Source organism: Argopecten irradians, chromosome 8 (assembly GCF_041381155.1).
Source record: "Argopecten irradians isolate NY chromosome 8, Ai_NY, whole genome shotgun sequence".
Lineage (NCBI taxonomy): Eukaryota > Metazoa > Mollusca > Bivalvia > Pectinida > Pectinidae > Argopecten > Argopecten irradians.
In genome coordinates this window covers 13,644,737-13,933,094 of record NC_091141.1, presented here as the reverse complement: position 1 = coordinate 13,933,094, position 288,358 = coordinate 13,644,737, and the positions used below count along the sequence as shown (strand labels likewise).

General features: G+C 36.6%; 8 protein-coding genes, 2 long non-coding RNA genes and 2 pseudogenes across 26 annotated transcripts; 4 read left to right on the top strand and 8 right to left on the bottom strand.

The window, feature by feature from the left end:
• The first annotated feature begins 69,270 nt into the window (after positions 1-69,270).
• LOC138329438 (caspase-2-like) lies at positions 69,271-87,933 on the top strand. Its single transcript, XM_069276449.1, has 9 exons — positions 69,271-69,405; positions 69,950-70,115; positions 70,531-70,822; positions 72,658-72,749; positions 73,133-73,336; positions 78,014-78,257; positions 78,497-78,586; positions 81,022-81,134; positions 85,391-87,933. Exons 2-9 carry the CDS (start codon positions 69,981-69,983, stop codon positions 85,541-85,543), a joined length of 1,323 nt encoding a protein of 440 aa, XP_069132550.1. The 5' UTR covers positions 69,271-69,405; positions 69,950-69,980; the 3' UTR covers positions 85,544-87,933.
• Positions 87,934-88,071: 138 nt separating this feature from the next.
• LOC138329439 (acetylcholine receptor subunit alpha-like) lies at positions 88,072-91,187 on the bottom strand (annotated as a pseudogene).
• A 131-nt stretch (positions 91,188-91,318) lies between these two features.
• On the bottom strand, positions 91,319-94,094 carry LOC138328790 (neuronal acetylcholine receptor subunit alpha-6-like; annotated as a pseudogene).
• Positions 94,095-95,895: 1,801 nt separating this feature from the next.
• Positions 95,896-97,764, bottom strand: LOC138328788 (5-hydroxytryptamine receptor 3A-like). Its single transcript, XM_069275528.1, has one exon. It carries the CDS (start codon positions 97,629-97,631, stop codon positions 96,369-96,371), a length of 1,263 nt encoding a protein of 420 aa, XP_069131629.1. The 5' UTR covers positions 97,632-97,764; the 3' UTR covers positions 95,896-96,368.
• A 1,373-nt stretch (positions 97,765-99,137) lies between these two features.
• On the bottom strand, positions 99,138-101,046 carry LOC138328787 (neuronal acetylcholine receptor subunit alpha-6-like). Its single transcript, XM_069275527.1, has one exon. It carries the CDS (start codon positions 100,688-100,690, stop codon positions 99,434-99,436), a length of 1,257 nt encoding a protein of 418 aa, XP_069131628.1. The 5' UTR covers positions 100,691-101,046; the 3' UTR covers positions 99,138-99,433.
• Positions 101,047-103,025: 1,979 nt separating this feature from the next.
• LOC138328786 (5-hydroxytryptamine receptor 3A-like) lies at positions 103,026-104,518 on the bottom strand. Its single transcript, XM_069275526.1, has one exon. The coding sequence runs from the start codon at positions 104,394-104,396 to the stop codon at positions 103,134-103,136; it is 1,263 nt and encodes a 420-aa protein (XP_069131627.1). The 5' UTR covers positions 104,397-104,518; the 3' UTR covers positions 103,026-103,133.
• Positions 104,519-105,901: 1,383 nt separating this feature from the next.
• Positions 105,902-107,527, bottom strand: LOC138328785 (neuronal acetylcholine receptor subunit alpha-3-like). Its single transcript, XM_069275525.1, has one exon. The coding sequence runs from the start codon at positions 107,449-107,451 to the stop codon at positions 106,198-106,200; it is 1,254 nt and encodes a 417-aa protein (XP_069131626.1). The 5' UTR covers positions 107,452-107,527; the 3' UTR covers positions 105,902-106,197.
• Positions 107,528-108,781: 1,254 nt separating this feature from the next.
• On the bottom strand, positions 108,782-111,064 carry LOC138329435 (acetylcholine receptor subunit beta-like). Its single transcript, XM_069276448.1, has one exon. The coding sequence runs from the start codon at positions 110,151-110,153 to the stop codon at positions 108,891-108,893; it is 1,263 nt and encodes a 420-aa protein (XP_069132549.1). The 5' UTR covers positions 110,154-111,064; the 3' UTR covers positions 108,782-108,890.
• A 125-nt stretch (positions 111,065-111,189) lies between these two features.
• On the bottom strand, positions 111,190-256,483 carry LOC138329432 (twitchin-like). Of its 17 annotated transcripts, XM_069276440.1 has the most exons (100): positions 256,334-256,482; positions 236,376-236,701; positions 233,355-233,373; positions 225,065-225,213; positions 224,289-224,444; positions 221,183-221,491; positions 220,607-220,642; positions 219,510-219,522; positions 219,072-219,288; positions 210,052-210,142; positions 209,276-209,496; positions 207,418-207,509; positions 200,212-200,425; positions 199,867-199,954; positions 195,878-195,936; positions 195,324-195,567; positions 194,728-194,759; positions 193,533-193,563; positions 190,316-190,420; positions 188,040-188,129; positions 184,748-184,770; positions 184,303-184,411; positions 183,646-183,888; positions 182,227-182,272; positions 181,930-181,988; positions 179,649-179,740; positions 176,470-176,655; positions 174,244-174,315; positions 169,818-170,085; positions 169,254-169,393; positions 160,403-160,541; positions 159,140-159,267; positions 158,749-158,893; positions 158,374-158,515; positions 157,957-158,087; positions 157,621-157,713; positions 157,134-157,328; positions 156,540-156,839; positions 155,978-156,129; positions 155,652-155,802; positions 155,290-155,417; positions 153,856-153,873; positions 151,622-151,796; positions 151,095-151,200; positions 150,749-150,945; positions 150,400-150,572; positions 150,030-150,159; positions 149,416-149,564; positions 148,827-149,070; positions 148,246-148,440; positions 147,804-147,908; positions 146,979-147,173; positions 146,097-146,390; positions 145,578-145,735; positions 145,131-145,254; positions 144,460-144,762; positions 144,001-144,151; positions 143,660-143,811; positions 143,244-143,362; positions 142,684-142,849; positions 142,251-142,333; positions 141,615-141,834; positions 141,144-141,332; positions 140,788-140,901; positions 138,980-139,084; positions 138,445-138,642; positions 137,831-137,942; positions 137,227-137,399; positions 136,819-137,007; positions 136,461-136,550; positions 136,034-136,206; positions 135,329-135,458; positions 134,639-134,941; positions 134,222-134,333; positions 133,644-133,816; positions 133,044-133,328; positions 132,653-132,818; positions 132,126-132,280; positions 131,702-131,761; positions 131,207-131,300; positions 130,695-130,898; positions 130,133-130,274; positions 129,679-129,878; positions 128,040-128,192; positions 127,704-127,749; positions 126,880-126,957; positions 125,755-125,857; positions 125,447-125,564; positions 124,201-124,373; positions 123,900-123,954; positions 122,477-122,618; positions 122,128-122,308; positions 121,695-121,919; positions 118,169-118,302; positions 117,751-117,907; positions 117,310-117,417; positions 116,608-116,799; positions 115,822-115,932; positions 115,081-115,319; positions 111,190-112,890 (listed from the first exon to the last, which is right to left on the bottom strand). In XM_069276440.1, exons 2-100 carry the CDS (start codon positions 236,686-236,688, stop codon positions 112,888-112,890), a joined length of 14,463 nt encoding a protein of 4,820 aa, XP_069132541.1. In that variant the 5' UTR covers positions 236,689-236,701; positions 256,334-256,482; the 3' UTR covers positions 111,190-112,887. The 17 variants fall into 17 exon arrangements, with proteins under 17 accessions (XP_069132541.1, XP_069132533.1, XP_069132529.1 ...); XM_069276432.1 differs by lacking the exons at positions 153,856-153,873; positions 174,244-174,315; positions 176,470-176,655 and adding exons at positions 154,465-154,476; positions 178,094-178,663; XM_069276428.1 differs by lacking the exons at positions 174,244-174,315; positions 176,470-176,655 and adding an exon at positions 178,094-178,663.
• On the top strand, positions 128,374-129,389 carry LOC138329436 (uncharacterized). Its single transcript, XR_011209454.1, has 2 exons — positions 128,374-128,816; positions 129,291-129,389. It is a non-coding gene; the product is annotated as an uncharacterized lncRNA (long non-coding RNA).
• LOC138329434 (polyubiquitin-C-like) lies at positions 162,991-169,252 on the top strand. The gene is made up of 2 exons (XM_069276447.1): positions 162,991-163,587; positions 164,951-169,252. The coding sequence occupies exons 1-2, from the start codon at positions 163,522-163,524 to the stop codon at positions 167,420-167,422; spliced, it is 2,538 nt and encodes an 845-aa protein (XP_069132548.1). The 5' UTR covers positions 162,991-163,521; the 3' UTR covers positions 167,423-169,252.
• On the top strand, positions 238,991-250,753 carry LOC138329437 (uncharacterized). The gene is made up of 2 exons (XR_011209455.1): positions 238,991-239,310; positions 250,401-250,753. It is a non-coding gene; the product is annotated as an uncharacterized lncRNA (long non-coding RNA).
• Positions 256,484-288,358: the final 31,875 nt, after the last annotated feature.

Sequence of the window (288,358 nt, the reverse complement as noted above, 5' to 3'; positions counted from 1 at the left end):
GGGAGGCCGTCGTTAACATACAAGGGAGGCCGTCGTTAACATACAAGGGAGGCCGTCGTTAACATACAAGGGAGGCCGTCGTTAACATACAAGGGAGACCGTCGTTAACATACAAGGGAGGCCGTCGTTAACATACAAGGGAGGCCGTCGTTAACATATACAAGGGAGACCGTCGTTAACATACAAGGGAGGCCGTCGTTAACATACAAGGGAGGCCGTCGTTAACATACAAGGGAGGCCGTCGTTAACATACAAGGGAGGCCGTCGTTAACATACAAGGGAGGCCGTCGTTAACATACAAGGGAGGCGTCGTTATCATAGAAGGGAGGCCGTCGTTAACATACAAGGGAGACCGTCGTTAACATACAAGGGAGGCCGTCGTTAACATACAAGGGAGGCCGTCGTTAACATACAAGGGAGGCCGTCGTTAACATACAAGGGAGGCCGTCGTTAACATACAAGGGAGGCCGTCGTTAACATACAAGGGAGACCGTCGTTAACATACAAGGGAGGCCGTCGTTAACATACAAGGGAGGCCGTCGTTAACATACAAGGGAGGCCGTCGTTAACATACAAGGGAGGCCGTCGTTAACATACAAGGGAGGCCGTCGTTAACATACAAGGGAGGCCGTCGTTAACATACAAGGGAGGCCGTCGTTAACATACAAGGGAGGGGCCGTCGTTAACATACAAGGGAGGCCGTCGTTAACATACAAGGGAGGCCGTCGTTAACATACAAGGGAGACCGTCGTTAACATACAAGGGAGGCCGTCGTTAACATACAAGGGAGGCCGTCGTTAACATACAAGGGAGGCCGTCGTTATCATACAAGGGAGGCCGTCGTTATCATACAAGGGAGGCCGTCGTTAACATACAAGGGAGGCCGTCGTTATCATACAAGGGAGGCCGTCGTTAACATACAAGGGAGACCGTCGTTAACATACAAGGGAGGCCGTCGTTAACATACAAGGGAGGCCGTCGTTAACATACAAGGGAGGCCGTCGTTAACATACAAGGGAGGCCGTCGTTAACATACAAGGGAGACCGTCGTTAACATACAAGGGAGGCCGTCGTTAACATACAAGGGAGGCCGTCGTTAACATAAGGAGACCGTCGTTAACATACAAGGGAGGCCGTCGTTAACATAAAGGGAGGCCGTCGTTAACATACAAGGGAGGCCGTCGTTAACATACAAGGGAGACCGTCGTTAACATACAAGGGAGGCCGTCGTTAACATACAAGGGAGACCGTCGTTAACATACAAGGGAGGCCGTCGTTATCATACAAGGGAGGCCGTCGTTATCATACAAGGGAGGCCGTCGTTAACATACAAGGGAGACCGTCGTTAACATACAAGGGAGGCCGTCGTTAACATACAAGGGAGGCCGTCGTTAACATACAAGGGAGGCCGTCGTTAACATACAAGGGAGGCCGTCGTTAACATACAAGGGAGGCCGTCGTTAACATACAAGGGAGGCCGTCGTTAACATACAAGGGAGGCCGTCGTTAACATACAAGGGAGACCGTCGTTAACATACAAGGGAGGCCGTCGTTAACATACAAGGGAGGCCGTCGTTAACATACAAGGGAGGCCGTCGTTAACATAAAGCCGTCGTTAACATACAAGGGAGGTCCGTCGTTAACATACAAGGGAGGCCGTCGTTAACATACAAGGGAGGCCGTCGTTATCATACAAGGGAGACCGTCGTTAACATACAAGGGAGACCGTCGTTAACATACAAGGGAGGCCGTCGTTAACATACAAGGGAGGCCGTCGTTAACATACAAGGGAGGCCGTCGTTAACATACAAGGGAGGCCGTCGTTATCATACAAGGGAGGCCGTCGTTAACATACAAGGGAGACTGTCGTTATCATACAAATGAGGCCGTCGTTAACATACAAGAGAGGGCGTCGTTAACAAACAAGGGAGACCGTCGTTATCATACAAAGGAGGCCGTCGTTAACATACAAGGGAGACCGTCGTTAACATACAAGTGAGGCCGTCGTTATCATACAAGGGAGGCCGTCGTTAACATAGAAGGGAGACCGTCGTTATCATACAAGGGAGGCCGTCGTTAACATACAAGGGAGGCCGTCGTTAACATACAAGGGAGGCCGTCGTTAACATAGAAGGGAGGCCGTCGTTAACATACAAGGGAGGCCGTCGTTAACATACAAGGGAGGCCGTCGTTAACATACAAGGGAGGCCGTCGTTAACATACAAGGGAGGCTCGTACATAAGGCCGTCGTTAACATACAAGGGAGGTCGTCGTTAACATACAAGGGAGGCCGTCGTTAACATACAAGGGAGGCCGTCGTTATCATACAAGGGAGGCCGTCGTTAACATATAAGGGAGGCCGTCGTTAACATACAAGGGAGGCCGTCGTTAACATACAAGGGAGGCCGTCGTTAACATAGAAGGGAGACCGTCGTTAACATACAAGGAGCCGTCGTTATCATACAAGGGAGGCCGTCGTCAACATACAAGGGAGGCCGTCGTTATCATACAAGTGAGGCCGTCGTTAACATAGAAAGGAGGCCGTCGTTATTATACAAGGGAGGCCGTCGTTAACATAGAAGGGAGACCGTCGTTATCATACAAGTGGGCCGTCGTTAACATACAAGGGAGGCCGTCGTTATCATACAAGGGAGGCCGTCGTTAACATACAAGGGAGGCCGTCGTTACATACAAGGAGGCCGTCGTTATCATACAAAAGGCCGTCGTTAACATAGAAGGGAGACGTCGTTATCATACAAGGGAGGCCGTCGTTATCATACAAGGGAGACCGTCGTTAACATACAAGGGAGACTGTCGTTATCATACAAATGAGGCCGTCGTTAACATACAAGAGAGGGCGTCGTTAACAAACAAGGCAGACCGTCGTTATCATACAAAGGAGGCCGTCGTTAACATACAAGGGAGACCGTCGTCAACATACAAGTGAGGCCGTCGTTATCATACAATGGAGGGCGTCATAAACATAGAAGGTAGACCGTCGTCAACATACAAAGGAGGCCTTCGTTAACATAAAAGGGAGGCCGTCGTTAACATAGAAGGGAGGCCGTCGTTAACATACAAGGGAGGTCGTCGTTAACATACAAAGGAGGCCGTCGTCAACATACAAGGGAGGCCGTCGTTATCATACAAGTGAGGCCGTCGTTAACATAGAAAGGAGGCCGTCGTTATCATACAAGGGAGACCGTCGTTATCATACAAGTGAGGCCGTCGTTATCAAACAATGTAGACCGTCGTTAACTTAAAGGGAGACGGCCGTTAACATACAATGTAGACCGTCGTTAACTTACAAGGGTGTCCGTCATTAACATACAAGGGAGGTCGTCGTTAACATAGAAGGGAGGCCGTCGTTATCATACAAGGGAGGCCACCGGTATCATACAAGGGAGACCGTCGTTAACACACAAGGGAGGCCGTCGTTATCATACAAGGGAGGCCGTCGTCAACATACAAGGGAGGCCGTCGTTAACATACAAGGAAGTTGTCGTTAACATACAAGGGAGACCGTCGTTAACATAGAAGAGAGACCGTCGTTAACATAGAAGGGAGGCCGTCGTTAACATACAAGGGAGGCCGTCGTCAACATAGAAGGGAGACCGTCGTTAACATACAAGGGAGGCCGTCGTTATCATACAAGGGAGGCCGTCGTTAACATAGAAGGGAGACCGTCGTTATCATACAAGGGAGGCCGTCGTTAACATACAAGGGAGGCCGTCGTCAACATACAAGGGAGGCCGTCGTTAACATAGAAGGGAGACCGTCGTTATCATACAAGGGAGGCCGTCGTTAACATACATGGGAGGGCGTTGTTAACATGAAGGGAGGCCGTCATTAACATACAAGGCAGACCGTCGTCAACATACATGGGAGGCCGTCGTTAACATACAAGGGAGGCCGTCGTTAACATAATAGGGAGGTCGTCGTTAACATACAAGGGAGGGCGTTGTTAACATAAAGGGAGGCCGTCGTTAACATACAAGGGAGGCCATCGTCAACATACATGGGAGGCCGTCGTTAACATACAAGGGAGGTCGTTGTTAACATACAAGGGAGACCGTCGTTAACATAGAAGGGAGGCCGTCGTTAACATACAAGGGAGTCCGTCGTCAACATGCAAGTGAGGCCGTCGTTAACATACAATGGAGGGCGTCATTAACATAGAAGAGAGACCGTCGTAAACATACACGGGAGACCGTCGTCAACATACAAGTGAGGCCGTCGTTAACATACAATGGAGGGCGTCATTAACATAGAAGAAAGACCGTCGTCAACATACAACGGAAGCCGTCGTTAACATCAAAGGGAGACTGTCGTTAACATAAAAGGGAGGCCGTCGTTATCATACAAGGGAGGCCGTCGTTAACATACAAGGGAGGCCGCCGTTAACATAGAAGGGGGGGGGGGGCTTTGTTATCATAGAAGGGATTCCGTCGTTAACATACAAGGGAGACCGTCGTAAACATACAAGGGAGGTCGTCGTTAACATACAAGGGAGGCCGTCGTTAACATAAAGGGAGGCCGTCGTTAACATACAAGGGAGGCCCTCGTTAACATACATGGGAGGCCGTCGTTAACATACAAGGGAGGTCGTTGTTAACAAGGGAGGGTTAACAAGGGATGCCGTCGTTAACATACAAGGGAGGCCGTCGTTAACATACAAGGGAGGCCGTCGTTAACATACAAGGGAGTCGCCGTTAACATTAAGGGAGCCATCGTTAACATAAGGGAGTCCGTCGTTAACATTACAAGGGAGGCCGTCGTTAACATAAAAGGGAGGCCGTCGTTAACATAGAAGGGAGGCCGTCGTTAACATACAAGGGAGGTCGTCGTTAACATACAAGGGAGGCCGTCGTCAACATACAAGGGAGGCCGTCGTTATCATACAAGTGAGGCCGTCGTTAACATAGAAAGGAGGCCGTCGTTATCATACAAGGGAGGCCGTCGTTAACATACAAGGGAGGCCGTCGTTAACATACAAGGAAGTCGTCGTTAACATACAAGGGAGACCGTCGTTAACATAAAAGGGAGACCGTCGTTAACATACAAGGGAGACCGTCGTTAACATACAAGGGAGGCCGTCGTTAACATCAAGGGAGGCCGTCGTTAACATACAAGGGAGGCCGTCGTTAACATACAAGGGAGGTCGTCGTCAACATACAAGGGAGGCCGTCGTTAACATACAAGGGAGGGCGTTGTTAACATAAAGGGAGGCCGTCGTTAACATACAAGGGAGGCCCTCGTCAACATACATGGGAGGCCGTCGTTAACATACAAGGGAGGTCGTTGTTAACAGACAAGGGAGGCCGTCGTTAACATACAAGGGAAACCGTCGTTAACATAGAAGGGAGGCCGTCTTTAACATACAAGGAAGTCGCCGTTAACATACAAGGGAGACCATCGTTAACATTCAAGGAAGTCGTCGTTAACATTAAAGGGAGGCCGTCGTTATCATACAAGGGAGGCCGTCGTTATCATACAAGGGAGGCCGTCGTTAACATAGAAGGGAGACCGTCGTTAACATACAAGGGAGACCGTCGTTATCATACAAGGGAGGCCGTCGTTAACATAGAAGGGAGACCGTCGTCAACATACAAGGAAGTCGTCGTTAACATTAAAGGGAGGCCGTCGTTATCATACAAGGGAAGCCGTCGTTAACATCGAAGGGAGACCGTCGTTAACATCGAAGGGAGACCGTCGTTAACATAAAAGCGAGGCCGTCGTTATCATACAAGGGAGGCCATCGTTAACAAACAAGGGAGACCGTCGTCAACATACAAGGGAGATCGTCGTTAACATACAAGGGAGGCCATCGTTAACATTCAAGGAATTCGTCGTTAACATAGAAGGGAGACCGTCGTTAACATAAAAGGGAGACTGTCGTCAACATAAATGGGAGGCCATCGTTATCATACAAGGGAGACCGTCGTCAACATACAAGGGAGGCCGCCGTTAACATAGAAGGGGGGGGGGGCTTTGTTAACATACAAAGGAGGCCGTCGTTAACATACAAGGGAGGCTCTCGTCAACATACATGGGAGGCCGTCGTTAACATACAAGGGAGGTCGTTGTTAACATACAAGGGAGGCCATCGTTAACATACAAGGGAACCCATCGTTGATAAAACAAGGGAGGGGCCGTCGTTAACATACATTTGAGGGCGTCGTTAACATACAAGGGAGGCAGTCGTTAACAAACATATGAGGGCGTTGTTGACATACAAGGGAGGCAGTCGTTAACATACATGTGAGGCCGTCGTTATCACACAAGTGAGGCCGTCGTTAACATAGAACGGAGACCGTCGTTAACATACAAGTGAGACCGTCGTTAACATAGAAGGGAGGCTGTCATTATCATACAAGGGAGGCCGTCGTTATCATACAAAGGAGGCCGTCGTGAACATAAAAGGGAGGCCGTCGTTAACATAGAAGGGAGGTCGTCGTTATCATACAAGGGAGGCCGTCGTTATCATACAAGGAAGGCCGTCGTTAACATAAAAGGGAGGCCGTCGTTATCATAAAAGGGAGGCCGTCGTTAACATAGAAGGGAGACAGTCGTTAACATACAAGTGAGACCGTCATTAACATAAAAGGGAGGCCGTCGTTATCATACAAGGGAGGCCGTCGTTATCATTCAAGGAAGACCGTTGTTAACATACAAGGGAGGTCCTCGTTAACATACAAGGGAGACCGTCGTTAACATACAAGGTAGGCCGTCGTTAACATACAAGGTAGGCCGTCGTTATCATACAAGGGAGGCCGTCGTTATCATACATGGGAGGTCGTCGTTAACATAGAAGGGAGACCGTCGTTAACATAGAAGGGAGGCCGTCGTTATCAAACAAGGGTGGCCGTCGTTATCATACAAGGGAGACCGTCGTTAACATACAAGGGAGACCGTCGTTAACATACAAGGGAGGCCGTCGTTAACATACAAGGGAGACCGTCGTTAACATACAAGGGAGACCGTCGTTAACATACAAGGAAGGCCGTCGTTAACATACAAGGGTGGCCGTCGTTAACATACAAGGGAGGCCGTCGTTATCATACAAGGGAGGCCGTCGTTAACATTCAAGGGAGACCGTCGTTATCATACAAGGGGGCCGTCGTTAATATTCAAGGGAGACCGTCGTTAACATACATGTGAGGCCGTCGTTATCATACAAGGGAGACCGTCGTTATCATACAAGGGAACCCGTCGTTAATAAAACAAGGGGTCCGTCGTTAACATACAAGTAGACAGGGGCATGCACATAATATGGTAATCACACTACTGTAAAAGCGATTTGAGTAGTTCTAGACACAAAAATTCTGTACTCGACTAGCAAGAGTCAGAGTTCTGGCATACAAGACGTCCGACCACAGTGTCTAATGGCGGACAACAAGCGAAATTAAACAATTCACACACATTTTACCACAGTGGGTTTTACTTGCATATTACACTAAAACCAGGTAATCTCACTTTCATTAGAACAATTCCAATGTACTCTTAGACTGAAATGTCCCTTTAATTTGTCAATACATGTAAAATTACAAGTACATGTAACTTAAAGTGAACAGTCGGGCAAGGATGGCTAAAGTCGGTAAAAATGGTGTGAATGTATCCAGAATAATTTCTTATGGAATAGAAAAATAAACTTTCTCGTCAAAATCTGTCTGCGCACGTAGAAATTAATTTAAAGTATAGGAATCCTAAGACGTCCTCCCGGCTGACTATGCCCGTGGTTACATTTCCACGCAGCCTCGCTTTCAATGTTTTCACCTTTTCTTTCTTTTAATGGTCAGAACTGGGAAACGTAAGCAGACCTTGACCGTCGCATTAATATGTGAGAACTTTTGGAAGGCCAATGAACGCATTTAGACTGGTTTTCTTTGCCCGACTATTCACTTTAATATATATTATAGTATCAAGGGTATGAACTCAGCGGTCGAGAAAAACGGACTTATATTTTTAAAACCGTCATTTTTTTTTAAATAAACGGGCTCCAAACTCCATTGACGCATATCTTACATTACAGAGAAATACTTTATCTTTCCAATGAGTGCTTGATGAATAAAATTGGCCAAGTATTGACAAAGTTATGGCCTGATGAATTGGGAAGTACATATATATATATGTATACTTTTGGTTAAAAATTTCGTGCTAGGTCCCTGTGGTTCCACAGCAACTTAAACTCTTAAGTCAAAGCCGCGAAATATGTAAACAGGATGAACTCAATATTTCTTTTTTACATAAGTATGACGTACAAGCGTTGATGTACAGTATGTTTAGCGCGTGGTAATTGGCTGCAATACACGATATAATTTGGCCGAGTGTTCATCTTATCGTAACATTATTCTAGCTATGGTGAAACGTTTCTTGTTCGGCTCCTTATTGGATGAAAGCTGATGATACAAGTATGTAATTTTTGAAAAGTGAATTGATCTTTGTGCCAACTGAGGCTAGACCATCGTGTGTATAATGATACACATTTGTACATATTTAATAGCATTCATTTTCAACGTAATGCATAAAGTTTTTGTCGCAATAATAGCTCTACAAAGCTAATGCTTTGCTACTCAATATGCGACGTGAAATAAAAATTCTTGTATCTTGTTAAGTTAATTCTGAATTCATGTTGATTGTAATGTTCAAATCCGATATTGCGTCTCACCCGATCTTGATTTATATTGAACATCATTAACTCGCCATTATCATTCAAAAGTCTATATGTCTTACCATTGCCTATTTTTCATTCATTTCTTTATTCCTCCAAATTGAATAGTTATGTAAATAATAATGAACAAGATAAAGAAGAACAAAACAAAAGTAAATGCGAAAGGTAAATATGCAAGGAAAACAAAAAAGAAAAAAAGATGTACATGTATAAGCATTAGTTCACATTCAGAAAAAGTGGAATGCATATAACCCTGTAACGTAACAATAGGTTGAATTAACTATGAACAAAAACTCAAGGCTACATATTGAAAACAAAAAAAAATATTATCGAAATGTTAAAGCTGAGGCCTTGTCAGCAAAAAAAACAGACGGTCACGTATGAAAGACCGAATTTTCTCTCATACCTTCATGTGTAATACTGCCTGGTCCAGGGCAATACACCCATGTCGCCTGAAGCTGTATTGCATGGCTACCCATCAATAAAGCCTCGTGACGTCACAGCGTAACAAAATTACTATTTTCTAGGCACAATCATAAAATTTCTTTTTTGAAATTAAGCTTAATTTACTTGAAAAGATACAAACAACGGGATCTGCGTCACGCAATTTTCTATGTATGGAGATTTGACTTGCAGTCGCGTTTTTTCGAATTTATTTATAGCGGAAATTATTAGAAATAAAATTGGAAGAAAACGTCGAGGTATGAGAGAAAATACTCTTTCATACGTGGATATGAAGGATAGGGTTATTCTACCCGCGGGATCACAAAATGTTGTAAAACCCTCGGAAAGTCTCGGGTTTTACAACATTTTGTGACCCTCAGGTAGAATATCCCTATCCTTCATTTCCACGTATGAAAGAGTCTTATAATATTGCCATCACCATGAGCGAGAGCAATGTCGTCTGAAGGACGACCTAGTATGGTATTAATTTGATCTTCTCTTTCTGCTTGGTCTAAAGTTACATATACATGAACTGGGTAAGCATTTACTATATTTGTATAGAAACTATCTCTAGATGAGGTTACTTCAGGACTGTTGCAGTCTAAAAGACAGTGGGCGACAGCATCTGAGGCAAATATGAATTAACTTAAATCTGTACATGTCACTATATAGACTCAGACGCTGTTCCCATTGTCCGCTTTCTTTTGCAAACAGAACATGTTTTACGATATGCTTCCACATTAATTTACTTGGGATACAGATAGATTGTAAGTTACCATAAAAGTATGACTATATCGTATTTATGGAATAAATACCATATATCGGGTATATACCCTCTTTTGGACTTGTAAATACTGAAATACATATGAAATAAACGTATTAAAACAACTGCTTTACAGTACATTGAGACTTTACGTTACATAAGGCAGCAAAAAAGCGTAATTTGCATTGTTCAATATATAATATGAAATCGAAGTCAGACCTAACATACCCAAAACGATATCAGATCTAGTACGAATAGGGAAGTTTTGCATTAGTTTAGCGCAAAGATGGCGGGTAGTCTCTAAACGAAGTGAATCGTTAGAGGACAACGAGAACCAGAGCTCACAGCCAACTAAAGCTACCAGGTGGTACATGTATATGTATAAGCCACTGGTGTACGTAGGGCTGGTTATTAAAATGCATGTTACTATTGTTGTGACCTCAATACATGCAAGTAAACATCTCGAACATGCTATTTGTCGATGCGTTATCTGCTGCTCTTGTAACCCCTGTTTTTCCTCACGTACTTACAGGACGAATATACGGTAAAGTTCTATCATCTGAAACCTAGAATATACGGTTAGAATTAAAATGAAAGTTCTATCATCTGAAACCTAGAATATACTGTTAGAATTAACATCAAACTTCTATCATCTGAAACCTAGAATTTATACGTTTAGAATTAAAATGAAGGTTCTATCATCTGAAACCTAGAATATACGGTTAGAATTAACATCAAACTTCTATCATACTAACATGATAAATAAAATTATCTATTGGTCCAAATCTTATGTGCTTTTATATTAGTGTATATTGCGTTAATACATCGGGTTATTATATTTCAATATTTCCATTTGAATGTATGCAATTGTGTTATAACGAACGTTATTTTGCATCATTACTTAGTCAACTAATTTTAAAAAGTATAAACAATGAATTTACATGACTTTTTCTGCAATTTTAATGCAAATCAGTAACGGCAAATACTGAAATAGAATGCAAATTCAAATAATATATGCAATAAACTTTAAATTAATGGTTTCAAAGCAAAATATACTGTTGTATATCAAATATATTCTAGATCAAGAAGGTTAACAGAAGCCACTTTAAATGACCAATTACAAAGAATATGAAATTGCAGACTGCGACATTTGAAATAGCCAATGGTGAACCGTTGATAATTCGTTCGAACGCAATAATATTTCCTTCCCACGCAATATTTCGTTCGAATGCAATAATATTTCCTTCCCACGAAATAATATTTCGTTCGAACGCAATAATATTTCCTTCCCACACAATAATATTTCCTTCCCACGCAATAATATTACGTTCGAACGCAATAATATTTCGTTCGAACACAAAAATATTTCGTTCCCATGCAATAATATTTCGTTCGAACACAAAAATATTTCGTTCCCATGCAATAATATGTCGTTAGAACGCAATGGTTTTGTTTATTTCATGTCATAATTATCATTATGTCCCAATCATTCTGAAGCGTGGACAGGTGAAGTGGAGTCTTTCGGGTCTGTTGATGTTTTGACCAGCTGTGAAGAGCATCTCACCTACAAAGGTCTTTTAAAGATGCTTCAACGCTGACAAATGGATTTTTTCTCTATCAAAAATAGGAGCAGACGATTTAGTATATTTCTTCAGTTACAAAAGTTTCTTACTTTACATCATTACAACCGTTGAAAAGTTTGAGATTCTAATTTTTCTTTATGTTACAAATATTAAAAAAAAATAATTAATTGCACCCCGAAAAAATTCCGTGTCACTATATCCTATATGGAATAAAGTACTGATTGCGCATCCACCAAAGGCAAAATAAATTGTTTTATATTATTGTTTGTCTTATTTAGACATAACATGCATGATTAAACACCAATGATTGTTCAAATGATGAATATTATTTATGCTCTGTAGGCGTTGGAGCATCTTTAAATAAAATGGGATATCTCAACTCCAGTAAGAGAATAGTTTGCTAGCTAGTTAGCACAAGGTTTACTAAGTGTTACCCTTTAGGTGAGATTCCTACATGTACATGTAACATATCAAACAATCGGAAACTCTTGTTATCGACTGCTTAAAATCATATTCCTCGAATTATTCTGTGTCATTCTCAATAGTGTGAATGGTTCGTAAAACCTTTTCGCTCACTGATGTGTTTACTGACATTGAAAAAATACAACGGAGACTTCATTATTGAAATTATTTTGGCTTGGCGATAACACAGTATTGCCATAACGTCATGCTATTATTGTCATACAATTGTTTTTCGGGGGCCACGGTGGCCGAGTGGTTAAGATGTCTCGACATATTACCAAAGTCCCTCCACCTCTAGGTTGCGAGTTCGAATCCCATGTGGGGCAGTTGCCAGGTACTGACGAGTGGTCGGTGGGTTTTTCCGGATACTCCCGCTTTCCTCCACAACTGTTGGGTAAGATATTTGTGCTAACTTTACTCTCACTGGAAGTCTCTCACTGGAAGTGTGGAGTCGTTCATCCTTGTTGAGGTTGGACATAGGTAACCTGTGTGATAAGATTCTTAAATTATAAGTTGTTGAACACGTGGCTTGCCAATCAGTACGTTGGTGAGTACCAATACCGAAGGAAACTGTTAAAGATGACTATAACTATTTTGATGTGCAACTTGTGCCAGGAAAGTATAATAACAACAAACTTAACATCTTTATAATCAAAGATCAATACATTTAACAACAAGAAGCGATAAGACATCATACAGCCACTTAAGATTTCAAACAAACAACAGGACAACATTCATTCTGCAACATTCGCAGTTCATCATATGCCATGTCAACAGCTCTACAAAAAACCTTTTTTATATAACTAGAGGAAACAGTAATACAGTATTCAGTCAACATTGGTTATAATCAAATAACGAAGAATAAGTACATTGGGGTCAGCAAAATAGTACATACTGATTATATTTCTGGGGTCAAAAGGTAAGAAACTACCTTTTCTTTTGTTTAGAATTGCACAAGTTCAATGTTAATATAAACATAATAGCTTTGCAGACTCTTCCAAGATGTATGCCTTCTGTATTTCAGTAACGAAACAGGTACATTGTATAAGAGGACAATGTAGGCTACAGTGACTTAGTTGAGCCAATATAAGATATTTCTCTGCTTATGTATAATACTAGCTCCTTCAGTAAATCAAATAATATATCAATTGAACCAAGGATATCAAGAATTAGATATGTATACCCGCACAGTGATTTGACACATAATCTTGATAAGATATTGAATCCCTTCTTCAGGCTTGTACAGATTAATAGAAAAACACATGGGTCTGTCAAGAGGACAGGACATCTTAACCCGAGTGAAAGATTTTGGCTTGTCAACCCGAGGCTTGCCGACGGTTGACCGCCAAAATCTTTCTCGAGGGTTGAGATATCCCTGTCCACTTGACAGACCCATGTTTGATTCTTTTTCTCCCATACTAAGTAGAAAAAAATGATGAAATTCCAGGTGGTTTGCAGCTTTTTCATCGCGCCATTATCACAGGAGCGTCGTTATGCGTCAATATTGATGACGCCATCTACAATGCACGCCGTAGTTACGCCGCATAAATTGATGACGTCACGTTATTGTCTAGCGCGTGTGAGCTGTCTTACACCCCCTGTGTAAGATAGAGTTATCTTTTCCCCAGCAACCGCGGGATATCCCTGTAAAGTATGGGAGAAAAGTATCTTCCACTATCATATATTGCATAACTGCTGCTAACAAAATAATGATTTATTACAGACACACATAACAATTAGTACTGACCGCTGATCGGTGGTTTTTCTCCGGATACTCCGACTTTCCTTCACCAACAAACCTGGCACGTCCTTTCATGACCCTGACTATTAATAAGACATTAACTCAAGCCCTTCTTCCATTAAAAGCTATTGTAATCAGATTCTTTATCATACACGGACAATTCATGTAAAATGTCGGTCAGATGTACTTAAAAGTTGTCAATTAAGATACTTGTATTTTTTTCCAGGTCATTTTGATGAAAATTATTTAAGGAATAGATGTTTATTTTGTTGAGGTTATGAGGAAGACCATATAACGATGTCTAAGTGAGACTATATAACTGTATCTAAGTGAGATCATATAAGTATATCTAAGTGAGACCATATAACTATTATAAGTGATACTATATAACTGTAAGTGAGACTATATAAGTATATCTAAGTGAGACCATATAACTATATCTAAGTGAGACCATATAACTAAATCTAAGTGAGACCATATAACTATATCTAAGTGAGACTATATAACTATATCTAAGTGATACCATATAACTATATCTAAGTGAGACTATATAACTGTATCTAAGTGAGACCATATGACTATATCTAAGTGATACCATATAACTATATCTAAGTGAGACCATATAACTATATCTAAGTGAGACCATATAACTATATCTAAGTGAGACCATATAACTATATCTAAGTGAGACTATATAACTGTATCTAAGTGAGACCATATGACTATATCTAAGTGATACTATATAACTATATCTAAGTGAGACCATATAACTATATCTAAGTGAGACCATATAACTATATCTAAGTGATACTTTATAACTATATCTAAGTGAGACTATATAACTATATCTAAGTGAGACCATATAACTATATCTACGTGATACTTTATAACTATAACTAAGTGAGACCATATAACTATGTCTAAGTGAGACCATATAACTATATCTAAGTGAGACCATATAACTATATCTAAGTGAGACCATATAACTATAACTAAGTGAGACCATATAACTATATCTAAGTGAGACCATATAACTATATCTAAGTGAGACCATATAACTATATCTAAGTGAGACCATATAAGTATATCTAAGTGAGACTATATAACTATATATAAGTGAGACCATATAACTATATCTAAGTGAGACCATATAAGTATATCTAAGTGAGACTATATAACTGTATCTAAGTGAGACCATATAAGTATATCTAAGTGAGACCTTATAACTATAACTAAGTGAGACCATATAGCTATATCTAAGTGAGACCATATAATTATATCTAATTGAGACCATATAAGTATATCTAAGTGAGACCATATAACTATATCTAAGTGAGACAATATAACTATATCTAAGTGAGACCATATAACTATGCCTAAATGGAACCATATAAGTATATCTAAATGAGACCATATAACTATATCTAAGTGAGACCATATAACTATGTCTAAGTGATACCATATAAGTATATCTAAGTGAGACCATATAAGTATATCTAAGTGATACTTTATAACTATAACTAAGTGATACTTTATAACTATAACTAAGTGCGACCATATAACTGTATCTAAGTGAGACCATATAACTATATCTAAGTGATACTTTATAACTATATCTAAGTGAGACCATATAACTATATCTAAGTGAGACCATATAACTATATCTACGTGATACTTTATAACTATATCTAAGTGAGACTATATAACTATATCTAAGTGAGACCATATAACTATGTCTAAGTGAGACCATATAAGTGTATCTAAGTGAGACCATATAAGTATATCTAAGTGAGACCTTATAAGTATATCTAAGTGAGACTATATTAGTATATATTAGTGAGACTAAATAACTGTATCTAAGTGATACCATATAAGTATATCTAAGTGAGACTATATTAGTATATATTAGTGAGACTAAATAACTGTATCTAAGTGATACCGTATAAGTATATCTAAGTGAGACCATATAACTTTATATAAGTGAGACTATATAAGTATATCTAAGTGAGACTATATAACTATATCTAAGTGAGACCATATAAGTATATCTAAGTGAGACTATATAACTATATCTAAGTGAGACCATATAGCTGTCAATGTTAGACCTTATAACTATTATGTCGTAGTGAAGTAATGTCAGTGAGGCCGCCTGAGTTTGCCCAAAAGAAATCCCATTGTTATAATGAGTTGAGACCACTTAAATCTACCCACATTATACCACTTCTCTATGTCAAAGGGAGACAAGCTGTGTCCATGTGAGAACAATCTGATACTTTTTTCAGCAAACATTTTCATCGGAATCCAATATTTCTGAAAACTTACTCTACAGAAAGTTAAGAAACATTATTTACAAAGTAGTATACCATAAAAACTTATTGAAAACATAACAAAACAATCTTGACATCTTAGTATGACCTCCATGAAACCAAAGCTTTAAGAAGTTGTGTACTAGTATACATTCAAGTATATACATAATTCACATTTTTCTAATAATCGCGTGAATACATAGACGTTGTGGTTAACGTATGTTAATGGTGGCTAATGGCAATTTTGATGTCATATTATTGGCAATGAAGTGACAGCAGAAATTGAAAACACTGGAGTATAGTAACTGGATTTAATGATCTAGACATTTTCCAGTGTAGTCTTTATTGTAATGAAATGTATGTTAAGATCATATGAAATGATATGAAACCTGTTATGAGGTTTTCGATTTTCTAAAACAATGAAAATAAAAAAATATCATTCTTGTCATAGTATTCTGTGAAAGCATCACAAAAACATGTGGAACTGTGAATTACCGAAGTCTACTTAGAATGACTAAGTTAAAGTAAATGATTATGGTAAGTCAAAATACTTTTCCTACGAAAACACAACAGTGCTCTATATATTGGCTACTTGGGCTAGTTGGTTGTGACATGGGCTGGGTGATAAATCTAATATGCAAATGGGGTCGAAGTGTCACCCGCGGGGCAGCGTGTGTCTCCTTGTCGCTGGGGTCGCTAATTGACCTTCTCGCCCCGACCACGCCCCCTTTAGAGGTACGGCCGTAACTCGGAGGACAATGAAATCGTCCATTGATGATGATGTTGTATTTTGTATTAAAGACCAATCCACGATTTAATAGTGTTGATTTCCGCTGTTTATGACTACATTTGGACGTTGGCTGAAAGGTGTGATACTTTGTTTTGTTGTTTTATGTATAAAATTCGTGTAAAACACTAGCCAACGTTTAATACTAGGTCATGACAGTTGTGACCAAACAATACGTAGTGAAACTACACAGAGGCACCAAGACCAATGTCAGTCTTCATCCATTCCACAAACACCTGCAACTTGACTCGTCCTAACTGTGTCAGGATAGCCCTATACTTTTTATGTTTAATGGGACTGTTGTTTCGGTGTTAGTAGTTAGTGCCTGATGACAGACACAGGTCACGTGCGCTGAAGGTGCTGTACAAATTAAGCTATGCCCAATCTACCAAGTGTTATGTAAAACACTACTTTCATGTCGCCTCTCGATATGAGATAGGGACAGAAGAAGCGTTGGTGCGCTCCTTAAATGATTTTATATTGACTAATGAATCATATTAAGTCCATTTGCAAGGTCTGATTGAATCAGTTCCTTTTTGTTTTCATTTTAGTGACTTTCTAGTGCATTATCAGTTATGCTTGGCTGTGCCATTACATGACGCCATTAGCTATGTCGCATGTTATCTAGAAATGTCCGTGTTAATTATATTAAGTTTATCACATGTTAATGAATTAAGCTTTTTACAGCAATATATAGTCATAATTCATATCACTGTAAGATGATACAACTCAAACATAAACATTGTGAATAAATGATATTTGCAAAATGTTTTGCAAAACCTAGCTTTATATAACCAGATAACAAATACTTTAAACGTTGTTTTGTAAAGTTTCAGACAAGTTCTGACGAATTTGAAAAATAATTTTTCAGTTTTAATAAAGTTTTAAACAAAATTTTAAAAGTTTTTGAAAGTTTACGTTGGTAAGTTTAAGTTTAAAACTTCTAAACATGAGATACGCTCTCTGAAAGGAAAAAGCAAACATGAATCCTATACAAATGTATTCATCTTTTCGATTTGTGATAAAGAAAACTTCTGCCAAAATGTTCTGGTAAACGCTCATCGCAAAAAGTTCGGACAAAGTTTGCAGATGTCGAATTTGGACGTCAGTATTGTACCGTGGAGCATGTTCCTGAAGAAAGGATAACTACCGTTAATCAGAAGCATTGCTGCTGTTACTCTTTATTGGAATAATAATGAAATTTTATCATCGCCTTCTAAAACTTTCATATGTAAATTGAAACCAAACTTCTTGTCAAAATATGCAATCTTGTGCAAAGGTTTGGTTGCCAAAAAGCAATCCCGCACTTTTCATGGAATTAAAGTACGGGTTGCGTTGCGTTTTTATGAACATTTACTCATTTTGATTAGCAGTATTGGTGCTGAACATTTGTCAGACTTTGATAGATGAATGCGTTTCTTAGTAATGCATTCAAATTTGCTATTTCAAAAGTTCTGTGTCTTCAATTCATGGAGAAATTGTTCTGGCAAACCAACACTGTATAAGGGCTTTCAGCACCTGCCTAAAACATAAATATGGACCCTGCTCAACACTTTAAATTAGGCAGATCTTTTCCTGGAAAGATTTGTGACAAAAGCCTACTTATTTTGCATTTCAATTTCTTAACCACTCGTAATTAAGGTCTTTTAATGCGGTACTTCTCTGATAAAATCGGCGGAACTTAGAGTTACGAAACACGCGCTAAGAGAGTGTGCAGCTAGTGCCGGTCGCCTCTCGGAGACGTGGTGGGAGCCCTTCTGCCAGATAGGCACAATAACGTTTCATAAGGGGTTATTTATCTATTTTAAACGCTTTTTCCTTTATGGCCGACAGCTGTGATTGGCCTATAGACGAAAACAGAAGTCTCTAAATTTAAAGATTTACCATGCACATGGGGAAACGAATTGAGTAACGGGACAAGCAGACAGCTGCAGAAACTACTACATAAAAGAAATGACATGAAGAAAACTCCATCCTGCCTAACGCTATAAAGCATCGATAGAGATTTTGAAGAGATAATACGCTTACATCATAGCCGTTCAAACAAATCTGCAAAAAATATAACTGCGCGCACTTGCAATCGCCTCTTATGGCAGCTGGAAGCAAATGACATAGGTTGCCAAATTTCATAAAGAATGAAAATTTAATTTCGATTTCTCTTTGTGCAGAACAAGGCAATCTATAATCATTTAAAATTTTATTTGAGTTAACTGCCTTTATCATTGATGTCAGGCCATACGCGATCAACAACAAACCGCGCGGAAAGTTTTTCCGCAACAGGCAAGTTTGTAAGCGTGGTTACAGGAGCTGTAAGGCCGGGACTAGCTTCTCTGCACTTACAAACACTTCTTAATGGATCTTTTATATACGATTCATTGCATTTAAAACGATTGCATAAGCGCGACTTAACTTTTAAAACTTTTAGAAAGTTAAAATCCGCGCTCTTTCTCTGAGTAAACTTTCGTTTTTAGCGCCACATGCTTTGCGCAGACTCACTGTGTCACGTCACTACAGTGGTACAATGAGTAGAAGGGCTGCTATTGTTACGGGCCGCCTAGCCGTTCCTGTAGCGTTGGTATTGTGTGTTAATAGGGAGAAGGGTACGTCAAGTGAAGGGTATTTCTTAATCAAAATACATCCAAAATACTAATTTTAACACCAGTAACACCTTATAAGTCGATATTTAACAGGGTAATGTATTATTTACAATGTAGTAAAGAGCTTTTTATACATAAGATTGACGGCAATATTTCAACAGAGCAATCAGATAACGGAGCGGCACATCTTTTTTCTTAACCCTCTTTTTTCTTATCAGGTCAATCTTGTGATCGTTTTAAAGACATTTTCTCGCTTATAATCAACATATGTCTTCTATGCATGTGTAAACTGAACGAAATGAAGCTAGGATTGTGACTTTGTATGGCCGAGTTTATATACACTGGATAGGAAAAAAAATTCTGATGTAACGCTAATCGTAAAAGATTAATGTCCGCTTCCTATTGGTGAATGTCGCCACCTGTTACTGTGTGTGGTCTCTCCTCAATTGATCTTCATTTCACTCATTTTATGAAAATAACAAATTTATTTATCGAATATAATTTCGTAAAGAGAAAACAGCGGGGATACATTTACATTATAAATCTAATTGATCCCGCATTTAAAAAAAAGAAAGAGAACACGCGAAAACTTTATTCCGGTTTTCATATAAAAACAAATAGTGAATCAAATCATAAAGATATTTCGTCCATGAAATAAAATTAAGAAAGCACACAAGTTAAAATATCGCAACAAGTCATAAAGTACGGCCCCGTGCATAGTCTTTGGATGATATCTGGATTAAGTATGGTGGCTATGAATATGAGGGTAATAAGTCGAGGTTGTCTGTCCGCTCGGTGGGAGGGACCCTATTACTGTATACAGGGCTTCATAACGGTAACCACGCATGGATTTTAGGGGGCTATAAGCAGATGAGTTGAAAAATGCTAATTTTGTTCACTCAGACAGGCGTCTGGTGTTCATAGTTAATGAATTAAGCTGTCATTTTAGCAGATAATATATGATTCATTTTCCCGACTCTATTGATTTATGATTATTGCATTTTTAAAGCATAATGCATAATTCATACCACAAAAATGTATTAAATGCGTGTAGTATTGAATATTTAAAAAATGCTGCAAATTTAATTTGTAAGTTGAAAAATAATAACCAAGAAAAAATATAAATGGACATTCGATATAAACAAACGTTTAACAAAGAATAACAAATATTAATACTAAAACAATACTAAAATAGAAAACGCTTAATCTATAGTTTGGTCATTGCATGATTGTGAAATTAAGAATTAGACTCGTCGGTGATACTAGTTGTGACTTGTAAGCTATAGTTTATTGATAATCGTCGCAAGCCATGATTCCATCATTAGATTTGGTCGGTCGCGTGTCCAAAACAATGGCGGGCGACTCCGAGCGTTTGTCATGTTGAACCAGAGGCGGAGGGAGCATAGGACCCTGGGGGCTGGTGATTGGGTAATGTTACCTCACAGCCAGGCGACACTACACCGGTCCTCAGTACTATACCTGCCTATTCAACTTAATTCACACAAAAATGCATTATATCCCCATATTTTTTTAATTTACGTGCGGAAAAGTAAAATAACCTCTCCGACCCAGACATGTCTGGGCCTTAAAACCAAGTGATGGTGTAATCTTATTAAATTTTACAAAATGGATGTCAAAATTATTCACGACAGTTAAAGGTGTTATCGTTCTACTAGAGACTCCACTCCCGTACTAACCCGGTAGCGGTGTACCGGGGACAACATTACAAGGATCCTACCCTTGCTTGTCATCGTAGCGACTTATTTGTCAATATTCATTGTCGTACAAAATGACGTACAATTGGCCTGTAATGGTAGGCTACTATATAGTGTTGACACTGTTACAAATCACTTGTGTTGTAATGCATGGTATGGGCCCCGATAATACCTACATTGTCGACTGACTTCCCGCTGGTTCTGAATTACACCGCACACAAGAACGGTAGAGCAATCCTTCTCACCAAAAAATTCATGTAATACGAGGGTTAAACGCCATCCAACTAAATTACTCTGTCGCTTAGAAAAACATAAAATAACAATATGGACGTGCATTAAGATTACACAACAGCTGAAAACTACTGAAAGTAATAGTCTTTTGATTGAATCCAATAATAGATATATTTTGGAAAAATATTAAATGCAAGCCAAAAACCCAGATAGTTCATAAATCCCCAAAATGTTAAGGTATGATATTCATACACAAATGATACCAAAAGACATAATAACACTAATTATAAGTGTAACTGTTATTTAAAACATTCAATGACAATAGAGTATGATGATCATTTTCTTAAACAAAATTAAACAAAAATGATAATAAAATCACACGTTTGAGTTTAAATGTTGGAGATTTAGGGCCCACAAATAACGTTATAGAGAAAAATTACAAAGACAGCGTCTGAATAAAAATTAAAACAATTAGTAAAATCAGTTACGGTTAATATCATACATGTAACCTATGATGTCCAGGTGTTTTATACAAATATTAGCTAACACCTGTACCGTTACACACCGGCTCTTGATTTAAACCGATGACTTGCCACATCCCAAAGAAACCAAATAGGGGATACATTTAACTACTTCTTTACGGCTATACTAGACGTCATCCAAACTGTAATAAAAGACTTTCCAGGTGTATTAGTATTTACCTGTGTCGGCGTGAGAGGCTATTCTAGCTGTACTGTTGGACATCATGACAGCTACACACTAGGTTTGGGCCTATGCTATAAGAGGTGGGTAAGATCTTTCCCTCAACTTCTCCTCGCCTGTTTAATAGGAAAAGATAACTTTATAGTATCAACTATGATAACGTAATAACCCGCATGCCGATCTAATAGTTCTAGGTTCGTGCTTGTCGGCTTATTATTTTAGTCATTTAGCATTTAACTCGGGACGATAAGGAACAATATAGGGAAATTTATTGCTGTCTTCGAAAGAAAAAAACTTGGTTCACGGACCGGCCTAATTTTGGCTATTTTCAGAAGTGTAAAGATGAGGTAATTGAATGAATTCTGAATCCAACACAGTCCTGTGTAACGGTCTGCGGCTACAAAATACCGTACAAGGCAAGAGCGCTTTGTAAAATTTCCTTTTGTAAAGCAGATGGCAATCGTGATGAAAAGCCTCTGTTTAGCTTATAAATACAAAAATCTGAACAGTTATTATCAATATGGTTTCATGGCCTGAATACTTCCCCTGTATTGGCCATTATAGTGCATGTTACCGGCAAAAGCACCTTGAGTAAAAGGGGCGAATTGTGTTGCTGATGCATGTAGCAGCGCTGGACTAACACCAACATATACCATAGCCTGTCAAACATTCGCTTTAATAGCCTCTTCTGGTCTTTTTCTTCGCTAAAATTACAAACAAAAAAATAACGATAACGATTAATTAAATTGATAACGATAATAATTTTACAAAGAGGTTAAACATTTGACTATTTATATGTGTTTTGAGTCATGTTACGTGAAGGAGAAAACATGCATGTAAATGAATTTATAAGATAACGATTGACTGACAGACTAACTGAGTTGGTAAATGAATGAAAGTACGAAATAACGAACGAACAAATGAATGAATGATCTTACGATTACGTTTTACGACTTCATTTCACATTCCATGTATTAAAGTATTCAATGTTTTGTCTAGTTCATGTCATCAACAACGACAGGTTGAAACATTATCCAAGATATGTCAAGTACCTAATGGTGTTGATTCGCTCTGTAAATATGTCTTTGTTGGGCCCATACAGCTTCGGCGGTATCCGCTGTGAATCCATTAAAATCAGTTGAACCCAAGGTAATGAATGACGATGAGCTAATATACTATTGAAATACATACGATCTCCCCAGTGTATAGGGCCATATCTATAAGCCGGGCGAGCGAAATTTCAGGGATAAATTTAAGGTTCACTGCATCTAATTACTTGTAAAAAATATGATATAGAATATCGGTTTTTAACAATTGTGCGTTGTGGTGTTAGGGATTTGCTTCACGAGATGTAAATTACGTGAGGTTGTTTGCTTGATGCCTACTTTCACAACTTGTCACGTCCCCCACCGCACACAAAGAGCATGTGTATATGCATCATGTAGGAGCGCTAGTGTAGCGCTGGTACACTGACTCGACACCTCAACCATGACAAATTTCTCGAGACCGGCACGTGTCCGGGGAAGGTACAACACCTCGTAAGGCTGGTGACGCGAGCTGATCATATTTGATTTACAACCATATCCGAAATTCCCTACGTCAAGTGGTCGGATGGGTACATTTAACACTTTAGATAGCGATTTTGGGGCTAATATGGATTTTACAGAGGGAGAACGATTTATAACTAATAAATGTTAAATTATCACATTGTAAAGGGAAACATGTATTTACATCTACACATAATATTAGAAGAATCGTGTGAGTAATAAAATAATAAGAATTAAAAAAAAATTCGCTCAACCATAATGTACATTACAAAAATGACACATAAGATAAAACTTGTATTAGCTCATCACTTATTGAACAAAGAAAAAAATCAACTTTAAATTTGAAAATACGAAAACAAATTCTGCACAAAGTAGTGTTTATAATAATACCTTTAAATGTTACCCACTTATTCCAATTAATAAAATGTCCTTGATCGAAGTTAAATTTGCCTCAAAAATATAAATTAATTAATAAATATTTAAAAACAAAATCAGGATATTGTAAGAGGAGTTTATCATCCAACTATGGATATTTTTAATGTATGATCTTTGATTATTTCTACCACATTAAATATTATGAACCTGTTTGCTCCTGAACATTTTCCAACATTCAATTGACTTTTTTTTTAAGTTTAATTAATCGTTCTATCGTAAAACAAATATTACTTTGCCATACTGAGATTTAGTTGTATTCCTCCAGTACTTTCTCAATATTTCACATTATTGCTTATTCTTTTGGAAAACGTTTGAATTCCCGTTCCGCTGTCACGAATCAATGAATCTTTTTCTTGATCTTTCTTAAAAAGATAATGCATTAGGAAAAAAACAAAGTTGTCATATGAAAACAGTTTCAGTGAAGAAAAAAACAACCTAATTAACAAACTTAATGACTTTATGTTTAGCGGTCCAAACATATCTGAAAACGATAATGCTGTTATTTAATTATACATGTACTCAAAAATGTATCCTTGATATAAAAGTATTCTCCCCCTTTCGTCACCCCGCCCCCTCTCTATATATCTCTGTAACCTCTTCCTTCTCTCTTACAATGCCTTACTCTATTAAACCATAAAAATAAACATGTTCTAATAGTATTTTTGTGTTTTGTCATCTTAATGTTGGTGATAAATGGTGACTGCAATGTGTAGTTGAAGAGGGCTTCACATAAGTTGAATAATTTGTGCCAATTTTATGGCATTATTTAAGGTCCACTACCTTTCCGAACCGGCTTTTAATTATGAAACGAAATTGATAATTTTGAGCCACAAAAGTTATTAACTTACCGTTAATGCTACACGTATCATCAACTTCGGAACAATTTGATTACAATAAATAAAATCATAGTATTCATAACGTTAGTCGTCTTATGTTTCCCGCCATCGTCATAAGTACCGCGCGGTAGTATCACTGCGCCAGACGGCAAAACCACGAAATTTTTCTCCACTGTTATCATTTGTTACACAGAAAATTATTACACAGAAAATCTGTTTTTGTTTGGTGTTGTAACCTCATCTTAGGCCATCGGTATATATTTTCTGATGTTATTAATGATTTTTTCAGAAACTTCTATGCTTTGCTCCGGAAAGGTAGTGGGCCTTTAACAAAATATGTGAACTAATTGTGTAAGTTAAAATACTCATATAAAGAATACAAAATACCACAATAATGGTTCACTTATTTAGCATACAGTAAGCCTTAGCCTGTATATTTAAATAACTATTCCTGGTTTATGTATTTTCTCAACTGCGCTTTGATGGCATATACATGTGTATTGCCAAAACATCGATTAAGCTTTATATCACCAAGTATATCGATACTGAGTAACCTTTATATGAACTACAATGTATATGCCTTCTGAGATAGCAGTAGGTCTTCCCGTCAGTCGAAATACAAAATAAAAACAATAAGGAGATGCACGGTACACACCTGTGATAGTTTCTACACTAATTAGACTGATTACTGGTGCTACTAAACGATTAACATGATAAAAACGAAACCATGTTTAACCTCAGACAAAACATGTAAAACTATTCACTTTGAGGTGTTAGTTTTATCGTTATTTTACTTAAAGGGACGAAACACTAAAAATGTCAATAAAATAATGTTTTTTTACCTTTTATTGATAACTCCCTTGTAACGATAACATTCATCTCACGGTTAAGGTGCCATAACCTGAGAGTACGAGTTTTATGTAAGGTAGCATCACATTGTGGATTAATACATCACCGATTAAAATACGCTGCCAATAGAACGCATCATATCCGAGTATTTTTTCAAAGCACTTCCGGAATAAAAAAAAATCTTGTTTTTGATCCTTGTTCATTCACTATATCGTCACGCCTCATTTGGCAGGCTTTATACGTATTCATCACAGTCATGAGTGAATGGATAATTAGATAATTAGGATAAAAATAAGGAAATAATTAATAACATCAACATGTAGTATTAGCCACGCTTATCTTGGATAATTACCCCATTATATTACTAATCGTTTCGTAAATAAAACAGTTATAACAGTCGGCTAACGCTGTCATAGAAATATGCAATTTCCTTATGCAATTTTTTTAAACTTTTTATTGGTAGTTGATCATAAAAAGATGAGTTGTGATGAATTTGAAAGTAGGTGAAATTTACTAGGTGTATATTTACCGCGCTAATTCCGGGAGATTACTACGTCCTTTAATGGCCCTTGCTGTTGAACTGTGAAACAAAACAAATAAAACATTAAATATATAGATATATAAGTGAGATTTCATTATGGCCCCTTCCCCACCTTAGATGCATTGTCATCGCTTGTGGGATTCGGGAGGTACCGAGACCTGACAAAGGTACTTGGACCCGTCATATTTTATTATATATGATGTATTTTGATCAATTATCACGACTTCATTTTCATCAAATTTTACTTAAACGTGGGAACGTTAAAACCAATGTCCAAATTCCGAAATCCGTAGGAAAAAAATGAAGTTACAAAGAACAAATTGACGATTAAGTTTTCTTACACTTCATGTTATCGTCTATTTTACAAAACAAAATATTTCAAACACATCTGAAGGTAGAGCAAGTCGGTTTTTACAAACTTTTGAGATTTTAAGAAATCTTTTTAAAAACAAAATCATGATAGTGAATTAAAAATTTGTCAAAATGCTTAAAATATATGGTAAACATATGACATGTCAAAGCACTTTTGTGTTCCAGTACAAAAAATGTGTTATCTGCGAATGGTACAGCATCATCGCATTCACTATCTTTTATTAACATAAAACGGAAATAATTCGCTAACATGGTATGCTATTCATGTAATGTCTTTATTATCATAATAATTTTCCCAAAATGGATAGTAATATACCTGCAACCTGTGGTGATTTGATAGCACTATTCTTATTATTTTGTGGCACATATAATGTAATGACTGGTAAGTGGGGAATCGCACAAGATTAAAACTTAACAAGCTGAGGATTATTGCATGAAATGTAAATTTACAAATGCATATTTTGTATTTATTGGTCTTTGTTATGTTCTTTTCTGTCATTTTTTTCTTTGTTTTAATTTAATCGTCACAAAAAGGCTTATACTTCGGTCCAATGAGACGGTAAGATATGTTACAAATAGCGCAAACGCTCAATATCAATACTGTGTTTAGTTTTGAAATATTTGCTGAAAACCACGAATTTAACAGCTATTCAACTAAATGACGACTGCTATACGATATTATGTAATCTACTGGAAGATATCGTTGGTACATGTAGGTTACGAAGATCAAATTTAAAGTTGCATTCTAAAATCGATATTCAAGCACCTAACAGCGGCACTTTGTTAACATTTGCATCTGTTCGATAATTGCAATGCGCATAAAATGATATCAAATTATCACCTTTACCAGGTGTGGAAATCTCCCTACATCTCACCTGAGTTGTTTGTCTCTCTTCGGGCTGAAATTACTTTTACAACAAATGCTAAATATATTTCTCCGCATTGTGTTTTAATAGTACAGTAATGTGAGTGTTGATATTTTTTTAAACGAAATTTAAAGGAAACCCATTCTGTTCCGTGATAATGGAGATGTCATTATATTAATGTACTTTGTGTCGATCCAATATATACGTAGCTGAAAATAATTAACGCTGACATAAACAGATATTTTATCGAAGAATTGAAATGTCATTTTTAATCATTTTAGAACAATTAAGAATACTGATTCTCAGAAAACAAAACGTAAATAATATAGATACACACTTAAAAACAAACATAACTGAAGTCTTTAAACGTTAACTAAAGATAAACGATTTTATTAAACGCAAAAATCGTTGTAATATTGTTAATTTTAGATGTTTTTTTCCCCAATTGTGTTTGGGTTTTTTCCCTTCCTTACTTGTTTTATTCTTCCTAAGGTCTCCCTTGACATCGCCTTACTTTTGACATTAGTTCAACGCTCAGTAAACAAGGAATGGGGCGACTGGTTAGGCCCTTGTCAGTGTGGTATGACCGGGTGGGGTGTGCTGTTTGGTGTCACGATTATATCACAGCTTCCGATACACAGAGGAGGTCGTTCTTGAATGACATGAGCTGTTAATGTGATATCAAACCCAACCAATCACCCAGCATTATCGGTTTATATCAAATTATTTCATTTGCTACATTATGAGCCTCTCCGCATATCTGTGAAGGTATTTTATAAATTTCTGTTTCTCATGTAACGCACATTATTGTTTGATAAAAGTACATAGCATGCGTAAAACGTATTTAAGTAATAATGAATAAAAGTCGATTTTATATTATGATAGGTCAACTTATTATGTTATTTTAGTGTGATAGATAGTACAATAGTGGCAGTAATATACATCCATAGTATCAATAATTATAATAAAAACCAATTACATGTATAATCATACATACGATACGGTCAAAGAATACTAACGTTCGAATTAAAACAAAATCTACATGAGTTTTTTCTTCAAATAAGTCTGCCATGTCTGTCAAAATACATCTAATTTAACATGTATGCCCATAATAAACGTTCAATTTAAGACAGATAAGCGCATAGAGAGGTCACCAGGCTCGTTTGACCCCTGTCACCTTAGGGATAATCCATATCAACTGCATGTTTCATTGTTGTTTACTTGTAATTTATGCAACATCTGGACCATTGTAGGATAGAATACAAGTTCATAGAATTATGAATATTTGTTGTGACGAATTAGCGAATAATGTCACTTAAAACCTAGTTGACCGAGCAAACACATGGATTTTCTTTTGACATGTTATGCAAATATAAACGATGTGACAGATATGGCCAGCGACATCTTAACATACAGCTACTTTTTTCCATATAATGTCGCTGGTAATATGTCCACTTCCTAAAGGCATAAATGCCCTAATGGCTCAAACAGCCCTCATAGAGAACAATGGCAGTGAGATAAACCGCCTATAAAATCTCTTCATTTAGCCATAAGTTTAACAAAGTAAAATCAGAATCTCGTAAGGCTTGATTTTACCGGCATGTCTATTCAAGGCGTGTAAAAAATGTTGACCTGGCCATTATTTGCTACGAGAGGCTAACTGATAGCTTTACTCCCCTTTACACATTAGACCATAATAGGTCAGGACTCTCGAGTTAGACCTCTTAACGCATCGGGTATCATCTAACAAAACATATCATTGACGAACTGTCCATTTCTTTATCCATCCCCCGCTTACTTCCCAAATAGATCTGGCTACTTCTATGGAGAAGCGTTTGCCGCGCTGTCAGTCGCGTGCTGGGTGACCATTATATATTATACAATACCGGACACCTGTCGTCAACGAAACCGGAATCAGAAATGAAAATGAAAAAACAAAAGGAAACATACATTAATTTGATGTTGTTCTCATTAATTTATGGAGTGTAAGGTACCTTTGAAAAGTTAAACATATGTCTTAATTATTGTGATGATGTTACACGTTTTGTATATGTTTACTTACTTATTTGATTAAATTGTTAATACAAGTAGAGACAGTGGTAAGACAGCTCGGGCAGTGTTGATGTGTAGTATCTCCATCCTGTGATGGCCAGACAATACAGAAATCTCACTGTTGTTAACACACCCTTCAACTTGTGGAATCAATAACTAAGACGAGATTATTATAATTAACTCTCTCACATTAACTTCTCCTTCATCTTATCTTTGTCCCCCCGTGTCATCCCCACTTTCTCCCATCGCCCCCGTTTTTCTTTCTTCTAATGCATATTTATGAATCTGAATACGGCGATAATTCAGTGCAATTGTAGAATTACACAAATATTTCATTTCCGACAGGGGATGTGGAGTAGGATGATGTTTGGATAATGCCATTGTGACCATATTAGTCACACTCGAACAATAGGTCAACTGTTACCAAACATTGTAGCAACAATTCCTGGTTTTTGTTGATAGAGTAACAATATGTTTACTGTACCCTGTTAACAGGGTTGTACAGTCACATGCATCAAATCCATAAATAATGGAACTTTAAACATAGTTTTATTGCAACATGAATGGTTGGTTTTATTTTGTGTTTTAATTTGACTCGGATATCACATTGGGTCATTTATTTAAGTGTTTCAAAATAAATAAACTCCAGTTCTTAAACGCCAAAATGTAATTTAGAAAAAAATTATGATTGGATGTCAAATTTAAGTGTATGAAAGGTTACTTCAATACTTAACTAGGTTAAAGTGATTATACAGGAAGGTAGCATTTAAAAACTTCTATTTAAAATACTTTGTTTTGCCTTTTATGTCTGGAGGTAAAATGTTTGGCTAATATCTCAAACCCTGCTGTATTAAGGCCTTTCCTATTTTATCCTATAATACATCAAGACAAATTAATAATGTAGATAACATTTCACAAAATATAATCTGCAAAAGTCGCGCAACCGTATTGCATCCCCAAAAAATTATTATCATCCATGTTATTTTTTTTCTCTTTTTTTTTCTTTTTTTTTTTTACTTTTTTCGTCTAAAATTAACTATAATCATCACAAGTTCAGAGACAAATATTTTCGAAAACAAGAAAAAAAACAATTAAATGAAATACGGTACACATTTCTCTTTAACACCATTATCGCACAAGATATTTTGAAGTTTGTTAAGGGCAGAATTAATTACTTAATTGTAAAACAAAAAATAAAAGATGAAATAAAGACGATATGCTAGAGAGCCAATGTTTCCGCTACAACAGCTTAACGATATTAATAGACGTTTCCGGGGACATTTCCTTGATAGCCTTATAATAAGCACACAATTTGTAGACACAGTATTCAATTAGATAAATCGAATACGGATGAAAAGTCATAGCAAGTCATTTTGTCAGCAACCGTCAGCGCGGAGTCGTCAGAATGTATTACCAATCTTATTTATTTGCGCAATATGAGAAAACCGGCAGAAGCCCCCATCTTAGATTGGACCCGAACTGCTTTAATAACTCCCGATTTACATATTTAGTTGTTAATTTTATCCTGGGCTGTCAAATGATGCTGTATTGATACAATATTGTCCGCAGAAAAATTTCATTATAAACAAATGACATTTCATTTTTATAGTAAAGCGGCGGGAACCATCACCTCGTGGGCATGTGCTATCGGACACGGTATTAGTTTTTGATATAATCGAGCGATCGATTCGATAATGGCGGTCTTACAAATGTCAAGTACCCGTCGCATCTCCAGCCAATAACTCTTAAATAATGACCACAACACGTGCACCGTTTTACACACAGCTTAGACGATTTCCAAAGCAATTACGCCTAAAAATGAAATATTATCTGTGTTACAAAATAGCATTCGGTATCTTAGGGAGTACCTTCACCCAGAACATAACGCATGCGTGGCGGCCGTTCCGCTTGTCCTGTCAACCATTAAATGGCGGCCATGTGGTGGATAGGAACAGGTGATTGGCCAGGTAAAGCCATAAAGGCCCCTCCCTGTGGTTTCTGTAACTGACAACTCTGTTAATCAATTATGTTGTAGAGTGTGGATACCAATAAAATCGACAATTCCCCAGTTATGGCATTTATGTGTTTAAGTTGTATGGCACAGTCAAACAGTTTGATTCCAGCGGATTGAATCGACACAATAAATATCATTTTAGGGAATATGATAATAATATAATCTTTATAACATTGTAATATCATGTAGTTTAACGGATGAGTTCGTAAACATGAGGTGTTTAATAAGTTCTGTCATAGTCTAGTAAATAACTTCCAAGTGTGAAAACTGTAACGCATTAGTGTTTCATACAATGTAAACGCATTTCGGATTATAATGTTATTACGACAACCAATTAAGTAATATTATAATTAGTCAAACTTATTTGATATACCAGTATAAGATGTTTTGTTAGAAGAGTAACATAAATAATATAATACAGCACATATTGATTTCTTTATAGACTAATGAATAATTTTGACATAAGATATGATTGACTTGTTCCTATTACATACTGAAAGCCACTTCTTTTCGCGAGATACAACTTTTCAATTTTTTAATTTAGCGAGAGAGATCGAACACGAATACAAATTTTCGCAAATATTGTAAAAAACGTATATATGAATATCCGATTATAATAAAAGCAATTTATTGCGAATTCATATATTCGCGAATATGTTGAATTTAACGAAGATGCAAAATATTGTATACATGAAAAACAAGTAATGTGGTTTACAGTGGTATTGAATCGACACAATTGACATGTTTATGTTATTGGATTTATATTTTGTATTGAAAACGATCATAATTAATTTAGGTTATCAACTTAAGGCTTTGTTTTATTAAATTAAAGTGCTTTTACTGTGAGAGATATACAAAAAGGAAGAAAAAATATTTTAACCTATGTGTTTACTGTTTAGCAATCATATGAAAATAGGGCACATCATCGAACCTGCCTAAAAGAAACGTTTGAACATTAAAAGCAAAATAATAAAACAATTCTATTTTGACCTGTGACTACGTGGAATTATTAGTCAGGGCCGACTCATGTGTAAGAAATTTGAACTGACGGTCAATAAAATAAAACCTCAATATAAATAGGAGCTGTAGTCAGTTTTCCGATAATAGGAAATACAACACGCACATTAAATTTAGGAAAATCTTTAATAATCAATCATTGAAGAATCACCATAAATTATCATGTTAATCTTTTGTATCTGTTTATATTATCATTGAAGTGCTAGACGACAATTGTTTAGTTATTACGAATGATCAGATAAATCTACATTAAGACTCGTACTTCAAAACTGCTAGAGGATCTTTTTATTCTTTTCTTTCAGAATTTACCAAACAACATATAAAACAAGTCATTTTGATATTGATAGAAGAGACCAAGGATAACCCATTTTGATAGTCATATTTATTCAGGTCACATGGTGATATGCAATCTGACTTAAGTAAATTATTTCCACCGCCAACAGTTCTACATGCACAATAATAAGTAAAACTTGCAGTGATTTTTACTTTGGTCTAAACTTCACTTCATCTTTTATCAGCCCACAGAGGAAAAACTATTGTTGCCGTTTTAACAAAGCTTCTGATTGTCTTAATCAACGACGTATATATTTCATAGAAAAAGAGTCCCTCAATAAATTTGAAAAGATGCATTTAAAGTATATTGAGTTATATAAAGACTAATTCTAATATTTTTCAATGTTATGGAGATATAACACAAAACTCTTACTCTAAATGAAATGCTTAGATTTTCAGATTTTGATGTTATATCTTCGTCACAAAATTATGTCACATGTATTCAAGTTAATCGTTGAATAGCTTGGTTTATTTTGGTTTTATGATTAACGTCATATTAGAACAGCCACCTTCATTTGAGGACAGCCTCCCTTGTGTGTAATGTGTTGCGGTGTGTGGATGTCTGTATGTTTTGGGAGGCTGCGGTATTATAATAGTATATTAATTACTATATTTGAGTTTTTCTTTGTAACAATAAAACTCTTTTTTGTAGTGCTTTATTACTGAAGCATGCCACTGGAGACACCAAATAACACACCCACCCAGTCACACTATAATGATTTAGTATAATGACAACGGGTAAAATATTGAAACAGTAGATCGAAGAAGACCCTTGCATGCACCTTTCTCAATTAAAGTTTTGATAGTGTTGGTGAAACACACTTTGTAATAATTGCCGGAAATAATATACATATATAAGTATACAATATCTGACAAGACTTTATAAACTTAACATCAATACATTTGCACTTTCTATTTTTTCACTAGGTGTCTCTCCTTTCAGTACATGTAAATGTATTAAGCATAGTCTTCAGATTTTTATAATTTATGACAAAATTCTTCTACATCAACAACTACTGGAATATTTCTCCTTTGTTTTCAATAAAAATATTAAGTACTTGTACTCTAAAGCGCTTTGAATTTCGCAGTTTCCTATTCGGGACATAGTCACGGAGGTTGGATTTATGGTTCATCTATTTCTACAAATCTTGAACAAACATCGAATGCTGGTGTCGGGAATTCGCGGATTACAATGTAAACGCGATATAAGAGAAAACAAACTAAAAACAATCCACCAGGTTTAACACCTACACAGTGTATCGGTACAATAATTTTACATTGTTTCTTAACTTACTCTTGAAGCCAATAATAAAGGATACTGGGTGTGGATGTAATGCTCTATAATAACTATCTTAGTATTACTTTTACATCATCTAATTTCTAATGACATACAGAACAGCCAACTTGACATTATTCCTAAAATTATGTTAACTTATTCCTTTGTCATCAATGTATCCCGAATCTACCACAGTACATTTCATATTTTTTCGAAACATTTTATTTAAATCTTAATATGCCACATTAACACTTTTTTAAATGGACAAAGATTGACTTGGGTAGTAGTGATTATATATGAAAATAATCCAGGGACTCCTTTGTTACAAAAGATGGAGCGATAGAGTAAAATAAATGTGTAAAAATAAAATAAAAACAATTTCTACAAAGTAAACAGTGTTTTGTGAAGACATGTTAGTAACATTCCAAAATTCGTATTTTACATTGTTTACTTTATGGATTCTATAATATAATGTATGCCGTTCAAATGCTCAGTAGTCACAGACAACATTGAAAAGGTAGCTTATTTTATTGACTTGAAATATTTCCGAATATTGTGACAAATATGTCTTTTAAAACGATTTGTCCTCAGTGACAAGTTTATGTACGAGGATATCAATACGAATCCCTCTCCCCAGGGGACCACTGTAAGTGACTATTTAGAGCGGAAAAGGCAGTTCTGTTTTGTCGATACATCATCCTTCCCCTTGACGTACGCTTTCGTTCCTTCCAGTCCCTGACAAGCATTGTGACCTCTGTTGACACCCATGATCTAATGGCCGGACTTAGGCTGACAAATCTATCGCCGACATTCATAATAAACACCTTTGGATCCGCCTTGTGGCGAGCATACATCTTCGATATTACCTTTATTCTTCACGAGTGCTCTTTCCTTTCTCTCCCCACTATAGCCTACAATTATAATGATAAAACGAGTGGGGTCATCCTGCCAAGAGGTATAGCTCTCACATCCTTGTCCATCATACTGACCATGTCCGTGCATCCCTATAAAGCCGTACTTCACGCGCTCTATGCAAACCCTTGAACCTGATAGGTTAATTCTATGCTAGCAACACCTTTACCTAAAGATGTTTTTAATGTATCTAAGTCCAGTCATTTTCAAGGCATGTAATTTCCCCTTAGAAAAAAGTAAATTGCTCGGATTAAGTTTCGTATGGCCGAAGTGATTAGTGTCCAGTCAGATCCTATGGACACCCACTGACCAGGTCATGAATGATTAAAACATAATGTGGACATGTTTTTCATCCGACTCCTAAACTGCACTTTTAACACTTTTTAATAAATAGACACGTGTATAGAATGAGATATTAAGACATCCTATCTGCACGTCCTCGGGTTTACACGTGCATTTCCTATGGACAAGCTGCCTGGAGTAGAGTGTCGATTTTAATGGTCTGTCACTATTGTTTTCTACCCTGGACATCGACGTCTGCATTACACGATGACCATAAGGGCTACATAATGCGGTGTCCAGTTTGCCATAGTGAAGCCTCTTACGATGATACAACTTAGGCTTCAAACATATTTGTCCTTGCAAATCCCAACAAAAGTCACAGTTTGTCTGTCCGGCAAAATGTCACTCGATTTACCGTTGACATTAAACCTTAGATAGAGTAAGACATCTCAGTACACTTAAGATAAAGTAAGACACCTCAGTTAACCTAAGATAAAGTAAGACACTTCAATCAACCTAAGACAAAGTAAGACACTTCAGTAAACCTTAGATAAAGTAAGACACCTCAGTAAACCTAAGATAAAGTAAGACACCTCAGTAAACCTAAGATAAAGTAAGACACCTCAGTAAACCTAAGATAAAGTAGGACACCTCAGTAAACCTAAAATAAAGTAAGACACCTCAGTAAACCTAAGATAAAGTAAGACACCTCAGTAAACTTAAGATAAAGTAAGACACCTCAGTAAACCTAAGATAAAGTAAGACACTTCAGTAAACCTTAGATAAAGTAAGAGACCTCAGTAAACCAAAGATAAAGTACGACACCTCAGTAAACCTCTGATAAAGTAAGACACCTCACTAAACCAAAGATAAAGTACGACACCTCAGTAAACCTAAGAAAAGTAAGACACCCAGTAAACCTAAGATAAAGTAAGACACCTCAGTAAACCTAAGATAAAGTAAGACACCTCAGTAAACAAGATAAAGACACCTCAGTAAACCTAAGATAAAGTAAGACACCTCAGTAAACCTAAGATAAAGTAAGACACCTCAGTAAACCTAAGATAAAGTAAGACGCCTCAGTAAACCTAAGATAAAGTAAGACACCTCAGTAAACCTAAGAAAAGTAAGACACCTCAGTAAACCTAAGATAAAGTAAGACACCTCAGTAAACCTAAGATAAAGTAAGACACCTCAGTAAACCTAAGATAAAGTAAAAGAAAAGTAAGACGCCTCAGTAAACCTAAGATAAAGTACGACACCTCAGTAAACCTAAGAAAAGTAAGACACTTCAGTAAACCTAAGATAAAGTAAGACACCTCAGTAAACCTAAGATAAAGTAAGACACTTCAGTAAACCTAAGATAAAGTAAGACACCTCAGTAAACCTAAGATAAAGTAAGACACCTCAGTAAACCTAAGATAAAGTAAGACACCTCAGTAAACCTAAGATAAAGTAAGACACCTCAGTAAACCTAAGATAAAGTAAGACACCTCAGTAAACCTAAGATAAAGTAAGACACCTCAGTAAACCTAAGATAAAGTAAGACACCTCAGTAAACCTAAAATAAAGTAAGACACCTCAGTAAACCTAAGATAAAGTAAGACACCTCAGTAAACCTAAGAAAAGTAAGACACCTCAGTAAACCTAAGATAAAGTAAGACACCTCAGTAAACCTAAGAAAAGTAAGACGCCTCAGTAAACCTAAGATAAAGTACGACACCTCAGTAAACCTAAGAAAAGTAAGACACCTCACTAAACCTAAGATAAAGTAAGACACCTCAGTAAACCTAAGATAAAGTACGACACCTCAGTAAACCTAAGATAAAGTAAGACACCTCACTAAACCTAAGAAAAGTAAGACACCTCAGTAAACTTAAGATAAAGTACGACACCTCAGTAGACCTGAGAAAAGTAAGACGCCTCAGTAAACCTAATATAAAGTACGACACCTCAGTAAACATAAGAAAAGTAGGACACCTCAGTAAACCTAAGATAAAGTACGACACCTCAGTAAACCTAAGAAAAGTAGGACACTTCAGTAAACCTTAAAGTAAACCTAAGAAAAGTAGGACACCTCAGTAAACCTAAGATAAAGTAAGACACCTCAGTAAACCTAAGATAAAGTAAGACACCTCAGTAAACCTAAGATAAAGTAAGACACCTCAGTAAACCTAAGATAAAGTAAGACACCTCAGTAAACCTAAGATAAAGTACGACACTTCAGTAAACCAAAGATAAAGTACGACACCTCAGTAAACCTAAGAAAAGTAAGACACCTCAGTAAATCAAAGATAAAGTAAGACACCTCAATAAACCTAAGATAAAGTACGACACTTCAGTAAACCAAAGATAAAGTACGACACCTCAGTAAACCGAAGATAAAGTAAGACACCTCAGTAAACCAAAGATAAAGTACGAAACCTCAGTAAACCTAAGAAAAAAGTAAGACGCCTCAGTAAAGCTAAGAAAAGTAAGACACCTCAGTAAACCTAAGATAAAGTAAGACACCTCACTAAACCTAAGAAAAGTAAGACGCCTCAGTAAACCTAAGATAAAGTAAGACACCTCAGTAAACCTAAGATAAAGTAAGACACCTCAGTAAAGCTAAGAAAAGTAAGACACCTCAGTAAACCTAAGATAAAGTAAGACACCTCAGTAAACCTAAGAAAAGTAAGACGCCTCAGTAAACCTAAGATAAAGTAAGACACCTCAGTAAACCTAAGATAAAGTAAGACACCTCAGTAAACCTAAGAAAAGTAAGACACCTCAGTAAACCTAAGATAAAGTAAGACACCTCAGTAAACCTAAGATAAAGTAAGACACCTCAGTAAACCTAAGATAAAGTAAGACACCTCAGTAAACCTAAGATAAAGTAAGACACCTCAGTAAACCTAAGATAAAGTAAGACACCTCAGTAAACCTAAGATAAAGTAAGACACCTCAGTAAACCTAAGATAAAGTAAGACACCTCAGTAAACCTAAGATAAAGTAAGACACCTCAGTAAAACAAAGATAAAAAACGACACCTCAGTAAACCTAAGATAAAGTAAGACACCTCAGTAAACCTAAGATAAAGTACGACACCTCAGTAAACCTAAGAATAGTAAGACACCTCACTAAACCTAAGAAAAGTAAGACACCTCAGTAAACCTAAGATAAAGTACGACACCTCAGTAAACCTAAGAAAAGTAAGACACCTCAGTAAACCTAAGATAAAGTAAGATACCTCAGTAAACCTAAGATAAAAGTAAGACGCCTCAGTAAACCTAAGATAAAGTAAGACACCTCAGTAAACCTAAGATAAAGTAAGACACCTCACTAAACCTAAGAAAAGTAAGACACCTCAGTAAACCTAAGATAAAGTACGACACCTCAGTAAACCTAAGAAAAGTAAGACACCTCAGTAAACCTAAGATAAAGTACGACACCTCAGTAAACCTAAGAAAAGTAAGACACCTCAGTAAACCTAAGATAAAGTAAGACACCTCAGTAAACCTAAGATAAAGTAAGACACTTCAGTAAACCTAAGATAAAGTAAGACACCTCAGTAAACCTAAGATAAAGTAAGACACCTCAGTAAACCTAAGATAAAGTAAGACACCTCAGTAAACCTAAGATAAAGTAAGACACCTCAGTAAACCTAAGATAAAGTAAGACACCTCAGTAAACCTAAGATAAAGTACGACACCTCAGTAAACCTAAGAAAAGTAAGACGCCTCAGTAAACCTAAGATAAAGTACGACACCTCAGTAAACCTAAGATAAAGTAACACACTCATAAACCTAAGATAAAGTAAGACACCTCAGTAAACCTAAGATAAAGTAAGACACCTCAGTAAACCTAAGATAAAGTAAGACACCTCAGTAAACCTAAGATAAAGTAAGACACCTCAGTAAACCTAAGATAAAGTAAGACACCTCAGTAAACCTAAGATAAAGTAAGACACCTCAGTAAACCTAAGATAAAGTAAGACACCTCATAAACCTAAGATAAAGTAAGACACCTCAGTAAACCTAAGATAAAGTAAGACACTTCAGTAAACCTTAGATAAAGTAAGACACCTCAGTAAACCTAAGATAAAAAACGACACCTCAGTAAACCTAAGATAAAGTACGACACCTCAGTAAACCAAAGATAAAGTACGACACCTCAGTAAACCTAAGATAAAGTAAGACACCTCAGTAAACCTAAGATAAAGTAAGACACCTCAGTAAACCTAAGATAAAGTAAGACACCTCAGTAAACCTAAGATAAAGTAAGACACCTCAGTAAACCTAAGATAAAAGTAAGACACCTCAGTAAACCTAAGATAAAGTAAGACACCTCAGTAAACTAAGATAAAGTAGACACTAAACCTAAGAAAAGTACAGACACCTCAGTAAACCTAAGATAAAGTACGACACCTCAGTAAACCTAAGATAAAGTAAGACACCTCAGTAAACCTAAGATAAAGTAAGACACCTCAGTAAACCTAAGATAAAGTAAGACACCTCAGTAAACCTAAGATAAAGTACGACACCTCAGTAAACCTAAGATAAAGTAAGACACCTCAGTAAACCTAAGAAAAGTAAGACACCTCAGTAAACCAAAGATAAAGTAAGACACCTCATAACCTAAGATAAATAAGACACCTCAGTAAACCAAAGATAAAGTACGACACCTCATAAACCAAGATAAAGTAAACCAGAAACCAAAGAAGGACACCTCATAAACCAAGATAAAGTACAGACACCTCAGTAAACCAAAGATAAAGTACGACCTCAGTAAACCTAAGAAAAGTAAGACACCTCAGTAACCAAGAAAAGTAAGACACCTCAGTAAACCTAAGAAAAGTAAGACACCTCAGTAAACCTAAGATAAAGTAAGACACCTCATTACATCTGTATACCACATCTCTACTCCAGAAATCTATATACACATCCTCTACTCTGACATCTATATACCACATCCTCTGCTCCCGACATCTATATACCACATCCTATCCCGAAATCTATATACCAATCCTTCGTTAACATCTATATACCACACCTCTCCGAATCTATATACCACATCAACATTAATACTCCCACACATCTATATACCACATCCTCTACTCCCGACATCTATATACCACATCCTCTACTCCCGACATCTATATACCACATCCTCTACTCCCGACATCTATATACCACATCCTCTACTCCCGACATCTATATACCACATCCTCTACTCCCGACATCTATATACCACATCCTCTACTCCCGACATCTATATACCACATCCTCTACTCCCGACATCTATATACCACATCCTCTACTCCCGACATCTATATACCACATCCTCTACTCCGACATCTATATACCACATCCTCTACTCCCGACATCTATATACCACATCCTCTACTCCCGACATCTATATACCACATCCTCTACTCCCGACATCTATATACCACATCCTCTACTCCCGACATCTATATACCACATCCTCTACTCCCGACATCTATATACCACATCCTCTACTCCCGACATCTATATACCACATCCTCTCACTCCCGACATCTATAATACCACATCCTCTACTCCCGACATCTATATACCACATCCTCTACTCCCGACATCTATATACCACATCCTCTACTCCCGACATCTATATACCACATCCTCTACTCCCGACATCTATATACCACATCCTCTACTCCCGACATCTATATACCACATCCTCTACTCCCGACATCTATATACCACATCCTCTACTCCCGACATCTATATACCACATCCTCTACTCCCGACATCTATATACCACACATCCATCTTACTCCCCGACATCTATATACCACATCCTCTACTCCCATCATCTATATACCACATCCTCTACTCCCGACATCTATATACCACATCCTCTACTCCCGACATCTATATACCACATCCTCTACTCCCGACATCTATATACCACATCCTCTACTCCCGACATCTATATACCACATCCTCTACTCCCGACATCTATATACCACATCCTCTACTCCCGACATCTATATACCACATCCTCTACTCCCGACATCTATATACCACATCCTCTACTCCCGACATCTATATACCACATCCTCTACTCCCGACATCTATATACCATATCCTCTACTCCCGACATCTATATACCACATCCTCTACTCCCGACATCTATATACCACATCCTCTACTCCCGACATCTATATACCACATCCTCTACTCCCGACATCTATATACCACATCCTCTACTCCCGACATCTATATACCACATCCTCTACTCCCGACATCTATATATACCACATCCTCTACTCCCGACATCTATATACCACATCCTCTACTCCCGACATCTATATACCACATCCTCTACTCCGACAACTATCTATATACCACATCCTCTACTCCCGACATCTATATACCACATCCTCTACTCCCGACATCTATATACCACATCCTCTACTCCCGACATCTATATACCACATCCTCTACTCCCGACATCTATATACCACATCCTCTACTCCCGACATCTATATACCACATCCTCTACTCCCGACATCTATATACCACATCCTCTACTCCCGACATCTATATATACCACATCCTCTACTCCCGACATCTATATACCACATCCTCTACTCCAGACATCTATATACCACATCCTCTACTCCCGACATCTATATACCACATCCTCTACTCCCGACATCTATATACCACATCCTCTACTCCCGACATCTATATACCACATCCTCTACTCCCGACATCTATATACCACATCCTCTACTCCCGACATCTATATACCACATCCTCTACTCCTGACATCTATATACCACATCCTCTACTCCCGACATCTATATACCACATCCTCTACTCACGACATCTATATACCATATCCTCTACTCCCGACATCTATATACCACATCCTCTACTCCCGACATCTATATACCACATCCTCTACTCCCGACATATATATACCACATCCTCTACTCCCGACATCTATATACCACATCCTCTACTCCCGACATCTATATACCACATCCTCTACTCCCGACATCTATATACCACATCCTCTACTCCCGACATCTATATACCACATCCTCTACTCCCGACATCTATATACCACATCCTCTACTCCCGACATCTATATACCACATCCTCTACTCCCGACATCTATATACCACATCCTCTACTCCCGACATCTATATACCACATCCTCTACTCCTGACATCTATATACCACATCCTCTACTCCCGACATCTATATACCACATCCTCTACTCCCGACATCTATATACCACATCCTCTACTCCCGACATCTATATACCACATCCTCTACTCCCGACATCTATATACCACATCCTCTACTCCCGACATCTATATACCACATCCTCTACTCCCGACATCTATATACCACATCCTCTACTCCCGACATCTATATACCACATCCTCTACTCCCGACATCTATATACCACATCCTCTACTCCCGACATCTATATACCACATCCTCTACTCCCGACATCTATATACCACATCCTCTACTCCCGACATCTATATACCACATCCTCTACTCCTGACATCTATATACCACATCCTCTACTCCTGACATCTATATACCACATCCTCTACTCCCGACATCTATATACCACATCCTCTACTCCCGACATCTATATACCACATCCTCTACTCCCGACATCTATATACCACATCCTCTACTCCCGACATCTATATACCACATCCTCTACTCCCGACATCTATATACCACATCCTCTACTCCCGACATCTATATACCACATCCTCTACTCCCGACATCTATATACCACATCTTCTAGATCTACTCTCAACATCTATATACCACATCCTCTACTCCCGACATCTATATACCACATCCTCTACTCCCGACATCTATATACCACATCCTCTACTCCCGACATCTATATACCACATCCTCTACTCACGACATCTATGCTATGTACCACATCCTCTACTCCCGACATCTATATACCACATCCTCTACTCCCGACATCTATATACCACATCCTCTACTCCCGACATCTATATACCACATCTTCTACTCCCGACATCTATATACACATCCTCTACTCCCGACATCTATATACCACATCCTCTACTCCCGACATCTATATACCACATCCTCTACTCCCGACATCTATATACCATATCCTCTACTCCCGACATCTATATACCACATCCTCTACTCCCGACATCTATATACCACATCCTCTACTCCCGACATCTATATACCACATCCTCTACTCCCGACATCTATATACCACATCCTCTACTCCCGACATCTATATACCACATCCTCTACTCCCGACATCTATATACCACATCCTCTACTCCCGACATCTATATACCACATCCTCTACTCCCGACATCTATATACCACATCCTCTACTCCCGACATCTATATACCACATCCTCTACTCCCGACATCTATATACCACATCCTCTACTCCCGACATCTATATACCACATCCTCTACTCCCGACATCTATATACCACATCCTCTACTCCCGACATCTATATACCACATCCTCTACTCCCGACATCTATATACCACATCCTCTACTCCTGACATCTATATACCACATCCTCTACTCCCGACATCTATATACCACATCCTCTACTCCCGACATCTATACCACATCCTCATACCCCCGACATCTATATACCACACATCCTCTACTCCCGACATCTATATACCACATCCTCTACTCCGACATCTATATACCACATCCTCTACTCCCGACATCTATATACCACATCTTCTACTCTACGACCTCTCTATATACCACATCCTCTACTCCCGACATCTATATACCACATCCTCTACTCCCGACATCTATATACCACATCCTCTACTCCCGACATCTATATACCACATCCTCTACTCCCGACATCTATATACCACATCCTCTACTCCCGACATCTATATACCACATCCTCTACTCCCAACATCTATATACCACATCCTCTACTCCTGACATCTATATACCACATCCTCTACTCCCGACATCTATATACCACATCCTCTACTCCCGACATCTATATACCACATCCTCTACTCCCGACATCTATATACCACATCCTCTACTCCCGACATCTATATACCACATCCTCTACTCCCGACATCTATATACCACATCCTCTACTCCCGACATCTATATACCACATCCTCTACTCTCCCGACATCTATATACCACATCCTCTACTCCCGACATCTATATACCACATCCTCTACTCCGACATCTATTACCACATCCTCACCCGACATCTATATACCACATCCTCTACTCCCGACATCTATATACCACATCCTCTACTCCCGACATCTATATACCACATCCTCTACTCCCGACATCTATATACCACATCCTCTACTCCCGACATCTATATACCACATCCTCTACTACCGACATCTATACCACATCCTCTACTCCCGACATCTATATACCACATCCTCTACTCCTGACATCTATATACCACATCCTCTACTCCCGACATCTATATACCACATCCTCTACTCCCGACATCTATATACCACATCCTCTACTCCCGACATCTATATACCACATCCTCTACTCCCGACATCTATATACCACATCCTCTACTCCCGACATCTATATACCACATCCTCTACTCCCGACATCTATATACCACATCTCTACTCCCGACATCTATATACCACATCCTTTACTCCCGACATCTATATACCACATCCTCTACTCCCGACATCTATATACCACATCCTCTACTCCCGACATCTATATACCACATCTCTACTCCCGACATCTCTACTCCCTCTCTCCGACATCTATATACCACATCCTCTACTCCCGACATCTATATACCACATCCTCTACTCCCGACATCTATATACCACATCCTCTACTCCCGACATCTATATACCACATCCTCTACTCCCGACATCTATATACCACATCCTCTACTCCCGACATCTATATACCACATTCTCTACTCCCGACATCTATATACCACATCCTCTACTCCCGACATCTATATACCACATCCTCTACTCCCGACATCTATATACCACATCCTCTACTCCCGACATCTATATATACCACATCCTCTACTCCCGACATCTATATACCACATCCTCTACTCCCGACATCTATATACCACATCCTCTACTCCCGACATCTATATACCACATCCTCTACTCCCGACATCTATACCACATCCTCTACTCCCGACATCTATATACCACATCCTCTACTCCCGACATCTATATACCACATCCTCTACTCACGACATCTGTGTACCACATCCTCTACTCCCGACATCTATATACCACATCCTCTACTCCCGACATCTATATACCACATCCTCTACTCCCGACATCTATATATACCACATCCTCTACTCCCGACATCTCTCTATACCACATCCTCTACTCCCGACATCTATATACCACATCCTCTACTCCCGACATCTATATACCACATCCTCTACTCCCGACATCTATATACCACATCCTCTACTCCCGACATCTATATACCACATCCTCTACTCCCGACATCTATATACCACATCCTCTACTCCCGACATCTATATACCACATCCTCTACTCCCGACATCTATATACCACATCCTCTACTCCCGACATCTATATACCACATCCTCTACTCCCGACATCTATATATACCACATCCTCTACTCCCGACATCTATATACCACATCCTCTACTCCTGACATCTATATACCACATCCTCTACTCCCGACATCTATATACCACATCCTCTACTCCCGGACATCTATATACCACATCCTCTACTCCCGACATCTATATACCACATCCTCTACTCCCGACATCTATATACCACATCCTCTACTCCCGACATCTATATACCACATCCTCTACTCCCGACATCTATATACCACATCCTCTACTCCCGACATCTATATACCACATCCTCTTACTCCCGACATCTATATACCACATCCTCTACTCCGACATCTATATACCACATCCTCTACTCCCGACATCTATATACCACATCCTCTACTCCCGAAATCTATATACCACATCCTCTACTTCCGACACCTATATACCACATCTTCTACTCCCGACACCTATATATCACATCCTCTACTCCGACATCTATATACCACATCCTCTACTCCCACATCCTATACACATCCTCTACTCGACATCTATATACCACATCCTCTACTCCCGACATCTATATACCACATCCTCTACTCTCGACATCTATATACCACATCCTCTACTCCCGACATCTATATACCACATCCTCTACTCCCGACATCTATATACCACATCCTCTACTCCCGACATCTATGTACCACATCCTCTACTCCCGACATCTATATACCACATCCTCTACTCCCGACATCTATATATACACATCCTCTACTCCCGACATCTATATACCCATCCTCTACTCTCCCGACATCTATATACCACATCCTCATCCGACATCTATATACACATCTCTACTCCGACATCTATATACCACATCCTCTACTCCCGACATCTATATACCACATCCTCTACTCCCGACATCTATATACCATCATCCTCTACTCACGACATCTATATACCACATCCTCTACTCCCGACATCTATATACCACATCCTCTACTCCCGACATCTATATACCACATCCTCTACTCCCGACATCTATATACCACATACTCTACTCCCGACATCTATATACCACATCCTCTACTCCCGACATCTATATACCACATCCTCTACTCCCGACATCTATATACCACATCCTCTTACTCCCGACATCTATATACCACATCCTCTACTCCCGACATCTATATACCCACATCCTCTACTCCCGACATCTATATACCACATCCTCTACTCCCGACATCTATATACCACATCCTCTACTCCCGACATCTATATACCACATCCTCTACTCCCGACATCTATATACCACATCCTCTACTCCCGACATCTATATACCACATCCTCTACTCCCGACATCTATATACCACATCCTCTACTCCCGACATCTATATACCACATCCTCTACTCCCGACATCTATATACCACATCCTCTACTCCCGACATCTATATACCACATCCTCTACTCCCGACATCTATATACCACATCCTCTACTCCCGACATCTATATACCACATCCTCTACTCCCGACATCTATATACCACATCCTCTACTCCCGACATCTATATACCACATCCTCTACTCCCGACATCTATATACCACATCTTCTACTCTACTCTCAACATCTATATACCACATCCTCTACTCCCGACATCTATATACCACATCCTCTACTCCCGACATCTATATACCACATCCTCTACTCCCGACATCTATATACCACATCCTCTACTCCCGACCTCTCTCTATACCACATCCTCTACTCACGACATCTATATACCACATCCTCTACTCCTGACATCTATATACCACATCCTCTACTCCCGACATCTATATACCACATCCTCTACTCCCGACATCTATATACCACATCCTCTACTCCCGACATCTATATACCACATCCTCTACTCCCGACATCTATATACCACATCCTCTACTCCCGACATCTATATACCACATCCTCTACTCCCGACATCTATATACCACATCCTCTACTCCCGACATCTATATACCACATCCTTCTACTCCCGACATCTATATACCACATCCTCTACTCCCGACATCTATATACCACATCCTCTACTCCCGACATCTATATACCACATCCTCTACTCCTGACAATCTATATACCAACATCCTCTACTCCCCGACATCTATATACCACATCCTCTACTCCTGACATCTAAATTACCACATCCTCTACTCCCGACATCTATATACCACATCCTCTACTCCCGACATCTATATACCACATCCTCTACTCCCGACATCTATATACCACATCCTCTACTCCTGACATCTATATACCACATCCTCTACTCCCGACATCTATATACCACATCCTCTACTCCCGACATCTATATACCACATCCTCTACTCCCGACATCTATATACCACATCCTCTACTCCCGACATCTATATACCACATCCTCTACTCCCGAACATCTATATACCACATCCTCTACTCCCGACATCTATATACCACATCCTCTACTCCCGACATCTATATACCACATCCTCTACTCCCGACATCTATATACCACATCCTCTACTCCCGACATCTATATACCACATCCTCTACTCCCGACATCTATATACCACATCCTCTACTCCCGACATCTATATACCACATCCTCTACTCCCGACATCTATATACCACATCCTCTACTCCTGACATCTATATACCACATCCTCTACTCCTACATCTATATACCACATACTCTACTCCCGACATCTATATACCACTCCTCTACTCCCGACATCTATATACCACATCCTCTACTCCCGACATCTATACATCCTCTACTCCCGACATCTATATACCACATCCTCTACTCCCGACATCTATATACCACATCCTCTACTCCCGACATCTATATACCACATCCTCTACTCCCGACATCTATATACCACATCCTCTACTCCCGACATCTATATACCACATCCTCTACTCCTGCCATCTATATACCACATCCTCTACTCCAGACATCTATATACCACATCCTCTACTCCCGACATCTATATACCACATCCTTTACTCCCGACATCTATATACCACATCCTCTACTCCCGACATCTATATACCACATCCTCTACTCCCGACATCATCTATATACCACATCCTCTACTCCCGACATCTATATACCACATCTCTACTCCTGACATCTATATACCACATCCTCTACTCCCGACATCTATATACCACATCCTCTACTCCCGACATATATATACCACTGAAAGTCATCCTCTACTCCTCTTATCTATAATATACCCACATCCTCTACTCCCGACATCTATATACCACATCCTCTACTCCCGACACATCTATATACCACATCTCTACTCCCGACATCTATATACCACATTCCTCTACTCCCGACATCTATATACCACATCCTCTACTCCCGACATCTATATACCACATCCTCTACTCACGACATCTATGCTATGTACCTCATCCCCTCCTCCTGACATCTAAATACCACATCCTCTACTCCCGACATCTATATACCACATCCTCTACTCCCGACATCTATATACCACATCCTCTACTCCCGACATCTATATACCACATCCTCTACTCCCGACATCTATATACCACATCCTCTACTCCCGACATCTATATACCACATCCTCTACTCCCGACATCTATATACCACATCCTCTACTCCCGACATCTATATACCACATCCTCTACTCCCGACATCTATATACCACATCCTCTACTCCCGACATCTATATACCACATCTTCTAGATCTACTCTCAACATCTATATACTACATCTTCTACTCCTGACATCTATATACCACATCCTCTACTCCCGACATCTATATACCACATCCTCTACTCCCGACATCTATATACCACACATCTCTACTCCCGACATCTATATACCACATCCTCTACTCCCGAACATCTATATACCACATCCTCTACTCCCGACATCTATATACCACATCCTCTACTCCCGACATCTATATACGACATCCTCTACTCCCGACATCTATATACCACATCCTCTACTCCCGACATCTATATACCACATCCTCTACTCCTGACATCTATATACCACATCCTCTACTCCCGACATCTATATACCACATCCTCTACTCCCGACATCTATATACCACATCTTCTACTCCCGACATCTATATACCACATCCTCTACTCCCGACCTCTCTCTATACCACATCCTCTACTCACGACATCTATGTACCTCATCCCCTCCTCCTGACATCTATATACCACATCCTCTACTCCCAACATCTATATACCACATCCTCTACTCCCGACATTTATATACCACATCCTCTACTCCCGACATCTATATACCACATCCTCTACTCCCGACATCTATATACCACATCCTCTACTCCCGACATCTATATACCACATCCTCTACTCCCGACATCTATATACCACATCCTCTACTCCCGACATCTATATACCACATCCTCTACTCCCGACATCTATATACCACATCCTCTACTCTCGACATCTATATACCACATCCTCTACTCCCGACATCTATATACCACATCCTCTACTCCTGACACCTATATACCACATCCTCTACTCCACATCTATATACCACATCCTCTACTCCCGACATCTATATACCACATCCTCTACTACTCCAGACATCTATATACCACATCCTCTACTCCCGACATCTATATACCACATCCTCTACTCCCGACATCTATATACCACATCCTCTACTCCCGACATCTATATACCACATCCTCTACTCCCGACATCTATATATCCACATCCTCTACTCCCCGACATCTATATACCACATCCTCTACTCCCGACATCTATATACCACATCCTCTACTCCCGACATCTATATACCACATCCTCTACTTCCCGACATCTATATACCACATCCTCTACTCCCGACATCTATATACCACATCCTCTACTCCCGACATCTATATACCACATCCTCTACTCCCGACATCTATATACCACATCCTCTACTCCCGACATCTATATACCACATCCTCTACTCCCGACATCTATATACCACATCCTCTACTCCCGACATCTATATACCACATCCTCTACTCCCGACATCTATATACCACATCCTCTACTCACGACATCTATGCTATGTACCACATCCTCTAATCCCGACATCTATATACCACATCCTCTACTCCCGACATCTATATATACCACATCCTCTACTACTCCCGACATCTATATACGACATCCTCTACTCCCGACATCTATATACCACATCCTCTACTCCCGACATCTATATACCACATCCTCTACTCCCGACATCTATATACCACATCCTCTACTCCCGACATCTATATACCACATCCTCTACTCCCGACATCTATATACCACATCCTCTACTCCCGACATCTATATACCACATCCTCTACTCCCGACATCTATATACCACATCCTCTACTCCCGACATCTATATACCACATCCTCTACTCCCGACATCTATATACCACATCCTCTACTCCCGACATCTATATACCACATCCTCTACTCCCGACATCTATATACCACATCCTCTACTCCCGACATCTATATACCACATCCTCTACTCCCGACATCTATATACCACACCTCTACTCCCGACATCTATATACCACATCCTCTACTCCCGACATCTATATACCACATCCTCTACTCCTGACATCTATATACCACATCCTCTACTCCCGACATCTATATACCACATCCTCTACTACTCCCGACATCTATATTACCACATCCTCTACTCTCCCGACATCTATATACCCACATCCTCTACTCCCGACATCTATATACCACATCCTCTACTCCCGACATCTATATACCACCACATCCTCTACTCCCGACATCTATATACCACATCCTCTACTCCCGACATCTATATACCACACACTCTACTCCACATCCTCTACTCCCGACATCTATATACCACATCCTCTACTCCCGACATCTATATACCACATCCTCTACTCCCGACATCTATATACCACATCCTCTACTCCCGACATCTATATACCACATCCTCTACTCCCGACATCTATATACCACATCCTCTACTCCCGACATCTATATACCACATCCTCTACTCCAGACATCTATATACCACATCCTCTACTCCCGACATCTGTGAACAACATTCTCTACTCCCGACATCTATATACCACATCCTCTACTCCCGACATCTATATACCACATCCTCTACTCCCGACATCTATATACCACATCCTCTACTCCCGACATCTATATACCACATCCTCTACTCCCGACATCTATATACCACATCCTCTACTCCCGACATCTATATACCACATCCTCTTACTCCCGACATCTATATACCACATCCTCTACTCCCGACATCTATATACCACATCCTCTACTCCCGACATCTATATACCACATCCTCTACTCCCGACATCTATATACCACATCCTCTACTCCCGACATCTATATACCACATCCTCTACTCCCGACATCTATATACCACATCCTCTACTCCCGACATCTATATACCACATCCTCTACTCCCGACATCTATATACCACATCCTCTACTCCCGACATCTATATACCACATCCTCTACTCCCGACATCTATATACCACATCCTCTACTCCCGACATCTATATACCACATCCTCTACTCCCGACATCTATATACCACATCCTCTACTCCCGACATCTATATACCACATCCTCTACTCCCGACATCTATATACCACATCCTCTACTCCCGACATCTATATACCACATCCTCTACTCCCGACATCTATATACCACATCCTCTACTCCCGACATCTATATACCACATCCTCTACTCCCGACATCTATATACCACATCCTCTACTCCCGACATCTATATACCACATCCTCTACTCCCGACATCTATATACCACATCCTCTACTCCCGACATCTATATACCACATCCTCTACTCCCGACATCTATATACCACATCCTCTACTCCCGACATCTATATACCACATCCTCTACTCCCGACATCTATATACCACATCCTTTACTCCCGACATCTATATACCATATCCTCTACTCCCGACATCTATATACCACATCCTCTACTCCCGACATCTATATACCACATCCTCTACTCCCGACATCTATATACCACATCCTCTACTCCCGACATCTATATACCACATCCCTTACTCCCGACATCTATATACCACATCCTCTACTCCCGACATCTATATACCACATCCTCTACTCCCGACATCTATATACAACATCCTCTACTCCCGACATCTATATACCACATCCTCTACTCACGACATCTATATACCACATCCTCTACTCCCGACATCTATATACCACATCCTCTACTCCCGACATCTATATACCACATCCTCTACTCCCGACATCTATATACCACATCCTCTACTCCCGACATCTATATACCACATCCTCTACTCCCGACATCTATATACCACATCCTCTACTCACGACATCTATGCTATGTACCTCATCCCCTCCTCCTGACATCTATATACCACATCCTCTACTCCCGACATCATCTATATACCACATCCTCTACTCCTGACAACATCTATATACCACATCCTCTACTCCCGACATCTATATACCACATCCTCTACTCCCGACATCTATATACCAGATCCTCTACTCCCGACATCTATATACCACATCCTCTACTCCCGACATCTATATACCACATCCTCTACTCCTATGTACTCATCTATATACCACATCCTCTACTCCCGACATCTATATATACCACATCCTCTACTACTCCACGACATCTATATACCACATCCTCTACTCCCGACATCTATATACCACATCCCACTTACTCCCGACATCTATATACCACATCCTCTACTCTCCGACATCTATATACCACATCCTCTACTCCTGACATCTATATACCACATCCTCTACTCCTGACATCTATATACCACATCCTCTACTCCCGACATCTATATACCACATCCTCTACTCCCGACATCTATATACCACATCCTCTACTCCCGACATCTATATACCACATCCTCTACTCCCGACATCTATATACCACATCCTCTACTCCCGACATCTATATACCACATCCTCTACTCCCGACATCTATATACCACATCCTCTATGATCTACTCTCAACATCTATATACCACATCCTCTACTCCCGACATCTATATACCACATCCTCTACTCCCGACATCTATATACCACATCCTCTACTCCCGACATCTATATACCACATCCTCTACTCCCGACATCTATATACCACATCCTCTACTCCCGACATCTATATACCACATCCTCTACTCCCGACATCTATATACCACATCCTCTACTCTCCGACATCTATATACCCCATCCTCTACTCCCGACATCTATATACCCACATCCTCTACTCCCGACATCTATATACCACATCCTCTACTCCCGACATCTATATACCACATCCTCTACTCCCGACATCTATATACCACATCTTCTACTCCCGACATCTATATATACCACATCCTCTACTCCCGACATCTATATACCACATCCTCTACTCCTAACATCTATATACCACATCCTCTACTCCCGGACATCTATATATACCACATCCTCTACTCCCGACATCTATATACCACATCCTCTACTCCCTTCATCTATATACCACATCCTCTACTCCCGACATCTATATACCACATCCTCTACTCCCGACATTTATATGAACCACATCCTACTACTCCTACACATCTATATACCACATCCTCTACTCCCGACATCTATATACCACATCCTCTACTCCCGACATCTATATACCACATCCTCTACTCCCGACATCTATATACCACATCCTCTACTCCCGACATCTATATACCACATCTTCTACTCCTGACATCTATATATACCACATCCTCTACTCCGACATCTATATACCACATCCTCTACTCCTGAACATCTATATACCACATCCTCTACTCCCGACATCTATATACCAGATCCGCTACTCCTGACATCAATATACCACACCCTCTACTCCCGACATATATATACCACATCCTCTACTCCCGACATCTATATACCACATCCTCTACTCCTGACATCTATATACCACATCCTCTACTCCCGACATCTATATACCACATCCTCTACTCCCGACATCTATATACCACATCCTCTACTCCCGACATCTATATACCACATCCTCTACTCCTGACATCTATATACCACATCCTCTACTCCCAGACATCTATATACCACATCCTCTACTCCCCAGACATCTATATACCACATCCTCTACTCCCGACATCTATATACCACATCCTCTACTCCCGACATCTATATACCACATCCTCTACTCCGACATCTATATACCACATCCTCTACTCCCGACATCTATATACCACATCCTCTACTCCCGACATCTCTATGTACCACATCCTCTACTCCTGACATCTATATACCACATCCTCTACTCCCGACATCTATATACCACATCCTCTACTCCCGACATCTATATACCACATCCTCTACTCCCGACATCTATATACCACATCTTCTACTACTCTCAACATCTATATACTACATCTCTACTCCTGACATCTATATACGACATCCTCTACTCCTTCCTCCCGACATCTATATACCACATCTCATCTACTCCCGACATCTATATACCACATCCTCTACTCCCGACATCTATATACCACACTCTTCTACTCTCGACATCTATATACCACATCCTCTACTCCTGACATCTATATACCACATCCTCTACTCCTGACATTATATATACCACATCCTCTACTCCCGACATCTATATACCACATCCCCCTCTACTCCCGACATCTATATACCACATCCTCTACTCCCGACATCTATATACCACATCCTCTACTCCCGACATCTATATACCACATCCTCTACTCCCGACATCTATGTACCACATCCTCTACTCCCGACATCTATATACCACATCCTCTACCCCCGACATCTATGTACCACATCCTCTACTCCCGACATCTATATACCACATCCTCTACTCCCGACATCTATATACCACATCCTCTACTCCCGACATCTATATACCACATCCTCTACTCCCGACATCTATATACCACATCCTCTACTCCCGACATCTATATACCACATCCTCTACTCCAGACATCTATATACCACATCCTCTACTCCCGACATCTATATACCACATCCTCTACTCCCGACATCTATATACCACATCCTCTACTCCCGACATCTATATACCACATCCTCTACTCCAGACATCTATATACCACATCCTCTACTCCCGACATCCTCTACTCCCGACATCTATATACCACATCCTCTACTCCCGACATCTATATACCACATCCTCTACTCCCGACATCTATATACCATATCCTCTACTCCCGACATCTATATACCACATCCTCTACTCCCGACATCTATATACCACATCCTCTACTCCCGACATCTATATACCACATCCTCTACTCCCGACATCTATATACCACATCCTCTACTCCCGACATCTATATACCACATCCTCTACTCCCGACATCTATATACCACATCCTCTACTCTCCTGACATCTATATACCACATCCTCTACTCCCGACATCTATATACCACATCCTCTACTCCCGACATCTATATACCACATCCTCTACTCTCGACATCTATATACCACATCCTCTACTCCGACATCTATATACCACATCCTCTACTCCTCGACATCTATATACCACATCCTCTACTCCCGACATCTATATACCACATCCTCTACTCCCGACATCTATATACCACATCCTCTACTCCAGACATCTATATACCACATCCTCTAATCCCGACATCTATATTCCTCATCCTTTTCTCCCGACATCTATATACCACATCCTCTACTCCCGACATCTATATACCACATCCTCTACTCCCGACATCTATATACCACATATTCTACTCCCGACATCTATATACCACATCCTCCTCTACTCCAGATCATATATATACCACATCCTCTATACCACTATATACCACATCTCTACTCCCGACATCTATATACCCACATCCTCTACTCCGACATCTATATACCACATCCTCTACTCCCCGACATCTATATACCACATCCTCTACTCCCGACATCTATATACAACATCCTCTACTCCCGACATCTATATACCACATCCTCTACTCCCGACATCTATATACCACATCCTCTACTCCCGACATCTATATACCACATCCTCTACTCCCGACATCTATATACCACATCCTCTACTCCCGACATCTATATACCACATCCTCTACTCCCGACATCTATATACCACATCCTCTACTCCCGACATCTATATACCATACCACATCCTCTACTCCCGACATCTATATACCACATCCTCTACTCCCGACATCTATATACCACATCCTCTACTCCCGACATCTATATACCACATCCTCTACTCCCGATATCTATGTACCACATACTCTACTCCCGACATCTATACCACATCCTCTACCCCCGACATCTATATACCACATCCTCTACTCCCGACATCTATATACCACATCCTCTACTCCCGACATCTATATACCACATCCTCTACTCCCGACATCTATATACCACATCCTCTACTCCCGACATCTATATACCACATCCTCTACTCCCGACATCTATATACCACATCCTCTACTCCCGACATCTATATACCACACACTCTACTCCACATCCTCTACTCCCGACATCTATATACCACATCCTCTACTCCCGACATCTATATACCACATCCTCTACTCCCGACATCTATATACCACATCCTCTACTCCCGACATCTATATACCACATCCTCTACTCCCGACATCTATATACCACATCCTCTACTCCCGACATCTATATACCACATCCTCTACTCCCGACATCTATATACCACATCCTCTACTCCCAGACATCTATATACCACATCCTCTACTCCCGACATCTATATACCACATCCTCTACTCCCGACATCTATATACCACATCCTCTACTCCCGACATCTATATACCACATCCTCTACTCCCGACATCTATATACCACATCCTCTACTCCTGACATCTATATACCACATCCTCTACTCACGACATCTGGTATACCACATCCTCTACTCCCGACATCTATATACCACATCCTCTACTCCACATCCTCTACTCCCGACATCTATATACCACAACATCCTCTACTCCCGACATCTATATACCACATCCTCTACTCCCGACATCTATATACCACATCCTCTACTCCCGACATCTATATACCACATCCTCTACTCCCGACATACTCTATATATACCACATCCTCTACTCCCGACATCTATATACCACATCCTCTACTCCCGACATCTATATACCACATCCTCTACTCCGACATTCTATATACCACATCCTCTACTCCCGACATCTATATACCACATCCTCTACTCCAACATCTATATACCACATCCTCTACTCCCGACATATATATACCACATCCTCTACTCCCGACATCTATATACCACATCCTCTACTCCTGACATCTATATACCACATCCTCTACTCTCGACATCTATATACCACATCCTCTACTCCCGACATCTATATACCACATCCTCTACTCCTGACATCTATATACCACATCCTCTACTCCTACGACATATATACCACATATATCCTCTACTCCCGACATCTATATACCACATCCTCTACTCACGACATCTATGCTATGTACCTCTTCTCTACTCCCGACATCTATATACCACATCCTCTACTCCCGACATCTATATACCACATCCTCTACTCCCGACATCTATATACCACATCCTCTACTCCCGACATCTATATACCACATCCTCTACTCCCGACATCTATATACCACATCCTCTACTCCCGACATCTATATACCACATCCTCTACTCCCGACATCTATATACCACATCCTCTACTCCCGACATCTATATACCACATCCTCTACTCACGACATCTATATACCACATCATCCTCTCCTACTCCCGACATCTATATACCACATCCTCTACTCCTGACATCTATATACCACATCCTCTACTCCCGACATTTATATACCACATCCTCTACTCCCGACATCTATATACCACATCCTCTACTCCCGACATCTATATACCACATCCTCTACTCCCGACATCTATATACCACATCCTCTACTCCCGAACATCTATATACCACATCCTTCTACTCCCGACATCTATATACCACATCCTCTACTCCCGACATCTATATACCACATCCTCTACTCCCGACATCTATATACCACATCCTCTACTCCCGACATCTATATACCACACATCCTCTACTCCCGACATCTATATACCACATCCTCTACTCCCGACATCTATATACCACATCCTCTACTCCCGACATCTATATACCACATCCTCTACTCCCGACATCTATATACCTCATCCCCTCCTCCTGACATCTATATACCACATCATCTACTCCCGACATCTATATACCACATCCTCTACTCCCGACATCTATGCTATGTACCACATCCTCTACTCCCGACATCTATATACCACATCCTCTACTCCCGACATCTATATACCACATCCTCTACTCCCGACATCTATATACCACATCCTCTACTCCCGACATCTATATACCACATCCTCTACTCCCGACATCTATATACCACATCCTCTACTCCCGACATCTATATACCACATACTCTACTCCCGACATCTATATACCACATCCTCTACTCCCGACATCTATATACCACATCCTCTACTCCCGACATCTATATACCACATCCTCTACTCCCGACATCTATATACCACATCCTCTAGATCTTCCGACATCTATATACCACATCCTCTACTCCCGACATCTATATACCACATCCTCTACTCCCGACATCTATATACCACATCTTCTACTCCCGACATCTATATACCACATCCTCTACTCACGACATCTATATACCACATCCTCTACTCCCGACATCTATATACCACATCCTCTACTCCCGACATCTATATACCACATCCTCTACTCCCGACATCTATATACCACATCCTCTACTCCCGACATCTATATACCACATCCTCTACTCCCGACATCTATATACCACATCCTCTACTCCCGACATCTATATACCACATCCTCTACTCCCGACATCTATATACCACATCCTCTACTCCCGACATCTATATACCACATCCTCTACTCCCGACATCTATATACCACATCCTCTACTCCCGACATCTATATACCACATCCTCTACTCCCGACATCTATATACCACATCCTCTACTCCCGACATCTATATACCACATCCTCTACTCCTGACATCTATATACCACATCCTCTACTCCCGACATCTATATACCACATCCTCTACTCCGACATCTATATACCACATCTCTACTCCCGACATCTATATACCACATCCTCTACTCCGACATCTATATACCACATCCTCTACTCCCGACATCTATATACCACATCCTCTACTCCCGACATCTATATACCACATCCTCTACTCCCGACATCTATATACCACATCCTCTACTCCCGACATCTATATATACCACATCCTCTACTCCCGACATCTATATACCACATCCTCTACTCCCGACATCTATATACCACATCCTCTACTCCGACATCTATATACCACATCCTCTACTCCCGACATCTATATACACATCCTCTACTCCGACATCTATATACCACATCCTCTACTCCCGACATCTATATACCACATCCTCTACTCCCAACATCTATATACCACATCCTCTACTCCCGACATCTATATACCACATCCTCTACTCCCGACATCTATATACCACATCCTCTACTCCCGACATCTATATACCACATCCTCTACTCCTGACATCTATATACCACATCCTCTACTCCCGACATCTATATACCACATCCTCTACTCCCGACATCTATATACCACATCCTCTACACTCCCGACATCTATATACCACATCCTCTACTCCCGACATCTATATACCACATCCTCTACTCCCGACATCTATATACCACATCCTCTACTCCTGACATCTATATACCACATCCTCTACTCCCGACATCTATATACCACATCCTCTACTCCCGACATCTATATACCACATCCTCTACTCCTGACATCTATATACCACATCCTCTACTCCCGACATCTATATACCACATCCTCTACTCCGACATCTATATACCACATCCTCTACTCCCGACATCTATATACCACATCCTACTCATCCTCGACATCTATATACATTTTACCACATCCTCTACTCCCGACATCTATATACCACATCCTCTACTCCCGACATCTATATACCACATCCTCTACTCCAGACATCTATATACCACATCCTCTACTCCCGACATCTATATACCACATCCTCTACTCCCGACATCTATATACCACATCCTCTACTCCCGACATCTATATACCACATCCTCTACTCACGACATCTATGCTATGTACCTCATCCTCTACTCCCGACATCTATATACCACATCCTCTACTCCCGACATCTATATACCACATCCTCTACTCCCGACATCTATATACCACATCCTCTACTCCCGACATCTATATACCACATCCTCTACTCCAGACATCTATATACCACATCCTCTACTCCCGACATCTATATACCACATCCTCTACTCCAGACATCTATATACCACATCTTCTTGATCTACTCTCAACATCTATATACCACATCCTCTACTCCCGACATCTATATACCACATCCTCTACTCCCGACATCTATATACCACATCCTCTACTCCCGACATCTATATACCACATCCTCTACTCCCGACATCTATATACCACATCCTCTACTCCCGACATCTATATACCACATCCTCTACTCCCGACATCTATATACCACATCCTCTACTCCCGACATCTATATACCACATCCTCTACTTCCGACACCTATATACCACATCCTCTACTCCCGACATCTATATACCACATCCTCTACTCCCGACATCTATATACCACATCCTCTACTCCCGACATCTATATACAACATTCTCTACTCCAGACATCTATATACCATCTCCTCTACTCCCGACATCTATATACCACATCCTCTACTCCCGACATCTATATACCACATCCTCTACTCCCGACATCTATATACCACATCCTCTACTCCCGACATCTATATACCACATCCTCTATTCCCGACATCTATATACCACATCCTCTACTCCCGACATCTATATATACCACATCCTCTACTCCCGACATCTATATACCACATCCTCTACTCCCGACATCTATATACCACATCCTCTACTCCCGACATCTATATACCACATCCTCTACTCCCGACATCTATATACCACATCTTCTAGATCTACTCCAACATCTATATACCACATCCTCTACTCCCGACATCTATATACCACATCCTCTACTCCCGACATCTATATACCACATCCTCTACTCCCGACATCTATATACCACATCCTCTACTCCCGACATCTATATACCACATCCTCTACTCCCGACATCTATATATACCACATCCTCTACTCCCGACATCTATATACCACATCCTCTACTCCCGACATCTATATACCACATCCTCTACTCCGACATCTATATACCACATCCTCTACTCCGACATCTATATACCACATCCTCTACTCCGACATCTATATACCATCCTCTACTACCACCACACTCTACTCCCGACATCTATATACCACATCCTCTACCCCGACATTTGTGTACCACATCCTCTACTCCCGACATCTATATACCACATCCTCTACCCCCGACATCTGTGTACCACATCCTCTACTCCCGACATCTATATACCACATCCTCTACCCCCGACATCTATGTACCACATCCTCTACTCCCGACATCTATATACCACATCCTCTACTCCTGACATCTATATACCACATCCTCTACTACCGACATCTATATACCACATCCTCACCCCTGACATTATATACCACATCCTCTACTCCCGACATCTATATACCACATCCTCTACTCCGACATCTATATACCACATCCTTACTACCCGACATCTATATACCACATCCTCTACTCCCGACATCTATATACCACATCTCTTACTCCCGACATCTATATACCACATCCTCTACTCCTGACATCTATATACCACATCCTCTACTCCCGACATCTATATACCACATCATCTTCTCCCGCCATCTATATACCACTTCACTACTCCCGACATCTATATACGACATCCTCTACTCCCGACATCTATACCACATCCTCTACTCCCGACATCTATATACCACATCCTCTACTCCCGACATCTATATACCACATCCTCTACTCCCGACATCTATATACCACATCCTCTACTCCTGACATCTATATACCACATCCTCTACTCCCGACATCTATATACCACATCCTCTACTCCCGACATCTATATACCACATCCTCTACTCCCGACATCTATATACCACATCTTCTAGATCTACTCTCAACATCTATATACTACATCTTCTACTCCTGACATCTATATACCACATCCTCTACTCCCGACATCTGTATACCACATCCTCTACTCCCGACATCTATATACCACATCCTCTACTCCTGACATCTATATACCACATCCTCTACTCCCGACATCTATATACCACATCCTCTACTCCCGACATCTATATACCACATCCTCTACTCCCGACATCTATATACCACATCCTCTACTCCCGACATCTATATACCACATCCTCTACTCCCGACATCTATATACCACATCCTCTACTCCCGACATCTATATACCACATCCTCTACTCCCGACATCTATATACCACATCCTCTACTCCCGACATCTATATACCACATCCTCTACTCCCGACATCTATATACCACATCCTCTACTCCCGACATCTATATACCACATCACTACTCCCGACATCTATATACCACATCCTCTACTCCCGACATCTATATACCACATCACTACTCCCGACATCTATATACCACATCCTCTACTCCTGACATCTATATACCACATCACTACTCCCGACATCTATATACCACATCCTCTACTCCTGACATCTATATACCACATCACTACTCCCGACATCTATATACCACATCCTCTACTCCCGACATGTATATACCACATCCTACTCCCGACATCTATATACCACATCCTTACTCGACATCTATATACCACATCCTCTACTCGCGACATCTATATACCACATCACTACTCCCGACATCTATATACCACATCCTCTACTCCTGACATCTATATACCACATCCTCTACTCCAGACATCTGTGAACCACATCCTCTTCATCTTATATATATAAAACATGTAGTAATGTACAGTATTACATTTCATGCTTCGACATCTATAATAATGACACTTCATTGATTGTTTTTGATACCACTCTCTGCAAAATGCATATTAAAAGACCGCTTTTATCAAAAAGTTTAGAGGTTAAAAGAGGATATTATGCTTAAAGCATATCTTTGAAGCCCAAATTACAATTTTATCTGTAGTTCCAAATTATTCGTATGCGATTTGATATTTGTTGTAATTGAAGGGAGGTAATTCAATTTACTTTCGATACTTCATTGTATAATTAGATCGCCTCTGGAAGAGATGCCAGAATACCCACTTATATAGTGTGTGTATTGAAACAAAGTTGTTGCTTGAGGTTGGAAATTTAAAAAAAAAATATCAAATACAGTAGAAAATATATAAGATTATACTAAATTGTAAATACCTACACATCAAAAGTAATCAATATGCAAAAGCTTCTATTGTAAAAATTTAAAAATATCAGGGTTTTTTAAGCAGAAAATTTAATGTAAGCCTTAATGCGCCACATGACAGCAAAATTAAGTTAATCAAAAGAACAAACATTACAATTACTGTTCGTGCCATCCCACTTACGAAGCAGCCACTTGCGCAAGTTATTTGGGAGGCTGTTCCATGTGCGGGATGCCTCGTACCTGAAGGAGATTTTCCCATATCTGGTGGTGTTTACCCTTGGTACATGAGCCGTATTTCCTGACCTGAAATTACACTTTATTTATTATTTCATTTGTATTGATAATATCACAAATATAAATCGGAGCAGCATTGTTTAAAAAATCTTTAAAGCTTCATAAGTCATGAGTTCATCCTGTAACATGGAGAAATTTCATCATCATCATCATCATCATCAACAACAGCACTGAAGGAAAATTTAAAAGATGGACCAATAAGATTGTTTTAAAACAACAATTACATATGGACTAGTTATTACAGTTAGTCAAACCAAATGATGTCTGTGACATCTTTATCTTCTGTCTGAAGCTGCTGCATGAAATCAACTCCCACAAGCTTAAGTGACATACAATTCACTGCATCAGTAAACTGCTTCCAGTTTAGAAGATGGAGAACCATGGTCGTAGCAGGGACTTACAAACCTATCTAATTCAGAAGTTCACGGGTACTGCAGTCAAAGCCTTGAGGAAAGATGCACGTCAAACATCCACAAACATGCTATCCCGTGTCATACACCGATATCTTTACAGTATCGTTACAAAGACTGGATGACTGGCATCCTTTACATATTATGCATTTATGTCCCTGGTGGCTGTGTGATATTGAGGTTTATTTACTCAAAGGTGTAATACAGCTGTATTTCCCGAGGGCTTGCCCTTAGTGGTAGTGTGATATTGAGGTTTATTTACTCAAAGGTGTAATACAGCTGTATTTCCCGAGGGCTTGCCCTTGGTGGTAGTGTGATATTGAGGTTTATTTACTCAAAGGTGTAATACAGCTGTATTTCCCGAGGGCTTGCCCTTGGTGGTAGTGTGATATTGAGGTTTATTTACCCAAAGGTGTAATACAGCTGTATTTCCCGAGGGCTTGCCTTTGGTGGTAGTGTGATATTGAGGTTTATTTACCCAAAGGTGTAATACAGCTGTATTTCCCGAGGGCTTGCCCTTGGTGGTAGTGTGATATGGAGGTCTATTTACCCAAAGGTGTAATACAGCTGTATTTCCCGAGGGCTTGCCCCTGGTGGCTATGTGATATGGAGGTCTATTTACCCAAAGGTGAAATACAGCTGAATTTCCCGAGGGCTTGCCCCTAGTGGCTATGTGATATGGAGGTCTATTTACTCAAAGGTGTAATACAGCTGTATTTCCCGAGGGCTTGCCTTTGGTGGTAGTGTGATATTGAGGTTTATTTACCCAAAGGTGTAATACAGCTGTATTTCCCGAGGGCATGCCTTTGGTGGTAGTGTGATATTGAGGTTTATTTACCCAAAGGTGTAATACAGCTGTATTTCCCGAGGGCTTGCCCCTGGTGGCTATGTGATATTGAGGTTTATTTACTCAAAGGTGTAATACAGCTGTATTTCCCGAGGGCTTGCCTTTGGTGGTAGTGTGATATTGAGGTTTATTCACCCAAAGGTGTAATACAGCTGTATTTCCCGAGGGCTTGCCCTTGGTGGTAGTGTGATATGGAGGTCTATTTACCCAAAGGTGTAATACAGCTGTATTTCCCGAGGGCTTGCCCCTGGTGGCTATGTGATATGGAGGTCTATTTACCCAAAGGTGAAATACAGCTGAATTTCCCGAGGGCTTGCCCCTGGTGGCTATGTGATATGGAGGTCTATTTACCCAAAGGTGTAATACAGCTGTATTTCCCGAGGGCTTGCCTTTGGTGACTGTGTGATATTGAGGTTTATTTACCCAAAGGTGTAATACAGCTGTATTTCCCGAGGGCTTGCCTTTGGTGGTAGTGTGATATTGAGGTTTATTTGCCCAAAGGTGTAATACAGCTGCATTTCCCGAGGGCTTGCCTTTGGTGGTAGTGTGATATTGAGGTTTATTTACCCAAAGGTGTAATACAGCTGCATTTCCCGAGGGCTTGCCCCTGGTGGCTGTGTGATATGGAGGTTTATTTACTCAAAGGTGTAATACAGCTGTATTTCCCGAGGGCTTGCCCTTGGTGGTAGTGTGATATTGAGGTTTATTTACCCAAAGGTGTAATACAGCTGTATTTCCCGAGGGCTTGCCTTTGGTGGTAGTGTGATATTGAGGTTTATTTACCCAAAGGTGTAATACAGCTGCATTTCCCGAGGGCTTGCCCTCGGTGGTAGTGTGATATTGAGGTTTCTTTCATACCTACACGTGTAATACTGACTGGTCTAGGGCAATACACTCATGTCGCCTGAGGCTGTATTGCATGGCTACCCATGCAATAAAGCCTCGTGACGTCACGGCGTCAACAAAATCTCTATTTCCTCGGTAAAATTTTAACATTTTTTTCACAGAATTGACTGGTTTTACTATAAAAGATGCAAGCAACGGAATTTGTGTTGAAAATATCACGTAATTTTTCATGTATGGAAATTGACTTCAAGCCGTGGATTTCTTCGAATTTATTTCAAAATGGCGGCATATTATAGTTGTAAAATTGCAATAAAACGTCGTGGTATGAAAGAAAAATACTCTTTCATAAGTGGATATGAAGGATAGGGATATCCTACCCTCGGGATCACAAAATGTTGCAAAACCCTCGGCAAGCCTCGGGTTTTACTACATTTTGTGACCCTCGGGTAGAATATCCCTATCCTTCATATCCACATATGAAAGAGTCTTATATTATTTACCCAAAGGTGTAATACAGCTGCATTTCCCGAGGGCTTGCCCTTGGTGGTAGTGTGATATCGAGGTTCATTTACCCAAAGGAGTAATACAGCTGTATTTCCCGAGGGCTTGCCCTTGGTGGTAGTGTGATATCGAGGTTTATTTACCCAAAGGTGTAATACAGCTGTATTTCCCGAGGGTTTGCCCTTGGTGGTAGTGTGATATGAAGGTTTATTCACCCTAATGCATACTTATTCTAATACCTATATGTACACGTGTAATACTGGCTGGTCTAGGGCAATACACTCATATGTCACCTGAGGCTGGATTGCATGGCTACTCGTGCAATAAAGCACCGTGACGTCACAGCATCAACAAAATTACTACTTTCTCGGCACAATTTTAACATTTTTTTCAGAAACTAGGCTGGATTTACTTATACCCATTTTGAGAAAGTATTATATTATAACGCAACAGTTGATAATATACTTGTATAACTCATTTGCTCTTCAGGGTGGCGTCCTATGGCCATCGGGTTTTTTTTTTATTTTTTTATTTTTAATTGAAAACACATCAGATACACAGGCTCTTGCAGATCATATATATAAAGTTGCTGTAAAAAGTATAACGGTATGGGACTACTGATTAACTGTTTGTAGCCCTATACCGTTATACTTTTTACAACAACTTTACATATATGATCTGCAAGCGCCTGTGATCAGATAGTCCTTTGACATTCGATTATATGTTTGTTTATAACCTTATATATCTAATATAAAAATAGGACTTTTCACTCGGATATGGTATAACGTCACCTTAGCAGAATTTAAAATAATGACCTCGATTATTATTTTTTTATTTTTTTTTTTATTTATTATTTATCTCAATAAATGAAACATATTAGATAAACATGTTTATTGAAATGTACATGTCTTTGTTATAAATAATGGTTATAATGTACACCAATCTGAATCTCTGATATACATCTAGATAAATGTACGTGTTGGTTAAGAAGAGGTCGCGTGCAGGCTGGTGATTTTAAAATCATTAAAAAGACATGAAAATATATGAATTCTTATTTTATATACTATGACATTGATTTCCTACTTTTTATCATTGTATAGTATAATTATCAAGTAGTATGAAAAAGTTCATAATGACCACTTCTTCATGCTTAATGGTGCATTTCTAGATATGCCGGAATAACAAATAACTCGAAGAATAGGTTATTTAGAAGTATATATGTACATGTACATAGTATATCTCCGGCTTTACAATTTAAACCACTGATTACTACAAAACTAAATAATAAATGGTTGATTACTTATACTGAAACTCAATTAGAAATACAGAAGATGAAATTGAGAATAAAATGTATATTGGAGTAAAATACGAAAATGGTGAAAACATATTGGGGGAACCCATATTTCGTATGTATATTACATGTATGTTATGCAAATACAAGAGTGTCTCAGAAATATATATAAAAAAAGTTAGGAGATTATATAATTAATTACTTTTTTATTTTATTTTCATAACATAACATTTCAATGATGCCAATCCATGTCTGAGATTATTATAAGAACATCAAATTTACCAACGTTATGAAATATAGGAGATTTATAGCTATATAAATTACATGCATGGTGGATGTGTATATGGTATAGGGGAGGTAACTCCTACAACACCTTCCTAAAGTGACGGAAAGACCCGAAGATTATCGAGATCTATTTATAACTTACGGGAAAAATGATAAATTCCCCCTTTTTTACTTTCACTTTGGAAAAGATGGATTGTAAAGCCAAGATCAAAGCGAAATATGACTGACTAAGTATACAGGTATATGCATTTGGTAATTTTAAAGTAACGAATACACACAGATGGATTTAGAGAGTCATTTTAAGATCAAACTTAGCTAATTATAATGCAGTCGTCAGTTTTGTTGTCTACAACAAAATACACAAACCACGATCATGTACAGTACACAGCTGGTAATGCGTATATTGTAGTGTATTACCAGTTTTAGTGTAGTGCACTCCTGGGTTACCTCACACTCAAAAACTTTATCATGTTAGTTACATGTACTTTTGTTCAATTTTAACAGATCTACAGTAGAAAGTGATTTATACATCTGTGTAGGCATTAAAATATTTCTAGATTTCAACTGATAATACATGTACAGTACATGTACATCGAACCTTAAATAATTCTGTAGCATGTATTATCCATGCAATAAGTTTGCATGTAAGCAATGATATTGATTGTAATCCATTATCTCAGACCAGCTCTGTGAAATAAATGCATGCAGTACAAGTACATGTACATATATCTTTCAGATGATATTTCACAATAAGTACCATGCATTGATGTTGTATGCATTTAGTTGCAGTCGAATGCAGAGCTAATACCTTAGCATGGAAGCCAAACATATAGAGGAGTTGCGACGAAAGTTTCGGTTCATTGTAAACAACATTGGGGATACTGAAGAGCTATGTGATCAACTGTTATCCCTCGGAGTGTTCGATGAAAACTATGTGGAGAAAATATTGGTACTACATAGTCTTATAATCATTGGTTATTTTTTCAGCTGTTTTCTGGATATGGTGTACATTCCAAAATGTATAGACGGAAGTTAAAATGTTCATGGTTGTCTCAATATATTATACATTCTGGTGATATATGCTTGAAAATGAAGCACAAAAAACCTATAGCCAAAGCAGTGAAGACAAAATATTTGTATTGTCTTTATACACTTGTATTTTTTTACATTCATAAAGGTTTTGGCTGAAAACTGTTATTTTTAGAACTTATTCTCAAAAAATTCAGTAAACATACCAGATTATTACGAAATATTACGCAACATACAAACAAATGTATGATGTTCAAATTTTACAACATACCAATGTTCATTATTTATGGAAAATGTTATGTATTATAGTATATAAGATTTTTGTTATGTTCTAGTTGAAAAAGCCAGCACCTAAAGAGCAGACAAAGGAGCTCCTTTACCTGTTAAAATTTAGAGGCCCACTGGCTTACAGCAGATTTATATCTGCTCTGCAGAATAGTGGTAACAAACATGTGGCTGATGAGCTGATGGAACCGGACAAAAGACCCAAGATGGCAAGTCCAACCCAAGTCCAACCAACGCAGGTCCAACCAACCAAAGTCCAACCATCTCAAGCCCAACCATCTCAAGTCCAACCATCTGATCAAACACCATCAGTAGCTCAACCATCAGATAATGAGGATACTTGTAAGCACATTATATATTCTCGAAGAGTCAGGATGACCTATAATCACTGTGTTTCATCTCTGTCACATTCAAATATTAAAGTCATGTGCATTGTAAAAGCTTGCAGGATTTGGCAGGGGACATATATTGATTCAGCAATAATACTCAGATTGTTTATTCAAACATTGTTTATGCAATATGGTGCGCGTCTGACATCTGCTAGCAAAAATAACTGTATTTACCAGTGATAATCCGGTTAAATCCTAGTTAAAATAAACTTTTCATTCATTTACCATTCATTTCAAGGTTTTCTCTCTTCAAATTTATTCACACCAGTCTTATGTGTACAGTTGTTTTTACTGCTGAAAATTTCCATTCAAAATGCAGTTTTTAGATAACTGATTTCACTGTATCAAAATACCAGTTATTTCAGTTTTATTCTGAAGCAGGTCTTGTAAATAACCTTTCTGATATCTGCTCTAGCTGTTACCAATTAGGCCAAAAAATATATATGTCTGTTTAGGGTTACCCCCAACTGCAGGTTTTTTTTTCTCACTTTTCTACGAAAAAAAAAAATAAAATAAAAGTAACCCCGGTAGGGATTTCAATCTCAAACTCCGGTTCCAGCCATTATGTTAGAGTGAAAGACACTTAAAATAAAAAATCCTGACCTAATTATAACGACCCTATTTTTTTTTTTGCCAATGTAACCCTAAACAGACATTTTTTTTTTTGGCCTTATCAAATGGTAGCATCAACAGTACTATTGTACATAACCATAGGACAGATCAAGATATTTGGTACTAGCTTTCACTTTGGGATTTACTTTTCAATTGATGCTGTTGTTTATTTGTTTGTACAATATGATATATCATGGTTGATTATGAGGCCCTAACATATCTTATATTAAAGTAGTATATAACCTGTGAAACAGTTATGATATAGGCTATAAATATCCCATCATAATATAAAAAGGAATCATATGAAATTTGAATTTTTAGATATAATGATGTTTGGTATCTCTTTAGTTCACATGACCTCTAGATATTGTACTTAATTCTTGGACCTCAAAGTTGACATGATTGTAACCAAATTTGGCCAGGAAAATCCTCAGGGGAAAGGGGAATAGACTTTTTTCTGATCCCTCTAGGACAGCAAAGACATTGAATTACATTATATAGAAGAAGTGAAGTATACAATAAGTCTTAAAGAGATTGTACATGTAGCCTATCCAACCCCTGCAACATTAAATGAAAGTCAAGGTCATTCTTGTCCTAGCTTGAATGAAAGTCATTAATGCATTCTTTTGCATGATTACACTTGGTATCATTGCATGCTACATGCCCAATATCGGGTCTCTAGAGCTCTTTGTTATTGACGAGAAGTTGTTTAATGATTTTAGCCTTTTTGACCCCTGTGACCTTGAATGAAAGTCAAGGTTATTTATTTGAAAAACAAAATGGTAGTCCTTCATCTAAGCATACTACACCTTAGGCCTTTCAGTTATTGAGAAGAAGTAATTTGAATGAAAAGTTTATACACATGGCACGCCGACGGATGAAGCATGATGACTATTTAGGTCTTTCTAACTCATTTGGTCAGATTTAACTCACAACTCATACACAGATTATCTTCAAAAACCCTCTGGACATACTTTTCTGGATTTACATATATTCTAACTAACTGGCACTAAATTCATAAGGTAGCCAGAAGTGGCCATGCTCATGCTGAATCTTTGATTTCCTCCTATGAAACATAATTAATTTTGAATGACTAATTTAAAAATTGATTTCATTAAAATATTATCCAGGGATTAAGTCTTTGTTGTAAGATAATGGCAAATACTCTATTTGTAGTTAAAAGCTGGCCGTATCAAGGAAAGGAATCTGTAAAGAAAAGAAAATGTACAGAGGAAGACCAAAGGATCATCTTATCATCCAGTGGAATGGTAGACATGTTTGTTTTGTTATTTTTGTCATAATTTTAAATTAAAATGTAAATTATATGGATTTATAGATTTATATGTGGTTTATATGTACTGTATGTTAAATAATGCTATAGATTAAGTAGTAATGTGGTCATGCAAACATATCAAAGTCTTTAAGGAAACATTTTCAAAAACAGTATTTCATGATCTATATACTTAAAGTTCAAATTAAGTACATGTATGCATACAAGAAATGAATAACTAATTAATATTTGTATTAAAGTTAGTTTTCAGTATAATTTTTATGCTGCTATTTTTTGTTATATTGAGACTATGAAAGGGGATATTAATGTTATGATATTCATTCCATTTAGTTATTAGGTATACAATATTTATTTTTGTAGATTTACAATATTACACCATTTACACAAAAAGGCTTTGTTCTTCGCTCAAAATGCCAGCAAGCTACAAAAAATAGAAATGCAAACGACGTGAGCATTGGCCATTATATGGATGTGTGCAACACAGACCTAGATACAATGATGAAATTTTTGGATTCACGGATTCATCCTAAATGTTCTTCAAAGCTTGTGAACAATACTGCTGAGGTTAGTAATAGGACAGTGCTGCTCTGTAGTTTTGATGTATGCTCAAAAATATATATACTTATATTATAAATATATTAGCAAAAATTCTACCATTTTTATGTTAGATAAATTTACTCCTGAATGTTCCTAGAGAATTTTGGTCATCTGACCCATAGGATCACCATGACTTAAAGCCATCACGCTTCATCTGTCATCTACTGTGTGTAAACTTTTGCCAACCATTCTCAGATGGTGGGCTATTCAAATCGCCTTTGTAGGTTCCCCTAACTTGGGCCCAAGTAGTGTCATCTTAATTTTTGGATTGATCGGAAAAACAATATGGCCGCCAGTCAGCCATCTTGGATTTTGGCAGTTGATGTTAGTTACAGCTATTTCTCAAAAAGTACTGAATGGATCCGTCTCAAATTTCATTTGTAAGTTCCCCTAGGGATATCAGAGATCATGGTGATTTTCAGACTGATTGGAAAAATAATATGGCCACCAGGCAACCATCTTGGATTTTGGAAGGAAATGTTTGTTACTCCTATTTCTCAGAAAGTACTGAAGGGATCTATTTTTTTCATATATATAAGTTTCCAAAGGGCCTTAGGTGTGTCATGCTGATTTTTACAGTGATCGAAAAAACAACATGTCCATGACAGCCATCTAGAATTTTGGTATTTGATGTTTGTTACCGCTAAAGTACTGAAGGGATCTGTCTCAAAATTCATATGTAGGTATCCCTTAGGCCATAGTTGTGCATATGCAGTTTGGGACTGATCAATTAACAATATATTCTTTAGAATGGCTGAGATGAGTTTTATCAATATATTTTGATGATTTTGCGAGCGCCCGAATGCGCGAGATTTTTTGTGTTTGAGGGGTTCATGGGTCTTCCCCGGGAAAAAATATTACGATTTAGAATGGCTAAGATGAGTTTTACGATGCATTTTGATGAATTTGCGAGCGACTGAAGGCTCAAGATTCTTGTGTTTGGGGGGTCCGGGGGACTCCCCCGGTAAAAAAATACGATTTAGAATGGCTAAGATGAGTTTTACGATGTATTTTTGATGCTGTGAAACAGCATTCTTAGGTACGCTCGGAGAGCCTGTGCACAACTAAGTAATAAAACCACTCCACGATGAAAATTTAATGTTGTTTTGTTCATTTTATATATTACTTGATAGTATGAATAAATCGAACCTCAGTATTCAAAAACACAAACATTGAATTTGTACATACATATGCTCCATAGACGGTATGTTTTAGAGCCTGTGCACAACTAAGTAATAAAACCACTCCACGATGAAAATTTAATGTTGTTTTGTTCATTTTACATATTACTTGATAGTATGAATAAATCGAACCTCAGTATTCAAAAACACAAACATTGAATTTGTACATACATATGCTCCATAGACGGTATGTTTTAAGTGTTTCAGTAGGACTCATATGATTTATGATATACCTCCACGCGTCCATGTATCGGTCCCAATATTCACGAACAACGCCTTTCTCGATGTCTTCCTACGCGGCAGACTTTCGGTGGATTTTGGATTGTGTATGTTTTTTTTCAATTTTACGTAATTCATGCTACTGATCGATTAATGTAATGAAATGTTAGGAAGATAATTGCAAAAGAAAGTTCTTATAACGGTTATAGAGGTTTTTGTTTCGGTTACATTGACGAACTATATCTCATGGTATTATTGCGCAGTAAAAGTTGATAGTTATGTGGCTCCTCCCATATTCTGTCACTGGGAGCTAGTTATGCCTTTTGTTTATTGACAACTGCGTTATTTTGAAAGAGAAAAAGGTACAAAATTTATCAACATAAACTTACAAAATATAATGATAATATATATATATATATATATATACGAGCTTATACGAGCTACTACGTAAGAGTGACAAATGCATTTATATTGGCGTGTAATGTACGGTAGCCTTACGAAGACTTGCTAAAGTCCGATGCTCTTGACGTTATCGTTCTTATTAATTCAAAAGAAATTTGAGTGTTATAAGTAACCAAATAATGTACCTTTAATTGGGCAAAAATATCTGGCCATGATTTATTATTATTCAAAAAGTCGGCAAAGCAAAAATCACGACAATATGTTCTTCACGATAATATGTCGCCAACCAGTACAGTAACTATATTTATACTGAGAGTCTTACGAAGACATTACATGAAGTTTTTTGATGTTACCGACTAGCGTTCATGTGAATTTAAAATAAATCTGAGTTTTGTACGTAACGAAAGCTCTGGCCTTGATTTAGAAGTCAAGTCGTCAAAGCAACCCATGTTAGTTTGTTAGTTTTCTAAAAAGGAAACCAAAACCAGAGATTTAAATATAATTTAAATCTCTGCCAAAACATATGCGGAAATCGTAATATTTCTAACGTTATATTTTTCCGAAAATATTCTTAAATGTTAAGTGGATATGAAGATACGGCTATGTGAACTTATGATTTTTTGTCTTTGAAGAGAAATTGATGAAATTGATAATTTTAGTAATTAATAAAGAATTATAAAAAATGAAACTCGGATTCTGACCAGTTTTATTGGTGTTGAAATCGTTATTTCAGAAATAATTTAAATATAAAATTTATTTCAAAGGAAAATGCATTATTCAACTTTTTGTTCTTGAAAAAACTTTAAAATATCACAAAAACAAATACGTATACTGTTACTATATTTTGTTAAACTCCAAATTCTTTATTCCTTTGTTTGAGTCCTTCATTCACAGCATCAATGAGTGGCCTTGGCACTTTGATAAGGATTTTAGAGCGTTCTTACCGTGATAATTTTTTTCGATTTAAAGTAACCTGCATTTATGAATGATAATTGTGATAATTGTACATGTGTCGTCATATCCTTGTGCAACCCTGCTCGATCTGAACAAACCGGCTTCACATCATCAGCACATTGTTTTGTAAATCAAAATAATAATGAATTAAATTGTCTTGCTAAGACATATAAACAAACTAATCTTTTAAGAGACATTTTTTGAAATACAAATGTAGTACGTAGAATCCCTTAATTGACAATTTAGTGTAGATCATGTGTATTGAATTTCTACTATTAAAGTATGGTATAATTAGTATTATATAGGAATCTTTAATTATTATTTATTAAAATCTTCAAAACTTAATGTACGGTATTTGAGACATACTCGTGTTGTGTCTCCAGGGCAAATATCTACTTGTCAGCGACGTAACAATCTGGTGTATAGAAAAGTTCCTTGTTGTTATATAATTTTATGTTGTACTAACATGAGTAACTTGTCATTTGTACACGTATGCGATATCTGATCAGTATATAATGGTGCTGGCCAGTGATACATACAGATATATATATATATACAGAGTAGAGGGACGTATAGCGGACACAGCCCGTGTCTGATCCCATTTTGGGGGCCAACCACAGCATTACTCTGTAACCATGCTTACACGTATATTGTAAGTTAAAATGTACCACACGAAATAAAACGTCCACACAACATTGCAGTCCTTCTTCAATTACAACACAAAATCGACATGAACCTCACGAGCCATGGAACCAACAAAAGCTACATCCCACTTCTGACACAAACGAGAAAATAATCATTTTATTATAAAAGGTTTGAACATTATGTGCTTGAACGTTTTAGGAAATGCGCTGCGCAGCGGAAATTTTTTAGAATGAAGTACAAAAAATATGCAGGAGGACCCTTTTTTCTTTAAAATATGCATTTTTAGAACATTTCAGTCGGCGAAAATGGGGGGGGGGGGGCAAAAAGACATGTTTGCCCCTCACCCCGTCCTGGGGAACGGGGGGGGGGGGGGATGAGTGGCCCCCCGCTTCCTACGCCCCTGAATCTTCAATATGGCTGACTGGCCAACATCTTGCTTTTAATTGGATTTTGAAAGTAAAGTTTGAAAAGCAGAGAAATGATCCCTCTATCAATTGTTAGACATAGATCATTCTTTGGTGGTCGCCAATATCCCTCTGGGATGTCTTGTAACGTTTTAGAGTTCTTCGCAAATTCCAACACTTGAATTTAGCTAAAACTTGCCTTTAATGATCCTGACATAGTCCCGACCAAGTGTTGTTCATCTCTGGGTCAATCCGAAATCCATGATGGCTGCAATGGCAACCATCTTCAAAACACATTTTGAACAGTTCAACAAGTGCAACTTGCCCGGAATGATCCAAACAGGGTCCTGGAAAAAGGCTGTTATTTGTCTGGTTGATTCAAAATCCCATTTAAAAATTCTTCAACAGTTACTGATGCTCAAACATTTGTATTCATTGAAAGGAAAGACAGTCCAAATTATTTTTAGACCACATGCCTTAGCATTTTCCTGTTGGAAAAAGTCATTGTATTGAATTCAAATAAATTCAGGAAAATGTACAGCAATTCTACAGATTGTGGAATTGATGTCCTGTAAGATAGATATAATTAATGATTGTTATATTTGTTTGTTTTGACTGGTAAGCTTACATGTATATTGATAAAAGAATATGCACTTTGATTGTATGATTAAAAAAAACAGGTAAAATTTTATTTTTGAAACATCTACATAGAATACACAAACGGATATCGTATATTGTGATGTTTGAACTATATTCCGTCTTTGCATATTACTGTTATTTGCCATTTTCACTTTTAATGTTCCAGAAAATAATGTTATCTTTTTTATTTTCTTCAAAAGGAGTATCAAAAGAAATTTGAGGAAATAATCCGAACGAATGATGATGATCTTCGTAATGCTGGCTATTTTATGATGTTTTGTCTCTCCTGTGGAATCCCAGGATCGGGATATGGCCGGATGCTTGACACAAACCAGCAGTGTGTAGATGTAGACAATATAATAAAGCCTTTAATGGTTTGTGAAGCATTAAAGGGCAAACCCAAGGTCATTGTGGTCATCACCATTCCAGATGAAAACTTGAAAGGTAAAGACCATTTTCATGTTTTAGCTCACTGTCGTCAGATGAGGAATATCTAAAGTATTTTTAGATTGTGAAACAAATATCGACAACTGAAATCATATTTTGTATCTGCATTTTCTATGAATCATTTTCACAATTCTGTAAAAAGTCTTATACTGAAAAAATTGTAAAGCTAAACTTAAATTGTAAATATAGAATCTTAAAATTGGTAGCATTTTACTTGACAATCCCAATATTTCCAGAACCAGAAGCAGACAGAACAGAGACAGATGCTGGGGTAGACCATTCCTCAATTAACGAGGATGATTTGTTTGTGTTTCACGTACATCATGGTGAGTAGGGTTTATAAAACAATTTGTCATTTATTCCCAGAGCAAAGTTGATGTAAATATCATGGATTGATATTTAAATATATGGGTTTTGTATTAATTATTGTTAAGGTTATCTGACTCGACACTGAGTACTTCAGGGCATTGTCATTTGGTCATGCCTCTTGATATTAGTGTACTTATAATTATTACACTGCAATGACATATGGGGGTAAGGACGACTCCATCAGCAATTATACTTCTTTCATGCTGAAATCAGAAAAAAAGTTTTTTAGCTCACCTGGCCCGCGGGCCGTGAGCTTATGTCATGGCGCGGCGTCCGTCGTCGTCGTCCGTCCGTCCGTCAACATTTCCTTTAAATCGCTACTAGTCATAGAGTTCTGCATGAATTGTAACCAAATTTGACCACAAACATCCTTGGGGGAGGGGGAACAGAACTTGTATAAATTTTGGCTCTGGTCCCCCAGGGGCAGGAGGGGCGGGGCCCAATAGGGGTAGTAGAGGTAAATCCTTTAAATCGCTACTAGTCATAGAGTTCTGAATGGAATGTAACCAAATTTGGCCACAGACATCCTTGGGGGAAGGGGAACAGAACCTGTATAAATTTTGGCTCTGACCCCCCGGGGGCAGGAGGGGCGGGGCCCAATAGGGGAAATAGAGGTAAATCGTTTAAATCGCTACTAGTCATAGAGTTCTGCATGGTTTGTAACCAAATTTGACCACAAACATCCTTGGGGGAGGGGGAACAGAACTTGTATAAATTTTGGCTCTGGTCCCCCTGGGGCAGGAGGGGCGGGGCCCAATAGGGGTAATAGAGGTAAATCCTTTAAATCGCTACTTGTCCTAGAGTTCTGCATGGATTGTAACCAAAATTAGCCACAAACATCCTTGGGGGAAGGGGAACAGAACTTGTATAAATTTTGGCTCTGATCCCCCCGGGGGCAGGAGGGGCGGAGCCTAATAGGGGAAATAGAGGTAAATCCTTTAAATCGCTAAAGTCATAGAGTTCTGAATGGAATGTAACCAAATTTGGCCACAAACATCCTTGGGGGAAGTGGAACAGAACTAGTATAAATTTTGGCTCTGACCCCCCCGGGGGCAGGAGGGGCGGGGCCCAATAGGGGTTATAGAGGTAAATCCTTTAAATCTCTACTTGTCCTAGAGCTCTACATGAATTGTAACCAAATTTGGCCACAAATATCCTTGGGGGAAGGGGAACAGAATTTGTATAAATTTTGGCTCTGATCCCCCAGGGGCAGGAGGGGCGGGGCCCAATAGGGAAAATAGAGATAAATCCTTTAAATCACTACTTGTCAAAGAGTTCTGAATGGAATGTAACCAAATTTGGCCACAAACATCCTTTGGGAAGGGGAACAGAACTTGTATAAATTTTGGCTCTGGTCCCCGGGGGCAGGAGGGGCGGGGCCCAATTAGGGGTAGTAGAGGTAAATCCTTTAAATCGCTACTAGTCATAGAGTTCTGAATGGAATGTAAACCAAAGTTGGCCACAGACATCCTTGGGGGAAGGGGAACAGAACCTGTATAAATTTTGGCTCTGGTCCCCGGGGGCAGGAGGGGCGGGGCCCAATAGGGGAAATAGAGGTAAATCCTTTAAATCGTTACTAGTCATAGAGTTCTGCATGGTTTGTAACCAAAATTTGGCAGCAAACATCCTTGGGGGAAGGGGAACAGAACTCGTATAAATTTTGACTCTGGCCCCCCCGAGGGCAGGACGGGTGGGGCCCAATAGGGGAAATAGAGGTAAATCCTATAAATCACTTCTTGTCCTAGAGTTTTGTTTGGATTGTGACCAAATTTGGCCATAAACATCCTTGGAAGAAGGGGAACAGAACTTGTATGAATTTTGGCTCTGACCCCCTGGGGGCGGGAGGGGTGGGGCCCAATAGGGGATTTAGAGGTTAATATTAAAATTCCTTCAGAAAAGAAACAATGAACCTGTATTCAGAACATTGCTTGGCATTACAAACCAGGTGAGCGATACAGGCCCTCTGGGCCTCTTGTTTAATTAGCTGTTATAAGTATATATCTACATTTACTTGTCACTTCTACTATATAAATTAACCAAGGCAAAGTGAAGTATATGAGCGTATAACTGATACCCAAAAAGTGTGACCATTATGACGTTTAATCTCGTGGATTAAATCGTTGTTGATAAAGGGTTTTCGTGGTCTACCTTAAACAATTTGTTAATGCAGAGACCAAAAAAATGAGTTGATAATGTAAATATACGTATTAAACTATCTACCTATGGTATCTATTGTCTATATAAATGTCAGAGCTTTGCAGACAATCATCTCATAATGCGCTAGCACGCATTATGAAGATTGTCTGCAAAGCTCTGGCATCCATATAGACCATAGATGCCATAGGAAGACAGTTTAATGCTTCGATTTCGATATATTTTATCCCATTTTCAGGTGAAAGAGGTCCTTGGATACCTGGAACAGATCAGATGTGGTTCATGCAGGCCTTTCGCTATATTATTTATACACGAAGCTACAATCAGCACCTTTTGGACCTTATTGATGAGGTAGGTATTGGACGGAATGTGTGGTACAATGCCATTATCACAATCGTATACATGTTAAAGTATTGTTATTTGTATGTGCATGTAATGGAATAATTTTGTCGGTAAATGGATGGATCACCAGCTGTCATTTAAATCGCTTATTGTATTTGCATTTTTTATATTGTATGCTATGACGTTTATTCAAGCCTTGAGGGACCGGTTCCACTGGCGTTTAGGGACGATTTGCAAACGGATTGCTAACGATAATTTGCTCATATTCGCTGAACATCCGCAATATTCGTAAATCGTACTTGTGTCGTTCGCCAAACATGTCCGCAGTTGTCCGCAAAGGCATGTTTTTCCTTTTCCAAGGATTTTTGAACTGCAAAAAAAATTTGATTGCGGAAATCATTCGCATTAGATACTCAACACATGCTTATTATATCCGCTGTTACTAGTTGATGTTCGTAATTTGTAGTGAATGCATATTGAGTTAGGCGTTTCTATTATGTCTGTTTTGCAATTTTTTAGAGCAATTTGCGAATGCATAACAATCGTGTTACGTATACCAAAATTACTGTATAAAATATGGCAGAAATCGACATATCTGTCTATTATTTCCAGTCCGTCGAGAAGTACAGATGAGTAGTGGGTCCTCGGCAACATACCAATGTAGCATAACAATGACAACAAAGCCATGCAATTGTTTCAACGACAGAGATGAAAACGTTGTCTGCTTTGATTTGAGTTTTAAAATAGACTGGACCGTATTTGTATCTGGAGGAGGCAGAATGGGCATGCAGCCTGCTCATCTTTGTTGTAGTCGTGATGTTGTGTAAAGCGATACCGAAAGACTCGAGCGCGCTTGTTGTACCACTGCAATTCAGGAGCCCAACATGCGCAACACAAATGTTCTTCCGCTACACTTGTGCCTTGCATTATCAATAGATCCGTAATGTTGCCGTAACCCTCGTAATGCTTCCAATCTGTTTCCTCAATATACGCATTATATATTCATAATTGTTTGTTACATATCCGCTTTAGCGAACGATTTTACCGATTGGACCCCTCACGGGAGAAAACCTGTTATCGTATTCGCTTTTATTCGTGAAATATCCGCACTTTGTTTATCATAAATGTTGCATTACGTTATAATGCGTTTATTAATTACTAGAATATCCTGTAATTATTACTTGGAAAGTTATTTTTATTCAGCTTTGTTGCGGATGACAACGAACGGCTGAAATTTGTAAACTAAAATCCATCCGTATTAATAGCTAATTAATAGGACCGGGCCTTCATGGCTTAAGACCCTGTTTAAACTAGTGAATTTTCGAATGACTATATATCACTTCGTAGGTGTACTTAAACATAACGTAGTTGATACAAAGTGTCTAAGTATATGTCCTAACCTTAGATATTACTGTTGACTCGTAGATTGCAGTGATGTTTGTAAATTTTGGCAAAATATGCGAAAGAATTGTACGCTTTTTTGCTGCAAGTCCACAGAGTTCACCATGACATTATATTTACACTTGCTAGACTTGGTCACTATACGCTAATACTAGCCGATTTTGTTTACCATAACTGCATGGTAACATTGAACTTTGAACTTGCCTAAGGAAATGTTCTGTGCAACGTAAAAGGACTACTTTTTTTTTAAAAGAAACACATGGCTTTGTTTACATTTTGACGCAACATTACGTGTATATTGTTGTTTTTCATAGAATTTTGGAAAAATGTAAACAATATATACATGTTTTATATTTATATATGATTTAAACAATTTTTAAATCAACAATTGTATAAAGAAACGGAAAAATATCCCGACCGGGGCGACGTGCTTTCATTTTTGTTAAAAATGATGGGTGTCAAATGTAAACATTACCTCTGTGCCTATGTTCGTCCTACGATCGAGCCTTTGGGGTGGACGGGTGTGAGACCCTCTGATAGAGGTCAGTTATAAACATATCCTCTTGTCTTTGTTCTTTGAGTATTTAATCATGTGTATTATAAAACATGCACCGCTAATAATCCACGTGTTGACAGTTCCGCGTCACCACAAATACATTGTATCCATCGAACACAAGTGAATTTGTTTCATCTATCGATGGCGATATGGATCTAAGCGTAGATTATATAATCACATGGCTCCCAAGGATGTAATATCCGTCAAGTCAGACGACATCTCAAACACATTGAGCTACTTGAAAATCGGTGTTTTGCCAACTTCGGCAAACTAAAGTGTGTAAGCGTGCGTCAGCTTCGCCTCGCTGCACAATAACGGTCACCGAGTTCACACATGTGGCCGTGTACAAATTCTTTATGTTATTACGCTATATATTAACTTTTAGCAAAATTGAATATATATTTAAAGTTCTGATCTGATTAAATAAAATTATCTCTGAAATTTACTTTGTTTGTCATGTTTATTTTACACTAAAATATTGAACTTTTTTGTCGTCGCGGATGAATAATTCTACCTTACGTGAAGCGTCACCATTCGCTGTTCAAATGAGTAAGCTCCTCCCACTTTTGACCGACTTTTATTGAATAATTACGTCACTTTCAAATGACGATTTTATTGCATAAAATATAAATAAAAAGTCGTGTGAGTGTAAATATAGGGATTGGATTTTGTTTTTATGTTAACCATGCTTGTATGGAGCAATTCCTCTAAGAATATATTCAATATGGCTAACGCGCCCCATAGAATATATTCTTAGAGGAATTGCTCCATACAAGCATGGTTAACATAAAAACGAAATCCAATCCCTATATGTTTACTATTGTTTATAGTATCTGTACGGCTGTAGATTATATAATGGACAATACTATTTCTATATAGTAAAGGGCATTTTCATTCATCTCATATAACGTCTATTGTATACGTATTTGTTATTTTCTCCAAATAACAATGTCATTATATTTTACTGATGATTTTTCGTCATGTGGTAGGAGCGATGATTTGACCGGATACGAGACTCATTACACACGAGTCCTTTTTGACCTTGTCAGGAAAATGGAAGAAGTGATATCTAAGCATACAAAAAATCCTTATATAGATACACCTGCGTTTGCGTTTTATGACAAGAACAGGATATTACGTTTACTTCAGTTATTTACTGTATATGATAATTATCTGTATAAGGTTATGGTCTAATGGTCACAAAAAGTCGTATTTCACACAGTAATGGTGATTTTACAATACTCAGTCATCAGAAGCTACAAGATTGCAAACAATAGATACTAATACAGCGAGATAAGCCTGTGTGCTAATGGAGCTGTTTTGATTGTAGGCTTATTTTTCTGTTGTATCTTTTCTGGTGCACAACTCCATAAGAACGGTCTTGAAAGGACTGACGATGACATGTAAAGCGGAAATGAAGAACTGCTTACTACATGTACCTTTCTGTCAACTGTTTAACTCTTTAAGCGTTGGCTTTGTTATGATCTGTTGTTGCATGCTATGCATGTACGACTGGATATTATAAGAATTTAAAGCGATAACAAGACTAAAACCTAATGTTGAACAGAGCAGTAGTAATTCATCAAGTATAGTCTCGTTCCAAATTCATAAACAAGAATGGTAGGACCCATCACTTACATGACTGACTTTCTCTTTTACAAAGATATTGCCAATCTTCATTGAGTCCCAAAGTTTTGATACATATTATATAAAGTGCATTTATGGGAGCATCGCTGACGCTAATAATTTGAGCCATCCGAGATTCCAAGTGCAAAGTCTTCGTAGTTAAAAAATGGTACTTACTCTACGAAAACTGGCAGATAATCCAGATGTTACGGACATGTCGACAGGGGTTACAACATGTATTGACGAACATGATGCTTCCATCCAACGTCACGAATTGTGTTTTCCAGCTGAATGTGGCAACAACCGTATATTGCTACACCTTTTGTTTTCTTACTCAAAATTAAAATTATCTATGCTCAGCTTAATAAAGGATGAATAATTGATTCATCTTTGGTCGATGCAGCGTACCTTTTGGGGTCCAGATATATTGGTAGATTGTTAAAAACATTAAACGTTGGGAGGTAGTTTTGGGAACGGACATGAAAAATATTGCGTGGCTACGATACAGTTTTAACGCAATAATAATTCGTTCAAACGCAATGATTTTATTTCTTTCATGTCCGTTCGCAGCCTCTGTAGGCAAACATGAGAGGGTTTTTTTCAGATATATAATGAGTGATAACAAAAATGTTTATTGCAAGCTAATGACCTTGTGAGATATTCTTTTTTGCATTCATTTCAGGTGAATGAACTGATGAGAAATGCTCTAATAAGCAAAGAAAATAAAACCCGAGGACATGTTGGAGAGGTCAAAGTTATACAAAAGGACACCCGGAAAAAACTCTACTTCTTTCCCGGTCTAATCAGTACTGTACCTAGTCAAGCATCGAACTGAAAAAAGTGGTATAGACATTTACACACACGCTCTGCTTTATAGTAAAGATGGAGATTCTCTCTCGGAGATCCGAATATCAAACGAAATACTCTCATCTGCATTCCTTGGAGATGTAAGGCTCATGTATACAGTAAATCTGGTGGTATTGTATAACGTGATCAATCCAATATCATTGTACAAGTATGTTCTATGGGTAACTGTGTGTCTTGTTGTCAGCATGCGTATTTTACAGATCAGTGTAGATGTTTTGTACTAAATACAGAAGTTGAATATGTATTTTGACAATAACTCATATAATGACTAAAGTTCCTATAGTCTCTATTAAGAGAATATTGTAAACGCTTCATTGTATAAACCAATAGATTTACAGCCCAAATTTTCATTTCAAACGTTGAATAAATTAATTAACATTTGTGTTTATACAATGTACCATCTAGAGAAACAAATGGTAGGATGTTACAGTTTATAGTGTCAATGATGTTTTGTCTGTTTGATGCAATATATATAATTTACATTGACCTTGAAACTTACACATTTTCGCACTTTACAAAAATCGAAAGAAATCTTTCTTTCAACTGCAGTTTGCTATGATGAACTGATAAGGTAATTAATTCATTTCACTTATAGTAATTCATAGACATCTGGATTTGCTAATCATTCTTAGGCCTAACATGAATATACCGCATTTATGTACAAATTTCGACTTTTTGCAAGTTTTCAAACAATCATATTGTTTTTTACTGAAATACAGAAAACCAAACACCAAAAACACAATGATTTATTGACTAGCACATACTACAATGTAAAAATCAAACATACAACAAATAAAAATATATTAAATGATAACCTTATGAACATATTACTTGATCAGAACAAAGACAACTGTATTGACTAAGCCTGTTGTTTAATCATTTTTAATATTTTTATGAAGTCAAATTTGTTGAAATTTAATTATAACAGCCATGTATTATTGGAAGAATTAGCAATGAACTATTTCTCAATTTTAGCAACTGAATTATTGGAAATCTCAAAGTCATGATAGATGTTAACACGACTACTTAATTTTATGCCAAACACGTTATATTATAAGACTGAAAAGAAAAAAGATACAACTAAATGGTGTACATCTAAAATGTTTCATAAACAAAATGGATCTTGTTAACAGTCATGCATATTCAGATTAAAACATGCAAAACCATGAATGTGGAAACTAAATTATTCTTCAAAAGAATTGAAAATACAAGGATGGACAAAGTATCAATCAGATCATCAACAAGTTGGATGGTATTTACTACAGACTAGAAGTCTCCTGAATTAAACCCAAGTCTTACACATGTAGATAAAGTTCCTCCATTGTTATCATTTCACCTACTTATTGACATCATAATAAACAGCAAATGGTGTAATCACTATGGTTATTTTCAAGTTTCCTCAAATCACCAAGTTTATTGGAAAATATGTTTTTGTGTTAAATTGCTAACCATGGAAAGACAATGTAGCAGTTAAAAAAGAATTTTATGTCTTTTGTTTATTGTTATTTGAAATGACAGGTGGCGACAAATGTTTAAATCACTGAAGTATGCAGATTTGTTGGATTTATATTTACTTCTAATATGACATTCTTAAATATGTCCTTAATTATCTTCCTCGATACTATTAATTATGGTGGGTGTTATTTTTTTTTGTGTTACAGTGAAAAACTACTAGTTGTTATTTTTTGCGCGTTAAGGCGTCAATGGTTCTTAATATACTAAGAGTGGTTTTGAGTCAATTATATTATATTCGATATTTGAATGAACGTCATTAATGTTTCATAATTGGTTATCGAATAACGGCTTATTTCCGCGAAGGCGCGAGAATAGCAAAAAATAGTCGCCGATAATGAATTTTGTGTAAGACATTTTCCCCCATCTAAATCATTGATTAAATGCTAAAACTACGCACAAGCCTACAATTGTATAAAAATGATGGTTTTTATATGAAACTGCTTATGAAACATCATATTTGTATAAGGAAATTGTAAATAAAAAATAATGAAATATAAAAATGCATGGCATTGCATTGGTGTTGTTTCGAAATGAGGCTATACAAACTACATGTATATTATAACGATAATTTATTCAACAAACTGTTATTGATTGAAATGTTTGGTATACCTATAGCTATGCAAGAGAAATAAACTTACGGACGAAGCACAAATACTAAAAATATGATGAACGCTGGAATTCGCTCTCACACAAACTAATTAGTTCAATGTCGTGATACAAAGGTCATAAAACATGTTGAACAACAACAGTGGCAGTAAAAATCCGTAAAAGATAGAATTATCTCTGTCAGTTTTATACATAATGTAACATTCGCTACAATGTTAAATAAAGTGAAACATTGGATACATTTCGTCGCGTTAAATATTCATCTGTTTCCTGGAAGATGTGGCCATGTTCGCCGACAGAACACTGACTTTAGTGGGCCATACAAATCCTAGTAATAGACAGAGTCGTGTAGGCGTTAAGCCAGTAACTAACTAAACAAATGTTCTGTTTCACGTTTAATGTTACATTCATCTTTTTTAGTTTCTGGTTCTTGCAACCTTGACATCTAAACATATTACCCATAATTCATGAACACAGTTTTAGATGGGCAGATACATAAGTATTGCAGCGTTGCCCAAGTTATTGGTAGTCCATCTAGCAGACCTTTGTAAAATCGGGTATTTGCAGATAAATTCTTGGAATAATGAATGTTTTTGATTCAATGGAGACTACACAGACAGGTGAATGGAAATCCATGATTAGTCGATGAAAGTTTGCTGCTTTTATCTGTAAGATGAGTATTATTTTGGGCCGATTTAAGACCACCCAGGAATTAACAAAATGTGTTGCATAAAAGTACCTCGGGGTCAGCTACATATTGTATATGCTATTAAGAACAACCTACTTTTCTGGGCTCTTGGTAATTTCAAAGGTCAAAATTACCATAATTATTGTTATATGTGAAGCATGAAACTTTCACTTAGATAATATTAGCAGCTCAATTATGACCAAAACAATAAGTATTTTTAACGTAAACAATGACAATCACAGTCCATTAAGGACTTGTTCATCCTTCTGAATTCTGCTTTAGTACTTTACCCTTATATATATATTATTACCAGACTTTTATGTTTAATGTCCGAAATTGACCCCCTTACAACGATATATTTTGTATCATTTAATTTTGGTATAGGTGAAATATTTCGCTGTACAGAATTATCAGTTAAAAGTTTTAAAAGAATGAACGCACTGACCGTTAACGTCCGTAAAGGAAAGATAACTGATTCATTCTTCTGGATTCTCGTTCAGTTTTGCGCAGAACACAGCATTCGTTATGACGATCAATAAAGTGAAAAATAAGATACAGAAATTATCGAAATCATTTGCTTCCTTTTTTCACGTTAAGATATCCTCTGCTTCCTGGTGAATTTGATCATGTTCTGGGACATTTCTGTTATCACATTCATCCTTGCCAGATTTCGGTTCAACAACAAAAATTTACTTTCTTCTCTTACAACATTGACATTCATAAATATTCCCCATGGTTCGTGAAAACAGTTTTAGATAAACAGGTATTGTCCTTTGCGGGTTTGTCCAATAGATTCGTAGTCCTACTATATTGAATACCATCATGAAGATAATCAACAACAGCTGTGGAAACATGGAGTAGCAGAGAACAGCGATCTGGGGTCGGGAATTGTCATGAACACAGCAACAGATAACAGCAAAGTTATGGAAAATCCGATTCTCTCTCCTGACTCGACCGGAAGGAAGAACACAAAGATGTTGATAACGCAGAGGAAACAGACCGGGAGTATCATATTAATGACTACATACTCTGGAAATGAGTCCCAGGTAATCATCTGCATGTCACAGGTTTGTTTATCTAGAGGGTAATAAAAGGTACGTGACCTCTGTATTTAAATACAGGTCGTTTCTGTCTCAAGTAAACATCACCATCGCGCCATTGTGAAACACACGGATACTGAACTCATTCCTGTTTAGAAACTGGATGCCACCGTAGGAATAAGTTATGGCTATGTCTGGTTTCCACAGAAGGTCCGCAGGGATGAGTGTATTTGTAGTTCCGCCATATTCATTTGGGTTCCATATCAGACGATCATCGTGCCAAAAGATCGCAAAAGTAGCAGTGTATGATACATTACTGTCGATTACCTTGAATCCATTGAAAGTCGCGTGTGTGAACCGGCATTGATCGGAAGTCGGAATGCTAAAGTTTTTCCCGGGCCGAACGTTCTTTTCGTAGTTTGAGAGCAGATTTGTGTGAAGTTTGGTGCTCATAGTTGAATTATTGGCTGAGACAAGTCTTAGTATGACAATGGCGATCAGACCAGGTACGTAAACATACATAATTGAGTGATGAGATAAGTTACTCTTCCTTACTGCAGGTTTGCTACTCTTCTCTAAAGATGTCAAATCGGTCACTAAATTCATATGTTTAGCGTAACGTGAAGAAAGTACTAGTTCTGTCTTCCACCAAGAGAAGTTTTCAGCAAAACTGATCGAAATATCAATGACTGGTTTACTTAGGAACGTTAGTTGTTGCTATTTTTTTACTATTAGTTTAGACCAGGTTTTAATGTATGTAAAGTATTGATCATGTGATTGCATATTTTATAGCTACACTTAACGATCCGATTGATTTTTAAACAGAAAATACCATTTAACAATTACTTGATGATTTCCAATGAAATTGCATTACAGTGATATGTATATCAACTTTCCTTCTGATATCGTCGACAAACATTGACGTTATTGATTGGTTTAATAACTAATTCCAACAATGTCAAATTCGTTGTATACTGGACACAGTCTGTGACAAACCTTGCATGTCAATAACGTTTTAAGTATTGTTTTCCAGCATTTAAAAAATATATAAGGGTGATTTTCAATCGTAATGTTTATAAAATATGTATTGTATTAAAATGCACGTTGTGAAATGCTGAAAATTGCTAGAGTCTGTTACAACCTTGCATGTCAATAACGTGTTGAGTATTGTTTTCCAGCATTTAAAATATATATAAGAGTGATTTTCAATCGTAATGTTTATGAAATATGTATTTTATTAAAATGTACGTTGTGAAATGCTGAAAATTGCCACAGTCTGTGAATATTTTGCATGTCAATAACATTTTGAGTATTGTTTCCTAGCATTTTAAATATTTATAATGGCGATTTTCGATCCTAATGTTAATAAACGTGTTTTTTTTTCTAAAATGCACGTTTTGAAATGCTAATGAGAATTCGAAGTATAAATGCGGCATATCGAATGTCTAGTTAGCGATCTACGTGATAAGGTACAGTGCAGCATATTGATTAAAATTCGCCAATTCGCTGATGATTAAATAATTCAAAAATAATGCATAAGCACTGTAAAAATTGCTAATCAAAATATCATTTGAAAGGCACTAATGTAAGAGAAAACGATGCTTACAGAAACCTTGAAAGTTAAATGACCCAATTCGTTAAAAAAACAAATATACGTAACGCATTAATTGAAAATAACATTGATTTGTTTCATATGGATGAGCTTTGTCCTTTCAACCTTAACGTAAACTAAAACATTAAATAGGCTAGCATGCGTAGGATTGAAACTCAGAACCGATAACATACCGAAAAACGTAACTGAATAACATCTAGCTACCGATGTCCGATATAAACAGATGTCCGATATAAACAGATGTCCGATATAAATATCCAATGAATTGAGGCGTCCTTAGTTTTTATCACCGGCATTTCACCACTCAAACATTGTCGAGATGGTGGTGCTAATATTTGACTTCGCATTTTGACCGCTTTAGGCAAGCTTTTATACCATAATTAATTTTATATGTGAAGCATGCAAATTTCACTTAGATAATATTAGCAGCTCACATTATGACCAAAACAACAAGAAAATGTGGTTAACGTAAACGGTGACAATAGGACAGTCCACTAAGGACTAATTCTTCCTTCTGAATTCCCCTAAGTAATTTACCAGTAAATATATAATTACCAAGCTTTTATGTTTAATGTCCGAAATTGACCCCCTTACAGCGATATGTTTTGTATCATTTATTGTTCGTATAGGTGAAATATTTCACTGAACAGAATTATCAGTTAAAAGTTTTGAAAGAATGAACACACTCTGACCGTTAAAGGAAGGTTTCGCCCAACCAAATAAATATTTTTTTGTAAAATCCAATAAACGGAAGAAAAGATGAAAAAACATTTTAAAAATACCTCAATTTAATTTCTTTATACGTTTGTTTTTGAACAAATGTGTCTTGAATACAAAATTGAAGGAAATCCTTGATTTATTACGGTGTCCTTCAGACAAAATAGTATGCAAATGAACCTGCGATGGATTGTGTAGTCGAAGTTTCGCGCATGCGCATTGTTACGCACTAATAGTAAACAAAATGGCTGAACGAGAGTGTGTGAGATAAAAAAATATCGGCAACAAAGTGGAGGAAATTATAATGGAATCGGTAGCACCCTAGGATATCTATAGGGATTTATATTCAGAGATTGCATGTAGCAATAGAAGAAACAGAAGCCACATCCCAAGCGGAACTTGCTCGGATCTGTTGGGACTCGTGTAACGGCGTTGCACGTGGTGAGTTAAATTTCAACACATATGCCAGCGCACATACAGCCGCAGACTAACTACATGTATGTTTGGTGTACTAAGCTAGCGAGCGTATGTAAGTAACATGAAATGTTTTAGATTATATGATATGTATAAACAGTTCATCGCACTTCAATTTGTTGTTGTATTTTTAACTAAACATGCCGTGGCAAACTGTCACTGCCATGTCACAATGCATCTGACTTTTTGTTGCACGCTTCCGTTTGTTGCTGCGGCCTCGTTTTGGAAAAAAAATACGTCATGTTCTATGTAAAGCTTGACTTCGCTCTATTTTTAGAGGAGTATTTTCCTGGTCAAGCTAGGCAACTGACCACCCATATTGTTCGCTGTATGCATTGAAAATGATCTGAAGATTATATCTATGTATTGGATAAATTTCAATTTCGTAGTCTTTATATTTCATTGGGCGAAACCTACCTTTAACGTTTGTGAAGAAAAGATAACTTATTTAGCCTTCTTGATTCCCATTCAGTTTTGCACAGAACACAACATCCGTTATAATGATCAATAAAGTAAACAATAAGATACAGAAATTATCGAAATCATTTGCTACCTTTTGCCACGTTAAAACATTATCGGCTTCCTGGTGAATTTGATTATGTTCTGGGACATTTCTTTCGTCATATTCATCTTTGGCAGTTTCTCGTTCAACAACGGAGGTGATCTTTCTTTTCTTACAGCATTGGCATTCATGAATATTCTCCATGATTCGTGAAAACAGTTTTAGATAGACAGGTATTGGCCTTTCCTGGTTTGTCCAATAGATTCGTAGTCCAACTATAGTGAATACCATCATACAGATACTCTCCAGCAGCTGTGAAAACATGAAGTAGCAGAGAACAGCGATCTGGGGTCGGGATGATTGTGGTAATGAGTCTGATAAAATTGTCATGAACACAGCAACAGATAACAGCAAAGTTATGGAAAATCCGATTCTCTCTCCTGACTCGACCGGAATGAAGAACACAAAGATGTTGATAACGCAAAGGAAACATACCGGGAGTATCATATTAATGACTACATACTCTGGAAGTCGCTTTAATTTTATCCTGACCGTCAGCTTTGTTAACTGAATGTTAACCCGATTGAACATTTTTACTTCTGTGACATCCCAAGTAGGATCACTTGTAGTTGCATTGTGTAAGGAATCGGCGTCGACCCCATAAAACGTAACTTCATTGGGAAATGAGCCCCACGTCATCATCTGCATGTCACAGGTTTGTTTATCTAGTGGGTAAAACGTGATATCTGCATTACAATATAGGTCATAATTGTCTCCAGTATACATTACCATGGTCCCGTTGTGAAGCACACGGATACTGAACTCATTCCTATATAAAAACTGGATGCCACCGTAGGAATTAGTTATGGCTATGTCTGGTTTCCACAGAAGGTCTGCAGGAATGAGTGTTCTTGTAGTTCCGCCATATTCATTTGTGTTCCATGTCAGGCGATTATCGTGCCAAAAGATCGCAAAAGTAGCAATGATTGATACCTTACTGTCAATTTCTTTGAATCCATTGAAAGCTATAAGTGTGAACTCGCGTTGAACAAAGGTCGGAATGCTAAAGTTAATACCGGGCCGAACATTCTTTTCGTAGTTTGAGAGCAGATCTGTTTAAAGTTTGGTACTCATAGTTGAATTATAAGCTATGACAAGTCTTAGTAAGACAAGGGCGACCAGGCCAGGTACGTAAAAATACATAATTGAGTGATGAGATAAGTTACTCTTACTTACTGCAGGTTTGCTACTCCCTTCTCTAAAGATGTCAAATCGGTCACTGTTGAATTAATGTGTTTAGCGTAACGTGAAGGTAGTACTAGTTCTGTCTTCCACCAAGGGAGGCTTTTAGGAAACTGATCGAAATATCAATGATTAGTGTATTTAGGAACTGTTGCTATTTTATTGGCTATTGCTTTCGATCAGGTGTTTATGTATGTGTATTATTGATCATGTGATTAAATATTTCATAGCTACACTTTTTTTGACGAACCGATTGATTTATATACAGAAAATACCACTAAACAATTTCCAATTAAATTACAGCACAATGAAAAGTATATCAACTCTCCTTCTGATATCGCCGACAAATTCAACATTGACGTTATTATTATTCTTTTTATTTCCTCCCAAAATGTGAAGATTTCATAAACAGAATGAGTAACATAAATAATGAAATCAAAGATGTATGCTAATTCGTACAAATAGTGGGTGAATATATTACATGTAGAAAAAGTTATATTTAAGATTTACATCTTGTATATATATTTACGAAAATAGTGAAATAAACAATCTACTTCATATGGATATTTTAAATCCTTTAACAGTTGGCATGTCATTAGCTATTGATTGTATAATTTTGACATTTTTTCCACAGCTAATAATGTAAAAATTCTGAGTTTGTCCATATCTATATCATTTTAATCATACTTAACCGGACCACCAATTAAAATTCAAAATGTATTCAATAAATCTTCTTCCGGGAGAGAGTGAAAATACACATTTAACATACCAATATCATTGATACATGCAATCTGACACCATAACTTATCACGTATATTACTGTTATAGCTACAATTTAACAAAATGTGAAGTAGAATATCGATGTAAAATTTGCCGCATTTGTGGCATAACTATATACAATTAATGGACAAAATAGGTACATTATATTCATATCATATAAAACAGATTTTCTGCAATGTAGATATTTTATTGAAATATGCCATAATGTATGTGATTCTAATTGCTTATGAATAACTTTAAATCTATCTAATTGGCTATCGCTTTGCATTCTCTATCCACTCTTTTTCTTCTTTCGACATTACTGAATTCTTTACTATTTCTTCCATTGCGACTTAGACAGGAAAGTACTTGTAACAATTAATATTCTAATACATGTACACCAGTCAGTTCATATTTATTTATAACTCAAGTACTTTCAACAGTTACACTCATAACATATGCATAAAATTTTCTTGAAAATATTCTAGAAAACATTCATGCTAAATTAAAATATCGCAAGAGCAGCAATGATTGATACCTTACTGTCAATGTATTTGAATTCATTAAAAGCTACAAGTGTGAACTGATATTGAACAAAGGTCGGAATGCTGAAGTACACTATTGTATACAATAGGGAAAAATCTAAATTAATACCGGGCAATCTTCTCGTAGTTTGAGAGTAGATCTGTGTAAAGTTTGGTACTCACAGATGAATTATTGGTTGTGGCAAGTCTTAGTAAGACAAGACAAGTACAGGTACGTAAAAATACATGATTGACGGATGAGATACAAGATTCTTCCTAACTGAAGGTTTGCTGACCCTATCTTTTCTTGAAATGTCAAATCTGTCACTGTTGAATATTTATTTGTGCTTAAAACATCGCTCATAACACATGAGCGTAACATGAAGGTCGCAATGGTCCTATCCTGTCTTCCACCAAGAGATGTTTGAGAAAACTGTTAAAAATGGCCAATGTTTGGCGTATCTAGGAACGTAAGTTTTTGTTATTTTATCGATTATTGCTTTAGATCAGATGTGGTTGATTGTAGATTAGTGATCATGTGATTAAATACTTTATAACTACACTTTGTTTAACAACACGATTGATTTTTATACAGAAACTACTACTACATTGTACGCAATCACTTGATGATTACCAATAAATATATAAACTTTCCTTCTCATATTGCCGATAAATATTGATGTTATTGATTTTTCTATTAAATATACAGTATCCAACACTGTCAAATGGTTAAGGTCTTTTTATCAGTCATTCCACCGCCGAAACATAGTCGCCAAATGGTGGCCTTCCAATTCTCAAACGTATATGCCAAGTGACGAATACATCTTATATTTTACTAAGAGCTATACCTTTGAATCCCATTCGTCAGGTAATAAATGTTTCCAACATTCTGTTTAGTATCTATCATTTTCCCGTCTCTAGTTCTAAGACGTTTGTCTTATAATCCATCCAACTGCCTATTCATTATTGTTTATAATGACACAGCAGTATAAAGAAAAGACGTTCGAATTTCTACTTGTTACAACGATAGGTTTTATATCATTTATTTCCAGGTAAGAATTAGCAATTAAAAAGAGCATTGACCGTTAAAGTTTGTAAAGATAAGATAACTTGTTCATCCTTCTGGATTTTCATTCAGTTTTGCACAAAATACAGCATTAGATATAATGATACATAGAGTGAAAAATACGATACAGAAATTATCGAAATCATTTGCTACCTTTTGCCACGTTAAAAGCTCTGCTGCTACCTGGTGGGTTTGATAATGTTCTGGGACACGTTTCTTGTCACATTCATCTTTGCTAGGTTCCGGTTCAACAACGGATATCAACTTTCTTTCCTTGCAACATTGGCATCCATAAATGTTCCCCATGGCCCGTGAAAATAGTTTTAGGTACGCAGGTAATGGCCTTTCCTGGTTTGCCCAATAGATTCGTAGTCCAACTATAGTGAATACCATCATGAAGATACTCAACAGCAGCTGTGAAAACATGAAGTAACAGAGAACAGCGATCTGGGGTCGGGATGATTGTGGTAAAGAGTCTGATAAAATTGTCATGAACACAGCAACAGATAACAGCAAAGTTATGGAAAATCCGATTCTCTCTCCTGACTCGACCGGAAGGAAGAACACAAAGATGTTGATAACGCAGAGGAAACAGACCGGGAGTATCATATTAATGACTACATACTCAGGAAGTCGCTTTAATTTTATCCTGACCATTAAAAATGTTATCTGAAGGCTTACATCAATCCGTGTAAACATTTTTACTTCTGTGATATCCCAGGAAGGATCACTCGAAGTTACATTGTGTAAGGGATCGGCTTCTACTTCATAAAACGTAACTTCATTAGGAAATGAGCTCCAAGTCATCATCTGCATGTCGCAAGTTTGTATATCTAGTGGGTAATACGTGACATCTGCATTACAATAAAGGTGATATTTGTCTCCTGTTACCATCGTCATGGTCCCGTTGTGATGCACGCGGATACTGAACTCATTCCTGTAGAGAAACTGGAGATCATCGTAGGAATTAGTTATGGCTATGTCTGGTTTCCATAGTAGTTCCGTAGGAATAAGCGTGCTTGTGATTCCGCCATATGCATTTGGGTTCCACGTCAGACGATCATCGTGCCAAAAGATCGCGAAACCAGCAGTAAACGATACCTTACTGTCGATTTCTTTTAATCCATTGAAAGCTACGAGTGTGAACTGACATTGAACAAAAGTCGGAATGCTGTAGTTTACCCCTGGCCGAACATTCTTCTCGTAGTTTGACAGCAGATCTGTATACAGTTTGGTGCTTATAGTTGAATTATTGGCTGTGACAAGTCTCAGTACGACAATGGCGACCAGGTCAGGTACGTAAATACGCATGACTGACGGATGGGATACGAGACTCTTCCTTACTTGAGATTTGCTGTTTCTTTTTTCTTGAAATCTCAATGCGGTCGCTGTTGAATAATATGTTTTAAGCGTAACGTTTAGGTGGCAATAATCCTGTCTTTCACCAAAAGAGGTCGTAAGAGATCTGATCAAATCGGCCAGTGATTAGCATATATAGGAACGTTATTAGTTATTTATTGACTATCGATTTAGATCAGGTGTGGTTTTACTGTATGTACATTATTGATCATGTTATTACATTTTTCAATGGCTATAATTTGTTTAACGACCCGATTGATTTTGATACAGAAAATGCCACTTAATTATGCCCAATTAAGTTCCAGTACGGCGATATGTATAATATAAATCGTCCTTCTGATATCGCCGACATACTTTGATGTAATTGATTTATCTATTAACTTTTTCCAAATGGTTAAGAAATTCTTTTACCATTGGCATTCCATCTCCCAAACATTGTCGCTAAATAATGGCCTTCTACCTCTCTCTCAAATATATTCGTCTATATATATTCACGTTACTGGTGAAAGAAGTAATATTAACATTTTTTTAAAATTTAGAACTAATTTTAACTACACACCATTTTGATATGCTTTTTTTTATATATAAATTTAATTAGTCTTCGGCGATCGCAACTAATTATATCGACTGACTGAAGGGATCATTCAGACAATACACATAAATATTGTCCCTTTAGTTTTTCTGTATGTTCGATGTGTTCATTGTTTATGTTTATGTGTATGTCCGTGACCGTCCTTAAAATTTAATTTAATTTGTTTTTTCTTGTGTCTTGACAAAGTGGCAGATCGCCTCGAAAATTCGAATTTTTTTTGTACATACGGTTAGAATTACTTCTTTGCTCTATATTCACGTTACGCTACATATATACTATATGTCCATACCCTTTGGACCGACATGTGATAAATGTTCTCATATTCTGCTATAAAATACCTTACCCGTCTCTGGTTCGAAGAGATCTTTGTGATATTCTTACTTGCAGTCAACAACAGAGATTATTTTTCTTTTCTTTTCAGTAAAATGAATATTATTGCATAGTTGGCCTGACCAGTTTTCGAAAACAATCCTCTGTGTGATTTCTGATCTTGTATAACATCCATAGCGCATTGGCAGTGTCTGCGGGGGCCGACATGTTTTTTGTTCGGGGATCCCTTTTTATACATAGTAACACAAAATAGTTCCAAATTAGCACTTGTGTTGCGCATGCTGATTATTAAATATACATAGACATAAAATGCCGATTCCCTTGCCTGGTGATCATGGTTATAAACTGAGCGTAGAGGAGCTTAGACACTGGGTTTCCGAGGGTGGGATTTTGGTTGTGTGGGGTAAGCGCGATTAATTTGTAAGCATTAATGTGTTTTGAGGTAAGATGCAGACACAACTAAGGATTAGCTTTCCTGACTTGCAATAGTGATACCTTAATTTTATTGCCGATTTCCATGAGTCTGCCGCCTGACAATACATATCGAATAATACGTTATTTTCTTTAAATAAATCACATGCTAAAGAAACACTTGTGTTACTGTCCATAAATAAAACAAAAATGAATTGTTAGGTCAGTTGGTTCGAAAGACCAAGGTTGAGCTAATACCATACCAAAGAGCCTGTCCGTTAACACTGTACAAAAATCGCGTGCAACGATAGGTTTTATACCTTTTATTTCCAGGTGATTCAAAACACAACAATGAAAGATACAGAAAAACGCGTTACATGAGCATCGACATTTGAACGTTCATATAGAAAACATAACTTATTTATCCTTCTGGATTCTCAATCAAGTTTACACAAAATACAACAGTAGATATACTAATTAATAAAGTGAAAAATACGATACAGAAATTATCGAAATCATTTGCTACCTTTTGCCACGTTAAAAGTTCCTCTACTTTCTGGTTATTTTGATCATGTTCTTTGACACGTTTTTTGTCACATCCATCTTCGCCAGATTCCGGTTCAATAATAGAAATTAACTTTCTTCTCTTACAACATTGACATCCATAAATGGTGCCCATGATTCGTGAAAACAGTTTAAGATAGACAGGTATTTGCCTTTGCGGGTTTGCCCAATAGATTCGTAGTCCAACTATTGTGAATACCATCATGAAGATACTCAACAACAGCTGTGAAAACATGAAGTAACAAAGAACAGCGATCTTGGGTCGGGATGATTGTGGTAAAGAGTCTGATAAAATTGTCATGAACACAGCAACAGATAACAGCAAAGTTATGGAAAATCCGATTCTCTCTCCGGACTCGACCGGAAGGAAGAACACAAAGATGTTGATAACGCAGAGGAAACAGACCGGGAGTATCATATTAATGACTACATACTCTGGAAGTCGCTTTAATTTTATCCTGACCGTCAGCTTTGTTAACTGAATGTTAACCCGATTGAACATTTTTACTTCTGTGACATCCCAAGTAGGATCACTTGTAGTTACATTGTGTAAGGAATCGGCGTCGACCCCATAAAACGTAACTTCATTGGGAAATGAGCCCCACGTCATCATCTGCATGTCACAGGTTTGTTTATCTAGTGGGTAAAACGTGATATCTGCATTACAATATAGGTCATAATTGTCTCCAGTATACATTACCATGGTCCCGTTGTGAAGCACACGGATACTGAACTCATTCCTATATAAAAACTGGATGCCACCGTAGGAATTAGTTATGGCTATGTCTGGTTTCCACAGAAGGTCTGCAGGAATGAGTGTACTTGTAGTTCCGCCATATTCATTTGGGTTCCATGTCAGGCGATTATCGTTCCAAAAGATCGCAAAAGTAGCAATGATTGATACCTTACTGTCAATTTCTTTGAATCCATTGAAAGCTATAAGTGTGAACTCGCGTTGAACAAAGGTCGGAATGCTAAAGTTAATACCGGGCCGAACATTCTTTTCGTAGTTTGAGAGCAGATCTGTGTAAAGTTTGGTACTCATAGTTGAATTATTAGCTATGACAAGTCTTAGTAAGACAAGGGCGACCAGGCCAGGTAAGTAAAAATACATAATTGAGTGATGAGATAAGTTACTCTTACTTACTGCAGGTTTGCTACTCCCTTCTCTAAAGATGTCAAATCGGTCACTGTTGAATTAATGTGTTTAGCGTAACGTGAAGGTAGTACTAGTTCTGTCTTCCACCAAGAGAGGCTTTTAGGAAACTGATCGAAATATCAATGATTAGTGTATTTAGGAACGTTAGCTTTTGCTATTTTATTGGCTATTGCTTTCGATCAGGTGTTTATGTATGTGTATTATTGATCATGTGATTAAATATTTCATAGCTACACTTTTTTAACGAACCGATTGATTTATATACAGAAAATACCACTAAACAATTTCCAATTAAATTACAGTACAATGAAAAGTATATCAACTCTCCTTCTGATATCGCCGACAAATTCAACATTGACGTTATTATTATTCTTTTTATTTCCTCCCAAAATGTGAAGATTTCATAAACAGAATGAGTAACATAAATAATGAAATCAAAGATGTATGCTAATTCGTACAAATAGTGGGTGAATATATTACATGTAGAAAAAGTTATATTTAAGATTTACATCTTGTATATATATTTACGAAAATAGTGAAATAAACAATCTACTTCATATGGATATTTTAAATCCTTTAACAGTTGGCATGTCATTAGCTATTGATTGTATAATTTTGACATTTTTTCCACAGCTAATAATGTAAAAATTCTGAGTTTGTCCATATCTATATCATTTAAATCATACTTAACAGGACCACCAATAAAAATTAAAAATGTATTCAATAAATCTTCTTCCGGGAGAGAGTGAAAATACACATTTAACATACCAATATCATTGATACATGCAATCTGACACCATAACTTATCACGTATATTACTGTTATAGCTACAATTTAACAAAATGTGAAGTAGAATATCGATGTAAAATTTGCCGCATTTGTGGCATAACTATATACAATTAATGGACAAAATAGGTACATTATATTCATATCATATAAAACAGATTTTCTGCAATGTAGATATTTTATTGAAATATGCCATAATGTATGTGATTCTAATTGCTTATGAATAACTTTAAATCTATCTAATTGGCTATCGCTTTGCATTCTCTATCCACTCTTTTTCTTCTTTCGACATTACTGAATTCTTTACTATTTCTTCCATTGCGACTTAGACAGGAAAGTACTTGTAACAATTAATATTCTAATACATGTACACCAGTCAGTTCATATTTATTTATAACTCAAGTACTTTCAACAGTTACACTCATAACATATGCATAAAATTTTCTTGAAAATATTCTAGAAAACATTCATGCTAAATTAAAATATCGCAAGAGCAGCAATGATTGATACCTTACTGTCAATGTATTTGAATTCATTAAAAGCTACAAGTGTGAACTGATATTGAACAAAGGTCGGAATGCTGAAGTACACTATTGTATACAGTAGGGAAAAATCTAAATTAATACCGGGCAATCTTCTCGTAGTTTGAGAGTAGATCTGTGTAAAGTTTGGTACTCACAGATGAATTATTGGTTGTGGCAAGTCTTAGTAAGACAAGACAAGTACAGGTACGTAAAAATACATGATTGACGGATGAGATACAAGATTCTTCCTAACTGAAGGTTTGCTGACCCTATCTTTTCTTGAAATGTCAAATCTGTCACTGTTGAATATTTATTTGTGCTTAAAACATCGCTCATAACACATGAGCGTAACATGAAGGTCGCAATGGTCCTATCCTGTCTTCCACCAAGAGATGTTTGAGAAAACTGTTAAAAATGGCCAATGTTTGGCGTATCTAGGAACGTAAGTTTTTGTTATTTTATCGATTATTGCTTTAGATCAGATGTGGTTGATTGTAGATTAGTGATCATGTGATTAAATACTTTATAACTACACTTTGTTTAACAACACGATTGATTTTTATACAGAAACTACTACTACATTGTACGCAATCACTTGATGATTACCAATAAATATATAAACTTTCCTTCTCATATTGCCGACAAATATTGATGTTATTGATTTTTCTATTAAATATACAGTATCCAACACTGTCAAATGGTTAAGGTCTTTTTATCAGTCATTCCACCGCCGAAACATAGTCGCCAAATGGTGGCCTTCCAATTCTCAAACGTATATGCCAAGTGACGAATACATCTTATATTTTACTAAGAGCTATACCTTTGAATCCCATTCGTCAGGTAATAAATGTTTCCAACATTCTGTTTAGTATCTATCATTTTCCCGTCTCTAGTTCTAAGACGTTTGTCTTATAATCCATCCAACTGCCTATTCATTATTGTTTATAATGACACACAGCAGTATAAAGAAAAGACGTTCGAATTTCTACTTGTTACAACGATAGGTTTTATATCATTTATTTCCAGGTAAGAATTAGCAATTAAAAAGAGCATTGACCGTTAAAGTTTGTAAAGATAAGATAACTTGTTCATCCTTCTGGATTTTCATTCAGTTTTGCACAAAATACAGCATTAGATATAATGATACATAGAGTGAAAAATACGATACAGAAATTATCGAAATCATTTGCTACCTTTTGCCACGTTAAAAGCTCTGCTGCTACCTGGTGGGTTTGATAATGTTCTGGGACACGTTTCTTGTCACATTCATCTTTGCTAGGTTCCGGTTCAACAACGGATATCAACTTTCTTTCCTTGCAACATTGGCATCCATAAATGTTCCCCATGGCCCGTGAAAATAGTTTTAGGTACGCAGGTAATGGCCTTTCCTGGTTTGCCCAATAGATTCGTAGTCCAACTATAGTGAATACCATCATGAAGATACTCAACAGCAGCTGTGAAAACATGAAGTAACAGAGAACAGCGATCTGGGGTCGGGATGATTGTGGTAAAGAGTCTGATAAAATTGTCATGAACACAGCAACAGATAACAGCAAAGTTATGGAAAATCCGATTCTCTCTCCTGACTCGACCGGAAGGAAGAACACAAAGATGTTGATAACGCAGAGGAAACAGACCGGGAGTATCATATTAATGACTACATACTCAGGAAGTCGCTTTAATTTTATCCTGACCATTAAAAATGTTATCTGAAGGCTTACATCAATCCGTGTAAACATTTTTACTTCTGTGATATCCCAGGAAGGATCACTCGAAGTTACATTGTGTAAGGGATCGGCTTCTACTTCATAAAACGTAACATCATTAGGAAATGAGCTCCAAGTCATCATCTGCATGTCGCAAGTTTGTATATCTAGTGGGTAATACGTGACATCTGCATTACAATAAAGGTGATATTTGTCTCCTGTTACCATCGTCATGGTCCCGTTGTGATGCACGCGGATACTGAACTCATTCCTGTAGAGAAACTGGAGATCATCGTAGGAATTAGTTATGGCTATGTCTGGTTTCCATAGTAGTTCCGTAGGAATAAGCGTGCTTGTGATTCCGCCATATGCATTTGAGTTCCACATCAGACGATCATCGTGCCAAAAGATCGCGAAACCAGCAGTAAACGATACCTTACTGTCGATTTCTTTTAATCCATTGAAAGCTACGAGTGTGAACTGACATTGAACAAAAGTCGGAATGCTGTAGTTTACCCCTGGCCGAACATTCCTCTCGTAGTTTGACAGCAGATCTGTATACAGTTTGGTGCTTATAGTTGAATTATTGGCTGTGACAAGTCTCAGTACGACAATGACGACCAGGTCAGGTACGTAAATACGCATGACTGACGGATGGGATACAAGACTCTTCCTTACTTGAGATTTGCTGTTTCTTTTTTCTTGAAATCTCAATGCGGTCGCTGTTGAATAATATGTTTTAAGCGTAACGTTTAGGTGGCACTAATCCTGTCTTTCACCAAAAGAGGTCGTAAGAGATCTGATCAAATCGGCCAGTGATTAGCATATATAGGAACGTTATTAGTTATTTATTGACTATCGATTTAGATCAGGTGTGGTTTTACTGTATGTACATTATTGATCATGTTATTACATTTTTCAATGGCTATAATTTGTTTAACGACCCGATTGATTTTGATACAGAAAATACCACTTAATTATGCCCAATTAAGTTCCAGTACGGCGATATGTATAATATAAATCGTCCTTCTGATATCGCCGACATACTTTGATGTAATTGATTTATCTATTATCTTTTTCCAAATGGTTAAGAAATTCTTTTACCATTGGCATTCCATCTCCCAAACATTGTCGCTAAATAATGGCCTTCTACCTCTCTCTCAAATATATTCGTCTATATATATTCACGTTACTGGTGAAAGAAGTAATATCAACAATTTTTTTTTAATTTAGAACTAATTTTAACTACACACCATTTTGATATGCTTTTTTTATATATAAATTTAATAAGTCTTCGGCGATCGCAACTAATTATAGCGACTGACTGAAGGGATCATTCAGACAATACACATAAATAGTGTCCCTTTAGTTTTTCTGTGTGTTCTATGTGTTCATTGTTTATGTTTATGTGTATGTCCGTGACCGTCCTTAAAATTTAATTTAATTTGTTTTTTCTTGTGTCTTGACAAAGTGGCAGATCGCCTCGAAAATTCGACATTTTTTTTGTACATACGGTTAGAATTACTTCTTTGCTCTATATTCACGTTACGCTACATATATACTATATGTCCATACCCTTTGGACCGACATGTGATAAATGTTCTCATATTCTGCTATAAAATACCTTACCCGTCTCTGGTTCGAAGAGATCTTTGTGATATTCTTACTTGCAGTCAACAACAGAGATGATTTTTCTTTTCTTTTCAGTAAAATGAATATTATTGCATAGTTGGCCTGACCAGTTTTCGAAAACAATCCTCTGTGTGATTTCTGATCTTGTATAACATCCATAGCGCATTGGCAGTGTCTGCGGAGGCCGACATGTTTTTTGTTCGGGGATTCCTTTTTATACATAGTAACACAAAATAGTTCCAAATTAGCACTTGTGTTGCGCATGCTGATTATTAAATATACATAGACATAAAATGCCGATTCCCTTGCCTGGTGATCAAGGTTATAAACTGAGCGTAGAGGAGCTTAGACACTGGGTTTCCGAGGGTGGGATTTTGGTTGTGTGGGGTAAGCGATTAATTTGTAAGCATTTAAGTGTTTTGAGGTAAGATGCAGACACAACTAAGGATTAGCTTTCCTGACTTGCAATAGTGATACCTTAATTTTATTGCCGATTTCCAGTAGTCTGCCGCCTGACAATACATATCGAATAATACGTTATTTTCTTTAAATAAATCACATGCTAAAGAAACACTTGTGTTACTGTCCATAAATAAAACAAAAATGAATTGTTAGGTCAGTTGGTTCGAAAGACCAAGGTTGAGCTAATACCATACCAAAGAGCCTGTCCGTTAACACTGTACAAAAATCGCGTGCAACGATAGGTTTTATACCTTTTATTTCCAGGTGATTCAAAACACAACAATGAAAGATACAGAAAAACGCGTTACATGAGCATCGACATTTGAACGTTCATATAGAAAACATAACTTATTTATCCTTCTGGATTCTCAATCAAGTTTACACAAAATACAACAGTAGATATACTAATTAATAAAGTGAAAAATACGATACAGAAATTATCGAAATCATTTGCTACCTTTTGCCACGTTAAAAGTTCCTCTACTTTCTGGTTATTTTGATCATGTTCTTTGACACGTTTTTTGTCACATTCATCTTCGCTAGATTCCGGTTCAATAGAAATTAACTTTCTTCTCTTACAACATTGACATCCATAAATGGTGCCCATGATTCGTGAAAACAGTTTAAGATAGACAGGTATTTGCCTTTGCGGGTTTGCCCAATAGATTCGTAGTCCAACTATTGTGAATACCATCATGAAGATACTCAACAACAGCTGTGAAAACATGAAGTAACAAAGAACAGCGATCTGGGGTCGGGATGATTGTGGTAAAGAGTCTGATAAAATTGTCATGAACACAGCAACAGATAACAGCAAAGTTATGGAAAATCCTATTCTCTCTCCTGACTCGACCGGAAGGAAGAACACAAAGATGTTGATAACGCAGAGGAAACATACCGGGAGTATCATATTAATGACTACATACTCTGGAAGTCGCTTTAATTTTATCCTGACTGTCAGCGTTGTTAAGTGAAGGATATTCCGTGTAAACATTTTTACTTCTGTGACATTCCAGGTGGGATCACTTGTAGCTACATGGTGTAAGGAATCGGCTTCGACCTCATAAAACGTAATCTCATTAGGAAATGAGCTCCAGGTCATCATCTGCATGTCGCAAGTTTGTATATCTATTGGGTTATACGTGACATCTGCATTACAATACAGGTGATATTTGTCTCCAGTTACCATCCTCATGGTCCCGTTGTGATGCACGCGGATACTGAACTCATTCTTGTATAAAAGCTGGATGCCATCGAAGGAATTAGTTATGGCTATATCTGGTTTCCACAGTAGTTCCGTAGGAATAAGCGTACTTGTGATTCCGCCATAGGCATTTGGGTTCCACGTCAGACGATCGTCATGCCAAAAGATCGCGAAACCAGCAGTAAACGATACCTTACTGTCGATTTCCTTTAATCCATTGAAAGCTACGAGTGTGAACTGACATTGAACAAAAGTCGGAATGCTGTAGTTTACCCCTGGCCGAACATTCTTCTCGTAGTTTGACAGCAGATCTGTATACAGTTTGGTGCCTATAGTTGAATTATTGGCTGTGACAAGTCTTAGTACGACCATTGCGACCAGGTCAGGTACGTAAATACGCATAATTGGCGGATGGGATACGAGACTCTTCCTTACTTGAGATTTGCTGTTTCTTTTTTCTTGAAATCTCTGTGCGGTCGCTGTTGAATAAAATGTTTTTAGCGTAACGTTTAGGTGACACTAGTCCTGTCTTTCACCAAAAGAGGTCATGAGAAATCTGGTCAAATCGGCCAGTGATTAGCATATAAAGAAACGTTACTTGTTATCTTATTGACTATAGATTTAGATCAGGTGTGGTTTTATGTATATTATTGATCATGTCATTACATATTTAAATTGCTATACTTTGTTTAACGACCCGATTGATTTTGATACAGAAATTGTCACTTAATGATGCCCAATTAAATTCCAGTACAGCTCTTTGTATATATAAATTGTCCTTCTGTGTCGCCGACATACTTTGATGTAATTGATTTATCTAATAACTTTTTCCAATTGGTTAAGAAATTCTTTTATCATTGACATTCCATCTCCCATACATTGTAGCTAAATGATGGCCTTCCACCTCTCTCTCAAGTATATCCATCAATATACGAATAAATTTATTATTTTACTATACATCCATCCCCATTGGACCGCGTTCGACAAGTGATAAATGTTCTCCTATTCTGCTATAATATTCCTTACCCGTCTCTGGTTCGAAGAGATCTTTGTGATATTCCTACTTACAGTCAACAATGGAGATGATTTTTCTTTTCTTTTCAGTAAAATAAATATTATTGCATAGTTGGCCTGGCCAGATTTCGAAAACAAACTTCTGTGTGATTTCTGATCTTGTATAACATCCATAGCGCATTGGCAGTGTCACCGGAGGCCGACATGTTTTTGGTCTGGGATTCCTTTTTAATAATAGTGACACAAAATAGTTCCAAATTAACACTTGTGTTGCGCATTATGATCATTCGATATATTAAGACATAAAACACCGATTCCCTTGTCTGGTAACCCAGGTTATAAACGGAGCATAAAGGAGTTTAGACATTGGGTTTCCGAGGGTGGGATTTTGGTTGTGTAGTGTAAGCGATTAATTTGTAAGCATTTTTTCAAAAGTGTTTAGGGTTAAGATACAGACACAACTAAGGATTAGCTATTTCTGACTTGCAATAGTGATACCTTAATTGTATTTCCGATTAAGGCGTCTGCCGCCTGACAAACAAATACATATTGAATAATACGATATTTTCTTAGATAAACCATGCTAAAGAAACACTTGTTTTTTTGTCCAGAAATAAAAACAAATGTTAGGTTATCTGGTTCGAAAGACCAAGGTTGAGCTAATTCCATACCAAAGAGCCTGTCCGTTAACACTGTACAAAAATCGCGTGCAACGATAGGTTTTGTATTTTTATTTCCAGGTAATTCAAAATACAAAAACGAAAGATACAGAAATACGCTTTACATGAGCATCGACATTTGAACGTTCATATAGAAACATAACTTATTTATCTTTCTGGATTCTCAATCAAGTTTACACAAAATACAACATTAGATATACTTATTAATAAAGTGAAAAATACGATACAGAAATTATCGAAATCATTTGCTACCTTTTGCCACGTTAAAAGTTCCTCCACTTTCTGGTTATTTTGATCATGTTCTTGGACACGTTTTTTGTCACATTCATCTTTGCCAGATTCCGGTTCCACAATAGAAATTAACTTTCTTCTCTTACAACATTGACATCCATAAATGGTGCCCATGATTCTTGAAAACAGTTTTAGATAGACAGGTATTGTCCTTTCCTGGTTTGCCCAATAGATTCGTAGTCCCACTATAGTGAATACCATCATGAAGATACTCAACAACAGCTGTGAAAACATGAAGTAACAAAGAACAGCGATCTGGGGTCGGGATGATTGTGGTAACGAGTCCGATAAGATTGTCATGAACACAGCAACAGATAACAGCAAAGTTATGGAAAATCCTATTCTCTCTCCTGACTCGACCGGAAGGAAGAACACAAAGATGTTGATAACGCAAAGGAAACAGACCGGGAGTATCATATTAATGAAAACATACTCTGGAAGTCGCTTTAATTTCATCCTTACGACTAATATTGTTGATCGACGACTTTCAGTACTCCGTGTAAACATTTTTACGTCTGTGACATCCCAGGAAGGATCACTTGTAGCTATATCGTTTATGGAATCGGCTTCGACCTCATAAAACGTAACTTCATTAGGAAATGAGCTCCAAGTCATCATCTGCATATCGCAAGTTTGTATATCTAGTGGGTAATACGTGACATCTGCATTACAATAAAGGTCATATTTGTCTCCAGTTCCCATCGCCATGGTCCCGTTGTGATACACGCGGATACTGAACTCATTCCTGTAGAGAAACTGCAGATCATCGTAAGAATTAGTTATGGCTATGTCTGGTTTCCACAGAAGGTCTACAGGAATGAGTGTACTTGTGATTCCGCCATATGCATTTGGGTTCCAAATCAGGCGATTATCATGCCAAAAGATCATGAAACCAGCAATAATTGATACCTTACTGTCTATTTCCTTGAATCCATTGAAAGCTGCAAGTGTGAACTGACATTGTACAAAGGTCGGAATACTGTAGTTTATCCCGGGTCGAACATTCTTCTCGTAGTTTGAGAGCAGGTCTGTGTAAAGTTTGGTACTCATAGATGAATTATTGGCTTTGACAAGTCTTAGTAAGACAAGGGCGATCAGGCCAGGTACGTAAAAATACATGACTGACTGGTGAGATAGAAGACTCTTCCTTGCTGAATGTGTGCTGCTCCTTTTCTTTTTGAAATGTTGAATCTGTCGCTGTTGACGCTTGTGAACGTTGAATATATATGTGCGTTTAAACAGCGTTCGTGTATTAATCGTGACCTGTAGATAACGCTAGATTTGTTTCCTATCTAGAGTTCTTGAGAAGACTGATCATATCTACCAGTGTGTACCGTACTTTAAGTGTTATTAATTGATTATGCTTTACATAAGATGCGGTTCTATATCTATTATTGATTAATATTTTTACTTGCCGTACTTTGTTCAACAATCCGATAGATTTTAATTTAGAAAATACTATTAACGTATCACTCGCTGCCCAATTAAATGCCAGCCTAGTCTACGTTCCTCTTTATATCGCCGACATGATTTGGAATTTCATTGATCTAGAATTCGGATAACGATTTTCATTATTATTATTATTATTATTTTACGTCCAAATACATCCATGACCATTTAAGGATGTGTCAGGTTGGTTTAGGAAACGGAGAAAAATCGAAGTACCCACAGGGAAAAAATAACGACCTTCAAGCTGAAAGGTGTGTAATTAAATATTATAAGGATATCATCGATTATTCCGACACGGTGCTTTTTTAAATGTCCTCTTTTTGTTGCTTATAAAATCTCCTTTAAGTTGTTATTTTGGCCTCTCAACTAGATTTGTATGCCAGGTATCAGTCATAAACCGAAAACGCTTGCTTTTTCGGAACATCTTATCTGTGTATTTATTTATTTATTTGCTTTTTTTGGTTAGATATATTTGTAAAATCAGTATTGTATATGGCCAACATATGTATTTGCATGATACAGTTATCTGTCCTTGAGGGTGCATATTGATTGTGACGTCATGCGATCAGTCTAATCACTGAATCATTCTAATTCGAAATATTAAAGAAACGACTTGTATGTAATCATATTAATTATCCACAACAACGGAGTATGACAGGACAAACAATACATATATTTATACATACATATGACACAAAGCTCTGAGTTGAAATTAGCTTTTATTTGAAATGACAGTTGAAGATTTAATACAAGCAGGGCTTCCTTGCTTCTGTAAAAAGACGAACTTTAAAGAAGCTTCAGAGGGGGGTAAGTAAACGCTGACTATATTAATATAATTTTGATGTGTTAATGTATGGCATGTTCACGGTTCTACGTCCTAATTTCTAATTCTGTATCACAACATCTAGCTATTAACAGTTTTGTATTAAAATATAATCACTATCACTAGATATACTGTTTTAAATTTTAAATTTGAAAAACAGTTTTTATAATCGTTATTTTTAAGCGTTTTTGTATTGTTAGTTTGACTAAAACATCCAGAGGACATGGCACACTTTAACAACACAATATTAGTTTGATTTGCTTTACATTAACTGTTCTGCAACTGATGTATCAAACTGAAATCATCTAGTAAACTTTGTTGTTTCTTGTGATAACCTTTCTGTTTTGTATATCTATCAACAAAGTTAAAATTATCGACAAAACAGTTAACTACGAACTCCTTAGGATCAGATTACAGATTACACTTCAGAAATACACAATTAAATGTTGAATTGGCTACCATGAAAGGGTAGTAAGTATAGAGATAATTTACATACATACGTAAAATGATCCCAAAATTTTCTTTCGTGAAAAATTTAAAATTATATATTTCTTGTTTAAAAAGGTTTATCAAATTCACCTCGAATGGATGTGTACATAATGAAACAACCACAATTTCCTCGTTTTTATAACAAACAAGCCACTTTTGGTATGTGACATCAGGCATCCTTTAAGAGCTTAAATGTAGTAACTGTACAGTTTACAATAACTGAACAGGTCTGAGTGAAAAATATATAAATGTTAATGTAAACGTTTTATAATAATAACAGATATGGCAGAACTCAAAGTCCTTTAAAAACATTTACATTTTGTATATTAATATCCTGAAAAAATCAAGACGGACTGAACAGTCCAATTAACCAACAATTAGAACTATAAATAGATCACCAATTAACTATTAAAGTAAACGGGTGAAATAAACACGTGGGACAAATAAACAATAAAAACCTGATTATACTTCGCCGACTTAAACAAGTGTTATTTAAAACTTCAAAATAAATAAAAATAATTTATGTATAATAATATATCGCTCCCAATACCACGTAACATTCCTTCATTAAAATTTAAGAGAAAACTGTCGTTCATCCATAGAATTGACACTATGATGTCGCTTGATGTCACATTTTTTGTGCTAATGAAATCCTTTGTTGACGAATTCATCTTTAGAATAATTTTCGAACGATGTCCATAACAAATTAAAATCTATTTGGATAATCACATCATTTTTTTTGTTGATTGTTATTTCCCATTCGTTCAGCTAGTTGACGTAGTAAATGAATTTCGTCGATCATGGGCGATACAAATTTTAATATCTTCTGACAACTTGACCATTGAGATGACGTAATTATCTCCGTTTAGTATGTAATGCTTTAAGTCCAAATGGTTTCTTTGTTTCCACTGTAAGCAAGTCAAAAGTCATCAGTGGTGATGCATGCCATGTTCTTTCTCGCACGAATGATTAAGCCCATTCCAGTAAACCTCTTGACGTCAATCGCGATGTTTTCTGATTTCCTTGTTCCATCACAAATTATCACAATCAATGTTAACGTCCATTCTGACTACTTTACGTCTACTGCTAACTTCACTGTAAAAATCAACATAACATAATATTGGCGATTAGTAAACAATCACAAGAAGTTTTAAAGGACATTTACATATTATGTTATAGTAAACTGCTTCATTTTCGCATTACAGAGTTATCTGCCCTTGTGTGAAGATATTAATTGTCACGTCATGTGTTTGCGAGCGTAACGTCATACTTTACGGCAAAAACCACGTAAATTGCGCTAACAATAATGACGTACCAATCGATACCTACCCGCAAGGGAGCTAACTCTGTAAAATGCAAAGACGGAAATTAATAAGTCGCGTCATCGTTATTTCTAATATATTCGCGATCAAGGACTCTTATTATTCACAACTGTGCATTTATATACTGTAAACCAACTTTCATTCGCGTCTTATTTATTTTCGCGAATTTCGCGATCCAAGTAAATTCGCCAAAACTTATCTCCGCAAATTAATAAATCATCTTTATTGATAGGAAGTATCATTCAGTTGTTAAATCCACGAATATTAATCTTCGCGAACTTGTTTTGAAATGGAAATCGCGAAATTTAATAGCAACGAAAGAAAGCTCGTTTACAATACACGAATTTTTCGCGCGAAAATAAAGAGGTTTCAGCAGAAAGATATATACGATTGCTAATGAGTTATATGACTATTGATATGTTTACATTTTACTTATGATAATATCAATATATTGATTAATAAGGTTGACATTACTAGTTAGGATTTCTTACATCGGATTAATTGTATAGCTGTTCTTACATGAAATTGATAATATACATACCAGTATTTACTACTACATGCAAATGTTACCGAACCAAACTTCTTGACTTACACAAAATGTATTTTAGTTATCCATATCATCACATAAACCACTTCAGTTTCTTAATAAATTTTTTTTGTTTTGAACATTTTCCAATAAAACAGAATAATCAAGACTAAAACAAAAACAAAATTGATATATGCAAAATATCTAGTTTTATATAATATGTAATTTTCTAACATTGTAGTAAAGTTTGGTTTGGTAATGTTCAGAGAAGTGCTCATTTACTGGTGCTGAGACCGGCAGGTGACTATGTTGGCATGATGACAGGAGAAGGCAAGGTCAGACATACAGAGGTCAAGCTGTCTGTAGATTTTCAGTCTAATTCTATATCTGCACAACATTCCTCTTATGATGCTTTGAAAGGCTTCTGAATAGTTCAGTCACAATATTTTTTTTTCCTTTTTTTTTCACTCTCTTTTTTTACCGTTTTTTGAAATATGAAAAGTTTTAATTTTTCTTACGATATATATGTTATGTTTATATTGAAACACGGTAGTTTTTGTGTACTTAAAAATTCTACTGTATATATAAGGAAAAAAAATCCAAATTCAAATAATTGTAAGCCAGAAGCAAAAATGAAGAAAGACCTTTGTTGCAGTACACTGTACATTAATCTGCTTCAACATATAATATATAAGGGTTAATGCAAAGACATTTCTTTCTCATCAGATGAAAGAATTAGTTCCATATTTTGAGATTGTAGAAAACAACAAAAATTATTTACTACCTAATCACACATAATCATCTATAATGTAAGGAATTGTTATATCTGTTGTATAGTAACCACACATAATAATATAATTTGTGAGAAATTATTACAGATTTTTCCCGCATTGTTATCACACATCACCATCTATAATGTAAGGAATTGTTATATTTTCTGTATAGTTAAGACAATAGTTGATTACTATGTTTTCTGCTAAAGTTAAGTGAATTATTATAGAGATTATTTGATTACATTTCATTTAGGATCATGCATCTGTGATATATGTCAGCTACGTTTGCTGTTTTTCTAAGGGAAATAGTTAACATGCTTCATAAATATTTAGGAATATATTTTTATGAGTTTTGTAAGTGCAAAATAAAATGTCATTGGTTGTAACTAATCAAAGTAGATATAAGTTTCAATTAATAACAACTTCTTCATATTTAACAGAGGAATTAAAAATTACATTTGATAATTTTCCAACAATAAGGATATGTGATAATTGTAACACATACTTTTGAATCTACGTTTTTCATTTCATTTTCACCGTTTGATAATGAAGTCACTCATCTATATCCACATCACAGTATACATTTTACATATTGGGGCTATTACAAACATCTATAAAATGTGTTGAGTCATTGGCTGACCTTGGTCTGACCTTGCCCTCTCACCTGCATTGCTTTTTTAATAAGCTGTAGTACGTCAATATCAGCACACGGTGAAGAACTTACAGCCACGCTCAGGGTGAAGGTACCCTTTGTTGAACCTTTTGCACTCTTCGCCTCCACGCAATAGACACCTGAATCTGTTACCAGGGCAGCAGGGATTTCAAAATTATACTTGGTTTCTGATTGGCTGATTTTGAATCTACCTGTGTCGTCTAATATTCTACCATCTTTGCTCCATAAAACTGTTACAAACAAAAACACAATGATTAACAGTTTTATAAATAAGGAAACAATCGTAAGATATCCAATGCTATTGTCTTAGAGGTATTTATAGGTGCTAAGTGACGAATAAATACATATTTCAATTTATTCTGAAATAAAATTTTATTGAAATGAATAAATAAATAATGTTATTATGTTCTCTCAAGAATTTATGTTAAATTGAATTATAATGCATTTGTATTCCTTGTATGTGCTCTGATTAACATTATTCATGTATTATAGTCATTTAGAGTCTGCATATTTAGTCTTTTTAAATTGGATGTCAAATCGTCACTACACATGTTGTTATTTACTTACCAGAATATGTTAGTTTTTACTTATTTTTGAATTTATGTTAAAAATAAATTTAAACACTGAAATCTCCTTGAATCTACTATTTAACTAACCATCAGTATGTAATAGTATTTTACACCTATGTCAACATATTAATTGTTCTTTTATTAGGATTTAGCACCAGTTTACCTGTTTCAGCATCTTCTATTGGACAAGAAAACTGGACGGATTTTCCCTCATCTACACTTTGTGAGTGAGGGAATGATTGGAACACAGGACCGACGGCTGGCTCTTCAGGTACTGAAATAGCAAATACCATGTGTTATGAGACATTGTTTTTAATGAATGCATAAGCTTAAATAATTAATTTTCTCTTTGTTTCTTGCTTTCTGATTGGCCTTTTCATTTTTTTCGTTCCACGATGAAAAAAAAATCCGAGAATGGCGCGGAAACCCGACGTTATCGTGACGTCATAATAGAAACACTGACGTTGCGTTTTGATTTGGAAAAAAATAATTCCTTGGAAAAAATTAATGGAATCGTACGTGTAAACGCATTTCATTTTAAGCGTTGAAGTCACTATTTTTTAATTTCATCGGGGTATGAAATAAATTTTGTTTGCAAACTTTAGTGAGAATCCGCTACGCGGATTCACAGTTTGCAAACAAAATTGCTTTCATACCCCGATGAAATTAAAAAATAGTGACTTCAATGCTTAATTGAAATCACAAGGACATTCATACAATTTTGAAGGGTAAATAATCTTCTGAATTGAGGGTTGGTTAATCAAGACTGAAAGAAAGTTCTCGAATTTCCGTGCACAATTAAACCATATATGTTGTGGGGTATTAAGCATATATTAGATTGGTGTTTGACTAACCAAGTCTCCCATCAAACCATCCGCACACAGTTAAATTTCGTTTATTTGGCAAAATATATATTAAAGCATTTACGTTGACATGACAATCTACTCACCATCGACTCTGACCGAGAAACTACTTGAGGATGTTCCTGCTGAATTTTTGGCTTCGATTCTATATATATCACTGTCCTCTGGGAAAACCTCTACTATTGCTAGTTTGTATACATCTCCCACATTCTCGTACCGGAAGTCTTCAGAATTCACTATTTTCTCCTTGCCTCTGTACCAGGTTACTTCTGGATTACCTGTCGCGATGACAAAGACCATGATAATTACTATATAGGTACAGTTTTGCCGGTTATTCACGCAGATTATTTTTATAATTTCCCGACACAGTGCTATAATCCTCGAAATGTTAAGAAATAGATGAAACTTATACAATTATTGCCAGATCTATTAAAACCACCGAAATTCAATGTTTACCATTTCATGAAAAATCGCGAAAACATACAGTATTTAGGCTTTGACAATTTAGTTAAAAAAATATGCAAGACCGCAATATCACTCCAAACTTTGCTTTCACTGTGCGCTTACGTTACAGTTGCACTACTGAATCTAGGATGAGACACGAATTCGAAATGAATTTAATGTATTCTATGGATTACTCTTTAAGTAAAAGCACATCCAGCATTTGCTTGTGAACTTCTTGACATCATTGTATTTGATTAATTTTCAAGGACGTATTCGAAGATATCCTCATATACTTCACACAGACTTTCCCCTGAGGTTCGGCCACAGCCACCATGAGCACCTACCGGTAATTCTACACTCCAGAGTGGTGGCGTCACCATCTACCAGGCACAGACCAAGGGGATGACTCAGAAAGCGGGGTGGTTCTACCGACGGCTCCTCCTTCTTACTCGCTGAAAGAAAGAAGGACACTGTTATAAAACAGTGCTAGCGCATCAGGAATCCAGATGCAAATTGATTTAACATCAAGGCAACGTGAATGAATGATGCAACAGAAACAATTATGAAGTGGAAAAGAGTATCCTGTGATGCGCTCGTAAGACCAATATTACAGCAATAATAACAGGAGTTTCTTGTTTTAAACATTGAACAAGTACTGTAGGTGGGGCTTTACCATTGACTTGTTGACTGGCACTGGATGTGGTAGTGCCCGCTGTGTTTGTGAATTATAGAGGTAAGTATTTGTATAATTTAACTCAATTGTGCACAAGCTATGAGATCCTTACCCTTGACTTGTAATGTTGCTTTAGATGAGGCAGTGCCCGCTGTGTTTGTGACTTTACAGAGATATGTGCCTTCGTCATCAACCGACACTGACGCTATCGTCAGCGTGCATATACCACCAAGATTTTTGATTGACACGAGGGAGTCACTCTTCAGTTTCTAAAAACAACAGTTAATCAGAAGGTCAAAACTGAATAATACACGGCAACCTGATATAGATAAAACATTTAATCTAATAATGGCAACAAGCTGAATTAGCATCTTTGTCAAAGATCAAAGACAGATGGATGGTGCAGAATTTATACATACTCTTACTGCAGAAAGAACAAAATTGAGATAAAAGCTTCACAGTTCCCACTTAGTTATGTTTTCATCACTTTGAAAATATCATCCAACTATACAGATATTTTGTTAACTTGCCTCCCCATCCAGGAACCATTCCACTTCAGGTTCAGGTTTTCCCTTGACGGTACAAGAAAACTTCAGGCGATCCCCTTCGTTCAGGATTTGAGCTTCCAAATTCTCCTCAAATGATGGTGCTTCTTCTCTAGCTTCTGGAAGAAAGGGACAAAATATTTCACATTAGGATCAGAACTGTTTTTCTAGCCATAATATTAAAGTAAAAATGAAAATGATTGAGACGCAAAAGAGCTATAGTATTATATTTCTTTACATTATTAAAAACTAAACTAAGATTAAAAAAATATTTTTTAATACATATTTTTCATGGGAAATTACTTTTGCCATATCACATTTCAAACTTTCTTGATGATATGAGAAGTTTTATTTCAAGCAAGAAGCTGGCCTACACTGAAACAAATGTCCTTCATTAGTGAGATAGCACTTCCAAATTGATGTGGTGGTTCGGTATAGAGGTATAAGGTTCCCATCAATCATGCATATCATACACATATATCGTACTACAGGGTGGTGTTGGGTCTAGTGGCAAGCGGTGTGTGATTAGTGAATTAGTGGATTGTTACAGACGGCAGCGTTCAATTTATGAGCGGATATATACAAAAGGGGGAAGTGCACAATGGAAGATTTGGATTTCAATAGAATTTGGAGATCCGCAAATACTCAAGAAGTCATCAAGGTGAATAATACACCCGTTCAACAACTTAAAAAACAGACGCTGGTTAGGCATGTAATGGAGGCTAGGTGATGACAGGTATTATTGGGTGAACTCTGGATGATTTCACATACTCTACATTGGTGTATACATTACATCCCCGGTCCGAAAGTCCTCAAGGTCCTCTTCATCCTCATTGATGGCACTAGGACTACCAATGGAGTACTCATTTCTGGTCATTAATGAAACTAGGTCTACCAACGGAGTGCTCATTTCCGGTCATTGATGGAACTATGACTATGAGGTACTCATTTCTGGTCATTGATGCCACTATGACTACGAGGTACTCATTTCTGGTCATTGATGCCACTTTGCTACCAATGGCGTCCTCATTTCTGGTTGCCAATGGTACTATTACTTCCAAATGGGTGTCCTTGATGTTGTTTCCTAGCTGGTTTATTAGTAGCTCTTGTGGTAATTGTACTACAAGTAATTCCTCAATTTCTCGTTATGGTATCTGAACTATATCTTGTGGTCTTGTCAATGTTGTATGTTATGGTCCATCTTGCTTCATCATATATGAGAATCTTTCAACTTTAGCATAGCTGCTGTTAGATTTCACAGCCAAGATCCTGTGTACCATAATCTTCTTCTCGGGTTGAAAGTATCTGGTCTTCACAGTAGGTGTACAATTTGTTCAATTCAACGGTGTTTTGTATTCCTAATATTTAGATGGTTTTATTCTTTACAGTATTCTATAAATGTATTTGTCTAATTTGAAGTTAATGAATGATATTGAGAAAGTGATTACCTGTGAAGTGATGGTGTGGGTGTATTTTATTTTTGCTCTCCAAGTTACATATTTCCTCTCTCTTTTTGGTATATCATTGTGTCTCATTCAGTACTTTGATCTACACTAATGTATATAGGTTATTTTTTTTTATAAAATTATTTAACTGCTACAAGATTATGACCACTCAAGTAGTTTGTCCCATTAGGTAACAATATGAAACATTTGCATCAAAAATCTCTATACAGCTAGTATACGAAATCTCCATAATTTTTCTTCATTATAAGATCATTTTACCTCAAACATGTGTAGATCTACAGAAGATACAATTTGCACCAAGATCTTCACGTGGGTAAAAAGACATGGTAATATGTTGACTTCATAGACAAATAACATTTGTCTTTAAGATAGATGTGAGAAGACCATGCCCCCCCAAATCAATGTATTTTGATGTTTTCATTTAATACCAGTTTTCAAATCTCACCCTACACATATAGAACGTATATAAAAAAACAGCAACGTTTTGGAAAATTATGTTTCACACTAAGTCTTATTAACTGGTAGAAATACATAATTGCAATGCTAGATCTCTCTTATGCATTATTTTTTTAGTCAGAATCCGATGTACATGTAAAACTACATCATTTCATTATCAAAAGTCTTTCCACACAGTTTTATCCCTAAACTATGATCATGCTCTCTTACCTATGACCTTTAACCCTTAACCTAACGATCCTTTCACCTCCAACCTCCCCTTTCACTTCCGTTCCTGCATTTTGCGGGTTGCTGTATTTCTCTTCTTCTAACTGAAGCCTTGGACAATAACCTTGACCTCACCAGATACCATTCAGTTTCACCTACCCCTTTTCACACTATTATGACATTTATAATACATACAAGGATCTCCTTAACTCTAAATCATTACTTTACGACTGGTAACTACATCTACAGTATACCCGTGTACAGAGCACACAGACCCACATGAGTACCTTCAGCTCCACCATTCAACTTACTGATACTTGTGGTTATTGTTAATTCCAGATCTAGATATATCACAAACCACCATTGACAAGATTATTATGTTTCTTTACAGGCAAATCTAATAACAATCATACATGGGTCTGCAAAGTAGATAGGAATTTTTCAACCGGAGTGAGTAATTTTGGTTGATCAGCATGTGACTTGTGCTCATCATCCAATATCATTACCAAAAGTTCAGGTATTTGTATCTACTTATTTGACAGAGCAATAATTTTTCATGAAGTTTGGGAGAGATGGTACAAATTGGTCAGTGGGCTCTGCACACTGGTCTAATGCTATACATAAATATATCATAGTAAATACGTGTACATATACTGTGGTAACTGTGTTAGGTTAATTGGTTAATCTACAATCTGGGATTATACTAATTAAGCTAACTAATATGTAAATGCTAATTGCACATTAAGAGTGTGCTGGACGTATGCAAGTGCAATGTATATATGTACATTCATCATGTATCATCATGTGAAGCTCTCTATGTGTGCAGTCTAAATGTTGTGCAGTGAATAATAAATAAATCATGAAAATCAAACATCAATTAATAAATATTTGTTGTTAATTTATTAACTTTTCACCTTCCCAAAAGTTGCACCATTAGTTAAATTTGAAATCAAGAAGATGACACTCACATATGATGTTACAAAATTTATGAGGTAAAAGCAACCTTTTCTCTCACTCCAACCGCAGGAGTATGACGTCCAGAATAAATATTAGGCAAAGCTTATTCTTTCTCTCATTCCTTTAAAGGAGCTTATATATAAATTATAAATATTACAGATCATTCAAAGGCACAGAAACCCAAGCTTTCTCCACTCCACTACAGGAGCACGATACATAACATATCCTAATATCATTTCTTGAAGCAAAAATAAAAGTATAAAAAAAAAGAGAAAAAAAAAAAGAAAAAAAACAAGCGTATACTTTCTTAGCTACACAAGGTGGCGTATGACACATAATGTATATGAAGCAGTAAACAGAAGTCACATTTCCTTACGAAGAAGGTCAACAGTAAAACGTTTATATAGGAGATTATTCTAGCTTACTCATTCTCTCACTGCGTTTAGATGAGTATGAGCTGGAATCTTCCGACACTTCCTCGATGATGCGCCTGGACGACCTTGTGTTAGACGTCACAGTAGAGGATGAGCTCTCATTATAACTGTAACTGCTGCTAGAGTCATCGTGACTGCCCGCCGTCCGTCTCACCATGCGAGAAGTGGAGGAGGTTAGAGTTGAGCCTTTAGCGGTATCCTCATGATGTGCACGATCTGTAAACACAAAATAACCTGTATCATCTGGGTATCAATCTTTCTGTCATAACATATAAGTGGCGTTTATATCTGGACTACAATGGCAATTAAAATTAAAGCCATTGTTATCATGTTTCACTAGTTCTGTAAGCTAGTCTACAAGTGACACAAATTCACTGTAACCTTGACCTACATTCTGCTGTGATATTTACTCCTATTAACTCACCTTCAACTGTGACCTTTGAGCTTGTCTCAACTTTTCCGAGCTCATTAATGGCCTCACACGTGTATCGTCCTGTGTCATCAACACGGGCAGACAGCACTTCAAGGGAGGCAACTCCAGTAGAGTAGAAAATTGAATAATGACGATCTTTCACTAATGCAACTCCGTTCTTGTACCAGGTCACCTATTAACAGAGAAGTTCAACATATATGATATCTTCCATTTTTATCCTTTGTAAGAAATTTCATATTATTTTACACAAAATTGATTAATTTTATCTTATTTTCTAAAGCATAACAGCAAATTTGTAATGAATTTAGAGACTGTTTATGATAGTTTTATCTTTACTAACCTTTGGCTGTGGCTGAGCCTGTACACAACAGATCAGTTTGAAATCACCGCCTGATTGGATGAGACGAGGTCGAAGGTCAAAGCTGAATTTAGGTGGTTCATCCTTTGGTGGCTCTGGAGGCTCTGACATGGCTCGTGACATCCTGTGGCGAGGGTTTAATGTTTCATTACAAAATCCATCATAAGCTTATCTTTATGCACACTAATAAATAAACTTTCAAAAGCATTTGAATCAATGGAATTTCAATTTACTTTTCAGAAAAGCTCAATATATCATTTTGTATCATTTGCAACTCTTCATGAAGAGTATAGTATAATTCATTTGGTTTAAGAATCAGAAATGAAAATTTCATGGAAACACATATCTGTAATTTTTCTATTATTTTAATTTTTAGATTTCGAAAAAATAAACAAGAACCCCAGAGGGCCTGTATCGCTCACCTGGTTTATAATGCTGTTGTGAATACTGGTTCATTGTTTCTTTAATGAAGGAATTTGAATATTTACCTCTAATTCCCCTGTTGGGCCCTGCCCCTCCTACCCCCAGGGGTTCAGAGCCAAAATTTATACAAGTTCTGTTCCCCTTCCCCCAAGGATGTTTGTGGCCAAATTTGGTTACAATCCATGCAGACCTCTAGGACAAGTAGCGATTTATAGGATTTACCTCAATTTTCCCTATTGGGCCCCGCCCCTCCTGCCCCCGGGGGGGCAGAGCCAAAATTTATACTAGTTCTGTTCCCCTTCCCCCAAGGAAGTTTGTGGCAAAATTTAGTTACAATCCATGCAGAACTCTAGGACATAGTAGCAATTTATAGGATCTACCTCTATTTCCTCTACAGGGCCCCGCCCATCCTGCCCCCTGGGGGTCAGAGCCAAAATTGATACAAGTTCTGTTCCCCTTCCCCCAAGGATGTTTGTGGCCAAATTTGGTTACAATCCATGCAGAATTCTAGAAGTAGCGATTTATAGGATTTACCTCTATTTTCCCTATTGGGCCCCACCCTCCTGCCACCAGGGGGTCAGAGCCAAAATTTATACAAGTTCTGTTTCCCTTCCACCAAGGATGTTTGTGGCCAAATTTGGTTACAATCCATACAGAGCTCTAGGACAAGTAGCAATTTATAGGATTTACCTCTATTTTCTCCACTGGGTCTGGCCCCTCCTGCCCCCTTAGGGTGAGAGCCAAAATTTATACAAGTTCTGTTCCCCTTCCCCCAAGGATGTTTGTGGCCAAATTTGGTTACAATCCATGCAGAACTCTATGACTAGTAGCGATATAAAGGAAATGTTGACAGACCGACGGACAGACAGACGGACGGACAGACAGACGACGGACGCCGCGCCATGACATATGCTCACCGGCCCTTCGGGCCAGGTGAGCTAAAAATGAAAAATAACTGCTTTGTTTGTATGGTCTTACATACCTTCTCATGGGAGTTGTACTCCTGCTGGGAGTCAATGGTGCTATTTGAGGCAGGGCTGAAAACAAATAATTTGTACATGTACTTAATTTTTTGCATTCAGGAAGATCATAACCTCTTGGCCTCATTTACTCATTTCTTATCAAAAAGATGTATTTTCATCTTGGAAAATATAGCTTTACCTTAAATTATAAACATTTAATAGGCAACATGTAACCATAATCATCAAAAGAAACTGCCTATAGATGGTACAGATTTGTCAGGGAAAATGAGAATACCGCTCCCAAATTCCCACCATACATACCTTCCACAGACAGAGTGGCCTTCTCCTCACGGCGTCCAAAGGAGTTTTGTGCGATCACAGTGTATTCTCCCTTGTCCTCTCCCTTACAGCGGCTAACCTTGAGCTGGTACTCGTTACCAAGGTACTTCTGCATGTACTTCACGCTCTGTGTGAGCTGAAGGTCATTGAAGTGCCTGTGGATATACAGAAAGGGTAAGGATACATTACCCATTCCATAGCGGTCTTAAAATGATCACTTAAACTTTTTTGAAATTGTCAACTATTGTATGCCTATTGAATCAATCAATTATACTTCTTTTTAACAACAGGCCCAGACAGCCTGTATCACTAAATACAGGTTCAGCGTTTATTTCCTCAAGGATTTTAAAGATTTACCTTTAATTTCCCTATTAGGCCTTCCTGCCCCAGAGGGTCATAGCCAAGATTTATACAAACTCTGTTCCCCTTCCCCAAAAAATGTTTTATATGATATATAATGAGATATTATGTACTGACCAGAGAGATATTTTATACTGACTACAGAGATATTATATACTGACCAGAGAGCTATTACATACTGACCAGAGAGATGTTATATACTGACCACAGAAATATTACATACTGACTAATAGAGACATATTATACTGACCAGAGAGATGTTATAAACCAACCAGAGAGATATTACATACTGACTACATAGAGATATCATATACTGACCAGTGAGATGTTATAAACCGACCAGAGAGATATTACATACTGACCAGAGAGATATTATATACTGACCAGAGAGATGTTATATACTGACCAGAGAGATATTACATACTGACCAGAGAGATATTATATACTGACCAGAGAGATGTTATATACCGACCAGAGAGATATTACATACTGACCAGAGAGATATTATATACTGACCAGAGAGATATTATATACTGACCAGAGAGATATTATATACTGACCAGAGAGATATTATATACTGACCAGAGAGATATTACATACTGACCAGAGAGATATTATATACTGACCAGAGAGATATTATATATTGACCAGAGAGATATTATATACTGACCAGAGAGATATTATATATCGACGAGAGAGATATTACATACTGACCAGAGAGATATTATATACTGACCAGAAAGATATTATATAATGACCAGAGAGATATTATATACTGACCAGAGAGATATTATATACTGACCAGAGAGATATTATATACTGACTGGAGAGATATTACATACTGACCAGAGAGATATTATATACTGACCATGTGATAATCGGTGGTGAAGCTGCAATGACCTTGCAGTCGAATCTTGCTGACTGATTTTCTCCGACCACAACATTTCGTGGACGGCGAATAAATTTAGGTATGGCCTCCTTGCGGTCTGAAAAGAGGAAACAAACAAACAAATGCATTATATTAATCTATATAGATAAATGACAAAGAATTCATGAAATATTCAACTTGTATTCATGAAAAAATGCACTTAAATTTAGCATAGAAGATTTATTTTGTGTGTTGTATAATATTTTAAAATGAGAATATATGTACAGAATTAACAATGTAACACTCACCAAAGTAAGCATCAAAGATGTTATATTCCTTAGGCCTGTGTTTCCTCAGGGAGCTGTAGTTAGCAATACGTCCAATGGCAGGCATAGGGGCTGGCCAATCAGCCTGTCAACATTTAGTCAAAAGTTACTTATATATCATATATCACATTGAGTAGTCGGGGATTATATATACATGCTAATCAATAAAACAATGGATTCTCACAACAAGCAAAAACATCAACTGCCTTATATATAAAGAAGAATATTTCTAAAACAACCAAAATCATTTCTATAAATGAAGATATTGGCTGTTTTTTTTAAGAATATCAATATGGACGGAATTATCCCTTTAAATATTTTTTGCTTGGATTTTGTTTTTTGTAATTGTTTTACTAAGGACGAAGTTTTCTAAGGTAAATATAGTACTCTAATTTTACAATTACATTAAAATCAACACATTTTATGGATTCATTTCACTACTCGTTTACCAAGTATACTAAGAACACGATTAGCTAGCCTACATGAATTTTCCTGTTCTATGGTTTCATAAAACAGAATGGTATTGTTCTTACCAGTAGAGAAAGCATGCAACCTTTTAAATCATGCCACGTATCGGGTGAACATTTAACACATGCATGTGAAGAAGGAAATGATTGGGTAGAATCCTACATTGATGGTAGGGTAAAGCAGAGGTCGAAGTTCACGCCATAAGTCTCGGCTGTAGGTATCCTGGACCACACAAATAGAAGTCATTGTTATAATGTTACACTGTAAGTCTGCAGGTAACAGATTATTAAAAAGCTCTCGGTTAATATTTCACTAAAATCTACAGAAAATCATAAAAACCTATAATCTAGTCAAAATCAAAAGGAAATGTTCATGGCAAATTCAATTAATCATCACTCTCGATTATTTATTACATGCAGGAATGGAATGAATGGCAGCATGCAATATGAGTTTGAATACATTCTATTGATGGTATGGGATGTAAAATTATCATACATTTATTTTGAATTATTTCTCTATGATATAAACACTCGATGGAAAGGAAAAGGTAATAAAAACAAAAAGCTAGAACTAAAATATTTCATTCCTTAGTTAATCAATGGGAAAACTGATAACTGGTTAACATGCCCTATTACTTACATAGCGTTGAGCAATTCTAGCCCTGATTTTGTCGTAGCGACTTGATGGGATTCTGGTCTGTCGATCACTCAAGTCTCCCTATAAGTCACAGAAAGCACAAACAATGAATACATGTACCATATTTATCTGCATACAAACAAATAAACATATATAAAAATGTACCGTAACAAAAAAGAAAGATTCATTTTAAGATCAATTTTCAGTTGTGATCGGGATCTATTAAATTACCAGTTATGTTTCTTACATACTCCGATATTATTTTAATAATTTAGACCCAAAATAACAATTTTGAAAAAAATAATAATTTCTAGTTAAGAATTGGATTACATGCAGATATAGTAAAACAAATACCCAGACATTATTTGATTATTATATAACAACACTATAACTATTATCTTCAAAAGCATTAAAGTGAACAGTCGGGCAATGATGGCTAAAGTCGGTGAAAATGGTGTGAATGTATGCGGTATAATTTCTTATGAAATGGAAAAATAAAATCTCTCGTCAAAATCTGTGTGCGTACGAAGAAATTAATTTAAAGTATGGAAATTCTAAAACGTCCTCCCGGCTCACTATGTCCATGGTTACATTTCCACGCAGCCTCGCTTTCAATGCTTTCAACTTTTCTTTACTTTAATGGTCAGAACTGGGAAACTAAGCAGAACTTGACCGTTGTATTAATATGTGAAAACTTTTGAAAGGCCAATGAACGCATTTAGACTGGATTTCTTTGCACGACTATTCACTTTAAACTAAAGAAAGAATTAATATTTGAACAGCCAGTAAATACAGAAAGATAATTTTGCATTTGACTTTTTTTATACCTTAAGCCAGGCATGATCCAGACATTCATGTACAGTCATTCTTCTCCTAAAACACAAAAGATATACTAGTCACAATAATGAAATATAACTCCCATCTTATTCTATATTTCAGGACTAATTTACTAGTGAATCAACATGTTTGAGAACAAGAAATGTCCTTTATTCAGCAACTGAAACTTTAAGAAACTTGAGATTTAAAATATTTTGCATGAAATTATCTCCTTAAGTTTTTTTTCTTGTAATTCTAATTATGATATGGTGTAAAAACTTTGTTTTGTGAAAACCACATTATTTTTAGAATATTTGATTGACATGCCTATATACAAGTATACATACTGTGGCTGTTTAATGAGCAGTTTCCTGATGAAGTCCTTAGCCTCGGGTGAGATAGAAGCGAAGGCATCCTCAGCGAATTCCCAATCACACATAGATACGTTCTGCAGAGTCTCAAGGTCATCTTCACCAGCGAAGGGAGACAACCCACTCAACCTAATCAATAAGGTCAAAAACATGAATGTGTAACTATATATATCCACAAAGGGGGATAACCTCCTAGAAAAGTAAATATGTATCTACTCAATCCAGTCATTGAAAATATTTTTAATATATCATCATCATAACTTTCGAACAAAGGGAGATAATCTATCCAATTTATTTACCAAGAAATGGATAATTTCCGAAAACCTGTCCATTATTAGAGAGAATGGATAGTACCGAGCCCGCAGGGCGAGGTACAATCCATTCTCTCTAATAATGGACAGTTTGAGGAATTTATCCTACTTAAAACCCATCATACCACTACTCACTACCTTGCGTACCCTGTTTGAGAAATGGGACATCCCATTTCAGGAATTGCACAGGTGTTCACTCACCTGTGACAAATAATGGACTAACAATGTTGAGATGCATGCACAGTCATTTAGTTTTACACCTTTGGAGGTACAACAGTGTTTTTGAACATGTCGGATAGTGATATTTTCCTTACTCGGCCATCATTTACATGTAGGGATGTACGCAGCTGTGATTCAGATTGTTTGCCTGTTTGAAGTGACCTATTTATTCGCACAAGGACAGGTGCATTGTCTAACTTTACATCAAATACATACAAGCAAGGTGAGTTTTCGCTACAATTTAAACATAACTGTTTTTCCTAAAAAAATCTACCATACGCATGTTATAGATATGATAAAAAAACCCATATCTGATTGCTATGATAGCATTGCACTGGAATACAATGAAACCTGTCTAATCCGACACCACGTGGGTGTTTGGTCAGATTATTCAGGGTGTAGGAAAGTCAGATACTGTTGTATACTATTGTTGCTATTGTTGAATACGGAACAGTTACAGATAGGATAGGGAAAGCAGGTGTCAGATTAGACAGGTTTCGCTCTTAAGTATATTATGTTTAACCATAATCATCAGATTATATGTTATAAGGGTTGTGAGATATCTGATCTAAAAGACTGCATATTATCCCACCTCAGTCAAGAATCTAGAGTTCCTATTCCTCGTCAATTACAAGTTTTAAAAAGATGTAACAAATAATAATACAAGAATCTAATTATGTTTTTTTTTTATTTTCAGAACAGTAACAGCTAGGAAGGGGAAGTAATAATTTCGATGGAGGAGTGAACTTAAATGTAAAATTTTGGATAGTCAAATAAACATGTTTAGTTTTCCATACAGCAGCGTTTTTTTTCCTTTGTTCAAAATAGACTGTCCATTATTTTGGGGAATAATGGACAGGGGCCCTATAATAATGGACAGTGAGTTACATAATGGACTCCTAGGTGTCCATTATGTAATATAATGGTCATATACAACAAAGGAAACTTTACTAGCTGGGTTTTAATTATAAGAAAATGTTATTCACAAAAGGCTCCTACCAATCCAAGTATTTTTGAAATTTCTAAGCAGTCCCTTATATAGTCAAAATACTAAAATGCAGTAATAACAGTAAATGAGCACTTACAGGACATATGCTAGAACTCCGACGGCCCACATGTCGGTGTAGAATCCTACATGTTCACGGTCGACAATTTCAGGAGCGGCAAACTCGGCTGTGGCAGTAGTGACCTTCACCTTCTCATCAGGGTCGAGTTTGGTGGCGAGACCAAAGTCGATGATCTTTACTCCTGTGCTCTTCTTTGTCTCACACATCACATTCTCAGGCTGTTATTTAGGTAAATGTAGACATATTAACATAAGATTCATTCATAATACAAAATTAGTGCAAAATAGGAACTAAGAAATATTGAAATATCAAAATTTTAAGTTATAGATTTCTAATGTTTGTTATCTTGTTAAAGAATATGCAACATAAAAAAAGTACACAAAAACTGTTTTAAGGGAAAAAAAGAACATAGATTTAAATTTTTCAAATGAAATTACTTGAGTAATAGATAAAGAAAATTTGATATAAATACCTTGATGTCGAGGTGGACTATGCTGTTTTCGTGCATGTGTCTCAGTCCATCACACACTTGTCGTATATAGTTAATAACCTCAGCCTCATTCATCTTATAATCATCAGCCGCAATCCTGTCAAACAATTCACCTCCAGCAAGGCTGAAACATAGAGACAAGTAGTGATGAAACATTCATAATATATAACCGAAATATAAAGTCTAAAACATCAACTGAACACCAAAGGTTAAAATTGAGATGAAATGTAGTTTGTGGCATCACAGAAAACAAATATGGATTATACATTAAAGAGTAATTCAGGAAATTAAAAGATTCTGTGATTTTATCTTAATAAAGAAGTCATGTTGAAATGCAATTTAAGGCATCATAGAAAAAAACATTTCATTGAATAGCAAATGTTAAGAAATTAAAAAAAAAGACATTACATATAAAGAGTATTTTAAGAAAATATAAGATTCTGTGATTGTATCTAAGAAGGGGAAAAGACAACCTGATTTTAATTGATTTACCTGAAGAGTTTTACTGAACTGAAAAAAATAAAAAATAAATTCACAAACTTACAATTCCAGGACAAGTATCATCTCGTATTTGTCCTCGAAGGCATCGTGGAGGGTGAGGAGTTTGGGGTGATGAGTCTGGTTCATGATGTTGATTTCATTACGGACGGTGGCCTTGTCAAGGGGATAAGGGGTGTTGATAAACTTGGCCACAAATACACGTCCAGTCTTCTTCTCTACACAGCGGTGGACGACACCAAACGCTCCACTGTCAATAGAAATTGTTAATTAATAATAGTTTCTCCATTTTGTTTATAATATATCTAATTAGTATTAAAGATAATTAAGTTTCAATATAAAGTGTATTACTTCTCAAAGAATCATTGTACAATTAACGTACCAGGTAAGTTTAGAAAAAGAGCTATACTGACGTGATTTCAGAAAATGGAAGCAAAAGATAGTCAGATGGAAAATTACAGAAAAGGAAGACTATAATGATTTTTTTTTCATAAAATTGTTATAGTAGTTCTTTTTCATTGACATAATCACACTGTTCTCGTTTCTTGTATAACTTACCTTCCCAGCTCCTCCAGGATATCGTAATAATCGTATATATTGTCCTGTTTTACTGTGACAGGCTGTGGCACATACTTCTTCCATAAATCTTCATCTATAAACAAAATCAAATCATTTAGTTGATCTATCAATGATTCAACAAAAAATCATTATCAAAGTTTATGCAGAATTCTATGATTATTACAATCATCATTTCAGATACAGTTAATTCAGGCTAATTCTGTATTTGCATATTACAGAGTTATCTAACCTTGCGGGTAGGTATTTATTGTGATGTGGTGTGTTTATGACCGTAACACGAATTTCAATCACAAAATAATGACATCACGATGGATACCTACCCGTAAGGGAGGTAACTCTGTAATATAAGTTAATCCTCAGATATTGTATCTATTTTGTTTTCCATACTTATGTTTTTACACATTTATCACAGTATCTAGTCTGTACAACATTGACTTACACCTACATGACACAGAGTAAGAGAATAATACTTACAGAATCTATCATAATCAGCAATCTTTGGTCCTTTGCCTCTGATCTTTCTACCAAATTCATCTGTAAAAGTAAAGATAGAATAAGAAATGGTACACACATTAGTCTGGTTAACTCTGCATACATTTAACTGATTCAGGTGACACAAATTGATTATCATTGGGATCTACAATTCGTTTCAATAAAATATCAAGCAATTGGTTTCAATAAAATATCAAACACAGTATTCAAACCTGTCTATAAAGACCATAGAAGGGCAAGGTGGTCTTTATAGACAAGTGGTCTTTATACACAGGTCACATTGTGTTATAAATGGCCATTTGGGACCCTTAGAAAGTGGTCATAATAACCAGGTGGTCTTCATACAGAGGTTGACAATAACGTTGAACTGTGGAATGAACTTTGGTTGTCATCATGATATACTAACCTTCCATCTGTTTCTTCTTTTTAGATTCTACATCATCAGTTTTGATTGTTGCTGTAGGTTCGCAGGGCTCACTAAGTCCATAGAGATTCTCAGCTGCCACACGGAACTGGTACTCCTTATTACTCTGTAGGTTTGACACGTTATGGAATGCCATTCTGTGAACATTAATACATCATTAATATATTTGTCTTCCATTCACTCTTCATGATTGATACAAACCCACAAAGCTTATTGAAATTTCAAAAAAATATATATCTACAATTTCTGTTAATTGTTTGCTCAAAAGTTGGTAAAATTGTTTTTAGTAGACTGAACAACAACAAATAGGAATTTTAAAGGAATGTAAAATGTAACCAATGAGATTATCAAAGTAAGGACGGACAACTACTGGGAAAAGGAGGGGCAGACAACTCATGAATTACCAGGAAAAGGAAGGGATGACAACTCCTGTAATGTTGGGGAAAAAAGGGTAGACAACAACTTAAAGATAAAGAAGACGTGTTATTTCTGGGATAAAGAAATTGTACCTTGTACTTGCGATGCGGACCCAGTGCTGTGCTGGGGGTTCACACTTCTCTATAACGTAACCAGTGATAAAGCTGCCACCATCGTTCATTGGAGGTTTCCATGACAACACAACTGAATCCTCGCGAATGTTTTCCACAACAGGGAAACGTGGAGGATCAGGACGATCTGCAAAAGATTACATTATGTCAGTTAAAACTCTAAATACAAATCTTACACAATCATCTATTGTCCTAAATCATAATAAAATATGTACTTAGGAATTCCAACTTGTTTATAATAATGATTTCAAGGATTAATAAAACCTGATATTTGTACGAAAGTTTATCGTGTTTTGGGTTATCCCCCTAGTAATTGTAATCTTTTCTGACCTTAACTGTAAAGAGGACATACCATTAACTTGTATTTTAATCACAGCCTCGTCAGATCCAAGGTCATTCTCAAGGACAAGCCTGAACGGACCGTCATGTTCCTTGGAAGCATGGTTGATGGTGAGGAGTGCGTGTCTCTCGCCGACTTCCTGTACGTAATCCTTACCACGGACATCCTGTCCGTCTCGTACCCACCGCACGGATGGTTTGGGGTTACCGGTAAATGGAATCTTCAGTACCACGGGCTCTCCTTTCTCAAACGTACTTACATCCCTAAACCTAGCTGGCACGTTGACCTTGGGTGGTGCTGTAGAAAAGAAAATGAGTACCAGTTGATGTAATGATTAAATCAAATATGACTGTAATTTTTTTTATTTTGATAAATTAATGTATTTTATCCAGCAAATTTCTGCAACAAAGTAAAGTAGAACTTTAAATAAATATCTGTCGCTCAAATTCATTTTATGTACCAAAGCCAATGTATTATGTAGTAGTAGTGATTAAAACACAAAAAAGATTTGAAAAATTATGGTTCAGTACAAAATACAAAACTTCAGGTAATTATTTTAAGAGTACAGTTATAACAAGATAGAATTATTTTGAAAATGTATTGAATACAAACATCTAATTTCGAGGTCTGCTCTGGAGCTGCGGGATCCTCCTTTGTTTACAGCACGGACAGAATATTCATCCTGATCCTCTCCGAACACATCCTTAATGGCGAGGGTATAGAAGTTTCCGTCGTTTGTAATCTCATACTTGTCACTTTCATAAAGCTCACGGCTTCCCTTAAACCTGCAAAAAGAACCAGTAACTTAAAACTAAGATATTCATGCATGCCTTTGCCACCATATGAAATCTTGACAGGATGCATAAAATATTTCGTGTCTTCTATATTTTTGACATATTTGCAAATACAGTACATCAATTTGTGATAAAGGGCTTTTCCTGATAATGGTGCATTCACACATACATTTTATACAATTATTTATGTAACATTTGAATTTGCATTCCATTTCTCTCTCTCTCTCTCTCTTAAAAAAAAACGAACAAAAAATTATGTGAAAATTTGTATTTGCGAAAATAAACTGATTGACAGCATTCAACAGTTTGCAATTTCCTCAAATGGGAAAATAATTATCTCCTTTATTGACATGTCAAATATTATAAAGGATGTAAACTTTTATATGTGTGACTTACCATGAAACTTCAGGTTTAGGTGTACCTGTAACTTCTACCTCGAATCTTGCTGTCTTACCAGCGACACACTGAGACTTCCTCAATGGATGGACAAATTCGGGTAATACAGCCGCTGTTGACACAAAAACAATAAACATTTCTTTAAAAAAATCCCACTTTTCAGGTCGCTACTCCTCCTAGCAGAATAGTTGATACGATAGACTGATGCATGCATTTCTTTTAATGAGTTTGAAATATTTTTTTTCTAAATTTGAATTAAATTTTGGGAAACATTGAGCTTACTTTCTGTATACCTTATTTTTTAAACCTTATAACATTTGAAACAGATTTCCATTTTGCAGTGATTGTCAACTTTTACTTAACACATCAGGTCACACTCCATTTTGATTACTATTTGAACACTAGCGTTCAACTCACCGTCTGGATCTTTGATCTTTACAGTTGTAGATGCCATGGAAGGCTTACTGAGTCCAGCCTCGTTCTCAGCAAACACACGGAACTCGTACTGTTTATCCTCAATCAGGTTCGACACATTGAACATGTTGGTGGGACAGATCTGACTGTTGACCCTTGTCCAGTTGTCCGTACGGTGCTCTTTCTTATCTACCCAGTAACCAAGGATACGGCCACCGCCGTCGGAGGATGGCTTCTCCCAGGACAGGCTGGCGAAATCTCCGCCCACCTGGGTAACCTCGGGTACACCTGGGGTTCCAGGGGCATCTGTAAGGTAGGTCACAGGTAAGGTGATTATAGGTTAATCAATTACAGAATTTGTATGTGGTTTAAACTTTCCTCAATTCTATGTGAGTCAAACACAAATTTTGATATGTTTTAAGGGTTTACATAATGGCTTGCTATAATATAGAAAGAATACAAAGAACAAAACAGCAAATAGCATCATAATCTATACTACATTTTTCACAATTTGTATATGATAATCAGCGACATATCTATATCTGTATTTTTACAACACTTTGGGAAAAACAAATTGTTGTAATCATTTAATTGTTGAAAAACTCGATGATTAATCTCATTATCTAAAAATGTAATATACATTAGTGGTTTTTTTTTATTCATTTTGACTAACTGTTAGAACAGTTTACTTACCAAACTGCATCTTGGCAATGATGGGGTTTTCAGCTTTAAGTGGTTCAGACTGGCCGAACTCATTGACAGCGGATACTCTGAACAAGTACTGGTTGTTTTCAAACAGTCCCTGAACATCCTGGTTGGTATCCTGGCAACGAAAAGGTATACAATTAAAACAAATACAATGTACTGGTTTATCTCTTAAAGTCCACATACATCCTGAGGGGTATCCATGTGGCAGTAACATTTACAGCATAGATTAGAAATGATTTTCATTAACATTGGCAGTTGATCATGAGTCCTTAAATTGTTTCAGATTCTGAACTAACAAACTGCATTATATATCTCTACAAATCATCTCTTTTGTTAACAGCAAATCAAATGTTCATTTACAAACAACAGCATACCTTATCTCTTTAACCCCCAGAGCAATACCACCCCTAGTCACTTAAATCCTCGAAGCAATATACATTACATTTTGTATTTTAAAACTCATAACAATAGCACACCTTGTCTAATCAACCTCAGAGAATTAGCACACTTTGTCTTTTAACCAAAGAGCAATAGATCACATGTCTCAACATCAGAACAACAGCACACCTTGTCTTTTTAACCCTAGAGCAATTACACAACTTAATCACTTTGTCTTCATAGTTACCTGAATCAGATGAACAAGTTTTTCACAACTAGCAGTTAGCATAAGATAGAGATTGTCTCCCTTACCTTACACCTTGACGATACAGTGACCCAGTAAGGTTTTCCGATCTCCTGTCTCTCCACCACATAGTGGGATAACTTTCCTCCTCCAAGCTCTCTGGGAGGTTTCCAGGAAAGACTACATGTGTTCTTTGTAATGTCAGACACTGCCAGGGGTCCAGTTGGGGAGCCAGGTGCACCTGAAAAGGTGTAAATCAAAGTACTGAAAGCACTGCAGAAATGCATATTTTTTTCTGGTAAAACATATTATAATATTTCTGATAAAGCAAAAATTAAATACAAGGTGGATAACAGCTTGACCATAAATCTGTAACTTGTAATACCTCTTATCCTAATGGAAATATCCTGAGAGCTATTGGAAGTGCACATTCAGTATCCAAAACAGACTAAAACAAACATTTTAAGATATTGGAAGTTGTTCTGGATGACTTACTGACAACTCCCAATTTGAAGCTTGTACTTGCTGCTCCACTGGGATTGGAAACCTTGACTTGGTAACCTCCAGTGTCACCTTCCTCAGATTCTGAAAAGAAAAAAAATACATTTTGTATCAGGCTGTTCAATTCAAATTATTCTCAAACAGAGGACAGGAGATTATCCTTTTCTCAAATTACCTGTTTTAATATGTAAGTATTCCATTTTGCTGGCAAATTTTATCAATAGGAAAATGTGGAGTCTTACTCAAATCTCCAGTCAGATTAACCTCTAGAATAATTGTACAAATTATGATCACTCATCACTATCCATTATCTTCTGTTCTGAACAACAGAAAGAGTTAAAATGATACCTACCTTTAAGTACTAACACAACGTAGTCATCAAACTCTGTCACCTTCACGCGACCATCTTCTTTCAGCTCACATCCGTCTTTCAGAACATTGATCTCGAATGGTCCAGTTCCACTGTATGGAATCTTGATCTTAAACTGGTCTCCAAGTTCTACCTGTTTGTCTGGCAGAGATTTCTCCATTCTGGGAGGAGCTGGAAATAAATGTAATAGAGCACTTTATAGTCAGTACAGTGACAAACAGGTCACCAATCCAGGAGTAGCTGGAAATAAATTTAATAAAGCACCATATAGTCAGTACAGCGGCAAGCATAAAATTTTCCAGACTCAGAAGCTGATATGGAATGATACAATCAGGTGAATAAATCATAGCTTTTCATTTAATTTCCATAAATATGTCCACTTCTACTTACACATAACAGCGAGTTGACAAGTACATGCCTCCCGTCCTAGATTATTTGAAATTTCACATCTGATTTCTCCAGCATCACTTTCCCCGACGTCAGAGAGTGTGAAGTTGAAAATATCATCATTCTGTGTGAGCTTGGTACGGCTTGTGTTTCCAATAGGGACACCATTCTTATACCTAAAAAAGAAAAATATTAAAGGTATAAAGATGAATAGATTACCATGACAACATGTGCTGGGTATACAGGCTTTCATTAATGAATTGTGCCATCATCAGAATAAACAGGTACACCTTTCTCATATGGAGATTTGAGATTGATCAAAATATCGTCATACAAAATTTATGTTATTTTACTGTCATGTCAGATCTTCCCATATCAAAGTATAAACGACAATTTTAAATCATTTTATATTTAAATATTAACTTGGAAGCTCTTTTTTGAAAACTATTTTCTTCAATATTTCATGGTACATTTTAAAGCTATAATAATTTGAGCTAGCTTCAGCCTTAAAACTTGATTTGAACATGCTAATTAATCATCGTGCACATTTTAAGACAAATAGAAAATTGATGTAACCAAGATAGAAAGATTTAGTATTAAGACGTACCAGTTGACTTCTGGCAAGGGTTTGCCATGTGTCTGGATAGAGAATGTAACTTCTCCACCGAGGGGTGCCTTCTCATTGTAAAGCTTCTTGGTGAATTCTGCTGGTGATCCAACTAAAATATATGACCAAAATGTTGGTAAAATAGTCTAACATATAGTTGTCATTAATTCCTATGCCATGTAGCATCATTCATTTAGATAAATATACATGTATAAAGGCTTCTTTATTTAATGTTAACCAAACTTTCTGTCACAAGCTATTAACTTTTGCAAATTTGGCTACCTAATTGAATTTGCGAAAGTTTTTTTTTTTTTTTTTTTTTTTTGCGAATTAATAATTACCAAATATATATTAGAAATTCTAATAAATTTTCATTCCACGAAGTAAATCTCTGCGAACTTGCTTCGAAACACAAATCACAAAATTTAGTAGCCATAAAGAGTTGGTTTACAGTATGTGGCAGTTTTCTTTTTCCCTCAAAAGCGATTACAGCCAATTTTGACAATAATACGATCGGTGTATATGGTATAAAATGTCTCATTAATTCTTCAGAGGTTACAGTTGATAATATATCCAGGTACACCAGATTTATAATTTACAGATATAAGACGTACCAACAGGTTCCTTGATTTTGATTGGTGCTGTGTTCATGCTGTACTCTCCAACTCCAGCAGCTGTAATGGCTGCCACACGGAACTCGAACTCATCTCCTTCTGGAAGTTCGTTGATAGTGAAGTAAGGTTCACGTACATTGAAGTTGTTTGCCTTGGTCCATGTGTCTGAGTTCTTTGGTTTCTTCTCAATCACATAGCCTGAAAAATAAAAACATTTAGTTTTCTTCAATGTTTTCTTATGGCTTACATATCACGATGTTACTATTTCTTTTATAGCTTAATCAAGGGGTTACTATAAGTTGCCAAGGTGAAATTCTAGGCAAATTTTTCATATTGTCAAAACTGGTTTTGAAACACGGATAAAGTTTCTATAGATCATAAAGCTAAAGATGTAGCCTAAAAATGGTTTGAATAGTCAGATGAAGTATCTACAGATTCATACAGCAGAAGATGAAAGCCTTTAACTAACTAAACTAAAAAGAAAACATCACTAATTCCTATGAACATCACTTAACAATCCCTATAACCCACTCACCAGTAACCTTACTGCCGCCGTCATTTGTGGGTGGGTCCCACTTGAGATCAATGTAGGTGCGGCCAACAGCAGATGCAACAGGCATTCCTGGTGGGCCGGACTTTCCTATAGGGAAAAAATTTAAAATCCAATAAAAAAATATCTTGATATATTTATTTAAACAGAAGATGCATGCATTAGCATAGCATAAAATAAACCTGACAAAAATGTAGGGGAACCTACATATGAAATTTGAGAAAGATCCCTTCCGTACTTTGTGAGATATAGCGATAACGATAACAATCTTTAACTATCAAAATCCAAGATGGCTGCCTGGCGGCCATCTTGTTGACCGATCGGTCGCAAATCGCAATATGCACAACTAGAGCGCTAGGGGAACCTACATATGAAATTTGAGAAAGATCCCTTCAGTACTTTGTGAAAAAATAGCGATAACAAACTTTAACTATCAAAATCCAAGATGGTTGCCTGGCAGCCTGGCAGCCATTTTGTTGACCGATCGGTCCCAAAATGCAATATGCACAATAAGGGCCCTAGGGGATCCTACATATGAAATTTGAGACAGATCCCTTCAGGACTTTCTGAGAAATAGCGATAACAAACTTTCACTATCAAAATCTAAGATGGCTGCCTGGCGGCCATTTTGTTGACTGATCAATCCAAAAACGCATAATGCACAACTAGAGCCTTAGGGGAACCTATATATGAAATTTGAGACAGATTCATTCAATACATTCTGAGAAATAGCGATAACAATCTTTAACTATCAAAATCCAAGATGGCAGCCTGGCGGCCATCTTGTTGACCGATCGGTCCAAATCGCAATATGCACAACAAGGGCCCTAGGGGAACCTACATATGAAATTTGAGACAGATCCCTTCAGGACTTTCTGAGAAATAGCGATAACAAACTTTCACTATCAAAATCCAAGATGGCTGCCTGGCGGCCATTTTGTTGACTGATCAATCCAAAAACGCATAATGCACAACTAGAGCCTTAGGGGAACCTATATATGAAATTTGAGACAGATTCATTCAATACATTCTGAGAAATAGCGATAACAATCTTTAACTATCAAAATCCAAGATGGCTGCCTGGCGGCCATCTTGTTGACCGATCGGTCGCAAATCGCAATATGCACAACAAGGGCCCTAGGGGAACCTACATATGAAATTTGAGACAGATCCCTTCAGGACTTTCTGAGAAATAGCGATAACAATCTTTAACTATCAAAATCCAAGATGGCAGCCTGGCGGCCATTTTGTTGACCGATCGATCCAAAAAAGCATTATGCACAACTAGAGCCCTAGGGGAACCTACATATGAAATTTGAGAAAGATCCCTTCAGTACTTTGTGAGATATAGCGATAACAATCTTTAACTATCAAAATCCAAGATGGCTGCCTGGCGGCCATCTTGTTGACCGATCGGTCGCAAATCGCAATATGCACAACTAGAGCCCTAGGGGAACCTACATATGAAATTTGAGACAGATCCCTTCAGTACTTTCTGAGAAATAGCGATAACAAACTTTAACTATCAAAATCCAAGATGGCTGCCTGGCGGCCATCTTGTTGACTGATTAGTCCCAAAATACAATATGCACAACTAGGGCCCTAAGGGAACCTACATATGAAATTTGAGACAGATCCCTTCAGTACTTTCTGAGAAATAGCGATAACAAGAATTGTTAACGGACGGACGGACGACGGACCACGGACAAAAAAAATGATTTGAATAGCCCACCATCTGATGATGGTGGGCTAAAAAAGTAATACAATTTTCGAAGTGAGACAACTGTACTTACCATATTTAGGTTTGGGTACAACAGGGCCAATCACAGCACTAGGTTCTCCCAGACCAGCCACGTTCTTGGCTCTTACACGGAATTCATACTCCTTGTCCTTCTTAAGGTTAGGCACTAAAGGTAAATAGATAATTAATAAATCACATATTAATGAGTATTGAAAAAATAATTTAGGATATATTAGGCAATGGAAATGTCTAATTTTCTTACCTGAATTCCAAAAGATTATGCGACATGAAAAGTAAAAAATCAACAAAAAGATTTCAAAAGCAAAATTGAGAACCAGTGTCTTACAAATAACAAATAAATATTTATACATGTAATGCACCTCATTTAACTTTTACAAACATGCTTACCTGTGAAGGTAGTATCTGAGCAGGGCAGATCGTTAGCGGCCTTCCACCTGCCGGAGTAAGGATCCAGGTACTCCACAATGTAACCCTGGATCTTCTTTCCTCCATCACTTTTTGGTTTTGTCCAGCTGAGCGTGACAGAGTCTTCATCCACATCCTCCACAGTTGGCTTACCAGGAGAATCAGGAGCAGCTATCATTTTCAAAATAGATTTGTTTAACAGTAGACCCCAAAGCAACAATGATCAATGGATAATCATACTTTGTTAAAAATGAGGTTTCACTGCAAGCAAGTTTCATTTGTAGATAATGGTACATGATAATGTATTGATAATCTTTCATTTTTGTGTAAACAAAATTTTCTTAATTATGAACGTATAGCATGAGTAATGTTCATGATACAATTGAAATTTTAAATTCTTGAATACACAGGAATTAGGCTCCAAAAGAATTATATGTGAAGGCTTTTACTTACTGTACGGATGTTGAGCGACTACTGAAGTTGCGGTCTCTATAGGCTCGCTGACTCCATGTTCGTTTTCAGCCATGACACGGAAACAGTATTCATGTCCTTCTACAAGATCCATGACTTCGAAACTTGTGCCACGAGCATACTTGCTAACACTTTCCCAGTTACCGTATTTCTTGTCCATCTTCTCCACACGATAGTTAGTGATGGGGCTACCACCATCATCCTATACAAAAAAATACACTCTTATAGCCACACAGATTTATGGCATTATTGCACTTAATCATAGCTTGAGTATATTCGCCTTTTTAAGCTTTTTGCATAAAATTTATCAAATTGTATTAATTATATCTAATTGTATGGTGGCATAGGAATGACACTTGTTTGTTTCTTTATGTTTTTTGTTTTTTTTCTTACTGGCTCAATCGGTCCCAAAGATTAGGTGAATTTTATCATTAGACTTAAGACAACCATACAGATGAGATCTGTACTGATGAGAGATTGTTGAAAACATACAAAAAAAGTACTGATAGAATACAAGAAAGCAAAAAATGCCAACTCTATAGGGAATAGTGGAAAGAAGGATAATGTGTGGAAGGGGAGATAATCCAATAAATCAAGTTTTAGAGAGGAAAAACTTACCCTTGGTGGGTACCATGTCAGCCTACAGGAGTCAGGTGTGATGTCATTAACCTCCAAAGGACCCTCAGGTTTACCTGGGGCATCTGTAACACACATAGATAAAACTTAATAACAAAATGATATCATCTTCATTATTGTATTTCAGTAGGTTTAATTTTTGATATTATTAACAACGAAATGATAACACTTTCATGGTATTTCATGGAACAAGCAGTATAGATTTAAATTTAAAAATTTATTTTTCAAACTTTCTAGGATTATTATTCTCTTAGAGTTTTACAATTGCTTTTAAGTTGAAAATATAAATTATTAATATGTTTTGTGCCAAGAATTTAAGGAACTTAGCTAAGGTAATGCTTTCTTATCAAATTCTTAGGTTAAGAGATTTTTTTAAGTTATGGAATGTTTGTGAAACTGAGCCTTGCTGACATACCAACGACGATGACATTGACATAAAGTGAGTCAAAGCCCTTCTCATTCTGCAGCATAATGTTGTATTTGCCAGCATCACTCTTCTTAGCTGATTTGTTAACCAGTTTGACCTCTGTGGGGTCATTTGTAAACTTAATACGGCTATCCTCCAGTACACTAACGCCACTCTGTAAACACAATAACAGGATTATCATACATAAATCTTTATCTCTTAAGGAGTGGTCAATTTCCTTTATCATTCTACAAATGAACATTGTGATAATAACACACATAATTTGGTTCTGACTATGTAAAAAGAAAAAAATATTCATATCAAATGTATAAATCATGTGATTTGAAGGTCTCCACATTTCCTGATTGCGTTAAAGAGTTCTTGAAAAGCAAGGTTCACAATTTTTTTAGGGTATCAAACGTCATTTCATTAATATAACACATGAATGCCTTTAACTGGAAGATCAAAATGATTTAGTACAGGCCATATGTGTAATTTTCACAGGCTTTTTATTGAATTTCCATGGAAATGATTCTCAAAAGTTTACAAAAATAACCGGTAAGACTTACCAGACTCCATGTAGTCTTAGGGATAGGGTTTCCTGTGTATGGGATTACGATCTTAAACTCCTCTCCTGCCTTAGCGATGACGTCACGAGGAATGTAGTCGGGGCTGACCTTAGGAGCAACTGTAAGGACATATTTCAAGGTTACTGACAAACCTTTATTACAGATGAATATTTCACACTATTGACACTATGGGGGTGAGGAAATTCTCCATAGAATAAATTAATTAAAGATATGCTTTATGTCATAATATCTACACTAAACTAAGAGCAATATATATCTATTAATTAACCAAAAATTACTTTTAATATTTATCAGTTTTCACTGATGAGGTGAAACACATCACTGCTACCAATAATAGCATTTATAGCTTGTAATTTAGTTCTGACACCTTTATCTCTGTAATTAAGTGTATTTACCTGGAGGTGCCCTGGCCATGATGGCATCAGATGTCATGGCGAAATCACCAGGACCAGCATCATTGACAGCTGCCACGCGAAACTCGTACTCCTTACCATCCTGAAGGCCTTTGCAAATGCACTCATTATCAGGTACCTCGCCGTAGGTAGCCCTGTTCAGGGAAAAATCAAAGCATTCATCATATAAGATCGTTTTCAGTTCAAATGTTACAAATATTTTGTGTTGCATCTTGATATCATGAAATTCCCCCCTTGTGAAATAAACAGATTTCAATATATCTTTACTTTAATATCAAACTTATCATCTCAAAAAAGATCATTTCATTTCTTTTGGTACATACTTTGTCCATTTGTCGTCTCCTTTCTCTCGTTTCTCCACGACGTAGCCACGGATTGGGTTGCCTCCGTCACGGCGGGGTGGTGTCCAGGTGAGGCTGATAGAATCTTCTGTGGTACCAGTACACTTGGGGGTTCCCGGAGCACTAGGTGTGTCTGTAATATTATACCATATTATTAAACTAAGCTATTAATTTTGTAAAAGATTTAGATTTTTTTTAATTTGATTTGACATGTGTCTTGTATATTTGTAATTCCAAAAGGCACTTGCATGTATAGTATCAGAAGTTAACATTGATCTATTGCACTACTGGTGGAAAACCCAGATTGGATCCAGTAGAAAGAATCCTAGTTACAACTTGTTTTTCTTTTTAAATCAGATTTCTTCAGCATGAAAGTGTGATGCTTCTGATTTTCATCATTCTATACATCTAACATGAGGTAAGCATTGTAAGGTGACCTACCGAAAGGTAGTTTGGCCAGTATAGCCTCATCAGTGACCAGTGCATCGCTGACCCCGTTGTTGTTCTCCGCCATGACACGGAACTCGTACTTGGTACCAGGGTCCAGATTGCGGACCACACAGCGGGGCGTTGTGAGGAAGCTGCTGACTTTCATCCATTTATCAGTACCGTCAACACGTTTCTCGACGATGTAGTTGTTCACAGGTTCGCCGCCATCGTCTTTGGGAGGGTTCCATTTCAACGTCAGTTCGTCGCCATTGATGTTTGAAGCTGTCAGTGGACCAGACGGGGCAGCTGGCTTGTCTGTAATACAAAGTTTTAAATGGCACTATGATCAGAAATAAGAAAAGGGGCATGCGTAATTCTTAAAGCAGTAAAGAAATGAAAAGATCACAAGAGTTAAAAGCTAAAACTGAATATGAATCCAAATCCATTACTGTAATTGAAATGGAAAAGGAAATGAATAGTTACAGATAGTATAGCCTAATTATATAAATATATACAGTATGTTTAATTTATTTGAAAATTCAGTTATAGCATGAACACTAAGAACATGCACTTTACTGTTTCATATTGTACTCTGTTGAGAAGACAAACATTATTTATATTGTGAAAAAGCTTGTTACGTAGATATGTCATTTTATAAAATTTTATTATTTCATTAAACCTACCAAGGACTTTAACACCAACACTTGCAGACTCAGAACCAGATGGATTCTTCAAGGTGACCTTGTAGCGTCCAGTGTCTGACCTCTTGGCATTAGTGGTGGTCAAGAGGACATGATCATCCTTGACCTTAAAAGATAATTAAAAAACTGATTGTCTCGCATTTCCACATTTGTTTCTCTTCAGTCAATATTTACACACATTCAATAATTGTTTCAATCATCTTTGATATAAGCATTATATATTTAGGGTGAAGACCTACCGGGGGGGTATATAGGCAATGCCTTATGGCTCATCCCTTCGACATTGTCAATAAAATTGTTTGGAATTGAAATTAATATAAGCATTATTGGTTTTCGTTGTATTGAATATTACCTTGAAATTATTGCATGAATCCTCTTTAATATAAACATTATTGATTTTGTTGTACTGACTCAGAATGACTTATTTACCTTGAGATCGGTGCGCGAGTCCTCCTCGATATCAGTATCACCATTGACCCAGGATGCGGTTGGTTTAGGGAATCCAGTGTATGGGATTTTGATGGTGATGGTCTGACCTGCCTTCACACATACATCCTTAACTCCAGACATGTCAAACGCTGGCTTCTCTGTAATACAAACATCATTTGTTAATATTCAATTCTTGTTGATATAAATTTCTAAACAAAACTTAGCCAATCAAAAACTACCACATGTCAACCGTTTTATCAATCCAGTATTAACAAAGTCTCTATTACACCTTGGTATAAATACATGAACCTCCTTTAGATTACCAAATTTCAATTAAGTAATAAGAGTTCAACGGCTATGAATCAATACTTTATTGACAATGTCCAAATTAGATATAAACAGTCATATACTAATATACATACTTTGGATGAGTTTTAAAAGAGGAATTTGGTAGAAAGAAGACGACCATATTATATCAAGTGACAATGAAATAAAGGATGAAAAGAAGCTTCTGTGTACCTGGCTGGTTCTCCACCTTAACAACCGAGGTTGGCTTACTGGCCTCGCCCGGTCCAAAAGCGTTGACAGGGATGACGCGGAACTGAAGCTCATCTCCCTCTGTAAGATTTGGTATGGAACAGGACGTCCCGGCTACCTCGGCACATTCCTTCCAATCCTCTCCCGGCTTCTTCTTCTCCACAATGTAACCTGTGATCCTACCACCGCCATCGTTGCTTGGCTTCTTCCAGGACAGATCGACAGAGTTCTTGGTGATCTTATCCACGTTAGGTGCATTAGGGGCACCAGCAGCAACTGTGGAGCATCACCAGTCCATAATTAAGTAATGTCAAGGCAACAGCTATTGTGCTTAACTACATGATATATATATTTCAAACCCACTAAGATATGCAAAGTGACGCATGATCGAAATTGCAAGCATGACTTAACACAAGCACAACCCTTAAGCTGCCGGAATTTCAAAGACATATCCTAGAAGCTTTATCAAAGCTATATCTAATCTGCCGAATTTTATTTAAAACTTTCATGCTTTAGTTAACCAACAACAAACATAACCTGTTCAAGGAAAAGGTTACAATAGACAACTGCAATTTGAACCTGACGGTGGTTTATACTGTATAGTGTATTTGCAGGTTCTAATATGTTATGATTAACTGTTTGTAACTGATAATCATTAACAAAAATCATTATCACAAATCTTCTCTGTAGTCTTTGAAAGCGTCATTCATGATATATTGATATATATAACCATGATTTTTGAAAACATTTCCGAGGTATTCAATTTCGCAAATTTGTGTGAATCACTAATCTTAGCGAAATTAAAACCCCCACAATATTAGCAACATTACAGTAACTCTGCCTATGTCCCACGGATGTACTTACAGACTTGGTCTCGGACAAGATGTGGGGGAGTGGCCTTGCTTGGTTTACCAGCGCCGCCATCATTGACGGCCATGACCCTGAATTCGACCTCCTGACCTTCCTGTAGGTTCATCACTGAGAACTGTGTGTCCTTGACAGGGAAGTTATTGACCTGGATCCATTCTCCTCCTTTAGGTTTCTTCTCAACAATGTAACCTGTAAATACCAGGTCAATCATTTGACATCTTGATTTTAGAGTTTATCATTTTTAAATTTACAATTTTAATTAATTCTTTTATTAAATAATATCATTTACGTAGGTAAGTAAATACCTATCGTATTCACCGTAATTAGCACCCAGGGTGCTTAAATAATGAACAACAAAATATAAGTTGTGGAAGAAAAAATTCATCAATGTTTTAAATCTGTCTGTACTCAAGATACATTAATCTGTTACAGTAAACATGCAAAAAAATTATGCCTTTTATCCTCTGAAACGGATTATTATGTAGTGATTTACATGTAAAAGTTCATGTAATATGGGATACAATGTTACAGGCATCACATGATGTAAAAATCCATGGAAAGGGGACATTTATACAACTTAACTCTTCTCCAGAAAAGGCGAGAGGCACTCATAGGGGGAGGGCGGGCTAATTACAGCGAATATGTACGGTATACTTACTGATCGAAGGAAACACGGTTAACTAAATATACAGTGTTTCAATATCAAAACTGATCTAAACATCCATTTTTAATTCACTCATCAAGCATGTCAAAATTTTTGAAGACTGCAAAAAATGCATCAATCCCTTAGTCCAAGGATTTCTCTGTAATGAGACCTACCTTTGATGGGGTTGCCACCATCATTTTCTGGAGCCTTCCAGGTAAGATCAGCTGATCGGCGGTCATATTTGGGTATCTGTACATCCTTAGGTGCATCAGGTGTATCTATGGATACAAATAATACTTTAATGATACAGGGTTTCACAGCACATTTCCTACATAAAAATACTGTAGCACTTCCATTTCTAAAGTATAGCCACTTCATTTCATTTCTGAAGTTTGCTTGAAACAGTTCTTAATATCTTCTATATAACAGTACAGAACTTAAAGAGTTAAGCTGATGTAACTTCATGTCAGCATCTAAAACTTACTTCAATAAAAAGACAAATTATACTAAAAGAACTCTCATTTATCTAAGTTACACATATGACCGTTCCATATGATTTTAGACCTAGCACAAGTATAAAAAAGTGACGGTTAATACTTTCTGAATACCACTTACCATAAGGATTCTTAGCAAGTACAGGTTTAGTGGTCTCTAGAGGCTCACCGACCCCATACATGTTCTCGGCCTTGACACGGAATTTGTATTTCTTTCCCTCCTTCAGTCCCTTGACGGGGTGGGAGGTTCCCTTGACAATACCTGGTACCTTCTCCCAGGTTGTACTGCCTTCCTCGCACTTCTCAACGATGTAATCTGTATATAAAATATAGAAATCTTTGTTTTACTTTGTATAGGGACGGTGGAAATTCAAACATTTAATTATCATCCAGCTTTTCTTAGGAATTTATGTTAAACAAATAAAGATTTCAGCTCATAATGCATTCTTGCACTTTTCTTTAAGGACTTACAATGTTAATTAAAGATTTCAATTTACAACATGTATTCTTATAGAGAAACTAAAACAAATATCACTTATCATGTATGGTAATTAATTATTGGGAACAGAAATTTAAAATTGTAATCAAGTGTCAAGATATAATTTTCATAATAATTAATTCTTTAGCTTTCATTTATGATCAATTATGAATTTTAAAAAATAACCTTGATGACATTGACCTTTGACCGTGAAAATAACATACCTGTGACCTCTGCTCCACCATTGTCCTCTGGTTTCTTCCATGACAACACACAGCTGTCTGCGAATACATCGCTGACATCCAGAGGTCCCTCTGGTGCTCCAGGAGCATCCAAGACAACGACTGGGATGTCCGCGGAGTGTGTTCCACTCTCGTTTGACACGGTGACAGTGTATTTACCAGTGTCTCCCCTCTCAGCCTTAGGTACATTCAATTTAGCAGCATCTTCTGTGTTGGAAGTTGCAGCCTAAAATGTTAAGGTACAGCCACGTTAAAACACTGACATTTTGATATTGCATAGATATTGCAAACAAACTTGCTCAAACAAGCTGAGGATATCCGAACACATTTGTAGATTGTTATCATCATGTTTGGTGTTCAATTAAATTAATTGCCAATTCAACCAAAATCTTTCAGGTAAAGAAAAATCAGAACAAATTGCCAGTGGTTTGCGTCTCTGTAAAGATATAAAGGCTTTAAATTCATTACCATGATCCTTGTGACACAAGGATTATCAGATACTTTAATTAAGCATTATTATGTATTGATTAGCAAAGACTGATAAATGAAATATAGTTTGATGGTGACTGACCCTTGGTGAAAGAGGACGTCCATCCTTCTGCCAAGTGACAGTTGGTGTTGGGGCTCCGGAGATGCCCATTTTGATGTTGAGGGGCTCGCCGGCTCTGACACGGATTTCCTTGGCACCAAACAGAGCATCCAAATTGACCTTGGGAGCCTCTGTTGAAATACAGGAAATAGACATTATGTATGTTAACAGAGAGTTCAATTCTTCTAGCTTTGCAATAATTGCCAATAATACTGATCTTAAAAATAAATTAATGTTCTTTCACATGCAATCACTTTCGTAAATTTCACAATAAAGTATTTGCCAAAATTTATCTACCTAACTCATTGAAGGTTATAATTCATAATAGTATAATTATTAATTTTCTGCAAACATGATTTCAAACAAATTCACAAACTCCAGTAGCCCTAATAGAAAGATGGTACACAGTTAAGTGTGAAAGGAACTTTTAATCTAAAACATAGAGATTTATATATATATGGATTATTAGTTGTGACAAATAATTCCAATCTCTATCTCTGTGTATTGTGATAATTGGAAACCTATATAGACAGATTAGAGAACAACATGATAACCAAGTATACTGCAGAGATTAGTGACATAAGATATGTAAATACCTTTGGTAGGTTTGGCACAAATGGGTTTAGAAGCCACGCTTGGTTCAGAGCTGCCAGCCTCATTGACAGCCATCACTCTGTATTCATATTCCTTTCCATCAACAACCTTAGAATCTTCAAACTCGAGATCCTGTAAACCAAAATAAAATATAACCACATGGATTATGATGACTTTATCTCCATTAATTTGACATAGAACCACTCTTATTTTGGCTGTTTTGTAATCATTTTAATAAATCTCCCATGAAATGTAAATAATGTGCTTGCAATATATGTTACATGTCAAAACCGCAATATAAGAAAACACAAATACATTGTAACTATATAGTATATACTATGATAATTAATTTCAGCACGACATTATACTGACATTGATGAGGTCCCTGTTGACCTTGACCCAGCGGTTGCTCTTTGGTTCCTTCCTCTCTACATTATAGCCCTTGATGGGGTTACCACCATCACTCTCTGGTGGCTCCCATTTAATGGTGATGTGGTCCCTGTTTTGGTCAGCAACTTGGGGCTGGCCCGGTGGGAAGGGTTCATCTACAATTCACAGGAGATTCAAATCTTATATCAAAGTTGAAATCAAAAGTCAAATCTAAGTTCAAATTTTAGATCAAAGTTCAAATTCTAAATTCATCTAAAAGGTAAACTCTGCTATGGGAAGGTCAAATTGTATTTTTGTACCTTTAAACTTCTATTTTACTCATCAAACCTACCAAATGGATTCTTGGCTGTGACTGGTTCCTCAGTTTCCAGGGGTTCGCTTTCTCCATTGTCACTGACAGCCATAACCCTAAATTTGTAGTCATGTCCCTCCTGTAGTTTAGGTACTGTAATGCTGGTTCCTTTCACCAGATCTTTAACTGGTTCCCAGCGGCCCTTCTTGGCGTCGTACTTCTCAACTTTGTAGCCTCTGCAATGGAGTATAAAGGCATTTGTCATTGCCAACTCAACATTACTATATAAACTTAATGGTAAGTAATGTATAATGGAGCTTTATAGACTCAATCTCATATCACTTCTCACATCAAGGCTTTTCTACTGAGGTTATGTGTTACTTACTTAACATCATTACCACCGTTGTCTTTGGGGGCTTTCCATTCCAATGTGGCGCTGTCCTTGGTTACATCCTTAACGACCAAAGGACCTTCAGGCCTGGATGGTGGAGCTGAAAGAAATCAAACCAATTAGATTGTATAATACTATGTAATGATATAATTTTCTAGTACTTCAGATATTAAAAAAAAATGATACAAAAACTGAACTATTGCAAAAGTTAAAAAAAATCGAAGTACTGAAAGTACTGAAATAGTCAATACATCAAAGTGCTGAAAGTACTAACTAATGAAAAATCAAAGTACTGAATGTACTGATTTTAGCAAAAGAAGATTAAAAGAAATCAAAGTACTGAAAGTACTACATCATTTGTGAAACTCTTGAAATATATATGTAATCAAAGAATGCAAAATCAAATAGGTATGATTTATATTTATAACACTTTAGACTTTTTTATTCTGGTTCTTATATGGTAAATAATATAAATTAGGAATAGAACTTGCTTAATATTCATGAAGTGAATGAAAACTTACCAAGAACCACCACCTCAACAGTAACAGAATCAGATCCATGTTTATTTGCCACAGTACATGTGTACATGCCAGTATCCTTCCTAACTGTCTTCTTGTAGTTAATGGTGGACTTCTTGGGAGTGTCATTGTTGACAACGACATCACCTCCTGCTTCCACTGTTTCAACCTTATCATCCTGATAACAGCATTAATAAAATAAGCTAACATTTGCAGTGAGATATAAATCAACTTACATTGTATAGATTATTAGATAGAATACATTATTGGGTAAAAAGTGCATTATGTTAATTTATCTACTTTGGAAGTTATATTTAGATAAGGGTATGCTACATATATATTCACATCTAATAATCCTTAAAATGAAGGATTCTACATGACAATTCAAATTTACAGAAGATTATTACTTTGACTGCAATTAAAGACAAATTTTTGACACAGTTAAATATCAATATCTTTTAAAGTAATTAGTATCATCAAATTCATAATACTTGTTTACATTAGCAGAATCTTAATTAGCTGGCAATAAGATAACACTACACAGAAGATATTATACATCAATTTATCAAAATAAGCTGAAAACAAAAATTAGACAGTGTTTGTTTAGGATTGTTTTTTTTGTTGTTGTTTTTTTTAAACTCAAAGTCAAAACAAATTCAAATATAAATGCAAGCAATAATAATTGAACAGATTAATTTAACATCGCTAACAGATCTTCAGATATAATTGTTCAATATTGAAAAGTCCCAACACATATGGAGAAAGCTGGATTCTAGAAACATGTTCATTATCATGTTGCAACTACTTTGTCAAAATTAAGAAATTATGTCTTAACCAGATTGGTTTAATTTCTGATTTCCCTTTGAAAAGTAAATATGTACTGGTACTGGTAATCCTGCAATCAAATATATACAATAGCTTTACATTTGTGGCAAAACGAAAGGGATCAAAGGAATATATACTTTTAACACAGCAACGGAAGATTACAATAACAACAGACTGCTGTATATAGAGGAAAGGAACCTTATGGAAATAGGCAATGAATGTATATTGGCAGCGAGGAAATGTGCACATGAGGTGATTATATAATATACAAGATGTATAGGAAATTTCATTATCAATACCCTTCACCATTATGAACACAAATAGACCTGTCATTCTTGATACTTTCTCTTGGGAAAATTGCCAATGCTTAATGGATTGTTATATTCTCAATTAGCATCATGATGCAGAAGTAATGCAATAAATCTGGTTTTTAACAAATCTTAATAACGGGTAATTTTTCAAGGATATTTTGGCAGGAACATTGATAACAGTGTAGGTCACGTATGATAAAGGCAATCCTACCACATTGTAACACATGTGTGTTTTGGGTCTGGTTTTATCAGTTTTGTATTTTGTCACAATTGATTTCAAAACATAAAAACAAGGGAGATAATTAGTAAGATAATTGTGTAATAAAACTTGTTTAGTATTCCAGTAGAAGTATTAAATGAGAAACACATTGTAAATGATTGAAAAGAATTTTGTTGGTAATAGAAAACTGTTTAGAAGAAATAGAACACTTTAGTAATAGAAATTATGAAAAAGATTTTAGTTGTCATGGAAATGTAGCAGCATAATATCTGACAGGCACAAAAAGAATTACAAGTAATTTCAGAACGGTCTTAGTTTTGGAAAGCAAATATTCGTGTTCTATAAGAAACATCAAAGTTTTAGAATCTAGCTTCTTCATAATCTTTTATTATTTATTGCAACTGTAACTTCACAGATATGAAAAAGTGCCTGTAACAGATATTAGACTGTTAGACCCATATTAAAGACGTTTGCATGTTCTGCCTATTTTGTGTTCATAGACAAAATCAATTTCAAAAGACATGTTCCACGTAATTTTCTGCATAATACATATATCTATGGTCGAACGCCATAGTACCAGAACACAACCCCCAACTTAAGTACAAACAGAATTATTATTTTTCAAGAGGAATAATCAAATGTGTTTTTATATTTCAATTTGTTGTTTTATTTCGTTTGCCTTTGTCTAAAAAAATCCTGAGTACCTGTACACCATAAGATGAAGTTAACCAAAATACAGAAAGTTTAGGTGGAACCAATCTTTTGTAAAATGTGATTATATATTACAAATGTTTAAAGGCCATGGATAGAATACAGTTCAGTATCAACAATTAGAAACTTGGTTTTATGCACCTCTGCCTGTAGCAGAAACTCTCACTCACCTTCGCCTTAATGCTAGCCTGTGTATCAAATGGTTAAAATTGAAATGAAATAAAATTTAGCATCTATAAAATAGCTCAAATCAAACAAAATATAGCATCTCTAAATCACCTCAAAATCAAAACAAAATAAAAAGAAAGCATTTATCTACGTAAAACAAAGCAACTTTTAATGTCAAAACCAACCAAAACAAAATTAGCAAAACTGTTTGTAGCTGATCTTCAGATGTGTATTTAATATTTTCGCATTTTATTATCAAATTGCAGGTAAAAGAGTTCATGTATACACCCATACTGACTTGATAAAGATTTAAATGAATATATATATATAAATGCAAACCAGAAGATCAGTGGATACAGAAACAAAATCTAATCTACATTAAACTTTAAAGACTAAATAGCTGTTACAAAAACTGAGAAGCCATCTACTAAAAGCAAAGAAATCATCTGAACACACTCCAAAGAAAAAGCCCATCCAGGATTGTTTGCTATTAGCTAAAGTCTATCACCGACTCAACTTCTTAACTAAAGTTAATTCATTGCTACTCTTTCATATGTATTTGAAAAGAAAACTGAAACAAACAAGCCATTAGGTTCTGCTACAATACTTACTGCGGAACTTTTCTGTATATAACCGAGGATTATTAATAATTGATACACAGCACAGTGTAGGTTAAATAACCATTATTGGTCTAGGCCACAGTTTTACGAACATTCCCTATCTTAAAGAAACCCCTACACTTAAAATTATCCAAAGGAAAGCCTGATAGAAGTTATGAAAATAACTTTTTGAACTATCTGATATGCTTTTCTTTGAAGGAATTTAACTTAAGGAGTTTCCTAAAGTTGAGGAATGTTCATGAAACTGAATCTATAAATACTACTTCTACAAAACTACTATAGTTGTCGATCTATATACAAATTAACTTTTAATTTTTTTAATTTACAATAAGGGTTCTATATTATTATCAAATAATGTAAGATGAAGAAGTATACTTCATTGAATGGCAGCGAAAACATAAAATAAGACAAGGACAACAGATAAAAACTAAATTTCAACTACTTCTACAACTACTTCTACTTGTAATGCAAGCAATCCACCACATTAAAAATCAAATTGGAATAGGCATGTTCTTTTATATTGTTTTCTTTTTTAATTTTATTTGAAAAAATTCCACATTCAATGTTGACAAAATGCTTACATTTCTTTCTGACTTTTTATCTTTTCTTTTCTTTCATTCAAGATTTTTTTTTTCATTTTATTTTTTTGAAAGAGGGAGGGAGTAAAAAATTCAAATAATAACTGTTTATTTCATTAATTATTTCTCATGTGTTTTTTTCTCTGTGCAAGATGAGTATTATGAATTATTCTGATCTATTCCAATTTGACCAGAAATGTGGACATCATGACACACTAATGTATATGAGTTATCGTACCAGTAACTGTCTGGTCCAAGTGACGTTAGGTGCTGGCTCCCCGACATAGTCTACAGTCATATCAAAATCCTTGGGTGCCTTCACACGAACAGTGGACAACTTGTCTTTGTTCACAATCCTTGGTTTCACTATAATCAACAACAAAAAATACTTTTTAAATTACTTTTTCATCATCACTAGACAATACTATCTAGTTATTTCTATGTAAACTATACTTATCTCTTATTTGGTTATTACGACGATTTTTGCGAAATTCTGAATGCTATTATAAAATTGAAAAAAGTTCATATTATTAATATGTTCACTTATGACTCAATTTATTTGAGAAAAATCATGAATGGAAACATGTCTATATTTAATACCTCGTCTGGCCTTGGTTGTCACTGGAGGAGACACAACACTGGGTTTAGACAGACCAGCCTTGTTCTTGGCCATCACACGGAACTCATATTCTTTGCCCTCGACTAGACCCTCGACTGTACCTTGGCACTCACTGCCGGGAATCTCTACTCCCTGTAATATAACAGCATATACAAAATATTAAAGCATCGCATCAAAAACATTTACCTGAAACTTATCTAAATGCTATATTGGGAAAGTTAAAACTTCATCCTCTATCTTAATATTTAAGAAAATTCATCAATAATTGTTTAATCTTAAATGGTTTCTTAGTAAACATTTCCCCTACCTTTTCCCAGTTATCTTTTCCTCTTTCCTTCTTCTCAATCACATATTTCTCAATGGGAGCTCCTCCGTCATTCTTGGGTGGAGCCCAGGCGAGCTCAGCATAGTCTTTGTCGTAGTCAACGATGGATGGCTCACCTGGTGGGTCTGAGGGATCTGTGATGACATAAAGGTCAAGGTCATTAAACATGTACAGGTCACTGAGCCATGGTCATCAAGTCAAGATCACTTAAATACAAATGAGTTATCACAAGTTTGTAAAGGTCAGGTCAAGGTCATACTTTTTATTTTACTTATATTATATATATGAAAAGGTCATGCATATGGAGCCATGATCATCAGGACAACAGAGCAATATGGCTAAGATCACAGAATCATGATTTTATATCAAGAAACAATATCCTTTATGAGTATTGGTACTGTTAGAGCAATGCAGAATTACATACTTGTCATCACAAGAAGAAAGTGGTTAATAATAATAAGGTCAAAGTTCAATGAATAAAAGTATTACATAAAATTATTTATCTTTTCCTTTCTTCAATTAAAATATTATAGGACAGACTTACCCCAGGGATCCTTAGCGATAATCTCTCCATCAGCCGTGAGCGGCTCACTGACACCCTGTTCATTAACTGCCTTTACTCTGAACTGGTAACGATGACCAGGTTTGAGGTCGGCGACATCAATCTCCAGATCCTCTGTAGTACAGACCTCTTCCCAGGAGTCCTTCTCAGCGTCCTTCATCTCCACAATGTAATGTTTGATAGGACAGCCACCGTCCTCCTTAGGATGATCCCAAAGGAGAGCACAGCGGTCACTATACACGTCAACGACATCAAGGGGACCCTGGGGTCTGCCGGGTACATCTGTTCAGGTACGGTATACATCGTCAGGTAAGTAATTATTCACAATATTTATATCATTTTGATATTCTTATTAAGATAGGGACAATTATGTATAGATGGGCAGATATGTATGCAGGTCAACATAAATCTAAAAAGGTAATTAGTAAACAAAAAGGTAAATTTTTCTCTACAAATATCAAATCCACGAATACAAAAAATACAATTATCTACAGAAGTATGTATCCATAGAAACAAGCATAACAATGACATTGAACCATATGATAAGGGATCAGAAACTCTCGGATCAAGACTTACCAAGGACTCTGACATTGATAGGTATGACCTCAGTTCCAACCTCATTGGTAAGAGTGAGTTCATACTCTCCAGTGTCTCCACGCTGAGCATTAGGGATGTTCAGTTTGGCGACCTTGTCATCAGTCTCAATGTCAGTATCAGCCTCGCTAAGACCTGTACCATCCTTCTTCCAGGAGGCAAACGGCTTTGGTGTACCTGTAATCATGTTGGGAAGTACATGACATTGTGTGGACGATGTGGTATCTAATGAATCCCTTAATTGTACAACACTTCAGAGCATGGGACAGATATTAAAGCTATGAGATATGTACAAACTATGTTTCAAAAGAATTTAAACTGTTCCACTCCAATTTTACTTACAATGAATTTTATACTAATTCAATGCTAGATCTAAAATAACTTTAGGACATATACAGTAAATCAACAGATTCATGTCATCAGGAATAACACAATAAAATTACTCTTGTTCATAGCTTAATTCACCTACCAATAAAAGGAATAGCCATGGCAATAGTTTCTCCCTTCTTCACCACAATCTCCTCAGGTATAAATGCAGGATCAACCTTTGGTGGTTTAGGCACTAGCAACAAAATAAATATTTCCATTTAAATTTATTACAACAAAGATGTAACAACAAAGATACATACCGTTGACTTTTTCTCAATTTGTTCTACTTTTCATTTTCATAATTGTAATTGGATCTTTAACCATGCTATTGTAATAAATGAACTAACTTGCTTTGCACTGAAAAAATGTCATTTATATATATCAAACAATCTTTACCTAAAATTATCTGTCCTTTCAAGATAAAAAAAATACTCACGCTCTTCCACTGTGACGTTACAGCGGCATGGACGCTCACCAACCTGGCAGGTGTACTGTCCACTATCTTCTTGTTTCAGATTTTTGATAACCATCTTATTCTGTTCTCCCTTCTTGGTAATCTCAACTCTCCTGTTGTTGTGGGATATTAAAGTACAATTATGGAAGTGTATATTCTAGGCACAAAAGGCATTTCTAATGCAGGTAAAAGAGAATATTATATAGAAGTAACGTCTATGTTGAGAAAAAACTATCCTAGTTATACGGAATACAAGTATCTGATATCAGGCTATATCAGTTCCAAAGTGAAGCAATTCTGTAATGGGAGATAATTTACTTTTGAATGTTTGTGCATATAAAAAGCTAGATGAGGTGATTGTAAGGTGGAAGTAAAACTGAACTCCAGATATAGACTTACGGATCATCCTTGTCGATGGGCTTGCCGTTGAGCAGCCACTGTACCGGTTGGTTGTGAGGATTGGAGGCTTTACACTCCAACACCAGCGTTCCCTTCTCCTTCTCTTTCTTATCTTCAAGCTTCTTAAAGAACTTGATGTCGGCTGCACACAAACATTGTGACATATCAGAAAAGCATTATCATAAAGCTCATCAATACATTCATTTCTATTAAAATATGAATATCATCAAAAGGGAAATTATCTTGGAAAGTAATTTAAAAACTGTTTTAGAAAGTGTGTATACACAAATGAGTTTTAACTGAAGTTATGTTTATTGTTCTGTCACAAGAAAGGACACAAGAAGAAATAAAGGATCAAGATTTTTTTGTACGTACGTTCAATAAAGAGCTCTCCAGTTGTTTCCTTGTTCAGTACTTTACAGGTGTACTTTCCTCCATCCTTCATGCTACAATTTTTAATCACCAGACGGCGCTTCATTCCATCCTTAATGATCTCATATTTGCCTCCAGATGGAAGTTCCTGTTTGTATATAAAACATAATTATGTATTCTGTAAAACAAACTATTCCTAACACATGCAACTATCTTCTCACAACAAGACAGTGATCTAAACTTATCATAATCAGCATTTACCTAAATGATTAAAGTAACTGAATGATGATTATATTTTGTTCTTTTGGACTTTAGTTGTGAATTCTTAATGAACACATGTAAGACTAATTGTAAGCAGAAGTTTTGGTACTTATATATTGCTGCTGTTACTGACCTTGTCTGATTTTCCTTTGTACCATTTGACCTCTGCTTCTGGGTCACTGACGTCACATTCAAAGTAGCATTTCTCTCTCTCCATAGCCTCAATGTCATCCAACTTCTTCATAAATTCCCATTCAGGTTCTGAGCAAGGTCAAAGGTTATAATCAGTAGTGATCATTGTATGGTCAAAGGTTAAAATAATCCTTTCCTAATACAGATCAATATCTAAGAAAAACTTATTCATAGTATCAATGATGCTTACAATAATATCAAGACTTCTATTCAAATTTATACTGAAGCCATCAAGTTAAAATAATTATTTTACATTAACATATATTTTTTATAACATTAAATACAACAGCATAAAGGAACAAATGTGTGAGTTTATATCAGCATGTATGCGCAAGATATTCTTAGGCTTGTATTATAAGTTGCAGCATTGTCTTAAAGGTACATGTATGCTAAAATACTATTGATATTCTTTTTAATTCTCCTTTAGTGTCAAACCACATGATACTACATATATACGCTTTAATTTCAATTTTGAAAAAAACATATATTAAATCAAAGTTTACTAAAAAATATGAATTAAATTTTTCTACAGTTTTACTGTTAAATCACCTAACATTTCTATATCATGCAACCAATGAGGTACAGCTACTAATATTGACCAATCATATCTGTTCTACCAGCTACGACTGACCCATCACATTTGCTTTAACAAAGAGCTTTGTTAAACAAATGTCCAGAGAAAGTGTCTGGGATATGTCCTACACAGCGCAGTAAAGGAGAGCACCCCAGGATGGGAAACCATTGGCATAGGGGTTCAATATATAGATATGCAGCGCAAGAATCAACTAAATGTCTGAAAATGAAAATAAAAGTCTCCTAATAAGAAAACTTAAGCTTACATATGGCATGCATATATGCGGTCGGACTCGCACACTGCGAAAGTAAGTCTGACATTCAGTTAATGACTAGATTGTTGGCATCAACACCGACTATCGCTAGGCAGAGTTCTAAGTTAGTGCTATCGCTGCTCCCTTTCCCTCCTATTAACACTTCTAAAAGAAAATTTTGGGGTTTGTTTGCGACAAAACATATCTGCAATTCAAATGACAAGTTTAGTTATATTCATATTCATCAAAATTTCATTACATGTACATGATAGTAATCCTTCTTTCAAAATTTACAATGAAGAACACATTACAAAATATTTGCTTATTTATGAAATGTTGTTTAGAAATACTAAATTTTCTGCTGTATGTTAGTCTACCTGTGACGGCTAGTTTACAGGAGGTAGAAGCAGAGCCGCAAGTACATGTGTACTCAGCTTCATCGTCGGAGTTGGCATTGATGATTTTCAGCATACACCTGTTCTCACGGCGCTGGATCTCCATTTTACCAGGGGTGTACTGAAAGGGTTAAAAAAAAATAAGATAGAAATAATAAACAAACAAAATCATTTTAGCACATTAAGTAATGACATATATTTACTGGAAGAATACAGTACATGGTAGCAGAGTCAAAGGGACCAATGAAAGCAAAGTTTGTAATAAACATATATTACAAACACCTTATCAGAGGTTGTGACGATGAATTTGTTGTAAGTGCATGTGTTAAGAGTTTGTAATGATGAATTTATTGTAAGTATGTTTGCTGTAAAAGTGTTCTGAAATGTTTAAAATGTGTGAAATATTTGCCCATTACACAATCTTCAAATTTCAGTGAAATATTTTTTCTAATCTATTTAATGAAAGATTCTCAAGCTTTGATACTTTTATTGTCTTTTTGTTATTGCTATTGAAACAAATGTAATCATTGATAAATGCACTGAAATATTTTGGTGTACTTAACTTCAGTACATTTGAATTAAATATTGGTATTGTATATCACTTCCATTATTGTAATTTTATTTTATTTATTTAATACCAAATAGTTGACAAAATGCTAAAAAAACGTTTACAACTGAAATATTGACTGTGTCAAAATAACACCAAAACAAATTTACCACTAATAATATCATTATTTAGGGTAACTTGTATTAATCCATTATAATTTCTTTTGAAAACGCAAATATACTCATAGCAAAATCAACACTTATATATGACTAGGATATTGTGTGGGTTTAAATACTAGCGTCAGTGGAATTGTTGTATCACTTGCATTGAAATACATTTAAAGTTAACATGTCTATATATAGATATGATTTACATTATTATGTTTAGTGAATTAATTATGCTAGTGAAATTTTAGATGATTGATTCCAGCCCTTCACTTTCAATCTATTCAGGATATTCTTTCAGGTAGAAATTTCTATTGATCAAATACACAGCGAGAACATATATATCCCTACCAATGATAGGTTTATACAATCAATGAAGTAATTGCTAGTAGGAATATACGTCAGATCATTTCAATAGCTATACACATATGAATGCAAGTTCAATTCAAAATAATAAATACTGCTGACAGCTTGGGCATGACCTCTGGTTAGTATGCAGTGAATACAAAATACCCTGTTTACAGCGTATAAACTTTTCTTTTGCATATTCCATGGTACATTAGGTAATGATTAATGTAAGTATGATTATCATAATAAACTGTGTACAGTGTTCATGTAACATTAACATTAATGGATTGATGTTAATTCATACAGTAAATGATGACAAAGTAATATCTCTCCCATTTAATACTGTGAACACGTATCAACACTAAATAAATAATTACAGTAGTCACGATAAGTAAAGGTGTGTCCATATAATTTTAATCTAAATGAAATAACAAAATTCTAACTGGAAAATATTTTACTAAAGTGAAACCTGAAGATAATATCCAGTGAATTTATTGAAATAAAATATTTATGGATTCAGCTACATATCACAGGGTTTTCAGTGGTATATCATTGTCAAGTTCCAAGATAGAGTTAAAAAGGAGCCGTCTAGGGTTGACGTATAAAGGACAGTATAGAAAATAGTGTTCACGATCTTCGATTTGACATATTACAGAGTTACCTCCCTTAAAGATATTATCAATTATGACGTCATTGGTTCGTGATGTTAGGATCACAAACACATGACGTCACAATCAATATCTAAATGTATTAGCAAGGGCAGATAACTCTGTAATATACAAATTCAGAATAATAACTGAGGTTTTCAAACTTATTTTAGTGTAAAATTTCAAAATTATGTGGCTACATACGATTTTCAATTTAGTTTGAAATTTTTCAATTGAGGAATACATTATCCATATTATCAGGTGTAAAAAGCTATAACGTGCGACCTCCACTGTGAGTCCTCTATCCATAGGATTCAGGTATTCTATAATGAGTTTACACAGAACCCCTGGGAGATAAGAGCCAATATAAGTAGTGTGTGGGTTATTAATGGAAAATCTATGTACTGTGGGGTGTATTTATCACTGAGGACACGTTGATTGAAATGTTTACTATTTACATTTCTAGAGCAGAAGAAATTTAGTGTACATTATATTAATACCCATTCTCCTGACATTTGTGACTAATTGATCACCATCAACATTTCAAGAGCAGTAGAAATTTGGTGCATGATTTATATATATTACAAACACATGTAACTGCAGCCTGTGTTGATTTTACTCTCCAGTTTAACATATTCTATTTGTAATGATCGGCTTCTTTGCCTGTTGCTAAACTACCTTAATTTTGTATTAATGTAGATTAAAAAAAATCTGACAAATTCAATTATCATTTCTAGTCAGCTTGAATTCAATTACATGCAATTATGGTCTGTTTTACAAACTTTTCAGAAACGTTTTGAGCTGTACAGTAGCAAGGTTTATAAGAGAATCGACGCCAAGGTTAATACACACCGATACACCAACCAACTATAGCCATTTATTTACGGGTGTATATATTAGATACAGCACTTTAAATTCACTCCGAGTTATGACAGTATAGTCCACGCTCACCATGGATCTAACACAGAACCGGAGAAGAATTCCTAAATGGAACAATGTACCTAGATATATCATTACAGAGAGAAGGATAAAAGATTTAAATGAAGAAATATCTTAATTTATAGTACAGTGGCTTCTGTGTATATCTCACTGTATAATTTCATGTATTGATTTCGGTCAAATTTTATCTAGGATGGTTGTGTTTTGAAGGATGATTTCATTTGTATCTCAAACAATATTGTTTGACTCCTGGATACCATCTTGTTCTAAGTCAATAAGGTTTTGACGGAGTCATTTCTGAAGTAACATTGTGTGTCACTGGAGGTGTTCAATGCTGTGACAATTCTGCTACCTGGACTTACCAAAAGTCAAAGAGAGATGGATGTTAATGCTAAATTAATTTTGTAAATAATGATGCAAGCTGTCATGTGTGTTTGAGTGGCTGATCCTCGTACAATGGAGCGAGCACACGATAAAGGAACATTTCCTCCCCTCAATAATAATCTAACAGCCTACGGAATGGTAAGCTTTTTATACAATCTTCATTGTAAATGATATGTATAGGTACAGTCATACTGAACTGATTTATTTACTCAATTTGCCTTTTTTTTAGCAAAACCTGTCTTCAAAGGATATGCATACTGCCTTGAAGTAAGTGGTTTTTATAACTCCTTGAATGCCCCTTTCAGATACATTTGATGCAATGGTCTTAAACTGAAACTTAGGTTTTTGGTTGGGTTTTATTTTTATTTTTTATTTTGTGTTTTAATTATGTGCTATTAACAGCTATAGTCAAATAAGTACATGCCAAGTTTTTATGATGGCAGAACATTAGAGTTCCCAAAGAAAAACTATCACCCTACATGTTCCTATCAATAAGTTTTATAGAATTGATGGAACAAACTATAGCAGAGGACAAATACCAAGTATGCATTAACAATTCAGCCATTGTGTAATTTATTACGGATAAGTATAAAATCACAGAGAAGAACCTGGAGAGAGGAAAGCCACTTACACTGCCAATAGCATTATTTCGGCTATTATTATAGAATGGATAACAGGGTGTTATTGATTCAAGAAAAATCAATTTTGGCAAACAAAGATAAACCAATTTTGTTGTTTATCACTCGAATACATATTCATCCCGCGGGATTGAGATATTCCTGTAGAGCACATCCAAATAACACAGGACTGGTTTGGCATGGATTACTGATCACCCCCATAACATCACAACAGTTATGAATAACCAACATATTTCTCAGCCATATAGATACAGATATGTAAACCTACATGGGGTGCCACCTTTGTATTCCGTTTTGTGACAGACTAAAATAATATCTTTAAGAAATATGATTCTTAGTTATGACAATGTAAGGTTAGGTGTAATGTTACGCCTTGTGTCATGGTGAACAGACACGTTAATACAGTTCAATAGACAACTGGCCAGGTGTATATGTATATAAGTACACCTGGCATTTAACTTTAATGGTCTTAGTGGAATCTGTGCCAGTGTCTATATTTATAAGTACATTGTATGAGGCAATAGAGGGTTCTTGAGAGAAAGATGGGGTGGTTTGATGAATTTAACATCCTACAGTTAGGGTCATTTAAAGACATTCCAGGATTAGGAGGTAGTGGTAACCCAAAAAATATCAAAATGACCAGCGGTCAGTACCTGGCAACTCCTCGAAATGTAATTCAAGCTTGCAACCAAGATATTCAGAGCATGTGAAAATATGTCGGGACATCTTAACTAACCAACCACCACTGTCCCTTGGGTACAAGAATGAGAGACACTCTGTGTACTTTATTTGCTAAGGAATAGACATTGTAAAGCATGAGAGGTTGTAAGGATGTACTATATATTTTCAATTTTCCACTTCAGTTTCCGAGGCCTACACATGACATGGCTAAACAAAGAGAACACCATGACTACTTCCTGCAGCCATTCCAGGAGAATGACGAGTACGACTCAGAATCTTATTCCGATGACAGTTTTGATGACAACATACTCTACCCCATACTGAGTGTCCCTGGAACAAATGGACAAAGCATAGGAGTCTGGTCCTACCTGAAGTTTGAAAGCATTGCCATATTCTCGCCAAGTTCAGGTGACACCATGCAGAAAATTGTAAAGTATGCCGAGCAGAATTTATCGTACCAGCGCGACCAACATAAGTTAATGATGCTGGCTCCTGGTCAGTTGTCGCCGATAGACATTAAAACGGTGTACAGTGTGCGACCTGGATCGGTCATCATGATCCTTCCAGAGTCTTATGCTTTTGTTACAGTGGACATCGGTCAGTTAAACGCAAGCTTTACTCTCACTGTGGACCTTACAATGACAGTTTACAAAATAAAATCTTTAGTGAAAAAGATGAAAGGAATTCCGATAGATCGTCAGGAGATTCTGTACCGTGACAAAGCTCTGGAGAATTACCACAGACTACTAGAGTACCGCGTCACCAACAAGTGTACATTATATGTGATGATACAGGCCCATTTTGACCTACTGATCAACATCGAGACATTCTGGGGGAAAACCTACAGATTCTATGTCGACCCCTGCTGTACAGGGACAGACGTCATATACACAGTGTTCAATCGCACATTCAGTCGTGGTAGACCGGAGGATGCTGGGATACATGAACTTTACGTACCCATCCATGCCTTGGTTCTACAATACAGAAATAGTTTTGTAAACTCAGACTACTGTCTTGCGTACCTTGGCATTCCCACAGGGGATACTCTAACCCTAACAACAGTTGGTCATCGCAGCAACCTGAATCTCCAGTCTATTTCCGTGGTAACCGAATCAGGTGAAAGATACGGAATTACAGTTTCAAAGTACGACAGGTGGTCCATCCTTGCATTTATGCTTCATGGACTTACAAACGTACCAGTTGACCTCATACGACTCTACAAAGACAGTCAAAGGATGGAGCTTTCTTCCGTGATTGGGGATCTCCCAAATAACACCATCGTCATGATGAACATTGTTTTGACACATATGGACAGTGATCTAGTCTTTGGTGTACCCCTAAGAGTTAACCTTGGCCATGGTATTATTGAGAACATTCGCGTCACCCCAAACAAAACAATAAAATCTGTGAAGAAGAAGCTTGAGCGACTGGGCGTGCCTAATGCCACACAGTATGAGCTTGTGACAGGCAACAAGAAACTTGTGAATAAAGCATTGGTCCAAAATGTTGTACTGGATGTTAAGTCCCCACTTCTTCTCCAACTTGACACATTTCCTGTATTTGCTCATACTGCTGATGGGATTATATACAAAACTAATGCCAACGTTCGACAAACTATTGGAGAATTCAAAAAGAAAATCCAGGAAAAATCCTCACATTCAATGTCATCTTGTCGCATTATAATGGCAGGAGAGGAACTGTCTGGAAAAGACACTAGTAACTTATACGAGGCTGGAGTCAACGTCAAATCATCATTGTTTATCAAAACAAATCATAGCACACATTGCTTCTTTATCGTCGGTAACAACTGGATGGTAAAGGTGCGAGTTCCTGTACGACCAACGTCAGACGACATTCGTCAGAGCATCTGGGAAACCAAGAAAGTGCCTGAGAGCAGTATGAACTGTATACTAACACTTCTACATTGGTTCTTCATGCCACGCATGTCAGGCAAAAACTTTGTTCCAGTGCAGCGTCGTATTAAGAAAAGAATGCCTGTAGCTAAAGAGTCATTGATTCCAATGACAGAGAGTGAACTAGCAATAGAAACTGATTACATGCTCGAGAAAAGAAAGGAAAGGTTCCATCCTGTGGTTCTGTCTGCAGCACATTCTGTACATTCAAAGGAAGGCGAGGTCACCTCTAGGTCGTTAAACAACAATGCTTTTGCAAGCACTCTCATTCAGACCCATGTCCGTCCTCAGTTTGAGCCAACACAGTTTCTAGATCACAAAGACCACAATTCTACACAGGGAGACAAAGGAAAACCGCACACAAATTACCGCAAAGACAATGGCCTTGGTGTTATCCCGAGGTTAAAGAATCCACCATGGGTCGGAGACCTTCAACGTAAAAACAAAGCCAACCGTCTCAACCTGTCTGATTTTGACAATGCACCAGAATTCATGTTTAGCAATTCAAAAAAGAAGAAGCCTCAATTTGAGGCACGGAGTGTTCCAGAACGTCTTCCAGGAATTTTGCAGTGTGACCCAAACAGACATAACCATCCTCATCGCTTTAAGGGTTCACGCTCTCACCACAACCCACATACACATCGTAAGGCTGGGTCCGACGGCGACGCGGGTGAAAGAGTCTTCCTTACAAAGCCATTCAAACTTGTGGACCTTAGTCCAAAACGCAAAAGGCGAGTGTAATAATGAATCTAAACGCTCTAGGCCAGGCAAATGTAAAAGTGAACATTGTTCTAATAGGAGAGTGTATTAATGCACCCCAACCCTACAGGCAAGTGTAAAAGTGAACCTTAAGCTTGTTTTAACAGGAGAATGTATTAATGCACCCCAACCCTACAGGCAAGTGTAAAAGTGAACCTTAAGCTTGTTTTAACAGGAGAATGTATTAATGAACCCAAACCCTACAGGCAAGTGTAAAAGTGAACCTTGTTTTAACAGGAGAGTGTATTAATGAACCCAAACCCTACAGGCAAGTGTAAAAGTGAACCTTGTTTTAACAGGAGAGTGTATTAATGAACCCAAACCCTACAGGCAAGTGTAAAAGTGAACCTTGTTTTAACAGGAGAGTGTATTAATGAACCCCAACCCTACAGGCAAGTGTAAAAGTGAACCTTGTTTTAACAGGAGAGTGTATTAATGAACCCCAACCCTACAGGCAAGTCTAAAAGTGAACCTTGTTCTAAAAGGAGTGTATTAATGAGCCTGAACCCTACAGGCAAGTGTAAAAGTGAACCTTGTTTCAATAGGAGAGTGTAATAGTGAACCTGCAGCCTATTGGCAAGTGAACAGTGAATCTTACTCAAACAGACAAGTGGACAAGTGAAATCATGAAGGCTGTGGATAGCAAATATCAAACACGAACAGTCAATGTATCATTGCTGACTTTAACAGTGTGGCATATACATGTAGGACTCCAAATTAATGTCAAAAAGTTTTAAATGAACTTTTAAGTATACTCTTACATACTTGTTTTAGTGCAGTCAATTTTTAGTGCAAATGCGACAAAACGTTAATTATGATTTAACATCGCAATTTAGTGGTCCAATACTGAAAAATTTAGCACTGTACATGAATTAGTGCTTCAAAGACAGCATGAAAAGCTTTAAAATAAAACTATCGCTAAAACAAGTACATTTACAGTATTCAGAATAAAAAGAGCAGCTTTAAAGTCTTTAATTCCTTCATCATATACATAAATTCTAACATGTATATCAGTCTTGTATAACACCTCCACTAGATGTGTATTGGTGTGTATTGTGTATGATGTGAATACCACGTATGATAATTATCAGTTAATGTTAACACCTTGTCAGAGCGAGCTATACCCGACACACGGTCATTGTTGGTAATCCTATAGATTATATGATACCTTGCTATCTGTACCTGATCTCAAATCTATTTAAATGTCGGTATACAAAGAACTAATTATAGTGGTATTGTTTTTTATTAACCTAATAATTCATATGTGATGGCAAACTTATTTTGTATGATAATGGTGTCATCAACATTCCGTCTTTACATGTTAAAGAGTTATCTCCCTTGCAGTTAGGTGTTGATTGCAACGTAACTACTTAGTGAAGAAAAATGATGTGATTTTTTCTGAAATATATCACGTTAAATTCATAAAAACAAGACCTTACAATCAGTACCTACCCACAAGGGTAGATAACTGCAATATGCAAGTACAGAATAACATAGAGTATCTGCGGGGACACATGCACCGCATGAATACTGCAATTTATGCTTGAGAAAAAGCATCAATTCACAAGGGAGATAATTTCTTTCGACAGCAAGGGAGTAACCTTTGTTTATTGGTTATTATGTGGATTTTTGTTAATATGTTTACAGGGGTGTACTTAATAAAATTACATCTAATAATTTTATGTCTTCTGTTATCAAGATAATTCATAGTATCGTTGAAGGCTGCAGTGTTTTTCAGTGTCTCCAAATTACCTCAGAGTATCATATACTTAAAATTCTATCAAGTTAAAATAAAATCAAGCTTTTTACTTACTTCAATTGGTTGTCCATTTTTGAACCATTTCACTTTAGCCCTTGGGTCGGACACAAAGCATTCAAGGATACCATCCTTCATACGAGTAATTTCATATTTTGGAGGAAGTTTCTGGGTGAAGTCATATTCTGGCTCCTTGGCTATAGAATTAAAATATGACAGAAATGTAATCAACAGTAAATTGTACTTTACCAATGGCATTTTGGGATCTAAAAACCCCCGTATTCAGTCTGTATAAGGTTTCCCCTTATCCTTCCAGGTGATCAAACCAATGAAGATGTTAAAACCTGAAAGATCATGCTTTGTTTCATAGTATTTCACATCCTTAATCAAGGAAGACTCTTCTGTGTGTGAGATAAATACTGTATCCTTTAGGACAGTACATGAAGACACTGTTACCATTCTCACCAGAAGCAGAATCTTTTTAATGCTTTTCTATGGAGAATTTTAAGTAAAAGCATACTCCTTAAGTTTAAAGAACTTTGATTTGACTGAGGGCAAAACCTACATCTTTTACACAGGCAAAATGATTTCAAAGGGAAAAGAAAAATAGATTATCTTTACCTTCAACATAAAGCCAGGCGGAGGTCTTGATTCCATTACACTCAAGGGTATATTTGCCAGCATCCTCCAGCTTCACACTCTGGATATCCAGAATATATTCCTGACCTTCATTTTCGAAATGGTATTTATGACCGTTGAAGATCTCCAGTTTGTTTTTAAACCATTTGACCTGAGCGTTAGGCTTACAGAAGCCACAGCTGAAGTGGACAGATTTCTCCCCTTCGATCGTCTTTATGTCTTCAAGTTCCTCTAAGAACTTATCTGGTTCCTGTACAATGTGTAATACTAATTAGACTCTGTACCCTCTATTGTGTACAATAAATCCTACACTCATTTGATAGTTATTTTTTCTTTTATAAATGCTCATTCTTCACATCAAATTTTACCTTTTTTCTTTAACTATTTAAGTAGAATTTTAAATTAAAAACATTTTCTAAAATGTTATATATATGAGATTTTTTTTGTTTTTTGTTTGTTTGTTTTTTTTTTGCAATTGTACAGTTACTTTAACATATCTATTTAGTATTATTATCTATTCAATAATAACTGCTTAACAACATTGATAATCAGAAATATCATGAACTTCATCATTACATAAGAATCACAATGTGCATTCAACACAAAGATATTCAAACCTCTTGGTATATAGCATCAGTTTAAACCAGTAGTTGGCAAGACGTAAAAGTCTTAAACTCATCTCTGTTGTCATCTAGTCATCTAACTTTTACTGTATGTTTTTTTTGTTGTTTTTTTTTCAATTTTGCAAATCATTTTTAGCTTTTTTTTTTCTTTTTTCTTTTTTTGCAGCAATTATAGATAAGAATAATTACAAATGTCCTAATTTCTGCCTTTACTGATCGAAATCCTTTTGATTTAGTAATGCTTGATTTCAATTTTCAAAAAATATTATTTCAGTTAACAAAGAGAATAGATAATATATTGATATATGAGAAGATACTACAGAGAAGAGCTTAAATAAGCAATTCTCACAACATTGACATTATATTAACTTGTTGTCATAATAAAATGCTTATAAATACTGATTTCAGAAATGGATTTATAATATGCTGATTCATATTGATTATACGTTTAGAAAATGATTCTTACATTATCATAATGAAAATGCTCAGCATGAACTATGCATAAGGAATATAGAAATGAGTATAGGTACTAACTAAATAGGTTTAAAGCAGAAGGTTGATATATAAATATTTAAGATTCAAAGCACTCATTATAATGTCAAATAAATGCTTATTGTTATTTTCTGGTACCAGGAATCAAAGTACTGAAAGTACTTCACCATTTAAGGTTCATTAACAAGAATCAAAGTACTGAAAGTACTCAGTCCATTTAAGTTTGATATGAACTAGAATCAAAGTACTGAAAGTACTCAAACAATGAAGTTTAAGTGATATGAACTAGAATCAAAGTACTGAAAGTATGTAAGAGAAAAATTCAGAAATGAAAGTATCATACAGAATACTTTGTGATCCTGGCAAATTCATTTATCTGTTACTTCAGTAATCATTTCTTGTTTTATTTGACATTACATGTATTGCTTATGACAGCAAATGTTCTACTAAGTACCAAATCGAGCTTGTTGAAGCCATCAGATCTGTACTTTTGTCAGTTTTTATATTTCTACTCCATAGCGTGATTTGTTAAATATCTGCTGTATTAAATTTTCTGAATTAGTTTCTTTCAGTTTTATAGAAAGAGCTGCACGCATTTTCATTAGTAGAAGATTTACTTTGGTCCATTTGCACAATTCAAAAGTTCTTTTCCATGCCCTCATGCACTCATGCAATGTTCACGTGTCAATCCTGTGGAATCGTCACAAATGGTGCATGTGCGATATTGTAGTGCCTGTGTAAAAGAGTGGAATGGATTTCTTGGTATATTAATTCAGGTAACACTAAGCTAAGTTAATATCCATAATATAGTCTATGCAGTGTTCAACATACAGTTTGTAGTATTGGAAATCAATACAATAATTCATAATCCTTATCAGAAGACCAGTGTTGCATATATACAACACAAAACATTCCTTAACCAACCCACCAATGAACCTAAATTATGAAATTTGTTTAGTCCAATTTAACAATCTACAAATTGATGCCTATAAATTTCTCATATTTGGAATAATTATTGAAAACTATGTCCAGTTTGAAGACAACTGTATTCATTTTTACCAATGAAAATTTATGTCATATCATGTAAAAAATCTTAACATAAAAAATTGTTTATTTTTTTCCCCTTCAAGATAATGGAAAAAATATCCACTACCGTATAATTTCCCATTGAATTTTGTAGAAATAACTTGTAAGACATTAAGTTATTCTTCATCATTTTTTTTCTATACATTATATCACAAAATGGTAAGTTATGCAATATTTTAAAGACAAAATGTTAAGAAAACTTTGTTAAATGAATAGGAAATATATATTCCCCATGTTATTTCCAGCGAGACGTCGCTGTATCATTAATAGTCATTCATGTTAAACCTTGTTGTTGTTGTCAGTTTTGTGCTTCTTTCTTACTTCAAAAAATGTGATACAACATCGGCGTTAATCACCACTATTTACACGTAAAGAGTATACTTACAGCCTTAATTGTGGGCTTATATAGGAACCGGTAAGAGAAAACACAGAATATATTCAATTCTGAGAGTACTTACCCGCCATGCTAGCTAGTGGAAACGGTGAGTTAAAAGTGCTGTGAAGTGCTATGCTACATTATTTAGTCATTGAGAATAAACTGTATCACAAAATGTTCATGTTTTTAGCCTTACACAAAGTATCAATACTATTGTAAAACATTTTTTTCCGACTTTAATTAAAAAGTTGAGCAAATTTTCTCTAATATCTCATTCATTTTGTTATGTTTTTGTTCAAATTATTTTTTTTTCACATCTAGCAATTAAAAAAAAGAAACATGATTTTTTGTGAATCAGTTATGCAATAAATTCAATTATTACATTATTTTTTCTGGATGATTATCAAGGTAAAGATATTGGAACAATAGAGTTTGTCATTATGATAACTTAGACATATCTGCCATTTTATACACACAGCTGTCGTATTTTTCTCACATAGTTGTCTACAATATGCAAAGCAACATCATTTAAAAATATTTTACAGCCAGATCATTTCCATTCGGAAGATGGAAAGTCAGTGCAGCTTAAAGTGTGTATCCATGCAGATACATGGCATTACCATATATAGTGGTTTATCAATAACAATGTCCTTATAAGGTTTTCAGTTCTAACAGGCCAAGTCAATTGATTACAGGTCAAGATATTATCTGATAGAAATAATAGTCAAAAGATATCATTCAGGACAGAGAGGAAATGAGTGATTAAAAAGATTATGGTTTCTATGTATGACCTTTTTAGGTCAGTCAAGATCCAGTGCATGATTAGAGAGGTCAAGGCATAATGTTATATCTGTATACATGACCTTGAGTGGGGTCAAGATTCAATGCATAATTAAATCAGATAAAACATATCTTTATATTCGTCAATACGGCCTTGAGAGGGGTCCAATTCCAGTGTAGAATGAGAAAGGGTAAAGACTGTTTGTGGGTTGTTTTTAAAGACATGATCTTAATTCATAGAGTCAGATCGAGTGAATTATGAAAAATTGTCAAGGGAAAAATGTAAAATTAGAACGGTCTTAAATGGTGAATACCCAAATATGCAGTGCATGAATTAGAGGGCTACTTTCACATTTCATCAAATATTTGACCTTACCAGGTCAAAATTCAGTGCATGATTAGAAATGTCAAGGAAAAATTCACATTTGAAGGGAATGTTGCACATGAGAGATAAATTAATAGATAGGGTCATTTTTAGAAATATGGCCTTGAGACTCAGAAAACATAACTGTGTTATGATGGTAGGTGTTGGGGCTTCAATGCTTATTTTCAAAGTCATGAAACTGTGCAGGAGTATTGGGAATACATCTTTGATGCGACAGGTGCTATTTTTATTTCATCCATTCATTCAGATGCTTGTTCTCTACAACTTTGAACAGGATAGGAGATGTAATTAGATCGTTATGATACATCGCAGTGTCATTGTCATAGTCAGCAATCATGTGTGTCATTACAATTGGATTAGAGATTAGAGCATCAATCAGTTACGACAAATGAGGAGATAAGATATACTCTTACTTTATCTCTTATTTTATCTATATCTTCTTTTTATATGCTACATTGATTTTTAACTCTTCAAATAACATATGAACTGTCTTTCTACAAAATATAATTAAGAATTTTCAAGCCTTAGGAAAATACAAAAAAAACATATTTTCATAACCCAACTGTCAAGACACAAGCTGACGTGGGTCATTGAGTGAAGAATTTATTACGTTTTAAGTCGGTCAAGGGATGTGTTATTTTTTACCACCTAAGGTGCCTTACTTACCCGACGTTTCAGTTGCATAGATCGAAAATCTTGAGTTGGTTTCTTATTCTCCTCAACAACTTGAGCAAGACTCTGTGTGTGTGTATAAGAATATATGTACATCACAATATCAAAGTGAGATGATACCAGCAATAGGCCATCCCAGATTGCTGCCAACGCCACATAAATGTTTATTCCACGATTCTTAAAAAACATCCAACAATTTTCTCTGATAATTCATTTTGATTTGCAAATTTATTTTTGTTACTTTTTTCACTTATTAGTTGTTTCCTTTCTTTTTTTGAAGAATGAAGGCAGCATTTACTGGAATAACATATCAGAGGTACCAATATAACAAAGACATAGATCTTTGTTAACTATTTGTATATAGTTGTATGTGCAGTGATGACCCCAATTGCCACCACAAGACTGTGAACATCGAACATCTCAACTGCAATCTATAAGCAAGTGTGGAAAAGTGATCACATATCTTATATCAACAACTTGGGCTCCACATAAAACAAAGGAGAGTAGCTGCAGTCACACAACAATGGACATATGCATTGAGGAAGTGCTCAAATCATAGTCTGTGCAAACATCCCATGATACTTTCTAAGTGCACTACAATTCTGGAAAGATGTGCATAAGGGGAGATAACTATGTACGGAAAGCTAGCGCAGGAGTGAGAGGCATCTGTCTACCTGGATTGGAGCTGGTCGCTATGGTTATTACGATTGGTTGGTGTACTATTGAAGCCAACTGGTGATATGGGTTATGTCCCCTGAAGTTGATTTTCTAATGTCATACTGTATATACACTGTATTATTTACATAAAATGTTGAAGCTGTTGTTATTGATAATGTTAAATATTACAATATAAATGTCATGCTTTTTAATTCGCCACTGATTCCAGTGAGCAAATAAAGTTAGAATTACTGAAACCTTAACAGGTTTCCAAATATTAGTGGATTTAACTGGAATACTGTTAACATATGATTCAGCTTTTATATCCAACTTGGCGTTTCTGAAATTTGGCATCTATTTCCAAAATAATTGAAAAGAAACTTTATTTTATTCTTTTTTTTTTTCCGTATAATTTTTTTTTTTTTTTTGGAAAAAATGAATTTTTTATTGGGATTTTAAAATTTCTTGAAGAATTTATATTGATATATCTTTTTATAACATTTTTTTCTGAAAAAAGCTTGTGTTGGATTTTAAAAGCTTTGTAGAAATAGGGTAGTTAAAGTATAAAGAATAAACAGAGTGTAACACTCTATGGATATATATATATATATACATCAGACATCACAAGATTACAGTAAACTTGTCATGATTCATGGAAAGCTATATAGAATTAGTTGAAAAGTCAAGAAATCAACAAAATCAACAGAATATAGATAAAATTGAAACTAAATAGAACAAAATTTAAGCATATAGTAGACAGCAAATATATGTGATGATTGTATTAGACTGATATTCCTATCAAGGCAATTGGCAGGTTGAGAATTGGATACACCACATCTCTAAGATGGTTAAGCAATATTCTCCCCATTTTTGAGTGTAGGGAACACGTTTGTTTTAAGTGTCACTAGTCTTAACAATAGGCAATTCAGAAATACACTCATAACTTGACACATAACCTTTAACCTTACTGATTAATCAACATATTCTGTATTCCATGTTTGAATATATCAGAGTTATTTCCTCTTGTCGGTAGGTATTAATTGTTATGCCATGTGTTTGTGAATACAACATCATTTTTCTGAGACGTAATTTTCACACACAAAACATGTCAATCAATATATATTGCTCTTTATACCCATACTTTCACGGGAAGATAACTCTGAAATATGGAAATACATAATTAATTTAAAATTAACCATTCTTCCATTATAATCTAAGTAACAGCTGATACAGATTTTTTAGCATCACAATAAAATTAACTAAAACTACACACCTGTCAAACGCCTTGAGAGTGTTTCAGATATATTGATATATATTACAACAGTGATGCAGTTAATATTGACATGAACCAAATGTTGAGAGACATCACAAAATACAATTAGTGGCAGATTTAGGTGAATAAGAAGAAATACAGCTTTTATTAAGTTATGAATTTTATGAAATGATTCATCTGAATAGCAGACAATGATAATGCATCATTATCTGAGAGATTGCAAATGATGGAACATTATAATGCCTATATATATATGAATTCTGCAGCTTATATAAGCGTTATATGTCTACCTCACGTTTGGCCTCTCTGTGTTGTAGAGTGGGCCAGTCGGGGATTAAGTCTACAAGAGATGCCCTACGCTGCTGCATAGATGTGCGCCGCTGCTGCTCCATAGCCTCAAGTTTATCTACGCTGGGTTTCATCACGGGGAGAGGGATATCAAGGTTGTCCATGGACTGGCGTCTACTGGAGTCCTTCTGTACATAAATAAATACCCATGAAACTTGGTGAAATAGCATGAATTAACCTAGGGGTCAGCAAAGGGGCCCTGGATTGAGTATACATACCCGTTCTCTCTAGAATTGCCTGGATGAAAGGCTATAAATACCCATGAAACTTGGTGAAATGGCATGAATTAACCTAGAGGTCGGCAAAGGGGCCCTGGGAGTGAGTATACATACCCGTTCTCACTAAAACTAGATGAGAGGCTAAATATATAGCTAGGGGTCAGCAAAAAAGAAACCTGAATATGGTTACTATAGCCATTCTCAATAGAACTGCATAACTTGGGACTAAAATTTACATATTTTGAATTGGGTCTTTTTAACCTTTATACTTAAAGCGCACTGTCACATATGGGGTGATATGATATCTGTTTGATTCTTCTAAGCTTATTCCCGACCCTGAAATGTCTAGGAGAATGAAGGGGTTACAGACTGACAGGGTTGGGTAACATTGGTCAAGCTGGCAAAGAAAATAAAATAACATAAAATAAATTCAGTGATAGTCCAATCTTGTGCAATTGGTGTATTGTAAAGATTGGTCTTCATTGATCAGGTTAAATTTCCATTTTCTTTCCAACATAAAAATAATAAGCAAAATGTAAATTATAGTTCAAAATTAGAAAATGAAACATGTTTTTGAAGAATGAGATGAAGGTATATAAAATCATAGTATTTCCAAATCAACAATAAATACATTTTAATGAAATAAATAAATGATAACAGCCAAATAAATTTGCAAATAATGATTTAACATAAGATTGGGCATAAAACTTTCATAAACATTGTCAAAAAATGAGAAGCTGGGGTAACCAAGGTTTGATATCCTTAGGCATTCGAGTCATAGTTGTCAAAAATCTTGCTGTGCATGAAGGGTAAATATCAATTTAAACGTCATGCTAATAAATTGCCATTTTTGAAACGATAAAAATAACCTGTGCCATAGTAACAATGCTAACACTAGATAAATCAGTGTCTGTGACCACATACCAACAGTGCTGTTGACCAAATCCCCAAATCAACATGCATTTCTTAATTGGCAAAAACTACAGGCAGAGATAATGTTGTCAAATACTTTGTAACCATGACAACATTATCACTGCACAGTAATAATAATATTGATCAAAATTCCAATATGGTAACAACTTAAAAGAAGAGGATGAAACTGAAGAGAAAATTCAAGTCATTATCAAACAAAGCAATCCTAAAAGGAAAAAAGAAATATGAAAAAAAAAACAATTGTGTAACACCAAATAAATCATCAAAGCAAACAGGTGTGTGGTATATATTCAACAACAATGCTTTAACACAAATGCTCCACTAGCCATCCTCTAAAAGGCAGTTATCTGCCCCTTATTTGTGACAGTTATCTGCCCTTGATTGAGGCAGATATTGTTTCTACCCTCAGACATGCCTTTTGTTTCTGTCCAAAACCTTTCAGTTGGACACCAAAGTCTACATCGCCTTCAAAGTCGCCCCTGGATTTTCTGCCACCTTTCAGCTTCACACCAAATACTTGCTGTGCCTGCTCTGTAGTAGACTTCTTTTTCTTCTTTCCTCCTTTCTCATCGGGAACATCAAGTTTTTCTTTTTCCTCTGTCTCCAGTTTCCCGACAGAGGCCTTCTTAAGTTTGACAAATGGACTGGAGTTGGTATCATCGGGCAGAAGAGATGGTTTCTTAGGTTTGATAAATGGACCTGAAGGCCCACCTTCCTCTTTACCTGGCACTGGTTTCAATGATACAGTCTCACCTTCCAGTTCAGCTGCAGGTACTTTCCCCTTGCCTATTTTCAGCTTTGACTGCTCTACCTCAACAGATTCAACTGAGGCTCTTTTGGTCATTTTCATCTTAGCAGTAGCTTCCTCAATGGTGACAGCCTCGACTGATGTTCTTTTTTGGGTCATGCTGACACTCTCAAACGTTGTTCTCTCTACTTTATCAATCAATAACGAACTCCTCCTTGAGGAAGCCTGGCTACCCGGCTTAAGAAAACATTCAGGATGGTTAACATTAATCCCTACCTAATCCTAATTAAAGTTATACCACCTTAATTAGATCATTAGTATGTTTAGTTACAATTAGTAAAAATTAACTGTCCATTGGATGATCTACGAGGTTCCCTGGAAGCCTTTTTCAATACTAATTCACTAACTGCATGGTGACCTGCTATATATCATTGATATTTCCAGGATGACCATTTATTTAACTCATTTTTGTACAAAGAAATACTCTGAACTAGAACTGTATGTATGTGATCACCATTGTTTGACCTATGACCTATAATGACCACCATTGTTTGACCTATGACCTATAATGACCACTCCTATAATGACCACTGTCCTAGATCTACATTTAATGGTCTTCATCTGGCCACAACCACTTCTGACCAAGAATTATACATGACGACCTATGCTGAACCAATAATTAACTTTTACGTGATATCTTTTACCCAGATGTATTTGTGATGACCTTTGCCATTTGACCAAAATTGGTGACCTCTGACCCAGGTCTTAAATAATGACCTTAAAGGTCATAAAATTTTCTTAGCAAATATGCCTTCATCTGACACAAAATTAAACATCTTAGAAAGATATTTGTCAAAAACCTGAAAATTCTTTACATTTTTCTCTTATTAGCTAGTAACTGTTCACCATGGCAAAATGCATTATTTACTGGAAAATCATGATAACAATAAATATTTTAGACAATTAGTACCTTTTTGTTTCTGATAACAAAATTGTAATAATTTATCATAAACTTGTCATAAGCAGAAAGATAAAGCAAATGAATACATAAAAATATCATTATAATTTATATTTACAACTATTTGTGGGAATTATTTTCAATAATAATAGTTAAGTTATTAGTATACAAATTATTGTTTTATTGAAATAATTTATAAATATACTTAACCAAACAGTTTCCATGGAAACAATGTAAACTTTTGATCTGATTGGATAACATTACCTTTTCATCTTCACTGTCGCTTCCTGTTTTCTCAATCTTCTTAAGGTTAGCCTTCATCATCTCAATCTGAGAGGGACGGCGCTTTTTGTCGACTGTGAACATAGATGTATCGATGTGTCACCAACTTAAATATAATTATAAAGGAACATCAGATAAATGACTATAAATAGAATTGTTGTATCCAGTTTGTTTTGATATGTTTTAAGATTATCATTTTTCTACTATTTTGTTTGTCATTTTACATTTTTTTTTATTTTTAGAAGAAAAAATGAATCAGAGTATTTTAATTATCAAAGATATAAATTGCATTTCATTTTACATTTGTTGACCAGACAAAATTAACATTACTCTGTTTTCTTTTCCTCAACAGGAATTTCAGGAAAAGAACAGGACAATATGATACCTATATAAATAAATTTTCACAGACTCTTTTATGCGGTATCAAAATCTATAAAGAATGATGTTCAATTAGAAGCTTCATTATTATCTATTTTTCTTAAGGAATCTGTACAGTCAACAAGCACCTGGATGAACAAGATTTACTGGTCCATAAAAGTTTAACTTAAGTGATCGCAACATTATCATAGTGTCTGGATGTTTAACTTAAGTCATCGCAATATTATCATAGTTGTTTCCATGAATATATAAAAATGTATCTCCGCAAAATAAAATTTAATTTGGACCAAACTCACTGGCCTAAGCCGATAAAGATTCTAGCTGGTATTAGTTCTAAGATATCTATAAGTATACGCTATAGACCTGTAAAAGGTACTCTAGATCTATATGGCCTTACTACAAGGTTAACTTCTAAGGACAGCGCAGCGGTATTCAAGTTGGCTCTATTTCTATAACAAACCGCTTCCTAGGCGCGCTCAAATGGACATGAAATGCCCTTTTGATTACAAAGCAACAATAAAACACATCACAACAAAAGCAGAAGCTTTCTATCTCTTTTACATAAAAATACATGGACTGATGAATTCCATATTAATTCAAAATTTAAATATTGATATAACATTGTATTCTGAATTTTTTTTAAATGTTTTTCATTATTTGAAAGAGAAAACAAAAATAATCTGAAAAATTTGCACAATATGCAATATATAACGATAAATGCAAGAAAGCAAGACAATATACAGTAATCTCTATATTGCTGTTCTGATCTTCTAAAGCATGCTCTCAGGTGTTGATCACTAAATAAATGGTGTATGTATCCATATAGTCTATCCAAACTGAAATCCTCAATAACAAGATCATTTTCTTGCAATATAAGGCCAAATTATGTTTCAAATTAAGACATAGAAAGAGAGGTAGAAATGAAGAAAACAGGGAAAAACTAAATTTAAATATTACTTTCATATTAAATTCAAGAAAGAAAGGGGCTTATTACTGAGCAAGGGGGGGGGGCTATTCCTGATTGAATAAGAAATGTTATCAGCATAAATTCAAGTAATTTTTCAAGAAAGAAATTTCCTTAAGCTAGATTTTTTTTTAAAAATATGGAATCTCATTTAAGATCATCTATATCCATCTCAGGAGACTTTGAATAAATTCTTTTTCTTAAAAATCATTCCTTTAAAATCTTATCAAATTCTATGCTATTTGCTACAGCTACATATACACATAACACACTAGCACAGCACATTATCACAGCGCAATGCAACTGAAAGAAATATGACGCATCTAGCGCTTAGCCATATCGCACGCAGTTACTATTTCCAGAGGTTGAGAACGTACAGTTGGCATCTGAAATAAATAATGCGCATTTTGGGTATTAGTATGAAAGTGGCTGAAATCAATTTTCAAAACAGATATTTTAGACATTGGAAATTAGTTATATTATCAAGAATATTTGCAGAAGATTGTTATTTCATGTTTTGGGTATAGTTCAACAGTTATTTCTTGCAACATATTTTGGGTATAGTTCAACAAAGAGGTATAATAGAAAAAGGTTAAGAAATGTTATGATCAGGAGAACATTTGGGAGACAGCAGAAAGAGGCAGTGAGGTAAATTACCACAGTAACATTAAGGTAAAAACATGGTAAAAAGCAAATATTAAACTTTGATGTTAAATTTCTTAATATACAATACTTTTATCATTAAAGACTGGACCATCCAGATCATCTGATAACGTGAATTCAGGAGTATTATTAGCATATTGTGAAAAAAATCATTGTGCAGGAATAGAAAGGTGAGCTTTAAAATTCTGAATGATTTTTGAATATTGGTAGTGCTGATAGAGTGCTCACAAAGGGGAATAACTCCAGTATACATCATACCTGGTTTGAGATTGCCCCAGTCAGGATCTTCTTCTGTGCTGTCCTTCTTCTTACTTTGCCTTCATACAGAAGTAAAACATCAATACAATGTTCACATTGAAGACAGGGAGTTGGAGTAAGTACTATCATCAAAGGTTTTATTGTGATATGAAAACAGACAGCCATAAAGCAAGGAATAGAAAAATTGACAATACAGTTAACATTCTATGGAAAAAATGGCAAATTATGCCCTTGAATCTGTAACTAGCTTAAAAGAATTGTACTGAAAGGGGTACATTGTGAGTTTAATGAACCTACCTGTGTTTCAAAAGGTTCCTGAAGTCCAAGGAAGAGTCTTTTGGATCTACAATTGGAGAATGTCATTGAGGTCAACTATCATGCAATCCTGCATGCAACCATTTCTCTGTGCCCCGATACCAATCGGCCATGCCACATCCTCTATATACATCTTCACTCTAGACCCTAGCCTAATCACTACTGACATGTCGGGTCCAAGAGCGTAACTTAACTCTAATTCACATGGATTTGCTAGTATATTCAAGGTACATATCATCACTGATACCAAGTCTTTAGGTAAGTTGCCTGTTGCTGACTCGATAAAGGAAACAAGCAATGAATCTATAATGTCACAAAACCTAAAATACAAAACATTCCATAGTTCTATCTTAGAGCAAACAACACATTTGTTTTCACTATCAATCTTGCTCTCATGCTTGATGGCAGACTGTAATTGTTGACAAATGTAAGGAAGACAACGATAATGATAAAACATTGTTGAAGATAGATCTGTATGTATTTATATGAACATGTGAAGACTTTTTTTTTACAAAATCTACAAGTTATTATGAATGACACAACTCATGCATAATAATCAAATTTAAACCTAGTCTTTGAAATTAAATAAAATAGCTTCATTGACATACTTCTTTTACAAGTTAATCCAGCAAATCTTAAATGTTGTTTCTGACCATTTCTATGACCTTCTATTGCCATTGACATTGACATTGGTTGAAGCTTTTGACTAAGTATTGTCCATGACATTGTAATAGTAATAACTTCTGACCTTGGCAATGCTGTTCAGATCTTTGACCTTGAACAATGTAAACACTTAAATTATGTTAAGTATATAATCATTTATAATGAATATATAGTAATATAAATCTTCACTTTCTCAGTCGGTACAAAAAAACATATCTTCATTGCATCAGTCATATGCTACCAAAGAATATTACTCCAATGCTTAACCTATCCTTGTCAGCATAGAATTCCACTTGTATTCTACTCTAATCACTAAGACTTGGACCCAATGCACTACAGATCATTCTATAACTAACTAAATGTTTGGATCAAGATGATGAAACTTGTATCATCACAACAAAACACATCATTACACAAACGGCAAAAATGAAAAATTCAAATAATCAACTTCAATTTTTTTTTTTAAATGTATGCTCAGGAACATTCATCTTAATCCAAGGCAAAAATGAAGAAAAAAAAATACAGTTGAAGCCACTTAATGTGATATTGGTTAATATCATAGTTATTACTCTTAATATCACATTTTTTACCAGACCAAAGGAACATGACATTAAGAGGATTCCACTGTACATATGTATTTTACAAACAAGAATAATCATAAATCTGAAACAAAAAGGAAATAAATAAAAAACAAACCAAATCAATTTGAACAATAAACAATTAAATAAAGCCAAGGACCTTTCACAAAGACGCTCCATGTCATTTCGTCGACGGTGACGCCATCTTGCATAAGCTGGGCGGTGTATTTGGCCTCATCTGCAAATCTTGACTTTTGCATTACAAGTTTTGCTGAAGCCTTGTCTTGTACGATGTTGGTGCGTGAGTCATTCTTAAGTTCTCGTTTTCCTTTCATAAAGCGCACAACTGGAGAAGCTGCTCCATCCTGAACATTGATCTGAACGTCGACCTTGATTGGGTCACCTGGGAACATAAACATTTATATATCTAATCGGTAACTAGAAATCACATGGAGACATCTGTAGTTCAATTTACTATGTAAATTAATGATAACTAATTTGAAGAAATACAAAATCATTACAATCTAATGCTACACAAATTTAGCTTGCAGGAAATTGTCTATAGTGTTTCTGATTTGACAAAACTAACAAATGAAAACATATTCATGTTTTAAAGTAATGACTTCTTACATTCTTATTATTGGTTTTTTTGTACTCAAATGATTTTTTTCTTTCATCCTTTTCAACAGTATTACAATACCAAAGCATTACAAATCAATAGCTTTACAAAAATAACTTTAGGGCAGTCCTAATCTTCATTGTTTTAGCTCAAGAAATTTGACTTTCAAATAACCTTTCCATAGATTTGTATACTGACCTTCAACAATGACCTGATTCTCGACCTTGTTAGCGAAGGTATGGGTTGGCCCTTCCACTTTACCAGGCTTGGGCACCTTCTTAGGGCCTTCCTGCTCATAACCATCATCCTGGAACACACAAATTCACCTTCATGGTTTCTACAGCAGGATACAATGCTTATGATACTAGACCTTGATTTCTCAGTACAAAAAACTGACTTAAGTCTGTACTTTTGTTTTGAGAAATCGGAGTCAAGGACCTGGGCCCAGTTTCATTAACAAATCTTAACTTTAAGGAATTCCTTGACTCAAAATTTTTCATCGAAAAGCATCGTAAAAGTTAAGGAAAATTTCATAAGTTAAGGAGTTTTCCTTTGTAACTGTAAAATTGAGCGTTTTATACATGTGAACTTTTCCCTAAATGTTTCTTTGAACTACGATCCTAATCAACAAGCCATGTCTTACCTTTGGAGGAGCACTTGTTTGCTCTGAAAAGAAGATAATGAAATAAATTAAACAATAATAAAAATTCTGCGTGTCACCACAGTGGACGTATGCAAAGCATTGGCAGCAGGTTCTCAATCTGAATACTATTCTTGTCTTTTTGATAAATTTATCTTAAATTGGAAGCAAATTCTAGATATCAATTCAAAAGTTTAATAGAAATATACAATCATATTTTGCCTTTTTAGATAATTCAAAAGCATATTGCAAATAGCAACACAAACCACAAAAGAAGCAATAAAAATTGTGTTTATTCGTTTGTCATTTATATGTAACATTTAAATGATTTTATTTTTCATACATAAAACAATTTTACTGACATAATTAACAAATTCAAAAATATCTTTCAAATGAATTTGATTTAACATGATCTTCAATGAAATTTACTTTTACATACCACAAAATATTGTTAATATGTTTCAAGTAATAATTTAATATTTTTATAATTGTAATGATATTTCATATCAAAGGGAATGGAGAAATAGAATGTTAAAATTGAGCATTTTAATCTGAAATGGAATCAAAGGATTGGAAGAAGCATACAGGTGTAAGGGGAGAAGAAATGTCAGAGTTTAAAGTTTAAAGGAAAACAGAGAAATTAATTCTGTCCTGAAACACAAAATTTACCTGATTACAGCTGTATAATCTGAAATTTATGTCAGCATACAAAATCTTTACCTTTATACAAAATTATGCCTACTAAATTTACTGCTGCTGAAGATCATACCTTGAGATAACTAGTTTCACGCTGTTATTCATGTAAAATGTAATTAAATGTTGAATTTCAGATAAACATTCTTTAAACAAAATCTTAATAAAATAATTCTATTTCTAAAATCAAATAAAATGACATCTCCTACTGTGACAAAAAATCTTATTTTTAAGATTTATATCACTTGGAAATTTTGAAATCAAAAGACAAACGGAAATGAAACTGTTTTTAAACAAATTTAAAAAAAAAAAATTCTACAAACTACTGCATTCACATAAGCCATAACAAAATTAAAAACTTGCTATCTAAGTAAAATACATTCCAACTAAAACAAAAAATTCTATGTCTACAAGAACTAAACAGCTGAAACAAATATTTCTCTACTTCTGTAAATTCCAACTGCATGACGAAATGTCATCCATCAGTGCAAGCAAAAATAGCTATTATAAAAAAAATGAAAAAAAAAAGTTAAAAAAAATGCTTTAAATCTTCAACCCCTTATTCATCATTGTAATACTTTTTTCTTTGTATATATATTGGAATACTACATTTTGTTTCAATTTTTTATAGGAAATAAATTTATAAGAAATATTAATAACTTTAAACTTTAAGTACGTTTTATTCTTATCAAAATTTTACTTTAATCAATAATTTATATTAAATCAAGATGTGATTGAATAATTTTTCATATTGGGCTTTTATAGGCTTATTGGTTTTTACTTTTAATTTGTCTATTTTACTTGTTCTGACAATTTTTTAAGCTTACCACCAAGTTATAAATTCTTTTATTCAAAGAACAATACATTGAGAGTCTTCAGTTAGAAAATAGTCTATACTGTTTATTTTTTTATGCATGATTTGATCTAATCTTGGAACATCTTTGTGACTGCATTTAACAAAGACATTTTTATGTAACAAATATGGTAAACACTGAACATAGATAGCACAACACAGACATACACCACATACAACACCAAATAACATGTCACAAAAAATACTAAAGAAAATGTGACACAATTATCAATACATACTATGCACAAAAGGTCTTAATACAATAAAATTGTGCTGCATCGGTCAAAATGAAAACCAAAGAGTTAAGGGTAGATATATTTTCAATCATAACCTTCACATCTATTAACCTCAGACCAATATGGCGGCATGCCTAATGTATGAGCATAATGGATGAACGCCGCATCTGACAATTATTACGCATATAAAACGCAAATAAAACTCAGCGACAGTATAGACATTTTCTTTGTTTTTATATACATTTTTTCATGACGAATAAAATCACAAAACTACAAACTGATAATAGGATAACCTTTTATTGCACAAGCAAACAAACAAACTGATGAAAATGTCTGGATTCTTAATCTACAGAAATGTTCAGACCATTGTGGTGGACTGGTATATTCCTCAGATCACAGTAGGTTAAGAGTGTCATGCCTACCAGCAACAGAGTTTGCTTTACTTACAAGTATATGAAAAATACTCAATTATGGTAAAGCTTCTTGAAAATGAAAATGGCAGGAAAGCAGAGATCAAATGAAGGAAGAAAAATTCAATTTAAGAAGATTGAGTCTTGATTCAATACAAAAGAAGCATAAAGAGTCCTTATGCAAATCAAAGCAAAAGAAAATCCTGATTAGATATGATATCAGGCCCCAATTTCTTGAAACAAAATTGCAGACTTAAGTCAAAACTTAAGTTTTTCTCCTGGCCCCTATTTCTCAAAACTTAACTGCAGACTTAGGTCAAAACTTTTTAAGTTTTTCTCATGTGACTTATATGAACATTTGTGACTTAATTAAGTCAGTTTTTGACTTTTGTTTGTTTTGAGAAATCGGGGCCAGATCTTGAGGAATCATGATTTGACACACTTATTGAAGAGAAACATGATTCATCACAAAAACATAGAAAGTCCCAAAACAGCACATAACTAGAGAAAATCCTGATTCAATGGTTTGAGGAGCAGAAATTCATTAAGTATGAACAGAGTATAGACAGAAATATTAGAGCATTTTACTCATATTCCATTTGTATCTGGTATGACAAGAAAGGTTAAAATCAGAAACTATAAACTCAGGAATTTGTTGATACTGTGTTGAACACATGATATATCCACCACCTATATATTGGAGCCACAAAAACACACATAACCTATATATCTAACAGATAACATCCATTGCAACAAACAGTCATCAACTAATGACCAATGGATATTGTCACATCTTGTTACCATGACAACAAAAGCAGATACAAACTAGTCACCATGACAACAGTTCTATAAGACACATAGTATAGTACATGAGGTACTAATGAAGTACACAAAATACATATTTAGTACACAGAGTACTTATTCTGTACACAAAGAACATATTCAGTACGTACATGAAGTACCAATTCAGTAATATCACACATTATCTGGGCCACTGGATTGCAGACCAACATGTACCACAGTATCACAGAAGCATGTGAGCGACATCACTAACCCTAGACTATTTTCGGACACAATTTGGGCCAACAGATGGCACCACTTACCATAGTCCTCCATCATGATCACTGGAATGTTTGGACGATCATCGTCCGCTTCATAACCATCCTCATTGTTAGGTCCGTCGTCATTTTCTTCTATTCGGGTTGTGATTGAACAGTACAGAATTTACAGTCAAGAACATGATCGTCCTCAAGTACCATGAAAACCCACATTTTGTTCTTCATTTGACTCTTTTACAGATTTTTTTTTAATATGTAATGATTTTTTTTTACAAAATAATAGAATTTATATGAATAAATCAATAATTTTTGTAATGATAGCAATTTCTATGAGTTTTCCTGGTACAGGAGATCAAACACACCCATGAACTCTCCTTTGTAATAATCCTTATTTATTCATTCTATAAAATCTACATTTTATTCAATAACATTTTAAAAGTATTCTCATAATTTAATGGAATTTAACAAATTGTCATATATATATAGTGATTCTCTATTGATAACATTTTCATTGATAGTAATTAATCTAATAATGAAATATTTTGTTTAACAATAAAATTTACTAAATTTTGGGTGTATAATAGTTTTTTATTTACAATAAATTGGTTAGCTCAGCTAGGTTTAGTAAACAATGTTTGACAGCACATGGCATAATAAGTATGCAACTAAATTCTCTAAAATTAGACTTATTTATTAATGACAGCTATTTTTTAGGAAGATGTACATACATAGATATATCATATGCATTTTCCTATGATCCGGTTATCATTTAACAAGTTAAGTCTGCTGGTTATTAATTATGACAGGACAGCTGTGGCAAACGTATGCGAGATCAGTAATGGTCTATGATTATTGATTATTTGTTTATCAAATGGTAAATGTTTTTATTAAAATACTGCAGCTAATAAAATGCTGTTTGTTATGTTAATGAAGCTGTGTGTCCATAAAGAATTGTTTAGTCCTGTTAAATTGTGTTTTTTATATCGTGTCGATCACATTGGAAACAGTTGTGCTGATGGGGAGACAGCACTTTGGGTCTATAAATAGATCTACAGGGCAGTGTGACAGTGGACAAGCTCACTGGACAACAAAAGGGAGGGGCCATGATCAGGGAGCATACATTCCATATATCTGTGAGGGACCAATGCTGGAGTTAGAGCAATTAATGTTCCAGTATTTATATATCCTGTACACACGTCTATGTTAAGGGCCTTGCTACTACTATATCAGTAGTTGATTTCATATTGCCCCTTGGAAACAGGATTATCAACTTCGTAAAAAAAAAAAAAAACATGATGCAACAAACATAAAGGTCAAGGCAAAATGAATGTCAACAATCCTGTGACCTATTTTTACTCCCGGGGTTATCTCCCTTGTGTTTTGTTTCCTTAGCCAAGGGACAACATTTAGTTACCATGGTTACGCAGCCTTGGCTTGGACTTATCAGCTATAAGCAGTGAGATCTAGTAGTGTTGTAGTCATGCACCTTTATATAATAGGAAGTCAACAGGATTCAAATAAGGAATAAATATTGTAAATAAGATAAATATTCCTATGAAAAATAAATGTCAATGAAATCTGGCTATATGTTTTCTATTACAAGCCCTATGATACATGGTGTATAGATATCAAAGTGAATTTCTGTGAGCTATATTTAACTCAAAACTCAGTTTTTGCTACCAAATAGCAATAAAGATGGCCTACCGAAGTCTTGCAGCTGATTTTCAATTGTCTCTGAGCCCAACTGCAAGCTTTCAAATAAAACATTAGATATCATATTAGACAATAAAAATAATTAAAGCGAAAAAGTCACAAGCTTTAATATTATTATGTTACCATTAAATTTTGTACATATCCAATTAAAGCCCAAATATGTTTAGTAAGCTCTGCTTATAGGCTAAACCATACTTGTCTGTGTGTCCACAGGAAGTAGATTCTCCAAACCTCTGTCCCTACTCAAGCTTTTGGATGGTTATAGTGATTACATACATCAAATCACGATATTAACATCTACATAATTATACAACTAAACTACTGGTTAATAAATTTGGTTTGTGCATTCTCCACAAAATATACTTAAAAATAAAGAAAATTAAAATTGAAGAAATAAATAAATAAAAAAAGTGTTTGTAAAGTAAAAAAAAAAAAAAAAAATCCTTGTTGACTTCCTATGGTTTTTATACCTTACCTTCCTCCATTATGGTTGTGGGTTGCTTGGTGTATGGCTTGAGTTTCCTCGAGGCCGGAACCTTATTGGCTGTGAGAGAAGGGGGCAGGGGTGAACACTGGGTTATCGGGTGAGGGGTTATTACAGTTTTTACCTGATTTTTTAGCTTTATTATCTGCTGGTTCTATGATAGCTGGTGGTTTACTTTCTGGTTCAGGCTCCTTGATCTGAGGGCTCGGCTTTGCCTCAGGTTGTTTAGCTTTGATTGGTCGAGCATTTTCATTGGTTCAGCGCCACGTGGATATCGATGGAAGAGTGCCGGGATGGAGGTTGTGGGAGAAAGAGAGTGAAAGGAAGCTACGAGTCAGTCTACAGAAACAGACTAAAGCTAAGCATACAACAACTACAGTTACCTACAAACAACAACTACAGTTACCTACATAGGAAATCTACTCCACACACCTGGTACACAGGTGTGAACAGGTGTTACAAGTGCTTTACTACAGTAGGTGTTACATGTGTATATTGATCACATGTGTGATTTTAAAAAAAAATCTACACATATGTGTATAAATAAACACATATACACTCAATAGGTGTATACAACAATGGTTATATGTAAGTATATTCTACATAGGTTTATACAGGTATAAATCTAAACAAGTTTTTACACAGGTGTACAAATGTACACATGTGTACACATTGTTTATCTAACTTTCTTTTGTTTTTTAAATGAAAAATTATACAACCCTGTCCATCAACAGTTTTTCCGTTTCAGTTTTTGTTATATTTTTTAATTATTTTATTTTTTGTTATATTTTTTAATTATTTTATTATCTTTAAGCTTAAAACATGAGAAAATGTAATAAGGATTTAAATCATTTTTTCTTTTGAAATTGCAATAATTTTTAAACTTTTTTTTTCAAAATTCGAATCAAAAACATTTAATTTTTCAATGAAGAAAAATATGCCAATTTCAAAAATGATTATAAATTATTACAATTTTTTTTTATTCAGAATCAAATTAAACCTTATTTCATTTTTCTTTAACAGACATCTGAATTTTTGAAAAAAAATTACAAACTTTTTTTCAGAATTTCTTTTTTTTTTTCATAAGGATTTTTTTTTTAAATTTTAAATTGAAGTGATTCTAAACTTTCATTAAAATTTTATGTGGAGAAAAAATCCCATAATTTTTTAGCCAACCATGTTTAGCCAATCAAAATCAGCCTGCATGACATTGATCGAACATTGAATAGTCAATTGCAGGCATGCACAGCAGAACATAGCAGTAAGCTTGGACAGGGCTGTCTTTTACTTTGACTACGGCATCCATAATACACTTAAAACTTAATGAGATGGCAAATCCAAAACTGTAATCAATTATGTTAAATGATCAGTAAAATTGATGGTTTTCAATTTTTTTTTATTTTCTTGAGTTTTGGGTGTGCCATCATGCTACATCTACTTTTGCCAATATCTCCATCAAATGTAACCAGTTAGATACTTGTTCATTTAGAATTGTTTTCTGTCAATTATCAACACAGAGGTCCAAAAAGAAAACTAAATATATCTTATTGAAGTCAATATTTAGATTTTTTGTTTGTTTATTTCTAAATATTTATTAATAATATTAAATGCAATAATTTAAGATCAAGAAGAAATATAACAACCTGCATGGCCCCAGAATCATGAAACAGACTTAAACTTATGTTTTTGCTTAGCAAATCAGAAATGACGTAACTTTTTGCAACGTCATCTGTAATTGACTAAGAATGAAATTAAGACAGTTTTGAACACAATAATGCTTCATGATATTGGAGCCATTTTCAGTGGTCTTTGTATTTCAATTTCCCTTTGGTATTTTCATCATTGAGATATAACATACTGGAACAGTCTGAGGAAACAATGACATGCTGCGTTTGAGGTACAACATCTGTACTTATAGAATGGTAATTTTCGTGAAGAGCTATTTCTGTTTTTCCTCTTTTTTCTAAAATTAATTTATAATATCAAATTAAAAAGAAAAAATAAGAATCACAAAACTAAAATCATTCACTTGAAAGAAAATAGAAATTAAATTCAAATATCTGTAAATTCTATTATTTATTAAATATAAAAATACAATCAAAGTGTAATGAAAATAATTATTAATTTTTATAAATTAATTTAAATTAATAATAATTAATATTATTTTTCAAAACTTTATTGAATCAATGCATTTTTTTTTAATTCCTCATTTTTTTTTATTTATGATAATGATGAAATACAAAGATTGCTCTTCATTTTATATTCAACAAAACAACAAATAATATTTCTTCCATTACATTTAATTAAAGGCATAGCATTACTAAAATGATGAGATCAGAGCATAGCAGAATTAACTGTTTGAAAGAGGGCGTGGCTGTATATTCTAACAGAGAACAGGAGTGCAAACGAACTTATTTAATTAACTTCTAACATAGGTAAGAATTAATGGCGTCATTAGCACAGGTACATGCTTTTGAATCAATTAACTAAGGGATTAATTAACTTCAACTACTATTATTTTAACAGAAAAAAATGGAAGAAAATTTTAGCAGAAATAAAATATCAAAATCCACATGATACCGATACTAAAATGTCAAAATGATTTGATCTAATTTTTTGGGGAAATATTGACCGACTTTAGGGAATACATTGATCAAACTACAGACATTAACTGCTCTAGATATGCATGTCTAATTCTCACCAGATCAAGCTTCCAAATATACGAACCAATCACAAGACAAAACTAGATAATCACCAGCAAAACACTGTAAAAACTCTCTCTACCAAGTCATCAATACTATCTAATAACACATTGAGCAGGTCTTCACTGGACTAAACAGCTAGGATCCTCATCACTAAACAGCTAAAACATCAGACTAATAAGCTAAAATTCCTAAATCCAAATGATTGGGTTGATATACCACTAGGACAAAATCTAATAAATCCTGGCAATGTTTTAGCACACACTGTCAATACAATTTTCATTCTCACATCAATCTTCATGGTCGATTAATTTTTGGAACTTCATGACCAATTAATGCATTTCTATAATTTCAATCAAGATATACAAAAAGTATAGACTTCACAAAGAATTTTGATACATTTCAAATAATCTCTGTGACATTTTGTCTTTTAAAGCAACTTTTAGTAAAAACATTTTTCTTGTTTGATATAATTTTAGATCTGCTTTATTTACAGCAGTTTGGGGGTGCCAATATAAAGAATAGCAGAGGTTACCATGAAGATTGATCACATGACCAGAAGATCAAGGAAAGAACATCCTAAAAATAAGATATCAAAATTAATAAATAAATTATATAAGGAAAATATCAATAATGTACCTTTTGGATCTTCCTGCTTCTTGTCCTTATCCTGAAAAATAAATAAATAAAAAAACATGAAATAATTGCATTTCTTAAAGGTAAAGGTCTACCATATACCATTCATAATAAAAACATTTAAATGTAACAACAGTGTTTGAAAAAGAATATCAAAGTTTCATGATTTATTGATTGTATGGTCTTAGGAATAAAAGTAAAACTTTCCACCAATAATAAGCCTGAGATTTCTAATGCCATATAAGAATTAGTATTTTTTCTACCACAATAGTCAGTGGTATTCAACTCTCAGGGTATCAAATAAACGATGCAGCTGTTGATTAACAATTGAGTGGTATAAACTCTGTATGCATTCTGATGGGCTAATACGGTGAACTTTGACCGAACTACGTCTTTCTGATTGTTGTGTCATCATTTGTCAACGTCATCAATAATCGAGTGACGTCATGCTATGCTGTGATCGCCGCTTGACACCAAAACTGCTGTTGGATAGCGTACTTATCCTCGTCGTATTTCTATCGGCTAAAAGCGCATTTAATTGTGGTAGAAACAGGTCACACGACTCGTGGTTGTTGGATATGGAATTTATTCCACACTCGTAAGTTATTTTTTAAAAGTTACAAAAGACACTCGCTAAAGCTCGTGTTTTTTGTAACTTTTAAGAAATAACTCACTCGTGTGGAATAAATTCCATATCCAACAGCCACTCGTTGTGTAACCTCTATTTATACAATTATCAAAGCCCAAACTCTGGATTTATCACCAAGTGAAAGCAACATACATTCCCAAAATGCATAAATAAACATCATTGCAAGTGCCCTTTTGTGGAGACCATTAGGCACCATCAAGAGTGCATGGACTATGACATTATACAATATCCTTGTAAAACATTAATGTAAACAAGTTCCACTTTCTTCCTGTTTAAATCATTAGATACCACATTGGTCAATTGTTGTAGGTAAGTTTTGGTATCTTAATCTGTTTTCAACCATCAGCTTCAATAACAGACAACTAAATGTCGTTGAACAGAATGCTTGACGGTGAAAGTCAATGTTGGAAATTTTGATCACAACTTTTGTACTGGAAAACAAAGGGTGACGAGAAATTTCCATTTTGATTCAATTTCTTTAATTTCTTTGACATCTTCATTTTCATATTTAAAAATCACAGGTAATTTAGAAAATAAATGAATATTTACCTTCTTTCCCTTTTGGTCTTGCTGTGGGTTGTCTGCAATGCAAATAATGTTGATTCTAAAGCATGTGCTTATTATAAGTAATGTAGATGAAATTTTCCTTCCATCATAGATATATGTTTTTGCGTATTATATACTTAAAAAGATAAAGTTTTAGGCAGTTATCTGTCATAAAATGACTTTAAGGGCTTATATCATGTTCATTCCCCAGAACATTAATTTCTAAACATGAACAAAAATTGCTGATCGTCGAAAAAGGAGAAAAACAAGAAGAAGAACAAGAAGAAAATCAAACTATTAACCTCCATACAAAACAATTCAGCACTATTAGGGTTATCTAAAAAAATGAACTCATTCATCCCTGTAAACACACATGAGCTTTTCCAATTTAAAGGATGGGTAAATGAGTAAGGCATTAACATGTATGTTACCTTTGACCGACAGACTAGCTATACACATGGCGGATATGTTACCTTTGACCGACAGACTAGCCATACACATAGCGGATATGTTACCTTTGACCGACAGACTAGCCATACACATGGCGGATATGTTACCTTTGACCGACAGACTAGCCATACACATGGCGGATATGTTACCTTTGACCGACAGACTAGCCATACACATGGCAGATCCTGCGGCATTCTTCACCTCCACCTGGTAGTTACCAGCGTCCTCTGGGTAGATCTCAGGGAAGTAAAGACGACATGTTCCCTTGTCGTAGGAGATTTTGTGTACGTCCGAAGCAGAAATTGGCTTTTGGTCTTTGAACCAGGTGACTGTCATTGGTTCAGTACCAGTCACCTTGGCAATAAGATCAACGGCATCTCCATCCAGAGCAGTCTGTAGTAAGGAACAGGAAAGACTGGTTAGGAAATTAACCTCTCGTTTCACATTATTTAAGTACAAGGTTTCACATACATGATGCTAATACACATGTGTTCCACTATACTAAACATGTTAGTGAAGTCTGTAAGCAGTGGATACTCTTAATTCATGTCAATTTTTATTTAGGGTTATAGTGATCTATATTTACAGCACTTAATTGTTTGAAAACTACATAAGTCAAGGTGGTGATAATGATACCACATAGCTTATGGCTTATACTCTCATCCATTCTATATTAGGGTACAAATTTAACTATAGGTCTTACCTTAGGGGAAAGCTTCTGAGAAAACTTTGGTCCTTCACCCTGGGTCTTTGGTTGAAGGGCTATAGCACAAAAAATGTATAGCATTAATTGGTGAATTACTCATTTCTTAAAAAACAAGAGGCCCAGAGGGCCTGTATCGCTCACCTGGTTTGTAATGCCAAGTAATGTTCTAAATACAGGTTCATTGTTTCTTTTCTGAAGGAATTCGATTATTTACCTCTAATTCACCTACTGGGCCCTACCCATCCTACCCCCGGTGGGTCAGAGCCAACATTTATTGAAGTTCTGTTCCCCTTCCCCCATGGATGTTTGTGGCCAAATTTGGTCAAAATCCATGCAGAACTCTAGGACAAGTAGCGATTTATAGGATTAACCTCTATTTCCCCTATTGGGCTCCACCCCTCCTGCCCCGGGGGGTCAGAGCCAACATTTATAGAAGTTCTGTTCCCTTTCCCCCAAGGATGTTTGTGGCCAAATTTGGTCACAATCCATGCAGAACTCTAGGACAAGTAGCGATTTATAGGATTTACCTCTATTTCCCCTATTGGGCCCCGCCCCTCCTGCCCCCAGGGGGTCAGAGCCAAACTTTATACAAGTTCTGTTCCCCTTCCCCCAAGGATGTTTGTGGCCAAATTTGATTACAATCCATGCAGAACTCTAGGACAAGTAGCGATTTATAGGATTTACCTCTATTTCCCCTATTGGGCCCCGCCCCTCCTGCCCCCGGGGGGTTAGAGCCTAACTTTATACAAGTTCTGTTCCCCTTCCCCCAAGGATGTTTGTGGCCAAATTTGGTTACAATCCATGCAGAACTCTAGGACAAGTAGCGATTTATAGGATTTACCTCTATTTCCCCTATTGGGCCCCGCCCCTCCTGCCCCCGGGGGGTTAGAGCCAAACTTTATACAAGTTCTGTTCCCCTTCCCCCAAGGATGTTTGTGGCCAAATTTGGTTACAATCCATGCAGAACTCTAGGACAAGTAGCGATTTATAGGATTTACCTCTATTTCCCCTATTGGGCCCCGCCCCTCCTGCCCCCAGGGGGTCAGAGCCAAACTTTATACAAGTTCTGTTCCCCTTCCCCCAAGGATGTTTGTGGCCAAATTTGGTTACAATCCATGCAGAACTCTAGGACAAGTAGCGATTTATAGGATTTACCTCTATTTCCCCTATTGGGCCCCGCCCCTCCTGCCCCCATCGGGGTCAGAGCCAAACTTTATACAAGTTCTGTTCCCCTTCCCCCAAGGATGTTTGTGGCCAAATTTGATTACAATCCATGCAGAACTCTAGGACAAGTAGCGATTTATAGGATTTCTACCCGCCCCTCCCCGGGGGTTAGAGCCTAACTTTATACAAGTTCTGTTCCCCTAAGGATTTTGTGGCCAAATTTGATTACAATCCATGCAGAACTCTAGGACAATAGCGATTTATAGATTTACCTCTATTTCCCTATTGGCCCCGCCCCTCCTGCCCCCAGGGGGTCAGAGCCAAACTTTATACAAGTTCTGTTCCCCTTCCCCCAAGGATGTTTGTGGCCAAATTTGATTACAATCCATGCAGAACTCTAGGACAAGTAGCGATTTATAGGATTTACCTCTATTTCCCCTATTGGGCCCCGCCCCTCCTGCCCCCGGGGGGTTAGAGCCTAACTTTATACAAGTTCTGTTCCCCTTCCCCCAAGGATGTTTGTGGCCAAATTTGATTACAATCCATGCAGAACTCTAGGACAAGTAGCGATTTATAGGATTTACCTCTATTTCCCCTATTGGGCCCCGCCCCTCCTGCCCCCGGGGGGTTAGAGCCTAACTTTATACAAGTTCTGTTCCCCTTCCCCCAAGGATGTTTGTGGCCAAATTTGATTACAATCCATGCAGAACTCTAGGACAAGTAGCGATTTATAGGATTTACCTCTATTTCCCCTATTGGGCCCCGCCCCTCCTGCCCCCGGGGGGGGGGGGGGGGGGTCAGAGCCAAACTTTATACAAGTTCTGTTCCCCTTCCCCAAAGGATGTTTGTGGCCAAATTTGGTTACAATCCATGCAGAACTCTAGGACAAGTAGCGATTTATAGGATTTACCTCTATTTCCCCTATTGGGCCCCGCCCCTCCTGCCCCCAAGGGGTCAGAGCCAAACTTTATACAAGTTCTGTTCCCCTTCCCCCAAGGATGTTTTGTGGCCAAATTTGATTACAATCCATGCAGAACTCTAGGACAAGTAGCGATTTATAGGATTTACCTCTATTTCCCCTATTGTGCCCCGCCCCTCCTGCTGCCCCCGGGGGGTTAGAGCCTAACTTTATACAAGTTCTGTTCCCCTTCCCCCAAGGATGTTTGTGGCCAAATTTGATTACAATCCATGCAGAACTCTAGGACAAGTAGCGATTTATAGGATTTACCTCTATTTCCCCTATTGGGCCCCGCCCCTCCTGCCCCCGGGGGGTTAGAGCCTAACTTTATACAAGTTCTGTTCCCCTTCCCCTAAGGATGTTTGTGGCCAAATTTGGTTACAATCCATGCAGAACTCTAGGACAAGTAGCGATTTATAGGATTTACCTCTATTTCCCCTATTGGGCCCCGCCCCTCCTGCCCCCGGGGGGTTAGAGCCAAACTTTATACAAGTTCTGTTCCCCTTCCCCCAAGGATGTTTGTGGCCAAATTTGGTTACAATCCATGCAGAACTCTAACAACAGACTCTAGGACAAGTAGCGATTTATAGGATTTACCTCTATTTCCCCTATTGTGCCCGCCCCTCCTGCCCCCAGGGGGTCAGAGCCAAACTTTATACGAGTTCTGTTCCCCTTCCCCAAAGGATGTTTGTGGCCAAATTTGGTTACAATCCATGCAGAACTCTAGGACAAGTAGCGATTTATAGGATTTACCTCTATTTCCCCTATTGGGCCCCCCCCTCCTGCCCCCAGGGGGTCAGAGCCAAACTTTTTATACAAGTTCTGTTCCCCTTCTCCCAAAGATGTTTGTGGCCAAATTTTGGTCACAATCCATGCAGAACTCTAGGACAAGTAGCGGTTTATAGGATTTACCTCTATTTCCCCTATTGGGCCCCGCCCCTCCTGCCCCCAGGGGGTCAGAGCCAAACGTTTTATACAAGTTCTGTTCCCCTTCTCCCAAAGATGTTTGTGGCCAAATTTTGGTCACAATCCATGCAGAACTCTAGGACAAGTAGCGGTTTATGGATTTACCTCTATTCCCCCTATTGGGCCCCCCCCTCCTGCCCCCGGGGGTCAGAGCCAAACTTTATACAAGTTCTGTTCCCCTTCCCCCAAGGATGTTTGTGGCCAAATTTGGTTACAAACCATGCAGAACTCAAGAACAAGTAGCGATTTATAGGATTTACCTCTATTTCCCCTATTGGGCCCGCCCCTCATGCCCCCAGGGGGTCAGAGCTAACTTTATACAAGTTCTTTTCCCCTACCCCCAAGGATGTTTGTGGCCAAATTTGGTTACAATCCATGCAGAACTCTAGGACAAGTAGCGATTTATAGGATTTACCTCTATTTCCCCTATTGGGCCCCGCCCCTCCTGCCCCCGGGGGGTCAGAACCAAACTTTATACAAGTTCTGTTCACCTTCCCCCAAGGATGTTTGTGGCTAAATTTGGTTACAATCCATGCAGAACTCTAGGACAAGTAGCGATTTATAGGATTTACCTCTATTTCCCCTATTGGACCCCGCCCCCTGCCCCCGGGGGGTCAGAGCCAAACTTTATACAAGTTCTGTTCCCCTTCCCCCAAGGATGTTTGTGGCCAAATTTGGTTACAATCCATGCAGATACTCTATGACTAGTAGCGATTTAAAGGAAATGTTGACGGATGGTCGACGGACGACGGACGACGGACGCCGCGCCATGACATAAGCTCACCGGCCCTTCGGGCCAGGTGAGCTAAAAAGCATTCTCAAATAAAAAAATTGTTCTTCAGTACTAAACAGCATGGTGGTATACTGTATACTCATATTTGTATTAAGTGCATTTTACCTCTGAAGTTGACTTTGGCTGTGGCAGTTGCCTCCCCTCCTGGATTCTTCAGTACACATTTGTAATCTCCCGAGTCAAGGTCAGAGGGCTGCCAAAAACAGATAAAGTAACAGTAGGACAAAGGACAGATAAATTCAAACATTCAAATGATCTGGATAGTCAGTGATATAAAGCATTAAAATGATTTAGATTTATTCACAGATATACTCAAACTTCAAAAGTCAACCTGATCACCTAAAGTCATCGCCATTCAGAACTCTAAAAACAGATTATTTTTAACCAATCAGATTGTGATATTTTTTATGCCATTGCGAGTGATTCTCCACCAATCAGATAACTCCTTACAGTGGTGATTTCCATGACAGCGAAGTAACAGTCATCCTCGTGGGCCATATCAAGGAAGTAACGACCCCCAGATTTGATTGGCTTGTTCCCAAAGTACCACATAGCTGTAGGCTTGGAAGCTGAAGCAACCTTAAGCTCCATAACAAGGCGTTTTCCTCCATCTTCAAGCTTGATGGAAGGTGGGCCTTTCAGCATTGGAGGGGCTTCCTTAGTTCTGAAACACAGAAGCAATTCAATCAGAATATCTTCTGAATGTGTAGAAGAATCTATAGATTGTCCTCTGGTTGCATGAATCTTTGAATGAGTATTTTTCACCTGAAATACAAGCATTGCCAAACACTTCCAAGCAGAAATTTTATGAATTTGGTTTAATTTTTATGTTTTGAAAGATGTAATTACTAAAGCATGAATGTAATAATGCAGTACTATTCCAAAATGTAACACAATTATCAAAACCATTAATTAACAGTAATAAGGATGTTTACACAACACACCTTAATAGAAATTCTTTGATTGCAATTAAAGAGTAACAAAAACACAACTGGAATACCTTAATAGAATGGTATAAACACAACTCTCTTTGAAACAGATTTGGTTTTACATATATACTGTATAATGTTTATCTAATGGTCAGTTTCATTAATAACACTTATGACATAAACACACATGCATGTAGGTATAAAATGTTGACAACAGACAATACAGAGTTTGAGAACTCTCAGATATTTAATGGTCCATAATATATTCATCTGTACATCAAAGGAAAGGGGTGGGTCTGATGGTGTATGTCGCACAACAATAGGTTGATGTAAATAAAATACAACAATGCATTTTATATTTCTGATTTCATCTAATGCTACACTACCCACTGGTGTGTATACCTTACACTACACACTGGTGTGTATACCTAACACTACACTACACACTGGTGTTTATACCTAACACTACACACTGGTGTTTATATCTAACACTACACTACACACTGGTGTGTATACCTAACACTAAACACTAGTGTTTATATATCTAACACTACACTACACACTAGTGTTTATAACTAACACTACACTACACACTGGTGTTTATATCTAACACTACACTACTGGTGTTTATATACCTAACACTACACTACACACTAGTGTTTATAACTAACACTACACTACACACAAGTGCTTATACCTAACACTACACTACACACTGGTGTTTATACCTAACACTACGCTACACACTGGTGTTTATAAATAACACTACACTACACACTGGTGTTTATACCAAACACCACACTACACACTGGTGTTTATACCTAACACTACACACTGGTGTTTATACCTAACACTACACTACACACTGGTGTTTATACCTAACACTACACACTGGTGTTTATACCTAATACTACACACTAGTGTTTATATACCTAACACTACACTACACACTGGTGTTTATACCTAACACTACACTACACACTGGTGTTTATACCTAATACTACACACTAGTGTTTATATACCTAACACTACACTACATACTGGTGTTTATACCTAACACTACACTACACACTGGTGTTTATATACCTAACACTACACTACATACTGGTGTTTATACCTAACACTACACTACACAATGGTGTTTATACCTAACACTACACATTGGTGTTTATACCTAACACTACACACTGGTGTTTATACCTAACACTACACTACACACACTGGTGTTTATACCTAACACTACACTACACACTGGTGTTTACACGTAACACTACACTACACACTGGTGTTTATACCTAACACTACACTACACACTGGTGTTTACACGTAACACTACACACTGGTGTTTATATCTAACACTACACACTGGTGTGTACACCTAACACTACACACTGGTGTTTATACAAAACACTACACACAGGTGTTTATACCTAACACTACACACTGTTTTTTATACCTAATACTACACACTGGTGTTTACACGTAACACTACACACTGGTGTTTATATATAACTCTACACACTGGTGTTTATACCTAACACTGGTGTTTATACCTAACACTTCACACTGGTGTTTATACCTAACACTTCACACTGGTGTTTATACTTAACACTACACACTGGTGTTTACACCGAACACTACACACTGGTGTTTATACCTAACACTACACACTGGTGTTTACACATAACACCACACTACACACAGGTGTTAACACTATTTTAGCATTAGACACTAGTGTATATTTAACACTACTACACTGTACAATATGTATACTGACTTTCATGCCTTGGTGTGGAATGCTAGTTTCCTGTGAACGTTTATTTCAAAGAGTGTAACCACCTACACATTCGGTAGGTCTTACTACAAGTGATAAAGGCTGTTTTCTTACAGAAGAGGAGGCTGAAGAAATAATGATGAATTAGGTATATCTATAATACAAACAGGTCATAGCATACATTCGCCCATCTACCCACAGCTACATCAAAAAGCCTTTACTATGTTTAAGGTTCTCTTTGTTCCCTCTACCACTGTGTTTATAGATTCAGTAAAATGATTGGTTTTATGGATCTCCGTTAAACTACAAACTCACAAGGAACAGATTAAGACTAGCATAAGAGATTCTATTTCTATACTCATAGTTTTGTATCATAAATCTGGAATGTATCCTTTTCTATATCAAATAGATTTTAAAATGGTATATCATACCATTTTATGTAGAAAGGATATGTGTTAAGGCATGATTAATATTGATTTTATGACTTGCATTTCTAAAGGCCAAAGCATCATTGTTGTGTCCAAAAACAACATTTGTATGGTGTGAAGAATTGACCTTGCTGTGCTACTGCCCTAAAGAGCTTTAAAATGTAAGTAACAAAAATGTTAAGAGTTAGGAACTATAGGCATCTTAACCACTAAGCCATCATAGGACTATAATTGTGAAACCTGTATTCCAATTTATAGTTTTAGAGTTTTAGACATATAATCATGAGCACAATCAAGATTTTTCAAAATATTTCAAGAGCATGTGATAGATTTCATTATAGCAGTATTGGAATCATTCCCCAAGTTCTGGAATATAAGTACAGTGTACACTATTTTGTGGTATACCTATGCTAATTAAGAATTTCTAATATGCAATTATTGTTAAAATGTACTTACGAGAAATGAGCAGCCAGCATTTGGTATCGGCCGAGCCCATTAATCCTATTAGAAGTCATTCTCAGAACCTCACAATTTTACTCCAGATTAAATTCCATGCTTCTAGACACTCTTCACATAGATCTGTCAACTGATATACCAGTTCTATCCAATTTCTCCACAATTCTCTGTGAAAACTTTATAAATTCACCACAAGCAATAGCCTCCTGGTAAATGTGCAGCACAGAACTATCCACTAGTCTGGATACCAGTGAATGCTAAGTTCTGCAAGTCACTGTGAAAACTTCGCACAGGGCCCACCAGAAACGCTCTCAATATAAACACAAACCCAAAACTACCAGAAATCATTTAAAACTCTCAACACCAGCAGATTCCATTTCATAGGCTTTGATGAAATGGAAATATGACTGGGAGTAGCTGTGGCTATACCTATACAGACTGGGGGATGTGGAGGGGAGGGGGGTTGGGGTTCTATGATTCCAGTTCTACAGTACTAAGTACATACCCTCCCATTTATAGCATCATATACATGTACCAATATGGCCACATTTTGGCAGCTAACATTTAAAATTAGATCTCAAGACATCATCTTGCACATTTAATAGGCATTATTCATTTTACATTCAAAAGTCAGGAATTCTATAAAACTTCCATAAACATGAACAGATTCCATGTCTGTTCTCGGCCGCCAGGGATGTTTAAACTCATCATGATTGGTTAACTTAATATCAACTTCAATTAATAAGTAATTGATCATTTCATAAATACTGCACTTCAGTGTAAATATTTTCAAGAATTTTACTTCAATTATACATTACATGAAATAAATATTTATGTTAAAAGAGCTGTCTGTGTTCTGAAATTGGTGTAAATTAAGTGTTAATGTCTGTACCAAAGCTGACACAACATGGATGTAAATACAATCTAGACTAGATAGCGTATTAATGCTACTCAAGTGTTTAAGCCTACACAAGATATACTGGTACTGCATGCATTTTAATCTGTACACTAGAAATAGAGAAACTAATACATGTATTTAAGATATGGACAATCATTTAAACAGAAAACCATACAACATGTAGGGTATGATACATGGACATCTGGATCTGACAGCACATCACAACATCAAAATATACAGGTACAATATATATAGATATAGACTGTCTAAAGGAACTGATGTTTTCTTGAGGATTTTTTTTAGTACAAAATTAATTATTTATATACCGTATTCCACCCAATAAGCACTCCCTCCTTGTAATGGCTTCTCTCCCTTTTTTGAAGACTTTCTTTCATTTATGTTGACTTAAATACAGAGTGAAACCATACAATTTGTGTAGGTTTCTCTATTTGATTTCTATTGTAAATGATTAATGACTTACTCCGTGCAATTTTTAACACCCATGATGCTTATTGGGTTAAATACAGTAAATGAAATCCATTAATCTTCACAATTTGGACCATAAACTAAAAATATACATCATTCAACCAATTCTTAATATTTCAAGGATCATAATTTTGCGATCACGTTGATGACCAGTGAAATCATGAAAAACATCATCCCCGCGAAAATAACCAGGTATTAGGGATTTGTTATGATTTGATAGAATATTATCCTCAACAGAACTACCAGAACCATTACTACTACACAATATCAATACTAGGCGGTGGGACACTGTGGTATATATCTGGATGTTTGTGGTATATCATACAGGAACTCCATACCAATATGTTACATATATATATATATACCAATTTACCTTTTTTTCAACCTGTAATAAAAGTCAAACAACACCAATGTAATACACACATCTAAATCTACACCTAATACTACCACTGCAAAGTAAGCTGAATTACCCTTGAAGCCTGCTTTTCTAGAATCTATCGCTCGCACAAACGCATTCCTCGCTATAGCATCTGAAAACATCTTTGCTTAGTACATAGTTACTTCCCTTGCAGGTATGTACTATTGTGGTTTCATTATTTTGTGAGGGAAAGTCACATTGTGTTCTCCAAAAAGTATGACGTTACACTGGGAAACACGTCACAAACAAAACATATCCACAAGGGCAGATAACTCTGTAATGTGCAAATACAGTATATCTAGCATAGCGCATCTAGCCTCGCGCATTTCTACAGAACCAAAAATGCTACAATATGTTAATCGTCACACAAAATACAACTCCCCAATATCAACCTAAATGTTCAAACAAGAATTTAGACACATCACTACGCCAATGCAAGCACGCTGCTATCGTTTCTATCCCTAGTTTGTTAGCATCACATGATCTACACTACAAAATAAACACTATCACCTAGCGCATTTTAATTGCCTCCCTTGTGATCCAACCCTACACCCCATATATCTATATCCATCCTTAGAAAGTATTTCTTGCTATATTCCATAGGACATTCTGGTATGTCTATATCTTTTGAACATCGCCCAGCATATTGCTTACTTGCACCTGGGACCCTAACTCTACGCCCTTACGCACTGCACTTTAATTCAATAAACGCTTATGCATATCACTAATTTTCTCAAATTTCAAACACAACAATCTTCTTTAATTTCACCATAGTACACAACATTTCATGAAGAAATATTTCTTATCAATATGATAAATCAATTTGCACTTTATTACATCTTAACATTTCAAATTCATTGCAAAATAATCATTTGAAGCAGTGACAGCACACTTTGTACATGTCTAAGACTTTCCACACAGCAGTCAATATGGCCTATCAGTTTACCCTGTATACAGGACCTACAGAACTTGACAACTGCTTCCATTGATGGTGTCAAATTTATTTAGCACCAGAAAAATTAGCATTCTTGAGTGTTTAAGCCTACCCAGTAGATAAGACTAGTGAGTTATAGTCAGTGTGATTAACTAGGGAGCCTTCTGCCATATTATCGTGTCTATACATCTACATAGTCAGTGTCTGTGTGTCAAAACCAGGGGCCATAAAAATAATTCAAAATGTGTCAAAATGTAACATCACTTCAAATTTTAATGCTTAAATTTGATGAAATTATGTTTTGTTCATAAACAAATCATGTTGATAATTTTAAAATGTTGTATATTTCCAAATTTTTACTGATTAAATTAAGTATAATGCAGTTTGATTTATTTTTGGCTCTACTCTCTAAAACTTTAACAAATATTGAGGAAAGGTAGGCATAACATGTCTTAAGTATAATGCATTATTTTTTTGCTATTTCAAAATAAATTAAGTTACAAAATGAAGTCGTACAAAAATAGAAAACAGTTAATTTTTGGACCACCTAGGCCTATAATGTAAATTGAAATTGCAAATTATTTATCTACTACAAATGTAAAATTTGCATTCAAATATGAGTTAAAAATATGCTGACTTGTTTATAAAGATTACTCAATACAATGAAAAAATATCTTTATAGCCAAGTCATTGAAAAAATAAGAGATGTAACTCCTGGAGCCAACTCCTTATAGCTAAGTGTTCTACATACGGATACACAGGGATGTGTTGATATTGGCGATTTGGAAACCAAAAAAGTGTGGTCTTATTAAGCAGGTGGTCTTTATACAGAGGGGGTTGCTCAGGCAGGTTTTACTGTATATGTAGCTTTGACCTTGACCATTTCCCCTCCAAATCTAAGTTGAGATAATGAAATTCCTTTGTGAAGCATATATTTAATAGATAAATACAGCCTTCAACCAATCAAATCTTATCCCCTTCCCCCTACATCCTACACTACCAAATTAAAACCAATTAATACACTCCTCCCTTATACAAGGACTTTAATAGATCCAGCCCACCCATCTAAAAAATGCACTATTACAGCTATTTATTCTGAAATTCCTATCTACACACTTACAAACATTAAATCTATTTTAGCAACACTTTAAAAACACCTTAAATCTACTCTAGAAATAAATTTAAAATCATACAAAAACTGCATAAAATTAGTTCTCCTGAAATGGCCTAAATCTTCACTATGATCTTAGTGACACAAATCTAGGTCTACTTCATATCAAAGTAAAACCCAAACTACCAAAATTTGATCAATAATTTGTGAGATGATACATACCCCTCCAGGTTGACTGTGACGGTGGCGTTACCCTCACCGTGGTCATTCTTGGCGGTGACCTTATACTGACCACTGTCCTTGGCTGTGAAACTCTGAAAATTGAAAATTACAACATAAACAATTACCGATACAAGTTTTTTCTAATTACAAATATGAACCATTGAACTAATGTTACAGTAGTGAATAACAAATATCACAAATCACAGTAAATTATTAGACACAAATAAAGGATAAATAAATGGACCACAATTCATGGTAAAAATTACTGGTAATGGATAATAAATCATGGTAAGTTAATGGTTACAATTAATGGATAAATTAATGGATCACAAATCATGGTAAAATTAATGGAATATAAATCATGGTGATATATATGGACCATGATGACATTTCAAATATTACACTTCAGTATTTCCTATCTAAGGGCACATGATTACAGTTTAAAAAAAAAGAGTCAGGTGAGTGCTAACATCTATAGATTTAGAATCAGAAGGTTTTGATATTTAGTTCAATGGGGTGTACTGATATCACTGGTAGCTAATATCAATTTACTGGCCATGTGTTTAATGTCAGGTAAAAACTTTTAAAAGATTTTTTAACAAATCACTGATGGTATCGTGTTGGTATGTTTAGGCACAGTTTATGTACTTATGTAACATGAGCTGCTTACTAAAAGTATTCATCGATCGAAATAAATAAACCAGCCTCACCCTTAAATCTGGATTCCAAAGAGGAACACTGCAAAGTTTTATCATTAAATTACCAAAGATACTACATATGTAACAAGTTTTCTCCCATATCAGCAATCTGATCATAAATATTCTAAACGTTATAATTCAACAACATAATCATCCTAAATGTTTGTGTTTAGTAAGATAAATATAAGCTATATCTTCTTTTAACTTAAACTTGAGCCAAAATGCTTCTAAAAATATCTCCAAAACTCCATCACATACACATAAATATTGTGTGGTGCTTGCCATGTAATCATTTCAACAACTCAATTTACCATTACTATAAAAACACTGTAATATATCTCACTTAAAGTTCAGCTTCGATGTGAATGTCTTCCTCATTTCAAACATTTTCTGAAGTAGGAATTCTAACTATTTACAAATTAAAGAAATGTGGTTTTGTACTTGTAAGAGTGTGGCACGTCACTACAAAGACAGACCTGTCTATATCCAAAGTTCAATCAAAAACCTGTGTAAAGTGACAAATTCCAAAAATAAAAACTGTGTAAACTGACAAAGTCCAGTCCAAAAACCTGCGTAAATTGACACGGTACAATCAAAAACCTGTGTAAACTGACAGAGTCTAATCAAAAACCTCTGTAAACTGACACAGTCTAATTAAAAACCTGTGTAAACTGACAGTCTTATCAAAACCTGTGTAAACTGAAAGTATTATCAAAATCTGTGTAAACTGACAGTCAAATCAAAACCTGTGAAAACTGACACAGTCAAATCAAACCTGTGTAAACTGACACAGTCCAATCAGAAACTTGTGTAAACTGACACAGTTCAATCAAAACCTGTGAAAACTGACACAGTTCAATCAAAACCTGTGTAAACTGACACAGTTCAATCAAAACTAGTATAAAAATCTAACTTGACATTATCTTATGACAATGCTGCCCCATTTTACACTGTCTATAATCAAAATTCTGTTTGTTCATCTTTGTCACATCATAGGGTTAAAATCAACCATGTGTTTAGAAGCAACCATGTGTTTATAGCATGCATGCAAGGACAAGATTTATTATGCAAAAGACCTGGGTATAAGACCACTATTGAAACCAAATTATGTGCATTCATTGTTCACATTAAAGTCTTTAATGACGAGTACTGTTACCTACCATGACATCCAAGAATAACTGATGTTCGTCTCCTTTGTTCTCCGCCCTCATCTTATAACGGAAGTTAGGTGTAATGATCCTGTTATCCTTGAACCAGGTGACAACGGGTTTTGGGTTAGCCGTACATTTACATTCAATCACCAGGTTCTTGTTTTCTTGGTTCACGACAGGTTTGTCTGAGAATGTAGGTGGCGTACCTGCTGGCTTCGGCTTGGCACCACCTGTACAAACAGATGTGTCTTTTGGTAAAAAACGTTCAATAGTTTTATCATTAGCAAGGACTTAATGGAGGTGCAAAATAACACTGCTTTATCAGAGATTATACAGCATGGAATAGACAGATATGCTTTTGAGGCCTCTAATTGGCTTTAATTATAAAAAAAAATTTTTGTGATATGCAAGATTTGGTACCACCATAGTTCACACATCATATAGTTTGTCACAGTGGGTCTCTGAACTTTCTGTTCATTTGTGCCTTTCTAAAGTAATTTAAACACATCTCATTCTCTTTTCCATCTTTGACCCAGCATTCTTCAATACAAATGCATTTAACGGCAAGAAAATGCTATTTTGGATGTATTACTATTAGTTTGCTGCTATGAACTTGAAAAGTGACTGTGAAAGTAACTGTAAAGTGTAGACTTTACTCAAAGATCAGGGCTCAATAGCATAAATCTTCTCAAGGATCAAGAAAACTTCAAGAATCCCATTGTCTATTGTAAATGTTTGGATGGGAATCTTAATTTCTGAAAATATTCATACTATCGGCTACTTACCTTGGAAGTTGAGAGTGATGTTAGCATTTGATTCACCCAGGTCGTTGGCTGCAGTACATTTATAGGAACCTCCATCTTCTGTTTGAGGATCCTGGGAACACAAAAACACAAGTCATTAATGATAAATCAAACAACCAGGTCAACCTTCAAATTCTTAACTACATATATAGGTGAAATGTCAATATATAGGTCAGTGTGACCTAGCTATGGCTATTTAACTACAACAATATCTGTATTATAATTTAAAGGAACATGCACTTTTCCAACCATGATTTCAAATATTGCAGAGGAAAAATCATGTAAAATATAGAATATGACGAGGAAAGTACATGTAACATATAGACTATGCTCTGTTATTAGATTTTTTGTTTGTTTGAACTTTAAAATGCCATGTCGATACTGTTCTAGTAAATGGCACATTAAGATAATTATGGTAAAACTTCATGGAATAATGTTGATTTGCTTTGTTTGAGACACAGATTATACAGTAAATCCTAAAGACTTTAGTGCTTATAGAGCTGCTGATAAGGTATACAGGAAATTACATTGAATAATGAGGCTAATTAAAACAAGTCTTCAGATGCTCCAACGTAATGAGCCTTTAATGTCGACAGCTGATCAAAACAGCTGGGCTAGCTTAACGAGGTTTAATAAACAGTGGTAAAATTAACGGATCTGTATGGAGCAATGATGGGATGTTCCAGACTTAGATATATCTCCAAATAGTTCATGTCTGCTGAAACGAATTATGTTTACAAGAATGCTTGGAACTCTTTTGTTAATCTGTAAGTTTAATTGTTTTGATGGTTGCTGAACTTAATGATTGCCCTGCATGAATAGCAGGTTGAGTTCCATCAATCAGCATCATGAAGTTTTGTTAAAACTACAGGTGTAGCCCGTTGTATAACAGGTGTTCCTCGTAAGGAAGTCCCACCTACACATCACATTAAGTATCATCCTGCTCTCACTATACATCAGCAATATACTGGATCCTAACAACCCCAGCATGTGATGGATGAACAATACAACTTCCCATCAACGCCTCCATATTTTAAGAGCTAGGCACAATGGTTTCCCTTCTCAAGCTGTGCTCCCCTTTTTTGGTATACTAGATTCTAACTAAGGCTTCAACTGCAGACTTTTCCCCCTCCTCTTCCAGTTTTTGTTTATTATCATTTTCCTTTTTAATTAATTTTTCTTATCTCTCACATATGAGTTCCCTGTACTCTAACTAAACACTGTCCATCCTCTTCCTACACATTTAGGTTCCCATCCATAACTTACAGGTTTACAACTTCTCACACACTTCGACACTCTCTTTCCAGGTCCTCACTAATCCTTTCTCCAACTTTCTAGATTACCAATTTGAACCTCATATTCATAATCCCTGCCCTGAACATGGTTTCACTTGTTATTATTGATTTTCAAAACCCCTGTGTAACGAACTTTATTGAAATCAGATGACTTTGAAATGTTAAACCCATTAGGGGTGACAATGGTCATCATAGATTTCCTTGGCAATCTTCACATCTGTATTGCACACATACTAGCAGCTAATATATGCAATTTCAAAACAATATGCTTATTGATTTTCGGGCAAATCTCTGGAAACCAATTATGGACAAACGACTTGTTGATAACTTATTGGTAGGGCTCACAGAGATGAGGGGTCCTAATAAGTCTGTCTCCTATAGCTACACAGCCACCACCACCCCACTCCCCCGATGACCTGATATATCTTACATTACATCCTTTGTATTTCCATATCACACAGGTAATTTGTGCTCTCAAGTACATAATGAATTACAGGTCAGATCCATCATAACAAATTATACCAACCCATCAACAGACCAAGCACAGAGAGAAACACTGTTACCATAGCAACTCTCAAAATGGCTGACTGCATAGCAATTTCTGTGTATACTTGCATATACCAAACACTGTAATTACCTGAGGTAGGATTTATCTATGGATGGGTACCATCATACAGATATTGGCTTTAACTGGTAGAACATTGGCTAATACTGAGCAATATTATTTTGGCATCCTTTTCACTTAATTACCTAGACATTGATCCTTTTGACAAGGAGATTTCTAACAGTTATTAGATTACACATCATGTTTTTTCCTGATGTATCCTTACTGGTTCTGAACAGTTTGTACCTTACATTGTCTCCTGGCCATTTAAAACCAAGACCATGATATACCAATTTCCATAGAAATTACAGACATATGGCCATAGAATCTCTTTGAACTTTACAATCCATATCATCAGCCATCACCAAATAAAGTTTTAAAAAGCTTCATTTATTTTAAGGGAAATATCTAAAAACCTGCAGTTGTGTAAGGACAAAAAGACAAAGGATTTAATCATACCTATAGTTTTCCCCTATCTTCAATATGTGACACTAAAGAACTTAGCAAAGCATATTCAAACATATATTCATGTAGAAACACATAACACCCACTTTACAGGTACATGTATACCATCTACATACATATCTTATCACTTATTCCACTGTATAAAAGGGGCTACAGTGGCAGAGTGGTTAAAATGTCCCGACATATTACCACAAGCCCTCCACCTTTGGGTCACAAGTTTGAATCCCATGTGGGACAGTTGCCTGGTATTGACCGATGGTCAGTAGTTTTTCACTGAATACTACCAACAAACTAGCATGTCCTTAACCTGGCTGTTAATAGGATGTTAAACTAATCTAACTGAACTAACCATTGTCTACTGTCTACCTGGAATTCCCAGCACAGCTGAGAACAGCTACGTGTGCCAACTCCACACCAGAAATCATCACCATTCCTGTTACCATGACAGTATTTCTATGCAATTTTGTTGGTGAAAACAGATTCTTTCAATGTGTTTAACACAATGAAAACTCATCGACTATACCCATGCAGTCTCCAACACTGCTTACATTTGGAACATTGTCAAATTCCTCCATCCCTATATAGTTCCTTGTGCTATTTTAAGCCACCGAGACAACCCTGTGTTACTTTTCAATGCAGAACAAGGATATCTAAGTCACTTCCTGTCAAAACTTCCAGGATTGATAATACAGCCACAGAACATTGTATCATTTCTCTTAAAGTTTGAAACCTTTTTGTCCTATCAGTCTGCCTTTTCCATTTGTAACATTAAAACTGGGGCCGTGGCAGTATAGTTAAGATGTCTTTAAATATTAAGCCCCCACCAACGACCTGGCACGTCTCTAAATAAACCTGGCTGATATCATATAATTAGGATGTTAAGTTAATAAAACCAAACTAAACCATTAAAACTAATTTACTATTAAAATCTTTGCACTGCAATAACCATTTTGCATAAAATATTTCTTTATCATCACATTGTTCCATACAATTTTTAAAAAGTTTGTATCTCTCTGATCTGTCTGTATATCCAATAGGTCTTTTTTCATTAATTACTCAGTCTGTCCATCCGTCCAGCTGTCAATCCATCTGTCTGTCTGTTTTTCTGTCTGTCCGTATGTCAATTGACAGATCTGTCTGTCTGGTCTGGTTATTCATCCATTTAACAATCTACCCGTTCGTCCATTCTTAGATGTGCTTGTCTGTTACTCCATTAGTCCATCATTTCCCTATCTACGATCTGCCCACAGGAGTTTGTCTTATTAGACACTGTGTGGTCCAGTCAGATAGCTCGGTTGGTCTGACATTTGGCAGGTACAAACGTCAGCTGTAGATTCCTAAAATAATATGAAATTGTCTGGAAAACAAAGCTACATTAAACAGCTGTGATAATGTGGTGATACCACACAGTAGTAGCCCTCGTCAGCCTGCTCAACTCCTCCAAAACCAGGCAATATTATTCATTTTAGGAAATACTTAACTAAACAATTTACAAGTGGGTGTATAATTACAAGTTGATAGTGGTTGGCACAGGAGTTACCCTGAAGTGTGATACCAGACTTTTCTTTACAGTGTGAATAGCTACATTGACAAGATCCTTCAGGTTATCAAGTGGAAATTGACAGTTAAATGTTACATACAATCCAAGGCAACCAGAAAAAACATCATGATGAAATAGTTGGAAATTTTTGAATTCCTTTCTTTAATTTGTTTAGATTAAGCTGGCATATTTGATACAAATACATTTGTTTTGAATGAGATTTACATCTTTTCAAAATATTTCCATGTATTGGAGAATAATGAAGACTGAACATGAAAGTCTATGTATGAAAGTTTTAACCTTCCTCTAGATGTTTATGTTTCTTAGATAACTGAGAAACAGACCAGTCTGTACTGTCATGGTGCAGGTACCTTGATTGCTATGACACATACTAACAGTCACAGCATTAGGGCATTCCAGGATTAGGAGCTGGAGGAAAGCCATCACTAACCAGACATCTGTATCCAACTTGGGAGTTGAACTCATGACCCAGTGGTATAAGGCTTTGTGGTAACATGTAGAAACACTTAAGAGCTCATATATATCTAAAATTATTGTATGTAAAATGAATATCAAATTCTGCCAGATGAAATTCTGTAGTTCTCTTCACATTCTATTTGTTGTGTATGTGTGTGCTACAGGTCTATATGCCATAGAAATTATAAAGAGTTTTGTAACATTTCTGTTTAATTAAAATTCTATCAATTTCATTTTCGCTAGTTACAAATATCATTTCATCATTATTTCAATCTGACATACTACTTGAAATTTTTTTTCTAAGTGAAGTATCCCAGCTTAGAAATAATTTGTTGGAACCAGACTGGCGACATGATATAAACTGACAGGAACTTGGAAAGATAGTAAAACAATTTTGAACATTATCTTCATCCTCAGAATTGAATACAATCATTACAAAGGAGTCTTACAACCGAACACTCGTATCAACTTTAAACATACAAGTCTCAAGTCTATTACCAGTAGAAACTAGGAACAAATTCAAGTAGTTGATTTCATTGCATAAAGGTGTTTTTGATTTCATTTTCAAATGTACTTTAAGATGCATTTCATCGAACTGTACATAGAGTTATACAGGGTAACAAATATATAAGGCCAAAAAAAGTACCAGGTATGTCTATTTAGGGTTACATTCGCCAGAAAATAGGGTCGCTAGGTTGGGACATATTTTTTTTTTTTTTAGTGTGTCTTTCACTCTAAAATAATGGCCGGAACTGGAGTTTGAGGTGGAAATCCCGACTTTTTCTAGAAAAGTGGGAAAAAAATGGGATAAGGGGTAAAAAATTATGGTCGGTTGGTTAACCCTAAATGACATTTTTTTTTCTTTTTTTTTTTTTGCCTAAATATGAACAGCAGGTCTATCATTCATGTCGGAAAATACATATACACAATGTACAAAGAATTGATAATTCAACCATGATTTGTATGTATATAGATTTGTCTGTACATGTATATAGATTCAATTCCACATTTATATCTTTGAAGTGCAGTAAAAACTTGGGAATGAAAAAATCAAAAGCTCATCTAAAAAAAAAGTTCCAAAACTTCAAATTAGATCTACATCAGAATTTTGTAAATGGATGCCAACTTATTTTTCAAAACCTTAAGTGCTTATAAAACAAGCCTCAAAACAGCAAAGAGCACTTCAATATCCATAGCAACAAAAGTGTAGCTCTCTTAAATATTGATTTTGTAATTAAATACAAGTAGGTAGTAACAAGTCTTACATCGTAACAACAATGGGGTCAAACACTTGTTACCACGGTAATGCTCCCAACTAGCTTTTTTTTTCTAATTATGCAAAGAAAACATTACAATGATAAGATATATATAGATCTTACTACATGCTACGATCACGTTTTTCACATAAATATTCGGTATGTAGGCCAAAATACTTCTTTCTGATTCCCATTGATGAAAAGGAAGCGATTTTCTCTTTGATTACACATCCATAAAAAAAGATTATGTACAACAAATATAAATACATGCTGATACATTGCACATGACATTTAATTTTTATTTTAAATCATTTCTTTTTTTAATTACCTAGTCTTCTGAGAAGATAAATACAATAAAGTGATACCTGAATCTACAAACATTGTATTTGCATATGACAGAGTTATCTGCCATTGCGGGTAGGTATTAATTGTGACGTCATTTGTTTCAGAGGGTAGCCTCATAATTTTTGGAAAAAACAATGTGATTTGCTTTAAAAAAATAATGACATCACTATGGAGAGACCAACCTGATAGGGGGGGGGGGTTAACTCTAGCCGATTAACTCTGTAATATGACACTATAGGACCCAGTTAATGTGACAATCATGTTGCATCAGCTAGAGTATCATCTAAATGTCCTCTCCATGTGATATAAGATCAGCCATTAGAGGCCATGGCAACCATTATTGATATTTCATCTGACATGACCACAAAAGAAATGAAGGTTCTTGATTTGGTCAAAAAGTCGTTACAATTTAAAAGTGCTGAGGTTAGTCAGTTGTATTGAGACAGAGATAGAACACCACCCAATACATCGTGATTCTAATGCAAAGAAACAGAAGAACATATGGGCAATGACATGTTACAATGAAAGTGTATTGTATTCTTATATTAAATGTTTGTTTGTTTATTTGATCAAATTAACATCCTAGAACAGCCAGGGCCATTTAAGGACCACTTCCCATGTAAGCGGTGTACATGTTGAGAGCATGTTTTGGGAGGCTGGGAGAGCATGTTTTGGGAGGCAGGCTGTATATTTGTATTGTGTCTTTTTGTAATAGAGGAATTTCTTGCTCTCCTTATATTGCTATCTCACTGAAGCATGCCACAGAAGACACTAAATAAGCGAACCTCATTTTTTCAAATGTCTGAAATATCGGTAAAGTAACATGATGTAAGGAAAGTATCATAATTCAATACGTATCATGATGAATTGTTACATTTCTAAACTAATTATACAATACATGAAGAATGTGATGCTATACCCATTAAGTATCTGTAGAATTCCTCATGTAATTAAACATTCTGCTTTGATGTGATAGACTCCTGAAGTAAATTCTGTATCTATTACTGCCCTGCCTTTTTACGTCAGTGATCCAGTGATTATGTAACGGTAACTAAAGCGGCTACGAAATGATGATTAAGTGTTCCTATAAAACCCATGGGTGGCATAGAAACGCTTTCACAATTATATACCTTTATAACTATGGTCCAAAATTCTACATTTTTAACCCAACCAATGCAAATTTTATCAGACAAAAAAAAACTTGCTAATATGTAACACACAGCAAATTAAACACATGTATACAACATGCATGTTCTGACTAAACACCACCATTATAATAGTCTATCAAGCCTGTCCATCAAGAGGGCGTTTCCCCTTCTCAGGTTTGGAATAGATGCAGGTTACGTAATTATCAGAATGAAACACAAGTGTTTCCTCCGCCACAAGAGTTTTGGAATTACTGTCGATGAACATTTCCACAAAAACCAAATTTAAAAGTGATAGTTTTGCACTGGATACGACATTGATGACCGGGAGAGGAATCTGAGGCAGCCACACGACCCAGACATCTGTAGATTCTAAACCCCAAAATTATCTAAGCTCATAAACTATTGGATCTCATGTGTATACAGAAAATGTTTACAATGGTGAAATAGACCCTGGTCCTAAACAGGTAGGAGGGCCGTGAAACTATACAGAGAACTCATTAATCTGGACAACAACTGCCGTAAATCTGATATAAATCTGGTTTTTCACACACAGATGAAAACATAAACGTTTGATCTGACAAGATTTCAATCATTGTGTTTCTTACTAGTCATCATTTTTGTATATCCAGACAGCGGCTAATGGACAAATCTGTAAGAGCTCTTTAACAATTTCTGAACGCTATATTTAAAGCAGTCAACGCCATAGCAATAAGATCTAATTACACTTTGGTAGAGACCTCAATCCATTAGCCTATATCAGAGTGAAAAGAAGAAAAAAAGACAAATTTCTGTAAAGTGCCTCAACCAAGAATTGAACCTGGATCTACAGGAAGACAAACCTATGGCTCTACCATTAGAGACAAAGAAGCATGTTCTGTCAACTAAATGACTGAGACCATAAATCACTTTCCACATACTCTTTTACAATTCTTTAAAGGGGGCAAATATATTTTATATTCATGTAGTAAGTTACACAGCAATGACAATTATCCAGGGACAAATGAAATCACTTTGTTATAAGCATAATTTGTTTAACACATATTACAGACAATTCTTATAGGCAGGGAAGTAAAATTACTCCAATATAACCATGAATTGGTGTTAAGCATGTTTGTCATAAACATGTTTTACTGTATCTCTGAAAATTGGTATTGTTTACAAAATAATTATATGAAATTCAAAAAGGATCTCCTTATCACACTTTGAAAATTATATCAAATTTCTTTCTTTTTTTTTCAAAATAAAGAAATGAACAACAGATCAGGAATGAATAGAAATTTTGTGTGATCTGACGATAACGGGTAGAAAATGTTGGTAGAAAATCTACATTCACATCCCCGCACTGAAAGGCTACATTTTCACTGTAACACTAAATTCAAAGCCATGATGTGAACTGTTGTACCAGATTTAGAGAGGTAGGAGTTACTTCCCTTTTATTGAAAAAATAAAAAGAAACGGAAACCATAGTGGTTAATCCACACAAACATCTCAAACACATGTAAAAATAGTGTAACTTTACAACCAACTGGACACAATCTGTCAACCTGTGTATATAGATCTTACATGTTGGCAGTAGTTAAAATGACTCTGAGGTTCTTACAATGATAGACAATTTGAATATCAATATTTACATGAAATCAGGGTATCAAAGCAAGACCCATCATGGTGACAATTGAATGCTGTGTCCCCTGACCAACATGTCTGTTTCATTAGCTACTGATGTGCTGTCATAGCTCCACCTAAAATTGTATAACATTTTACATATTGCACTTGCTATGTTATCATTCACCACAAATGTTCACCTGTAAACAAGGGAAGGTGATCTGTTACAAAAAAATAGCCACTTTCGATAAAGAATATAATGAGTCTTACCTTGATCTGTAACTTGGCTGTGTAGCTGTCCTGCGCACCTGCTGTCGGAGTAAGTGTGATACTATAGCGTCCTCCGTCACTAATCTCCTGGGTCTCACGGAACCAGCGAATCTTCGGAGTTGGTTTGGCCTCCAGGTTACAAGTCATCACCAACATAGTCTTCTCCTGCTTGATGGATGGCTTCTGGAGGAAGTGGGGAGCTTTTCCCTCCGGTGCTCTGTGGATAGACGGATTGATTAGATAGTTAAGGGGAGGTAAGATATAAGTTACAAGAGATAGATTTTCATCAATTATTTTATATAAAGGGATTCAATACATAAGTAATACATGTGCTTAAATTAAAGTTAATTTCAGAAAGGCTTTTAAATTTAAACATTTTTCAGACAGTAACAAACTTTATAGAACTGTTTTTCGTAAAGTCAGAAAAAAAATACTTACGCTGCTTTCTTTCCTGTTAGAAAAAGAATAAAAAAGAATGTATCAATTAATGTAAACGAAATAACAAACAATTTTCAATTTCAAAGTGCTTAGTCAAGACCCAGTGTATAGATAAAATGGTGGAATGAATTTAGAAAGAGAAAAAATATGACACACTCTGAAAAATATGTTATTTACTCCATTGAAACATGAATCAACGAAAAAAATGTACAAGTCATAATACACAAATAAGTAAACAATACTCAATTCTTTCTTTAAATGAAGGTACCATTTCAACTTTAATCAAGTTTAAGTTTAGTATCATATTTTTCTAAAGTTTGCAGAGTGTGTCAATTCAAAACCAAAATAAAGCAATAAAGGAGAGTGAAGATACCAAAGATAAACTTAAAACACATACAAAGGGAGATAAACCAAATCTGTCAGGGTGGAAAAGTGGGCAAAGGTAAAAATAAAACAATGGTGTACCAAACTAAATCAAATCAAATCGACAATAGACAGGGTAAATAAAGGCAGTGTTGTAGATAGATTCACAGAGGACAGAATTGGAAACAGTATACATCTGTAAATGGGTAAAAAATCATTGAAAATTCAATATCTTCATGACTTTTGTACTCAAGACTCTTCCATTAGTTAAATGCAACCATTTACTGTACAAACACAGGTTATCCCCAATACCCAAACCATATCTTTTACTCCCTCAGGTGTTGCTGGTTTGATAGCTCCATGGTTTTTCCAGTAGCTGTATATATGTACGGTGTACAGGAATTCTCATGAATTTCCCAATGTTATGAGGGGAGACAAGTTTATATAATATTGTTTAGTGTACAGGAATTGTCATGGGTTTGACAACACTATGTGGGGAGATAACTCTATATAATATTGTATAGTGTACAGGAATATATGGTCATGGGTTTAACAATGCTATGAGGAGAGACAACTCCTTGTGGTTGTTCAGCAGCTGTATGGTGTACAGGAATTATCATGGGTTTGACAATGCTATAAGGGGAGACAACTCCATAGGGTTGTTCAGCGATTGTTTGTAGTGTACAGTGGGTTTAACGGAGCAGTAAGCTGAGGAATAACACAACAATTCTTACCTCCCATCATTACACTAATACTTTTAGTTTTAGTTACTGAAATAAAATCAACCTTGATATGTTAGAGCTAACAGAATATCTACAGCTCCATGGCAACCGTTAGACATTGGATCCAAAATCACGAAAAAAAAACCCAGACATTTCTGTCTTCTTCTGCTTCATTATCAATATTTGTATATACTATGTAAACATTTGGAAATAATAGTTTGAATTTAACAATACTAGACTTGGATAAAAGATACATTTTAATGATTTGAATGAAATGGTTTTTGCTTGAAATTCAAAATAAATAAAACATGGCATAATGGGTATATCCAGAAAACAACTAGGTTATCTTCAATTATAAGAGGCCTGTATTAAAGAATAAGTTTGGCCTAAACCTTCATTGGAATATGAAATCTTTAGTATGTTGAAGTCTTCTTCTCACAAACAATCAAATCTAAGCTCATCCAAACAGATAAATTAAACCAAGTGTCATTTTTGAAAAATATATTTCTAAAATTTTTGAATTTGTACCTTTAAACTACCAAAAAGGTGATAACTTGAATGAAGATAAACAGTCATGACAATACAAACCTTCAAAGTTAAGTGTGATGGTAGCTGTAGACTCTCCGAGGTTGTTTTTTGCCACTGCCTTGTATTCGCCGCCATCTTCCTTGGCTGGGTTGGCAATCTCCAGGCACACTGTGTAATCATTCTTGATAGCATTAACAGTGGTCTTATGGCGTCCACCGTCCTTGAGGACCTTTGTACCCTGGTACCATACAATGGTGGGTTTGGGGTCGGCCGTCAATTTGCATTCGAATACGATTTTGTCTCCGGCCTGTTTTATGACAGGCTTCTGTGTAAACATTGGTTTCTGGCCCTGGGCCTTCTTCTCATCACCTGGAAACAAAATAGAACAATGATAAAACTCCATTTCAAACACATACATTAATCTGAAAACACGGAGTTATATGGCAGGATTGGACTGGTTGAATCATCCGTAACCAGGTTGCTCAGCAGTAAAGCATTCAATAGTGTTAAGAGATCCCAGGTTCAAATCCCAGTCTGGCTACTACATTTTCGCCTCTCCTGTTACAAAATTGGTGTCCAATGTAAAGTACCTATGATAGCTATATAGTGGTATAAAAGTCTTGTATGTCTCCAAAGACGAAGATTTTGAAAAAGGAGGGAGGAGTACAGCGTGATTGGACTGGGTCGATCATCAGTGACAAGGTAGATCAGTGGTAGAACATTCAGCTAGTGTTCAAAGGTTATGGGTTCGAATCTCGGTCTGGTTGCTACTTTATCTTCTCCTGTTACAGTTACATTGCTAAAATGCAGTAAAAACTGCCTTATAGTCTCTTCCTAATAACCAGAGAGAATGGTTAAATTCCATTCTCACCACGAAATTCTCTCCTCCTCGTAATAAATTATCATTTTCATGGATTAAGACAACTTGTTTTTTGGCATCAGTTCCTTTTTATCTACACCTTTATAATTTCCATTTATATATTTAGTATATGTTGTAATATCTGGTAATCCTGTGACCTGAACTAATGATGTACTTCAGGTCCTATATCATGTTGTCCTATTAAAATACACTTAGTTTAGGGCACTGGTACCAGTAATTGCTAGAGGAGTGAGCTACAAATGAACACTTAATGGAAGAGCTTGATGAACCTCTATCTTTCAATCTGATGATACCCTTTGATAAGTTCCTCCAAAAGTACAGAGATACTACCCTACTTGACAAGTACTTAAGTTGTTATAAATGATTGATAAAACAACTCTACATTAGAGGAATGCTGCTATTCCACTGTAAAAAATGATACCTGCAATAATGATAAGAATCATTAAATATCTTAAGTTTTCTAGAACAAGACGTCAGTCGGCAATGACATGTTCCAATGTCGTCCTGAATCAATCTAAGCCAAATACTTCAGTACTTACCAAGACTCTTAAATCAATGATTAACACAGAGGTCAACCAAGGTCATTGTAACCTGTACTAACAGATTCCTATCAACAGCTTTTCTATTTAATTTCCATGAGACAGGGGATGAAGGCGATATGGGCCTTATCGGTCAATGTAACCATTACGCTTTCCATATTTAGGCTTTCCAATTTAAACAAAACCAACTATCCTGTAATCTTGACTTTTCTGAATCTCGGTATACAGGAGGTGTGGAGCTTATCTGTAGATCTGATGATGTTTTGACCTAATTACAAACAGTATATCGTTAGTACAGGTGAGAGAGTACAGGGCTGAGGGGGTGAGCTTCCTGTCAGACCTCTCACACTTGTTTCCCCTAATACAGCTGGGTATGTCATGTTGTAAACATCAAAATGCCTATCACTAGCACTGTTCCTTCTTTAAGTAAGAGCTAACAAGGACAGATTTGGATACAAAAAAATCCTTTTTTTTTTATCAGTTAATTTATGACTAATGTAAAACATCCACCAATCCTGATAACCTTGGTGAAAATGAAAACATTGTTTTTTCTTCATTGTATTTTTTTCTTCTTCTTTAATTTGTAGCAGTGAACAAACAAGAATGAAAATATATTTGTTTTTTTAATCAACCAAGGAACCAAAGTTTAAAACAAGACCACTGTTGACCTGATTAAGTCCTGGGAATATATTCTTAATAAGTCTAATATAGGCTGTGCATCTATTTAGAATAAAAGGTGAAATCATTCTTGTTCAGTACAATGTCTGATTGTTTAATTTCCCATTAACAGCCGGGTTATTGTTCAGTACAATGTCTGATTGTTTAATTTCCCATTAACAGCCGGGGTTATTGTTCAGTACAATGTCTGATTGTTTAATTTCCCATTAACAGCCGGGGTTATTGTTCAGTACAATGTCTGATTGTTTAATTTCCCATTAACAGCCAGGGTTATTGTTCAGTACAATGTCTGATTGTTTAATTTCCCATTAACAGCCGGGGTTATTGTTCAGTACAATGTCTGATTGTTTAATTTCCCATTAACAGCCGGTTATTGTTCAGTACAATGTCTGATTGTTTAATTTCCCATTAACAGCCGGGGTTATTGTTCAGTACAATGTCTGATTGTTTAATTACCCATTAACAGCCGGGGTTATTGTTCAGTCCAATGTTTGTATGTTGATTTTTAATTTCCCATTAACAGCCAGGGTTATTGTTCAGTACAATGTCTGATTGTTTAATTTCCCATTAACAGCAGGGGTTATTGTTCTGTACAATGTCTGATTGTTTAATTTCCCATTAACAGCCGGGGTTATTGTTCAGTACAATGTCTGATTGTTTAATTTCCCATTAACAGCCAGGGTTATTGTTCAGTACAATGTCTGATTGTTTAATTTCCCATTAACAGCAGGGGTTATTGTTCTGTACAATGTCTGATTGTTTAATTACCCATTAACAGCCGAGGTTATTGTTCAGTACAATGTCTGATTGTTTAATTACCCATTAACAGCCAGGGTTATCTAAGGATATGTCAGGTTCAGGAGATGGAAAAAAGCAAGACTACTCTACTCATGGATGTAAAGTCAGTACATAGCAACTGCCCCATGTGAGTTTCAAACTCCCTACCTAGAGGCAGAGGTTTAGTGGTAACGTGTTGGGACACCTTAACCACTCACCCACCACACTGACCCCAGATATATGTTTTATGACACAGAAAAATACATTTACAAACTAATTCCTTAGTACATACTGTCAAAGTTAAGCCTAATAGTAGCGTTGCTCTCCCCCAGGGCGTTTTTAGCTGTAACGCGGTAGTTTCCAGCATCCTTGGCATTAACACCATCAATCTCCAGTACAATGAAGTATTTCTTCTGGTCCTGTGGTGTGGTGGTGATTTTAATACGACCTGATAAAAAGTAACAAAAACATTTTTAATAAGCATATTGAAGATGTGATCAAATCTCATTCTATTGAAATTTAAGATTATTTCTTACGATTACAATATCTAAGTTTTTGAATGAAGCAGTTTAAGTCATAATCAGTTATCAGTAATACACAAATTTCATTCAAAGTTAATACAAATTTTGTGGGGGTTTTTTAACATACAAGTTAGATAGTAATGAACTTTCCAAACATGGATGGAAATGAAGAAACTGGAAGAAATCAGAAGGAAAACTGTGTGCAAGAATGCAACATGAAGAAACGGAATAGAACAAAAGTATACACCTAATGTCTGTAGAGGACCAACAGACACAGGGATGTCAAAGAGGTAACAATCTGTAAAGGGAGGTAACCTACTACTAGTCTTCATCAAAGTAAGGCATGCACACACATTTGTAAATGGAGGTAACAATCTCTAAAGGGAGGTAATCTACCACCAGCATTAATCAAATAAGGATAAGCACACATTTATAAATGGAGGAAACTATCTCTAAAGGGAGGGGATCTACCATCAGCCTTGATCAAAGTAATGATATACCCACATATGTAAAGGGAGGTAACAATCTATAAAGGGAGGTAACCTACCACCAGCCTTGATTAAAGTATCGTCCCTGAACCATGTGATCTCAGGAGTAGGATCTGCTGTCAGCTGACATTCAAACAAAAGTTTACGTCCATTATCGGCCTGTTTTGTTACTGGCTTCTGTATAAAGTTTGGAGCAATTCCATCTTGTCTGAAACAAAAACAATCTAATGAAACAAACTCCTTATGATCTATTGTTCAATAATGTAATGTAACAAAACAACAAAGTTAATTCTTTTTCATCACTCAAAGCAAATTTACTTGATTACAGATTTTGTTTCCATACAATATCTTCTTAATGGTTTCACAATGTTCTCGAGTTATTCCTTTATTCAATCCAATTATACATCACAAACCCACTGCACAATCAATGTAATTTCTGACTGGAACATGACAAAGAAGATAAATAACTTAGTAACCGACTTGTAGAGACAATAACCAGCATGGCTGTAAATAGCAACAAGTTATTTTTGGAGCTTCAGTAGAGATATCAAAGCCCACACACAGGGTGGTGGTGATCATTAGGTTACATAACAAAATCAGGAGTACATACATTTATCATCGTCACTTCCTTACATAGACAGTCGCTCATCATACAACCTATACAATCATGGACAACCACTCCATACAAACCTATCCTAAACAGTCAACTACACTCCTACAGATATGTACTAAATAATCTGCAATAATTCAGATTATGATGTCTACCAGTATTCAGCTTATTTCCTTATATTTTAGAAAAGGTGGAAAGGTCAGACTACCAAGCTTTAGCTTATCTCCTCTTAGTCTAGAGTCAGACGGCAAATTTTCAACTTATTTCCCTATAGTCTAGATCCAAAGCTTATTTCCTTACATTCTAGAACTAGAAAGGATGAATAGGTCACTCTACCAGTCTTCAGCTTATTACCTTACAGTATAAAGAGGATAAATACGTCAGCTTGCAAATCCTCAGCTTATTTCCTTATAGTCTATATGAAGGGCAGATAGGTCAGCTAGCCTGCCAAGCTGTTTTGGTCAGCTAGCCTTTCAATCTTTAGCTTATTTCCGTTAAGTTTGGAGAGGGCTGATAGGTCAGACTATACTACCAATTCTCAGCTTATTTCTTTATAGCCTAGAGATTGGTCAGCCTGCAAATCCTTGATCTATTTCCTTATTATATAACTTTCAGCCTAGATGGAATGAATATTTTAGTCGGTCATCTAATCTAAATGCACTCAAAGCAATATATATAGAAATACTGAAAACCAGCAAAACAGCAAACAAAATTTAGAGAGACAGGAAATGTGACGTAATACAAATATCTCTTCTTATCTAGAGGAAATTTTGAGATTGCCAGATGCTGAAGTATATTATCAAGTATCAAGTTATTTCTGCTCTATACGCCTAAATGAATTTTTTGATAAACTATCTGAAATAATGTTAGGTGAATGCTTAATGTCCACATTCCAAACAATTCAAGAATTGTTCTTCAATTTTGAAGATAGATGAAATCACAAGAAAGACGTCTACATTAAGTACTATCAGTGTGTATAATGGAATCCGGAAAATGTATTTATAAAAGTCTGAGTAGCATTGATACCAGAATTCTGTAATATACACAGATGTCAATCACAAGCAAATTCAAGAGGTCCAGAGGGCCTGTTTCGCTCACAAGTAAATTAAGTAATTATGACAAAATCTATTTCATATAACAAACACTTATAATCATCTGGCTTAGAATCTGACACAACAGTGCCACCTATTGCAATTATGGAATAAATCATCAATGAACATGAAGCTGTCTGATTAAAATGGAAAATTTACAGTAAATCAAGTTGATAATACATATGAGAGATATCCATTCATAACTTTTAAAATAAAGTTGTGTATAGAAATAATGCCAAATTGACCCCTGTAATGGTCCCACCACTACAAATCCCAGGAGTCAGCCCCACCATTGTACCATTCTGAATCTACAACCCATAAAGCTGCTTCATACAAAGTATGAGCAGACGCCATGGTATGTGTTCATACCAGGTGAGCAAATCCATTCTCTCCATCAATCTTACTCCCACAGAAACATTTGTTTAAACTAACAACGGAAAACAATTAAAGTCTATGTATACAACATCATTGACTAGTTCTAGAAGAAAAACAAACAGTACAGAATCAGTGAATAAACACTAAAAACATCTGTAGGGCTATACACACCATTGGCTGATTTAGGAGCTTAGCAACATATCGCCATAGTAACAGTTAAAAACTTAATGTTCACCAATCAAGTGATTAAGCTTAACATTATTGTACAACTTGTCAAGATCTATGATTTTACTACAATACACAGAACCCAGACAAGAACATGTATCTATACACAGGTGCCCACATTTTCAGCCAAGCAATAACACAGCTGCTTGGCAACAGGTCAGCCCTAAATGTGTGCTGTGGTAGCTCCCTTTTCCGGGGCATTATGAAAAAACATTCACCTCAAAAAAACATCTTGATAGAGAAATTTTCTTCACAAGAGATTTACAACTCAAATGCAAAAATCCCATCATTCTCATGCCAACTATTTTTTTTTTTTTTAATTTATTTAGTTTTTAAAGTTTTGACTTTTTGCTTGAATTGCATCCCGAAATGAATTCTGAAATGCTCTTGTGCCAATTTTCAAAATATTCCTGTAATACTTTTATGTTCCAACAAAATCCTTGATCTAAAGGATTCTATACATGCATACTGCAATCTGTGGAATATTTACCACAACACATCAGGAAAATAGGTCAAAATAAATGGATATTAAATAGACTTCAGTAAGACAGCCCTGTTCTGGACACCATTATAGCTAATCGCAAACAAATCGAGTGGAAAATCACAACATTGTAAATTGATAAATGTGACTGAACTTTTCACTGATAGATTTGTAAGTAAATTGGGCATCACCTTCCTGTTGCCACAAATAACTTCTTGGCCTTGTTTTCCTCCTCTCATTACATAAGGTATCCCTCCCAGTTATTTGATACACTCCTAGTGATCATCAGACAATTCTCCAAATCTCTCATCAGTTCAACCAACATAGTATCAATATCAAAGTCTCCAACACTGAAAATCTAATGTTTGATCACAAAATTAAAGTTTAATCCAATATTCTAGGCACCTAATGTTTGTGATGTAAATGTGGATTTGTGTTTGTCATTTTTTGCCCAATACACATGTATTCCTAAAATAGACGGTTTGCCTTTTGATATACATTGTAAAACAATACAGGAGTGCCACACTTCCTATTTAAACCTTGTTTGCTTTATTAAACATCCGACATGACTGATAAGGTATCCTGCATGAAGTAGAATGAAAACAAAAATATGTCATGAATACCCCAGCCTCCCTAAATCAATTTGAATTAGGGACAGGTGGAAATAGGATAAAACAGGATGGGACAGAAGACATGGAAAACACAATATATAACCCTCCAATTTGATGGTGAGAGCATAATCAATGATAGAATTTTAAAATTCCAGTTAATTCAAAAGAAAAAAGGGAGACTACTCTAGCTGAAATTTCTGCAGGACAAAAACAGTTCGACTTTTGATGCTGCATTGGATGAAGATATATGATGTAGCTTAACAAAAAACAGGAAGTGATTACTTGTAGCTATTTTAAGGTACTGTTGTATTAGATTGCAAGTATATTTGAACTTGGTTTCTTTTGTCCTGATAAAACCTATATTTAACACATTTTAAACACTTGGACTGAGTAAAACAGTTTAATCTACTTTGAAAAGAATCTGGGTTTTTCCATGATACCTATATCACTTTGTCAATTAAAAGGCTTACAAACTATTCATGTGATTTTATCAGTTTATACAGCTACATGAATCCGTCCTAAGACACCAAAATAACTCCATAAAAGTTACAGAAACTTGTAAGAAAGGAATTTAACAACAGGTTCCATGGATACTTTAAAAATCCTATCTGTTTATCTGCTTGCTGTGTATATGCTAGAAATTTTTTATTCCAAAATAGATTCTGTGTTACTCCAACATTAAAGGACTATCTAAATTCCAACTATCTTCCACTCCCATAAAAACACACTCAAAAAGATTTTCTAATCAGAAAATATGGAATAAAACACTAATTCCAACCTGTAGCCATCACTTACTGAGATTAAATCATCTTTACAGATCTGTCAAATCAGGAGGTGACTGGTTATCACATTATACAGGTTATTTATAGACGTTATTGACAGCTACGGTATCCCACATAGGTATCTGGTACATGTGGAGCATAGATACCAGAAGTATTTTTTAAATTGAATCAAAGTTTCGCTAGTGTAACTGTAGCAATGCAAGTATTTTTTTTTATATTGCCTGCCATTTGTGTTCTTGTGTAATAATGTTTGCTTCTTGGGTTGTAGTTGAATTCCCTACTTCTGGAAGCTTGATAAGATATTTTTAGCTGGACTAAAACAATCATATATTGTCTTGACCATGTGTCAAGTAGTGACCCAGTTACAAAAGATGATATTTTGGAAGATACCCTTATGTAAATGGATAATTTTAATCTACTGCATCATTGATGACCTTGACCGAAATGGGTGACTTTGTGGAGAATGATGACCTTGGATAACCCTGTGTAGAAATGATGACCAAGTACACTATAAATGACCTTGTGTATCATTGATGACCTTGAGAGAATTGGGGACCTGGTTTGCAGTATAGGAAATTTGCAGTATAATTGGTGACCTTGAGATCAATGAATTTGATTGAATGACCTTGAGTATCATGTCTTATTGTATAATGGATAATAATGTGTAAAATACACATGACCTTGTGGTAATTAGAGAATTACCTACAGACTACCTGTCCTATACATACCAGTGCAGTGTTTGTATGTATTTGTGAGCATTACCTTAGGTACCTTCAACACCTAGCTCCTGCACACCCTCCCTCACTCATACACACCACACAAAGTTTATCTCTCGGTTTATCAGTAAAACAAGCCAGCAAACACATCAGCTGTTTGACCACAGTAATGTCCAACCTTGGCCAAAACTTATTACCAGTAATGTGTATCTCCTACAGAGAAAATACATCCTCCATAGTGACACTAACCCGTTAATTACACCAAACAGAGGTGCGACCTTTTGACCTCTACCAGACAACCTTGATGTGTCAGCTGAAGCTTCTCCACCTTGTTGTTATGGAATTTGCATGTTGAACAGGAACCAGGAGCCTAGCAGGAAAACAAATGTTCCGAATACCTCCAGCATACATTCACCTGTTGACAGCAATCTTATCAAAACTTCGGGTCTATGATCCCAGGTTATAGGCCTCAACCAACATAGATTTTTTTTTTTTTTTTTTGCAATCAGATAAAATGTTGGCACAGCTATCTATACTGCATTTGTTTACATATGTAAGCCACAATATCCAAATACCATCACTTCCTAATGTATGTATTCATACCAGGTTAAAATTAACTGGAACTGATCTACACCTTATAACATTCTCAGAGTGTGGGCGACTACCAAGTAACTGTAGAAGACCGCTAGAGACTACCCAAAAAAAGCTGTTTATATGTTTTCAATTGATAGAATTTTTAGTCATGTTTTTACTTTAATTAGAAAAAAAATCCACTGGTGATCAACCCAGTCTTCCAGATCAGGTTGGGTTTGTTTTTGTGTAAGACCAGAACTAAATGTTTTTACTTTATTTTGGGAAGAAATATCAAAATTAAAGTTAAAGTTGAGAATGGGACCATAATTTCTCACTCCAAAATGTGCAATAATAATTCCTTCAGTTCCTCTACCTATATACATGTATTTATATTCTTAGGTTCAGACAGGGAGAATGGATTTGAGTATCAAGAAGCCATAGGGCAATATAGGAATGCATCTCTATGGTTACAGCTGGTGGCAACCATAACAGCACAGTCCTTTCCATTTCTCTGCTTACTTAGAACACTGATGTATATATACCATTACTTTTTTTTAAAACAGTCATTATATATGATATTTTTTTTATGAAATTTGCTGATTGTTCTAAAATATTTTAACTATAGCAGTAGTGTCTCCTATGCGTTATAACTATACAATACCATTAAAGGCCACAGAATGTAACAGACAAGTTGGAATAGTAATTATAATGTTAGTCTAGTAGACTTTTACCTGTGTGCTGTTGGTATTGATGTATAGCAGATGACATATATATACCTGTAACCTTACAACATGTAACATAGTTCTGTGTATCTGGGTGTAGCCATTTCCTGTTTGCTGGTGTAATGGATGGACCAGCCATGTATAACTACAGTATTATTTACAGGTGTACACTTTGGCAAACTTCCACCAAAAAGCAGCAGGAACACTAGAAGATTCCATCACCAGAGTGTATGCACCTTTTACAAAGAAGTCTTTCCTTTCTGACATTTTGCAATTCATATCTATTTATATATTGTAGTCTTTATTCAACTTGCTGCTTCTATCTTCTTGCCAGAGCATTAGGCAGTGTGTGGGCAGTGCTTTATAAGCAGGAAGTAACTACACTATTCATTTATACTATATTTCTATAGTTCTAAGGTCAATGAATAAAGTCAATCAAAACTTATATGTTAATTAGCTTTCTCTTTTCTGCATCTAACTCTAACAAAATCCTTTAAAGACCTTTTGAAATGTTGGTTACAGCTAGGTGATTTAAGGACACCAGCCTCCTGACATGTTTTGGGAGGCTGCAGCATACCCATATACTCTTTGTAATAGTCAGGCTGTTGCTGTTTTATAGTGCTGTCCCACTGAAGCAAGCTGTCAAAGATACTGAACAGCACACCCCACCCAGTCACATTCTACTGACAACAGGCAAATCAGTCCTCCCACAACATTATGAAATGTAGACTTGAACCTTTTTAGAGTCCTTTCTTCAATATTTAGACTTTTATCTCAAATTTTCACATCCAAAGTATCATAATCAAGACTAGTACTCAGAGGCAAAAGAAATTATCTCTATAATAATCAGTTTTTTTGTTAAACCTCATTTTCACACAGAATAATTTTAATCTAATTGTTAATTATTTACAAGTCTATTGTTAGTATCAGTCAAATTTCAACCTAAAGAAAATACTCAGCTGATAAAGCTTAAAACTTTGTGACAACTCATCAGCTGACTGTATGATAGCTACATTTGCAATAAAACATCAAATGAACAAGTTAAAGCAGACCTTTTGTCAATAGTCAATACAGCTTATACTGAACTAATTACATACCTATATGCTTATTTCTACACAGAAGTGGTGTTTTTGTTGGAAGACAACGCCAGCTGATAACAACCCAAGCATAGCCAACCTACCAGGTATCAAGTCTTTTTCCTAATAAGCTGTTTTATGGTACAATTGCAACAATGCTACAACTATAAGGAAATGCAAATCACCTGCATGTCCAGTGCACCTGCACTAGATCTGAATGTTTGATTGTACTTAATGATGCATCGTTATCAATCTATTTCTGGGTTACCTGCATATGTCCTAGTACATGCATATATATGTATGTCAGCAAGACTAGGCCATCTGGATTTACATGGCATCAAATCAATTTTTCTTTAGCAAACATATTTTTTATTATCCTCAAAGAACAACATGGACTGATAAATTATCTTAATGTACAACATATCTATCTCTATCTAAGAGTTAAATTAGAGTTGCTTGAACTTACTCAACACAAACATTCAATCACAAAGTCACACAGTCAATCACAGATTCACAAATTATCTGATGAGTATACATTGTATGTAAATCATAATCCTATATTGACACACTACTCTCCTCTTCATCGATATCACAGATATTAACAATTTAATAAAATGACCAACTGCATCAAGATTGCTATAGCTGTGTAGAGCTCATATATCTCACCACCAAAAAGTCTCAAGGGACATTGAACTTTTGAATTGTTGTAGATCCTACAGAATTTATCAGGTTCTTTACTTCCATAAAACAATAGAGGTACAACCTATCCATTGTGATACCTTTGCTACAGAACATTAAGCTGAAAATGGAAATTCATCATCACTCATAAATGCCAGTCATATCTCATGCTCAGATCTTTCAATTCATACACACTCTTTCCCATCTTCGATACTCCATGGGTTACTATTTACAATACATGTATATCTGATATGGATATAACGTCAGTTACAGTAACCCCTGGAGTAGCAAGGATGACTTTGTACATTTATATAAAATATTTCTTTCTTTTTTTACATTTACAGCACACACAAAAAATGTCTTAGGTGTAACTCTTTGATTTAGAAGTTATAAAATGTGCAGTACTTACTGTTTTTGGCCTGGTGTAGCTGAAAGAAAATAAAGAACAGTATGTGAATTGCTTTAATACTTTGCCAGTAATAATGAATAAAATGAGCTTTATAGTGTACAAAAACTTCTGTAGTAAAACACATGTATTTAACTACCTCTTTACCTTTTAATATATGAAAATGGATCTTTGTCAAACAAAATCTGCCAGTGTCTCTAAAATTGCTTAGACAGGCCATAGGCCTACTACAGAATATCTATCAACGACCTACATATACATTAAATCGAATTAATTACTTTTGATCTAAAGCAAAATTCTTACGTGATTTTAAAACTGTGCTAAATGGGGATGATAGCTGTTGATGAACATCCAATACATATACTAACCGTGTTAGCCCGAGATACTCTGGCCCTGACACCAGACTTATATTTTATCATTTAGACATTGACAGATCCAGACAAGTATCTACCCGTCAGGGCCAGACTATAACCGTGTGTATGTAGGACTATAGGTTAATGCTATAAAATTGTTAACAAAATACGATATTCCTGCAGCTTTGGCCTATGAATTCATAGTGGAAATAATACGCCACATAGACACTAAACAGTACACTAGTTTTCGCCTTGACAAGTTGACATTTCGTTTTCGTTTTCTCCCGCGGGATGCTGACAGGAAGCTACAGACGATGTTTAAGTGCTGGCCCGGAGATTTGTCAATTTTCCGGAAACAAATGTGAAACTGCAAAGACGTAAATATAGATCCAAGGTCTCGTGCTGTATGTCATGAGTAATCCACCAAAATGTTAAAGTTCCATGTTTGATGTTTGATTTTGTTTTGTAAAAGAAGATAATTATAATTCAGTTAAGCAAACTGATAGCCAAGCGAGGCGCCTTAGGATGTCGCTATACAAAGATGTCGCTAAATGATATTAAAATGTAGTGTTGTTTTTTCCCATTTGGTACAAATTTTACACATTTTTCGCGATATTTCCAATATGCTGTAGTATATGTGAGGGATGATATCAGTTTTCTGACATGTAGAAATGAAATGACAAAGATTTTACCTATCGTAGTCTAATCATGTTAATTTTCTACCACGCGGTCCAAATACCAATAAAGTATACATACATGTAGGAGGGATAGAACCAATATTTTTCCCATGAGGAACATACGACTGTCACGAAATTATTTTTACATAACCATTTTATATCATCTACTGAAAGGAGAGCACGTGGTGACAGAATCTTTATTCTAACAACTTCATAAGTAAAACTAAATAGTACATCGTTATATGATTGCTTCAAAAAAACCAAATACAGCGTTTGAAAAAATGTCTCTCAATTTTGTTTGATTTAGGAGGTCTGGGATAAACAATAGCTTTGAGATATCTAATATTGTTTGTAAACGGAAGAATAGTTTCAAGAATTTATTAGAAATAAATATTTTCATTTAAGACTAGTCTACTTACCATTTCCATGGCCTAGATCTTTTATTGAATTAAGTTTTGTTTTCGTAATAGAAAAGATAACCAAAGAGACAAATACAACTAAAAATGTTACATCGGTTTTAGAGGCTACTACTTAAAACTTGTCATATACATGAATAAAATATACTTCTATTTCTAGTGATTTGGATTGTTAAAAAATCACAGAAATCATATTTTAATTAAGCCCGATAAAAAGCTTCCTACACCGCCAAAGCGAGCTGTTCGTTTGACAAAAATGGGGCTTTGTACAAAAAATGGTACAGGGAATAGTCAAAATTCAAATGAAAGTGTTCAGCTAAAAGTCATCGTCAGAAACATACCAGATTTTGCAATGATGGATGTAGCCGTTTGTGATACAAACAATAGGTTTATGGTGATAGACGTAGATATGTAGTTTTATCATTAATTTTCATGTGTTTTTGGAGCTTTTGGCAAAAAATGTAAAGAACGTGGAACCTTCGCCAATATTGACTGACGAGTTTCATCAATAGTCTTATGTTATTTCTACACTCGGCGAGAAATATACGGGAATATTGCTAATGCTCTAACACAAAGAAAATGCTCCTATTGGAAAGCTATAAAGTACGTGTACTAGTAAGTACAAGGACCATTTAACCGTCCTCTAGGCTATGTCTTTACCGATGTCTGTTACCAAAGTACAAACCAGTATTTCAAATGTATACTTAGGGCCTATAATTGTGGGCGGTGAGTTCGAATCAAGACCTGATGGGAATGGGTCTGATATAAATGCTTGTATCTTTTGTGATAATGTTAGAAAATAATTTGTGTTCAATTATATGTATACATGCATGTCGTCTGTACTTCCACGGGGAATGGTTAAATATCAGAACTACACAGGAATCAGAAACATGGGAATGTTAATGCAGCCTGATGATAAATCGTGTATTGGGGGTACGATGTCTGTCGGCAGTAAAAGTGTACTGTTAATGCGTCCTTCCTACTTCGCCAAAATAAGCGCTTCTGTGACGCAAACACCTCCTCGTTATCACAGCTATCTACCAAGACTATTCGTGTTTGACGAGAACATTCCTCCCCGGAAACGTTCCCGTAGTTACCGGGGAGAATGCCGCGTCTTCTTTGACAAGTGTCTCTGCGAAAGTCGTTAAAACCAGCCGGAACTATACAGACATTGTCAGTCTGTTTTATAGTTTACCTATACACCGCTAGCACGGTGCACCAAATTCGTTTGGTTTGCTAAGGCAGCAAAGAATAATGGTTTTATCATTTACAAATCTCGTTCTATACATTCCTGTGCTGCCCCCTGTTAACAATGTAAAGTGGTTCCGCTCCCATTAAATTTACTTCCGGTGTTGAGCTAACTCCTTCCGTCGGTCTCACACTCAATTGACAATTACTTACTCCAGACAATATTAATCCAGGAAGATCCTGAAACCTTTTATAGGTCTCCACTTTTGAATTCATCGGCTTCCTAAACTTGACAATAAGGTCGCCAGTGCGCATGCCATAACAATGGCGGTATCACTTTGGCAATACATTCCATGAATACGAGAAACGAAAACACACAAAAACACTTACCACCAAAGTTCAGATTAATAGAAGCGGAAACCTCTCCGAGTTTGTTTTTAGCCACAACTTTATAAGCTCCTGCGTCAGCTTGTGTGACGCCAATAATATCCATCATAATATTGTATTTACTTCCGCCGGCGGACTCCACGCGCATGCGGATTCTGTCCGATTCCGGAACTGGTGTTGTTCCCTGGAACCACTGAATGCTGGGTTTCGGAGAGGCCTCCAATGTGCACTGAAAAACGAGACGCTTTCCGCCATCTTCCTGCTTCAGGACCGGCTTCTGCGTGAACCGTGGTGCGATGTCGTCACCAACCCCCATCTTCACCCTCTACCTGTAGGACAAAAAGAATCATCATTAGGTAAAAAACGAACACGTTCATAAGGGAATGACATGTTTGTAATGAAAACCAACGTTCAAATAAACAAACAAAATAATTCTGCGACAAAACATTTTCTGTCTTCCGCAAGAGATTTCCGTCACACATGTAACCATTTCAAAGTTCTTTGAACATGTGCGTCAATCTAAATTCATCACTTCACTACAACTAACGATGTTCTAAAATATGCAGGAGACAACTTTTGAACTTAAGTGACTAATAATCTCTAACTAACGGTACACAATACAATGTTGTTCCTCTTATTGTCAGTGTCTACCTCTGGGTGTCTACCGGCCTATACTGGTAAACTCCAAGACACACTTATTTACAGCTGCGAATGATCGCCAGGAATCTGGTTGGACGTGTATCTACACGTGTAAATCTAAATATAAACCGGATTATTGGGCAGATCCATTACAGTGTAGTAGCGGGGGTTGGGGGTAAAATCTGGTCAGACATGTAACATTGACGGGTCGAACATGTGGGCGATACCAGTGGGGGTATGGGGTCAGCGTGGATGACCGCGGTGTTCGATTTCCAAGGTATAATATTAATTAAACAATACAACCCTACTGATAATGACTGTTACCATGACGGAGGTTGATAAACCTGATCAGGCATTATAATAACATCAAACTTTAACTAAATGATAAATAAGGCTAATTGTATAATTAGTAAGAGACAATATCAATTATCTATTGGTTTTTCGCAGGTGTTCTTATTTGAGTTCCATTTATCAATATAATTATTTATAACAGAATTGGAAACAGCAAAATGATAAAATGCTATATATCTTGATAGTATATACTTATAAAAAGATTATTATTTTTACACTTTTATGAATTTCCAATTAACAATGTATCGTAAATAAAACTACAGAAGATGAACTGGTGAAGTACATGCGGCATAGCGCACCCATCCAGGAATTTGCCGCTGCAGTCAAACCTATCGTAAACGTAGTCGTTTTACTTAATATATATGATATTGGTCCTATCAGGGGTCTCGACAAATGTCTATGCCATATAATCCCATATTCCTTGAAACTCAATCCTTTGGAATTGGCTTGAATCCGTTTTAACTGATGGATCTGCTGCAGCCGAGACCCGCACGGTGTGTATAGTCCCTTGGAGGTCTGTTTACGACGGTACCTCCTGCGAGTCTATCAAAGTATACTTGTAAACTAAGCTTGTTGACTCAAACCACACGAAGTTTTCATATGCTTTTATCACTGAAAAATACTTTCAGTGTGTACATTCCGATGTAGGTAGGCGGGATGCGTTTTGAATGCATGTGTGCAACAGCTTTAGGGATGCGAACACCATTTAATTGATGAGATCAGTTTTCCGCTAGCTTTTCTATATTGCGTGTGTAATAGAACGAGCTTCCGGACGAAAGGCGGTGTGTCTTTGTGTCATGACTTTAAATATGTAATTGTTTTGTGAACCAATACCATGTTACCCCATTACAGACGTTACAGCTGCTAAACTCAGGTAATTTGTATGAACATTTATATATACTTAATAGTAAACAAAGCAACAAGAGGCATGCCATACATAAATGTGGTTTTTCTAGTTCATTAATATCATGCAATCCCTTTGCAGAAAAAAATGAACAGTTATAGGTACCATAAAGTTGATAGTGAATGTATGTGAATGTATGTGGTTGTCTAGTGCACTATACTCCCATATCAAACAGAAGACATACTTGTATCAAAGCGGTCCCTGCTGTTACACCCAGGTATCTCAATGATAGCACATGGTTGTATAAAGGAGGGGAGGGGTATTGAAGAAAAAGGTCTAGGAGTCTCTCGTATCAATCATCTCAACCATCCAGTCGTTTGTCAATGTTTTACATATTTCCATATGTACAACACTTCAATTATTTAACGAGCGAATTATATCACGGGGAGATGCGGGCCGGTAGTGATCAAGGAACACCTGGGTTGTATTAGTGTAGCATGTTTCTATAATTATTTAGATACAGATCTACGCAAAAACTATCTACGGAGCCATCAAATCAGCGTTGTATGCCCTTTAGAGATCTCAAGATTTCTCTGAACAAAATTAAGTAAAAAACGGATATAAGTCAAAACAATTTTGACAAGGTACAAAAAGAGTTTTGTTACTCGCGATTTTTTGTTTCCAGAAATCGGTTGTTGTGTATGTGTATCCATTTAAAAGGTATTTATTATATATAGCACCGACCATAGCACGGTAATTAGTATAACCCCAACATACAGCAGGTCGTTTTTCACGCCAATTTGTAGATCATCTTTGAAACCGTCTATCAAAGAAAACCTAACTGAGTCTACAGTGTGTACTAGACACAGTAACAGATGCACTGTCTATAGAGAGGGAGCCCTAATGTCGTTATACGTTAGATAATCCGCTCCTTCAGAACTCAGTAACCACTACCAATGGCTGCCTCCGGCACGTGCTGCGTGTAATCAATTACACGCGGGAATGCGCTCGTCTTTCTAAGTGATGCTCTTGTTTTTTTTTTAAGATGGACTACCAAAAGGAGGAAACTACTAGAGTAGACAGATCATGTCTCTAAATATCAAAGTATGTAAAAAGTAAAATTAGGCCTTGTAACTTTTGTCTTGACGTTAAAGTCTAGATTATTGTTCACACATCGCACATTATAAATTGATTTTTTTTGGTACAAATTAAAATTTATTGGCACCGATATAGATACATGATAACAAGAAATTCATTTTATACGTTTACTGTAGTACAATCGAGTGGCATTCCTTATAATAGGATAATTAAAGTTACTATTTGAATTGACTACCTTTGCTCATGAAATCCCTTTGCCTTCTATAACGCAGTAATTCTACAATTAGTATTTGGTGAACACTTTTCTACAGAAAGTAGGACTACATATGCAGTTATGTCCTGCATAGTGATGATCATTCATTTATTTCTTAACTTCATAATTCTTAGATATCATTGGATGAAACTACTTCAGAGGCAGAGTAAAAAGAAATACATATTTATGTTTTCAATCGTAGTCTGTTCAAAAACAGTAGTACGTTCAGCGTAAGATGTATGACTGGCACCGTGCACTATACACCTTACCGCGATGTCTGATTCCGATCCCTGCCCCTCGGGATAATTCATCCTTCATAACATTCCATTTATCAATGGAACTCGTGCTAAGGAATGAAATATCAGAAAATACATTTAAAGTTTATCAAAAATAATCAACATGTGCAAGCTGTCATCCGGCACATTACGAGATCGGATATCTCATATACAATACCATCTGACTTTTGAGAAATGATAACAGCTCAAGTTTTCTCCACACGTGACGTATTTACCGATGTTTTAAAGTATCGTATTACGACATATTCACATTATGTTGATTAAGTATACCACACCTATATATGAAATAGTTTTCGCATTTTGTGGATGAAGGTATCAGAAAAAAACCAACGATGACTCCGTCAATATTCTAAGGTTACGGTTTGACTTCTATAGTTAATACCTTCTCTGTCGATATCAAATATTGCCTAGTGCTAGCCATCATGTGGGGGTTATAAACGATTTAGGAAATCGAGATTGGTTAAAAGAAAGCAGAGAAGATGACAACGAGACATCAATGTCAATGTCTGTTTGTTCCATATTGCAATATGAATCACGAAAGCAAGCCTTATTATCTTAACATATTCCAATGTCCAAATGACGATGTAAGACCTACTTCTTCCAGTATGTCATTATCCGAATGATGCAAACTTAACTTCTTCACGAATGCCAATACCTGGATCACTTTACATGACGTTAAGCCCGTTTACCTGCTATGGAATTCAGTGTCTGAACCGTGTTATATCCCCTGTCTCCTCTTCCTCTGTGTTGTGGTGACTTCTTGACTTCTCACTTGTTCTCTGTATACTAACCTTAACTGAAGCTTCGTTATATCCTGCTGTGTGTTGTTTCCTGCTTTATTGGCTTATTAACAGTTAAAACAAAGTAATAATGGAATTGATTCCGCGCCATGTGTATTACTGTATATTTTGACGCATAACAAACATTAGTAGCGCAGAAGTCATGTGCTATACCTGAAATAATCTAATGGACATAGACGTATATCATTATCATACTATGTACACTCCCAAGATTCAGTGAGATTAGCTTACAACTCTTACTCGGCCAATAAAAATGTACAACTATCCTATCACAAAACAAAAAATGCATGATGCGCGATAAATAATATGCAATAACTTCTTGGTGTTGTGTAATAAAGAGAAAGACGAGCAGGTATGTGTTTTTATGTGACGCAGATCCACGTATAAATATACATGCACGTGTAAATATATCTACAAGCGTAAATATTCATCTGCACGTGTAAATGTACCCCCTGCTCCATACACAGTTGTCATTCGCGTGTTTGTACGCGCGCTATTCGTCATGCCATAGACTCGGCGGCCTCGACAGGCATTCCCTACCTATTCCCTTCAGTAGGGCCATATCCTAGTATGTAATGCACGTGTAATAATCCTTCCGTACAGCACTACCCTTCATTGTCAGGCTTACAGGCAATCGTCCAACAGGTAGGCACACCACCGACCCATTCCTCAGGAAGTTCCTAAAGCAATCTTTACCATCAGATGGTTGAGATTGCGGAATAATGCGGGAGACTCGAGTGTTACCCGGAATGAACAGGAATAAATCCGATGGAGTTCCAGATGCCTTCCATTAAATTGAAGAACCATTGAGTGATACGTCTACGCTTAACCACACTAACATATACAGCAATAGCAAGGCATCAGTTAGCCGTTAATTTGATGAAGTACTAAGTGGTATTGACGATCGACGGAAACTTACTTTAATGAGAGCAACCTAGTGGCCTTGAAAGATGCATTTCCTCCTTACATATGTTGTGTGATGTTTGCCTCATGTTCCTACAGTATATTGCTTGCAAGGATGTGATCATACATAAACCTCCTATGTCATTTGTACATAGAATACGCCATTTTATATCATACTCTTTTATGTGACAAACATTGTCAATTAAACACCAGCAAAGGTATCTTAAATACTAACACAATTTATCGTCCTTAGTTCATGCTCCAAGTATCCTTGCATCCCATTCGACAACCCTTCACACCACCAAACATCTATTTCCAACCTTCAGTTCCGCTGACCAAGCATTCCCTAAGTCTATAACACAGCCCCACAAGCCAAACATGTATTCTTTCGTAAACTTCCAATCCATTACGTCAACTTCTATTCTCAACCTCTAGTCCCTCTTACCATGCATCACTCCACGTCCATACACTGAACTCCCAAGCAAACCATTTGACCTAGGTGGGCGGTATTGTCCTTGAGTATTTTTTATTTTCAGCCGAATAGGTCGAATTAAGATATCCAGAAAACATTTCTTCAGATAAGTAGACAAATTCGATGGTCTTAATCGTATTTTATTTGTATTTGCGGAAACACACGGTAAAAGAATGCATGTGATGTTACTTCTAGTCTAACATTATTCCGACGCAGAATATAACAGTGACTTGACAAATTATTGGAACATATGGCTACACAAAAAGACGATATTACGCAAAAAAAAAAAAATGCTGAAAAAACAAACATCAAAGCCTAAAGCACATTCCAGAACAAACGGCTAGAAAAAAGAAAGCCATGTATGGGGTCGCACATCCTCGATATCCCAGGGGTTTCGATCACTTACGATCTCTACACCCCTGGACTATCTCATAGTGAAACTGGAGCCAACAGAGTAGAACAGGTAATTTAGTCCTTTGATGTACATCAAAAGAGCCGTATAACGGTACACTATGGTTGACTGTGTGGCTTTGATGTTAGGCGTCGCTCTCTCTGTAATCTTCAAAGGAAATGTTTGCTAGCCAGTGATTGGTCAAACATTTTTAGCTGAGCTGCCTTCAATTTCACTATGAGATAGTCCAGGGGTGTAGAGATCGTAAGTGATCGGAACCCCTGGGGTATCGAGGATGGGGGTCGCAATACTCAACACATTTCTAATAGAAAATATGGTACACCCCTATCAAGATCTGCGCACTTAATCGTAAGACACCATGGTGTGTGACAGGTCTTTGATAGACAACATTCATCAATCAAAACATCTGTTCGTCGACCAGAGCATCTCTGTAACAAATAAAATTTCTATTATCGGAATCGTAGGCGATAAGAGTCGGTAATAGGATTGACCAATAAGATGTTGTTGACAGTTAATTTTGGTAATGTATATGTCTTTGTGCCATTGTCAAAATCGTTTTCAGCTAAAGGGAATGATTCAACATCAAATTCTTAGAGAAAGACATTTTTCAATGAAAGTCGCCTTTTTAAGCTAAGACTCCTAAAGGTCTAATTGCAAATTGCAAAAGTTTTTGTTTTGATCAATGGTACAATGCTACATATACAACACAACAAAGACTTCTAAATGTGATTAGAAGAACAATAGAGTAAGAATACTGAAAAATAGTGTTTTAGAGAACTTCGTAGTTTATTAACCGAGATTCCTGATCAAACGAAAGTCAAGTTCTTGTGGACGCTTTGATCGTGCGTATGTCAGCATGTGCTGTACTATTCCGTGATTGTAATGGGGAATAAATCAACCAAAGTGAAGTATTCGTGAAGAATATCTTTAATAGTTAAAATGTTAAAACTATTTCTGGAAACAATTCACACGCAAAGGAACTTAGTGAGTTCTAAAGGTTTTACCTTTACAAGTGAAAGTAATATTTTGCAATGCTTAATTAGTTCCAAATGCACGTGGAAGTTCAACACAGCATGCAAAAATCAACATTTTTATTAAGTTATACACTTATCTATAGCCATGTTTAAAACCAAGCACGCACCTTTCTACAATGTGCGTGGGTTTTAAAACGTTACTCGTACATCGTATGCAATTTATATTTCTGTTCTACGTTTGTAAAGACGAGTATGCACCTTTCTGCGTATGTATACACCCAACGATCCATCTATCTATTATATGGGGAGTTTTTCTGCATCATTACCGAACAGTCGAATTGTGCATGTTATTTTAGGATCATTACTTACATAGCGCGGTGTGCTGTAATACTGATATAGAGATCGTTAGAAGTAAATTAAAACCAGAATGTGATACCCTTTTTTTCATCATTACAAGCTGTTTACTCTGTCTCTCTCACACACACACGTGCACCCGCACCAGAATATATAATCACGCGTCTTGCATGTCTGCCAGGTAAAACCAACTGACTTCCGGATTTGTAACTCGATAGAGCTCCGAGTGCCCCACCGAACATGGTTCTAGTACACGAGACTCGAAGCCAGGCAACCTTGAGTTGATTGGGAAAGACCTCCAAACATTGTACAAATACCCTCCTGCGAAATTAACCCCAATGTAGTCGTGATCTTGTCAACGACAATTTCATATGGTTTCCATAGCAATACGTGAGAAGAGAATGTATGCGAGGGTAACTTTACTTATAAATCACTCCTTGCAATTCAAAACAGCTTGAACAATTGACTTAATATTAGTGTTTAAAATGAGTTAAACATTCAGTTGATATTACACTTCACCATGACAACACGTCCCGCTTTACTTTTTTAATTACAACTTCTGATGAGCGGTTTAGTAAACTTAGGGTCAATGAGTTTCTGCAAAGTTTGTGTCCCTTTTTCAATGAACCCACAAAGCACAAGTCATTATTGGTTTGACACGAAGTCTGAAGTTCTCTTGAAACTCTACTTCAGCATGATTGTGTTTTCCTGTAAGAGAAACATGATTTCACCAAAAACACACAGAACTGAAAATTTTAATGATTTTGAAATTTTAATGACTTTTAATGAAACCCTAAAGAGCCACTTGAATTGAGACAACCGATTGGTTATGTTTGGCTTTGTTTCTTTTGAATGCCTATGGATAGGAGTGTGAAGATGCCGGTGCTTGTTTTGACATATTCAAGAAATAATATCCTTTCCCCGTTATACATAAACTTATGAAAAAATACGAACTAATGCCAACGGTTATATACTTGTATAACTACTTGACATATAGGATGTGAAGTTCGATCCTGCTTAAACGTTTCCTATCGGATGTACGCGTATGCATACGCACGCGTCAGAATGCATTCGGTACAAACTGTCGTGTCAGCATATCTAGCATCAATATTTACCTAGACAACACCGGGTGCTGATAGGCTGGGCCGTGTAAGTGATGACTTAACAACACCTAGTTAACTATTTCCTCTGTATGTGGCACGACTCCATGCCAGGGAATTTACGTCATACATGTCTTACCGCCAACGATTGTATCGGTTTGGTAACTTTACCTTCACGCTCTATATAAATATCCAAAGTGCCCCTTGGGGTGCCCCAGCAAACTCACTTACATTTATAAACATTAACCCGGCTGAGGTTAATCAGTTAGACATGTATGGTCTGTCTAAACAACAGGTGTCGGCTGAGACATCGAATTCAGTCGAAGGATGTCCTTAACTCGATGTAGTCTTTTTGAGTGGAATATTATGTTGTAAACGTCGTCATTTGGTGTGAGGGAAGTGATACTAAAGAAAAGGGCGACTAAAGAACTAGTTTAATCACTTAGATGCCACACGAACGGTGGACAGACTGATAATCCTATTATTTATGATCATTTCAACCGCCAAAGGTCAACAAGTGCAGAAGATATCTACCTATAAGGCATGGATAGAATAACTGAATTTAGCACAAATGGCTACAACGCGCGCAGTTGAAGTTTCGTAACAAGAACAAATAACGCGACTTCAGCAAAACGCATTTCAATCAATCTACGTTTCAAATTTTAGCTTGCTTCAATCCAGATAAACACCTATCAAAACCATTAAAATCACTTTTGCTCTTTTCAATTTTCACTTTCTACTCTGTTGGCTTTAAGGGCATCATTTGTTGGCACGCTGCACATTTCAGCGGTTGTTTGTAAGCGCCCTCTGTCGGGCAGGTGTGCTAATTACCGTGTGCAGATCACAACAGTTGTGTGGCGGTAGGTTGTAGACAGACATGCAACACGAACAAGATGTAATCCTGCCGAGCTCTTCATGAAAGGAAGCTCAGTTTTAGGATAATATCTAAGGATTACTATCTCCGTAGCGGTAATCACCAAATCGGAGTCGGTACTTGGATCCGGATTTTCTTTTAAAAAAGCTTTTGAGTTACATTTGATAGCTATCTGATATTTCGCTTTGGGGAACTATCTTCTAGGAAGTTTGATAAAACTACGCAACTAGATCGTTAGTTTTAGAGAACACGCACATGGAAGAATCGTACGATTAAGGAAAAACATGAGTATAGCTGTTCAATGTCAGACTAGATTTAGACTTTTATTTCGTGTCAACTCTCGGTTTAAACATCAATATACTTCCCACGTCATAATATTCACCGGGTACTAGATGATATCAACATAAAGAAACCGGAAGTATTTATCAGATATCCCTACAGCCCACCGAAGTTGAAAGACTTGAAAGGGGAGGTAATGAAAAGGGGAGAAAATCATCATATTAATGATATTGAAGAGAGAAAAAAAAAACATTAAATACGAGGTTGAAATTAAAAAATAATCAAGAAAACATATAATTCGATAGTAATCGGTGTCAAATTACGAAGACACAGGTATTGATCAATGCTGGGATGAAACTTGAATATATATGGAAGACAAAATTTAAAAAGAGGTATGACGATTAAAGCAAAATTAAAGGGGAGACAAAACGTCCAAACCATAGAACATGTTAAGCAAATGAAATAGCAGCAATGCTTCATGAAAATGATTGCAACATAGGGGGAGAATGAAATCAGGCAATACTACTTGGAGTATAACGGTTGTTGTTGGATCTGTTAATGACATGATTCACTAACGAGGCAGTCGGTATTTGTTACCGTATTTACACAGTAGTTTTGTTGATTATCTACCATAATCATTGCGGCCTGGACCCCTTCTTTTTGTAGGAGATACTCAACACCACCAATGGCCTTCATGTTTGGTGATAATCACTTCACGTCACCAGGATCAGAACTAAGGACGACGTCCTGGCTCGGACGTAGAGACACGATCGTCAGTCACCAGCAGTCAACCATCAAGATTAACAGATGCCGCTACAACAACAATCACTACTAACGACATTCTTGATGGGTAGTACAACCAGCAATTCGCCCAACATCACACCCTCTACTATTCCTCCACCATCAGTACCGCCACCATCACCAACAACACCACTGCAATCACCACTACCATCACCACCACTTCCTCTACCACCACACTTTCCATCACAACCACATTCAGTACATCCAGCATCTCTATCATTATCAACAACACTATCACCACACCCACCAACACTATCCCTCTATCACAACAATGACCTTGTGCCCCTCTAAAAGCCCTTTCTGCCCCACTGCATCTTCGCAGTCACCAACACTTGTGTCAAAGACTTTGTAAATTACCTGTAGTTTGAGTTATGCTTAAAATTTGTTCCATTTATTTACAGTAAGTGTTTGTACTACCAGAATATGTTCATTGTGTAAATTATGAAAACTTCACTTAATTTACTTAGTTTTATGGCCCAGACAGTAGGTAAAAAAGGCCTCGACTTACATTCTGTACTATTATTTGTGAACAGTCATACTTACACGGGAAATGCATTATGTCGCCAATGAGTGTGGAATCCCGATTTTGTATTTCGGGAGAGTACATTTTAACGTATTGTGAGTAGTATAAAGTACTGCTTAATAGCGCTTCAACCACGTATATCTTTTAAAGGGCCACTACCTTTCCGAAACGGCTTTTAATTTTTTAAATGGGAATGTAAAACGAGATCAATAATTTTGTAGAGTCGCAGAAGTTATTAACTATACGTTTACTAGAACACTTATCATCACCTTCAGAACTGTTTAATAAAATAAATAAAATGTTAATTTTCATAACGCGGGTCGTTTTATGTTTCCCGCCGTCGTCCTAAATGCCGCGCGGTAGCTGACTATCACTGCGCCAGACGGCAAAACAGCGAAATGAATCTCCACTGTTATCGTATATTAGACAGGAAATCTTGCATATGTTTGGTGTTGTAACCTCATCTTAAGCCATCGATATATGTTTTCTTTTGTTATTAATGTTTTAAGAAACCTTTAAATTTTGCTCCGGAAAGGTAGTGGGCCTTTAAGTATTTAATGCATAGATTTATACAGTTGCAAAGTGGACGGACTCTAGATCAGCGTTAAATGTGGACATATAAGACCACTTTTAAAACTTTTTTCGCGTTTGATATTGCGCCAGTCGTTGATACATACTCGTATTTGCTGTAAGTTTGTTTACTAAGATCATAATAATTTGCTAATACCGGCCAAATGGATGTATTACGTAAGAATAAGAAATGATGTTTTTTATTTGATACCTAGCCAATGATCATAACAGTCGGTCTTCCCGAAAGTTCTAATGGGGAGAGGTTTTTTTCGTTTTTTTTTTGTAAGCTGTTCCTCTGGTGGCTTTTGTCCGATGTTTTCTGATCTTATTTACACACGTACTGTTATGTAATGTTTATGACTGTCTGGTATGACCTCTGATGATTGCGCAGAAATGTTCTTTGATCTCAAAGACACGTTGGAAGCCTTAATTTGTGTTTCAGATTCTCGTATTTTGTTGATTTGCAACGCCTAAGAAACAATGTAGTCTACTTTTGGCAGAAGGTTATTTTCCAAAAACTACTCCTATGCGCACATTGATAGCAGTAAATGTCGTGGAATTCAACTACTTAGTATCCATCAACTTGTTTGATGATTATTTACATGTAGTACAAACATAATACTGATTGTCTCAGGACCAAAGATACTTTTTGACAAACAAAATAAATTGTCGAATCTACCAAAGTGAATAAGTGTAAACACCCATACAACCCCAAACGTATATGTAGGAAGGGGATGGAGGAAGTAAGAGGTACTCGGCCGACCTTGACCGATGGTATCTCGTGCTATCGTGGAGACGCCGGTAGACGACCACTAACGGCAATAGCAGAGAGCAAGGATCCTTGCGCGCACCTGCTCGGGTGTGGTCCCATGCACAGCGCGTGCCGTTAAACTGCAACCATCTAATAAACACTTCATCTATAAAACATCAGCCTGTTCGGGGAAACATAAACATTTCATCTCTAGAAAAGCCAGTAATGCCCCATAATTGTTAGGATAACACGATTACAAAACCCAAATAGGTGCTTATTCTATGGCTGGGACTCCTATAGCGTTTAAAAAGGTCTTCGGTACTTTAAAAGTGCTATTATTTCATCCAATACTAATCACAAACACGAGAGATATCTACCAGTCAGAATGATTCTTATCTACAGATTCCAACATTGGTATACTATTTCTACATCTGACATACATTTGTTTATACCTGGCAATAAACCTAAATCTGTCAGAGCAATTAAGTTTCGGTATTAAACCCCGAACAATTTTGTTATCGTATATACTCCCACCTCGAGACCTATGTCAAAACATTCTCAATACTATCTTTTACTTTCATTGGAGTACTTTTACACTCTCTCTTGCCAAATCCCTTCTCATAAAAGGATGAACGCTAGTGCCTGTTTATAGAACTGTACTTTCAGCAGGGCTCCCAGATTAATTTAATATATAAATGACCGTATGAACCCAAGCACGCTATAATATCTACTGTTACTGTTTAAACCAATATTGTTTGAGGAGTTTACAGGGTTTTCACGCTACCGGGAAAACGAGGAAAAGCCGGGAAATTTGAAAATAAAAATCCCGATAGGGAAAACCTTAAAAAACATAAAATATTTTTGGATACCTTAACAAAGCCATGGATTTTGGTCCGAGAAAAGGGTGGGAACCCTGACAGGGATCTAACGCTACCGGGAAAACGGAAAAAAAGTCTGGAAATCTGAAAATAAAAATCACGATAGGGAAAACTTTGAAAAACATGAAATGCTGTTTGAATCCCTTTATAAAGCCTTGAATTTTGGTCCGAGAAAAGGGTGGGAACCTTGAGTTTAACTGATATTGTTTGAGGAGCTGAATTATTGAATATCGTTGGTCCGTTCAGATAATGATACAGAAATGGTGGGTCGAAATGTTCCTATTTTCATCCTTAGATGATGACCTGGACCAAATTAGATTGAAACACGTCAACGAACATTGGGATTCTATTATGGTTTTTTTTTCATGTAATAATGTAACAGATGTATGGTCATAGTCACAAGGAAGTCCAGAAAAATTGAAACAAGAAAATCAGAAACCCAGCAACAGTGACCGAAACTTCTTGTCTACATGTTTCTAATGTAATTCTTGACTCTGTATTTACCTCCTTGATTAGGAATGTGGTAGGGGCAAGATCTTGTATGTCTGTAATGTCTTACTAGTAGTATCATAAGAGATGATGTTCATTGCCAAAATTATCTATGTATTTAGATATTAACTCGTAAAGTACTATATCAATAGCATCCGGTAATCGGTACCCCGCCGTCATTGTTCCAATCAGGAATGTGTCGCCCGTTTTATGATTGTTATAGATTTAAAGTTTTATTCATATTGAAATCTTTAGTCAGTGGTGATTGCCGTCAAAATCAACGAATTTTATTCAACCAAGATTACTGGTGTTTCAATTTAGCACACTCAAATTGAGTATATTATAATGTTTTTTTATGTTTGAAAAGGATTGGGACCTCCTCGCACAGATTATGGTGATTATCGGAGGAAAAACAGGGCGCCAACAGCAAGGACCACAGAAGGGTCACAAGGACGGATGATCAGGACAACAGGATAGTCAAGAAGACGTGACATAGGTCATATGAGGAAGGAGTCTAGGAGACATTATTAGCCATGGCCATACGGGACTAATGTCGAAGAGATGGTAATAACTCTTTATTCAATGGTGTTAACAAACCAATTGGATATCAGTATAACGAGTAATGGACGCACTCATGCGAGCCGTTTATGAAATAAGGTGGAGAGAAAAATGGTAGTAACTTATTGAATCTAGCACTGGAATAAACCGACATTTACAAGAGCTGTTGGTTGGCTGGTTGATTAGAAAGTCCTATTAACAACCTATGTCATTTAAGTCTGGTCTCATCTGTATACAGTGTGTTGTGTGTGTGAAGTGCGTGCGTGTTTGGAAGACTGCAGTATGTTCGTGCTGTCTCTTTGTTATAGTGGTGATGATGGTGGGTAGAATTGACGAATTATGACGACTAGTACAATATAGCCAAGTCAGCAGATACTGCCAGACGTTTATTACTTTGAAGCTTTGTTGCAACACAGAACCACATCGCTGTGAAGAGATACTCTAATGTGCGTCACAAAACGTAACCATGACAGATCCGTTTCCGCGTCTGTAACCACGGTAACACTAGTGCACTGTTACTAGTCAGTACAGTGACTTTAGTTGACTTGACAGTCAGGCTTCCTTCTTGTCACTGTACAATCTGACTTACTTTTACAAAGATACCTATCTAAAGGGGCATTAACTCTGAAAAAATTACGATACTTATGCAAAGGGCAATAACTTTGTAGTAGCAAAGATGGGTATGGGAAGGGACAATAACTTTGTAGTTACAAATATATCTTTGTACAGGGGTATTAAGTCTGAAGACTTTACAAAGATAGTTATACAAAGGGGCAATAAATATGTGGTTGCAGACACATGTGTGAAGGGGCAGTAGCTATAGCTACAAAGATACCTCTGTAAAGGGGCGATAATTCTGTAGTTGCAAATATATTCATGTAATACCTGTGTAAAGGGGCGATAATTCTGTAGTTGCAAATATATTCATGTAATACCTCTGTAAAGTTGCAAATATATTCATGTAATACTTATGTAATGGAATGATAACTCTGTGGTTACAAATATACCCGTGTAATACTTTCTGTAAAGAGGCGATAACTCTGTGATTACAAATATATTCATGTAATACCTCTGTAAAGGGGCGATAATTCTGTAGTTGCAAATATATTCATGTAATACTTATGTAATGGAATGATAACTCTGTGGTTACAAATATATCCGTGTTAATACTTTCTGTAAAGAGGCATTAACTCTGTAGTTACAACAATACCAAAGTAAAGTAGAAGTTACTATGTGGATATTAATGTAAAGTGACAGTAGTTATATGAACTATTCATATGAACTGACTACATGTCTATGGTACAAAGTTGCTAATGCAAACTGACTGAGGCCAGTAGTTGTAATACAGTACCGCCGTGTTTATACGTATAACGATAGTAATAGAAACTGACTGTTAGTCTACAGAAGCATGGGCTACTAATGTAAGTAAGTCATTGGTCTAGCTAATGGCTTCCTGGCATTTTTGGGACTGTACCAGCAAGAAACTGCTGATGTGATCAGGAAAGAGAGAATCTGTTTGTCGACTCATCTTCGACTATACGTAGGTACAACGAGCAACTATGGCCTTGAAACCTTTGGAACGGTGGTTCAGTGTTAGTTCTGTTGGTAATAGCCTACCATCTCGGATCCGCAATTTTTCAGTACGGTCGGATATTGTAGATTTTTTAATTATTTGTATATACCTGACGTCAATATCTAATAATATATACAGGTTTGTGGTTTAATTTCAAGGGTCATCGACAAATTGAAATATATTTGACCGATTCTAATAAATCCAGCAGTATATAAATCCAGCAGTATTAACAGCAGTGTTCTAATTGCCAATTCCCCTGTCTACGCTGTAAACCCCAAAACTAACGATCTATTCAGTCAACAATTTAGCATTGTCAGAATAATGTATATATATATATATATATATATATATATCTGATATACATTACTTCAAATGGAGCATGATTGAAAATAAAAACATGTCATTGTCATTGGTTATATTGCAAGCATTTGGTAACAGGTTAGAAAAGGGTTTGTATTACAGGTTAGAGAGGAGAGTGATTGAGGAGGAATTATACTACAGGTTGGGAAGGGGTGGTATGGAGGGGGAATTATACTCAGGTTGGGGAGAGGGTATAATGTGAGTCAGGGAGGGATGGTATTGAGTGGGAATTATACTACTGGTTCGGGAGAGGTGGTATTGGGAGGGAATTATATTACTGGTTGGGGAAGGGTGGTATTGAGTGGGAATTATACTACAAAATAGAAAGGGGAGTTATTGAGGGGAATTATACAACAGGTTGAGGAGGGGTTGTATTGAGGAGGATTAGACTGGGGAGGAGTGGTATTCGGGGGACTTATACTACAGGTTGAGGAGGGGTTGTATTGAGGAGGATTAGACTGGGGAGGAGTGGTATTCGGGGGACTTACACTACAGGTTGGGGAGAGGTGGAATTGAGGGGGAAATTATACTACAGGTCGTGGAGGGGTGGTATTGAGGGGGAATTATACTCAGGTTGGGGAGGGGTGGTATTGGGGTGAATTATACTACAGGTTGGGGAAGAGTGGTATTGAGGGGGAATTTATTACAGGTTAGAGAGGAGAGTGATTGAGGAGGAATTATACTACAGGTCGGCGAGGAGAGGTATTATAAGATATAGACAATAGACTGGGGAGAATGAGGAAATTGCAGAGGGCGGTATTAGGAGGAATGATACTACAGATCGGAGGTGGATAGAGGAGGGGTGGTATTGAGGATTGGGGAGGGGTGGTAGGGATTGGGGGGGTGGTATTGAGGGATTGGGGGAGGGTGGTATTGGGGTGGGAATATTGGTGAGTTTGAGGATAAGGGGGGGGTGGTATATTGAGGATTGGGGAGGGGGGAGGGGTGGTATTGAGGATTGGGGAGGGGTGGTATTGAGGATTGGGGAGGGGGTGGTATTGAGGATTGGGGAGGGGTGGTATTGAGGATTGGGGAGGGGTGGTATTGAGGATTGGGGAGGGGTGGTATTGAAGATTGGGGAGGGATGGTATTGAGGATTGAGGAGGGGTGGTATTGAGGATTGGGGAGGGATGGTATTGAGGATTGAGGAGGGGGTGGTATTGAAGATTGGGGAGGGATGGTGTTGAGGATTGGGGAGGGGTAATATTGAGGATGGGGAGGGGTGGTATTAAGGATTGGGGAGGGGTGGTATTGAGGATTGGGGAGGGGTGGTATTGAGAGTTTAGGAGGGGTGGTATTGCCGATTAAGGAGGGGGTGGTGTTAAGGATTGGGGAGGGTGGTATTGAGGATTGGGGAGGGGTGGTATTGAGGATTGGGGAGGGGTGGTATTGAGGATTGGGGAGGGGGTGGTATTGGGGATTGAGGAGGGGTGGTATTGGGGATTGGAGAGGGGTGGTATTGGGGATTGGGGAGGGGTGGTATTGAGGATTGGGGAGGGGGGTGGTATTGAGGATTGGGGAGGGGTAATATTGAGGATTGGGGAGGGATGGTATTGAGGATTTTGGAGGGGTGGTATTGAGGATTGGGGAGGAGTTGGTATTGAGCAACTTGTAGTAACTTGATGCCCTTTGATGGTCGGTAACCAACACACTCGACACACTTAATGTGAATCTTCCTGGTAATGCTTTTTATCGTCCAGAAATTAACTTAGGCATGGATGTGAGTAGTTTGTAATGTAGAATAGTACCGAACCTGACCTCTAGTACACCTGATAGTCCTACTATACTTACGTTTGTGAGGAGGAAAAAACATACAATAAATACCAACATACAGCCGTCTCCATAAAAAGACTATCGCTCGGCTGGCAAACAGTTATTCTATAGTCCCAGCCCTGGAAGGGGGCATCGACGTTAACTAAGGATGGAACTGTAATTAGGGGCACTACTAACCCTGTCAGTACTGATGATGTGTGGGAGGAGGGGTGGTGGGATTGGGTAGGTAGGGGTCGGGGCATCAATACCAACCACAACATTGAAGCATTACTTTTTATGACACGTAACTCACTTGCTAGGTTGTGTTCTCATATATAGAGTGTTGCAATGTTGTGGTATATAATGCCAACATATTGCTGTATATCGTGCATTATGCTTATGATAGCGGGTTACCATGTTACAACATCTTATATTGGGTTAACATGTTGCAACATTGTCATGAGGATCAAATAGGATTTACTGGGGTTAGCGGAGATGTGTTGAGAAAAACGAAAGTACAGCGTTTGAAGTTTTAAAAAGAAATTAACCCAAGTTTTCTTTTTTAATCAATCAAATTGGAAAAGTTAGTGTTTTATCAGGAACAATTATCTGTTGGCGCAAACAACTGGAAGTTAAAAGTCGTATCCGAAAGGAATTTCCGTTAGGTAATTGTTATCTCACAGCAATAATAGTCTATATTGGGATTCACTTCCGGATCACAAAGTCAATCAAAATGGACAATTCCTAAAATATGAATTAAATCAACGACGGACAAAAAAGTAGGAAAATAAAATATCTAGAGTATTCATGGAAATTATACGTGCCATATAAATTAAAAATTCTTTACAATGTTTATATTATCACTATAACTGTTTATCGGATTCAATACTGAACCCGGTGAGGAAGTGACATGACAGCTGACGTAGAGAAGGACATCACCACAACCGATGTTATCATATAACAAGTATAGTTCTCATTAAAACTATAAAAAAACAATTTTCGAAAGAAAATTATCAAATATCAAATCATAGGCATCCTTATCCGCTTTAAACTAGATAAACTAGAAAATTTTCAAGGGAAAATATCCGGACATGTTTCTCAAAGCATTTTGTTATTATATAATCCAAGATGACGTACGTTTACAAAGATTTACATAATCGGTGATAAATGTAAATAGAGGACGTAAACAGTATTTGCGATAAAATCATAAATGTCAAAATGCTGTATCATTATCTAATAATTTTTATCCAGATATGTTTATCATCGCGCCATGATCAAGTCCAGCTGCCGCTTGGCTCGTTACTAGGTACCACGAGCAGACGACACACCAGCTTCCTGTTCACAAGGCTGTACCGGAACAGGTCAGATTTTCGCCAATTTGACCAGATTTTGAAGAAAATAATGCTTGAATATCAGAATAAAATCGCTGTATAGGCGAATTTAGTTTACTTACCTAACTACGACGATTCTCTAATCCCATACACTAAAAGGAACCCAAATAGTACAACACAACTACAGTCGGCCAAGACTACAACCGACTACAGGCAGCCATCGGCTTTCCAAAGGCAGATATTGCAAATATGCGAACAATCTGGTGAGGCGAAGAAATCTAATATCGCAGAACCACTACCCTTATATGTAACAGCTGGGTAACGGCAGCGCTCACGTGAAATCCCCCGGTGCATCACCGATACTTCCCAAATAAAGATCCCCTCCAGCCAATGGCTGTGCCGCGTTCAGCGGGAGTGGGGGATCCTCACGCGCGCTACGGGAATCGTCTGCTATTCTGCTTCTATCATACATAACATCGTATAACTGATAATTATCAGCCTTTTATTTACGTTTCTTCAAAGAAATGTGCGTTTTTATATAGCAAATCTCCATTATTATGTGTGAAATTAGTTTTGTTATTTTTTTGTAAGAACGAACAATCTAAAATATATTGTTTTGAAAAAAAATGAATAAAGAAGTAGATAAATAGCTTTTATATTTCAAATCGTCTTGTTTTGAAACGATATCTTTCCATATGAGTTTAAGTTTTTGATTGAGCTACCTACCTTTCTCTCGAAAAAGCCCGTGCGATGGCTAACCTGTCGTTGTCTAGAATGTATAGTGTGAAGGGGAGATTTCACCACCTGCAGAGAGTCACCGGAACAAATTGATTAGGTATTCTACTTTCTGCTACACCGCATAGGTAAACACGCGCATGCTGCTCAGTAATTGTGTGCACGTGTAAGTTGTTATTAGGTTTATACACATGTACTGATAGATTGACTGATGATCGTTGTCAATCACACAAAACATCAATGTCTAATGATGTTACATTATAACGTATCCGTAACGGATGCAATAGCGGTGTGACGGTGAACACAACACCAGATTCATGGTCAAACTCATTATCTTTATCGCTAATACATACTTGATACTTGTTCGTATGCAGTGACCGTGACCCTTAAGTGAAGATGTGGCCTTGTGATACAGACGTAATCTATTAGGCATTTAGACGCTCACTTCTCTAGAGCTTGTGGACATATTATCCTCGAAAATATGCTGGTGCTTCCGTCCTAATCTATATTTTTTTATCATAATCTACCTACGTTTTCTTTCTTTTGAAATTAAATATTTTCAGAATGATGTCCATTATACTTTTACAGTTAAATACGTCCACAAGGGATGCTCTGACAGTGGTATTCATAATGTATTTTCATTCACAAAGTCAATATTTTTAAAGGGACGAAAACAACTTTCATTGACATTTTAAGCTTATTATTGGAAACAATGACCATTCATTTTAATAGGTATAATACCGTCTTTGAATTAAAAAAAAGTTAACATTGAAATCGTTGCCATTTTCTAGCTTCTGATTGGTCAACATTTAGATATTGATTAAGTTAAGCAAAAACTGGTTTATATGGGTTTTTGAGAAGTAGTGCGACTGGTTTGTCAATTATTTCATGAGTTTCGCTGTCACAAAGAGACACAAAATGCTTATAACACAGTTTCCGAAACCACACTCGCTAATTACCTAGCATACTTTCGACTGATGACTCCATTTATTTCGGTCTGAAAAGTCATGTGATCGTCTTCTGATTGAAAATGGCGTGGTATGCATATTCAACAGTTGGAATATCGGGGAGGGGGGGGTGGGTAGGGGTGGAGACTAAAGGTAAAACAACACAACAAATACGGAATTTGTGAATTTTAGATAATGTAACGAAAACTGGGTGGAAAAGGGTTTCTTCATATAACAAATTTTGGTTTAGCAAAAACAAATAGATAAAATAAAATTGCAATCGTCACTCTATTTCAAGATGTGTTTAAACGTATATATACAGGGAAGCAGTATACTGTTTAAATAATCGAGTTTGAAATGGTGAGATTTAGAAATCCACAAATAAAAACGTTTATGAGATGAAGTCGGTGATCACCTGTTAGAAGCAGTTTAGGAAATATAATTTTTGGCGATATTTGACTGGTTTGAAAGGACCCCCGCCTTTATCGAAAATCCCTGGACACCGTTTAGACTGCTCGCAGATAGTATCTCCAGGAATGCACATCGCAAAAAACATCTTAAGTACATATTATCGTAAAATCGCTGTAAAAACAGGTTATTTACCGTGGGTTCCACCTCACCAACTATTCTGATAGAGTTCCCCACTGCTTTCACTGCAGGAGTGCATACATCACTCACGTTATTAAAACCAAGAAAATTCAATAAACAACCCGGGGCGGTAAATATCTGCACGGTCCTTGTAGAGATGTTGTGTATCGATAGCGACACATATTGTTTTAGTTCCTAACAAAAATAAGATGTTACTACTAGGCTTAGCAACAACGTATCCTCAATACGAGGCCTAAAATAAGCGAATACACGTCAGAGCAACACTCCATGTAGGAATACAATAGCATTGTGACAGTCACCCAATATTTTAGCATCTTTTTCTTTTGAAAACCAAATTAAAGATCAAGTGTTATAAGAATGTTAAGGTCATGCTAATTATAGCAAGTTGTATTTACTTTTAACCGAAAGCATATTCGTCCCCAACACTGAATGAATTTGTATAAGTTTTAAGCTTGTTTTTGTGCATACATCGATATATGAATACGCTTTGTGTAAACCAGCAATGGTCATATATTCATAAAAAAGTCGAATGTAAATTATTTTTCAATGTCAATACCAAGGTAACGAATTTAAAAATTTAAGACGTTTATGTATCACCATAAGCCTTAACCGACTTTCCCATTAATATCAAGTGCTTCTGATCAGAACAGTTTTCAAAGACGAAAAACATGCTGACACAGAATTTTATGGACGTGTCTACGCGAAAGTCGGCAACTAAACAATAGGTTCAACCCTGCTATATGATATTACTTAATTAAATATGTACGAAAGGAATGATTCCGACAGTAGTTTACTTTTAAAACGTGCAACGTTTCCATTTTCTGTGCTATTTTTGTCTTTCCACGATTTTTACAGGTGCAGTCGATACTTCGTGTATTTAAAGTTCTTGCTCTTTTCTGGCTAAAAGACGGCTTCTATCAGCGACTAACATCTCAAAAATGTATACATGTGCAGACAGTGTTGTAAAGAGTTTTGACCACAAAATTGAGAAATGTACATCCGGAACTTTTAACTGTTTACTGTAGACCTAAAATTATCCTCGCCTTGTACTAAAACACCTCGGCGAGTGCGCACTGCATTAATATACCAGCACAATGCAGAACAAAGTACAACCACAGGCGTTTGGCTCTTAAAACATTTTTCTCTCTGTATATATATATATAAATATATATACAATATTACATATTATGTATAGATAGAAAAATGTCTTTAGAGCCAAACGCCTGCGGTACAACCCGAGTTACACGGACATGTCCTGAATTCCGGCAGCCCACGATCCTGATATTATCTTTTATTTCGACTGGAATATTCCTGCACGGTTCAATTACAGTGTAGTTTTGATTCTCAAATAGAAACCGTAATTTCGAATAAATTTAAAAAAAAACAGCATACATTGTATCCGTACAACAAAATCCGGCATACCATTTCGGCGTTGAAATCGTCGACTCGTCTTCGATTCATTGCATTGTTACTTAACATCATAAAAGAAGGAAATGGTACACGGCCATCAATGGTTATCAATTCGATTTGGTAAAATACATGTTGTAATTTAGGATAACATAAAATACATGTAGTTTTCATTTTATCAACAATGTATACTTTGATAAATTTGTAGCAGACACCATTGGACACAGTTAGGTCATAGAATGACCTGCTGCCTCATAGCATGCTCGTTTAAGGCGACTTAATTTGGGATCTGATCTCTTCATTTTTTCGTAACGTCTTCCTTCTACCCAGTGTCTCCCTCGTGACCGTCTCAGGTTTTGTCTGTGATACATGATACATGCGTGTTTCGGTTAGTTAAATTATTGAGAAAAACCTAAATATTTTGTCTCTTAGATTCGATGAGTAGGACGACTGGTTCACATCGTGTGCTATCACAAAGAGACGAAAACATTATACACATGACTCTCACATGTACGACCAAACATGTACAGGAGATTTTGCTGTTCATACGAGTTTGTGTAACATTTACATACCAGTATAATTTCCCAGCTAATTTTCATACATATCAGTATAATTTCCCAGCTAATTTTCTATCACATATAAAAAGAAAATCTTTCGTGAAATCTAACTATAGATAAATCCCATAAATATCTTGAAAGATAATCCGCTGGTACTTAAAAATAAGCTTTAGGCCTACATACAAAATGTACATGTGACTGTTCAATCGGGAACCTTCGGCGCTTTCCGTAAACGAGAGAGTATTTTCTCGTTTTAATACGGAATGTGCCGAAGGTTACCGATTGGTGAATGTTGCGGTAATAATAGCCTAACCAATGCCTATGACTGATGCTATTGGTAGTGACAACCTTTGGTTATTGACCTTGAATAAAGAAACCACGCCAAGTCATCGTTAAGTTTACTCGTACTTCCCCCACTCTCTAGACCTTCGACAAGTACATGGAGCTAGGTAATGGAAGTATATAGTATAGGTAGCAGCTCTTTACCGTCTGCCTCCATAAATCATGCAACGCCGAGTCATTAGCCGTCAGAGGATGAAGATCTGCCAGACATGACACAACAATGGAGAGAAGAAAGGTTAACGACTGAGTCTACTCACAATGGTGGATCATCTATTTATCACAGGAGTTGTACAGATACAGCAGTCTTTTACCAACTCTCAAATGAGGGACGCAAGCAGATTTGTCAGATTTGATGACAAAGAAATGTCTAATCGAAATTATTTTGCGCTATTTCGAAATTTTCTATCAGAAGAATCTAAACAGTTATAGCTCAGTTTTACATAATTTTATTCTAATAAGTTGACTTGGTCATTAACTAAACTGGATTTTTTCCTTAGATTATTTGCTAAATTATAACATATCTCATAAAGAACCGGGGTCGAGTTATCTTTCCTTTGTAACGAAATAATCAATAATTTCTAATTAATACGAAATATTTTAATTCTTTGTAGTTGTATATTAAATCGGTTCGATTCTAGAAAGAACTTTTTTTTGAAAATCTGAATTGGAAATCAATGTTGTTTTGTTTTCAAATATTGTAGCTTCGCTATTGGACAAGCCATAAAACTTGATTACATTCTCAACGAAACTCCACCTTTTTGGAACGCCATAAAACTTTTGTTTTCAAACTACTATTCACACATTAGTTTTTTGGACAATGCATCCGAATTGCAGATATCTATGACCACCTAGCATCAGTCCATCCGCTGAAGAGTTTTGACGCCACGACTGAAGCTTATAGCACCAACAGAGCTCAAATTCTTCACCCAAATTGATAATATTCAATATTTGTTAAATTCAATAACGGATTTTGACAATATCTGTGTGGCTTTTCACATAACATCATTTTAACATGTCAGGTTAATTCAACTTCTATTAAGGAAGAATATTTAATTTATGATTAGTTATCGCTTTTTACATTTCATTCTTGACGTAATACTCTTTAGATGTCACAAAACCCGTTATGAATCACTGAAACCAGCAAGTGTGATTTCACATCCAACAGCTTAGGACTTTGTTTGCTTTGTTGGTGAACAAAATGAACGATTTAACGGGCGATAGAACAGTTACATATTAGCTATAGGAAATAAAGCTGGAATGAACGCATCTATAACAAATTTCGCACCAAACCATTCTCTGAGGACCTTTTGACACCATGAACACTTCCATAGACTGGAACAGAGCTAAATTTCATCGATCAAACTGATAATATTCATTATTAGATAGCTTTTTCGATGTATATTGCATGAAATGGAAATTTAAGAGAGAAAAAATATCGATTTATCAAAATATTTCATACTTGTAGATGCCATGAAACACTAGTACTAGGCCTACAAAATAACCCGAATGGTCGTATGAGTTGTCCCCAACTACCTAATGAGGGTTCTCGTAACAACAAAGAACATCTACTGATTTAATGTTTGCTATCAATCTACAACTGTAGTAGGGTGTGTGTGGAGTGTAAATCCACTACTGTTAACTTGAAATAACTCTACCAAAGATTTACAGTCACAATGTAAGCAAAAAGGGAGCCGCTTACGAAACAGCGGCAATAGAGTAAAGGTCGCCGGAAGTAAGCCGGGGGTCTCCCATGACAACACGCATCAGAAATACTGACAGTTCCTTATACATGTACCGGTAAAACGAGAGACGGCAACATCTGACTTTCTACGCAACGGATAATAAACCACTTAGTAAGTGCGTATACTGCAGCACAATGCATAAAAACATTTTTTTTATTTGTCAAACAGTTGCCACATTAGAAGAAACGCCGACGCAGCTAGTGTTAGCATTGTCTGTACCATTGGATTACATACGTTCATGATTCGCAAAGTTGTGCATTAATTTTTTTTTCTTCTTGGGGCTATGGAAGGGGTAAAGATGTGTACAGGAAGTAAAGAGTTTTCAGCTGCAACCATTCATATGTGCCGACAGTAAAAGATACGAACCAAACGTAGATCTATACATAGGTAATAGATCGATATAGATCAGTATTCACCCTATGGACCTTTCCGTTTATCAGATTTTACACGCAATCTTATCAAAAGATTGTCTCTCGCTAATCTACCGATATAACCGTGTTTGACCTCTGCCCTGTGCAACCTTATTTTACCTTCGCTATATACCACCTACTTTGAACCTGAACCTGTCCGACAACTGGTCCCCTATGTCCTATACAGTACGGTTCTTTATAGATGCCCGTGTAAGCTGTCAGTTCGATAAATATTTAGGCGATATCCGGTTTATTGGCAAGAAATCACTGATCATTCGACATGAAACATCTTGATGACCTTGACAATCTGAGATTTTTTCAAAACCATCAGCGTCACAGAGGAAGTTTTTCCTAAGAATGTATTCTCGTAATTGGAAATAAATGCATATCCAGTTGGCAAGACTTCGCTGTGGAGTATTTTCTGATAGGCGTCTAATATGATTACTGCAAATAATGTAATGTGCATAAGCTTAATAGTTTTCACATTCGAAACCAGATGATAAACAGATTTCGTGCCCGTTAGCAAATGGTCCGGTCCGATAGACGTTCCAAAGCTTAGTCGCACAATACCTTGTGACGTAATGCGGATGCTATAAACACCTGCGCGAAGACGTCCTCTTATGTCCGGATTGCCAGCGTAACTGGGGAAATGTAAGACAACTAATACATGATAATAAATGTCTTGTCAGGTAAAAACACACCAAACTTTGAGTATTGGGCTCGTTTGGCGAAAAAGTATGAGGATGAAAGAGTCGAGAAAACTGATGATAAACATGAAGGTGATATATACACACTGTAGCAGGAAGACTTGTACTGTAACACGCAGACTACAGTGACATTTTTTTTGTCTGCTACATTCGTAACCCACTATGTTATAAATACGACTGATTGTCCTTTTCAAATACACTGCCCTCCAAAAGTTCTGTTACACATACATTTTTTATCAATAGATTTAAAATACAAAAAAAAATCAATATTCTTTTAGTTATCACGTGAATATTTTATTGTCCAAATACTTTTACAATTTTTCATGATAATGCAATGGCCCTGAGTTCATAATTGTAATGAAATTGGAATATTTGTTAAAAATAAAAAATATTGTTATTCTGTTAATATTTGGTATATCCTCCACGTGCTCTAAGTACTGCCTGTATACGGTCAGGCATACTTCTGATCAATGTTCTACATCTTCTAGCAGGTATCTCATCCCATGCTAGCTGCAATGCAGCTTCCAGTTCCCCAAGATTTCCGCACTTGTGCTTGCGGACTTCCATACCAAGATCTTTCCACAGGTTTTCAATTGGGTTCAGGTCAGGGGATTGTAGGGACCATTCCAAAGACTGAATATTGTTTTCATCCTTCCATTCAGTTACTATACGGGCTCTGTGGCATGGGGCACCATCATCCTGGAAGAAAAAGTTATTACCGTAGCCTAGCAGATGTGCTGATGGTATTGCATTGTTCTCTAAAATGCCAATGTACTTTATTCCGTTGAGATTTCCTTTCAAAGGAGTAAGATATCCAGTCCCTGGGAAAGATATAGCACCCCATACCGTCACACCACCCAACCAGACTTAACTGTAGGCACTACACACTCGTGATGTAATTGTTCATTCACTCTTCTTCTCACGTACGTTCTGCCATCTGTTTGGAAGAGAGTGAATCTTGACTCATCAGTCCAAAGAACTGTTGACCAGTCCACCCAGGTCCAATTTGCGTGATTATATGCAAATGCCAACCTCTTCTGACGATGGGTAACAGTTAAAAGTGGTTTTTTGGCAAAAACACACTCACTGTGGGTACCCGTACACGGGATATTGGTATCGACGAGGGGAAGTTTTGCAATATTTTCACAGTTTTAATGTAATTAATGTATCTGTAACTATTGGTCAGTTCAAGCTAAGTATATATCGCGTCCGTATGCGATCTGTCAACCCCCAGCGTCATATAGTTATTGAGGAATAGACAGGAATCCAGGGTCACATGCAGGGGGGGGGGGGGGGGGGGGTACCGCAGTGAAAAAGGCGGTTCAAAATAAATCGCTGATATGAATATTTAATGCTTTTCTGAAAACGGAATTCATTTTCTATGGCTAATTCACAACATAGGAAAGCAACTCACGCCCCGATGACAAATTTTGAGGTCATGAAGATTGCGAAATAAATCAATGAAAATCACGTTGTGTACGGGGGCTTGCTTGTTGTTAAAAATCAAGTGTACGGGGGCTTGGATGCTGATTGTACGGCAGCATGGTTGAAGATTGTACGGCGAATTGGTTGATGAGTTGAGTAACGCAGCTTTTTAAGCCAAATATTCCTTTCTAGATATCAATATATAGCGTTCTATATGATTATCAAATTACTGATTGAAACGATACGCTATGTAGAATGATTTATCATTTTGATTTTGATCAATTCAGGCAAAAACTGTTCTTTTCAATTAATTTTTAAGTCTGGGCAACTAAAAGTATTAACGTATTAAAACATTATCTTCAGATAAAGATAAATAACAGCAAATGATAAACAATAAATCTGACAAATAAGGATAGGATGCAAAATTAAAATGGAAAATGTAAGAAACGGAACCATATCAGTAAAGGGTGACATCTGGACACCTGTGCATTAAACTGAAGTTCCGTGTTGTATTCTCGAATTATAGAGTTCTTTGGCATGATACATCGTCAATATTTAAAACTGTAATTACGAGTTTTGCAGCTGCTGACAGTCACAGACTTTCCGTCAAACATTGCACCGTAAATATCATTACATATTACAATTAACTATGCTAAAATATACTACTCACCTTCGTTGTGTTGGAACATTGTGGAAAATACCTGATTGGAGTTTTTCTTGTACAAACGCGATGTCAAAACAACGCTATGACAAATATGTATTCGTAGCCATGGTTTACAATTCAAAAGTAAAATTACTTGAATCCCACCAGATGAAGTTATATTTCTTATCGAAATCGGCGCTATATGGTTGTGTAATACAAGTACAGGAATTCCTTCCTCAAAATGATCCCCTCCGTTAAAGTATTTAACACAATTGCCAGCAAACAAACAAACTGATCTTGTATACAGAATCTACAGACCAACCAGCATTCATCATCTTCGTCTGGAAGGCCTACTATTCCATTGACATCGTTACATGAGATTTACGAAGACATAAACGTCGGAAGAAAACTTTACATCTGTCTTTTGGACGACTAGACGCTATTTGTTTTAAATATATTGTGAAGTTTCTCATTTTAATTATGCCAAGCCCCAGTACACCATATTTATCTCATAAACCAAGTCCCCGTACAACCAGTTTAGCAAGCCCCCGTACAAAAGCTAAATTTTCAGTCTTCTTGTTGAAACATCCATGGCCACGACAATATGAAATTGGCCTAAACATAAATTTCCATATCATAACCCGTTATACAACCCTAAAATGATAACCTGGAACAATCTAGTTATTCAATATCACGAACAATTAGTTCACAGTCGTTTTCATTGCGGTACCCCCTACAGGTGACCCTGGATTCCTGTCTATTCCTCCATAAATATATGACGCTGGGGTTGACAGATCGCATACGGACGCGATATATACTAAGCTTGAAACTGACCAATAGTTTCAGATACATTAAATTACATTAAAAACTGTGAAAATATTGCAAAACTTCCCCTTGCTGTGACAGGCCACCGCCTCGTCGATACCAATATCCCGTGTACGGGTACCCACAGTGACACTGAAAACGGTCTTCTCTAGATAATCGCTGCATTTTGTTACATGAAATTTTTCATAATTAAATCATACTTTAAGAATAACAAAAATGATGACACATAGTGAGCAGTGATTAATTTTGTCATTTAAATTAAATTTCCATGGAAATACAGTCCATAAGTGAGTGTGCTTTACTATTTTTAGGCATTTGATAGGTCTGTATTAAATATGAAATAATTGAATTATTAATAAAAACACGTTTTAGGACTTAATTAGGACGATTATTTGTGTTAAAATACCAAAGTAGTAGTACCCCCCTTTACTTCATTTAAAACATATGACAAACAAATTCTATCCCCAATAATTTTGTCAAAAATAATTTTATACAGAATTAAGAGAGTTGTAACAGAACTTTTGGAGGGCAGTGTATATGCACAATAATGTACAATAAGCATTTCGGATTAGTTTTAAACGATACTTGCTGTTCTCACATTGCATGATCCATTCTGATCTGTCAGTTACCTCCCTTCGATTCCGTCAGCACTGAGAAAGCTATGATCACACATCAGCTAATATATTGTACCATCGGTTCTTCCGTTATAGCATATAACTGCATGATGTGCTATGTCTAATTGTATATCTTCGGTAGTACATATGCTTCAGTGGGATTGCACTAAAAGGTTGGCATTTCCTGCCGCTGCCGAAATGAAAGATGGACGAGTATTGGATTAGCGTCACACAAACTCCATGAAACAGAAAGAAAATCACCACACTTCTGTGCAATTCAAAGGACAATCCGTCCTGGAGCAAAATAATATTGAAGAAAACAATAAACAAGAGGCCCATGGGCCTTGACGGTCACCTGATATTTGATACAAATTAGTTTTGTCATTTATCAGTCGACAGATGTCTTTTGTTCACGAATTAGGAACATAGATTTTAAAAGTTTCATTAAGCTTGGTGCATGTTAATTCACATTATCCTGTTCATAAGGGTCAATAATTATTAGTGCAAAGGGCAATAACTCCGTAAATTACTGTGGAATCAAGCTGATTGTCGTACTCGTCCGAGATTTTTCCAGCGTTAGTCTATAAACAAAGTTCCATCAAGCTCAGTTTATATTTACTCCAGTTATCGCGTTTACAAGGTCCAATGATAATTATTAGTGTAATTGACAATTATTCCGTAAATTACTGTCGAATCAAGCTGATTTTTGCACTCGTCCGAAATCTTTCCAATTTTAGTCTACATACAAAGTTTCATTAAGCTCGGTTTATATTTACTCAAGTTATCGGGGTTCACAAGGTCAAATGAAAATTATTAATGCAGATGGCAATAACACCGTAAATTTACGTCGAAACACGCTGATTTTCGAATACATACGAGATATTTCCAATGTTACTCTACATACAAAGTTTCATTAAGCTCGGTTCTTATTTACTTAATAATCACGTTCACGAGGTTCAATAATAATTATTAGTGCAAAGGGCAATAACGCCGTAAATTATTGTTGAATCAAGCTGATTTTCGTACTGGTTCGAGATCCTTTCCAATGTTCGTCTACATACAAAGTTTCATTAAGCTTGGCTTATATTTACCCAAGTTATCGTTTTCACAAGGTCCAATAATGATTATTAGTGTAAAGGACAATAACTCCGTAAAATAATTGCAATAGGTCACTAAGACCTATTGTCAGGTTACATTAAATCAAGATAAGCGCAAAAATTAAATTGAATTTTGACGCAAATACGTAATTAGTCTGAAAATTATATCCATGTCGAAAAAATATGTCATTACATAGATATTTAATTATAGATAATAAATAAAGAGAATGTACGTATTTTAGAGAGAGATACTATTACGCATGGCTGCTGAACAGATAATGCTTGTTACTTTTAACCCTTCACGATCTAAAACAATGTGCGTGCGTTTTTTTCCGCATTTTACACGTTTCATACAGCTCGGGGTACGTGCTGGTAACAAATCCTGGTACCATTTCTAGGTTTAATAGACATCATCAATGTCTGATGTCTCATGCAAATAACTAACGTAACCATGAATGCCTTTATTATTCTAAAGCACGGGTTGGTACAATTATGTCGCGTCCCTACATGTCTGTTATTTCACGTGCATGCTTCAGCGGGAGAGAAAAACATCCTCACGCATAACGAGCGAATAAAGTGCATTACACATGCAGTTAAATGTCAAAGTGCGTGTTAGTTAACCTGACAGTTATCCGTCTATACACGGCCCACAAAAATACAGGTATCCGTCTATACACGGCCCACAAAAATACAGTTATTCGTCTATACACGGACCACTGCAATACAGGTATCAGTCTATACACGGCCCACAACAATACAGATATCCGTCTATACACGGACCACAACAATACAGGTATCCGTGTATACACGGCTTACATCAATATAGATATCAGTCTATACACGGACCACAACAATACAGGTATCTGTCTATACACGGATCATAGCAATACAGGTATTCGTCTATACACGGACCATAGCAATACAGATATCAGTCTATACACGGCCCACAACAATACAGGTATTCGTCTATACACGGACCACAACAATACAGGTATCAGTCTATACACGGCCCACAACAATACAGGTATTCGTCTATACACGGCCCACAACAATACAGGTATCTGTCTATACACGGACCACAACAATACAGGTATTCGTCTATACACGGCCCACAACAATACAGGTATATATTGGATTGCAATGTAATGGTAATAACCGCTAGGACAATAAAGAAGGATATTTTGTCACAGTAATGGTCGTCATGCAATGACAATATCAAATATAAACCATTTAATAAACCTGAATCTTAAAGTAAATGTCAAGTGAATTCCGAGTTCTAATTGCAAAATTTTGGAATGTTGAAGATTTGTTTCTTTGTGATCTGGTATGAATGATTAGAAAAGTAACCCCCTCAGAAACCATTAAGCGTTTGAACGGAAATGAAGATGTCCCTTTTTAAATATCGCGTCGTGTTGCGCGTGGACAACAGAAGGCAAATCCATCTTGTAAACATCATCCGCCAATCCTCTCAAGAACATCCATGACGAAAGATCTCCCTATCTAGTACATAACCTCTTTCAATCAGACAGACTTTGATGCATCTGCAAGTATCAAAGTTACAGAATATTTAGACAGAACTTTGGGGACGTATGTCAGCACATCTTCAATACACTGCTTCGTTGAGCTTATCACTAGCACGCAACGTTTAACCAAAACCTCATCAGCCATTCATAGGCTGCAGCTATAGAAATATCCAAGAACCCATATTTGGGGAACCACCAGAACAACACCTCTAACATTGACGTCCGATGAAGTTCCATTTCAAGCATCTATTTATGTATTGTCAATGTGTTGACTTTGCTTGGTTCCACATCTCTGCTCCCTCTACCTTCTGTCACTCACTTGTTAAAGAAAATGGGGAAATACATTTTCAATTCTTTTCAAAATCCACGGGAGATCTGAGGCTCCTTAAAACTCGAATCTTGGGCATCATCATCAATGGAACACCCACCTAGGGGTACCATGCAATGAGAACAGACCCCTCGCCCTTCTTCCAAAAACCAAGACATCCTTTCGGGTCTTCATCATTGCATGGACCCTCAAACGATGTTACGACCATCATGGTTAGTTGACTTCCAAGAGGCAAGACCAAACTCCTTGCAAGACGAACTCGTCCTGTGTTCACACATCAATACTTTAACCTCGCGAGTTTTCCGAGAAGTCCAATCTGTTTACCATAGGATACCATCCAGATTCATAGCAAAACATTCTGAATTATGATGCAGGAAGACCATCTTTTTACAACTTTATATATGATCTGCATGCGCCTGTGTCTGAAGTGGGCTGTATGTTTACTGAAGTGTGTGTAAGGTGTGTTGTAAATACAGGAACACACAGTAACACAGAGTAAGCATGGAACACGCTCTAACCTGGTCAGGACACGAACGTACTCAGTGCACCGTCCGTAGAGCAAATGGTCATGCATGGAAGGAAAGACTCGAATACTCGCAAGGCTGTGTGCATTGTGCGCGCGTTGGTCGTACGGTGCACTTGCGTTACCCAAGACTTACAACCAGTGACGGTCTTTCTATAATATTGAAAACATCACTAGAATTCAGCTTGATATTTTTTTTCTTTTCTTCGTTTTTACGACATGTCTGTTTCTAAGTTTCCAACTAGAGGGAGATGATCTAGTATAAAAATTCTGCTCAGAAAATCTTACCAATAACCGGTTGCCAGTCTGGTATCCACACGTGGGTAGATCTGTGGCCCGAATACAGACCGAACGTTTCTTCCAGACACTTGCTTAACGGACGGCGCATTGAGCATGTATATGTTGCGCACTTGAAACTGATCTTTCAGTATCAGAAGTATTCAAAACAAAGAAACTTTGCTGTTGAGGCGACACCAACTTGGGCATCTGAAGAAACATGGAAAATTGTTGTACATATTAATTTCAACGATATCGGGCGGAAGAAATACCATATTGTGTGCGAGTAGGACATTGCGTAAGCAACATGCAAAAAGTGGTATCCGTACGATAACGTAGCAATCGCGCGGAAATTGTACATTGAAGCACGTCCAACGCGACGGTACGATGAACGCAGCCGCTCAAAATGTTCCATATTTTGGCCCCATTTCCCCCTAAAAGTTTTAAAACAATATGCTCAAGGGTCTTAACGGTCATCTGAAAAGGTTGGCAAAAGTCGTATAGGAAATTAATTAGAAATGGTGCCATGTTGGCCATCTTGGATTTAGAACAACCCCACAAATTACAACACTTGGCCGGGTAGTGTCAGAATCATTTCAGGCAAGTTTTAACCAAAACGCACTGGTAGAACTTAAGAAGAAGTTCAAAATGTGTTTTCAAGACGGCGGCTGTTTCAGCTATCTTGGAATTTGGATTTACCCGAAAAATAACAACACTTCGTCGGGACCATGTCATGATCAATTCAAGATTCAGCTCAGTCTCATTAGTGGAACTTGAGAAAATGTTTGAAATGTGAAAATATTACTGACGGTGTACGGCGCAGGACGACGGACAAAACACAATGACTATGGATCATCCTGACCTTTCGGGTCCAGTAACCTAATAACGTAGTGATCGTGGCTCCCCCAGAAAAAGCGAACGGTAAAAAAAAAACACAGGTTGTGACCCAATCGTCGGTTACCCATGTAAATCACCGTAATATAAACGGACCGTAGTGGACTTTAGACACTGGGTTTCCGGAGGTAGTTGTGACCCCAACAACGGCATTACTCTCCACTTTCCATGATACTAAACAGTATCCAGTAAAATCAATCATTGTTATACTGACTATTCTTCTCTAATTTCCGTCACACTGTAAGACGCCCAGTTAAATCCCCTCGTAATACTGACTATTTCTCTCTCATTTTCGTAACACTGAAGCGCCCATTTTCAATCTCATTATACTGACTATTCCTCTAATTTTCGTCATACTAAAGAACACTTAGTTACATCCCTCGTTATACTGACTATTTCTCTAATTTCGTCACAATAAAGAGTACATTAATCCCTCGTTATACTGACTATTCTCTAATTTCGTCATACTAAAGAACAAGTTACATCCCTCGTTATACTGACTATTTCTCTAATTTTCGTCACATAAAGAGTATCAAGTTACATCCCTCGTTATACTGACTATTTCTCTAATTTTCGTCACAATAAAGAGTATCAAGTTACATCCCTCGTTATACTGACTATTCCTCTAATTTTCGTCATACTAAAGAACACCCAGTTACATCCCCTCGCTATACTGACTATTCCTCTAATTTTCGTCACAATAAAGAGTATCAAGTTACATCCCTCGTTATACTGACTATTCTTCTAATTTTCGTCATACTAAAGAGTATCAAGTTACATCCCTCGTTATACTGACTATTCCTCTAATTTTCGTCATACTAAAGAACACCCAGTTACATCCCCTCGATATATTGACTCATTTTTCTCTTATTTCCGTCACACTCGCGTTGGTCACACTTGCTTTACCCAAACTTACCAGTGGATACATTTTCTCATTGAATATAAAACATCACTATAATTCAGCTTGATTGTTATCTACTTGTTTTCTCTTATTTCCGTCACATGATATTTGATCAAAAATATTAAGAATGGTGCTTAAGATCATCAGCTGTGGCCATGCTTGAATTAGAACAACCCAACCTAAATTACAACACTCCAATGGCCGGCAAAACTCCAGACAAATATGTGCATCAATGAGATTAAAATCTTAATCAAACAATTTCAGGCAAGTTTTCCGTAACCAAAAGTCGTATACTCGGTGAGATTGAGAACTTTGGCCAATTTAGAAACCCCACAAATTACAACACTTGGCCGGGTAAGAATAGTTCAAAAACCAAAACGCACTGTGTTTTCAAGAATGTTCACGGCGGCTGTTTCACTAAATTGGAATTAGTAAAATTTACTTTTTTGCATAAAAATAAACACACTTCGTCGGGACCATATGATGATCAATTATAGATTTAGCTCATCGTCTAGGTTTTGTAACTTGAGAAAATGTTTGAAATGTGATAAATATTAAGTCTGAAAATTCGGCGAGGACACGGACTTTGAACATAATGACTTTATCATCATTTCATCCTTAAAAAAGAAGAAAAATTCAGTATTTTCGTGGCTCCCCCAGAAAAGCGTACAGTAAAAAAAAAACAGTGAACCCATTTTATACCCATGTAAATTGTATAGAAAATATAATTTTTCAAAATAACATATTTTGTTTTTATCATGTGACATTTGTCTCAAATACGGCATTTTCGAACTTGCCAATTTCCATACATACTAAACAGTACACTTAAAAATCAATCATTCGTTATATGACAATTCTTTCTAATTTTCGTCACATACTAAGACGCCCAGTTACATCCCCTCGTAATACTGACTATTTCTCTCTAATTTTCGTCATACTAAAGAACACCCATTTACATCTCATTATACTGACTATTCCTCTAAATTTCGTCACACTAAAGAACACTTAGTTACATCCATCGTTATACTGACTATTCCTCTAATTTTCGTCACAATAAAGAGTTTCAAAGTTACATCCCTCGTTATACTGACTATTCTCTAATTTTCGTCATACTAAAGAACACTTAGTTACATCCCTCGTTATACTGACTATTTCTCTAATTTTCGTCACAATAAAGAGTATCAAGTTACATCCCTCGTTATACTGACTATTCTCTAATTTTCGTCATACTAAAGAACAACCACTGTTACATCCCCTCGCTATACTGACTATTCCTCTAATTTTCGTCACAATAAAGAACAACCCAGTTACATCCCCTCGCTTTACTGACTATGCCTCTAATTTTCGTCACAATAAAGAGTATCAAGTTACATCCCTCGTTATACTGACTATTCTTCTAATTTTCGTCATACTAAAGAGTATCAAGTTACATCCCTCGTTATACTGGACTATTCCTCTAATTTTCGTCATACTAAAGAACACCACAGTTACATCCCTCTCGAATATATTGACTATTTTTCTCTTATTTCCGTCACACTAAACAACACCCAGTTACAATCCCTTCGATATATTGACTTTTTCTCTCTAATTTCTCACACACACATACACACAACACAAAACCTGTTACATCCCCTCCTTGCACTGAGTATTCTCTCTATTTTACTGGATAAAAAGATCTACTTACACCCCCTCTCGTTTTCGTTACACAAATAACACCCACTTACATCTCCTCTCGTTATATTGTATATTTCCTCTACAAATTCCGTCACACTAAATATACACAACACCCGACTTACATCGCTCCCTTCAGAATGCGACAACCGGAGTATTTCGCAATGAATCACAGATCATGCCTGACAGGAGTACACGTTTAGATCTCCACTTGGCGTCCGCGAATTGTTTGTACTGCATAACATATCTACACTGGCCACTCGCCAATACACAGAAATTAACATTGAGTAAATAATCACATACACCTATGTTTGTTTGGTCAAACTATGATGCCATTATTTTGATTTCTCTACACAGCCGTACTTAAGAAACATCAGCATTTAGATAGTGTTACCTATAATAATGTTGTTTTTTTTTCATAGCGTATATACAGAAACTGTACCAATTTTATTCCAAGTAGTACCAGTAAATGATCTTCAGTTTATAACTGGAAAATACATTAATGAACTAAGGTTTTAAAACGTAAACAAAAAGACAAGGATAATATCTTCGTAACTGATGGAGATTGAGCAATATTTTTTTTTTTCGCATGAGATTGAGGCCTAAACAATCTTAATAAAAATTCGACGTTCATTAGATCTATTCCGTAAAATCTGTAGATAATGAACATCGAATTTTGATGAGATTGAGGCATTAATGTTCTACTCTAAATGAAGATCTTTTCCCGTTCCCAATATACATGTAGTCGATAATTATTATTATACACACTGGAATTGATTATGAAAATGTTTATCAGTATTTCTTTGAATGTCAAAATTATTTTGCTGCCTGTGCAAATTTAATTAGTAAAATTAATTTGCATAATCTAGAAATACACCTTAATTTGCTATTTCTTGGCTATGAAAAGGTTTTGTAAGTAAATTGTAATTTTTGAACATTTTTTGCAATCATATATTAAGTCCAGTGGAAGATTCTGAACATTCTTTGATTATAGACTTATCATATTTAATGAAAGAAAATGTTTTTTGAATCTTTGAATTTGTTTTAGAACCTTCTTTCACGCAGAATTATCAACTACGGCGATTATATTTGTAATTTTTGAAACAGTGCCTTTCATTGTTTTGTCATTGCCAGACGGCAGTCCGAACTTGCGAATCGAACACGTCTTCTGTACTTTTTCTTCTGCCCAGTCGTTATCAATCTTTTGTACATGATTGACGTAGTAATATGTTTGGCTTACAGAGGTTTTGACGTTTTCTCTACATCTGCAATAAGAAAACCCCAATACGACTCTGGGTTAATTGACTTCTAGGTAGGTATCCCCCTCTCCCTCGTCACCCCTCCTCCAAACACTTGTTATCGATTGTCTGCTGTTGAGGTGTAACTTATACCTTGTCAGTCAGTCACGTGCATGTCACGGTTATTACGCACGTGCACTGCAAACAACTTCAGAAATGGAAGTATTTTGAGTAGAAGCAACATAGCAATTTCAAAAATTCATTGTATCATTCCTAAATGTATATTATAGTAGTTGCTGTCCGAAAGGTTGATGCGTTCTATAATCGTTAGAACTGATCCGCCAGTGGCTTCTCCATTCTGGTTGCCTTCTGATCCCAAAGGTGCCGGCCTATATACTTACACTCGATGTGGTATGTCAGTACTTATCTTCATGGTAACACATTTTTTTGGACCTGTGGACCTTGACCTTTGATCTTGTAAAAACAAAAAATAGCTACACACACACTTTAAAAGTACACATTTGTGTATTTTAGGAGGAAAAAGAAATTCAAATCAACACTGGAATAACGTCATGGAAAAACAGCAACACGTCGTCGTGAAACGGTATCCAACAAACCGTTAAACGAGACCAATGTTGACTGCCGTGCTAGCCTAAATACTTCGGTCTGACACCAGACTTACATATTCAACATTTCTGACTGACGTTTTTTCAAAATTTTCAGTCAGGTGTGAGGTCACGATAAATTCATGTTAATGGATTGTATGTCAACATCTGACTAGCCCCCGCCAGATTCATATTATAGACAATTAGTGAATCCTTAAATACAGTTTTCTGCCCACTTTTCACGTTTTTCGACACGTTTGGTTCTGAGCATACAATTCCTTCAAGGTCATTTTAACACATTAGAAACACAGGTCACTCAGAGCGGCTGGTGCAAGTGTGGCGCTGTATACCGGCAATTTGTAACGATACACTACTTTCTTGAAGACTCATAATATTCCCCAGTCGTTCCCCGTTAACGATTTCTAAATTCATTGTATAGAATCTTAAACCCCTAAAAACTTCTCCCACAAACCATTCATCCAAACATACACCTTCTTGTCAAACTTTCAAGTTCGAGTGGAATGGAGAGAACAAAACTTCCGTAATTCATGTAAAGTATTTACCAAAGCTTAATCATTCACTCTCCCTTAACTAATCAGAAAAACTACATTGACGATTCTAACTGCCCATTAAGAGAACGCCAACTATATGTCAGGGTACATTCGTGAGCTCAAAGTAAGTTCCACAATAAAAATAATGAAAACTCAGCGCCTAAACACTTCCGGCGAACGTCATCTCCTAATCAAAGTAGACAATGACGCGAAAGATCCTTCGTATGTTGGAAACTTATGAAAGTACGCCGGTGTCTCTTTGGATTAAAACGTCGCTCTTCCTTGGACAGTAAGAGAAAGTATGATAAAACCGCTTCGCTTCCTTAGCACAATTAGAGAAAGTAAGATAAAACTTCGCTTCATTGGACAATTAGAGAAAGTATCGATAAAAAGCGTCTCGCTTCATTGGACAATAGATAGAAAGTACGATAAAACTTCGCTTCCTTGGACAATTGAGAGAAAGTAGGATAAAAACGTCGCTTCCTTGGACAATTAAAGAGGTAAATTTTCGATAAAACGTCGCTTCATTGGACAATTAAGAAAAGTAAGATAAAACGTCGCTCATTGCACAATTAGAGAAAGAAGATAAAGCGGTCGCCTTCATTGACAATTAGAGAAAGTTCGATAAAACGTCGCTTCATTGGACAATTAGAGAAAGTACGATAAAGACTTCGCTTCCTTAGACAATATAGAGAAAGTAGATAAAACGTCACTTCCTTGGACATTTTAGAGAAAGTAAGATAAAACGTCCGCTTCATTGGACAATTAGAGAAAGTAAGATAAAGCGTTTCGCTTCATTGGACACAATTAGAGAAAGAAGTATAAAACGTCGCTTCATTGGAGAATTAGACAAAGTAAATTAAAGCGTCGCTTCCTTGGACAATTAAAGAAATTTCGATAAAACGTCGCGCGCTTCATTGGACAATTAGAGAAAGTTTAGAGAAAGTAAGATAAGAAAAACGTTCGATAAAACGTCGCTTCATTGCACAATTAGAGACAGTAAGATAAAGCGTCGCTTTCAGATAAAGCTTCGCTTCTTGGACAATTAGAGGAAAGTTCGATAAAACGTTGCTTCATAGACGTCGCTTCATTGGACAATTAGAGAAAGTAAAACGTCGCTTCATTGGATAAAACGTCGCTTCCTTGGACAATTAAAGAAAGTTCGATAAAACGTTGCTTCCTTGGACAATTAGAGAAAGTAAGATAAAACGTCGCTTCATTGGACAATTAGAGAAAGTAAGATAAAACGTCGCTTCCTTGGACAATTAGAGAAAGTAAGATAAAAGCGTCGCTTCCTTAGACAATTAGAGAAAGTAAGATAAAACGTCGCTTCCTTGGACAATTAGAGAAAGTAAGATAAAACGTCGCTTCATTGGACAATTAGAGAAAGTAAGATAAAACGTCGCTTCATTAGACAATTAGAGAAAGTACGATAAAGCGTCGCTTCATCAGACAATTAGAGAAAGTAAGATAAAACGTCGCTTCCTGACAATAAGAGAAAGTACGATAAAACGTCGCTTCCTTGGACAATTAGAGAAAGTTGATAAAACGTCGCTTCCTTGGACAATTAGAGAAAGTTCGATAAAACGTTGCTTCCTTGGACAATTAGAGAAAGTAAGATAAAACGTCGCTTCATTGGACAATTAGAGAAAGTACGATAAAGCGTCGCTTCCTTGGACAATTAGAGAAAGTTCGATAAAACGTCGCTTCATTGGACAATTAGAGAAAGTACGATAAAACGTCGCTTCATTGGACAATTAGAGAAAGTAAGATAAAACGTCGCTTCATTGGACAATTAGAGAAAGTACGATAAAACGTCGCTTCCTTGGACAATTAGAGAAAGTTCGATAAAACGTCGCTTCATTGGACAATTAGAGAAAGTACGATAAAACGTCGCTTCCTTGGACAATTAGAGAAAGTTCGATAAAACGTCGCTTCATTGGACAATTAGAGAAAGTAAGATAAAACGTCGCTTCCTTGGACAATTAGAGAAAGTAAGATAAAACGTCGCTTCATTGGACAATTAGAGAAAGTAAGATAAAACGTCGCTTCCTTGGACAATTAGAGAAAGTACGATAAAACGTCGCTTCATTGGACAATTAGAGAAAGTAAGATAAAACGTCGCTTCCTTGACAATTAGAGAAAAGTAAGATAAAACGTCGCTTCCTTGGACAATTAGAGAAAGTAAGATAAACGTCGCTTCTTGGACAATTAGAGAAAGTAAGATAAACGTCGCTTCCTTGGACAATTAGAGAAAGTAAGATAAAACGTCGCTTCCTTGGACAATTAGAGAAAGTAAGATAAAACGTCGCTTCCTTGGACAATTAGAGAAAGTAAGATAAAACGTCGCTTCCTTGGACAATTAGAGAAAGTACGATAAAACGTCGCTTCCTTAGACAATTAGAGAAAGTACGATAAAACGTCGCTTCCTTGGACAATTAGAGAAAGTAAGATAAAACGTCGCTTCCTTGGACAATTAGAGAAAGTAAGATAAAACGTCGCTTCATTGGACAATTAGAGAAAGTAAGATAAAACGTCGCTTCCTTAGACAATTAGAGAAAGTAAGATAAAACGTCGCTTCATTGGACAATTAGAGAAAGTACGATAAAACGTCGCTTCCTTAGACAATTAGAGAAAGTAAGATAAAACGTCGCTTCCTTGGACAATTAGAGAAAGTACGATAAAACGTCGCTTCCTTGGACAATTAGAGAAAGTTCGATAAAACGTCGCTTCATTGGACAATTAGAGAAAGTACGATAAAACGTCGCTTCCTTAGACAATTAGAGAAAGTAAGATAAAACGTCGCTTCATTGGACAATTAGAGAAAGTAAGATAAAACGTCGCTTCCTTAGACAATTAGAGAAAGTACGATAAAACGTCGCTTCCTTGGACAATTAGAGAAAGTAAGATAAAACGTCGCTTCCTTGGACAATTAGAGAAAGTAAGATAAAACGTCGCTTTCCTTGGACAATTAGAGAAAGTAAGATAAAACGTCGCTTCATTGGACAATTAGAGAAAGTAAGATAAAGCGTCGCTTCCTTGGACAATTAGAGAAAGTACGATAAAACGTCGCTTCCTTGGACAATTAGAGAAAGTAAGATAAAACGTCGCTTCCTTGGACAATTAGAGAAAGTAAGATAAAACGTCGCTTCCTTGGACAATTAGAGAAAGTAAGATAAAACGTCGCTTCCTTGGACAATTAGAGAAAGTAAGATAAAGCGTCGCTTCCTTGGACAATTAGAGAAAGTAAGATAAAACGTCGCTTCCTTGGACAATTAGAGAAAGTAAGATAAAACGTCGCTTCATTGGACAATTAGAGAAAGTAAGATAAAACGTCGCTTCCTTGGACAATTAGAGAAAGTAAGATAAAACGTCGCTTCATTGGACAATTAGAGAAAGTAAGATAAAGCGTCACTTCCTTGGACAATTAGAGAAAGTAAGATAAAGCGTCGCTTCCTTGGACAATTAGAGAACGTACGATAAAACGTCGCTTCCTTGGACAATTAGAGAAAGTTCGATAAAGCGTCGCTTCATTGGACAATTAGAGAAAGTTCGATAAAGCGTCGCTTCCTTGGACAATTAGAGAAAGTAAGATAAAACGTCGCTTCCTTGGACAATTAGAGAAAGTAAGATAAAGCGTCGCTTCCTTGGACAATTAGAGAAAGTAAGATAAAACGTCGCTTCCTTGGACAATTAGAGAAAGTAAGATAAAACGTCGCTTCATTGGACAATTAGAGAAAGTAAGATAAAACGTCGCTTCCTTGGACAATTAGAGAAAGTAAGATAAAACGTCGCTTCCTTGGACAATTAGAGAAAGTAAGATAAAACGTCGCTTCATTGGACAATTAGAGAAAGTAAGATAAAGCGTCGCTTCCTTGGACAATTAGAGAAAGTAAGATAAAACGTCGCTTCCTTGGACAATTAGAGAAAGTAAGATAAAACGTCGCTTCCTTGGACAATTAGAGAAAGTAAGATAAAACGTCGCTTCCTTGGACAATTAGAGAAAGTAAGATAAAACGTCGCTTCCTTGGACAATTAGAGAAAGTAAGATAAAGCGTCGCTTCCTTGGACAATTAGAGAAAGTAAGATAAAGCGTCGCTTCCTTGGACAATTAGAGAAAGTAAGATAAAACGTCGCTTCCTTGGACAATTAGAGAAAGTAAGATAAAACGTCGCTTCCTTGGACAATTAGAGAAAGTAAGATAAAACGTCGCTTCCTTGGACAATTAGAGAAAGTAAGATAAAACGTCGCTTCCTTGGACAATTAGAGAAAGTAGATAAAACGTCGCTTCCTTGGACAATTAGAGAAAGTTCGATAAAACGTCGCTTCCTTGGACAATTAGAGAAAGTACGATAAAACGTCGCTTCCTTGGACAATTAGAGAAAGTACGATAAAACGTCGCTTCCTTGGACAATTAGAGAAAGTAAGATAAAACGTCGCTTCCTTGGACAATTAGAGAAAGTACGATAAAACGTCGCTTCCTTGGACAATTAGAGAAAGTTCGATAAAACGTCGCTTCATTGGACAATTAGAGAAAGTTCGATAAAGCATCGCTTCCTTGGACAATTAGAGAAAGTAAGATAAAACGTCGCTTCCTTGGACAATTAGAGAAAGTACGATAAAGCGTCGCTTCCTTGGACAATTAGAGAAAGTACGATAAAGCGTCGCTTCCTTGGACAATTAGAGAAAGTACGATAAAACGTCGCTTCCTTGGACAATTAGAGAAAGTAAGATAAAGCGTCGCTTCCTTGGACAATTAGAGAAAGTACGATAAAACGTCGCTTCCTTGGACAATTAGAGAAAGTAAGATAAAACGTCGCTTCCTTGGACAATTAGAGAAAGTAAGATAAACGTCGCTTCTTGGACAATTAGAGAAAGTAAGATAAAACGTCGCTTCCTTGGACAATTAGAGAAAGTACGATAAAACGTCGCTTCCTTGGACAATTAGAGAAAGTTCGATAAAACGTCGCTTCCTTGGACAATTAGAGAAAGTACGATAAAACGTCGCTTCCTTGGACAATTAGAGAAAGTAAGATAAAACGTCGCTTCCTTGGACAATTAGAGAAAGTAAGATAAAACGTCGCTTCATTGGACAATTAGAGAAAGTACGATAAAGCGTCGCTTCCTTAGACAATTAGAGAAAGTTCGATAAAACGTCGCTTCCTTGGACAATTAGAGAAAGTAAGATAAAACGTCGCTTCCTTGGACAATTAGAGAAAGTAAGATAAAGCGTCGCTTCCTTGGACAATTAGAGAAAGTAAGATAAAGCGTCGCTTCCTTGGACAATTAGAGAAAGTAAGATAAAACGTCGCTTCATTGGACAATTAGAGAAAGTAAGATAAAGCGTCGCTTCCTTGGACAATTAGAGAAAGTAAGATAAAGCGTCGCTTCCTTGGACAATTAGAGAAAGTAAGATAAAACGTCGCTTCATTGGACAATTAGAGAAAGTAAGATAAAGCGTCGCTTCCTTGGACAATTAGAGAAAGTAAGATAAAACGTCGCTTCCTTGGACAATTAGAGAAAGTAAGATAAAACGTCGCTTCCTTGGACAATTAGAGAAAGTTCGATAAAACGTCGCTTCATTGGACAATTAGAGAAAGTACGATAAAACGTCGCTTCCTTGGACAATTAGAGAAAGTTCGATAAAACGTCGCTTCATTGGACAATTAGAGAAAGTAAGATAAAGCGTCGCTTCCTTGGACAATTAGAGAAAGTAAGATAAAACGTCGCTTCATTGGACAATTAGAGAAAGTAAGATAAAGCGTCACTTCCTTGGACAATTAGAGAAAGTACGATAAAGCGTCGCTTCCTTGGACAATTAGAGAACGTACGATAAAACGTCGCTTCCTTGGACAATTAGAGAAAGTTCGATAAAGCGTCGCTTCATTGGACAATTAGAGAAAGTTCGATAAAGCATCGCTTCCTTGGACAATTAGAGAAAGTAAGATAAAACGTCGCTTCCTTGGACAATTAGAGAAAGTAAGATAAAGCGTCACTTCCTTGGACAATTAGAGAAAGTAAGATAAAGCGTCACTTCCTTGGACAATTAGAGAAAGTAAGATAAAGCGTCACTTCCTTGGACAATTAGAGAACGTACGATAAAACGTCGCTTCCTTGGACAATTAGAGAAAGTTCGATAAAGCGTCGCTTCATTGGACAATTAGAGAAAGTTCGATAAAGCGTCGCTTCATTGGACAATTAGAGAAAGTTCGATAAAGCGTCGCTTCATTGGACAATTAGAGAACGTACGATAAAACGTCGCTTCATTGGACAATTAGAGAAAGTTCGATAAAACGTCGCTTCCTTGGACAATTAGAGAAAATCAAATGGGTTTTTTTCTATAGAAGACTAATGTGAAATTGCAGTTTATTTTCTAATAAATAACGCAGCAGTTTCAATTAAATTCTCGTATGTTATTATGTGTTTTTTTAAATTCAAATGAAATATGATTTCAATTAAATAGAATTATCAAGTAAAGCTACGTTTACTTCGACCAAGTAGTTGTAAGCAAGTTATCGTTGTCAACGTTACAAAGTCTTAGAAAAGAAAGGTTACACAAGTATTTTACTGTAGCTACAAGTACAGAACACACTAAAGTCGGAACCTACAAAATGATAAAAGCAGATTCGCTGTTTGGCCCAGGAGATAGGAAGATATGTGTATTTGTACAGACCACAAATCCATTATGTTGTACACATCGTTCTATCATTGGTTGCAAGTTTTCGCTAACCTACAACTCCAGTATGGCTCACATTAACATTTACTGTCGGTCGTATACCGCTTGATACTTCGACGATAAGCTCATTTGGGATAAGTTTGCTATTCCATCAGATTGTAGTTTGATCACTATGGAAAGTAAATTTGAAATATAAAGCATTCGATTTAAATGTAAATATGTTGACAGAGCAAAACCGATACTCATCATTTGAACAATAATTGGTGTTTAATCGTGTTATTATATATATCTTATTAATACAAAAATTAATATTAGTTAATTTATTTGGCTTTGGTGCATGCGCATTCAGTACTTCATTCCATATAGGACATAGTGCCACGGATTTTTTTTTCGGAACGCATTGAATTATTTTTAACATTCTCATAATCTTCTAAAATTGAGAAGTTCAAACTCTTCAATGGTGGTAATAGTATTAAGTAAGTATTTCTTGTAACAGAAGAAGATTACTAATCCGCATGCTCCAGTTTTTGATATAGCAAAAATACCATTTGTCAGCGGAAGAGCATCTCTAATAGCCGACCGAACAGTATAGCGTACGAGATGAAACTTAGCAATAGGCAAAGTCATGTAGGCAATGAACTGATAACTATCTAAATTAAATGTTTAAGCTTATAAAACTCTATTGACTTGATAATTAAGCTTGACAGTTTTACCAAGGCTATATACAACAGACATGTTACGCCTACACACCTATACTTCATTCTACGTGTTAGTCATACAAGTTTCACGGCTGTACCTGGGCTCGCGTGTATATAACATCACATAGCTGTTTCCTTTACATGTAGTGTGCCTTTCTCCCCAGTAATTCTACAGATGTAACCAGTCAAAGCGATAATTCGCCAGAGAAATATGATGCATCTCCAACCTGGGTTGCCTCCAAAGCTTTTTTTTCAAAAACACTTTTGCCAACCAACAAAATGTACCTATCGCTTCAGTCTGTACCACGGAGACCCGAGAATAGCTTAAGAGTCTATACGTTTATTTGGATCTAGCTTGTTCTGCATATAGAAATATTTTTAAATGATATGCCACAACATTAAACGTATTTTATGATTAATCGAGTCTAGCCGAAAACGTTTGAAAACTGTCCTCACGCTGAAAACAGCCAAAACACGTATTCTTGGGCAGAGTTACGTGATCAAGAGTCTGAAAATGTGGCGTAAATTCGTTTGTGTTCAAATTGAATTGCTAATCGTGAATATCGCTATGAAGCTCTAATCGTGAATATCGCTAATTTAAGGCTTCAAGATCCTGACTTTAAAACATATAACGTGGGCTGTATTTTCAATGTTCATGCCGTTTTATTTATCACATAAAATCAACCCCAATATTTAATAAATTCATAATGAATATTCATGGCAAAATCTGAAGTAGACTTGAGGACGGGGTATGGCTACAGGAATAGTACAAACATGTAAATGTAGGTTCGTTCATTCTATTTTATATAGACTTTTGATTGTTATTTCAAATTACAACAAGCCCCCATTTAAATAAATAGCATAACATTTCACAAAATAAAAAATTCTGAATGTTAAATATTGAAGGCAGGCAATGGATATATCGACAGAGCTCAACAAACGTAAGAAGGGACGCAACTCTCGCTGTACATTCTGAACACTACATAATTAATCAGAAGCATCACGATGGCATCATGGGCAACCCTTTAGTATACATTTTCCTGGATTTCATAGATAAGTCAATGTCTCGTAAAATGTGCTCTGCGTATTTACGAAATTTTCCAAAAATAACAATGAAATGTACATTTTACGTACGCAAAAACAAGAGCCCTCAAAATTAATAAATAAATAACTGCATAAAATCATAGTTTTAATTTATTTTCCATTTTCCGAATATCAACCAGGATAGTGGAGGCATAGGTGTTTGACACGCTGGTAAGTCAAACTATAGATTAATATGATGAGGGGACCAGCCAGCATTGGAGTCATCCAGTGTATTCAATTTGTTTACATTCTTAAAACCCAATGATGACTAGGAAAGACTAGTTGACGGCTGTGAATAGGACAGCGACAACCTGGTGGAGACCAACAACGGGGCGTTAGGCTTGGTACACCGAAGCGCATTCTCCGTGAGGAGGAACCCTTGAGATCGCGATGGAGAGATACATATTGAGACACCCCCGGAGTCGCACGAGAGTGGGGAGGATGAGCGCGGACAAATTTGGGAAACGACATCAGACCGGAATATAGATCCAAGCCGGAACAACGGAATAAGGGGGAGCAAATGTAGTTGCGGAAAGACTTGTAAGAACGAGAGATGATTGAATGTCCACCGCACAAAGATGGGCTGCGCTCCAATTCTCAACCTGGGGCAACGCGCAGAGCAATCTGATGAGACGGAGGAGGAGGTTTCGGGACACAATCACAGTAACCACATCTCTAAGCACCAGAGAGGGAAGAGGGGGGAAGACGGGGAGGAAACTCTCAAAGGGAACCGGTGGAGGATCAGACTGGGCATGGAGAAAAGAAAACGTGTAAAATGGCTTAGTAGTTTCAACAAGGCAGCATGGCAGTAGTTTGATGAGGACGTCGACAACATCATGGAGGAAATGCTAACCGGAAATATTGATAAGAAGGTTGAAGAAATGGCCACATGCATATATACAGCATGAGAATAAGAGAGATTTGGAACGGAGGAAACGGAAAGAAGAGATGGACACTACCAGGAAAATAGAAGAGATAAGGAAATTGGTAACATCAGAAGGGAGTTGAGAGCATTGAAGAAACAATTTTAGGAAGAATCATACGTACAGAAACAACCTCGGGCTGACACAAGACCTCAAGGAAAGACTAAAGACGCTGAGAAGAGCAGACACCAATAGCAGGAAATGGAAAGAGAGAAGCAGGAAGAGGGCAATTTTTGTGGCAAACCCATTCCTGTTTGTGAAGATCTTTGGGAGCAAGGATCAAGGAGGTTTGCATGCTCCAAGGAGGAAGTAGAGGAGCATCTGAGGAAACCCCACAGTGGTCTTAGGAGAGCGGAACATCTGGCATAGAACACAAAGATAAGAGAGGTTGAAGAGCCAACATATGCATTTTACGAAAGCGAGTCAAAGCTTTCAGAGATTCGCGAAATTATCAAGAAGGCACGAACATGATCAGCAACTAGACCCAACAGAGTATAATATAGGGTTTACAAGAAATGTCCAAAATTGCTGAGAAGGTTATGGCTTTGCTTCGGAAGGTTTGGAGAAGAGAGTGTTTGGCGGAAAGATAGAATAGAACAGAGGGGTGCTTCATACCAAAGAAAGATAACTCCAAAGACATCAGCCAGTTCAGGACCATATCTTTTGCTGAATGTTGAGGGAAAGGTTATGCTAGCCATCTTAGCAAGGCGATTGACGAAAGTACATGCTAGGCAACAAATACATAGACATTTCAATGCAGAGGGGAAGTATTCATGGCGTATCTGGATGTTTGGAAAACACCAGCGTACTAACCCACGTCATCTGGGAAGCAAGGAGAACAAAAGCAATGGTGCGGTGCTTTGGCTTGACCTGGCCAACGGTTCCATACCACACAAACTTGTAGAGATGACGCTGGAAAGGTATCATGTGTCCAAGAAGTTCAGAATTCTTCTCAAGGTTTATTTCGACAGTTGATCATCAAAGAACTGATGATCATCAAAGCTGTTGAGAAGGTGAGGTGAGTCCGTACCTGTCAACTGACAGTAGGCAACCACCAACCATTTTATGGACGATGATCACTTGGGCCCACATGAAATCCAAACTAGCCAAGATCCAGATAACATCTGTAGAGGTAAATGGATATGATGATCAGCGGACACCTTGCAGATGGCTGAGCATTTCACGCAGCTTCAGTAATGTAGGCTTGTACAACTCAGGTATCAAACTCAACTCCCGCTCAAATCAGTAACGGAGGAGTTCAGGGTTACCAAAGTGCGTCAGATCATCATGTTGAGGGACAGTGCGGACGACAATGTCAGAGAAGCGAGGGTCGCTACGCGAACAAAAGGAAGTGGGATGTTAAACAAGTTTTGAAGGAAGTAGAGGCAAAACTTCGGCACGGAGATATTGTAGGGTCAGTGGCATCAGGACGGCTTGGTCTGGGGGCCAAAATGGGAAAGTGATCCCGACAGAGATTAGATTAGATCAATAGATGAGGAAGTTAAGCAGGTGAAGGCAGTTATTATGAGACAGCAGAGTCGCTGGACCCACTGGATGGGAGTGAAACAGATTGAAAGTACCCTGAAATGACATTTGGAAGAAAGAAGGTCCCAGGCTTAGCTTCCTGCTGAAGTCAAACGACGATTTATTGCAAAGCCCAGCCAACCTTTCCACCTGTGGAATCGAGGACAACACCGAGTGTGCACTTTGCAGGAAACCAGCTAACAAGGCACTATTATGCCAGGTGGCGCTTTCAGATTGAAGATATACATGGCGCCATGACCAGGTCCTCGAGGAGGTAGCATCAAGTCTAGACCATGCAAGGAGGAAAAAGCGAACGTTATCAAAAGAACCAAAGTTTGTAACATATGTGAAGTCTGGAACTCGGGATAAAGGAAACGTTAAGGCTGGCGGAACAGCAGGAGACTGGGAAATAAGGGAAGACATTTAGCAGAGGATGGGTTTTCCAGCAGAGGTGGCATCAACACCACTTCGCCCAGACATTGTGTTATGGTCCCTCAGCTCTAAACAGGTAGTCATGGTTGAACTGTCTGTGCCATGGGAAGACAGGATGGAGGAGGTAAACGATGGGAAGCAGCAGAAATACCAGCAGCTGGTGGAGGAATGCTAACGTCCAGGTAGAAGACATGGTGTCTACCGGTAGAGGTCGGATGCAGGGGTTTTCCCGGCCAATCATTATGGAGAGCCCTACAAATTTTAGGGGTAACTGGAGCAGACCGGAGGAACCTGATAGCAGCTCAGTTAGCAGGCAGGCAGAGGTTGCTTCCAGTTGGATCTGGAGGAAGAGGGAGGAGATTTGGATTGGTTACCAGCAACAGTGCTATTCACAATGTGAAGAATGGCAAAAATACAGACATCAGCGCCCGAGGCGATGAAAAAGCGGAAAATAGGACAACTACCTGCAGAAACACCAAGCTGAAGTGACAGCCGACCGGTCCCTGGTTGGGCCTGATCAACCCAGCCAGCACACCTCTAGAGGCCGTCCTATGGACGGCCAGCATTGGAGTCATCCAGTGTATTTAATGTAGTGATATATATTTTAGTCCATAGTGGCTTTTTAACTTACAATCCTGAAAAACACATATGGTGGAGCACTACCAGGAAGCAGATGGAGTTGTATATTATACATAGAACAGACAGGAAGTAGCTATAGGTGGCCGGGTAGTAGTAGAAAGAGCACATGTTTGTTATAGTTCAGATTTTGGTTTGATTAGTTTAACGTCCTTTTAATGGCCAGGGTCATTTAAGGACTTGCCAGGTTTGTTGGCGGAGGAAAGCAG

Bases quoted from the DNA above. Each gene is read 5' to 3' on its own strand.
- LOC138329438 (XM_069276449.1), top strand. From the start codon at position 69,981: ATGGAAGCCAAACATATAGAGGAGTTGCGACGAAAGTTTCGGTTCATT. The intron at 70,823-72,657 runs GTAAGCACATTA...CTCTATTTGTAG, and splicing joins ATCAGATAATGAGGATACTT to TTAAAAGCTGGCCGTATCAA. The intron at 81,135-85,390 runs GTAGGTATTGGA...CATTCATTTCAG, and splicing joins TTTTGGACCTTATTGATGAG to GTGAATGAACTGATGAGAAA.
- LOC138328787 (XM_069275527.1), bottom strand. From the start codon at position 100,690: ATGTATTTTTACTTACCTGGCCTGGTCGCCCTTGTCTTACTAAGACTT.
- LOC138328786 (XM_069275526.1), bottom strand. From the start codon at position 104,396: ATGCGTATTTACGTACCTGACCTGGTCGTCATTGTCGTACTGAGACTT.
- LOC138329432 (XM_069276428.1), bottom strand. From the start codon at position 236,688: ATGGGGGTTGGTGACGACATCGCACCACGGTTCACGCAGAAGCCGGTC. The intron at 169,394-169,817 runs GTAAAGATAATC...TTAATTCTATAG, and splicing joins CGCCTGGCTTTATGTTGAAG to CCAAGGAGCCAGAATATGAC. The intron at 148,441-148,826 runs GTATGTTATTTT...TTTTATATACAG, and splicing joins TGGTGGAGCAGAGGTCACAG to ATTACATCGTTGAGAAGTGC.
- LOC138328785 (XM_069275525.1), bottom strand. From the start codon at position 107,451: ATGCGTATTTACGTACCTGACCTGGTCGCAATGGTCGTACTAAGACTT.
- LOC138328788 (XM_069275528.1), bottom strand. From the start codon at position 97,631: ATGCGTATTTACGTACCTGACCTGGTCGCCATTGTCGTACTGAGACTT.
- LOC138329435 (XM_069276448.1), bottom strand. From the start codon at position 110,153: ATGTATTTTTACGTACCTGGCCTGATCGCCCTTGTCTTACTAAGACTT.
- LOC138329434 (XM_069276447.1), top strand. From the start codon at position 163,522: ATGGAGCGAGCACACGATAAAGGAACATTTCCTCCCCTCAATAATAAT. The intron at 163,588-164,950 runs GTAAGCTTTTTA...TTTCCACTTCAG, and splicing joins ATCTAACAGCCTACGGAATG to TTTCCGAGGCCTACACATGA.